This window comes from Tursiops truncatus, chromosome 15, assembly GCF_011762595.2.
Source record: "Tursiops truncatus isolate mTurTru1 chromosome 15, mTurTru1.mat.Y, whole genome shotgun sequence".
In the NCBI taxonomy this organism is placed as follows: domain Eukaryota; kingdom Metazoa; phylum Chordata; class Mammalia; order Artiodactyla; family Delphinidae; genus Tursiops; species Tursiops truncatus.
In genome coordinates, this window is record NC_047048.1 from 82066788 (window position 1) to 82352385 (window position 285598).

At 46.9% G+C, this 285598-nt stretch overlaps 9 protein-coding genes and 2 long non-coding RNA genes across 23 annotated transcripts; 6 read left to right on the plus strand and 5 right to left on the minus strand.

Moving 5' to 3' along the window:
• Nucleotides 1–1972: 1972 nt before the first annotated feature.
• LOC117308151 (uncharacterized) lies at nt 1973–34249 on the minus strand. Its single transcript, XR_012326413.1, has 3 exons — nt 33891–34249; nt 32192–32352; nt 1973–5704 (listed from the first exon to the last, which is right to left on the minus strand). It is a non-coding gene; the product is annotated as an uncharacterized lncRNA (long non-coding RNA).
• On the plus strand, nt 23320–24445 carry LOC101320761 (neuroendocrine secretory protein 55-like). Its single transcript, XM_033841264.2, has one exon. It carries the CDS (start codon nt 23683–23685, stop codon nt 24406–24408), a length of 726 nt encoding a protein of 241 aa, XP_033697155.1. The 5' UTR covers nt 23320–23682; the 3' UTR covers nt 24409–24445.
• A 1846-nt stretch (nt 34250–36095) lies between the features above and the next one.
• LOC141276604 (guanine nucleotide-binding protein G(s) subunit alpha isoforms XLas-like) lies at nt 36096–39684 on the plus strand. The gene is given in 6 exon segments (XM_073793311.1): nt 36096–38693; nt 38768–38907; nt 38909–39065; nt 39068–39232; nt 39235–39581; nt 39675–39684. Coding segments are annotated over 6 exon segments (2889 nt in total). The 5' UTR covers nt 36096–36623.
• A 19382-nt stretch (nt 39685–59066) lies between these two features.
• Nucleotides 59067–156081, minus strand: LOC117308331 (uncharacterized). The gene is made up of 5 exons (XR_004522307.2): nt 154490–156081; nt 148786–148862; nt 95192–95313; nt 63992–64065; nt 59067–62829 (listed from the first exon to the last, which is right to left on the minus strand). It is a non-coding gene; the product is annotated as an uncharacterized lncRNA (long non-coding RNA).
• On the plus strand, nt 69798–71771 carry LOC141276567 (uncharacterized). The gene is made up of 2 exons (XM_073793144.1): nt 69798–70024; nt 70202–71771. Exon 2 carries the CDS (start codon nt 70566–70568, stop codon nt 71424–71426), a length of 861 nt encoding a protein of 286 aa, XP_073649245.1. The 5' UTR covers nt 69798–70024; nt 70202–70565; the 3' UTR covers nt 71427–71771.
• LOC101326022 (guanine nucleotide-binding protein G(s) subunit alpha) lies at nt 72405–90834 on the plus strand. Of its 4 annotated transcripts, none has more exons than XM_033841269.2 (13): nt 72405–72558; nt 76259–76331; nt 79287–79331; nt 83492–83546; nt 83633–83752; nt 85470–85567; nt 88758–88812; nt 88950–89023; nt 89161–89219; nt 89328–89448; nt 89613–89743; nt 89966–90033; nt 90310–90834. In XM_033841269.2, exons 1-13 carry the CDS (start codon nt 72420–72422, stop codon nt 90454–90456), a joined length of 1185 nt encoding a protein of 394 aa, XP_033697160.1. In that variant the 5' UTR covers nt 72405–72419; the 3' UTR covers nt 90457–90834. The 4 variants fall into 4 exon arrangements, with proteins under 4 accessions (XP_033697160.1, XP_073649243.1, XP_033697161.1 ...); XM_073793142.1 differs by having other exon boundaries at nt 79287–79330; nt 83488–83546; XM_033841270.2 differs by lacking the exon at nt 79287–79331 and having other exon boundaries at nt 83489–83546.
• Nucleotides 156082–160625: 4544 nt separating the features above from the next.
• On the plus strand, nt 160626–172025 carry NELFCD (negative elongation factor complex member C/D). 9 transcript variants are annotated; one of them, XM_004317264.4, is made up of 15 exons: nt 160626–160758; nt 164851–164966; nt 165195–165304; nt 166143–166252; nt 166566–166673; nt 167157–167309; nt 167534–167664; nt 168330–168495; nt 168787–168921; nt 169330–169469; nt 170197–170311; nt 170645–170740; nt 170819–170959; nt 171260–171389; nt 171487–172025. In XM_004317264.4, the coding sequence occupies exons 1-15, from the start codon at nt 160672–160674 to the stop codon at nt 171519–171521; spliced, it is 1773 nt and encodes a 590-aa protein (XP_004317312.2). In that variant the 5' UTR covers nt 160626–160671; the 3' UTR covers nt 171522–172025. The 9 variants fall into 9 exon arrangements, with proteins under 9 accessions (XP_004317312.2, XP_019799510.1, XP_073649242.1 ...); XM_019943955.3 differs by lacking the exon at nt 160626–160758 and adding an exon at nt 160864–161522 and having other exon boundaries at nt 170678–170740; XM_019943954.3 differs by lacking the exon at nt 160626–160758 and adding an exon at nt 160869–161522.
• On the minus strand, nt 163623–181116 carry CTSZ (cathepsin Z). The gene is made up of 7 exons (XM_033839095.2): nt 180860–181116; nt 180241–180404; nt 176586–176765; nt 174296–174446; nt 173742–173904; nt 168734–172648; nt 163623–164397 (listed from the first exon to the last, which is right to left on the minus strand). Exons 1-6 carry the CDS (start codon nt 181000–181002, stop codon nt 172538–172540), a joined length of 912 nt encoding a protein of 303 aa, XP_033694986.1. The 5' UTR covers nt 181003–181116; the 3' UTR covers nt 163623–164397; nt 168734–172537.
• Nucleotides 181117–191347: 10231 nt separating this feature from the next.
• Nucleotides 191348–197862, plus strand: TUBB1 (tubulin beta 1 class VI). The gene is made up of 4 exons (XM_004317266.4): nt 191348–191524; nt 193880–193988; nt 194645–194755; nt 194866–197862. Exons 1-4 carry the CDS (start codon nt 191468–191470, stop codon nt 195942–195944), a joined length of 1356 nt encoding a protein of 451 aa, XP_004317314.1. The 5' UTR covers nt 191348–191467; the 3' UTR covers nt 195945–197862.
• Nucleotides 197863–199842: 1980 nt separating this feature from the next.
• On the minus strand, nt 199843–203825 carry ATP5F1E (ATP synthase F1 subunit epsilon). Its single transcript, XM_004317267.4, has 3 exons — nt 203667–203825; nt 201448–201574; nt 199843–199992 (listed from the first exon to the last, which is right to left on the minus strand). The coding sequence occupies exons 1-2, from the start codon at nt 203696–203698 to the stop codon at nt 201451–201453; spliced, it is 156 nt and encodes a 51-aa protein (XP_004317315.1). The 5' UTR covers nt 203699–203825; the 3' UTR covers nt 199843–199992; nt 201448–201450.
• Nucleotides 203826–204445: 620 nt separating this feature from the next.
• On the minus strand, nt 204446–214232 carry PRELID3B (PRELI domain containing 3B). Of its 2 annotated transcripts, none has more exons than XM_004317268.4 (6): nt 214081–214232; nt 210038–210206; nt 208790–208879; nt 208280–208350; nt 208057–208159; nt 204446–206516 (listed from the first exon to the last, which is right to left on the minus strand). In XM_004317268.4, the coding sequence occupies exons 1-6, from the start codon at nt 214110–214112 to the stop codon at nt 206397–206399; spliced, it is 585 nt and encodes a 194-aa protein (XP_004317316.1). In that variant the 5' UTR covers nt 214113–214232; the 3' UTR covers nt 204446–206396. The 2 variants fall into 2 exon arrangements, with proteins under 2 accessions (XP_004317316.1, XP_019799564.1); XM_019944005.3 differs by lacking the exon at nt 214081–214232 and adding an exon at nt 213376–213699.
• Nucleotides 214233–285598: the final 71366 nt, after the last annotated feature.

Below are 285598 nucleotides of genomic sequence, written 5' to 3' on the forward strand. Positions count from 1 at the left end.
CATCCTGTTCTCCACAGTGGCTGCACCAATTTACATTCCCACCAGCAGTGTAGGAGGGTTCCCTTGTCTCCACACCCTCTCCAGCATTCGTTATTTGTAGACTCTTTGATGACAGCCACTGATTGGTGTGAGGTGATACCTCACTGTAGTTTTGATTTGCATTTCTCTATTAACTAGTGACGTGAAGCATCTTTTCATGTATGTGTCTGTTGCCTATCTGTACGGACTATGCAGTCCATAGAGACCACATTTGGAAGAAATGTCTATTTAGGTCTTCTGCCCGTTTTTTGATTGGGCTGTTTGTTTGGTTTTTTGATCCTGAGTTGTATGAGCTGGCTGTATGTTTGGAAATGAAGCCCTTGTCTGTTGCATCGTTTACAAATATTTCCTCCCAGTCTGTAGGTTTGTCTTTTCGTTTTGTTTCTGCATAGTCTGCCTTCTTGTTTCTCCTACCCCACTACACTTTTCTGCAGAATTTATCAGTTTCTAATACACTACATAATTCCTATTTCTCATTTAGGCCTTCCTCTTCCCACCAGAGGAAACTCCACATGGAAGGGATGCTGGCCTCTCTTGCGTGCTAAGGGACCTTAGCCCCACGACGGGCCACGTGCCCACTGGCTTATTGGAGTGGCGGGAAGGGGGAGGTGGGAGTGGGGTGGAAGCCACAAGAAGGAAGGCTGGCCTTGGAGAGGATGGTCGCATTGTTCTCCCTGAGACAGAAGTAAGGGCTACAGTGAGAAACGGCTGGCAGTTGGTGTTACAGAAGGAGGGAGGCCAAGCCCACAGCAGTGCCGGGCGTGGGCCTGCAGAACAGAAAAGGTTTGGAGCAGTGATGGGGCGCGTGGGAGGGGAGCAGGCGATCGAGGCAGGCAGCTCTGTGCCCTGTTCTGGGAGTGGAGGAGAGAGGAGACGGCTGGGGCGGGCGGACTTCGCCGTGGAGCTCGCGACCAACCACTTACACAGTTCCCGAAGCCACACGACACTGCTTCTCCCTGCTCTAAGGGTGGCCTCGGAGCAAGGGCCTCACCTTAAACCTCGTCTCTTGGCCTTCCCCAGAGCCCTTGGCCTCGCCGTCCTATTCACCCAAGGCCTCTTCTGCCTGGTACCCTGTTGCGGAAGGCACCCAAGCCCGGATGGCATAACTCTTGGGGCAGGCAGAGGGGCGGCCGTCTCTGAGGGCCCGGCTCCCCAGTGCAAAGCCACTGTGGACCTGGCACCTTTCCTGTGGGGCCCCCACAGCTCCCCTCCCCCAGCCTGTGGAGCCAGGCCACAGCCTGCGAGGTCCGCAAACGGGCCTCAGGGGTCCTCGGGCCCCAGGAGCTGTACATCAACTACATGCTGCCATTGGGATGGGGGGGGGTCAGTTTCTCAGAGGAATCTGTCTTAAAGAATTCACGGCTCTACTGGGAACAAGGTGTCTTCCTACTGCCTCTTCTCAGTACTCCCTGGGGACACGTCCTGCCTCCACACCACCCGCCTGTGCCCAGTGCGTCCCAGGAATTGCCGGGAAGCCACTCTGCACTTGTGACACATTCTTCAAGTTCGGTTGCCTTTTCCACACCCTCAAGTGTCTGAACCTTTTTGTTCTGCCCATCCATCCATCCACCCACCCACCCACCCACCCACCCATCCAGCAATCACCTGAACGCCTGTCTGGCTCTACGTGTGCCCTTCGGGGTTCAGTGTGGTTGGCAAGACGGGCATTAAGGAAATAAACATACGATTCCCTGCTGTGCTGAATGCCATGAAGGAAAAGAGCAAACTGTACCAAGAGAAATGGCAGCGAAACTGGCCCGACGTGGTCTGGGGTGGCGTAGGTGGGTTTTAGGCTTCCCGCGGGACCCCTAAAGCATCGACCATGAGTTAGGGGCACACTGGGAAGGGCCGATAGGGACGAGTGCACATACACAGGCTACACGTGCGGAGCTGAGCTCGGTGGAGAAAGAACAAAGACAAAGAGACCCACCTATTCGTTCTACACAAATTTATTAGGCACCTACTTTGTGCCACGCGTGGAGACAGAAGCTGGAGAGCGTAACAGTCCGCGTGGCGGAGCTGGCCGTCACCTTGGGGCTCGGTCTAGAAGAAGTAGAAGGCGTGGGCAACAAACAAGCACCCAGCAAAGGAACCGAGACGAGAGGGGCTGTGACGCTCAGCGAGGGCTGGACGGTCAGGGGGCTTCCCAAGGGTGGGGAGGACTGGCCAGGCCAGGTGGGCAGCCAGGGTGAGAGCGAGGAAGACCCCCAGGAGGGGAGGAACAGGCCAGGTGCAGGCTGAAGAGCATCGGGGGCCTTTGGGGAGCTGCAGATGCTCAAGACCAAGGTTGGCATGGCTTTTGCGTTCCAGGCGGTGGGGAGACACCAGAGGCCTGGAGCAGCGGAAAAGCAGGCGGGCTTGCATCTCGATGCCCACTGGCCACCACGGGGCGGCTGACCGCGTTGGGGCCTCCCTGGGGGGAGCAGGCAGACAACGTGGCCGGGCCGGCCTTTCCCTCGTCCGAGGGCCCACGTCCCGCCGCCTGAGCACACAGCCTGTGGGTGCAGCACTCCTAGAGCCTTCAGGAAAGCCTCCGCCCAACCCTCTGAACCAAGCACAACAGGATTGGGGGGGGCCCTCCGGAAGGGTCCTTCACGGTCACTTCCCACAGGGCTGTGCCTGATGCCCCCTCCCGGCCCTGCCAACACCAGGGCCCAGACGGACTTGGACCTCCCTGTCCGCACCCCAAGTTCTCACACGATCATGGACCAAAGACCACGCCCCAGCCGTTCAACACGCACGTGGAAACCTGCCTCCCAACCGCCCGCTTCCCCTCCCAGTTCGAAGGCAGCACCGTTTACTTTGAAGAAACAGCCTTCGAACGTGGGCTCGGCAGCAGCCTCAGGGCACCCTGGAAAGGAAGAGAAGCGGATCGCGGCTCTGCCACCGTCTCACGCATAACGGCAGCCTCGACATTTCACTTCTGAAGGCTTTTCTCGGAAGGTTCTGTTGCTGCCTTGATTTGAGTGGCGGGCCGCGCCAACGATGTCGTCCTGCGTGTGGACCCGAGGAGAGCCGTGATGACGCCTCCCCCGCCCAGCCAGTGCCAAGGCGAAGGAGACCCCCGCGCAGTACCGAACAAAAGCTGCAAATCAAAACGGGGCTGGCAGCTCACCGCGAAGCCAAGCAAAAGGCCCGTCCTTCGTGGCCCCAGGAAGCCCTCCTTGGCCCACGCTCCCGTGTCCCGCCCACCCCACAGGCCGGCCTCCACGATGGGTCCACGCGACTGAACGTGGGGGCTCTCGGCTGATGGGGCTGGACATCCTGCCTGGGGACAGTCGCTGTGGCCTAAAGAGAGTTAGAGACCCGCAAATGTGGCCAGAGCTGGAGGGGGGAGCCTGGTGCGGCCAGGACGGGAGTGATGCCCGGGGCTCTGTGGGGCGGGGAGCTCTGCCCTCCAGGGTGTTGCTTGGGGGCCGGAAGGCCACAGATCTGAGCAGCCCAGCGCCCCGGACACACAGGGACGGAGGGACAAGCCCGTGGCTACCTCAGCCAAGGTCACTACATCCAACAGGCTCGTTTACTATGCAGCAGTACAAAGTGTTTGCTCTAGGGCTGTGCCGCTGTTAATTTTTTATTTTATTTTTATTTTTAAACAGATGGTCTATAGTTTCCTGCTTATCAGCTGATACGGCCTGGCAATAAGCTGGTACAGTAAATCCTCTTGTCTCAGGTGGCTACGGGCCGTGGGGTGGCCACCATGAATTAATCAGACCATGTTAAAGAAGTCCCATAGTGAACCTAAGGTCAGCTGTGACAAGGTATTTCTAAGAGGCAACTTGCTGGGCCTTTATTCAAAGCTAGACGTGACCCAACTCTAACCTGCAGATCATGCAACATGGAAACCCTTAAGAACAGGCAGGTTCTGGTGGAGGGTGAAGACCACGCCTTACCTCCCGAGACTGTGCATAAAATTCTGTTTTCTTAGCAAACCTTTCCTTCAGAGGGCGAGCTTAGACTCCCATCAAGGAGGGGCTGAAGCACTGAGGTTTCAAATCAAGGAGGTGGCATTATGGAGGTTGAGGGGTACCACACAGTCGTGTCGGGGCTTCAGAGGGGGGACACCGCTGCTGACGGCTCCAAGGACGCTCGAGAGCAGAAAGGCTTGGGGTAGAGAGAGAGAGGAAAGGGGGCAGAGGGTTAACAGGGTGTAGGCAGCCCCCATGCACACCCCACAACGCCCCAAGGACACACTCGGACAGACCTTTGACTTGGTGTCCTTCTTCTAATGGCCAAAACAGCCCTCAGGGCAACGTATATTTACGGGCAATCTTTAGGCTGTCGTCCGCTGCTGATTTAAGGGAGAAGCGGTCATGGTTTTGAAAATGGGGCCCCTTTTCAGATGAAGGGGAGCAGGTTGTTAATGAAGTGGGTTGAGTCGAGATCCCCCAGGCCTTTTTTGTGATCTTAGACAAATCACCTGCCTGGAGTTGACTCCTTCGGGGCCCTAGCCAGGCTCAGAAGAGCTTCTCTGAAGCCCGTCCAGTTGGCCGGAGGCACGGGGGGCGGTGCCCTACCGTGTGGCGCTCGGGATGGAATGACAGAGCTGGTGGAAACCGTGGTCCCTGCACCCAACCATGGTACGGACAGGGAAAGCCACGCGGGTCGTGTCACTTACCTGTGACCACACAGCCAGGTTCAAGAGCAGGTCCAGGAGGTGTCCAGGGTGCGGGGGCCGCGGGAGCCCCACCCCCGGTGTCTCCTGAGAAAGGGGCACGGCCAGCTGGGTTACTGCAGCTGCGCCATCTGCTGGCGGGGGCCTGGGGCACTTTGTGCCAAGGCTCGGGCCCCCGGGAAGGTCAATCACCCAGGGAGAGCAGGACGCCGGGTGGGGCTCCAGTGGGAGCCTGGGGGTGTCCCAGAGACCCCTTCAGAGTGGACCCGCAACACCAGACACCCACGCAGCCCACCCAGCCTGCTGTTCCCGTCAGGGGACTGGAGAAGCGGCTCCCAAGCACTGACCCTCTCTCCAGCATCGCTTTCCTCACTGGTCCAAAAACCCCAGAAAACCCCTGTAACACCCTGGCAAGAGGATGAAGATGGGTGGCCCCTTCAGAAGGGGACCGGTGGGAGGGAGGCATTGCCGGAGGCTGGGTCACCGTGCACACTGGTTTCGCCAGTCTCGGCCATCTCCCCAACGAGGACAACCTCCCCACCACGTGGGCTCCAGGCCAGAAGGAACCAGCTCCGAGGACAGGCTGAGCCCAAGGGCTGAGGAAGGGCCCAGATGTACCAGGGACCCTCTTCTAAACTGTCAAAAACAAGGACCCAGAGGGAAAGCCGCCCTGAGACTGGCCTTGGCAAGCAGACCCCAGCCACCCCAAGTCACCTCTGACCCCTCTCATGCGCCCACCAGCCGTGCTGTGAGCCCCCCAGATCATCTCAGACACTCTCCCCGCCAACTGGTGGCTCCGGCCAGGCCTCATCTGGACTGACTGGTCCCCCGCTGCTCCTTCCTGCCTCCGACGATCTCCTCCGCGGTAGCAGGAGGCTTTGTTTTTTCCTTTTGGCTGCCCTGGGTCTTCACTGAGGCACGCAGGGCTCTCTAGTTGCAGTGCGCAGGCTTCTCTATTTGTGGCGTGTGGGCTCAGCAGTTATGGAGCTCAGGCTTAGTTGCCCTGCGGCATGGAGGATCCTCCCGGACCAGGGATTGAACCCACGTCCCCTGTGTTGGAAGGCGGATTCTTAACCGCTGCGCCACCAGGGAGGTCACAGCAGGGGGACTTTAGGAGGCGTGGGTTCAGACCACGGCTTAGACCCCTCAGCCTGCTGCCCTCCTCTCACGCCCGCCCCCCCACTTCCTGCAGCCAAGCTGGACTCTGCTGTCCCTACGGCCCATGGCCAGCTCTGCCCACGCCAGAGCCTTTCCCCAGCTTGTGACCCAGCAGGCTCCTGACTCAGTCCAAGCTCCATCTCAGACCCCTCCCTGGAGCCCCCTCATGCCCTGAGAGGCATTCAAAGGCAGCAGCTTGGAGAGTGAGCTCTGGAGCCTGACCCACCACCTGACTTCCAATCTAGGCTCCCCCATTTGCCAGCTGTACAGCCGCAGGCAAGTTACTTGACCTCTCTGTGCCTCCGCTTCCCCGTAAGGTTACAAGACTAAGTGAATGAATGTATTCTCCTCGTGTCTGGGAGAGGGCAGGCACCACGAGACACATCAAACTAAGGGAAACAAACAAATCAGGAGTAGGGCTGCTCCACAAAAAGACCGAGCGTGGGGCAGGCCGTGTGCTGGCAGCCAACCCAGCGCTTCTCCCACAGGAGGAACGGGAGAGGAGGGGCCTCCGACTAAGCGCCCACGGAGGTGGCCCCGAAGGCCCAGCCGCAGGCATGGCTGCCGTGGCTCCTTCCCAGGGGCCTGGACAAGCAACAGAGAAGTCTGACCCGCAGAGGACAAGGAGGAAACTCTGCACAGGAACAGGAATGAACTCAAGGGCTGCCCGCCGCCCGCCAAGGGCCCCAGGGGCCCCAAGAGAACCCCACCCCCAGCCCGGCCCCCTCCGCTTCTCCTTCCCCTGTGTCCAGGAGCCACACCCAGGTTTCGGCCCTGCCCTGGCCTCCTCAGCACCTTCCTGAGCCCCCGCCTGGCCACAGCCGAGAGGCCCAGAGACACACAAATGCCGGTGTAGCCGCGGTAACTGCCCTGACCCTGTGGAGTGTCTGTTCAGGCTACGAAGCGGCCATGGGGAGAAAACTGGGCCACCTCGCTGGCCCCATGGGCCTGGCCGAGGCCTGGTGAGGGGCTCGCTGCCCCCTTCCGTTACCTGCTCCTCCCCAGGCTGGGCCACTCAGGGCTTGTCCATGAGCCCAGGTCTCCCAGCCCAATGTCACGGCAAAGTCAAGGAGGCCCCGGCCAGCAGCTCAGAGGCTAATTCTGATGGCCCTCGTTCCTTCTGAGATAATAATAGCTCCACTTTACTGCCGCAGGACAAGTGAAAATGCCTACAGAGGCCAGGCCCTGCTCGCCTTGAGTGACGGAGCCAGGTGACGGTGCGGTGGCGGATGTGAGGCTCGCCGACAGGGGGCGGCCACCCCCTCAGCTTCGGGGGCCTGTGGATGGCGGGCCCCAGACACCCAGAGGCTCCCTTAGGCCAAGAGAAGTCAAATCTCCAAAGCTTTGGTCAGATCGCCTACTACCAAAATGCTGGCGGCTATCAGAAGTCGGACCTAAAAACATCTGTGCAGTCGAGACACAACCCGTCCCTGGGTGGGCTCAGGCCCGGGGGCAGCTTCCACCGCCACTCTGGGGTGGCGGGTGTGCACCGATGAGGTTTTGCTGTTGACGGTAACAGCGACGCTTAGCGGCTTGGTCTCCCAGAGCCCCGGGCCTTCTGGGGGAGGGAGGAAGCGCCCGGGCAGATGAGCCGTCGCCCAGGGGCGTGGGGTGGACCAGGGTAGGCCTGGTGCTCTGGTCTGTTTGACACCCAAAACCAGGGGCCTGAACCACAGGCTGCATCCGCATCCCGTCCCTCTGAGCTGGGGGCTCAGTCCTGCCAACCTCCCACCTCCAGACCTGTCCTGGGCACGTTCCCTGGCCCCTGCACCTGCTCTGCATCCTCACCTGCCCTCCTCTGCCTGCCAGGGCCTACCACTCACTCACAGGACCCTCCTGCTACCTCTTCACATGCTGGGCTTCTTCCCAGACACTAATCCTGCCCAGCTCTCCCGACCAAATCTAGCTATGGTGAAGTGGTGTCCTCCAAATCCCCCTGCCCCTCTACCCTGCTGCCGACTGGGCTTCCATTTGTCCTGGGACATTTAAAAATATCTGTCCAGCCTTGGCATATAGAACCCAATACCCCCAGCTGTCTGAATACCGGGGCCTCACTCGGCCAGCACATGCCTCCGCTTCCAGTAAACGCGTCAGCTGACCCAGAACACGGGGTCGGCCGAGCCCTCCGTCCCCATCCCGCCACTCTTCGCTTGGCTCCTGCATCGAGTGTATTGCCAGCTCGAGCCCATTCCTGGCCCTACAAGGAGAAGACAGGCGCGGGCTGGGGGCCTCTGAGCCATCTGCGTGCCCGTGACACGGAGCACATGCCGGGAGCATGGTGTGATGTCTGCCACAGCTGTCCCCCTCTCCCTGGCTTCCAACCCCGATGGGCCCCGTGGCCCTTGTATTAATATAGCACAAAGAGGACCGGCAGCTGGCCGTGGCAAAATCTTTCCACACGGACGGTGACAACTGACATCACACTGATTTGGGGCCCGTATGTTCCAAACGGGCATTCTTTTAGAAAGACCATGGCTGCAACCTGCCTCGTCACTGGAAATGTGTCCACCTTTGCTTTGGGAACTGGGGACATCTCCAGTGAGCAATCGGGGGGCCTTTCAAAGGGAACCCAAACGATGGGGGGTGGCTCTAGGAGCCTCCTGGGGCTCACAGCAGCAAGGGTCCCCTCCCCTGGCGAGGCTCCCCTCGGTCTGTGCAGTGATTAAACGCCCCGTGGGGAAGAGGCAGGGAAAGCAGGGCCCGTGACCTTGACACGCTCTCCCCAGGGGCGTAGGAGGAGGGCGGCTTCAACAGACCCCAAAAGAACTCAGGAAGAGTGGGAGCAATGAGATGATTTCTGGGATTTAGACACTTCAAAGGCCGCTGGAGAAAAGGCTGGGGGTGACAAGGGAAGCAGGGCGCCAGGGCTTATGCCACGCAGCTGTGCTGGGGCCCTGGACCTCAGCTCCACCTGCCTCATCGTTGCCTCGGAGCGCTTGGAAATTCCCATTGCAACTTTACAAATACACATGTGAAAACAATATTCAGCAAAAGTTTGCTGAGGGCCTAGCGCGCACCGGAACTCTCCGGGCACCGGTCAGTCTGTACAAGCAGCAGAGAAGCGAGCAGGCCCTGGCAGTCCACAGCACGACGGGTCCACTCCCTGCACGCCCTGGACTGGTGTCAGATGTCCCTTCCACCGATGCCGACCTTTTAAATTTAGTGTTTAAAAATCCTACAATGAGCCCTGTAACCCTCCAGCCGACCCAAGGAAGCGCAATCGGTAACCTTATGGACTAGAACCCCCTGCTCCCCTGCCCTGCCCACCTTCTCTGCATAGGCAACAAAGATGTCAGCTGGAGTTTATTGTGTGCTTATCGTGAACATCACTGCGGTTTCCTCGTGCATATACTGCTTGCTTTTGAACTTTATGAAACGCGGATCCTACCACGTCTGAATATGGACTTTCAGGCACGGGCTCTTTTCTGGCATTTTCTGGCAGCCAGTCGAGAACAGAGAGCACGATGGAAGGAAAGACCCCACTGCCCCACGGAATTCCCGGAAAAGCCCCGAAGGAGAGGAGTGGCCGTGGCTCTGAGGGGAGAGGGCGGCCCTGCGAGAAGCCGGGCGGGAAGGAAGAGGGGCCCGAGCCCGAGTGGCCGCTGCTTGCAGCGCGGCTCTGCCGAGGCCAAGGGCACAGGGTGAAGCCTCCCGGAGAAGCGTGTTTCTTGGCTGTGTCTGCAAACAAAAACATGCGAAGTGACGGCAAATGTCACGGTAAAGGCAGAGCGAGACAACTACATCTGTCGATTTATTATTAGAAGGCAAATGTCATGGAAAGAAAATCCGCCCCGAGCCATTCGGTCCTGTTGAAACTCCACAGGGTGCAGCTGGCTGGAACCAGAATCCTTCCCACCACGCCTCCGCTAGGAGCGGCCTTACTCCATACTGGGGTCAACTCTAATTTGTCCCCTTTGATGGCAAAAAGTCACTGGAGAGGGAGACAGGAAGACCACCTGTCTTCACAGCCTCCCTGGGGTCCACGTGAGTATGTGTCTCGGAGAAGAGGGCGCTGGACTAGATCCAGGCGGTGGCCGAGGCGATTCTGAGGGGCACGAGGCAACAGAGGGGCTGTCCGTTTTAGAGCTACTCGCTGATCTTGGCGTGTATTTAAAAAATACTCAGCCAGAAGCTAAGTGACGCTGATATAATTTTCCTTTAAAACCAAACTCATTTACGAGAAGAAAGCAAGTCGGTTTAAAGAAAACTATTACGTGCTTAGAGGATGCGGATATGGCAAAAATCGTGAAGGTAGAACAGAAATAAGCAAACTCAGAGCACAAATGATCTCGATGTTTCTAAGAGGCTGTAAATTTTCTCTAACTTCTAAGGTACTGTTGAGCTCAGAAAGTTCCGACTATGTTCTCTGCCTAAAAACGGCCATTGCACACAGCAGGCCGGCCGCCCAGCCTGGACTGAGCCTTCTCTGCTCGAGGCCCTGTGCTTCGGGGCGTTTCCACGGCTCTGCCAGCCCAGAGCCCGCCCCCCTACCCACTGCAGCTGCTACCAAAGGAAGCCCCAACAAGGGGGGTCGCTGGGCTCAGCTCGCGGTCATGAACCCCAAGGAGCCCCTGGAGAAGCTCCTGTTTCTCCTCTCCTGAGTTTGTTCTTTTCCCCAAGTTTCCACAATGACTTCAGAAAGAAACACAGATGAACAAATGTCACTCTTCGTGTAGGCAGTTCACCCAACTTAACAGGTGCTCTCAATGGCAGACCTTGCTCTCATCACATACAAGTCTATTTTAAAAATACTTCAAATGGGAACTGACTCTTTTAAACATGTTAAAAATAATTATATTATTGTTCACTGTATTACCTCATTTATTTATTTGTAGTGTCACATTATTAATAACAGTATTATTATTATTAAGGAAAAGCCAGGTGCCTATACAGCCCAGTTTGCCAGGGAAGTCCTGCTTTACCTGTCATCCCAGTATCCCCCCGCAGTTAGCACTGCCTTGCACACTCAAATGTGTCCCGGTTGGCTGACAAATGATTAGGTCACCCTAGTTATGCACCATGACTAACTTGTCTATGTCTGCAGTGAGTAGGGTGGGAAGCAGGGGGAGGACAGAGACCTGGATTTCAAAGGCTGGAGGGCATTCTTTAAATTGTGGCCATTCCCAACTTAAACTGTCTAGATCTGGGATTAGGACAGGAGGTCTACCGCTCAGGTTCAAAACAATCCAGCGATGAGGGCTGCAATCAACAGAGCGCAGCAGAGCTCTCCACCCCGAGGTAGTGGTGTGAACGGGGCTGTTTCTAAAAGAGCTCAGTTACCTTCAGGAAGAACTAAAAGTGGCCTCGACCCCAGCACACCTGGCCTCTCTCTTCTCAGATCTTTCAGTGAGGTTTCCCGCCCCTTGCCTTCGTGGCAGATCTCTGAAACGAACTTCACTGAAGTTCAACGTTTTTTCTTGACTGGTTAGAGACAAGAATGATGAACCCAAGGTCACAGCCCCAGAGGCCCAGCCCCGAGCCCTCACTCCCAACCCAGGGAGGTCTGGGTTCTCTGGGTCAGAGGAACGGGGTGGTGTTGAGATTGGGGACACATGCACCGCTGGTGGGGACGAACTGGTGGCCTCGTACTGAAGGGTGGCTGAGCCAAAGCCCTGTGTCTACCTGGGACCCAGCAGTCCCACCGCTTGAGATCGACCCGAGAAAAACCCCTGTGAACGCACACATGGAGCAGGTGCCGGGACGGGGGGCAACGCTCTTCCAACAGGGACCAAGCGCACGTCAACAGGGAGGTGACTGTCAGTATCTTCTATTCAGACCAGAGAGGACGGGTGACAATCCAGGAGCCAGGCAGCTTACGGGAACCAGTGCAAAAGGGTCTCTAAGATATGGGGCCAAGTGAAAAGCCACAAGGTGGCATAGATGCTGCTTGTGTTTCTTTTAAAAAGCCATTTTTCTGTGGAAACTAGCCGGTAACCTCAGGGGGATTCGAGAGGTGGGTTATGGAGCCCGCGGCTGGTGGAGGGTCACTAAGGCAGCCTTTAGCCTTAGCTCTAGGTAGGATTTTTAACTTCTTATGTAACGCATCTAATTCCTATGTTCCACGTCTAATTAAACATTAAATTTTTAAAGTAATGGCTGGGAGAAGCTGCTAATATGCCACGGGTCTCATGGAGTAGACATCCTGAGAGAGGGTCCTGAGGAAGATTAACTTGCCTTTCTTGTACCTAATTCCCGTATCTGAGGGACGAGCTTTAGGTAGTAACTGGTGCTTTTGGAGTTGGGTGGGTATTTGAATAACTGGCAGAAAAAGAGAGCGTCGCCAAACAATCTTCGCGTTAACCGCGCCCAAGTCCTTCTCCTGGCTGCCGTGTGGACTTTGCCAGGCTTGATTACTAAGGGCCTGGTATAGTTCTATTTCTAGCTTCCCAACATTTGTAGCCGGCTCTTGCTTTGCTCTTTCTTTAATAAGGAGCCGGCAGAACGTCAGTTCTAAAGTGGATCAAGAAGAGAATGTGAAGCTCTGAACTGTCCATTTGGGTGCTGACAAGAAATAGACCTGGAATCAGGGGGCTGACATCCGAGCCCTTGGCTCGCGTTCAGTGTCTCCGTGAAGGCCCCCAGTTGGCACGGCGAACCAGGCACTGAACCCGGACCACAAAAGATCCCGTCTGAGAGACGGCTTTGCCACTAGCTGGCAGGTCCCACCCGCCTCTGAGCCTGTTTCCTCACCTGTACAGCCAAGAAGCTAAGATTTGATCTCCCAGGTCCCTTCCAGCTCTGGGACGGCTTCTGTCCTCCATCGGGGTGCCCCTCCCTGGTACCCCCCTTAGCACCAGATTCCTTCTGCTCCCACGGCTGCCCTTCCATCGAGCTCCAGACCCATGACCTCTTTCTGCCTAGTCGACTCCTCCTCACACGTGGTCCAAAGGCACTTCTAACTCCACAGGTTAGGGACTTCCCTGAAAGTCCAGTGGTTAGGATTCAGTGCTTCCACTGTGGGGGGCACTGGTTTGATCCCTGGTCGGGGACTAAGAGCCCGCATGCTTCGCAGCACGGCCCAAAAAAAAAAGACCCCAACCCCACAGGTTAGTTAGAATGGCCGCCTCTCACCCCACTCACCCCATCAGAACTCGAGGTCCCACGCCCCCTCGAGCCCAGGGAAAGGCACTGACTTCGGCCAGTTCCGCCAGGTGTCTTCCTTCACCCAGCCAATGCCCCACATCCATGCTGCTGCCAGGCCTTGTTGGTCAACCTCCTAAATAACTCTCAAAGTCGTGCTCCCAGCCACCACCATCTCTCTGCGCCTCAAATTCCAACCCCCTACCCCGTGGCCAGAGAGACTTTTGAAACCGACAACCTGATGACGGCACCTCCCGTCCATCAGGACAGAGGCTTCCCTGTTCAAGACACAATAAAGACCGCGTTTCGTCCTGCCAGGCCAACGAGGCCCTGCGTGGCAGCCCCTGCCCACCCTCCAGACCCAGCTCACTCTGTGCCCCAGTTCCGCTGACCTTCGGCTGGTTCCCCTAACCCGTCATCCTTTTCACTAGAGGGCTCGTGAACGCTATTCCTGACCTTGGAACTGTGCGCCCGACCCCCACCCCACATTCACCCTTCAGTTCACAGCTCAAGTGTGCACATATCATCTTCCCAGGAAAGTATTCCCTGATATGCCCAGATCGAGGGCAGCTTCCTCCGCCATATACTCTGAAAAAAAAAAAAAAAAAAAAAAAAAAGCACGTTTCTTTTCCAGTGCCCTTAGCTCGAGTCGGGCTGTAATGAGAACCTCCTTCACGTGGTGATGCATTGTTTCCAGATCCCCAGCTCCAGGTGGAGAGACAGGGTCAGAGAGAGCTCACCTTCATATCCTGGTGCCTAATACAGAGTATGGCCCATAGTGGGTACTCAGTGCATTTCTGTAGATCAAACTATGGCTTCTAAGACCTTCCATCGAGAGGCCACAAAGAGCTCATACAGCTTACTATCAAAAAAACAAACAACTCAATCAAAAAATGGGCAGAAGACCTAAATAGACATTTCTCCAAAGAAGACATACAGATGGCCAACAGGAATATGAAAAGATACCCAGTATCACTAATTATTAGAGAAATGCATATCAAAACTACAATGAGGTATCACCTCACACCAGTCAGAATGGATCATCAAAAAGTCTACAAATAACAAATGCTGGAGAGGGCGTGGAGAAAAGGGAACCCTCCTACACTGCTGGTGGGAATGTAAGTTGGTGCAGCCACTGTGGAGAACAGTATGGAGGTTCCTTAAAAAACTAAAAATAGAGCTACCATATGACCCAGCCATCCCACTCCTGGGCATACATCCAGACAAAACTATAACTTGAAAAGATACCTGCACCCCTATGTTCACTGCAGCACTATTTACAATAGCCAGATCATGGAAGCAACCTAAGTGTCCAATGACAGATGAGTGGATAAAGAAGATGTGGTATCTAAGAGGCCACTAAGAGACAAGACCCAACACGACTGGCCTCTCCCACTTTCTGTTAGGCCCCTTCTGCCTCGCTGGGCTCCTGCCAATCCTAACCATCACCCTCCTGCTTCTTCACCTTTACCACCACCATCAGTGACAGCTACCCTACCACTGACCGAACGAACTCTCACTGCAGCAGCTCAGTACCAGTTTGCTTGCCATCAACCACTACTAAGCAGTTCCTATTTCTTTCCTCATGTGATCACCTCCACAACCCTGGAAGGAGGTTTCTTTGGACCCTAGAAGGATCTTATTTTGCAACTGTGGAGGCAGAAGACCAGACAGGTAATGCCACTGGTTAGCTATGAAGCAGAAGGAGGCAAGGTGTATATTCAGCCCAGCTGGTCCCAAATGTGGCTTCTTCCTTCTCATCCCAACTCCCTCTGTTGAGTTCCTCTCATTGGATACCATCTTGTTTCCTTTTAAAACCCACCTAAATACTATCAGAGAAAAGACATTAAGAGAAAAGCCCTTTAAAGAAAGAAACACAATGAGGATGCGCCACTGCACCCATCTCATTTAGAAAAGGAGCAAAGATTCTCGTCTCTCACATACTTTCAGAGAATATGGCGATACACAAAGGAAGGGTGAAGAAACCAAAAAAAGACGAACGAATAAAAACACCAATTTAACTAAACGATATGGCTAACTAGAAGACAAAAGAATAAACGAAAAATGATTTTAAAATTTAAAAAAGCCCAGAATTACCAAACATCACAAAACTGTGGAGTCGGAAAGGACATGAGTTGGAAGTTCCTGATTTTGAGATTTCAGACAATGCTAAAATTTCCAAATAAATATGGAATGCCAACCTGGGTTGCCACCCAGTTTTTCTTTTTTTTTTAATATGCTAAGTAAAGTCATTTAAAAAACTAAATAAGGGCTTCCCTGGCGGCGCAGTGGCTGAGAGTCCGCCTGCCGATGCCGGGGACACGGGTTCGTGCCCCAGTACGGGAAGATCCCACATGCCGCGGAGCGGCTGGGCCCGTGAGCCATGGCCGCTGAGCCTGCGCATCCGGAGCCTGTGCTCCGCAACGGGAGAGGTCGCAACAGTGAGAGGCCCGCGTACCGCAAAAAAACCCAAAACAAAACAAAACAAAAAAACTAAATAAAAACAAAATTTAAAAACAAAATCTTAAAACCAGAAAACCGATATCACTATCTATTGTCACTCAAAAACAAATGACACTGAAATACCAAAAGGTAGGGTGCTTACGCAGCCTCCGTCTCAAGGACAGCCCCTTCCCTGAGTAAATCTAACCTGGTGAAAACCCCACTACATCAGCTTTATGTTTCTCACTTCACTGCGCATCGGCATTTGGCAACCACCGACTCAGCTCGAGTCGCTCCCTTGCGCGGGATTCCCTTCTACAAAATCCTCCTGCAGCAACCTCCCCTGAGCGTTGGCCTGAGCAGGCTCCTGGTTGCCTCATAAAGCAACCAATTCTAACGGTAGCAGAATAGGAGAAAAATGCACAGAAATCAGTACCGTTCCTATAAGCACAAGAGAAACAGCCTGAATATAATGATGAAAGAGGGTCCATTCACAGTAGCAATAAACACATCAAATACTTGGGAAATACATGATATATATTCACATATCAAATTCCACATATATACATCAGAATTATATAAAGAAAACACAAATCCTTAATGGGAGAAATAGAAACTCAAACGAAGGGAGAGACCATACTTCCGGCTGAAGGCTAAACACAGAAAAAAATGACGCTATTTCCTAACTTATAGATTAAATGAAATTCCAGTCAAGGCATCACCAGGGTCATTACGGAACTTGACAAGAATGATTCTTAAACTCTTTTTTCTTTTTTTTTTTTTTTTTTTTTTTTTGCGGTACGCGGGCCTCTCACTGTTGTGGCCCCTCCCGTTGTGGAGCACAGGTTCCGGACGCGCAGGCTCAGCGGCCATGGCTCACGGGCCCAGCCGCTCCGCGGCATGTGGGATCTTCCCAGACCGGGGCACGAACCCGTGTCCCCTGCATCGGCAGGTGGACTCTGAACCACTGCGCCACCAGGGAAGCCCTCTGAACCACTGCGCCACCAGGGAAGCCCTCTTTTTTTTTTTTTTTTGTCTGTGCTGGGTCTTCGTTGTGGCGTGAGGGCTTCTCTCTAGTTGTGGTGTGCGGGCTTAGTTCCCCCGCGGCCTGTGGGATCTTAGTTCCCACATGGACGCGGGGATCGAACCTGCGTCCCCTGCATTGGAAGGCAGATTCTTAACCACTGGACCACGAGGGAAGTCCCGAATCTTAAATTCTATAGAAAAATAAATGGACAAAACCATCAGAGGAGTCTGAGATAATGCGCAGTAAGAAGATTCTTGCCCCAGCAGATCTTAAAATATAGCATGAAACGATGATCATTCAGGCTGTAAACCAACTAAACCAATGGGGAATGATGCCACAGCCTAACAAACACGGCAGAAGTAAACTCGCTACCAATAAAAGACACAGAAGCCGCACTACGCCACCGCTGTCCTGAGGACACACTGATGTTTTTCAAAACCTTCCCATCTCAATTTGGAATAGGAATTTCAGAGTTTGTTTTTTTTAAAAAAACTAATTAAGCAACATCAGAAAATTTCAAAGTGATAAAGATGAAGATTTCCTGACAATCTAGAAAAACGTTTCGTATTCCTGTGTGTTTCCTATTCCCGTGTGTTTCGTATTCCTGTGTTTTGAATTCTTAGGGCCATCTCAAGCTCCCACCTCCGAGGCTGTCCAAAACACAATTTGAAATTCCTTAGATTCATCTTGTTCTCTAATTATGAGTGTGAGGGTGGGGTGGCGGAGGTGCTGGCAGCGGGCGCCAGGGAACCTTCTGGGCTCCTTAGTCAGGGGCTGCGGCCCACCGGCCCAGCACCCAGCAGGCCCCACAGGGCCCTCTTGCTGTTCTCGGCTTCCCAACTACACGGATGGTTCTCAAGGGCAATTAGGCCTGAAGTCCTCACTTGCCGCGAATCAATCAGACCTCAGCAATTTGGAAAAACAAAAGTCTTGCTCTTCCTTCTTCCCTCAGGAGTGGAGAGGTGGGAGGGAAGTAACGGCTCTTTTACGAAGGAGTTTCTAGACCAGCAAAGGGAAAAACTCCCAATTTACAATGATTTTTAGCCAAAAAAAAAAGTATGAAGGTGGGAGGCTCCAGAAGTCGTCATCACCAGACAATAGTGAGTTTTCATTTCTGATCTGAGAAGACCTGTTCTTTTTTCTTCTAGTTTTGTGACATTTTCTTTACCTTGGGTGGTTCATGTCTAACTGTGGGCCCTGCTGGGACCTGTATTATCCTGGCAATGGAGGTGACCTTGTCCATCATCTGCCCCAACATCTCAGGACTCTCATGCACAAGAGAAGAAGCGGGGGGTAGGCCTCCGCCAGAAGCAGGAAGCAGAGGTCGGTCACCTGGCCCACACCTGGCCGTGGACCTGCTGAGAGGGAGCTGACCCAGAGCATCCCCTTCCCTGCCTAGCTGACAGGTCCCACAGCCTCGGGGTGCCACAGACCCTCACACCTGTGGGGCAGGATGGCCCTTCCCCGACTGCCACTGGGAAAAACAAAGCCGAGAGCAAGTAACAAATACCTTAGAATCCTCTTCAAGTCAAAGCACTGCCACGATGAATGAGGCTGATTTCCCCAGTTATGAGGACGGGCTGATTACAGAGCCCAGCATCATTTGTCCGAAGATAATTGCCTCAATTCTCCACTTCACTTTGCACATATAGAAACAGTCGCAATCTACCAAAGCCTCGGTGACTAGATATGTTAAATTGGTCTAATCACGTCTTGAAGAGCTTGGGCTGAAAGGACAGCTCCGAGTGCCATCCTGAACCAGGACACCAGCGAGCCTCTCTCCCTCGGCCCCGCTGCTGCCTCGCTCCCCCACAACGTCTGAAGGGGTGAGTCAGACCCTCAGCAGAGAACAGAAAAACAACTCTGAGGCTCTCTGTCAATGTCTAGTGGCCGTGGGCCCGGGTGGACAAAAGCTAAACCACACACCACAGGATGTTCCCGACAGCCGAGTGGTCCTCTGCAATCAGCAGTGTTTTCAGCCACTGCCCACCAGCCTCAGGAGGGGCAGCTCTGCAGGGCAGAGGACACAGCTGACACCAGCACCACCGGGGCCATGGGCAGCGCTGGCCACGAGAGAGCACCAGGCAGGCTGGAGCAGGGCAGGTGACAGAATCCAGGCGCCATTTCTCCAGGACAGAGCCAGGCAGAGGGCCAGAGTCCAGGGTGAACCAGGGACCACATCAAATGAAAGCTTTGGCTCTGAGAGCCAGAGCCAGAGCAGAGGAAGGGAGGCACCGCGCCCCAGGAGGACCTGCCCACCCAAGCTTACATTCTGCCTGGGGGAGGGGCCTTCCAGACACTTCCTGTTGGATTAGGAGCCTAGAAATTGCTCCTCCCATGACAGGAGTAGGTAGGTAGGCAGGTGGGTGTTGCGTTGGTAGGATTACCTCGACAGCGCACAAAGCCAAGAGAAAAGAAGGGCCACTCCTGAGAGGAGGACCCCAGCAGCTCTGCACAGGGACACAGGTCACTTCTGATCCTATCTCCCTTTAAAAACGAAGGGCACAAATAGAACATTGTAACCCCAACAAAGGCCTGGACAGAAGCCAGCCATGTCAAAGAGATGATGATTTCCCCCTATTGTTTGCTTCTGGCTCTAGATGGCACAGCCACAAAGTCAGGAGCCCGGGCTCGTCGCCCTTTCTACTGGTGAGAGCTGACAGATACCAGCGCCGTCTGAGTGACAGCGACGTGGCGCCCCAGAAAAGCGAGCCAAATGCTCTTGTATTGTACCCAGACCTCGGGGGGGAGGGGGGGCAGGCAGCAAGGCAATGCCAAATTCCCAGTGGGCTTGAGCCTTTCTGGCTGATTGCCACAGTCAGTGGTGGGGAGCACGTCATATTCCCCGAGTTCATTTCTACCCAAAGGGAAGTTTGAAAAGCTCTCCATCTCTAAAGTTAGTCCTTATCAATGACTGTCCAAAAAAATGTGTTCAAGAGTGATTGTACCCGCTCGCCTGGCGGAGCAGAACCAAACTTTTGTGTCTCATCTTGGAAAACGTATTGGTGCCGAGGGGACCCATGACAATGGCCTGGCGAGCCTTTTGAGAATTCACGTGAGTCATGTCTCCCCCAGAGTGACTAGAACAGGGCTTCGCACACAGTAGGCATGCGGGAACAGGTGGCTTGAAAGCACTGCTCTAATGGGCTTCAAAAAAAAAAGAAAAGAAAACCTCAAAGTCAGACGAGGTAAAAGCCCACCTTTCAGAAAACCACCAGATGTAACCACCTGACTGTAGCCACCGTCGGGCAGCTTCCCTCCCTGGTTTGTCCACCTGGCGAGGATTTAGAATGTGGCACCTGTTGGCAATCCACTCTTTAATAGTTGGAGGCATTTCACATTGACATGCATGTTGTCAGATGACAGGGGTTGGTCACTTCTCAATCACCTCCGTCTCCCCACGATGCCTGGAAGAGTGTCGTGGTCACAGAAGTGACTCAACGTGAGGCTGCTTAACAGCCAATTTCATTGTTAATTTCCGAGGCAGCTCCGGGAGGGGAGGCAACGAGGCCCGATACAACTAATAGACAGAGACGGATTTCTCTGCTTCAGCAAATGAGCTGCGGAGCGGAGAGTCACAGAGCCCACCCTGGTCACAAAAGGCCCACCGCTGGCCGAGCCCCCATCACTGACACCTGTTTGCTCGTGTCCTGAAACTGCCACCCAGACACTCCTTCCTGCCGCTGAGCCACCTGCACTTTCAAATGCTTCTACAATAGAAGCCGAGTCGGAAGAGCATGTCCATCAATAGAGCCCCCAGCCCCTCTCCCAGGGCCTCCAGAGCCCTTTCATGGAACCAGAATCTGACTTGAAAAGAACTCGGTGAGCGTGGAGTTCTAATTCCACCTGGCTCAGGAGTCCCAGGGAAAACATCTCTAATATGTGGTCACCTGTCCTTTGATTTAACGCCGCTTCTGACGAAGAGCCACCATCTCCTGACAGCCGTTCCACTTCAGAGCCCTAACTGTTGGAATATCCTTCCTTGGGCTGAGCTGGAATCTGCCTGTTGAAACTGCCTCCCATAGGTTCTAATTTTGCCCTGCCGAGCCACATAAAATACATCATAATGCCTTTTCCACAGGACAATCCTTTAAGGGGCTGAAGACAGTTATTCTTCACAGTTCGTCCAAATAAGACCCTGATCGTAATGAACTGGAAGCTGCGCTTTCCAGTCCAATGGGTCCGGGAGCCTCCCTCTGGCAGAGCCCCGCCGGTGATATACGTTGATATATGTCCGCACTTTATTTACCGCAGACAGACAGAGCCCCTGGTTCCTTCCCGAGGCCGTTCATCACCCACTTGCTCCTTTTCGAAATTCACTCTGCAGCAAGCACTTTTAAAGTCATGCACGTAATGCATTTAAAGAGCGCTTTCTGCACAGAGCCATTTGCTCAGACCCGGCACTAAGTGCGAGATGGAACAGTATTTCAGCGACGTTCTCCTGCCCCCAGAGCCCGTGTCGAATGTACGCCAGAAATGTATCGGTAACTATACATGACTGGGGCTCTAAATGCAGTGCTTTGTTAAATGTTCATTTGCTGACTAAAATGCATCTTGCAAGGAAAGTGCATTAGTAATGCAGAATCTAGTCCAAAACTATGTATTACGTAATGCACATTTTCTAATAATGCAGGCAGTCTCGGTGTATCTGTATTAGTGGATCGGCTCCGGGCTGCCAGCTCCATTATAGGCAGAAAGCACTCCTTTTGCAAAACGAAGTACTTTCTTATGTACACTAAAGAATCATAATCCACCTCGTTGCTGACAGCTGGCATTTGTCTCCATTGAAAGGGCATTCAGCAGCACCCACATATTCCTGAGTTTTTCCCAATGTGCCCCGAGAACCACTTGAACGATGTCTTTATGTTCCACTCATTGTCAGGGGGGCTGAGCTGATTGAAGAAAGCAAGTGGGCGGGTCAGTCTGAGCAGAACCTTTGGAAATGTCTCAGGTTGGGGCTGAGAGACCAGGATTTGAGATCTGCAGCTCCAAAGGGCCCTGTCCCGTGTCCCCTGATACCATCCATATGATGACTGGAGCCATCCAGACACCTGTGATAACAAAACCCTTTCAGTCACTCTGCAAAGTGGTAAAGAGGAGAGCACAACGAGAATGCAGACGTCTGTCTTTTTACGAGGTTTGCAATCAATCCCACTTTATTACACCAATCAGTATTTTAATGCTACAAACTAACTCGAAGAAAACAAGATGCAAGATAGACACAGCCAAGAAGACAGGGCAGGAGCATTCAAGACCATCCCCAGCGAAGATGCAGAAACAAAACCTCCACATGTCAAAACAGTCGCTAGGATCTCACTAAGGTCTTAACTCTGGGTTCAGCAGCTCTAAGGCAGGCATGGTGCACAAGGGATAAGGGTGAGTCACACCACACTGAGGAATAGCTGTGGGTGCAGGACACTTCGGCACCAGGAAGCAGTGCCAGGAGGGGACACCTGGTGGACCACCTCAGAAGGGAAGGCAGAATTACCTCATGGTCTCTTCAAGTGTCCCCCATGTTGACTCAAAGACAAGAAAAACCACCTGTCGCACCTGTAATGCCTTGTTGTTGCTTCCACAGATTCTAGGAAGATGGTTTTGCCCTGAGTTATACCACCGGTGGACCTGTCACAAGGGCAAAAGTGATGCTGCATATTTTAACGGGGAGGGCATGCACAACCCAGAAGCAGCAGTCAGGTTACAGGTGGAACCCCAGAGCTTCCGAAGCACCATCCTGCCTGAGCAACGACCACTCCACGGATCCCCCTCCAGGAGGACATGGAGCTCATTTGGTTCTCCAGGGCTGAGAAAGAGATGGACTCATTTCCTTTGGGGTTCAACGACATGACCTAGGGTGTCGAGGGGTCCCTTAGCCCTAATGCTCTGGTTGATCCAATAATTTTCTCACTAGAATGCACGCCGGGTTAAACAATGTTGGTGGGTAAGGAGGGAGTCCTGAGTGGTTTAATGCTCTGAGTAACAGCAGATTAATCCTAAGTATCCTTTCCTTGATGTAAGATTTTCTTCTCTTTCCTTTTCTTCTTCCTACTCTATCTTCAGCACCTAGAACAGAGCTTGGCATGTGCTAGGCACTCAACATTTGTTGAATGAACTCACTTCGTTGAAAACCTATCTATGAAAAGAGCTTTGAGTGGTACCCAGCGGTTTCCTTGATAGCTGATCGCCCTGCAGCGCCCCCCAGGGGCAGACAATTGGCTGCACCTACTGAAGAGCACAGATATTACCTAGTGGTTCCAGCTAATTAGACTTTCGGCACATGTTCTCAGCTAGAGCTCAGGGTGGTCCACCAACGGGCTTGGGGACGTGCAAACCATCACTCCGTCTGTCTGTGGGGGTCCTTCTTAGGGAAGATGCTCATCTATCCATTAGGTAACTAATTAGTCTCTTGAGACCGCATTGGTGGTTGGGGGGATTGGAAACTGCTCAGATTACGGTCACTGTACCAGGTCTGCCAAAGGTGATCTCACGATTAATTAATGATTGCCTGAGGTTACCATGCTCACACTACTGAGCCCCTGGAAAATGCCCGGAACCGCACCGTTAATACTGACGTACAGAAGCTCATTCCTCCGGAATATCCGCAATTTTGCGGTCTGGTTTTTAGCTGCTTCGGGCTTTGTTCAACTTATCGATAACCCTGGAGAAGCTGGGGAGCGGTACGGACCCCACGGAGAATCCATGCCTAGCTGCGCAAGCACTCTAACCTGTAGCTAGCTCGCTCGCTCGCTCCTTGGCACCCGCCAGGCCCCCAGCCGCTCCCATCGCCCAAATCCTTTCAAACAAGGTTCCCTCCTGCCACCTGCCGGCCCATTAGGGTCTACGCCTCGGGCTCGGCGCCACTGCGCAACTCACGCGGAGCCGCCCCCGCCTCCCTACTGCACATGCCCGGCAGAAGTCCGGGCGCGCAACTTTGCAGAACCTCTCCGCCCCATTTGTCTTCGCCTCAGTCTCCTCTTTCCTCTCCCAGGCGAGAGGACCAGCGGAGGCACCTCTCCCCGAGTCTTAGGCTGCAGAGTCTAAGACTTAGAGAGAGGAGCCTGGGAGGAGATAGACTTTTTCTCCCCTTTTCCCATCCCTTCTTTTTGCCCAGAGAGGCAAATAGAGGCGCGGAGCTTTAGAAAGTTGAGTGGTCAAGAAGGTAGGTGCTTCGTTTTTCTCCTCGCGCCGAGGTGGGGCTGGGACCTCCGGACCCAGCTTCTTAACCTCGCGAGGAGCACCTTTTCCGGCTCTAGCAGCCGATGCTCTTCGGAGCTGCTCTCTGCAGAGCCAGAGGGTGGGTCGGATTCGCCGAGTGTGTGTGAGGATGGATCGCAGATCCCGAGCTCAGCAAGGGCGCCGAGCTCGCCACAGTTACAACGATCTGTGCCCACCCCTAGGCCGCCGGGCAGCCACCGCACTCCTCTGGCTCTCCTGCTCCATTGCTCTCCTTCGCGCCCTCGCCACCTCCAGCGCCCGCGCCCAGCAGCGCGCGGCTGCCCAGCGCCGGAGCTTCCTTAACGCCCACCACCGCTCCGCCGCCCAGGTATTCCCCGAGACCCCCGAATCCGACCACGAGCACGAGGAGGCAGACCTCGAGCTCTCCCTCCCCGAGTGCCTGGAGTACGAGGAAGAGTTCGACTACGAATCCGAGACCGAGTCTGAAATCGAGTCGGAGACCGACTTCCAGAGCGACCCTGAGACCGCCCCCACCACTGAGCCCGAGACCGAGCCCGAGGACGAGCGCGGCCCCGTGGTGGCCAAGCGCCGCACCTTCGACCAGTCTCTCACTGAGCGTCTCAACGCCCTGAGGTTGCAGAGCCCCGACGCCTCCCCGAGTCGCGCGCAGCCCAGCACTCGGGAGTCTGAGAGCCCCAGACAAGGGGAGGAGCCCGAGCCCGAGGACAAGGATCCGAGGGACCCCGAGGAGTCTGAGCAGCCAAAGGAGAAGAAGCAGCGACGGCGCCGCTGCAAGCCGAAGAAGCCCACCCGCCGCGACCCATCTCCGGAGTCTCCTTCCAAAAGGGGACCCATCCCCATCCGGCGTCACTAATGGAGGACGCGCCCCAGATTCTCCTTGTTTTCTTTGACCCAGGTTGGTGACCAACCGCTAAACTGGGGAGTCTGGGGTCGGTGCTGGAGCGGTGGGAGGAAGGGAGGGAGAAGCAAAGGCAGGTTAGAAGGAAGGCGGGAAGAGAGCGGGCTCAGCTAGTTAGCCCTGGAGGCGGGGGCGCAGGGCGAGCTAGGAAGAGCTCCGCGAATCTCCCCCGGGGCGCTGGCGGGCGCCCGGGTGGCCAAAGGCCTGTTGGCCAGAGGGGCGGCGGGGCGCTCCTCGCGCCCCTCTGGAGACAGCCTGAGGTCTCCGAGCTGGTGTCCAGGATGCACGACTGAATTCCGGGAGCACCCCAGGTTTCGAGCTGCACACCCAGAAGGCACGGGTAAGTACTTTGTTTTACGTGCTTTTTTCCCTCCTAGAGTAAGTAGTCTCAAACCAGTTGGCCTTGGCGGGTGCCCGAAACGTGGTTCGGAGGTGCTCGCGCCAACTTTCAGAAAGCAGAGCCGCCCGGCGGTAGCGACACTGTTGCAATGTGCGAATACTAACCAGGCTGGGATTGGGCGACGACTCCGGAGACTGCCGGCTCCCGGGGAAAGTTGCGCGCGCACGCGCGCGCCGCTTAAGACACTCGGAGCCTAGAGCCCAGGTCCCGTCGCTGTCAATTTGGAGCCGCCGGACCTCGGCGCCAGTGCCCCCCGCGGCTGCGCGCCGGTCCTGGCCGCCAACGCCCGTCTCCGGGCGCTTGTGGGGCCGGAGACCGCAGCAAAGAGCGTGCGCACCTGCCCGCACGCCCCAGAGCCGACCTCTAAGAGCCGGCCGGCGGTTCCCCACGAGTCACCGGTACTTGGAAGGCAGGCAGAGGAGGTACGGGAGTCTTGGGAGGTGCCCAAGGGGCTACCAGGGTTGGTGGCGTGGGCTTGGTCACGTCGGGGCATCGCCAGCCTTTTGGCGCAGCTAGTCTGGTGGCGGGGCGGGGTGCAGCTTGGCTGGAGAGGTCCCGGGCTGTTTGCTCAAGGGCCTGGGGATGTAAGAGAGGGGCCAAGAGGTCAGCGAGGTGGTCACGAGCGGAAAGGTAAAGCGGAACAAGGAACTAGCTGGAGAGGGAGTCGCGCCTATCACCAGGGAACCCTACAACGCGTCCCCAAAGAGCGCGGCACCCACCGAGCTGGGGAAAGGTGTTGGATCCGACGCAAGTCCTTGGGCGATCGGTCGAGAGGGGGCAGGAGCCGGCGGCTACGGCAGCCTTGAGGAGGGGAGGGGAGGGGAGGGGAGGCTGCGCGCACCGGCCATTTTCAGCTCCGGTGGAGCTAAGTTTGGAATCTGTAACCTGGAGGCGAAGCTGCCCTGGTGTCGGAGCACAAAAACGGCCTGAATCCGGTAAAGCATCTTCGGTGCGGAAAGTGTGCCTTTCTCACCAGTCCTGGGGGAAAAGACTGGTTAGTGAAATGTATTTACAAAACCTCACCCGATTTGGAAGTTGGCTTTATCTTGGTGCGCGCGCGTCTCGTTTGGCGTTGGTTTGAGCTATTCTGATGAGAATGATTTGGGGGGGGGGGAAAGTGATACGTTTTGAGACTTGAAAAGACGACGGGTCAGGTTCTTAGACTCCTAAGATAAGGTTGCGGCCAGAAGGAACACACGTTAAAGGGTCTTCCTTCCAGGTCTCTTCCCTGGGCAAGGCGTCGCGGAGCCCCAGAACTTCTTCTGGGCTGCGGCGCTCGCTGACTAATGGCTGTTGGATGCTGTTCTGGTCTTCACTAGTAAATACCGGGAAGGGGGCTTCCCTGGGCAGCGGGGAAATGTCCAGAAGTCTGGAGACTGCCGAGGACTTGTAGAAGGGTCCGGTGCGCCCTGGCTTTGGCTTGAAAGCGTGAAAACTGCCTAAGTGAAATGGGGCTCCCCAAAGCTGACATTTCTACTTAGTGTAAAAACAGCGGTTCTGTGTTCCTTTCCGTGGCATTAAGTGTTCTGTTTTTTCTCTGTTAACGTCTTAGCAGCCTGAGTTCACCCAGCAAAATGTCTCTGGTGAATAGGCAAAATCAGCCAGGGGTGCGGTTGGCTTTTTTGGTGTGCTTTTCTGTGTGAGGGCTGCCCTCACAGGCTGGGGAGTTTGGGGGGACCCGTTTTCCTGCAGAGCTGGGTTTTTCATTGGAGAAATTAGCATATCGCCCTGTTGCAGGATGAATATACAAGTTTTTTTTTTAAGTCGTCAGTGCCTAGCCCACACCTGTCACCCCAGTCTTGGGCTTTTTTAACCTGAAGCCTGCATAAGGAGAGGCTGTCTTTCTTAACAGTAACCAATATACCAGGTTAGTTGTTGCGGGGCGGGGGTGGGGGGGCCCATGTAGGAACACACAGTTTGCCATCTTTCAGACGCTCCTCCATGAGCTACATGATTGTGAAAACCTGTTACCCACCCCCACAGCCCTCCCCCACTCAGTTCCCCTCCCCCACCCCCTCTCCTTCCATCCTGATTCCGGGGTGGAAGAGTCATTAGGCACATACACAACAACTGAGGAGCATACCAAACCCCTATGACCAGGACTCACCCCATGGAGAGGGAGTTTTGCTACAGAGACGCTTCAAAAAATACTCTTTCTACCTAAGGCACTGGTGTTTAGCTGCCTCTCTGTTCTAGAGGCATTTCTGGCAAGTTTTCCAAGCATTCCCAACTCACTAGTCTCCCAACTAGCCCTTTGTCTCGCCCTGCTCAACTGGGGTGTTAGCATTTGAATGGGCTTAACTTGCCCTTGCAACTTAGGAAATTGTCTTAGAAAAAGCAGACCTTAAGAGTTGACCACTGGGGTGAATTACCAGCCAGTTACAAGGTTTCGATTGGAGAGAAAGGGGAAGAGGAGGGGAAGGAGGGTAAAGCTACTTAAATTGTAAGCTCTGATATTCAGGATTTTTAATTTTGCGACATTAATCATTTGCTTAATAGAAATGTGCTTTTTCTTGGACAAAGGTGCTCTTCTAACTGAACTTTTTGAGTTGGAAAGTCATGCAGCAGTGTTCAAATACTGTGTGGTGTCAACAATCTGGTGTAGGTTTACTTCTGAGGTTTGGCAAGCAAGACTTCTAATCTGTTTATCAGAATTCAGGAATTGGGAATTTTAAAGTTTGGAATTGTTTTAAGATAATGTTTCTTTAACACGCTAGAAACTTTTTCCCCTTGGAATTGCTATCAGCCCTTTACACTTCAGCCCTCATTTTTAGCAGCTGTGATGGAGGGTTTAATGAGAAAGAAAGCTGCAACTTCAGTGTAGGTAAGAAGGAGGTTTGTTTTTTTGTTTGTTTTAAATAACCTGCATGGATTTTACTTAATTTGTCTGTATTGTTACTGCTCTTCATGTAAAGGGAGGCTATGGAGAGGAAACTGAGCAGAAACCTTGGTGTTTGGGGAAAGTATGTCTCTTTAACAGAAAGGTGACCTATAACAGCAAATCGCTAGAATCAAATTAAGCGTCCAGAGTGACGTCATATGCCAGCTCGAGTGCTACCCTTCTCTTAAAAATTGTCCAGCAAAGGGGGAATGAGATTCTCATATTACATCTTTAATCCCCATGTTCCAGAATGAGGGATGGAATTCCTCGTCCTGCTCTGCGGGTTTGACATTAATGACGCTATTTTCTAAATCCTGATGCCCCAGAAGTGGGCAGCAGGATCTAAGACCTCAGGCTCTTCTCACCCTGGCCCTGCCCAGCAGCCTCGGGTCAGACCCGGTGGCCTCTGCCTCAGTTTCTTCACGTGGAAAATGAAGTAGCTGAAGAGATGGTCCTAGCATCCCTTTCTGCTCCCAACACTTGGAGGTTGATTAAGAAGCCTGGAGTTGCCCAATTTGACTCATACCAATGATTTTAATGCTAAAGGAGCCCCCCCCCTGCCGCCCCGAACGTTAAAGCTTGATAGAATAAAAGCCAGTTGGGAAGAAATCCGTTTTGTGTTGATCTAATTTGATTTTCCCAAATCTGGTTTTGAATTGGGGGCAAAAATGGTTTCGAGGCCAGTTAGAAATAAATAAACGATAGATAAGTAAGTAAGTAAGCAGGCAGGCAGGTTAGAGAATTCAGAATTCCACTGTGTTCTATTACTAACGGGGGGGGGGGGGGGTGGCCTCCTCAAGAGCAGATACTTAGTGTTTGTCTTAGGTGTGCTGGTTTTCCCACCTGCCCTCCCTGATCTCAGGGTCGGGGCAGGGAGCCCTGGAGCCAGCCTGGCCCTGAGCACTGCAGCCAGGAGATGCTGGCCGCTTTGGGAGAGAGCAAACTTAACAGCCCCGCTGCTTAACTGACCACAAGTGTTGACTATATTCTTTGGTAACACGTTCAAGTGCCCTGATTAGGTGAGACCTGAAAAAATAGCCCAGAGGCTGCAGCTAGTTAGGATAAACCAGTTTTCTCAACCTTTGTATTTTTTTTCTCTTATCACTCCCTCCCAGGAGCTTCTTCAGACATCTTTTTCTTAGTTAGTCCTCGCCCATGAAATGTTAGAGATATATCGTCTATGTTTCTGTACTGCGGGATCTGGTAATAGCTAAGGGTTTTTTTGCACTCCCCCCAAACCAATCTTGTCTCTGTTGCAAATGCATGAGATAAAGAAAGCAAATGTTTAAAAGAACTGGTTTATGTCAAATTAAGTGATTTAACATTCTGTTTTTGTTTTGTATTTTAAACTTTTGGGGGGCTACGTATTAAAAGGCTATATATAAGGTGGATTTTACTGATGTTTGGTTTCTCTTTCTTACATCTCATGTTTTTCCCCAAGCCCCCTGGTGCTGATACTGGTGCTAGTGCCTACTTAATTCACACGGCAGAGAAGCCAGAGTAAACAGCCTAGTGACTCAGTTCTCCCAAGCCCAAGAGTCTGCAGTGCAGGGCCACCATCACCTGCTGACAGCACTCAGCCAGTTGAGGCGGGACACCTGAGATGAGCTGATGCCACGGAACCCACCCCCCAACTCCCTATTCCAGGGTAGAACCGGGAAGGCAGCCTCCCCCAGCTTCACGTGTGGACACGGCCTGTTTTTTGGGCTTATTTTAGGCTGAGCACGTGGCCAATTAGCTGGGGGGGGCACAGATATCAGGCCATAGCTAGAGGAGGCTTCATGGACAGAGGGCAGGTGGTGGCTGTAATGGGGGGTAGACGTGAGGACGACAAAGGGAAAAGAAGGTTTGGGGGGATCACAGGAAAAAGAGGGAGACAAGACACCTGACAAGGAGAAGATGAGGTTTGGAGATGGGGATCACAAAGCCTATAAATGTTAGGGCTAGAGAGAACAGGTTGAAGCACGAGATTGGGGAGAAAAAGGTTTAGGGGAGACTCCATGGCAGTCTTCAAATACGTGGTGGCAGCAGGGGCAACGTCAGCTTAGCATTAGGAAGAGCATTTTTCACAGACAAGGATGACAAGGGATGGCCGCTAATGGGGGTCTCAGATTAGTCACCCTTAACCTCACCGTCCCCCTGAGAGTCTCTTACAGGCCTGGCCCAGAAATTTCAGTTTCTAGGTGCGGTAGAGTTGTCATACGTATGACCTCAGCTGCTTCAACTAAATGGAAAGATTCGCAGCCTAGGAAACCTTGCTTCATGTGGCTCAGATCCTAAGGCCTGGATTCTGGTTCAGGGAGAGTCCCCGAATCTCAAACCTGAGCGGTGTTAGGGGGTGCAGGGCCAAAGACTCCCCCACCCCGCCCCCGCTGAAGAAGACAAGTTTCTCCTCCCCGACGCGAGAGCCGGCTTCTGAGTGTCCTGGCTTATGTTGCTGTCTCAGTTAGATTTCATTAGGAAACTGCACTCTGGGTAATTGAGGCTGTGCGCGAAGGTGAAATATACCACTCCCCCTAAATTCAAATCTTTATGCCAAGAATCACCCGGGGGGCCTCTAAAGCCAAATTCCTCTTCCGGGATTCCCTCCCGCCATCCCAGCCCCCCACTTTTGCCCCCTCTCAGTCCCCTTCCTGGGGTGGCACTGGAACCACCACTTCTCCCCCTGAAATACTCTGCTGCACCACCAGCCAGCGTGGAGACCACAGCTTCATCCAGGTGACTGGAGAATGTCTGGACCCACCCTACAAGCGCAGGGGGTGAGATGCCTGCGGGTCTGCAGCCAGACCCGGGGGGCCGGTCCAAGACGAGGGCTGCTGAGTACAGCTAGTGAGCTGAACGAGGGGGTCTGAATTCATAGTGGGAACCCTTGGCCTCTGGGGCTCCAGCCTGGGGCTTTTTACTCTGAGCAGGTCAAGTCTTCTCATACATCTGGCTGCCACTGTCTGGCACCATGAGCCCTGCATCTGCCCCTAAGCCTCATCCACTTGAGGCATTTTCCTTGCACTTAGCATTTGCCTGAAACAGCCCGGTCACGCAGACCCTTCTGCAGACAGTAGGCTGCTGCCACCTCCACCGGCCATGGCTGGCCGAGGAGATGCTGAAAGGGAGAAGGATGGGCGCAGCGAGTCCTAATTGAACAGTAATTAATTGAACAGCTTCAAAGTCTTATTGCTACTCAGTCAGCACTCAGAAAACATTTGTCACCGGGAGGCTGAGAAACATAATCGCGGCCTGAATTCGCTTCCCTTTGTCCTCCCCTTTCTGCTTTTGCCTTTTCCTCACAACCGGTGGAAAGATTCTCCTCCTCATTTGAAAGTAACCCACTGGCAGCTAATGACTCGAGGGGGCTGCAGAGAAGGCTCTTCTGCAAACTGCCCCCCACCCGACGCCCTGCTAGGGGGAAACGCCGCCACCCAAGATCACGTTTTCCTGGTTTCTGCTCTCTTCTCTCTTGCCTACCCCCCCTCCCTCTCAAGGGACCCTCTTCCACTTCGCTTTCTCTTTCTTGAATAAAGGGATGAACTAAAAAAGAAAGCTGACAGGCAGCTACTTAAAATCTGGATGGGGCTTGTGCCTTGGGCAATGAGTAAGAGTCCCCGAACATAAGTACCCTGAGATCGTTCACTGACTATGACGTGTGCTGCCGTGGAGGCGTCGATATAGCGCAAGATGGAGTTGGGGAGGCCCAGGGAGTCGTGTGGAGCCACCAAGGAAGGGGGCCACATCCCTGCAGGTGGCACTGGTGCCGTTCAGAGTCAACAGTGAAGAAACACCGTCCTTCCGTTTGGGGTTACCTCTTTACAAAAAGCCAGCCGATTGCTACCTGTGTGGCACCTGGACCGTCTGGTCTGAACAGACTGACTTTCCTTAGAAGTGCAGCATTTAACTGAAACGAGTAATTTTCCCATCCTTTCTTAATGCATCAAGGAGAAAAGTTACCCTTTCCAAGTAGCTAAGAATATATTATAATTTTCAAGAACCCTTCACCTGGATACTGAGAGCCAATCCTCTCCTCCTGTCACGGACACCTCATCTCACTGCAGCCCCTCGCACACTCCCCGTCAGGTAGGGTCCAGACCCTGGCCCGCAGCTTCACCCCAGCTCAGCCTTCCTTCAGGCACCCTGACTAGCCTATCTTGCCGCCTTCTTCCTGGGCTGCGTGAACCCATTAACTAACTTTCTTCCTCCTTCCTGCTCATTCCTAGAAAAGATACACCTCTTCCCCGATAGAAATCCATCCAGAATTGGAAATCTATGCCCCAGATACTCTGCGATTATAAAATTACAATGGCAGATCCTAAAAACTGTGCCCTCTGGCCATCTCCATGCAGGTGAAGGCCACATTTCCGTCTCAGCCAAGATCGCCAGCCCCGAATGGGCTCGCCAGACAGTCCCACCAACCAGGGTGGCCCCCAGTCAGCCCACCAGCTGACCACCCCCAGCTCTTACCATACCCGTTCCTCGGGTCCCTGTGGTCAGGCTACCCAGCTGCCTTTCAAACATCTGCCACATTGCTGCCACCTCTCAGGTCCTACTGCTGATCTGTGGTGGAGTTTCAGCTCTGATCCTCACTCATCCAAGTGATTTGGGGTTTTCAGGTTCTGGTAGCCAGTAACTAGAGAAAAATAAGAGTGGACAAAAAGGGGAACACTGGAGTTAAATGCTGGCATTTTTTCTCCTTGGTCCAACTTATCTGTAACCGTTAAAGGCAGTTCCTACTCAAGTCTAAGGGTCCTTTCTCAGCCCACAGCAGTGGGGCAGTTTCAACTGGGGGTGATTTTGCCTCTCGGGGGACGCTTGACAAAATTTAGAGACATTTTTGGTGGCTACACCTAAGGGGATGCTACTGGCATCTGGTGGGTAGAGGCCAGGGACGCTGCTAGGCGTCCTTCAGTGCCCGGGACAGTCACCACAGCAAAGAATTACCTGGCCCCCGATGTCACCAGTGCAGAGGCTAAGAAACCACCATCGAGATGAGCTCTGTTGACCAATTCTTCACTTCTTCACTCCGGCGTGCTCCCGCCCATCCCGTCCTAGGCCCGCTGCTCTCTCCTGTAATGTCCCCCCTTTTCTTCTCCAGGGCTCCAGGTGTTGGAACTTCTATCACCAAACATATTTCTCCCCTTGAAGGTTTTATCTGATCTAGTGATTTCATATCCTAAGAAGGATAACTGTCCCTTTGAATTCGGGGTCTTTACCTTCCTTCTAAACTTTGGTCCCTTCCTCCTAAATAATAAGCTGAAGAAAATCTCCACCCTGACTGTACATCCTTCCTTCCCCTCTGCCATGTCTAAAACCAGACTGGCTCCACCACCATGCCAGCTTCTCTCCAGATCCTCCACAACGTCCCTATCCCACAGGTGTCCCATCATCCAGGCACCAGACTTGACTCCGCCACCCTTTGTGCGTTGCACAGAAGTCGCTGGAGGGTCCTCTGGGATCCCTCTTGAGTCCCTCCCTCCAGCCCTCCTGCTTCCTTCCCTGTGCGTGGTTCTCGCTCCCTTAAAGGTCATGACCAGACACAGCCTCCTTTGTTCTCTTCCACAGGACCATCCTCCGCACTGCCTCAAACCTGTCCTAAAACTAGGCTCAAATCCTCACTTGCAGGACAAAAAATTCAGTATCTCTTCCATTTCCTACCAAAAGAGCCTCAAAACTGCCTGCCCTGAGAAATCCTACCCAATTTTTCCTGCCTCTCTCCCCCACTGGTCCTCCCAGACCCGGCAAGGTGGCCTGTTCGCTTTACCCAGCCATGTGCCACGCTTCCCACTGTTGGATCTTTGTTCGTGGTAGGCCAACGTCTCCCATCCCCCCCCTTCTGTTCACAGCCTAGACATCTATCCCTCCACAGAGGCCCACGTGAAACTCTATTTTCTCCAACAAGGTCCCCCCAGTTGCAGGTCTTTTCTTTCATTTTTATGTTGCTTAGCCTCTGCGAGGGAGGGCTGCTCTCTGCCCAATCTGTATCCCGCCAATGCCTGTGCTCTCCTGGCAAACCACCAGGATGCTACCGGCTCCTGAGGATGTCAAACAGAGACCCTGTGCCCATTCCTTGCTGACGTGGGCGGCACGCGAGGCCTGGCGAGAGCAAACCGTCCCTCTGGGGCCCCCACCGTGGCCTCCCTGAGGCTCCAAACCGCGACGTCTACTAACCTTCCACTTCGGCAGGGCTCAGCACCCCCGCGACCTCAACTCCTTATCCATCTGGGGCCGCTCCTCTGCAGCGGGGCAGCGAGCCCCTCTCCTCAGGGTCTGGGCCCTCTACCTCCAGGCCCTGGAAAGCCTGCTCCTCGCCTCACCCCGGCGGCGGATCCCTGTTAGGTGGGCTCGCCCACCGCCATCAGCGAGAACAAGGGTTGGTCCCTGAGAGCCCTCACCTCCCCTTTCAGCCTTGGTGACTTGGGGCGCCAGGAAGAGCGACCCCACGGCGCCACCCAGCCTCGTGGCGGTCCAGGCCTGGTCGCCATACGCCCGCCCACCAATCCGCTTCTAACCACCCCGGCCGCATAACCTCTTAGGGCGTTCCAACGCGGCGCCCCCTATTGGACCTCCCACTCATATCCGGTTTCCGGTCCGACGCCCCCCGCTCATTCGCCAGGCAGCCTTGATTGGCGTGACCCCAGCCCAATGGCCGACCCAGCGCTGGGGTCGGAGGGGAGCGAGTTGACTGTTGCGACCCAGTTGGACCATTCAGTGGATGCCCAAAAGGTTGAGCCGTTACGCGTGGGGATAGTTGTCCAAAGTTTGAACCAAAGTTCAGTGTTGGCACTTGGAAGTGTGTAGACCCGAAGAGATGAGAGGAGACGCCCTTGGGGAGGCTCCACACGCTACCCGGGGTCCAACTTGGTCAGCTTCCTCCTCGCAGCGCGGCCACGTGCGGGGGCAGTGAGGCGCTCTGGCTGTGACCCCCTCGTTTGAAGAGGGTTGCGTTAGGTTTCACGAGGTTGGAGCATACGTGCGTACGTGGTTCGCTCGACTGCGGCTGGCAGATACAGCGATCCAGGCAGTGCGATCCCGGCGATGCGCCCCGCTTGCCGCATCCCGCCGCCCCTCCCCCCGCCCTAAGGCCAGGCGCCCACCTGACTCTTGCCCAGCTGCCTTCCACCTAAAAGTGGCTCACAGGTCCCTGTCACCCACTGGCGAGTCAGCTACGATGCCATGCCCGAGTCCCGGGTCTTACGCGAACCGCAAACAGCAAATCTTTCCTGGGGCTCAAAGCCAGATTTCACCGACCCCAAACCCAGATCAGTGTGCATGCACGCACGAGCCCACCCAAGTGGTGTAGGCATTGATCCCCGCCGGCTCGGAGCCCACCGCGCGCTACGGCGACGGGAATGCAGCCGGGCGACTGCCGGGTTTGTGGCAAGACTTGTGTGCCTCCTCAGCGGGCTCAAGCGCTGGAAAAGTAAAGCTGCTGCTCTGGGAGACCCACAGCGAGAGCAGAAGGACTGGAAGGGGGCTGGAGGAGGGCTGGAGCGGGGCTAGAGGAGCAGACTGACCACCCCCGCAGCCGGTGCCCGAGGCGGGGAGCAGCGCACAGCGGCCGCAGCTGCCCGCGCGGCACGGTGTGTATTTTTGGATTTGGTGCGCATGGGGTTTCTCAGTCTCTGAGACCACCCTAAACCGGCCGTAAATTTCAACTGAAATTCCATTTAGCCCTTCCCCCCGCACAGTAGGACCCCCGGAACTCCGGGGCCTACAGTCTGTGGGGTCCCTGTGTGCGTCCCACGCCCCCGCGTTCCGCGCCGCGGCAGCTACCGCTTAGAGAGTCTCGGTGGTAGATGCCCGAGACCCTCTTATTCCCCTGTATTTATCATAGTCCCCATAAACGGGGAGGAACCCTGCCTGCGCCACCGCAGGCCACTGCTGAGACCCCAGAGTGTGGTGGGGATGGGGGACATAGAGGTGCTTTACAGGAGCCAGCCTCGGCAACCGGCAAACAAAAACGCAGAAGCGATGGAAAGTACCCCAACACATTTTAAAAACAAATTGCGTGCTCACACTCGGCACCCCTTGCCCCTCGCCTCCTGCCTGCTCCGCCGGTGGGCTCACGACCACCTGTCGCATCCCCGCGCGCGCCTGCACCCCCTTCCCACCCGCCCAAAGCCTTGCGCTCCAGACCTGGGCAGGATCCGAGGCTGCCCAGGGCTGGGGGCTGGGGCTCAGGGGTTCAGGGGTAATTTGGGGTTATGAAACACTCCTGCAGTCCCCCCTCCCCTCGAGGAGAGTCTGTTGGGTCTGGGAGGGAGGGTTTCAGCTCCTGCGCTCAAGCAGCCCGGGGCCCACGTCTTGCATCACGTGTCCCGCAACGCAGGAGAGCTCTCTCTCTGGCCAGGGGAGAAGAGAGGAGAAAGACTCCAAATCAGTCAGGGAGAGGACTGGAAGGAACCAAAACGTCCCTGCGAGGCCTGCGCTCATCAGCCCCCTTACCCAAAGTCCGGGGCTCCCGGCTCCCGGAGCCGGCTCCCGGAGCCACCTCGGCCGGGGCTGGTGTCCCCTGGTGGCAGAGAAAGAGCACTACGAGCGATTTTCGGACCGAATCGGCACGCTCCTCTGATCCAAGCAGGCGGGGCTGGCCTGGAGCTGAGAGAGAGAGGAGGGGACGAAGCAGGCCTAAGGGGGGGCCAGGGGCCGCCTGAGGGGATAAAAAGTGGCCAGAAAGGAGCCAAGACTCAACCAGCAACAATAGACTTGCTTCTGCCATGGTCTGGGGTTTGAGGTCCTGAACCCCTAGACCTCACTGGGGTTAGAAAGTGTGGTTGGAGAACTTTCCAGCTGGTACTTCAATTTTTTTTTTTTTTTTGAGAATATTTTTTTCACCCTAGTTCGGTCGGGTGCTCCGTCTTACGGGGCCCCAAGTTTATTTTAAGAAACCGCCACCGTGTTATGGGCGTGCGCAACTGCCTCGACGGCAATAATATGTCAGGACAACGCAATATCCCCCTTGAACTCGGCGAACAGCCCGAGCAACCACCTTTGGAGGCCCCAGGGGCAGCTGCCCCCGGTGCTGGGCCTGGCGCAGCCGAAGAGATGGAGACCCCACCGCCTCACAGCGAGCCCGTCCCCGTCGAGATTGAAGGCGAGGCCTGTGGACCCCCAGAAGTCTCCAGGCCCAAGTTCCAGGACCTCAGCCAGGCCATTAAGGAAGCCGGAGCCCATGGAGGCTACAGCCCACCTCCTGAAGAAGCCATGCCCTTCGAGGTCGAGCAGTCCAGCTTGGGACGCTTCTGGCCTACCCTGGAGCACCCTGGAGACACCACTGGGGCCCATGCAGGCCTTGAAGCCTTCAGCCCACCGATCGTGGAGCCCAGAGCCTTCGGTGAGGCCAGGCCAAGCCTGGGAAGCTACAGCCCTCCCCCCGAAGAAGCTATGCCCTTTGAGTTTGAGCAGCCTGCGCAGGGAAGCTGCAACCAACCTCTCTTGCAGGTCTCAGACCTCGCTCCAGGAGGCCCAGGTGCGGGGGTCTTTAGGGCTCCTCCCGAGGAGCCCCAAGATCTCAGACCTGCAAGCGCACGCTTCAGAGGAGGATGCAGCCCTCCCCGTGAGGAGGATGTGCCATTTGAGTTTGATGGAGCAGGCTTTGGGGACGACAGCCCACCCCCTGGGCTCCCCCGAGCTATCCCACAAATCGACGGCCTTGGCGGCAACGAGATCGCGGCAGTCGCGGCCCCGAGTGCGGTCCTCCTCGCTCCCGCCGCGAACGAGCCCCCCCTCTGGGTCCCAGGCATCATCGGCAGCCCATCTCGAGAGGCTGTCAGACCTTCTCCACACTTCGCGGGCAACAGCCCCCCGATGGAGATCTCCGGACCCCCGCGCGAGATTGGCAGCGCCCCCGTTGGGGTCGACGACGCTCCCGTCAACGTGGACAGCCCCCGAGTCGCGCCTGACGGCCCGCCCATCGAGGTCTCCCGAGCCCCAGTTAAGAGAGAGCAAGCAGAGGGAGAGAGACCCCCAGTTGAGGGAGAAGCAGCCGAGATGGAAGGAGGCTCAGCCGACGCTGCCGCGGAGAGAGGCAAAGTCCCTGATCCCGGAGACGGAGCCCCTGCCGCCGGAGCAGCCCCTGACGCGCCAGCCGCCGGGGCAGCCCCCGATGCTCCTGCCGCCGGGGCAGCCCCTGCCGGCCCTGACACGCCAGCCGCCGGGGCAGCCCCTGCCGCCCGGGCAGCCCCTGCTGCCCGGGCAGCTCCTGTCGCCCGGGCCGCCCCTGTCGCCCGGGCCACCCCTGTCCCCCGGGCCGCTCCGACCGCCTGGGCAACCCCAGCCTCTGGAGCCCGACCCAAGATCAGTTTCCTTAGACCCCCCAGCCCCGAGATCCAGGCTGCCGATCCGCCTACTCCGCAGCCTCCTCGCGCATATGCCTGGCGGGGCAGGTCTGAGCGCAGCTGCTACCGCGGCGGCGACAACGACGACATATCGGTCAGCAGCGACAGCGGAGACGAATCCGACGATGGGACCTTCGGATGCCACCGCTGGTTTCAGTCCAGGCGAAACCGCCGCCGCCGAAAGACCCGGCGCAACTTGCTCCGCAACTTCCTCGTTCAGGCCTTCGGAGGCTGCTTCTGCAGATCCGAGAGCCCCCAGTCCAGAGGCTCCCTCAGCCCCAAGGTCAAGAAGGTTGCCCTGGAGGAGAAGCGCAGACAGACCCGCAAGGAAAGCGTGGAGATGCGCGCCCAGAAGCGCACAGAGAAGAAACGCAGCAAACTCATCGACAAGCAGCTCCAGAACGAGAAGATGGGCTACATGTGTACGCACCGCCTGCTGCTTCTAGGTAATGCGGCGGACTCTGCCCGTGGGGAGCAGGGCCGCCCCGGGGCCCCGGGAGTGGGTGGCAGGGCTGCCCGGTGGGGCTTGGGGCCCGGCGGCGGGAGGACGGGGTCTGGGCAAAGGCGGGAAGAACCTGCCAGAAAGTTCCAGCTGGGGGCCCTAACTTTGCCCCGGGAGCGGGGGGGGCCTCGGGTGGGCTTGGGTGGCGAAGTGTGTGCCCTTTAGGGAGAAAAGTGGTGCCGTGCAACACTGAGGGTCGTTTCCAGCTGGACAAACCAGCGCCAGCGACCGTAAGACGTCGCCGAGTCGTGGGGTGGGGGACGGCAAGAAAGGCGGGGGCTTCAGGTGAGCCAGGAACTGCAGGGGAGGGCTCCGGGGTCGCTCAGGCTGGGCTGGCTGGGGCCGTTGGTGGGTTGGGGTCATTGGAGCAGGTGCGTCCCCGCCTCGCCTGGCACGGCTGCTTGGAGTAAGACGGCTTGTTGTTGGTGTGTGTTGGTGTCCATATTGTGTCCGCCTGTGCATGATACGCTCAAGCGTTCTTCCATTCCCGCCCCTGGCACCCCCAAATTACCCGCCGACTGTGTACTTGTACCGGGGAACGGGCTGTCTTGTGTTTTGCGCCATTGCGCGGGCAAAAACTTTCCGTGTTCGCACACTCGGGTGGTACCTGTGCGCTGGCGCTGTGCAGTGGGCGGCGCGAAAACGCCCGAGAAGGTAGCGGGAGACGCTGGGCAGGATGTCGGGCCGCTGGCGGGGCGGGGGGAGGGGGCCGCCTCCGGCCGGCCTCCGTAACCTGTTTTCTGTCTGTCTTTCTCTCTTTTCTCCCTTTGCGCTAAGCGTTTCCTCACTTCTCATTCGTTCGCCCAACCCTCCCGCCTTTACGGTTGAAAAACCAGACACTCAGGTATCTGGGGCGTCCGGGGCTGCGCGCAGAAATTCGGTATTCTGCACACACTCTGCTCACCTGGCGGGGGACGGAGGGAGGAGGGGGAGAAACCCCCCCACACACTTAACCCGCTGTAGGCGAGTCCCGTATCCCAAACCACACGGGGCTGGTTCCGGGGGGGAGGGGCTGGGGAGGTGGGAGGGGGCGTGGCCATGTTTAAAAAATATGAAATCATTTTTCTTCCTAGGGAAGAGCCTGAGGTAAGCCAATCATTTACCCTTTTACAGAATACAGTAGGAGGGGCTTGGTGTAAAGAGAGAGGGTTTATGCGTTGGGAGTGGAATGCCCATCTTGTGTTTGAAATGCAATTAAAATAAAACTTTTTAAAAAATGCTTCCAGTGTATTTTAAGTGTGTGGACAAAATGTGATAAAACTGTGAGACATGTAAATGTTTGCATGTGAATTCTTTCAAGCAGCTTTAGCTGGGGGCAAAGAGGCTCAAAGGTAAGAAGATCCTCTGCATATGGGCTTGGGATACAGAAACATTAAAAAGATGTTAATAATCCCATTGGAAGGGTACCTTTGGTGGCCCCGGCCTTCCCCCTCCTCCTCCCTTCACCTATGCCAGCTTTCAGGGTCCTCTCCCCTCTCCAGGACCTCCCTCCTCCCCCCCACAGCGTGACTCTCGTGCCACAGCTAATCAAAGCAGCAATTAGCAAAGGTCTGAATGTGGGGCTTAAGTGAAAATTTCAGATGTGAAACTCCACAATCTTAATTTCTTTATTTGTTCTCTAAGACCTCTCAAGGGATTTCAAGATCACAACTTTTCAGGCAGTGCTATGTTTGTTTGCTAAATATTTTATAATGTGTGATGGTGTCTATTAATGACCTATGGGCATCACTGTTTGCTGTTGTGATATGTGCCTTTCACGCATCGCAGTTTTACATGTGATGGTCATTCTGTTTACGCCCACCAGGGAAACACAGACAACATCATTTCCCCAAAAACATACAGGAGGGAGACAGTTTTACATTTCAGATGCCTCAACTGCGTGGAAGGCACAGCGCCTCAAATGACAGCGTGCTGTTTTCCTGCAGACGACTGATTTTGCCACAAGAGCCCCATTTCAATATCCCAAGCATAGCTCTGGGTAGCAAACCTGTGATGGGGGAGGCGGCCATAATTGGGGGCAGACAGGAGAGCCAAGTGACGGTGTGCACTTGAGCCCTAATTGGCCAGTGCCCCTCATATGCCGGGGCCTCAGTTGCCTCATTTGTGAAATGAAACTTTCAAGCAGATCTTCACTAAATTCTCCTTTGCTCCATGGCCTGAATCCCCTATTCTGGGGGTTGGGGAGCACCATCCACTTAAATCAGGACTGGAGCCTTAAACCATAGGTTATGCACGCATCAACTCTGTAGCAAACAGCCCGTGTCTGGGGCTGAGCCTTAAGAATGTTAGAAGTTTCCCTTGCTTACCCATGTTTTATATGCAGGGGGAAAAATTCACCTTAAGTAAAGGAAATTAGCTGGGGTCACCCTGCCATCATCCTGGCCCTGCACCCAGGTCAAACCCGTTTGCATGCAGTGTAGTCCAGTGAAACGTGGGCCCTGTCTAGCATGAACCTGAATTCAGAAAGCCAGATTGCCTGCTGTGGCAGTATGGCTTGTTGAGCCAGGCTGCAATCTGACAAGGTTTCATTTTGCCAAAGTGACAAGAGAGGCACCCCGCTGGGTCTGAATTATTTCCATGTTTGCAGAGGGGGAGAGGAGGCAGGATGAAGACCCACTTCCATTTAGGACAAGCCTTTTCACTAACATTTAAATCCTAACGTATAAAACAAAACATCCATATACGCTGAGCACTGAAAAGGGAAGATCAAATGACCATCCTTTGATAATTGGTGACATACAGATTCATCTGTTGCTTTAAAACTGTATGTGTTTCTGTGTACATACCCTCTCCATTTTTATTGCCCGAACAGCTTAACCACATTACAGGGACTCTTAAAAAGGAAAATGGTAGATAAATAGTTAGAAATAGATAGACAGTCAGTAACATGACTGAAATTCTAGAATAGCTAAAAAGTTGAAGCCTTTTTCTTACTCAACACTAGCCAATAATAGACTTATTTCCATGTTTCTGTTGCCTTTCTGAATAATTTTGGTGGCTTAAACATGTTTTGGAAACCTAATTTGGGTGATTCCCTCATTTTTGTTGAGAATTGAAGGGACTGCTAGGCTAGAATTTCTTAGTAGCTGCTGACTGTATTAAAATTGTGCAGGCAAATGCTATATATAATAATGGCTATTCTGCCATGACACTTTGTTTATACAGTGAATCTCAATTAATTGTATGATAATTTATTTATGCCACCAGGTACAACAGTGAGGCATCCATCTCATCCTGCTGGAGTGCCCTTTGCTTTGCTTTTTTATTTACTTTTAATTCAGCCATTTTTCCGTATTCAAAATGCCTCCACTGAGCTGTTTGGTACAGTGGGAAGGGCATGGCTTACCAGGCCAAAAATCTCTTCCTTGCCTTTTAAAATCCAATTTCCATAGATTTTTCTCAAAAAAAAAAAAATGCCTTTCTATACAGCTATGTTAATTTTTATCATTTGCCTACGTTACATATACCATGGAAAACTGGTATTAAGCAAAAAAAAAGTGGGGTTTGTCACCTTTTTGTACATTCCTCCCACCCCCTTACTCTCCCCACCCCCAGCTTGAGAGGGATAGCCTCACTGCCTTCAGAATTGTTAGTAACCTGCAAGAGTAATGATTACACATAATGATAGCACTTTTTTACCGTATTTTTAAAAGCCTTTTATCCAGTCACATTTCTCCTTTGCAACAGCCTTGGGCAGTAAAAATGTGATGGGACCCCATTTCATAGGCAAGTAAACCAAAAGCTCAGAGATTAAATGTCAGGGACTTTTGCTCAAAGACTGCAAGGTAAGTGAAGGAATCAGAAGTTTCTAATTCGGTGCTTACCCCCAACATGTGGTAATAAGTTATAAAGCGTCATTTCAGTGCGAGGCATGATTACTGTTAAGTGCGCTATGTGCTCTTAAAATCCCTTGTCAGATGACAGGTGTCCCGCAGTCTTCTGCCTCCTGAATAATAACCAGAACCAGACAGACCCTTGGTTATAAATGTCCATTGAGTGTACGTGAAACGTGAGCCTCCTCATTGCTGGGATACCTGTCACTGCTGTGGTGATATTTTGTTTCCACATTTGCTGTCATTCATCTGCCAACACTGCAGTCTTTGTTTGTTTGTTGGACTTCTTTTTTTAAATGCAGGTTTTCTTTAAAGTCTTTAAAAAATCCCCCAGAAGTGTTCTTGAGCAAGGTCTAAAGCTTTTTTCTTTACTCAGGTTTCCACTAAAACATCATTATCATCATCATTTAAAAGTACAGTTGCTTTTATGCATAGCGCCTCCATTATTAGTGTTAGAGTGTAATAGACTGTTTAGAATCTCCTGGCCTGGATCTAATGACCCTATTAAAATAACTCTTACTCAATATTCTTCATAGTGATTATTTCTTAAAAGTATTCCTTCCTTTCAGTCGGGGCTAATTCCTCCTTAGTGAGTGTCAGTACATAATCTTGGAAATCACCTTTGACTTTTATGGGGGAAGGTTGGTATTAAGCAAAAAAAAAAAAAAACTTTTTTAGAGACGGTAACCTAATTGACTAGATTTGAAATTCTCCATCCCAACCGTGTGTCTTCTTTATAGAGTTAATTTTCCCACCAAATAAAACATACCCCTCACCCCAGCAAAACCGTGGCCCTCCAAATCCCTCTCCATTAAGTGACTTTTAGGAGGCATGTAAATAGCAAATGAAAACTGGTCTCTATCCTTCTTGTTTCTCTAACCTGTGGCAAAGGCAGGGTTCTTCCCAACCCACCTTGTGCCTCCTAGGGTTTCTAATGGAATGTGAAATTAACATGCCAGTTGTCCATTTCAAAATCGGATTCCTCTGCAAGTGTAGCAATTTTCAAAACAGAAAGGGCAGGGCCAGTTGCTGTGACAGGGTTCCCACCAGCAATTAAAACAGTTAGTCAGGTCATTCTAATTAACCGTCTCCAGCTCTGGTGGCCCCCCCCAGTAAGAGGAACTCAGACTCGGGCCCTGTTAACACCAACCTCAACAGATTTCATTGAATTAGACTGAAAGTGTCTTTGTCCCATTAGATTCCTGTTGTGGCCTGTGGTCACCCTGGGCATAAGATCCTCATCTCTTCAGGGAGTGAGAGAAAGATGGGCCTGAGTCTCTCTCTTTGGGATTCTGCTGAAGAGTCAGCAAGTCAAAGTGGCCTTTATGAAACTGAGGAAGGCTAGTGGGAAGCCCCAGATACAAACTGGCCATTGGAGTAGGCCAAGGGAGGGGAGGGGCGTTTGCAGAAGAATCAGAGGAAGATGTGTCCTTTTCCTTCATTCCTCTAAAATGGGGGCCAGATACTAGAAATTGAGAGAAGCCTTGAACCCAGGGCCTGGCACATGCAAGTGTCTGATAAATGGTAGCCATTATGTTTAGAAATTTACTTTTCTTCCTGGACTTCTGTCTCCCTAGTCCAAGGGAGGGTTTGTTTTTTTGTTTTTGATGTTTTCTGTTTGTTTGTTTAATATTTTCTTGGCCATACCATGTGGTATATGGGATCTTCGTTCCCCGACCAGGGATCGAACCCATGCCCCTTGCATTGGAAGCGTGGAGTCTTAACCACTGGACCGTCAGGGAAGTCCCTGGTTGTTTTTTTTTTTGTTTTCTGTATTCCCCATGAGACCTAAAGTTCTAAAAGTCCCAGGCACCCATCCTGCCTTTCTGTCTCGACGTTTCAGAGTACACTCTTTGTACACGTCTTATAAAGAAGGGTCAACCCAAGCCGTAGACTGACGACTCTTTGCCAAATTCATGATCGTGTGGAGTCACTGTTAGATGTGCAACAGGATGAGGCGGGAACTTACTTTTTACCTGTCCTGAGAAAGTGCCGCCCACCCCCCTCTCGGAGCCCACAGCCCCCTCTGCCACTCCCCCTCCTTTTATTAGCTCCTATCTATAAACCAACCGGATACTATGGTTGAGCCCGGGGTCCTGAGCACAGACTGCTCTGTACTTATTACACATGCAAAAAAAAAAAAAAAAGATTGTCTCTAGTTTTCCTTCCCGACAGCCAGATGGTGACGAAGGCCAGCCACTGGGAATGGAAGATGAGGAGAGACCTCCAAGAACGAGGTAGGGAACAACATACACACAAAAAAAACCCATGTTTGAATTTTCCTGTTGCTCATCACACGCTCAGTTGAGATATGGGATGCTCTGTTCTCAGACAGCAAACACTTGAGAGGTGTAGCCCCCTCCAATCAGAATTACTGGAGTAGTTTTACCCAGACAGCAACTGGGGGCTGTAATAGAGAAGGATGTTAGGTAACTGATCTGTGACAGAGCAACGAAAATCAAGGGCGTGCGCCTCTGCCGTCCTTACTTAGAAGGAAAATCCCACGTTGCACTGCCGAGTAATTTGTTAAACCTCAGGAGAATTCCCGAGCATTTCGACTCCTGGAGTTCTGCCCACAGAACTTGAACATTAGATCTTACTAAATGTTTCTTAATGATTCAATTTGGGGTGAGGAGAGAGGTATAAAGGTAGAAATTGTTACCGGATCCCGAATTTATTATGAGTCAGTCAATGTTTCTGAAGTTGTCACACATACTTGGTGTGTGGGACAGAGTACGCACCTTAAACTTCCTTTAATGAGTCGATAATGGGAAGGAAAATCTCTCGTACCCACTTCTGAAGGAGTGGCACAGTCAAGCTTTCACGAGCTCCGTGTCAACACGGAGCGTCGATTCTTCTAAGGGAAAAAGAACTCGATGTGTCCAGCTCTTGACTCTCCCCCTCCATCCAAAGACCAGAGTACCTCTCTCCTCTTTCCTAGTTGAACAGTTTTGCCTTGCCTCAAACTGATTGCTAATTTGCAAGTGACCTTGGAGACTTTTTTTATAGGGAACCTCCATTCAGGTAAGTTCGCAGCTGTGGGATTTTTGCAAAGAAAGAATGATTCGTAAGATGAGGCACACAGACTAAAATCAGGCATTGTGATGGAGTCCAGGGCCAAGAAGGGCTGCTTGCCAGGGCCCAACCCAGGGAAATAGGAACAAGGTCCTACATCTCAGCTAGTGTCCATCCCAGCACCCTGCTGATCTTGGGGACCACATGCCTAGGCCTGTTTCTTTAGCTGTAAAAGTAGCTGATGGTTACCTTTGACAAAGAAAAACCGATCTGTGGAGAATAGGCAGTGTTACTTAGGAAGTGTATAGCTACTTAAATTGCTGAGGCCGCTTGGACACCCCCTTTAAGTAGATGCCGCTTGCTTCTCTGTGGTTATATAAGGTAACTCCCAAGGTTTTTGGCCTTAGTGGGCTGCTGAAATCATAGAAAGTGTTCATCTTAATTCCTTATAGCTGTTCTCTATATAGGTCTGTTAGGCCTACAAGATGCTTAATTAACTTATTCATAAAATCATATACGTCGTTCAGGGTCCTTCCACCCACTGCCTCCCCCCAATGTGAATTTTTTAATGACTGAATCTAGAATGGCGCAGAGATGGTGAAGGTGAGTTGATATTTCAGGTGGCCACTAGATGGTGAGACGGCACAGGCAGAAGAAAGGTGTCACATCTGTAGTGAAAATGAGAGGGGAAGGGAAGAGCCAGCAGAGACAGAGGAGGGTCCCACTCCAACTGCACCCTCCCACCCCACCCCAGGACAAAGCCGGGATTTAACAGGCCCCAGAGCTTTACTCAGACCTAGCCTTTTATGTTTAAGCTCTGACTTCTCCCTGCTGGCTCTGTGCTGGGATATTAGCATTTTCAGGGTGCTCTGTCTAACAAAGGGGTCTTCCATAGGCGTTCTGTTGCCATGGGGACCGTCCTGTGCAATGTAGGGTGTTAGCAGCCTCTCTGACCTCTACCCACTTGACGCCAGTAACACACACACACACACACACACACACACACACACACACACACACACACAGCCTACCCCACCAAGCACCACCACATACGCAGTGTGACAACCAAAACTTCCTGTAGTCATTGCCAAGTATCCCCTGGGGTGGAGGGTGGCGGGGGCAGAAATCATCCCCAGTTGAGAACCACTGCCCTAACATTATCAACATCAAATCCTGGGGAAGGTAGAGATCATATAGGTCAGAACTTGAACACCTTAAAATAAAAAATTATCTTCAGAGAAAAGGCTGTTGACTTCAGTTACTAATAACCAGTCAGAAAGGTTTATGCCAGTGTTGGTGAGCCTACATTCCAGGGTAGAACTAATTTCCAAAAATCTCTGAAAAGAAGGTGACCTAAAAAGTCACCAGCTGACCCTAAATAGAATAGAAAAGGGTGGAAATAATAAATCGGTCTAAGACTCTGATTAACCAAGTCAGTCCCATAGCTAATCGATGGGCCAGGATACATCGGGGCTTACATAGACTTTAACCCTTAAATGATCACATCTACCACTTAGGGGTTCTTTAGGGGCCTTTGTCTGCAGCAGGCAGGGAATTCTCCCTGTCTGGTGTGCGTACGTTCATTCACTGTGCGTCGTGGAGGAGGCTGGCCGAGATAATCAGCACTGATACTCTGATGGCTGCTGGTCATATATCAGCTCTGGGATGGCTGGGGACCCACCTTGCGTGTGTCCCACAAAACGCAAATGGAGCCTGGGATTGGCAGTGCGTACACGCCTGCCATGGGCGTGGGCCCTGTTAACTGGGTCACCTGAGCCCCACGACCACAGGGAACCAGCCCACTGAACGGAGGTGCCCCCTAACCTATAGCAACTGAAATTTCAAGGCAGGAAGCTGTAGGGGTGGGATAGGGGGCAGTGGAAGGAATGCCTCTGAATGACTGTACTGAGGAAGGTCAAATGAGATCTTTTAGGAATAAAACATACCTGTGCCAACAGGAATAAGAACCCAGGGACATTTCCTGATCAAGAGTTGCACTTGGTTTTTGGTAAGATGGTCGATGCACCCTGCCCGCCCCCTCATCCTAGGGCAGATTCTATAACCAATATCTTGGAATAATCACAACAAGAATACATCATTTTTTAATTTTATTTTTTACAAAAATTTTTTACGGAAGTATAGTTGAATAAATCATTTTGCTTTTAAATAGTGGTCTAGGCCCCCAGCTTGCACCTAATGAGTCTCTCCCCCAAGCATCCCTTATGGAAGGAGACTTTATCGCTTCTTTATTATATTTTGAGCCTAAAACACTTATATTTTTGCCCCCTTCTGATCTTCCAATACGGTTATTACCGATTCATCAGAGATTTAACTTTTTTTAAAAAAAGTTTTTTTTTCTTTTTCCTTAGAGAATTTGGAATTTGTGGCCTTTAAGTTAATTGCAAAGTCTAGAAGGAAAAACAGAAAACAAAAAGCCCACTCTCCACTCCAGACACCTATATGAACTTGGACTTTTGCTTTTACTGTTAAGATTACTTTAGGGTAAAGGGTGGAAACTGATTGGTAGTTTGATCAATGATATATTGGACATGTTAAATTTAAAATATCATTTTTTTTTATAGGTTTCAAGTTTAGTTAAGTGAAGCGCCCCTAACTAAGATCTTCTTATTGCAGAATCCTCAGAACGACCCAAGGCATGTTTTTTGAATGTTGATTTTGACTTTTTGCCTGGGACCAAGTGCAGCATCTTTCCAAGGAAATGCTTAGAAGGCTCCAGGCAGAACCCAAAAACAAATGCCAGACGTTAGGGGAAAATTTTTAAAAGTTGGATTGCCAGAAAATAATAGCTATTTATAATTCAACACTTAGGTGATTTCATTTCTTCCTTTTTAGCTGCTAAAAGGGAAGCCTATTAGATCATTTTGTTTTGCAAACAAACGGCCAGGGCTGATTTTAAGATGGACACTTGAGGGAGGGTTGCCCTTTCCAAATGCAAGCCTTTGGGCCTTTTCCCGATGGGATCCGGTCCCTCTGGAGCGCTCTCAGGAATCTTTATCCTTGGGCGGTTGGGATGGGGTGAGCTTGTTATCATCCTTCGCTGTCTCTCCATGTTGCCTTGATTGTAGAGGGGGCGGGCAGAGGGGCCCAGGATGGCGGAAAGAGCGAAAGAGCACACTGGGTAAATGTTAGCCGGCTCTCATTTCCAGAACCTTGGTTGATTGCACTGCTCTATTCAGGGGTTCCATGAATTTGCCAGGTGACATCCAGAAAAGGCCAAAGTTTGACTCTTTTTTTTTTTTTTTTTTGCGGCACGCGGGCCTCTCACTGTTGTGGCCTCTCCCGGTGCGGAGCACAGGCTCCGGACGCGCAGGCTCAGCGGCCATGGCTCACGGGCCCAGCCGCTCTGCGGCATGTGGGATCTTCCCGGACCGGGGCACGAACCCACGTCCCCTGCATCGGCAGGCAGACTCTCAACCACTGCGCCACCGGGGAAGCCGCAAAATTTGACTCTTAAAAGTACCGACAAGACTCCATGTTATGATGGTTTTGCCACGGTCAAGATAGAGGCTTAAGTTTGGTGGGCCATCCAACAGAAAGCCGGGGGCATCTCTCTGTGTTCACCTTTATGTAGAAAGAGGTAATGACCCAAGGGACAAATCCAAAACCCTTGCAGACATCTTATCCTGAGACTTAAGTTGCCAGACGGCAGAGGCCTCACTTCTCTCTTTCTTTCTGGCCCTAGAACCTTGACTCCCCAGAGATAGGGTCTGACTTCTGATATTAAGGCAGGCTCCAAGCTGGGCACTGATCTTTCATCCTGTCAGGAAGAAAGGGTCAGGAGACAGACCACCAGGGCTGCCTTTGATGGAGAAAGCGGGGTGCTCTGTCCCATTCTCCCCAGAGGTCCGCACAGCTCAGAAATGGGGGAGCAGAAATCAGCCTCTTAAGAGATTCCCTCATTTTTTCCTTGCTTTCCCCTTTTTTCTCTCTCTCTCTCTCTTGCGATTTTTTTTTAAATAAGATTCTTATTTTAAGGGGGTTTCTGAGCAAGAAATACCTTTTTTTTTTTTAAAGGGAAAGAGACGAGAACACCAAGGACTTAGGGCTGAGAAGTAGAGACAATAAAATAAAGCAAGGCTGCTCAGAACTGGCTGGCAGATGGCGCTCGGCTTTTACTATTGAGAGCCTGGCTTTTCAAAATTCACCATGTGCTGGTGCCTAAGGCAGAATTCCACGGCCCCTCCCCTAATCCTCTTTCCCAGGGACGCAGCTCCCACCCCCAAGGCCCAGGGATAGTTTTAAAGGTGTTCCAGTTGAACAATTGATATCTGAGGTCAAACCCTGTCCCTTTTATTTATCTTTTAAATATTTATTTATTTATTTGGTTGCACCAGGTCTTAGTTGCAGCAGATGGGCTCCTTAGTTGCGGCTCTCCAGCTCCTTAGTTTTGGCACAAGAACTCTTAGTTGCAGCATGCATGTGGGATCTAGTTCCCTGACCAAGGATCGAACCCAGGCTCCCGGCATTGGAAGCGCAGTCTTATCCACTGCGCCACCAGGGAAGTCCCAATCCTGTCCCTTTTAACTAGTGGCTCTATTAGACCCTGGCCAGTGCAGGAACACACACTATCACAATGACCTCTAACTTCCTAGGCCGTGTGTGTGCCCTAGGTCTTCTGGGAACCTGTTTCTGAGACCTTTGGGCAAATTGCTTTATCTTCTGGGTCCCAGTTTTTCTCATCTGAAAAATGAGAGAGATGTCCTTCTCACTTTAAAAGTTCTTTAATTCTCTTATTAAAAGTTGTAGTAGAACTGGTATGCCAAACCACCCCCCTGCCCCGCCACACACTCTCTCTCTCTTAAAAGTATCCTTTTCAAAATGGCAGCTTGTACAGGCAATTTTAGGCCTATCTTTTGCCCTTTGGCACATAATTAATAATTTCTGAGAACCCATCCCTGGGAGAATCTCTGCAGGATGCAGAGGAGAGTGGGACATTCTTTCTCACCCCAATCAAGGGCTAGAAAAGAAATTCAGAGGTGGATTGAGGTCCTTTTTTCCATCAGGGAAACCCAGGGAGCCTTCCTGGAGGAGTTAGCATCTGAGACAGTATGGGAAGATGCAGGGAAATGAGAGAGGAGACTTTGGGGTGAATGCTCGGTGCTGTCTTATAGAGAAGATACTGGCTGAGAGTAAATCCTTATGGTTTTTTCATTCATGGGAGCATCATTGGGTTTTTGAGGGTCTCAGATTTCAGAGCTAGTTTTAATTTTCTCCCCTTTACAACCCTTCTCTACCTCTCAGGGCTGCAAACCCGCTGAGCACTCAGGGGCATTCTTACTAAGAAGAGTCTTCTCCATCTAAGGATGGGACCCGCACCCTCCATCTCAGGCCCAACCCTGGACTTGGGGGAAGGTCACTTCTGTCTTGTTTAGGCCAAGTTCCAGTGGAGGGGAGGTGAGATCTGATGGTGTCTGGGGCCAAGTTCCTTGGTTCCGAAGAGAACAGGCATCCTTGCCATTTCTTCCCCCCACCTCCCCTCCCCTCCCTGCAGCAGCTGTAAAATCATGAGGTCACCTATTTGAGAAGGGCCACGTGAACTTACCATGCCAGGACCCACCAAGTCCCGTCATGGGAGTTTATTCCTTTCCAACGAAACTTACCCTCCATATACTGTTCTTAGATACGTTCTCTTCCCTCCCTCTTTTATAGTTGAACAAAATCAAAGGGACTGAATAAAATATATTAACTTTGGGCAAAAGCTTCCCCCGCACTGCTAGTAAAAAAATCCTCTTCTTTAAGTCAACAAACTTTATTCCAACATGCTTCTCTTAAGCTCCTAATCACCTGGGGCTCCTTTAAAGCTTTTCTGACCTTTTTCCTCCTCACACCTTCCAACCTATAGCCCTGAACCTTGGACGAGGCAGGTTAACAAAGCCCCCCCCCCCCGGGGAAGGGGGGTCCTCTGGGTGCTGGGGTCCCTGGGAAAGCAGGGCAGGTGCGCTGCCCAGTTTCTAACACCTTTTCTGGGCCAGTAGAGCTCCTCCCCCACCAGAGGTCAGCAGAGAGCTCAGAATGGCTGGGATGCTCGCAGGAAGTGGGATCACTTAGAATTTTCTAGATGAAATGTAGGAAAGCCCTATGGAAAAAAGCCCCAGGTTTCAGGGGATATCTCAGGTTGCGGTCTCATCCTGTGCTGGGTCCCTGGGAGTTTAGTTTTAACACCAATCCTGCCATTCTGTGCTTTGGGGGAACAGGGGGCTTTGGTCTGTTCATTTGATGGGTTTCTTTGCCAGTTTCTCCCCGCACCCCCCACTCCCCACTCCCCCCTCCCCGGACAGCACGCACATCTTTACCTTCTAGGGGGCCATGCCCTCTTAGAACTCAGGGTCTCCCACACAGGGCCAAACCGCCCACTTTCGCTGCCCACAGGACTGGGAATCCACACCCCATACTTTCCCTGACCCCTTTCCCTTTTTCTTCCAGAAGTCGTACTTATTGTTAAAATGACATTATAATATTACAGGAAATCCCCCCCGTCCCGCCCTTATCCTGTCAGGATTTTATATCTCCTTATCTCCTCCTGTTCTTTACCCAGACGTATGGATGTTTCTAAAGAGGGTACTAATCGCGGTGTGCAAACAACTTCACCTTTAGCTCACCCCCCAGCCAACACACACTGACTTCCTGAGCGCCTTTCCCACATTCTCCATTGTGTCTTTTCAGGGTTCTTTTACTTGCTCAGCGCTTTCCCTGGGGTGGGATGGGGGGAGGGGGGAAGGAATCTGAATTCCTTTTTTTGTGTTTCCTCCCCCGAACTTTTGTGAACTACTCCAAAGTTAAAAACCAGCTCCCCCCAAGCCAGTTCTTTATTGTTGAAAGACAGAGAAAGAAGGTACAAAAGGAAGGAAAGAGCTACAGAAACACAGAGATGAAATGAAAAGTTTGAAAGGGAGAGAAGGAGGAGAGAAGAAGGGGGAGAGAGAGAAAGAGAAGGAAAGAAAAAGTGCCTTTGCTACACTTAGCTCTAGACACTAGACGTGGTCCCTGCCCTCTAGGAACTTAGAGTCTGGAAGGGACGAGGCAGAGGTGTGGGGTGCAAGGAATGCAAGTTGCCCCAGGCAGAGGATGAAGAGGTGCCAGTGCCGGCACAGCTGAGGAGCCAGGCTGCCCTCAACCGGAGGACTGGGGAGGCAGGCCCAGGAGTCTGGCGGCGGGGGGCATCGCCCCCTCCCCGTCCCTCTGCCCCATGGGCCCCATGGGCCCATGTGGGTCCCAGGAGCGCACCGAGTAGTACAGGGACTGGAGGGCTGGTGGAGAGCGCCAGGACCAAGGCCCCCACCTCCCTTCCCCACCGTCCCCTGAGCTCTGACTACTGCCCTCTCTCCCACAGTCGGCCCTTTTTCAGTTTCCCGAATGTTCCTCTCCTGGCCCTAAAATGATAGCTCAATTTTTTAAAAAAATTAGTAATAAGCCCCCTTCTAGCATGACCTAACTTTCCGAGTGTTTTCACCAGCCTTACCCCACTGAGTGGTTTGAATTTAAGAAATCTGGCACCCTTGGACCTTTTTGACCTCAAAAAAAAAAAAAAGGTCAATCTTTATGAGTTCTTTGATAATTACTCAAAACAAAGCAAAGCAAATCTGAAGGCTGAAAGCAAACACCCTGTATATTACGTATACATCTCAGACGTTGAGGAAATCCTTAGAAGTTTATAGGTTAGCGTCCTCGAGAACTTGGCTCCGGCCAGACCCAGTATAGGCATTGTGTGCTTTTTTTTTCCTTCCTTCCTCCCTTCCTTCCTTTCTTCCTTCCCCACACTTTTGAAAAACAAGTTTTATTCTCCTGGGTATGTTCATTAGAGAGGGGAGACAGCTCTATTCAGTGAGGAAGGGGGAGGGGGATTCTGCAGCAGGAGACAAGATTGATTGCTTTGTGCTGGGGGGCCCCAAGTGCACATCACACCCAGATGCAAATCTCTCAGGCTATAAAAAAAAAAAAGCACAACAGGAGAGCAGATTTCAGCTTCCTGGCATGAGTGGGGAAAATATTCCGTCAGCTGCCTCTGTGTCCTGTGCCTTATTCATTAGCTCAAGTGAAAAAAAAAAAAAAACCCAACAAAGTCTTGTCCTAAGTAGGGCTCCATTCTCCCAAGTTTGGGACTTAAAAAAAAACAAAAAAACAAAAACACAGCCCACTGAGGCAGAAGAGGTTTGCTAGGTTGACCAGGATTTGGTTTGTTCTCAAGGTTTAACTTCCCTCCACCAGGAAAAGTTCACGCTTTTCCCAAGCCCCCAGAAGTTAGAAATGTGTTACTAATTGATTGGAGCTAAATTTGCATTGCTTTGAAACCCAGCAAAATTGCCCATCAGGGGCCAGTAGGGGGAAAAACAATTACTGTCCTAAGAGTCAGGAAAGGGGATTTGCCACCAATATGCTTATCAAATGGACCTTCTGTGACCTTTAAGAATCGTTGGGGAAAGGGGGTCATGGCTGTTCTTCAGAAAAAATAAAGAAAAAGTTGTTGGGAAGTGTTTGATGGGAATTTAGCATCAAGTGACACGCCTAGTTGAGGGAAATCATGGTTCCAAATGAAAACAGTTGTCACGAATTAATTTTTCAAGTTTCTGACTATTGGCAGATCTGAGGTTTACCTCATAAGTAGGCTGTGTCCAGCTTGGCAAAGAGCATGGAATACTGCCCAGTTCTCGGTGCAAATGCTCCCATTTTCCCTCACCGATAAGTTCTTTCCTAATTTGGGGGTTAAGTGGGATGTCGAAATGGCTGTTTCCTTTTTGCCTTTCTAGTAGCATCTCTTAACTTGCAGTAGCTGCTCACGTGTCTGCCAAGCCTCCCAGAAGGATGAAATCCTTGCCGGGTCGGTGAGTTGGCCTTCGCTGAGGCATTTTCATTTATTCATTCATTCACTCAATATACACCTGATATGTGCCCTTCCGCGTGGGGAAGATAAAGGTATAAGACATTGCTGCTCCCTTTGAGCAAAACAGCCCCAGGAAGTTAAGCGTGGACCGTCGCTACCCGGTGATTAAAAAGGGAATAGACATGGCAGCTAAGAAAAGATGGAAAGGTTGTCAAAAAACAGACTTTAGCGGCCTTCTGACACGACTCCAACCTAGTTAAGCAAAGCAGATCAGTGGTTACATGAAATTATTGTTGAGTCCTGATAATGAGATTGCAGAAAACCCCGAAGGATCTGCTTGGCTCAAAACTAACACCTGTGTGTAGATATTGGACGGGCATACAGTTCAGATTTCCATGCCAGTCTGGGGCTGAACAGTTATATGCCAACAGCGGGGACGGGCCTTCTGCAGGTGCAGTGTGGGCCTCAGAGATGCTACGGAAGGATGCCTTTCTCCGGGAGGTGTTGCCCTGGGGCTCCCTGGGAGAGCTGAGGCGTGGGCTTGCTTTCAGAAGGGACTCCAGAGGCCTGGCCCTGGGCTGGTGAGAGAACTGCGTTTAGCCCCATCTCTCTTCATTTTCTGATCTGTCTGGAGCCTAACTATGCCTTCCAGGATCTTCAAGGACTGAGAATTCTCTTTGGGGTAGCCCCACATTCTTCCACCGAACCTTAGAATCTTCTGTGTCTAGGGTTTGTATTCTGAGGGGTGGGGTGAGGGAGTGTTTGTAGTTTGCAGCCAGAAGTCCTGAGGTGCCGTGGAGTGTTTTCACCTTAGCTTGGGCCCTCCATCTTAGCTTCTGGGCTGCCCTCCATTTTGGCTCCAGTCCTCCATCTTAGGTCCTGGCCTGTCCTCCATCTTAGCTTCCGTCCTCCATCTTAGGTCCTGGCCTGTCCTCCATCTTAGCTTCCGTCCTCCATCTTAGATCCTGAGCTCTGGGCCTCTTTTTCCCGTTTCCTAATGCAAATAGAGATCCGCGATATTCAATAGTATAATCAATTCCCGGTCATTGTGGAAAAAAAATGCACTCTTAATTCCAGAATTTAATTTCCAGTTTTTCTTTCACAAACTTTTCAGTCATCTCTTCAGTAGCCTTGGAAGAGTCGTTTTATCTAAAGGTCTCCTGTAATGCTCAGCACATGGTATGTGATTTTTATAAAATATGTGTGTGTGTACAGATAGGTAGATGGAGAATTTTTATTTCAGCTATACGATGAGGGAAGTGCTTTTGTGAGGGCTACTGAACTGAGGGAACTCCCAGACGACAGGGACTGGTTTGATTCCATGAGTAAAATTCAGGTTTACAGAATTATTAAGTTTGGGCTTCTCCTTGTTTGTGACATTTTCATGCCCTTCACCTGAGAGGCACGCTAAGAAATCAATGTGAGTGAAAACCCATTTTCAGGGCATAAAGCGAAGCTTGTTTACCAGCTCAGGAAAAAAAATCAGTTTGCCAAGTCACTTTGAAAACGTCCTTTATTACAAGTGGCTGCCTCTGTAAATGAATTAGTTATGTGCAATTACTTCCCCACCGCTGGCCTGATGCTCCTCTCTTGAATCCGGACCACTCTGCTAGGATACCTTGAAAACGATGTCCATCCTAAGAGAAATGATTGGAAAGAGATGGGGCCACCAGGGCGCCAAGAATTACAGTGAGCAAACGATCCCACTGCTGGGACTCAGGCTCTGGCTACAGAGTCCCCTTTCAAAGACATCTGAGACGGGGAAGGCTGAATTTTGCTTTCTGCCTGTTCAGGGATGAGCTTTTGGCAAATTTGAGAAGGTGGGGTTGGCCCCCAGGCCTCCTTACCTCCCTGCAGGTGGCTGTGTTCTGTTCACTTAATCCCATTAGCCGGCAGTGGCTTACGGAGCTACCCTTAAGGGACGTTTGCATTTTAATAAAGAGCTCTCCGAGGCCAGGAAGCTGAGAGAGTCACATTTTTAATAGTGGAATAGAATTCTAACAGGAGGCGGTGGAGGAAGACAGGGGAGGGGGCGTTAGGGCAGTTGACACCTGAGCCCCATTCTCCCCAGCCCAGCTCTGTGCACCCCCAGTGCAGTGAATTGGCTCCCTCTCCCCTGCCCCCGTGACCCCAGGACTTTCTCCCCCACCCCAGCTCTCCAGGTACAGCTTAGTGGGTGGTAGGAGGGGGCCCCCATCCGAATGGCAGAGTCAGGTCCAGATGGAAGCTTCGGGTGCCTGACTCATTCCGGCTCAGGCCGGTAATAACAAGCCCCATGTTTTTCTCCAGCGTCCACGGCTCTGACACACAGAATAGTCAGGAAATAAAAGATTTGAGTACTATACAGCTGCTTTGCTTTCTCTAAAAAGGGCGGGGGGGAGGAAAGTCGGGGGTTGGGGGGAGAAAGGAGCAAGGAGGCAGGAGTCCAGGCCAGCAAATAACGAAGCGGCACAAACAAGGTTGCTGCTGGCGTGTTACATAAACAGCCCCACCACCCCGCGCTGCAGCCCGAGGAAAAAGTGGTGCTTTAGTGACACTTGGGTTGGTTTCACACCTGAGCTTGGAGTTACTCAGAGGTGCATTAACATCTAATGATTCAATTGAGGGAGGCCTGGATTGCCATTTTGACTTGCCAGATATTAGCATACCCTTCTAGAAACCCGGAAGCCTGCCAATTAAGCTCCCCAGTGAAACTGAGAAGGGGCCTTTCCAAGATGCACGATATTTAGGAAAAGGAAATTAAGCTAATTTTGAAATGTTTCCTTAAAATCGAAGTAGTTGAAGGCTGGGATGAATATTATGAATTCCTCACATGATACGAGTTTGAATAATATGTCATGGATTCCAAAGGCACAGCTGAAAAGTACTCAGGGCCCTGGGTTCCTTTTCGTTCTTTTTCATTTTTTTTTCCTTTTTTTTTCCCCCTTAAACATTACTGCATTGCTCACCTGAAATGTCCTTTTTAGAAAGTTCTCTGATAGCTAACAGGACAGAGTGACGTTTTCACAAAATGAGATGAGATGCCATTGCCAGAGAGAGCCCTGGGCACTGCAGTGGCCGTGACAGGAGCGTCACCCAGGGGCTCGGTAGCACTCGGCGGGGAGGAGGAGGGCATTTCATTATGCGTCTAAGTTATAGCTTTATTTCAAACACAAACACGCAGGCTGGCGAGGATGTTAAATATGCCGTCACGCTTTCCCTCCGAGCGAGGAAGGCGCTTGGATTTTATCTTCCCAGATCCAGAACCTGTTTACTTCCTTCCAAGCAGCTTCCTCCTGCCCTTTAGATAAGTCAACGGGGAGAATCGACCTCCAAATGTGGCTAAATTGCGACCCCTGACAATGTCTGGTAATTAGGGAGCCGGGCGTGGATGGAGCTGAGGGCTGCGGCAGCCGGGAGGATCGCCCTGCAGCACCTAGGCTGCTGCCGCAGAGGGGCCAGCTCCAGAAACATCGATTTCTCTCCCCACCCTCCCAAGGTTAGGATTCTGCTTAGAACTCTCTGCTTCCTGCTAAAATTTCCATCACCAAAGGGCCTGATTTCAGGCAGAGAAAGGACCACTTTAGCAAATGAGAGGAGAGGAAAGCAGAGGGTCATTTCAGCTGCGGCAAAAATCAGCCATGCCATTTTCCCTGACAGCACTTTAATTATGATGAAAGAACAAGATGGTTTTTGGTTTTTTACCGAGGAGGCTTGTGGTGGGGGGAAGGGGAGGGGGCTCTGAAAGAGATGCGAGTGGAGTGCAAAGCGGGCTGTCACCGCGGGCTGATGTATACACTGAAGGAGGGAGGGAAGCGCCCCCCGCACGGTCCTGGGTCCCGGCCCCCGTTGCGCCGGTCAGGCCCGCTGTTTGCAGGCAGGGTTGAGCCGGGCATAGGAAGGGCCGGTAGGGCAGAACTTAGCCAGCTGCTGGGTGCCGGCTTCCCCCTTCCCCTCTGTGGGGTGAGCTGTGACTTTAACCCCGAGCCTTGGAGGGCGGGGTGGGGGGGGGGTCTAGCTTGTGTTCTGCTCCATCGGCTTTGAAAGCAGCCGAGGGGTTTTCAGTGGCCGTACGTCTCATTCTTGAAAATGGTGGGTTGTTTTTTTATTGTTTTTTTTTTTGTTAAGTCAGGTGCTTGGTTCAAATGGCCATTCCAGGGCCTTGGAGCTGCAGAGGAGGCCAGAGAGAGCCCTGCAGGCCTGGGGCTGCTGTTCTGAGGGCAGAGGCGGCGTTTTAGCGATGGGAAAAGAGGTGGAAAGCAGATGTTAATCAGTTTCTTTCAGCTCAAGCGAGAATCAGGGAAAGGGCCCATTTCCCCTTCCACCCACCCTGCGTTGACCTTAGACATTGAGCCCTCAGGAACCCCCACCCACCCCCGCCCCCAACTGGGTTGCTAACAGCCCCTGAAGGTGGCCCTGGGATTCGTGCTGGCAGTGTCTCTCAGCTGAAAAGAGCCTTAGCTCCTGGGCTTGGGAATGTGAGGAAGATAGCAGCCACATGCATCCACATTGCCCGCGGGTCCCCGGGGATGGAGGGGGGGGGGGACAAAAAGGCATAGAAGGTGCATTATTTCAGCCCCCTCCTCCGTTTTAGGACCCTTTCATGCCTTGCAAACACCAAGTGCAGGCTGCTGGAGAGCCTCTAGGACAGAACTACACAGAACAGGAGAGATGATCTGACCCTGCTCACCTCCGCTGCTCTTGTGTAACTAAATTACCCGATGTCTCTGTTAAAAGTGATGTCGCCCAGAGAGAGCACCCCGCAGCCTTGCGATAAACACCGAGGGGCCTTATTCCCCTCTCCCCAGGGAGGCTCTCTATGTGGCAAGTTCTCCCAAACAATCCATGATTTTCCTGGGATCCCTTATGCCCCTGACTGAATCATCGTGCTGCTGGAGACCCTTCTGATTTTGATGATTATTACCGGGCAGAGGATAATGAAACAGCAGGGACTTAGGGCTTTGTGTGGTAGGTGAATGATGGACATTTCCGAGTAAAGCCAGTTTATTTCTTGCACGTACCAAGAGGACTCACAAGCCAAATGCAGCATCTGCGAGATCTTATGGGAGGGGGTCGGGGTCCTGGGCTGCTGAGGCGGTACTGCAGGGATACAGAGATGCCTCCTTTTTCTAGAACAACTGCAGTGTCCCCATCTGAGCCCAGCCAAAAGGCAAATTCTTTATCTGGACGCACGGTGATTCTGCCTGCTGCATAGACGGAGGAACCGTGATCCTGCTGATTTCAATGGACCGGTTGAGGAGAAAACATGAGGAAAAAAAAATCTTTATTTTTCTCAGTTTTCCCTTTTCTGCTTGGAAAACAATTTTAGGATCCGGCAGTTCAGTCTGCAAGGAGGAAGGGGCAGCATCCCAACTTACGACCGTTGGGGTGTTTAGCTATTTTAGAGGGATTTTAGTTTGGAGGGAAAAAAACACAAAAAAAGACAAATAAGACAAAAAAGCTTGCTGAGTTGGGGGTGAGGGGGGTATCAAAGCAGCCCACGTTAGGAGGCTGTACCTTTTCAATGTCGGAATAAGGGAGGTGTGTGAGGATCCACTCTTAGAAATAAATAGGCACTTTGGAAAAGGAAAATATCCTGTTCTTTGAGAAACAGGGTGAGGTGATCGGTTAATGTCGGGTGGTGGGGATCATAATCCTGTTTGAAGAATTGGTCTCATTTTTCATGTCAGAATTAATATTGGTGGAGATTAGATGGCTTCTTAATTTAGACCATTTACATCTTATAGAGTGCTAAAAAAAGAGGGCTCCGAGCCACTTTCCGGCAGCAGCGAACCCAAATAAATAGGAACGATATAACCTTTTTAAAAATCCATTCTCTCTGCCGTCTCTTCACTGGCGAATTTGGAGTCATTTAGCACAACCTGAAAACTCAGATTTTTGTTGCTAGAAAAAGTAATGCTTCCTACTGTAGTATGGTTTTTGTTTGTTTGGTTTTTGTTTTGTTTTTTTTTTTGTCGCCCACAATTTCCTATTCTGCTGATCTTTTTGACTTGAGTTTTTGTCGTCTTGACACCAAAGCATCCAATCAATTTGGTCGAAAGTTCAATCGTGGAAAAGCAACTGGTTGTTTTGTCCACAGACAGCCGGTTTGTCAAATATTTGAGAAACAGCTTATCTGACCACCTACCCTGACATCCCCCCAACCCAATGCTGCAGGGAAACTTATTTTTAGGAATTGGAGGGAACAGACCTTAGAAGCCGTTCCTCTGCTCTCTGAGGAATGAGGAAGTAGAGGGGACACGAATAAGATGTCATAGACCCTCTCGCTTTCTCTGCAGTGGCCATCTGAAGTCTGCAGTAGAGGGGAGGGGGGGACCCCAGTCTTCACAGGCAGGCGTGCAGAGGGGGGGAGTCTTTATGACTAGGCTCTTGGCAACATCACGGTCAGGGTCAAGATTTGTCTGGTGCCTGAGGCCATCTTAGGATGTGGTGAAGGCTGAGACCACCTGCCCTCATTTTGTTTTAGGGTACCACCAGTCCAGTGCAGCCAGTGAACAAATAAGAACGACAAGTGTTGCTTTTATAGAAAAAAAAAAAAAAAGCGTCATGATTCAGTTTCTTGAAAAAGCCGCCCCCCATCCTTTTATCTCAAAGTCACCATAACTAGGACTCCATCATCAATCTTTTTCTTTCTTTCTCACGTGGATAGCTAATTGAGGCTCTCTGGGCTACAGGGTTTTTTCCTGCTCTTTCAAGGCACTCAGTAGCCAGGCAGGTGGGGGAGGAAGGGGATGCTAGGAGGGGCAGAGGAAGGGGCAAGGGCTCCTTGGCACACCCCCTCCTGTACTTCAGTCTTGTGCAGAGCATTCCTATTTGCAGACAGCTCAGCCCAAAGCAGAGCGTTGCTATTACCCCCAGATGCTGTTTCTAATCGATCTGCTTTATTTTCCCTCTGGGGTGCAGGCAGGGCGGAGCCCAGATGTGCTCAGACCTCCAAAGCCACCCAGCCTTGATCCTTTATTTTTATGTTACAGTCACAGAACCTTGCAAATATGTTTTCAGCAGTTTAACCGCGTACCGAGAATTTCAGGGGAAAAAAGGTCAAGAAGTGATGATGACTTACATTTATTAGGGGCCCCATCAAGCAGACCTCTGAATTCTAATAAAGACAAATCAGTGTCATGTTTCTAAAAGGAAAAGAGTGACAGCTGGGTGATTTCACAGAATTATCAGGTGTTGGGAGGAAGGTAAAGCCAAGGGTTCAGTTACTGTAAATTAGAGTGATTTTTTGGGTTTGTTCCCCTGGGGTTTTCATGCTGCTGGTACCTGTTTTGGTGTGTTTGTAGTTTTGCTGAAATACACATATATTTTTCTCTCAATATCTTTTCTACTTTGGCATCCATTTTAGAAACTACATTTTTGTTGTAGAGTTCTATTCTTTAGTTTTCTTCTTTCTTCTTCTTTTTTTTTTTTTCCACAAAGTTGCCCTGTCTGCCTTCTGTACGCTCAGTAAATCTAGAGGATATGTAGTTATGCCAGGTTGAGGAATACACATCTATTTAACACATTTAAGAATGTGCAAGGCAAATGAAATATAAAGTTATTTTATATCTAAGATTAAAACATTGTGTCCTTGGGGATCACCCTAGTTAGCCCACAGTTTTTCCCCCCATTTTGCATTCAACTGACTCATGGCAGATTACTGAAATGATGTATTTAGACTAATTACTGATTTAACTAATAGAAAACCGTTTAAGAAATTCACTTTTAAGGCTGAGAATGACTTTAAGTTCCCCTGCTCTAGGGCGCCCCCCTGAGGCCCGGGTTAATAATAACATCATGATAGGATGGGGCCAGTTAGGTTTCTCTAGACATTAGGATGCTTTGAATGGTTATGAATGCATGGAATATCCATTTAACTTGCAGATTAGATGTCTTTGGGTCCCAACTAAGTTTTATATCAACTTCCTTTGAAAGATTCTTTCACAGCTAGGCTTTTTGAAGCGGAGAGTACAATTATGAAAATATCCTGGTACTCAGAAGGCAGAGATTTGTCTTTTCAGGATAAGGAAGCAAAAAACCTAATGCTGCTTTAAGCTGGTTGATGCCTTCAACCATCACAGTGAGAAGCACCCTTATTGGAACCAGTCCCCAAAGTGGGAGATTTGTCCACTTTTGGAGGTGGTTCTCTGTCCGTCAGCCATCTGGCAACATCTTGCTGGAGGATAGGGACCCAGGGCCTTTGTGTGGCTGGTGGGATGGACCAACGAAAGCTTTTTCATCTAGGCTCCTTTTCGGCTCAGCAGAGCTTTCTTTCTGCCCTCTGCAGACCAGGACACCCCGTAGGCATTTTGCTCAGGCCGGACTTTGACATTCCAGAGTCGTCCTCTTACCAGCATGCTGACTTCATACCGGAGCTCCCAAGGTTTGGGCTGGAGCCTCACGGGCCCTCCTCCACTGTTGCCAAGTTCCCTCGAAAGTTGGCTACCTTCGTGACTGCTGATTTCTAACCGCAGGTCAGATTAAAGGACTCAGTGAAACCTTTGCCCTGTGGCCCCTGCCCTCAGGGTGTTCATGTCTTGTATACGTGAAGGGCTAGTTTTCTAGAGTTTTCATTTCTTGGCGTTAGGTCACTGCAACCCTGGGATAAAAATAGGTGTAATTAGTATGTTACAGATTAGACTCTGTATTTCTAGCTTTGTGCCACTTCCTCTAATAATACCAATTTTGGTGACACATTTCCTAGAATCCTGGGCTTGCTTCGTTTGCTAAAATCCTTCAAGAGCCAATTATAGGACAGATCTGTTTGCTTTAAAACCTAGAAGGGTCTGATCTTGATCAGACCTCTCGGCTCCCACTTCCTCTTTCCCCTGTCTTCTGAGGTCTGTCTTGATTTTCTTGTTTTCTATTCAGGGAGCAGGGCCTCCATCCCCCTCAAAGGCTGGCATTTTTGTTGACGGCTGAGCACACATGGTCTTCCGTGGCAAAAGGCCCTTTCCTGGCTGGCTCCAGAGTCCCCACCAATTAATCGGGGGGGTGGGGTGAGCGGGGGGGTGACTTGAGTTAGGCATCGCTTCAGCCAAGCTGGGCATACATCGAGCACACCTGTCACTTGTGCCCGTGTCCAAAATTCAGCCCTAAGGGTCACAGCTGTGGCATTATTTCAGCATAAGCAATTCAGTATTTAATGTTCCTTAGAAAAATAAATCATTCCAAGCTGCTACTGTTCACCTATTAACCCTTAGAGGATTTCATAGAGGGAGGGCGGGGGTGTCATCCATAGTTTTCTTGGCCAGTAACAGACACTTCCCAGTTCTCCTTTTAAAAGACCATTTCTTATATAATGGCGAACAGGAGCTGCAGAAACAGCATCCTCTCATTCTCTGGCAGCCACAGCCTCCCAGAGTGAGAAGTTAGACTTTCTTTTCCTTTCATTTATATTTTTACCTGCGTAATACATAGCTTTCTACACATTGGCATTCCATCCCTTTCCTTTTTCATGGTAAGCTTATATTAGTCTGCCATCATTGACAAATATTGTCTTTTCTTTTTTAAGTTTTGGCCACACCGAACAGCATGTGGGATCTTAGTTCCCCAACCAGGGATCGAACCCTCGCCCCCTGCAGTGGAAGCGCGGAGCCCTAACCACTGGGCCACCAGGGAAGTCCCTGTGGCAAGTCTTAATTTACAATGAAGTGCTGGTGGGTGGGATGGGGAAAGTTGATCATTAACCAGATTTGGGATTTGATGTAAATGGCCCCCCGGAGCAACACACATGTTAGACGTATCCTCCCTTCTGTTACCTGGGTCTTCGTAGCTGTCCATCTGCAGTTCATCCACATAGTACAAATCGTTTGAAAGCTGAGTTGTCTGCCTTCTGAAAGAAATTGGCTATATTTAGTTTTTAAAGCAAGCCTTGCTTTGTGTTCTTTGTAAAGTCAGCGACATTCTTTCAATTTTTTCAGTGTAATTAGCACAAAAGGAGCCGTAATCTGAGAAGGTAGTAGAGACTTAAGCGACTGAGAGACAGGAATGTTGGAGAAAGCGGGCAGAGGCCTCTTTCCCCTTTCTGGGCGGCGGGCAGAGACCCCGGGACGTGGGTGTGGGTAAAGCTGAGGTCTGTAGCTCATAAAAACATCTCCTTTTCATCTGATCCCCAGACTGATTGCAAATGCCTGATGCTTTGGCTGGATAGTCTTCTCCTCCTCCTAACTTCCAGAGGTCGGCAAAGACCTTAGGAAGCCACAGTGCCCTCTGGGCTCCGCTGAGTCGAGTGGGCTCCTGACTTGTCGGGGAGGGGGCCGTGCGGGCTGCCAAGCCCTCCATGAAGTGCTGAGTGAGGGAGGGAGTGGCGGGCACAGCCTCTGGCTGGGACTTAACGTGTAGCCACGTGCAAAGGAGGAGGCTGCCCTTCATCCTCTGGGAGCCAAGCACTTGTGCCCCCTCAAAATAAAGACCCGGGGAAAGAGGAGGAGCTAAACTATAATTACACGTTTTTCAATTTCAACGTGTGTGGGTAAACACAGATGAAAAGGTACCTACAGTTGTAGATAAATTAAACGTGTGACTAATTATGTCCCATTAATTGCTTAATTCCGGGTTTACCAACAGCAGGCGGAAGTGGGTTTAGAGAGGAGGGTTCAGCTACGAGGGCAGGTGACACCTACAGCCCTGTCAGAATCTCACTTGTCCCAAACTGAGGCTAGTAACTAAGTGCAAGCCTGTTTGAAAACGGCCACCCATGCTTGGCTGGTAGGTAAATAAAGTAAAACCCCAAGATGTAAAAGTTGTATTTAGCAGTTGTTTCCTACGTATATATGTATACACAAAACAGCATTTAATGAAAGGAAATGTATTACCTGATTCATCCAGAGTGTTTAACGCTCTGAACTCTTAATCGTATGGGGCTAAGTTTGAAGAATTGAATGCAATGAAAAGAAAAGGAAAAAAAAACAGGAAAATCTTTAAAATCAGAGCAATTAAAGAGCTTCTTTTATCTACAGAGATCTTCTTAGGACTTTGAGACTCTCTTGATCGCGCCAACTTGCTTTTTGTTTTATTTTTTCCTGTTGGTACTTGTTAAGTAAGATGTTGGATCAAAATGTCATTTAAATAAGGCATCTTGTAAATAAAAACAAAAGTTAGCTGACCTGCACCTGTTTTTAACTAGTCCTGCCTGCATTATTCCCCATCCTGGATGAGTTCCCATCCTCAAGGCCAAATTAAAAGTTCTAAGCAACAGGCTTTCCCATCACCTTAGTCCTCGTGAAATCCCGCCCCCAAGGGAGGCTAAAGGTATCTTAGTTTAGGAAAATTAACTTTCCTGCTATAGAGTGGTAACAAATTTACATCTTTTTGTCCCCGCCCCAAGATCTCCAGTAAGCGGGTCCATCGGTCTGTGGTTGATATCAGTAAGCCCCTAATCCGAGTTATCCATCTAGAATCTTTTCAGGGCTACCATATGTATCATATTATTTAGGTTTGAGTTTTTAAAAGGAACATTGTAATGCACGTCGTCTCTACTTTATTGTTTCCCCTTTTAAAGTAGATGCTGGCTTTGGTAAAAGTCCACTCCCACTCACTCTGGGGCTCCTGGGGATGTTGTGAGAAGGGCACTAATCGTCCTGGGAACTGGGCATCCATGGAGACCAGGAAGTTTCTCTCTTCGATGGTGTCCACACATCAAAGTCAAGGAAGATCCATAAAGGCACAGAAGTCGCAACTGCCCTCGTTTTGTGAACTGTGGTTTTAAGTAGACGTTTGATTGGTATCTCAAAGCCACTGGGTCCAAACACATTGGCCAATGCGCCCCTATATTTTGTTTGGATTCGAGTATGTTCTAAATTAAAAACAAATTATTTTTAAAATTAGTTGATAGAAATTAAATCGGGAGATTTCATATGGCCTTGTAGTTAGTTAGTCCCTTAATGTCAGGGCTTTTGAAATGAAGTTGTACTAACTTGAGCACCATGTTTAGTTCTGAACGCCAGTTTTGGATTACTTTGTGGTTGCCATTATTAACTAGTGAATATGACAAGGGAAAAAAAAATGCCCTAGGTAATCACGACATTAGATTTTTAAGAACTTTATGGTCCTAAGTAATAGAACCTTCTTACGGGGGATTAACTGGAACTAGGAAAACGCTTTTTACAATACCTGCTTCCTCATCGGTATCGTGCAGGCTTCAAGTCACATTCAGTTGCAACAATTTCAGTAATTCTAGTTAAATAAAGCGCGAAACGTGCTTTAAAGACAGAAAGCACCATTGAAGTGCTAAGCGCTATTATTAAAACCTTACAGCTAAGGTTTCTGTTTCAGTGGAAACCTATTTATTGTTCCCTAGGCTACTAAAATAATATTATAATTCTGTTTTCTCTGGGATCTTACAGTGACCCCATCTAATGAAAGGCCAAAAAGAACACCCTTGTCCAAAAACTGAATTACATCATTAAGTGTAAAAATGTTTTCAAGATACTAAGCTATAGCGAGTCTGTTTCTTTTAAGAGCAGACGAGGCATTCTTTCTCAGACAGGAAGGTGCAAAAGAGCCAGGGAACACATCCACCCATAAATACGAAGCTTACAAGACCACAAAATTCAGACCCCGGCATGACATGCGAATGCATCCATTGTTGTAAAGTCTGCATTGCTGGAAAGAGCTTTTGCTAGGCCGGCCCTGTGTATAGCGGTGGGACGCCCATCTGTTTTACCAAGTTGTATCGTGAGGTGACCTAGTGCTTTAGGTTACGGTTGTGTTATTATCCCAACTTGCCGGCTTTGGCATGAAGCAAGTCACCTGAACCAGGCATTTTACACCCAGGACATTCTGGCCCTTTGCCCCTCTCTGGAGCTTAAAATTTCCACAACTTCCATCTCTCCCTGAGCCAAAAAAGAGGCCCCTTCCACTGGAAAACTCTAGAGTCTGGACTGTTCCAAGAATTATGCTAATGGATTGCTCACTCGCAAAGCATAAACCAGGCGCTTAAAATGGTAACAACCTATTAAAATAAATTACTAATTCATATGAAAAGGTCACGCATGGTGGCCTCCAAACCTGAAAGCCTTTTTTTTTTAATTTTTATTAAAATGTTTAAGGCCCAGGTAGGTCAAATGCTAGACTGAAAACTGTAGACGGTATCAGCTCACCACGCCAATTAAGTAAAAATCTCATCTTTCACTTTGTGTCGGGTGAAAACAGAAAGCTGAACAGACCACAAACGAGCTTGTGTTTCAGAGCTCTCAGTGGCCTTTGCTTACCTGTAAACCCTTGATTCCACCTGCTGTCATTTATTTACAAAGTAAATGCTTTATTTGTCCATCAGTGGTTGGTCATAATAAAATATAGCTGAAACCTACACTTCACACAATTTTTTTTTTCAAGGATGGCCTGCCAGGTTAGAAGTTGAAATGACTGAAGCCAGACCTTGCTTTATTCATTCTAGGACAGTAGTCCCGATTGTGCCTTGCCTGGAATATATGTCAGTATATGACATGGGACAGCTTCACTCCTTTCAAAGTTCAGGTGTGATATTTATCTAAAAGGGGGGAGATGGTAACCCAACTCAGGGATTTCCAAATAAGGAGCCTTCATTATATTCATTGTAGTAATGTGTAGCTACTGGCATAAGTATCGAGGTTGTATTGGTTACTATTTTCCTCCTTGCTCTTAAATACGATGTATTTGCGCTTTGCCACATTAGAAGCAGGAAGGAAAGATGCTTTGGAACAAATGGAGCAGAAAATGTCTGGCCTATTCCTCCTCCTTATAAGTCTTCACCAATTTTTAAAAATGACAATCAGTTGATGAATCAAATTCAACCAACAGGTTTTTATTTAAGATATAAAGGTATAAAACTTGGGCCCCGTCTTTAGGTAGTTTCTAATCTAGTTGGTGAATGATTGTGTCATGATCTTTGCAAACAGCCTTACTGTCGAATTTGCTTAGGACAACATTCCCGTCTATAGGGTAAATATTTTTATCGGCTTTTGTTTAGACGAACGGTAGTTCCTTTGAGTTTTTGTCGAAAGAAGGTGTATTTTTGTGTAAGAAGGAGAGACCATATCCAGAGTGTGATCAAGACCTGGCTTACTTAGATGTGAGGAGGAAAGGGCAAGCACAGCAACTTTTCTGCAGAGTTCGAGAGAGTCTGAGACCCGCAGTCAGGCGAGGTAGCAGATGTAGATCATGAGGGTCTGGCGTGAAGATTTCGCTTCCTGTTCTTAATTCCAAGTGTTCTCTGCTGGCTTTGAATTGCCCTCCGCTGTCTTTCAGGTCCATAAAGTGAGGCCTTGTAGAAGGAGGGTAGAGGTGTACTGGATGGGGCCAAGAACAGTAATAGCGGACATCTTCATCTGACACAACTTTTCTTACTTTGAGTTGAGCAAACTGAGGAGAAGCGGGGGATTGCAGCAGTCCCGTTGAATGGTTAACAGTGTCTATTTTCAAAGAAAACAACACTCTTTGGACAGTTTACTCAAGGCCTCTGACCCAACCGAACAATCACCCCACCCCCTAGGTATGTTAGCTGTGTTTCCATTTACAAGTAGGCTGCCTCTTCCTTTCTTTCTATGCCCCCAAACATCCAAAGTTTTACTGTTTCGAAGTGAAAGAAAGTTAAAGGCGGGAGAGAGTTCACGACTACTTTATGGACTGGGGTTGACCGGCAGGCAGCCGCGACCCACCAAAGGCAGTTGCCAAGTCTTAGCTTGACGGCTGGGCTACTCTTGACTCACCTGGGCCCAAGGTGGGCCGCACGGACCAAACTTTTATTGACTGAATGAATGAATTGTACCCAAGCAGACACGCGCAGGGCTCAACCAGGAGACTCAACCAAGGTCCCAGGAAAAGTGAGCCGCGGCCGAGTCGTTGAGAACTTGGTGTGACTGCTGTTCACCCACCACGCTGTACCGCATCCTCATATGGGACCGGGCTGGGGTGGGACACTTGAAAGTCTTTAAACAATTCTCAAACAAATTCGTGTTCAATAAACTACTTTTCCGTCTGTTCCAGAGCATCCCCCCGCGGCACCCCGGCCCGGCCTCGTATAACTGGGACGCCCTGGCCCGCCACCTGTCCCGCCCAGGAGGACTCCGGGGGCGCAGACCTCGCGGCCCCGGCCACCACCGCTCGGCTCTCGAGTCGCCGGCGCCTGCTTGCTCTTGCGATGCTCGTTTTTCGCGCTCACATAACACCTCTCATCGGACGACCCGCCGCCGGGCACGCGCCGCCGGGAGGGAGGGGTGGGTGGCGGTCTCCGCGCGCGCTAACCGGGAAGCTGGAGGTAAGGAGGCGCGCAGCAGGGGTAAGCGCCGCCGTCGCACACTTTGCACGCCGCCCAGGGCTACACCACTCACCGAAAATTGGGAGGCAGGTCTGGGAGGCGGGGTCCGGCGCCCACCGCCTTGGGCGCCCCCTCGGCCCCCGCCACCGCGTCCCCCGCGCCCCGCGCCCACTCCCGCGTGGCCCCCGCACCGGCCTGCACCTCCGGGGTGCGCGGCGGCCCGTTTGGGCGCGTCCCCGGCGGGCCGATTTTTCGGCTTCCCCTTCGGTTTATAGGGGCCGCCACGGTGGGTCCGTCCTCTGAAGAGGCTGGGGCGTCATCGGGCTGCTTAGGAGCGCTGCTCTCCGGCGGGGACACTCAGTCGCGTCGGCACCGCGGAGCGGGCTGCGTCAGGTGGCCGGCCCGGCGCGGCTCGCTCGCTGGCTCGCAGGCTCTCTGGCTCCGGGCTGCGGCGCCGCGGCTGGAGCGAACTCCTGTCCCCTCGCGGGGCGGCGGCGGGCGGCCGGCAGGCAGGCAGGCAGGCACTGCCTTGCGTGTGAGTGCACCTCACTCACATGTAAGTCCGGGGGCACCGTGGCCTCCCGCGGAAGTGCGAGTCGCCCGGCGCGGGGAAATAGCCACCGGGGCCGGGACGGGGCAGGGGCGCCCCAGCACTGCCGCCCTGCCCGCGCCTCCCGGGCACCCTCCAATTCTCTCTCTCTTCTCTTTTCTCTTCTCCATTGGCGTACCCAAGAGCCTAACCAAGGAGCGCCTGAGGGTAACAGCAACCTCGTGCCATCGCGCCTCTGCACTTTTCTTTTTTGAGTTGTTTGACGTTTCTTGTTGCTTTTTGATTTCTCGTGTTGTTGGGTGCTTTTTGGTTTGTTCTCGCCCCTTTTTCGTTTGCTCACCCTTTTTTGGCGCTAACTCTTAGGCAGCCAGCCCAGCAGCCCGAACGAAGCCCGGCAGCCGCGCTCCGCGGCCCCGGGGCAGCGCAGCGGGGATCGCAGCCGATTCCCCCGACACGGGGCGCACGGGGTCCGGCCAGCCCGAGGCCGGGGGCAAGCAGGGCGCCCGGGCCAGGCGAGAGCCAGGCACCCCGAGGTGGCCGAGCCACCATGCTGAAGATGGCCATGAAGATCAAAGCTTGGGCGGTGGAGAGCGAGAGGAAGACAGCGTTGGCTGCGGCCGAGGTGGCTGCCGAAGCTGCGGCGGTGGCTGCAGCGCTGGCCGAGCCGCGCGCACCGCGGAAGAAAGGGGACACCGAGAAGCCCCCCAAGAAGCCAGAGCAAGAGGCGTCCTCCGAGAAGTTGCTGACCGAAAAGGAGCGGCGGAAGATCGAGAGGAAGCTACTGGAGCAGAGAAGAAACGAGGAGAAGAAGAAGGAGAAGGAGAGGAAGAAGTTGGAGAAGATGCAGAAGAAGAAGAAGAAGAAGGAGAAGAAGAAGAAGAAGAAGAAGGTGCCAGAAGCCCAGGAGGAGGCCCGAGGCCTGGAGGTCGCCGCCGCTACCGCCGCCGGCGGCGCAGACGAGGGCGCCGCGGAGGGCGCCGACGGGGGCGGCGTGGGCGCCGGCGCCGGGGCCACGAGTAGGATCTGGATCGAGTGGGACACGGACTCGAGCGACGAGGACGACCTGTTCGACGCCTTGCGGGGCTTCAGGGGCGCCGTGTGGGGGTCCGGGCTGCTGAAGATCAGCGCGCTGAGCGCCCACCTGCCGCTCCTGACCTTCCCGGTTCTCTCCGTGCGCAGCCCCGCGTGGGTACTCGATTTCCTGCTGCAGAAGCGCCCGGAGCAGGGCCGCGGCTGCGGCTTCTTTTTCGGGGCGATCTGCTGCTTCCGAATGTTCCTGGGCTGCGCCTTCTTCTCCTTCGTGGGCGGCCGGGCCAAGCGCAGAGGCCATGGGCGCCCCGGGACCTCGGGTGCCTTCGGCTCGGGCCATGGCGCCCAGCGCCAGGGGCGCGAGGAGCGGCTCATCTAGTCAGACCCCCGCCCCCTCCCCGCCACCAGACACCACCATCGTTGTGTAGTGTGGAGTTTTATTGAGTATTTGTGTGTGTGTGTTTGGACACATTTTCCTTTTCGGTTGCTCTGTCCTTTGGTTCGTGCTCGCCTCGCTTCTTCCACACTCCCTGCTCTCTAGCTCTCTCTGTCTCTCTCTTCTTTTCGAAAAATTTCCTAAGTCCGGGCTCTGGCTCGCGCTCCCTCCCCTTCCGCCCACCCCGGCCCCTCGGCGGCGCCCGCGGGAGGGGGGAGGGGGCTCGGCCTCGGGGGCCGCTGGGCGACGCGGCCCGGGGGGTGGAGCGTTGGCGTCGTGCGAGGGGTCGTCACCGGCTCGGAGACGCCCCCTCTCCCCCCGTGGCCGGCCCCGCTTGGGGCCCGAGCCAGGGGGGCGAGGGGGCGTCTCCCAGGCCCGTCCCGTCCCGTCCCGGGCGCGGGCAGAGGGACCCCCTCCCCGGGTACCCGTGGGGGGGGGGGGCGCCTCCCTCCACCAGCTCCCGCCCTCCCCGCCGCCGCGGCCGCTCCTCATCCCTCCTCCTCCTCCTCCTCCTTCCACCCCCCTCGCCGCCGCCGCCTCCTCCTCCCCCCGCCTCCCCCCGCCCGCCGCGGAGCTTTGGGTCGGGGCGGCGGCGGGGCCCCGGCCGAGGCAATAAGAGCGGCGGCGGCGGCAGCGGCGGCAGCAGCTCCCGCAGCTCCTGCTCTGGTCCGCCTCGGTCCGCGGCGGCCATCAGACCCCTCGGCTTCGGCTCGAGGGGCCGGGAGCCGCGCGCTCGGCTCGGTCAGACCGACACCACCCTCCCCGCGCGGTCCGCAGTCCGCCCCGCGCGCTCCTCCCCGAGGAGCCGAGCCCGCGCCCGGCCCGCCCGCCCGGCTGCCCCGGCCCTCTCCGCCCGCGTGAGGCCGCCCGCGCCCGGCCCCGCCGCCGCCGCCGCCGCAGCCCGGCCGCGCCCCGCGCCCCGCCGCCGCCGCCGCCATGGGCTGCCTCGGAAACAGTAAGACCGAGGACCAGCGCAACGAGGAGAAGGCGCAGCGCGAGGCCAACAAAAAGATCGAGAAGCAGCTGCAGAAGGACAAGCAGGTCTACCGGGCCACGCACCGCCTGCTGCTGCTGGGTAAGGGCGGGGCGGGGGGCGCCGGCCCCGGCCCGGCCCGGGGGCCCCTCGGGGCGCCCCGCAGGCCGCGCGCGCCGAGCCCGCCCCCCGCCCCGGGCGCGCGCTCCCGAGCCCGCCGCCCGCCCGCGGGCTCAGTCTCTCGGGGGCGAGGCCGGAAGGGGGACCCCGGGGCGCCATTCGGCCGGGCGGGGGCCCAAAATGGGTCCGGGGGCCGTGGCGACGCGGGCGCGGGTCCCCCTCCCCTGGCCGCTCGCTCTCTGTCTCTCTCTCGCCCTCCCCCTCGCTCTTCTTTCTCTCTTTTTCCGCGAGGCCTACACGACGCCAGGGGTTCGGGTGCGTGTTGGGGAGGGGGAGGGGGAGTCCCACAGGGCTCGGGAGACTGCGACAAAAAGAGGGTTTCGGGGACAGGAAATGGGGTGGCGGGCCGAGGGAGGGGGACCCGCCTCCGTTGGGTGTGTGATTTGTTGGGAGAGGGAAGGGGAGAAAGCGAGAGGGGCCGGCGGAGAAGGGGGTGACGCGGGGGGGGGGGGGGGCGCCGCGGTGGCGGAGGGGGCCTCGTCGAGGGGAGAGGTTCGGCGGGAGAAGTGGCTGAGGAGAGTGGGGGCGGGTGACATCAGCCCCTCGGAAGGGCTCGGAGTGGTAAAGGTGGTGCAGCGAGGGGGAGGGGGCGCGGGCGAGTCGTGGCGCCGGAGTGGGGGGGCGGGCGGAGGAGGGAGCGCGGCGGCCGCTGGGCGCGACTTGGTGCGTTGCGGGCAGGACACACTGTGTGCGCGGAGCAGACGTGTCCCGGGCCGGGCCGGGCCGTGGAAGGAAGAGAAGGAGAATCGAATAAAATAAGGCCGAAAAAAAAAAAAAATGGAGTTAGTACTCTAAGTGCCCAGTGAAGCCAAATGACACGTCATTTTACAGTATGACCTTTTTTCCCCTTCCAGATATGCAGGCTCTTTGAAAAGCAAAGAAGAGAATTAACTGTAGCAGCTGCCGCCCCCCCAAACCATTAACACACACACACACACTTTCCTGTTAGTCGGCCACATTGAGAGTGCTTTGTGAAAAAAATGGAAAGAAAAAAAAAAAAAAGACATGCACAGATCAGAACTGGAAAATGACATTTGTCTGTAAATGGCTTCTTGGTCTGGAAATGGCGTGGTTTTTTTTGTCCTTTTCAAGGTGGGAGGGGGATTGAGAATGCTTTAAGGAAAAGACTTTTTTTCCAGGTGGAAGGAGATGAGACTACGTTAGTTGTTTGTCAAGTGACATTTGGTTGTTTGGTTTGGGGTTTTCTCTTTTGATTGCGGTTTTTCCTCTTTGGCCAAAAAAAAAAAAAAACATGGGTGGGGGTGTGTGTGAACTCTAAGGAGATGGCCTTTTCCCCTTTTGTCTTAAAGGTGCTGCTTTGGGAAAATAAATCAAACAAAAGCATAAAAGAAATTGTTGAAATAACCAGAAGAATTACACAAGCATTAATTAGTATGGAAGTTTTCCACTTCCTTAGTAATTTGGCTATCTGAGTTAATTTGTGAATTTGCTAGGTTAAGACCTAGTTCATGGTCACATATCAACAGAACAGCTTGATTATGAAGAATAAAATGTAAAGGGCTGTTTTTTCTTTGTGGTGGCGTCTGCTTTGCTTTTTTTTTTTTGGATGGGTCACGTCTTTGTTCTCCTGGGTCCAGATTTATGTAAAGGAGAAAATTATTAAGTGAAAATAAGTCCCTTTGGTGTGTGTTTATGCATTTGCAATTACAGTAATTAAATGGTACGTATGTTGAGGTGTCGTCAAAAACTTACAAAGGTGGAACTATGCTATGTGAATATTAATGTGCCATGTAATTTGATTTCAAAGTATAAGCCTAGAAAAGGCTAGAATCTTTCCTAGGAACACTCCTGCTATCTGAATACTAATTTAAAACAAGTGTGATGTTAATGGTACCTTAAATTTCTAACAGCCTTGCACGGACATCACAAAGTCTTCACTTGAGACTGTTGCTCTGAACACACCTGGCATCACTGGCCTAACCTTTCCCAGGTGTCTTAGCCCTATTGCCATAATTTATTGAAGGCTCTGGCATGTGGGGGTCTGCAGCCCAAGGCAGTGCCACACATTTTGCATCTTTAAATCGTGATTCTCACCAAATGATGCCCCCCCACGCAAAAGAGGAAAAGTAGTGATGCCCAGAATCCTCTTTTTTAATTTAATGATATGAAATCTGAGTGAATTACAGTATCACAAAAGATCTGGCAGTAATTTTTCAGTCCGATTCTCCAATTTCCTAAATGTCGAAACTGAGGCACGGACCTGTTTGTGCCCTAAAGAGAGGTGATACACACTTTAACACGAGAGTGTTGGAGATTCTGATTAAGACTATGTATTCTCTTCATGGAATCTCTTAATCGTACCTTTAATATTTTAATTTATGAGAGTTAGGCTCATTAAGATAGAATGTTTGCTTTGAAATCAATGTTTCTGTGGAAACTGATTTTAACTTTTTACAGATATTGATTACAGCCTTGTGAAAAGGCAAGAGAAGGAGGAATGCTTTGCTCTCTGGGCAGTAAAACAAAACAATTAATAAAATTAAAAGTGAAAAAGAGGACTAAAAAACCAAACAGGTTTGTGCTTGAGGAGGACAGAAATTGTCCCCTCAGGGTTAGCTGTTGGAGAGAGTATCCATTTGCAAAAACAGAAAATGAGAAACCAGCAATCCTCCTTCTAGCTTGGTGGAACTGTGTTTTTTCCATAAAATATATGTTTTTACAAATGAAAGGTGGTTTAAAATGGGGGCATGTGCCCCTTCTAAGCTCTGTTCGTTGGGAAGGGCTTGGAATCTTTGAAAATTCAGTGGTTCCCAGGAATATTTTCCCTTCTGATTAAAGTCCTGCCCTTTTAACATGCTAATAGGGTAGTTCTCAAGCCCTGTATTTAATACTTAAATGTTTTTCGAGAAGGTGACAGCAAATCAATGGTGTCCCCCCCACCATGGTTGTTGTATCCAGAGTTTATCTTTAGAAAAACAAAGTTAGCAGGAAAAGGGGGAGGGGTGTGGAGAAGTGGATAAAATGTAATAGTATGGGGCTTAGGGGTTGATTTTTAAGTAGCCCGGGGGGCGAGAACCCTGCAGAGAAGGCAGCAGCCTTGAGAAAATGTTGAAGAGGCAGTCGCTGCGTCAGTACCTGATCTGGGGGCGCCTGCAGGGCCGGGGCATTGTTTTGTGAATACTGGGGTATTTTAACCATGAAACATCTGACGAGCAGTGAACTATGTGGCCGTATACATTAATGTGTACATTTTTACCAGTGAACGCTCATAGTTCAAACATCCAGTTTCATGGCTTTAACAGCAATTTTCTTGACCCCCCCCATGACAGAATTGCGTCATTCTTTCTTTGCCCCTTTGCCCACCCCACAAATCTTAAGGCAACCAAAAGGAAAAATAAAAAGAAGAAAACAAAACACCTAAACAAACCAAAACCTTTCATTCTTGTTTGTTGTTCTGACGGTGGAATACTGCAGGTACACACAAAGTTGGATGTTTATTTCATTTTCTCTGCGTCGAAATGTCAAGGAAAATTGCAAGTCTCTTGTTTGTTTTTTGTGTGTTGCTTCTATGGAGAAAACGGCAGTCCTCCTTCTCTCTCCTCCCTGCCCAAAATGTGTAAAATGCCTCCCTCTTAACCTGAGACTTACTTTCATTTTCTAGGTGCTGGAGAATCTGGTAAAAGCACCATCGTGAAGCAAATGAGGATCCTGCATGTTAATGGGTTTAATGGAGAGTAAGTGTCAAATCTGTGGCAAGGGCACAGGCAGAGTAGCACATTGGATGCTAACCTTTAGGAAGTTCAGGTAGCTTTTGGGGGCTGGGCAACGTCCGCTTGAATTTTTTCAGCCTACATGTTAGAAAATCCAGGGAAGAGCTCTTTAGGGGTTGTTCTCCTCTCCCTCCTTTTACTCTTTGGTGCAGCAACGAGACAGTAATAATAATAAAGCCCCAGTGTTGGCCCTGTGACGGGTCTGCGGCAGATTTTGGTGCAGTGGGTCTCAGACATAGCTGACTCTGGCCGTGGCCACCCTTTTGCCTGGTGACGCTGACCACTGCAGAGACGCCCCCCGCCCCCAGGCACATTTCAGCGCAATGCACCAGTGCAGGATGTTGTAAACTACTAGGGAAACATGGTTTCAATAATAGTCTCACATAGAACTAAGTTGGAAGAGTCAGCCCTTGTTCATAATTCCTCATTCCCCACCCCTCACCCCCTTTGGAATTATCATGGGTAGATCATTGTTTCCCTTTTTAAAAATCGATGGTCTTGCCTAAAGAAAAGAAAAAGGAGACGTTTAAATGATGGAAAGGCTGGGAGTTGGGCACTTCCGGCCAGACCAAGAGGTACTTTTGCCTTTGAAAAGTCCTTCAGGGCATTTTGCTATAGGACAATGTGACAATACCGCAGTGAGAATAAAGATGAAACGAGAGAGTGCCTATATCAGGGATGTGAAAGACGGGCATGGCGTTCTACTTGCCAGGAAGGATGCAAATAAGGGGCACAAGTCTCCCCAGACCCAGCCTCTGTTTTCACGGGGGTGAGAGCAGTTAACCTCACTAGATTACAAACAAACACCTGAAGCCACTAGTCTGCAGTTAGTAGTTGGTTAGCAATCCTATTCCCTTTCTTAAACCTGGATTCAGTTGAAAGTTGCCTTCCCCCTTGGTTTCAAAAGGGAAGATTGAGTCAAAGGGGCATAGTTTAATTAAGTTGTGCACCCAGAACAAACCAGTTAAAAAAAAAGTTACTGTCGCCTACTAAGGGCGGGGCGGGGGGGGCGGGGACATGACAAAGATGAATTTTATCACCTTTCAGAGGTAAAAGAGCTGAGCTGAAGGCAGTTTATGGAAAACAGGCTCTTTATGGAAAATTCTAGAATTTCTTAGACCAAATAAGGGGGGGTGGAGAAAAGGATGACATCACCCATACAAATGGACATTTTAGTTTAGGATGCTTTAAGCTTTAAAATTCAGAGGGATGGACTATTAATTTTATGAATGGCTTCTGATGAGTTACCGATACGCACATACATGCTGTTAGTCAGTTGACTTGTCACAAACCAGTTCTGAAATTCTTAATTTCTAAAGCCTTGCCACCAGAGTTGCCATCCGTCAATTAAAACAAAAAACCTGAAATAGGCTCCTTGCTATGATTTTGTAATCTAAAGAAAAATCTTGCATAATTTTCCCCCCTGCAACTTGCTGGGGAGAGCTTCTTCATGAGGCTAGTTAAGCAAAAATAATTTGACCATGTACCCTCTAGATAAATATTTTGATTAAAACTGGACATGGCTCGAATTTTTTAAAAGGATGCAGCAGCCACTGTTTACCTTAGCTCGAGTCCAATAGAAGATAGGACATCCTTGACATAATTCACTTAAAGTTTTTTTATTACTCTGCAGATTGCCCTAAAATTTTTTTTTAGGGAAAGGATTCTCCTCCCTAAGTGAGCCCGTTTGTAATGCAGACGAGGCATTTAAACCAGAACTTCTCTTTTCTATTTTTTCAAAAGAGGAAGCGACATTCCCAGTTTGCCTGCTTTGTAGAGGAAGCCATAGGTAATCTCCGAGGACGTTAAATTTAGCCCGTGAAAGTGACATACAGGGGAATTCTTTACGTGAGTTTAGAAACCTTATTTTTATCTTGTCCAACTGAGCCTCCTTTTTTCTTTTTCCTCGCTGTGGTATTGCAACAAAAGCGGTTTCCTTCTCCACTAGGAATTCCCTGTGAAGTGGGGACATCCGTCCACGAAAGGGTGTTCTGTGTGGTGCAGGGTCTCTCCCTCCTTCCTCCATAAATGTGCGCTTTGTCAGGGCTGGGCTGAGCTATTACATTTGCCTTAACTGTCCGCAGACTGCTGTGCCAAGTACATCTGCAGAGTAACATGTCATTAATCTGACCTTCAGAAATACAGAGGTCAAATGCGGATTTTCCTAACTCAACGCTAACTCTCTATCTTACATTAAAAAAAAAAAAAGTGCCGTTAACACTGGTTGAGCTAATAAGCTAATCAAGTACAAACCCACGTAGACAGCTTAAGCCATCTTGCCCGTCCCACCTTCGAGGAGGATTTCCTACCATTCGTGAAGATTGGGTTTTGGGGGGTGGGGAGGGTTGGTGGTAGTGGGTGGGTTTTATTCTTTTTATTTTTCGTTGCCTTATGGTCCAGGCACACTTTTAATTGATGACAGTTTATGGGGAGCAATTATATAGAAATAACATAGGTAGTTTCCCGACTACAAAAAGGGAGGAAATTAATATTGGCACCAGGAAATCATGGGCCAAAAGCACCCATGTCTGTGTTCAGATGCAACATGGTGAAGATTGAGGTCTGGGACAATCAGGGGCCGTTTGCGCTGCTGTATTCTCCAAAGAATTGTGAGATAAATCACTGCTTTAGCTCCCTGATGCACGTACCTTTAGTGAAAGCACAAGAAAATAATTATCCGTCTCTTCTGTACCCGACGGGAGTCCCCAGAGGACTCTGCTAATACTGCAGCGAAGGTGTGGAATTCTTCCCTCTACGGCCTGCAGTCTCAGTAGACATTCCAATTTAGCCAGAAAGGCGACCTAAGAATTAACGGGAGGATGGTGGCCATTTGTTTAGGAATGTAGAGAGGCTGTGTGGGGTTTTTGTGAAATTGCGGTGCCTTGCAGATTAGGTGAGCTTTCAATCTCTCTTTAAAAGGGGCGGCGAAGAGGACCCGCAGGCCGCAAGGAGCAACAGCGATGGGTAGGCACATTCAAAACCAGAGAAACTTCTTCACACGCACATTTGACACACACGAGGGTCATACTGGGAAACTGAGGACACGGAGACCCGGGAAGAAAACCAAAATCATTTAAGGGCCATCAGCCATCTTGGTGTATGTCTGCAAACAGCATCATTTCTCAACATTTCAGAGCAAGTGAAGTGCAAAACAATTTTTTTTGGCCAACCTTAAAGTATAATTAGATCCAGCTGGGGGGAGGCTATAGATTTCAACTTTAGACGATCAGTTTAGGGTTTCTCTACAATTGATGTTTTTCCATATGGTTTCTATCCTCCCCCCAACCCCCCAGCTCACCATCTGAATTGGCTACTTGCTTTTAAAACTGGCTACTTGTTTTTAAAACTACTAAATTCCATCTACCCAGTGGTTGGTCTGATTGTAAAATTTCAGACCCCCGGGGGGGGGATTTTTTTTTTTACCTCTATTAAAATAACGTGGTGCCACTGTCCTTAATTTTGGGAAAACAGAATGCCGAGGAGGAGGGGAGGTCATTGTTGAGAATGATCTCGAAAAGCCTCTGATCTTTTTAAAATTGTCAACTTTATTTTAACCCAAGGCACTTTATGCTAGCTAGTGGACAGGAAATTAATGATGGCCTCCATCTTTTTCCATTCATTATCAAATTATTTTTTTTCTTCACTTCCTGCATCCACACTGCCCATCACGCCCGTGCGCGCGCGCACACGCACACACACGCATGCCAGGTAACCCTCTGAGCACTGCTTTGCTTATTCAGCTTGCAGTGGGGGAGCAGCTATTTCTCCTGAGAACTTGCAGAGCCGACTGACCTAGTCTAGGGCATCTGAAAGAAATAGCTTCTGTGGCCTGGGAGGGGAGGGGCAAAGGATACGGGGGGGTCGGGACCAAGTAACTGACACATGTTTGTTCATCTGTTTTTTTTAGACAACATTACCCCTAGATGATGGCTTCAGTGTCTCATCTTCCCGGCTATGTCCTATCACACTTTGCATGCTGGAATTGCCCGTCTTAGGAACTTCTAATAAGAATACTATTCTGTTGGGGAGGGGGGAGGGGGCCCTACCACCTAACCTCTAAAGATAACAAAAAAAAAAAAAAAAACCAAAAAAAAAAAAAAAGAATCCCTAATTGACAAAAATGTAGTGTATCAACTATCCAAGGCATCTACATAAAAAGTGATTGACAGTTTACTGTACCAGAAGTTGGCATTTGAGAGCTACGACACATCTTTACTGAGCCACCTACTGTGTACTAGATGCTATGCTAGACCCCTGAACCCTTCTAATACCTACTAACAGCCTGCTCGTCTATCTGTGACTCTGTTCTACAAGTAGAAATAAGTATTAACATATGTGATAAATAAAAATTATCTGCATGTCTCAGCAATCCCTGTATCTTGCGTCTGTCTTCTGTCTTTTCCCACCAAAGGGAAAAAAGAAAGGCATAAAGATAAAAATGGTATAGAACTTAGTACGACATAGCCTTCCCCTAATACTTAGCTGAAGGGGGGAGCGGGGTGGGCAGCTCTTAGAATTCAAACCTAGCATAGAAAGCAGCCCTGATCTGCTTTATACGTGGGGGGGAGGGGGAGAAGCTACAATATCCTATAAGTACTTCCAGCCCCCATTTTTCAGTCCATCAGAATTCTAGCAATTGATATACAATTTGGCTTTGTTAAGTAGCTTAGAGACATCTGAGGAATTTTCTCCGAATGTCACAATCAACATTAAGTTCATTAAGCGATAGTAAAAATTATGATAAACCTGCCAGCCCCCAGAATCATAGCTCCATCTACAGAGTAACTGCTTCAATGGAGGAATTTTTATGTTTTAGTATTACACGCCCGAATTAGATTTTAGATTTCTATTTTAGCTGTTTTATACTTGATATACTCCCACACCTATTCACATACGTAGATGAATACTGAACACGTTCTCAGAATATCCGTATTTAAGACTGGAAGTTTTCCAATTATCATACTACTACTTAGACCAAAATATCAAACTGAATGAAAGAATCAGGTTTCTGGAAATAACTTTGCTCTTGCTCTTTGTTCATCTGGGTATTAAATACCCGGACATATCTAATTTTAACTCTGGTGGGACCATAAAAACAGGTTAAAGGCTCTCAGTACCATGAAAGTGGAGCTTGTATCTAATGAATGGGAATGGATTTGTCCTATGGGGTTTTGACTTTGAATTCCTGGGTGAACGTTAGGGACAAACACGTGTCCTTTTAAAACTCCAACGTCTTAAATACCTGATTCAGACTGTAGCACCAAGTCTGGACACGATTAGTAATTTTCAGAAACGTACGAAGCAGAATAGCCCCCCAGAGAGGGGTCGGGACACTCGCCCTTTAAGCCTAGGGTCGTTGCGTTAAGAGTCTGGGGGCTTGGGGCACGGATCCCACTCTCCTGGTTGGCAGCACAGCTTTCATATCCGTGCCTGGAGTTCTCCCGACCATGAGGGGGTTCCTGGTACCATCTGTCACCCCACACCCTCAGCCCCTGATGAGCACAGCACCTCTAAACCAGCTCCTGATTCCGGTGTGAGAGGGGCGGGGTCTCAAAGGCTAGTTTGCCCCTGGGGTAGGGATGAAATGCGATGAGATCATTCAGAAAACGAGGGCCCACCCCTCAAACGAATATGCAAGGAAAGGCCAGGTTCTCGAGGGGCGGGGCTCTTGCAGGAGAGCACGTGACATCCCCCATCCCCCACCGCCGTGGTCCCCCGACCCGAGAGCCGCCTCCCCACGTCACATGCTGACCTCCCCCGTGGGCTGCACTTTGCTGTTACCCGCCCCCCGCCCCCCCCCCCCCCCTGCTTGTCCTCCGCATTAATGTCCTGTCGTGTTGTGCCTTGAGGGGCTACGTGTTTAATTTCTACCTCCATCCCACGACTCTTGGGCAATTAACCCCGTGAATACGTCAAAAATTGGAACTCTCTTTAAAAGACATTTCTTTAAAAATCCCGGCAAGAAGAACGTAAACTCTGTCTCCCCCTCTGTCGTCCTGCCTCTGTCACTCAGACCCTCCCTCCCTCAGCCTCAGTTCCCTCCTCTGTGAGGACAGCACCTTAGGTCCTCGTGACGGTCACGTCACGTCCCAGGGCCCAATACGCAGTAGGTGTGTCATGGCTGTGGGTTCAGTACCCCATCCCACCCCCCAAACCAAGAGGTGTCGCCTGGGCAGTAGAGTGGCAAGATTTACACCCTGAGCAAGAGGTCCTTAACCCCTAAAAACACAAATCCGAGAATGTTCCCTGGCTGTGCCTGTGATGAAGGACAGTGTCTGAAAGACACAGGGGGACAAACAACGTCAGGGGACCACAGAGCCAAAGGGCGTGGCCTTTATCTGTGGTCCCAGGGACCCTGAACGTAGATGGTTCCACATCTACACACAGGCCGTCCCAGGCGCCCAAGTTAATAAGCAACAAACGCTAACCTCTACTTAACGGAGGGACAAGAGCCACACCGCCTCCCTCCCCTCCCCCCAATAAACCCCAGATCATAAAGCCTTCCGGGGGCAGAATGTTATTTTACCTTATTCACATCGAGGGATCGATCTATATTAACATCATCAACTAGGAATGTCATCCACTGCTGCTGGCTGCAGTGACTATTGAAATAAACAAAAATAAATAGGGCCCCAAAGCCCTCAAATCTGTAATTAACACCACCACCTGCATTTCATCCACTGGTTGTCCGTGTGCTAATCCAGTGACTGGGGAAGCCCCAAGGCACACCTTGAACTTTTCCCCCTCCCAACCCCACCCCCAAAGCAGGGATGCTAGCAAGGGCCAGTAGGAACCTTTTCGGAAGTGCTGGTGTGCGGTGTGGGCCTCAAGAAAATGGAAGGACCCCTGAATAGTGAGGAGCCAGCCCCCACTTCTGGTACAGTAGCCTTGATCCTTATCTAGATGCCGACTTGGTAATCTGCCCCAATTGGGCGTGTCCTCAGGACACAGTCTGGGAGGTTATCATTTGAAACCACCTTTATTCTCCAACCTCTGCACCAATCTAAACCCACCACTCCTTCAAGAACAGAATACTATTTTAGTTGGAAAATCGTGATTGAAGCGACACTGTGAGTCAGCGTGATGCAATATGATTTTTTTTTTCCTTTTCAATCCCACTGTAGTGAGAAGGCAACCAAAGTGCAGGACATCAAAAACAACCTGAAAGAGGCCATTGAAGTACGTGCCTGGTCCTTTTTGTCATTCTTTTAGTCTCCCTGTCAGACAGCGCTGTTCCCCTGACCGCTTTGCTCCGTTATTTTCAGACCATCGTGGCCGCCATGAGCAACCTGGTGCCCCCTGTGGAGCTGGCCAACCCCGAGAACCAGTTCAGAGTGGACTACATTCTGAGCGTGATGAACGTGCCAGACTTTGACTTCCCTCCCGTAAGCTAAGCCCGTGCCCCTTCCCACCCCACACACACCCTGGGCTGTCCCCCGCACAGGCACGCTGCCAGCAAAACCCATTTCTGTGATATTGATAGGAAAAATCATCGTTAGAGCTTTGGTCAAGATGGATGAGCGACTTTCTGTCGCCCCTCGTGAGTCTTGGCTCGCCCGTCCCCACAAGTAAACATCACAGTTCAGTACTACAGCTCTCGCTGTATTAGATTGTAAATCTTTATGAGAAAAAGTCCTGAGTGGCAGCCTTAATTATTCCCTTATACACATCTTGTGACAAACTGTTACGTATGACACACAAATGCTAATTGTCTGGCTAATCGAAGATACCCTAAGATACAAGGAATGCAGAAATGAGGAGCCAGCTCTGAGTTTTACAAACGGAAGGTCTTCTCATTTGAAACAATTTGCCATTTAACCTTTATTAAGGTTTTTCTAAAGTCAGTCCTTGTCTTGGGGCAAATGAAGTCTTTTCTCATTATTCAGAAAAAGGAAAGAAAAGACCTTCACCTAAATAAATCATAACCCAGGCACTGTCCTCTATGCACCCTGGCTGGCGTGGACACTGCTTACAAAGATTTGTCTGCTCCATAAAGAACTATTTTTAGGGAACACAAGATTGCCTGTGGCCCGAGCATATATGTTTTGACCCCTTTGTGGGGGAAGAATAGTTTATAAGAGGGGAACAGGAAACAAGATGGAAAGATGGGCAAGTTTATAAGGCCCAGAAGGAAAAGACTTGTCTACAGCAAAAACAATGACTTATTGTTGCCTTTTGTCAGGCTTTCGTGGGAATTTGTGTTTGTGTATTTTAAATGGGTTTGGCTGCAAACTTCTCCTAGCAAGGAAGCAGTATTAGTAAGTACGGCTAGGTAAATTCTTTTAAATGGAAAAGAAGTCGAGCAGTAAACACAGCACACATAATGCCAGACACAGACTCTTTCATGAGACGTGATTCTGTGTTTCTAATAGGAGAAAAAAGGCAGCCCGTTAAAAATACACCAGGACGGTGACCTCTTAAGAGGGTCTTCTGTTAGCTGAACTTCACGTTCCTGCCTACTTTTGACCCTTTTCTTGCTGCATTCACATTGCAGAAGAACCTCCTCTTTCCTTGTAAGGGACGAATTGCCCCGATACAATTAAAAATGTTATTCTGTTCAAATGAAATGTGAATCATGACCTGCTGCAGTTTAAAACCACGCCGAGGTCACTTGCTCGTTTGATCGACAGGCATTGATGGACAAGGTCGGATTTGCCAGCAAGTCCCAACCATAATATTTTTTTTCTAAAATTCAAATTTTCCTGGAAGGAAAATTTCGATCCCACCACATCTTCACAAATGAAAACGTCTTGTTTCCACGACATGGAATCATACATTGGCGGCGCCTCCTAATGAGTTTTTAGTTCTCCTAGATGAGCCGTTGGGTGAACAAACTTATTCAGTAGTCTACTCTGGCCCCGCCCCCCACTCCAAAAAATATAGGCTGAAAACTACCCAAGAACAGTAATTCGCAATAAGAGGACAGCTGGATTCAATTTCTGAATACGTTTAGCACACTGAAAGTCTTTATGAACGCCCATTCCTTCGTTCGCCCCGAAATTGGGAATAATCACGCCCAGGGTTGGTGGCAGAGTGAACTCCGGTCTCATTGACTTGGAGCAGCTCCCGCGTCTAAACCTTCCCTCTCGTGTTCACTTTCAGGAATTCTACGAGCACGCCAAGGCTCTGTGGGAGGACGAGGGGGTGCGTGCCTGCTACGAGCGCTCCAACGAGTACCAGCTCATCGACTGCGCCCAGTAGTGAGTAACCCCGTCTCCACATCCGCGTGTGAGATGGGCACACACGGGCGCACGGAGAGAACCTTACAAACCTCGACTCCCACTTTTCAAGTTACTTGTAAATGAGTTCTTTTCATAGAAGCCAGCCAGTTATTCCCACCTGCGGTTAGAAAGTTCTAGTCTGATTCATTTGTTTTATAAAGCCCTTAATTGCACTTTTTAGTGCGGTGACACTATTTTTATACAAACAATTAATGCCTGTTAGAGCAAAATGATAATTACCTGCAATAAAGTGACATTCATAATTAATGAGCTTGAAGTAATTAATTGAATTGACCTCCAAGCGTTCAGGGAGATAGGGCAGCTCTCACACTTTGCATCAGGTAGAAATATTCTATTTTATTGCTGTAATGTAAAAACCTGACAAAGAGGAACAGTGAGGACAAAAATATGCCTCCTCCTCCTGGGTGACTGATAAGTTGCTTTGCTATTTCTGCTATCAGGTAGGTGACTACAGTAGCTGCCAGAGTGCCATGTTTCTGGTTCATCTAGAGTTGGGGACTGTGTTGAATTCCACTTCCTATCCTTATTTATTCATTCACACTGGGCCTTAATTCAAGGATGCTCCCCCCATGGGGTCCTTGCTCTGTCCTTTCATGGGCTGCCTTCCAGTGGATGTGATAACACAGCTGGAAAGTTGCCTTTTAAATAGTTTATGACCCTCCTTATCCTGTACATAACATAGCAAATACGTGAGGTTCAGAGCCATCAAAAATATTTTAAACGTGTCGTTTGTTTGCTGACGTTGCACAAATGTACTAAGTGGGCTCAGTTATCATTTTCTCAAGTTGGATTGTCTTTTATGACCGGGGGAAGGGCAAGAGAGATTTGTGATGTTTTAGCCTCTCTCATGTAAGTAACTGAAACTCACAAACAGTTTTGCTATCGAAAATATTAAGTAACCAGGACCAAGGTACCCCGGCTGGCTCAGAACAAGCTAAAATCGCATGACGTAGGAGCCCCACGCCGGAGGACCTTATTGTGAAAACCACTCGAATAAACGGGAGGGAGGAAGAGGTGACAGCGCTCAAACAGCAAACGCAAAGCAAGCTCCCCAGAATCCTGTTAGAGACACATCACACAAGCTGATGTTAGGGGCTGTGAAACCTATCAGTTTATCTTTCCCTGGCCCTGCTTTCCCATCGAAAATGCATTTGATTCTTTTCAGTTGTCACACCTGTAGCTATTTTGTGATTTTTTTTTTTTTTTTTTTTAATATACAAGCAGATCTGTATATTTTTTCAAGGAGCAGAAAAACAGTCCATCTGGGCCGGTCCCTGTGACCCTCCCACCCCCACCCCTTCTTCAACAAAGCCCCTGATTTTCTCAAAAGTTTGAGCTTAAAGCTGGAAGTGCTAATTATAGTAACGCAAAACAAATGGAAATCCTGGAATTGTTTGCCTTTTGTATTTTGGATCCAAGTCAGAAGTACAGGTACAAGATTAGGAGGGTTTAACCGTCCCAGTTTTGAGCGCTCTGGAAGTGGGGAGGGTGTAACAACTTCATTGATGAACAGTTAGCCAGTTTTTTTTGTTTTTTTTTTTTGAATCTCACACCATTTAAAAGTTGTTTTTTTAAGGCAAAATTCAGTTACTCCTGCAACTTTATCTGAAAATGGCAACATTTGCACAATTTATGGAAAGTTTCAAGGGAACTCCAGGGAAAAAGGGAACATGGCTTGAGTCTTAGAAAATGTCTTCCCCAGCCCGATGATTACAGCAGCCCTGCCTTTGCAGTGACCAACGTGTTTCTGGTTTAACGGCCTTTATGTTAAAGTTGAGCTCCTGGTACCTTGCCCGTTCCTTAAGGTGCCTATTTTTATTTGTTGAGCTGGGGTTTGGCTGGCCTTACTCCAGATGTCTCTCTCACAAGATTTGGTGCTGATGATCTATTTATAGAACTGTGGTTCTGTTGCCATGGCAACGTGCTGCAGGCCAGGGCGGCTGGGGAGCTATTTCTGGCCCGGTGCTGTAATGTAAGACTGATTGGGCAAGTCGGTATATCCTCTAAGCCAGACTAACTTTAAACTGGTAAAAAGGAAGGGGCGGGGGGGGGGGGAACCTTATAGAATTTCTTTAAATAGACTTTTCTCTCTTTGTGATTTTTTCCTGATTAGCCCACTTTACAACAATCCAGACCCCTGCCCCCCAAAAAGCTGGTTTTAATATTAACTTTTCACAGTAATTAAATTAGTCCAGTCTTTTAGAAGTTATTTTTCCTAACAGTGTATCTAGTCAGGCAACACAAGCAAGATACTTTTTACCTTGGGAACAGTTATGGCTGTGGAGCGGGAGATAGAAAACACTGCTTTTCCCCCTAAAGCTTTTGCATCACTAATGATGGCCCCTGAGACCGCCCCCGCCCCTCCACTGTACTTGCTCCCTGCCCAGATAAGGGCCCCTAACCTGGATGGCCGTGAGGTTTTTTGAAAACTCGAAGTTTAATATCTGGACTGTCCTATTTCATGGACCAAGTGGAACGGAAGGGAACTTTGTGTCTGTTTCCTGTTCACTGTGGTAAGGGCCAAAAGGGCCCCTTCTTAAAAGTAGAAGGAAGGGATACCCTTTCTGAGTAACTCAATCTTATTTTCATTAGTCCCTCGCTGGGGAGGGGGGGCGGGGGGAATCCTTGTTTCTTTAAAGTATGCCATCTTTTTCATTTAAAAAAAAAAAACTGTGACGTGGAAGGGTACAGTTTTCAAACTACTCGCCATTTTAGTCAAAGGCAAACAATTTGAAAATCTGAATATTTTACTCAGTCTCTATCAAATGGCACAAAATCAGACCTGATTTTGGGCCTTCAGCTAATTGACATGCACAGAACCAGCCTTTTAAAATTAAAGCAAGACCAGAGCTCTGCACTGGCCTGTGCTGTACCTGTAGGCCAGGGGTCCTGAGAGCCCACCCCTAGTTCCTGGTTCCTAGACCTACTGGTCAGCCAGGTACATTTATCTTAAATTCTGTTTGCTCTAACCTTTTCTAAGGCATAAGCTTGGACTCATAATGAACACAAGCAACCTCCGCATTGACTTAATGCCAGGTAACTGTGGGGTGATCATTTCCATTTAGCTGGACTTGGCAGAGAGGCAGGAATAGTGGGCGAAGTGGCGTGAGTGTGTGCTCACCCCTGTGCATTCTTCTTTCCCTCCCAGCTTCCTGGACAAGATTGACGTCATCAAGCAGGCTGACTATGTGCCCAGCGACCAGGTATGCACACGGTCTCACAAGCAGAGGACGCAGAGCCCTCTTTCCGAACTAGTCAAGAATTTTGCTCCAGACTGTCATTTATTAATAATGTTTTGGTTGGTTTGGGTGAAATCCCTTGACCTAAGATTTTGTTTTAGGACCTGCTGCGCTGCCGCGTCCTGACTTCTGGAATCTTTGAGACCAAGTTCCAGGTGGATAAAGTCAACTTCCAGTAAGTAAATGGCTCCCTTTAAAAAAAAAAAAAAAGAGAGAAAGAGAGAGAGAGATTTCTTGACGTTCCCTCTGGCAGGGAGAATGGTGGACCAGTGTTGGCCCTTGGAGTGACCAGGTGTCATTTCTCTCCTGCAGCATGTTCGACGTGGGCGGCCAGCGTGATGAACGCCGCAAATGGATCCAGTGCTTCAATGGTACGGAAGCCATGGGCTTCTCTGCTCTTTAAGGACATTTTGGTTTTTTCATCGTCAAGGATCATTTTCTCTTCTAACGTGCACTGCTTTTGCTTTCTTGTGCCGAAGATGTGACTGCCATCATCTTCGTGGTTGCCAGCAGCAGCTACAACATGGTCATCCGGGAGGACAACCAGACCAACCGCCTGCAGGAGGCGCTGAACCTCTTCAAGAGCATCTGGAACAACAGGTTTGGGCGTGACCCCCGGTCTCCTCCCCACTGATCTCAAGGCCCTGTATTTGCGTGGCTGGTAGAAAAGAATCTTGTGCGAGTTCTTGGGCAAGCATCTCGAACCCCTTGCAGAAAGAATCCTTTCTTTTCCTGAGCATTAAACCTGTGTGTCTCTCTCTCAGATGGCTGCGCACCATCTCTGTGATTCTGTTCCTCAACAAGCAAGATCTGCTCGCTGAGAAAGTCCTTGCTGGAAAATCGAAGATTGAGGACTACTTTCCAGAATTTGCTCGCTACACGACTCCTGAGGATGGTATGTGTGGCCTTCTGCAAGTTGATTAGTGCCCCCTTGGTCCTACGGGGTGTCTTGCATATGTTAAAAATTTCTGTTCTGGATTTTTAAAATGAACATTCTCTAAGAATGGAACCCCCCGCTCCCTCAACCACCACCACACTATAAGGGATCTGTAGGGAGGAGCCAAAGAACCTTATTTTTTTAATCACTTAAGTAACAAAATATTTATATTCTTTGCAGCAACTCCCGAGCCCGGAGAGGACCCACGCGTGACCCGGGCCAAGTACTTCATTCGAGATGAATTTCTGGTGAGTAGAGACTGTCTTTGGTTCCCTCTCTCTGCTTGTTCTCTTATCCTTAGGGGCGTAAGTTTCCTTACTTCTAAATTTGGGGATCAAACCATCCAGTTCCTCAGTGTTATTTCACCAATAGTCAGTATGAATTTAGCCTTTGTGCCCCTCAACTTGGGTTTGTTTTAACATAACGTCAGTGACTGGTGGGCAGTCCTTGGTAGGTGACCCCACTGCCGACAGGGGGACTTACTGGAGAGGCGGCACTGACCGAGTTTCCTTCTTTGCCCACAGAGAATCAGCACTGCTAGTGGAGACGGGCGCCACTACTGCTACCCTCACTTCACCTGCGCTGTGGACACAGAGAACATTCGCCGTGTATTCAACGACTGCCGTGACATCATCCAGCGCATGCACCTCCGTCAGTATGAGCTGCTCTAAGAAGGGAACTTCCAAATTTAATTAAGGCCTTAAGCACAATTAATTAAAAGTGAAACGTAATTGTACACGCAGTTGATCACCCACCATAGGGCATGATTAACAAAGCAACCTTTCCTTTCCCTCAAGTGATTTTGCGAAACCCCCTTTACCCTTCAGCTTGCTTAAATATTCCAAATTTAGAAAGCTTAAGGCGGCCTACAGAAAAAGATAAAAGAAAAAAAGGCCACAAACGTTCCCTCTCTCTTTAAGTAAGTAAAATAACAGCAGCAAACAGAAATAAAGAAATAAAAGAATAAATGACATAAATGAAACAAATGAAATAAATATTGTGTTGTGCAGCATTAAAAAAATCAAAATAAAAATTAAATGTGAGCAAAGGATGTGACTCCCGTGAATTATTTGTGGTTTCGAGCAGACACCCATTGTCCAGGGTTTTGACTGCATCAAAAGTTGGGAGCCCCCCGTGGTGAGGTGACAAGGCCCCAGGGTTATAAGTGGGTATAAAATATCGCCACTCTATGTTTTTGTTGACCGAACCTTGGGTTTCTGAAAACAATTTGCAGACGATACAAAATGCCCACTTTGTCCTCCTCTCGAACCCATGCCCCATAGAAAACCACTAAGCCCCATCAAAAAAGTTCTATGCTTTGATCACTGCTGCCCTATCCAAAGAGTCTATCGACTTATACCCTTACGTATTGTCTCACAGTGTGCCTGCTTATCTGGTCTCCCCAAAGAGGTGTTTGAATTTCAGCTGTCTGTCCTGCATTAAGACAGGGACTCAGCTGGGTGGGAGGAATTTAGGAATGCAGTTTACAATCGGGAAAAGAGTTATTCAAGGAATGGTGTACAATGTATATTAAATCATCACGTTTTACACCTTAAATATCTTAAAATTTTGTCAGTTGTATCTCAGTAAAGGCGGGAGGTGGGGGTTGAGAAAGAAATGGTATAGCGACTTGGGGAAAAAAACTCGATCCCTACCTCATTCCATACACAAATGAACTCAGTGTGGGTCAAACACATATGTTGAAATACAAGTTACTTTTAAAAAGGTCATTTTTAGGGCTTCCCTGGTGGCGCAGTGGTTGAGAGTCCGCCTGCCGATGCAGGGGACGCGGGTTCGTGCCCCGGTCCGGGAGGATCCCACATGCCACGGAGCGGCTAGGCCCATGAGCCGTGGCCACTGAGCCTGCGCGTCCAGAGCCTGTGCTCCACAACGGGAGGGGCCCCAACAATGAGAGGCCCGTGTACCGCAAAAAAATAGTAATAATAATTAATTTTTTTAAAAGGCAATTTTTACAATTAAAATCTTGGTTTATAGAAGGCCTCTCTAAGCATGACCTAAGATTTAAAAAACAAGGCGCTGGGGTGGGGGAGGACCATACGAAAATTAAAATCAAATATGAATGGGGGTGGGAGTGGAGACTGGGTAAAAACCTGTAACAAAGGGTTAATTTCCCTAATACACAAAGAGCTCTGAAGAATTAATAAGCAAGCACCTCTCGCAAAAATGGGCAAGGTACATGAACAAGCAATTTTACTCTTTAAAAAGGTACAAATAACTAATTATCCCTACCTTGTTCCATACACGAATGAACTCAACGTGGGTCAAACACATATGTTTAAGTACAAAAAGTTACTTTAAAAATGGCAATTTTTATGATTAAAATCTTGGTTTATAGAAGCATCTCTAAGCATGACCTGAGGCTATAAAAAAACATAAAGGGGTGGGAGATGACCATACAAAAATTAATATCAAATATGAATGGGGTGGGGGGTGGAGACTGGGTAAAAATCTGTAACAAAGGGTTAGTTTCCCTAATAAGCAAAGAGCTCTGAAGAATTAATAAGCAAGCACCTCTCGCAAAAATGGGCAAGGTACATGAACAAGCAATTTTACTTTTTTAAAAAGGTACAAATAACTAATTAACATTGGGGAAACCATGCAACCTCACTCATAATGAAGTGAAATACAAATAAAACAATATTCCACCACTGTTGGGGGAGGGGGTGGCCGCCAGCACTCATGGGCCCCACATCAAACTCTGAATCCTTGGTGGGTTATGGCTTGGACCTGAGGTCCACTTGGGCTCCCTAGTCCTTCACCCCCCCAGGCTCATCCCTTAAGTTCACGGTCACCCATGGTGTGGCTTCCTGGAGGGGTGGGAGGGAGAGACCAGTTTGCCCCCAGCATCAATCATTGCACCCTCTGAAACTGGCCGAATGGGACATTAATCAAGTTGATTCTGTAATTCAGGCCAAAAACCTACTTCCTGTTCCATTTTCTAGGTCAAATTAATCCCAGCCAATTAATCCTCAAGCAGAGTATACCAGAGGTGAGCAAAGCATGCCCCACGGGGGCAGAAAAAGTAGCGAATACCCCATGTCCATAAACCTTCCCAAAGCTTCCTATGTAACATTCATTCACGTAAAAATTGTTGGCCTACTAGGTAGATTTCGTTACAAAATGACCCTCAAACCGCCCCCCCAAATTAACATATAATCTACACGAGTGCTTGCTATGCAAATATAGCCAGAAGACCAGTCCCCAAATTCCCATAATCGTCCAAAGTACTCCAAATAAACACAATTAACTAAACCCTAGGCAACAAGTACAAGACCAGCCCACCATACAAACACCCATCCAGGTAAAGTGCTGGCGGCGAATAAAGTCCCAAAGCCCCTCTTCCAATATGGCCGCCTGTATGCCCCGCCCACACAGAAATTCTAGCGCCTTCTCTGAATAATTCACGTAAGATTGTCATAGTGCTAGCCACATAGCCATCACAATTAGGAAGCAAATTCTCAGGCTATAGAACATTTATACATAGAAAACGATATCCCAGAACCCCCAGCCCTTGCTGGTCAAAACTGGCAGAGACTTTGTGATGACGTCCAGAAAGAGGGTAATAAAAGTCACGGTTACCCACCACCTACTATGAGCCAATTAAATCACTGCCCAATGAGACCCGTTCAGCTATTACTGCCATTTTACGAGGCCTAGAGAGGCCAAGGTAACTTGCCCCAAGAGTTAAGCAGGGAAAATGGGCTTCAAACTCAGGTAGCCAAAGCCCATTGGCTACTACAATATCCTGTAGTTCTAAAAGATGTAGGAAAAAAGAGAAGGTCTGCTGCTCTTCTCTCCTGGATGCCAGCTGCCAGGAGCCCAGGACCCATGACCCCAAGGGGAAATCCTGCATGTCTCCATTGATTCCATATCCAGTGGTGATGGTGGGGTGGGGTGGGGGGTCGTGAGCAGGTCGGGGAGGGGAGAGGGACATCCTCATCCCTCAGAGAATGGCACTGGACACACTCCTGCCTTACCCCCAGTTCAGAGGTTTGCCATGGGGCCACCTCCAGTCACTCAGATGTGTTTCAGGGTCGCTTCTCCTCCTTGGGATTTATCCCTTCTACTAAAACAATTTCATTTTCGTTTTCCCTTTGACTTGGTACCAAACCGTAACTCTTATAGGACTATTTTAAAATCTAAATTCTAGGATCTTCAGAATTCCAAAACATCATGAAGAATTTCATCTAAATATTTGATGACAATAAACCATTAGTTTTTTAATTGTTAGCTGAATCTTACTTAATCTTAATCCCTACTCAAATGCAAAACAACATATTTTTCTAAAAGTAACAATTTGTGCTCCACTTTATAAAGCTGTAGAGGCCAAATATTAAAAATAACTATTCTCTGATCTTTTTGAGATTAAAAAAAAAAATAATAATAAACCACTAAGCCCCCTGAGGGTTTATTTAGTTTGAGGAGGGTCTAGAATTGGGCAGAAATTTTACCCACCTTCACTTTTATTTAAATGTAGGCAAAATTATTCCCAAAGAAATGACCACCTCAGAACAGCCTTTCTATGTCAAATGGTATTCTCTTATGATAATGGTTTCTTGGACATTTTTGGTGATCTTTTTACTCAACAAATATATAGAGAGTACAGAACCTATGCCAGCCACTGGGAGTTCTGCTCTCATGGGTAAGTTCTATCAGGGGAGACATGCATTTACCAAATAAATAACTGAAAGAATTACAAATGATGAAAAGGTCTCTGGGCTAATAAACAGGATGGTGGTGATGGGGAATGGGAGCTATTTGGGGAGGGATTCCACTTGAGATAGAATAGCCAGGGAGGGCCTCTCAGAGGAGGTGACTTTTCTTATGGGAATGCAAAGGATGACAAGGAGCTAGTCATCTAAGTATGAGTAGCAAACATCACTATTCTTTAATCAATATTCCTTATTAAAACATTATAATTAACATTTATGGAGCACTTTACCATGTGCCAGGCACTGTCCTAGGCCCTTTATATGGATTATCTCATTTAATCATTTTGAAACCCTAGGAGGATATACCCTATCATCTGTACAAGATGTAACCAATCTGTATCCCATTGTACAAAAATGAAAAAGGTAAAATACATCTAAAACATTGTGAATAATTTATGCGAATCATGCTTTTAACAATGGTTACACTAAAAAGGCCATGCGATATGCACTTAATTTGTGAAATTGCTACTCCAGTTCCTAACTTAGAGTTGGCGAATTTGGTGTCTCTACAATAATTTTTCTGTATACAAACATTTACATACTATGAACAACTAAAACTGTCTGGTTTCGCCTAAAAATCTTACTTCCTCTATCAGTTCGGAATGTATTCAGCTGCAAATAATGGAACCCTGACTTGGAGCGGCACAAACAGAGGCTTATACCTCTTACTTACCAAGAATTCTGGAGGTAGGTGTTTCCTGGTGTTATCTCAGCAGCTCAGCAATGGCAGAGCCTATGCCTCCACAGTTCTCTTGGCTTCTCTCCTGTTGTTGCAAAATGGTACCATGTCTTAGCCTAAGGCAGAAAGGAGAAGAAAAGGACAGCCCAATCAATTCTCTCATCAGGAATGCAAATGCTTTGTAGATGCCCTTTGTTCTCTCTACCATGTGAAATATACACAGATACCAGGATAGCAAGATAAATAGTTAGATGGCGAGATAAATAGCTCGCTAGCGAGATAAACAGCTCGCTAGCGAGATAAATAGCTAGCTAGCGAGATACATAGCTAGCTAGCTAGCTAAGACAGAAAAGTATGCGTGCGATAACACTATTACAAACACACACAGAGATTTATAATTTTTTGTCCCATGGACCATGATGGAACTTTAGAAAGATACAACCCAGAACCTGTAGTTTTTAAGGATTAGGGAATATAACAGGTAAAAACATTCACATCATAAAGGACTCATTTGCATAATTATATATAAATCAGTTTGAAAGCCTAGATGAAATAGTTAATTGTCCAGAAAAATACTGTTTATCAAAACTGACTGGAGACAAAAAAATCTAAGCAGACCGCTTAACATAGGGGGAAAAAATACAGAGCCTAGAGAGCACCATGACAAAAGGGCTTCCGGCTCTTGTGGGAAGCTAGTGAGTGGAAGGAAACGTGAAGGAGGCTTATGGGGCACCAGGGTCTGCTTCTTGCTCTAAATGCTGATTAAACAAATATACTCTATTTGAGAAAATCTGCTGAACTGTACACCTATGATTTGATTCTTTTTTTCAGTATGTATACTGAAAAAAAATTTTAGGATGGAGGGGAGGAGGGAAAAATTTTTTTTTTATAATGAGGAAAAGGAAAAAGGCACCAGACCCAGGTAATTCTATAGGAGAATTCTACTAAACCTTTAAAGGTCAAATAATTCCAATACTACTTAAAATTATTCCAGCATATAATGAAAGGAAACTTTCAAAAGTATTTTTATGAAGTATAACACTGACTCTGAAACATGCCAAACATTGCATCCAAAAATAAAATTACAGACCAATCTCATTTATGAATATCAATCATAAAATCTTAAAATATAAGCAAGTAGAATCCAATATTAGTTTAAAAAAATGAAACATCACGTCTAGGTAAGATTTATTCTGTGAATTCAAACCTGGTTCAATATTGGCAACATAGTAAGATTTGCCAAGTTTAACACCCATTTATGTTTTTTAAAATCCAATGAAATCGTGATTAGTGGATGCTCCCTTAATATAAGTCTATGTAGCATATATTATATAAATGTTATATATATAAATTATATATGTATGATACATATATAAAATATATTTTTCTACAGAACACAACATTTTACTTAATGAGGAATATCTAAAAGCTTTTCCACCAATGTCAGGAACAAGAATCAAAAAAGACAAGGATGCCTCACATTGCCATACTATAGTTATCATTTTATCGAAAATATAAGCCAATTCAATTAGACAAAAGAAAGCAATCAGAGGTCTGAGAGTCGGAAAGAAAGAAGTAAAACTATTCTTTATTGCAAATGATATAATTAAATACCATAAGTCCCCCCCAAAAAGAATTCACAGAAAAACAGTTACTAAAAAATGAGAATTTAGAAAAGAATAGGTTTATAAGATCAACATACAAAAATCCATAGCCTTTTAATAACTGATTTTCTTTCTGGATGTTCTATCCAACAGCTGACTTGAACAACACAATAGACCACATAGACACAAAGACCTAACAGATATATACTACTGAATAAACCTTATCCTCAAATGCATATGAAATATTCTCTAGGATAAATCATGTGTTAGGTCACAAAACAAATCTTAACAAATTTAAGAAGATCAAAATCATTCCAAGTATCTTTCCCATCTAACATGGAATGAAACTAGAAATCAAAACACTAAGAAAATGAGAAAATTCACAAACGTGTGGAAAGTAAATAACACATTTTTGAACGATTATTAGGTCACAGAGGAAATTTTTAAAAAAGGAAATTTTAAAAGTATTTTGAGGGCTTCCCTGGTGGCACAGTGGTTAAGAATCCGCCTGCCAATGCAGGGGACACAGGTTCAAGCCCTGGTCCGGGAAGATCCCACATGCTGTGGAGCAACTAAGCCTGTGCGCCACAACTACCGAGCCTGCGCTCTAGAGCCCACGAGCCACAACTACTGAAGCCACATGCTTAGAGTCCATGCTCCGCAACAAGAGAAGCCACCGCAATGAGAAACCTGCACACCACAACGAAGAGTAGCCCCCACTTGCTGCAACTAGAGAAAGCCCGCACGCAGCAACAAAGACCCAAACTCAGCCAAAAATAAATAAATAAATTTATTTTAAAAAAGTATTTTGAGATAAACAAAATTGAAACTATAACATGCCAAAACTTATGGGATGCAGCAAAAGCAGCACTAAGAGGGATGTTTACAGTGATAAACTCCTACATTAAAAAAGAGGAAAGACCTCAAATAAACAATATAACTTTACATCTCAAAAAACTAGAAAAAGAAGAACAAACTAAGCCAAAAGCTAGTGAAAGGAAGGAGATAATAAAGATTAGAGCAGAAGTAAATCAAATAGAGAACAGAAAAACAATAGGAAAAAAAGCAGGAGTTGGTTTTATGAAAATATAAACAAAACCAACAAACCCTTAGCTAGGCTGGCAGAAAAAAAGAGAGAAGACTCAAATTTTACAAATCAGAAATGAAAGAAGACCCATTATGACAGATGCCTCATAAATAAAAAAGATCATAAGGGATTATTATGAACAATTATATGCCAACAAACTGGATAACCTAGATAAAATAGATAAATTCCTAGAAACATACAACCTGCCAAAACTTAAGAAGAAACAGAAATCCTGAACAGACTAATAACAAATAAGGAGATTGAATTAGTAAGCAAATCCTTCCCAACAAAGAAAAGCCCAGGACCAGATGGCTTCTTGGGTAACTTTTACCAAACATTCATAGAAGAATTTATACCAATTCTTCTTAAACTCTTCCAAAATAATAGAAGAGGGAGTGCTTCCAAACTCATTTTATGAGGTAGGCATCACCCTAATACCAAAGCCAGACAAAGATAAGAAAAGAAAGCCACAGGCCAATATCCCTGATGAACACAGATGCAAAAATCCTCAATAAAATACTAACAAACCAAATTTAATAACACATTAAAAAGTTCATATACCATGAACCAGTGGGATTTATCCCTGGGATGCAAAGATAGTTCTACATGTGCAAATCAATCAATGTGATACACCATATTAATGAAGGGTTAAAATCACATGATCATCTCAATCAATGCAGAAAAACATTTGACAAAGTTTAACATCCATTCATGATAAAAACTCTCAACAAAATCAGTGTAGAAGAAACTTAACACAATAAGGCCACATATGAAAAGCCTACTTCTAACACAATAATCAATGGGGAAAAACTGAAAGCTTTTCCTCTAAGATTCAGTACAAAGCAAACATGCCCACTCTCATCTGTTGTTCAGCATAGTACTAGAAGTTGCAGCTAGAGCAATTAGACAAGAAAAAGAAATAAAAGGCATCTAAATTGGAAAGGAAGTAGTAAAATTAGTTCTCTTTGTAGATGACATGATCATATATGTAGAAAACTCTCAAGACTCAACAACAACCAAAAAAACTGTTAGAATTAGTAAATGAATTCAGTAAAGTTGCAGGATTAAAAAAATCTACAAAAATGAGTCACAATTCTATGCAGAAAACAAATTATCCTAAAAGGAAGTTGAGAAAACAGTTCCATCACAAAAGCAAGAAAAATAATAAAATACTTAGAAATAAACTTAACCAAAGAGGTGAAACACTGGTACACTAAAAATGATAAAACACTGATGAAGGAAATTAAAGAAAACATAGGAGAATGGAAAGACATCCTATGTTCATGGATTGGAAGAATATTGTTAAAACGTCTATTCTACCCAAAATGATCGATAGATTCCACGCAATCTCTATCAAAATCCCAAAGGCACTGTTTACAGAAATAGAAAAAAAAAAAATCCTAAAATTAGCATGGAACAACAAAAGATACCAAATAGCCAAAACAATCTTGAACAAGAACAACAAAGCTGGGGGCAACACACGTCCTTATTTAAAAATACATTACAAAGCTACAGTAATCAAAACAGTATGGTACTGGCATAAAAATGGACATAAGGAAAAATGGAACAGAATAGAGAGCCCAGAAATAAATCCATACACCTATGGTCAACTGACTATTGACAAGATTACCAATGAGGAAAGGACAGTCTCTTGGTTAAATGGTATACGGAAAACTGGATATCCACAAGCAGAAGAATGAATCACTTCACTGTACACCTGAAACTAACACATTGCAAATTAACTACACTTAAATATTTAAAAATGAATTTATTTTATTTATTTTTGGCTGCGTTGGGTCTCCGTTGCTGTGCGTGGGCTTTCTCTAGTTGTGGCGAGCGGGGGCTACTCTTTGTTGTGGTGTGTGGACTTCTCATGTGGTGGCTTCTCTTGCTGCGGAGCACTGGCTCTATGCACACAGGCTCCAGTAGTTGTGGCTTGTGGGCTCTAGAGCACAGGCTCAGTAGTTGTGGTGCATGGGCTTAGCTGCTCCGCAGCATGTGGGATCTTCCCAGACCAGGGCTCGAACCTGTGTCCCCTGCTATGGCAGGTGGATTCTTAACCACTGAGTCACCAGGGAAGCCCCCTATACTTCAATTTTTAAAGAATGGCTAAAAAAAAAGAAAAAAATAAACTCAAAATGGATTAAATTGGGCTTCTCTGGTGGCACAGTGGTTGACAGTCCGCCTGCCGATGCAGGGGACACGGGTTCGTGCCCCGGTCCGGGAAGATCCCACATGCCGCGGAGCAGCTAGGCCCATGAGCCATGGCTGCTGAGTCTGCGCATCTGGAGCCTGTGCTCCGCAACGGGAGAGGCCACAACAGTGAGAGGCCCACGTACCGCAAAAAAAAAAAAAAAAAAAAAAAAGGATTAAATAAAGACCTGAAGTCATAAAACTAAAATAAGAAAACATAGGAAAAAAGCTTTTGGACATTGGTCTGGGTGATGATTTTTTGGATATGACACTGAAAGCACAGGCAACAAAGGTAAAAATAGACAAGTAGGATTGCATTAAACCCAAAAGCTTCAGCACAGCAACGGAAACAATCAACAGAGTGAAAAGGCAATGTATGGAATAGAAGAATATCTGTGCAAACCATGTATCTGATAAGGGGTTAATATCCAAAATATGTAAGGAACTCACACAACTCAAGAGCAAAACATGTAAAAAACCTGATGATAAAATAGGCAAAGGACATGAATAGATATTTCTCAAAAGAAGACATACAAATGGCCAACAGGTATATAAAAAGGCACTCTACCATTAATCATCAGGGAAATGCAAATCAAAACTACAATGAGATATTGCCTCACACCTGTTATTATGGCTATTATCAAAAAGGCAAAATATAAGTGTTGGTGAGGATGTGGAGAATAGGGAACCCTTGTACATTATTGGTGGGATGTAAGTTAGTGCAGCCATTATGGAAAACAGTATGGAGGTTCTTCAAAAAATTAAATATAGAGATACCATATGATCCAGCAATCCTACTTCTGGGTATCTGCCAAAGGAAATGCAATCAGTATCTCAAGTATCCCTCCTCTCCTGTTCATTGCAGCATCAGTCACAAATGCCAAGACATGCAAACTGCCTAAATCTGTCTATGGACAGAGGCATAAAGAAAATACTGTATATACAATGGAATATTATTCAGCCTTAAAAAAGAAGTAAATCCTGTCGTTTACAATAATATGAATGAACCTGGATGACATTATGCTAAGTGAAATAAGCCAGACACAGAAAGACAAGTATTGTGTGATGTCCCTTATGTGTGGAATCTAACAGAGTCAAACTCATAGAAGCAGAGAGTTAGGACGGTGGTTACCAGGGGCTGGGGTGATGGGGGGCTGGGGGGGGAGGGGGAGGGGATATTGTTCAGGAGGTAAAGTCTCAGTTACGCAAATGAATAAGTTCTGGGGATCTGATGTAGACAATGTGACTTTTGTTAATACTGTGTTGTATGCTTGAAAATTGCTAGGAGAGTAGATCTTAAGTGTTCTCACTACAAAGAAAAAAAAAGAAAAAGAAAATGCTATCTATGTGAAGCGATGGATATGTTCATGAGGGTAATGTGGTGATATATCAAAACATCAACCTGTACTACTTAAATATATACATTTTCCGTTGTCGATTATACCTCAATAAAGATGGGGGAAATCAGCATGTGAAAGGTAGAACAATAAAGTTTTTAGGAGAAAGCGTAGAAAACTACTGCTTGGATATGGCCCACATGTCGTATTTGTGTTGTTTTTTTAAAAATTAATTAAATTTGGCTGCACTGCATCTTAGTTGCGGCATGTGGGATCTAGTTCCCTGACCAAGGATCGAACCTGGGCCCCCTGCATTGGGAGCACAGAATCCTAGCCACTGGACCACCAGGGAAGCCCCCTGCATTGGGAGCACAGAATCCTAGCCACTGGACCACCAGGGAAGTTGGTTTATATGACTCTTTTTTTAAAAAAATATTTATTTATTTATTTTTGGCTGTGTTGGGTCTTTATTGCTGCGTGTGGGCTTTCTTTAATTGCGGTGAGCGGGGGCTACTCTTTGTTGTGGTGGGCGGCTTCTCACTGCGGTGGCTTCTCCTGTTGTGAAGCACGGGCTCCAGATACACAGGCTTCAGTAGTTGTGGCTCTCAGGCTCTAGAGCGCAGGATCAGTAGTTGTGGTGCACGGGCTCAGCTGCTCCGTGGCATGCGGGATCTTCCCGGACCAGGGCTCGAACCTGTGTCCCCTGCATTGGCAGGTGGATTCTTAACCACTGCGCCACCAGGGAAGCCCCTATATGACTCTTAAATCTTGTTTAATTTGTAGGTTTCTCCCTCTCTTTTTTCTTTTACATTTTACAATTTAGCTGTTGAAGGAAAACGGTTATTGTCCTCTACAGTTTTCCATAGTTTAGATTTTGCTGATTGCATCCCATAGTATAGACCTATTTGGAATTCTTATTTGAACAAATCAACTACTTTTTAAAATTATGAAAAAAATTAAAAAATGAAATTGTCAGGAAAATCTGAACAATGGGTATTTGACAATATTTTAAAAATTGGTGTCAATTTTTTAGTACGTGACAGGGGAATTATAGTGATAATTTTTACGGAATTCTAGTATTTTAGGTGTACCCACTGAAACAAAGTAATATGAGGTTCCAAAAGAATCCAGTGGGGTGGGAGTGGGAGCAGTGGATAGTCTGGTAATTCCTTAACAACAGGCTCTCCCGCCCGAAGGTGGCAGAGAGAAGGAAGGCTTGATTTGTAGTATTTGCCAATTTCCATGATGTAAATACTCCCATCACAGTTGGTTGCAAACTCCCAGCAGTGTGTCACTGAACATGGAATTGGGAAGAAAATCAGGTCTTGGCAGGCAGAGCAAGCCAGTTCCAGGACAACATTGAGAGGCGGCAGAGGCGAAACAAGATTGGCTGTGAGTTGATACTGGTTGAACCTGGAGGATGAGTCCATGGGGGTTCATTATACTCTCCTAATTTTTTTAATTGAGATGTAATTGACATATAACATTGTATTCGCTTTAGGTGTACAACATAATGATTTGATTCATGTATATATTACAAAATAATTACCACAATAAGTTAACATCCATTGCCACAGTTACAAAATTTTTTTTCTTGCGATGAGAACTTTTAAGATCTGCTCTCTTAGCAACTTTCAAATAGACAATACTGTCTTATTAACTATAGTCACCATGCTGTACATGACACCCATCTAATTTTGAATGTGCTAATTTTGTAACAGAAATTTTAGAACAAGGAAAAAAAAATCCTAATTCTCAAGATTAAATTTTTAAAAACTTCCAGTGTTACGAGTGTCCACTGCAAAGAATGATGAACAAGAATTACATGTAGGGACTTTCCTGGTGGTCCAGTGGTTAAGAATCTGCCTTCCAATGCAGGGGATACAGGTTCAATCCCTGGTCCGGGAGCTAAGATCCCACACGCCCGTGGGACAACTAAGCCCACGCCACAATGAAAGATCGGATGCCACAACTAAAACCCGATACAGCCAAATATATAAATAAATAAATATCCTTTAAAAAAAAGAACTAGATGTAATCACATCAGTGGTCCACGAGAGACGTGCCAAAGTAAATTAATGACAAAAGGAAGAGCTATAATGTTGAGTGCCTACTACCTGCTTGACCTGGTTTAGTGCTTTACAAGGAATAACTCGAGGGGCTACTATTATCTGTGTTTTACAGGAACTCAAGGAGTAGAAAGCTGAACAACTTCCTTGGTCGACAATCACACGGCCGTAAGTGGCAGAGCTGGGATTCAAACCCAGATAATGGGACTCAAGAGCCTGCGATTTTAAACTCTTACCCAAGACTCTTGCTTCAAAAAAAACACCCAAAATTGTCGTATTGGAAATAAACTCAGTGATATTGCTGAATGATAGACAATCCGCCATCTAGGAAACGCTTTCCCCATCACTGATTCGCCCAATGCCTCCAGTAGACCAGTGCTGGACCTGCTGATGGCGACCAGGCAGATTGGCCCCTGTTCCCACGGAGTACTTCTCTACCGAGAGGCAAAGTGCATTTCCAAAATGGGGATTTCGTTGACATGGGGCTCAATGGGGCCGGGGCAGGGGCATTGCTAATATAAATTCCTGGGTTCGCTTTTTATCGCCATGCTGTTCTGGTAGTTTCTCTGCATAAATCTGTTGAGAGTAACTTTCTCTCTGTCACAGCACAGACTATTTTATCCACTCAGCAGATGTTTATTGAACACTTACTATCCCCCAAACGCTGTGCTGGGCTCCAGAGTGACAGGAGTGAACAGAGTGGGAAAGCTCTGTCATTCTAGAGACTGAGACAGTAATGGTAACCTAATAAATAATCGAGGTGAGTCAGAGGGTCACAAGGTCTATGTAAAGTGACAGGATGTGATGCGCTGGTGGAGTTGCTTAGAAAGATGTGGTCGGGGAAGGCTTCTTGGAGGAGGTGACACTGGAACCGAGACCTGAAGGGTAAGAAGAGTGTGAGCGTCTGAGGAAGGAGCTCAAGCCGCTGGGCACACCCCCAAGGAAGGCTGAGTGCCCTCCATGTCTTTCAAGCACACATTTTGAGACACAAATGCGCTTTTGTAATGAGGGTCTTTGGGGACTTACTATGGCCTTGCATCCCAGATTCCTTCCTTTCCTAAGTGAGGTTCTACAGAAATACACACGAAGAGCTAAGATTCTGGCCGAGAGGAGGTCGGACTTGGGGTTGGGGTTAGGAAGAGAGTGAAAGATGGAAAGACTCACATATCAGAATCTGGAATCAATGGCCTCACCACAGAGCCCAGAAGAGCACCTGGCACGAAGTCATGAGTTTGGGGATGAAACACCTGGAGAGACAGGAGGGCGTTTGCGTCCATTTTCTCTTGAAATCGACAAGCTCATCAATATGGCTCCTCCAATAATAGGAAGGTGAGTGTAGGACCCCCCTGACCCCAGCTACCAATACTGTTCCTCCACTTTGCTGCTTCAGAGATGAAGTTCAGGTCTGAGAATAACTGAGATCAGCTGCTAGAAATGAGGATCTGTGGACCAGTAACAAGAATTGGTTCTGCTCTTTTTCCAAGAGGAGAGAAATAGCTAACGAAAAATGTACTGTGACCCTGTTCCCCAAGGTCGGGGTACCTCGAAGGAAAGACAGTCTCTATTGAGTTGGGTTTCAGGGAACAAGGTCTTTGAGGAATGGAAAACCACACAGAGGGTTGGGATTACTGAACAGCCCCCGAAGCAAAGGTTAAGAATGCTTTTGTGTATGCTCATCATTTATTCCCTGATCATCTGGCATTTGCTTTAGAATTTTATAGATTGGCAAACTGGGGATACCGTAGTAACTGATCAGCGGGGGCATTCTAAATTATGTTCTTGGGGTTTTATGATGTTTTAGTGTTTAGCAAACATCTGAAGACCCATTTTAAATCCCATTGCATTTCGTAAATCTTTAGTTATTCAATATTTCTCCCTCTTTCTTTCTTTCCCAATTATCAAGTAGCCTTTGGTGGCAGAGTCCACAGTGACAACATTTTTCTGATGGCTCTCAAGACTGTAAGGTCTTAGATTCCTTAGGTTTGATGAACCCTTTATGTAGTTTCATTCGTGTGATTTGACGCTACGTTTTTTCTCTTAATTTCAAACCAAAACCTCTTTTAGTATCAGATCGCAAATAGAATGGCCACTAAAAAGCTGTAGGTCAGAAAAACAGGGGCCCTAAAGAAAAAAACGGTAAAAAGGTGAGGGAGAAATCAGACTGGTTTTAAGGAAAAGTTCAAATTTTCTAGCCTTCTCAGAAAAACAGAATTATTGTCACGGAAACAGCTAGAATCATTCTTATTTGTCTCTAGGAACCAGAATCGAAGGAAGAAATGAATACATTTCACAAAAGCGAAGAGGCCTTTCCTTAATTAGTAACTGGAAAATCTAAAAATCAGCAGGTAAGCCAGGTTAAATTCAAGCGACAGCACATGCTAGCAAAGCATTCAACCTTTACCCATAAAATTATAGCTCATTGTACAATCAGTTGACAAATTACCCCACAAAGAATTCCATAACTGCTTCTATCCACAACTATAAACATTTCCATTATCATCATATAGAGGTTCAAATATTCTTATAACAGTTTCAGCAATTAATTGAAGTCATAATAGTAGTTTATCATTTGTCTTAAGGCTTTTACTTTTATTGAGTAGTAATAGTAGCTGAGACACCATGAGGTCCCTGCTGTGTGCCTGCAACAAGTTCAATCAATTAAGGTTCAATCCTCAATGAAACCTGTCGTGGGCTCAAAGTAAAACTGTCTTACCTGTGTTTACCAAAGGGGAAACGTGGGCGGCGGGTGGGTGGGGAGACATAAATTAGTAGCTTGGGATTAACATACACACACTATTATATATAAAATAGATAACTAACAAGGACCTACTGTATAGCGCAGGGAACTCTACTCAATATTCTGCAATAACCTATATGGGTAAAGAATCTGAAAAAGAATGAATATATGTCTATGTATAACGGAATCACTTTGCTGTACACTTGAAACTAACACAACATTGTAAATCAACTATACTCCAATAAAATTAAACAAACAAAAAAACCGAAACAAAGTAAAACTGTCTTCTATTTCTTTCTCTGTAAAAAAGGATTTGTTGGGCTTCCCTGGTGGCGCAGTGGTTGAGAGCCCGCCTGCCGATGCAGGGGACGTGGGTTCGTGTCCCGGTCCGGGAAGATCCTACATGCCGCGGAGCGGCTGGGCCCGTGAGCCATGACTGCTGAGCCTGCACGTCCGGAGCCTGTGCTCCGCAACGGGAGAGGCCACAACAGTGAGAGGCCCGCGTACCCACAAAAAAAAAAAAAAAAAAAAAAAAAAAGGATTTGTTTTACACCTATGTACCGCAAATAAAAATTTAACTGATGTCACTTTTTGTTTTTTCAATTAGTAGTTTTAAATTCAGACATAGAATTAACTCATACTCACATCTGATCAAGAGCTTTTCCAGGTACAACTTAGTGTGTCTTCTGAAACTCTAACCTTCACTGTAAGAGTTTAAATTCAAATGAGCCTTGAGAGTTAGTCTCTGCCCTTGTCCTCAAAATAAGCAATTATGACAGAGTTTGCTTTGGGTTTGTCAAAGCTGGTTCCACCAGTTGACAGGATTTAGGGGAACGTTGTCATGTTGGGTTTGGTTCTGGCTCCCTTGGTTCTTCCCCAGAATGATACGGATCCTTTGCCTCCTGACCCTGGTGCTTGATGTATTTTACAAAGTGAGAGATGAACTGAATCATAGCAACCAGGATTCAGACCAGAGCAAGATGGGTTTAGGGACAGAATGCAAAGATGAGTATCACAAAATTGGTCAATATGATTCCCACTTAACAGGTCAAAAGAGAAGATACCTTCAGTAGCTCGTTGGGGACTGAAAAGGCATTTGAGAGCATTGGGTCCCTTCCTGGTTGCTTTGTTTGATTGTTTGTTTGTTTGTTTGTTTGTTTTTTAAGGCTTTGGAAGACTAGTAATAAAAGGACACTTCCTTAATATCATTGTTTGTGAGAATGGATCCAACAGCTAGCAATACTCTTAACATTCTTGAAGCTGGGAACAACAAAACAATCTACTCTCATCACTGTTATTTAATTTTGCTCTGAAAGGTTGCACTTCTAGTACAATTAGACAAAATAATAATAATAATTGGAATTAAAAGCACAAGAAAGTAGAAGGTAATATTGTCATTATGTGTGGATGACATGATTGTATAGCTTAAGAAAATCTCAAAGAAAACTTACTAAGTGCAGTATAATATAAAATTAACACGAGCACTGGGCACTGATTTAATACTCACCTACTATATACCAGTAAAAGCTAGCATCAATGGAGTAGTCACCATGGGCCAGGCACTGTTTAGTACTTTGCTACTCATAAACTATACGACTATAACCATAAAATTTTATACTAACTGAGTGCTGATTATGGGCTAGGCCTTGTCAAAATACTTCAATACTTGTAACAATTGTAAGAGGCTTTAAATCCTATTTGTGTCATAAGATACTTAGATTATTAACAATATATTACTAGATATATTTATATAATATAGTTTACATTATAATCACACCTATAGGTGAATTTTACATATTAGATACTATTATACATTAAATTATATATAATTTATATTGTACATTATAAATTTTATTTTATTACAGATTATTAGTAATGGTTATTTTTTTATATTACTACATACTGATATAACTTTTCACATTATAATTACACATGTATAAGGTGGTATATTACCAGTTATATATAATTTATTATACCACAATATTTTATGATATAGATTAATATCTATTGACATGTTACATTACTACATATCTATATATTTTATATCATAATTACATGTGTATGATGGGGCATAATATCACACATTAAATTACGTGAACTAAATTACATTATACTACATTACATTATGTTTTAATGCCACCATCTATGGAGAATGAAACAGGCACAGGGAGGTGTGGCCTGGCTGAGGTTAGGAGGCTCCTGGAGCTCCCATCCCACTCTGGTTCCAGAATCCCTGCTCTTTTATTTCTGGCCCCAGTGCACGGTGTGCAGGATCTTAGTTCCCCGACCAGGGATCGAACCCGTGCCCCCTGCAGAGGAAGCTCCCAGTCCTAACAACTGGGCCAGGGAGGTCCCCAGAATCCCTGCTCTTAACCTCGCCTCTCCACCCTCTCTGGAACCGGCGGAGCTCTCCGTCGGCTGTGGGAAGCTTTGCCTGCTCTGCCCCCTCCGCGCCTTGAAAAAAGCAAGTGTGTTGTTTTCAACACTGCTGACGGCCAAAAGCTCCATGAGCGTGTCTGTGTGTGTCTGTGTGTGATTTAAAAAGTCCAAATGGTCCCATTCTCCCAGCTACAGGGGACTGAAGGAGGGAGGAACAGGTGGAGACGCAGGGCACCTGCGGGCACAGAAAGGGGAGGCGATGCCATCAGATTTCTTCCCTCAGGGATGTGAGGAAAGAACCAACTGAAGCAGCCACCGGGTAATGGATGCTGCAGAGGAAGCATTACAGGGGACCCAGGTAGGGGCAGCTGGACCACTGTGGAGCTGAAATCGTAACCAGGAGCCCGTTGGAGGAGCCAGATGGCGGAGCTGGTAGAACGGAGCTGATAGGCAGGTAAGCAGAGGAGCCGTGAGGAGAGAGCAGAGGACCTCCAGCAGGAAGGGCGAGCAAGCAGCTTCTCGGTTCTCACCCGCCTCCCAGGTCCCGTGCCTCTGCGGTCGGCCTCACTCCTTACCTGGATTCCCCTCGGCCACCACTCAATTTCCCCGACGCCCGACACACACACACACACACACACACACACACACACACACACACACACACACACTTTGATTACTTTGAGGGAGTCTCCATTTCTTGCAACAATTAGACCCACCCTAAACCCACTTGATGGACTAGGTACAGAATAAATACACTCCGAGCCTACAGCATATATACTAACAAAAACCTCTTACAAAGTAAAACTGGAAAAAGACACCAGTCACAACAGCAAGAAAAATTATAAAATACTTAAGAATAAACGTAACAAGTGCAGGATTTTATTAGATAAAAACTAAGTTGGAACTTCCCTGGCGGCACAGTGGCTAAGAATCCGCCTGCCAAGGAAGGGGACAAAGGTTCGAGCCCTGGTCCGGGAAGATCCCACATGCCACGGAGCAACTAAGCCTGTGCGCCACAACTACTGAGCCTGCCCTCTGGAGCCGCCGAACCTCAACTACTGAGCCTGTGAGCCACAACTACTGAAGCCCGCACACCTACAGCCCGTGCTCCACAACAAGAGAAGCCACCGCAATGAGAAGCCCACGCACCGCAACGAAGAGTAGCCCCGGCTCACCGCAACTAGAGAAAGCCTACGCGCAGCAATGAAGACCCAACGCAGCCAAAAATTAATAAAGTAAAAACGAACAAACAAACAAAGTTTACTGAAATACAGAAAGGAAAATTAGAATAAATGAAAAAAAAATCTCTCCTTGGCTAGGAGGACTCCACATTTAAAGATGACAATTCTCTCTAAACCAACCTCTAAACGTAATGCAACCTCAGAGTACCGGTTTTTTATTTTTATTTTTTATTTTTTTGGCCGCACCAGACAGCTTGTGGGATCTTAGTTCCCCAACCAGGGATCGAACCCATGCCCCCTGCAGTGGAAGGGCAGAGTCCTAACCACTGGGCCACCAGGGAATTCCCTCCCCTGATTTTTTGAAAGCTGCAAAATTATGCTATAGTTCATCTGGGAGAATGAATCATATAAAAGAAAAGCAGATGAAATTCTGAAAATGGAGGTTGTGGACAGACTTGCTTGACTAGCTATAAAACACATTCTAAATATTATAAACATGTTATAAACAGAGCATTGGAACAAAAGCTATAAAACACATTCTAAATATTATAAACATGTTATAAACAGAGCATTGGAACGAAACGGGAAATCCAGAAAAGAGGCCCAAGAGTATGGAAATCTAATATACGATCCAAGTGGCATTTGATTGTATTGATCAAGATTCATTTGGTTACATGTAACAGAAACTCAATGTGAAATAGCTTAAGCAAAAGGGGGGTTGAATGGAGATTCATAACACTCTAGAAAGATCAAGGGTGGATATCTGCATCATGGATTTATTCTCCCAGGTTTTTTTTTCTCATATAGTGACAACCCTGTCCCATGCCCCAGCTCTTCCAACTTCACCATCAAAAATGGACTGAGAAACAAGCAACGGGCCAAGCAGTGTACCCTTTGGCGTGCTTCCGTTTGTATAAAAAGGCTGCATGCGTGTGTGGTGTTGGGGGAAGCACATATATTTGTTTGCATATGTTTAACCCACCCCAGCAGGATACACAGTAAACAGGTATTATTGGATGCCTCTAGGGAGGAGGTACAAGGCGAGAATCTTTTTCCCCTTACTGGACCTCAGGAAAAGAGTTAACGATGGTCCCCAGGTTGCAGCCAGGCCGTCACTGGTCTGTGCAAGGTGCCTCTTGTTTTACTGATCTACTTATTCCCTTTTAGCTGCAATTCCCTTCCCACCATTGATGGCAATTCCAGTATGTTTGATGTGTATCCTTCTGTGTGTATGTGTCCTTGGGAAAATGTGTAGATTGTTCCGGGCACATTTTTACCTATTCTTTTTTTTTTTTTTTGGCTGCACCTCACAGCATGCGGGATCTCAGTTCCCCAACCAGGGATCCAACCTACACCCCCTGCGGTGGACACGCAGAGTCTTAACCACTGGACTGCCAGGAAGTCCCTGGGGCACATTTTTTTAAAATTAAAACAAGTTTATATATTAAAACAGTACAATCACAGAAAAAGACATATCAGATGTCATTACCTATTTTGAATTTGCATGTGAATTTAATATTGAACACGTTTCTTTTTTTTCTTAAAAAATTTATTTTATTATTTTATTTTATTTATTTATTGTTTCTGGATGCGTTGGGTCTTCGTTGCTGCACGCGGGCTTTTCTCTGGCTGCAGTGAGCGGGGGCTACTCTTTGTTGCGGTTTGTGGGCTTCTCATTCTGGTGGCTTCTCTTGTTGTGGAGCATGGGCTCTAGGCGCACAGGCTTCAGTAGTTGTGGCACGTGGGCTCAGTAGTTGTGGCACACGGGTTTAGTTGCTCCGCGGCATGCGGGATCTTCCCGGACCAGGGATCGAACCTATGTCTCCTGCACTGGCAGGTGGATTCTCAACCACTGCACCACCAGGGAAGCCCTGAACATGTTTCTTCTTAACATACAGATATGATTTCAATATTTTGAAGAGATCACATGCATTTAATCAGTATTTGTATTTGTCCAGTGAGTTTATAACTTTGGATTTGACAAATGTGATAATTCTAAGAATAAGTGAAAAAATGTATGCCAACAACAAGCGAAATGATGTATTTAGGATTAAATATGTGTTAGTTACTGTGCTGGGTACTTTTATGGTATCTCATTAGTCCCTAAATAATTAGATGATCAACCAGCACCAACAAACTTGGATTCAGATTAACCACCAAACTAGACACAGACACATACCAGACTTCACCCACCACTCATTAGACCTTCAAATTTTACTTTCAACCCTCTCTTATTGCTCTTTTAACCTCCTTCGGGGGTTACAGTATACTGTGCACCAGTTTCCAATAATCCCAGTGAGCTCTGCTTGCCTACCTTCAGGCATTCAATTTTTAAAAACAGATTTGGCCAGATTTTTAATTTTTAGGATTTTTTTGAAGTATAGTTAATACACAATGTTGTGTTAGTTTCAGATGTACTGAAAAGTGATTCAGTTATACATGTGTGTGTGTATATATATATATATAAATTTTCAGATTCTTCTCCCTTATAGGTTATTACAAAATATCAAGTATCATTCCCTTCAGTCATTCAATTTTGTTCATCAGAGAAGCAAGTTGGTTGCTCTGCTGAGAAGCAGCAGTTACAATATTTAAATTCCATTTTTCATATTTATCTCCAGGAATCTTCAACAGAACTTTCACCACATCAAACCAAGAATAGTTTATCAAATATTTTTGCAGCAAGAGCTTTTCAGAACTGCCCTCTCTGAATTCTGTATCCACAACTGCCCTTGACATATTTTTAAAAATATTTATTTATTTATTTATGGCTGCGTTGGGTCTTAGTTGCAGCACACAGTGTCTTTCGTTGCAGCGTGCGGGATCTTCGATGTGGCATATGGGCTTCTTTCTAGTTGTGACACGTGGGCTCCAGAGCGCACGGGCTGTCTAGTGGTGTGTGGGCTCAGTAGCTGCAGCGCAGGCTTCTCTTTAGTTGTGGTGCACGGGCTCAGTAGTTGCGGCACACGGGCTTAGTTGCCCCTCAGCATGTGGGATCTTAGTTCCCTGACTAGGGATCGAACTCGCATCCCCTGCATTGGAAGGCAGATTCTTAACCATTGGACCACCAGGGAAGTCCCTGCCCTTGACATATTGATATAAGGATGTGACAATCATTCCTGCTTCTGACTCCACTCAGCAACATGGGGTACATTATTTTTAATTGATATAAATGGTGTGATGGTATAGACCTCCTTCGGTATTTTTTCCCATCCAGCAATTTTTAAAATTCATTTTATTGAAGTACAGTTGATTTACAATGTTGTGTGAATTTCTGCTGTATACCAAAGTGATCCAGTTATATATATATATATAGATAGATAGATTGATATTCTCTTTCATATTCTTTTCCATTATGCTTTATCTCAGGATATTACATACAGTTCCCTGTGCTATACAGTAGGACCTTGTTGTTTATCCATTCTATATATAATAGTTTGCATCTGCTAATCCCAAACTCCCAACCCATCCCTCCCCCTTGGCCACCACAAGTCTGTTCTCTATGTCTGTGAGTCTGTTTCTGTTTCGTAGGTAGGTTCCTTTGTGTCGTCTTTTAGATTCCACATATAAGTGATATCATATGGTATTTGTCTTTCTCTTTCTGACTTACTTCATTTAGCATGATAATCTCTAGGTCCATCCATGTTGCTGCAAATGGCATTATTTCGTTCTTCTTAATGGCTGAGTAGTATTCCATTGTATGTATGTATATATATATATATATATATATATATATATATATACACCACATCTTCTTTATCCATTCATCTGTTGATGGACATTTAGGTTGTTTCCATGTCTTGGCTATTGTGAATAGTCATCCAGCACTGTTTTTAATATCTATCCACAATGCTGTGTATGTGCCTCCTCCATGGTTTCCCATGTCTACTTGTGGCCTCTGTATCAGTCAGACAGAGTAGGTTACACTGCAGTAACAAATACTCCCCAGATTACAGACATACCTTGTTTTATTACATTTTGCTTTATTGCACTTTGCAGATACTGCTTTTTTTTAAACAAATTGAAGGTTTGTGGCAATTCTGCCTTGTCAGATGATATTAGCATTTTTTAGCATTAAGGTATTTTAAAATTAAGGTACATATATTGTTTTTTTAAACATAATGATATTGCACACTTAATAGACTACAATGATATTGCACACTTATAAACATACTTTTATATGCTCTGGGAAACGAAAAAAATTCATGTGACTTGCTATATTGCCATGGCTTGGAACCAAAACTGCAGCATCTGAGGTATGTCTGTATAATGGTTTAAAATCACTAAGGCTTATTTCTCACAGACGCTGCATGTCCACTGTAGACAAAAGAATGTAGCAGAGCACGCGCTGACTCTTGATTTCCATCTGCAAGTGACACACATCCCTCCTGCCCACATTCTGATGGCAAAAGTACTTCACATGGTTCCCCCTACCTTACATGGCAGGGAAGTTCACTCCCACCACGTGGCTGTGGAAAGAGAAAGCTGGAATATTTGTAGACAGTCTTAGTGACCACCATGGACACCCAGGCTGCCTTCAACTCCATGTTCCCCCAAACGATGGCGTGATGAACATACCTATATGCGTCCCCTACAGGCCCATGTAGCCACTGCTTGGGACATACACCCAGGAGTGGGATTTCTGGACAGTAGAGCGTATATTTCATTTCACTAAGGAGTGCCTGTTCCAGTCTGAGCTATAAGCAGGCACAAAGGTGTGTTTATCCTCACATCCTTCCAATGCTTGGCAATAACCACGTTTTATTTATTTATTTTTAAATATTTATTTATTTATTTAGGCAGCGCCAGGTCTTCACTGCGGAATAACCACCTTTTAAAATTTTGCCAGTCCAGTAGGTATAAAGTGATAGCTGTTATTGTTCTAAATTGTAGTTTATGATTTCTAATGAGTTTAAGTATCTCTTCATATACTTATCAGCCTTTCACATGTCTTCTTCTGTAAAGTGCCTGTTCATATCTTCTTATATTTTTTCATATTAGCGTTACTATAGTTTTCTTGTTGATTTTTATGAGTTTCTGGTAGAAATTTTTACTCTATAGTCTTTAATATCTTTTGGATGTTAAACAATATGAATGTGAATATACTCCTGATCTCCCAGAAAGTTATATATTATTTTAATGGATTGCATCTCATCTCCTAATTCTTTGGGGAAAAAAAAAAAATTAAAGAAAGGAAGATAGACTAGGCTTGAATCAGAAGCCATTCCTGGGCCAATCAAAGGTGACTGGGAAGGTGGGCCTATACAATGACAGCTTCTGTTTAAACCACAAAGCTGGAACAGAAGAAAAAGATTTCCCAGTATAAATGGGCAGTTTGCAGGGGGAGGGAGGGAGAAAGGGATGCTCTTCTGGGCAGACAAAGCAATAGATGATCCCTGGCTTAGCATTTGATGTAAAAAATAAGGTCATGTATCCATCAGGATTCTTTTGTTTGCAAGAGACAGAAACTCAACTGAAACTAAGTTTTAAAAAAGGAATGTATTATAAATTAATTAATTAATTAAAATTTTTTAAAAAGGAATGTATTTTTTAAATACATTCAAGTACCTCAAAAGTCCAATGTACCTCAAAAGTCCAATGGGTAGGAGAGCTGGATGTAGGTGCCCAAAAATATCAACAGGTCTCCATCTTTGTCTCTATTTCTCCAATAAGCTCTCTCTAAGGTGGGCATGGTAGCCACCAATAGCCAAACTCACATAGTACCTTAACAACTGAAGCCTAAAAAACCTGGTTCTTTCCTAACCTTTATGGTAGAAAAAAGTCCTAGGGAAGAATTCTGATTGGTCCAACCTACAAGACATGCCCTTTTCTGAACGAATCACTGTGGCCAGAGGGATGGAGTCATCTGATTGGTCAGACACGGGTCAAGGATGGGTGGTGGATGGGCCACTTTAGACTCAATGAGAGGGTGCCCCACAGGAAAGAGGGGTGCTTGCCAGAAGGAGAGAGAAGACATGCTGGACAAGCAGAACCCAGAAATGCCAGATCCAGGCCAGATCCCTGCCTCATTCCTTACATCAAGGATGGATTCCATATGGACAAGGATATGGGATGGTGGGGGAAGAAACCACAGGAGAACAAGAATACAATATTGGTGGGCTTCCCTGGTGGCGCAGTGGTTGAGAGTCCGCCTGCCGATGCAGGGGACACGGGTTCGTGCCCCGGTCTGGGAAGATCCCACATGCCACGGAGCGGCTGGGCCCGTGAGCCATGGCCGCTGAGCCTGCGCATCCAGAGCCTGTGCTCCGCAACGGGAGGGGCCACAACAGTGAGAGGCCTGCATACCACAAAAAAAAAAAAAAAGAATACAATATTGGTGATTGAAAGAATTAGGGGCTCAGCAAATGCCCTTCCAACAATGACAGTAAAATCAGACACCATGACGACAAAGACTGATGCCTTCTAAACTTCCATAGCACAAAACAAACAACCAGAATCTCCACAAGCAAGATTAAGAGACTAATGACAAATTGGGGGGAAACATTTGTAACCCACACATCAAAGTACTGGGATCCCATGTGTGCCCAAGCATTCTTAGAGATTCCAGACAAAGTGGACACCCCCATGGAAGTATGAGAAAATGACATGAAATAACATCTCAGAAATTGATGAGGGAAATGGAATACATGTCTGAGAGACAGGAAAAATGATAAAAGTTTTAAAAGATTGCCAACTCTGGGTAGAAAAATGAACATGCTCAGGCTTCTCCTTCAGGGCCACCCTCCAAGGGCAGATGGAGTCCTGGTGTGTACACTCTGGGCCTGAGGAGTGACCAAGGGGCAGTGGTTTGTGGTTGAGGGTGTGGACAGAGCTTGGATGTGTGGCATGGGTGTGAACACACATGCATGTCCAGTCCCTTGAAGGTGGGACCAAGGCAAGGAAGAAAGAGGAGGGTGGAGACCCAGTAACCTCCATTTGTCCCCTTGCTTCAGGCCCCTTTGATGCTCGAGGGGTGGATAATTCAAAGCTTTCTAGAGCCAGCTTAAGGATCAGGGACGTTATCCTAAGAGCAATGGGAGGCCTGCTGAAGGATTCTTGGTAAAGAGAATGAAATGAGTAAATCCGGGTTTTTAGAAGATCCCTCTGGCTACGATGGGGTGAATGGATTGGGGGTGAGTTAGATAGGAAGAAGGGGGAAGGGTTGGGAGGGTGAGGCCATAATTCAAAACAGAGATGATGACAATGTACATTGGAAAAGTGGAAAAAAGTGAGGAGGAAAAACAAACACGGTGATGGATAGGATATGGGGTTGGAGAGAGGAAGTTCTCAAGGGTCACGTTTTAGGCTTCTGGTGCATGTTACTGAGGGGCAGTGGTGCTGTCTACTGAGACAGGGAGCTGGACAAAGGGTCAGCTTTTGTGGAGGGTGGGGAGGGGGAAGAGGAGGTTACGGACACACTGAGTTCATTGCCTTTGAGATGCCCAAGCAGAGGTGCCAAGTAGACAATTGGATGATTAAGTCCAGAGTTCTGAGGACAGTCTGGGTTGAGGAGACACATGTGGCATTGAGACTGGATTTCATGTCATCTAAGATGCCACCGATTGGAAGCTGCACCATTATTTTAGATGCCACTAAGAAAGAAAAAAAAAAGCACTGAGATTCAACCATGACATGCCTCTGACTGAATAGTTTTGATTTCAGATAAAATGTGAAAAAATGCATCACAGAATTGATGAAATTGATTGTTAGGGTATAAGTTTGGCTTCTTTTGATGAACTGAAGTAACAGGGGCACAATAGGATAGAAGGTCACTTCTATGACATGGAGAAGACTGAGAAGGTAGGGTAGCCCCACTCCACGAGGTGTCCCAGGGCCCAGGTGTCTTCTACCTGCGTGGGGTGATGCTCTTGTCTGCAGGGGCAGCCTGGCTCATCACAACGACAGCATTCCAGCATCAGAAGGGGCCCTGGGGAGGGAGAGGCCAGGGCCCTCTCTATGAAGGCACCAGAGTGGGTATGTGTCACTTCCTCTCACTACCCCGTGGCCAGAACTTTGTCACATAGTACTCCCAGCTGTAAATAGTTCCCAGCCTCCCATAGTACTCCCAGAGAGGCTGGGAACTATTTACAACAGCCAAGACATGGAAACAACCTAAAAGTCCATTGACAGATGAATGGATAAAGAAGATGTGGTCCATCTATACAATGGAATATTACTCAGCCATAAAAAAGAATTAAAGAATGCCATTTGCAGCAACGTGGATGCCCCTAGAGATGATCATACTAAGTGAAGTAAGCCAGAAAGAGAAAGACAAATACCATATGATAACATTTATATGTGGAATCTAAAATATGACACAAATGAACCTGTCTATGAAACAGAAACAGACTCAGACATAGAGAACAGACTTGTGGTGACCAAGGGGGAGGGGTGTAGGGGAGGGAAGGATTGGGAGTTTGGGATGAGTGGATACAAACTAGTATATATAGAATGGATTAACAACAAGGTCTTACTGTACAGCACAGGGAACTATATTCAATATCTTGTGATAAACCATAATGGAAAAGAATATGAAAAAGAATATAGGGACTTCCCTGGTGGTAAAGTGGTTAAGAATCCGCCTGCAAATGCAGGGGACACAGGTTCAAGCCCTGGTCTGGGAAGATCCCACATGCCGCAGAGCAACTGAGCCCATGAGCCACAACTGCTGAGCCTGTGCTCTAGAGCCTGTGTGCCACAACTACTGAAGCTCGCGCGCCTAAAGCCCATGCTCCGCGACAAGAGAAGCACCGCAATGAGAAGCCCGCGCACTGCAACGAAGAGTAGCCCCCGCTCGCTGCAACTAGAGAAAGCCCACGCGCAGCAACGAAGACCCGACGCAGCCAAAAATAAATACATTTATTTAAAAAAAGAATCTATATGTATAACTAAATCACTTTTCTGTACAGCAGAAATTAACACAACATTGAAAATCAACTATACTTCAATAAAATTTTTTAAAAATTAAAAGTAGAGAGAGACGCTGGGAAATGTGGCTTTAGCTTGGCAGCCTGGTGCCCAGCTAGAAGCCAGGGCTCCTAAGGAAGAGAGGATGGACGTTGGTGTCAACTGGTGGTCTCTGCCCCAGGAGTCACCTGCACGTGGGTGGTGATTGACGCTAAGGGCATGAGTGAGACCAGGTGATGGTGAAGAAAGCCGAGAGCAGGTGCTGGCGTGCCCTCACCTTTGGAGTTTCAGAGAGGATGATAATCAAGAAATAGACCGAGGAAGAAAGGTCTGGAAAGGGAAGGGGCACCAGGAGGTGTTTGTGCCAAGAAGCCAAGGGAGCCAATGTCTCAAGGGAAGGGAGATGTCACCTCTGTCCAGCGCTGCTGCGGGGGAGGGATAGTGAGATGAGATTTTCTTCCAAATGACTGATTCGTAAATACAATTGAAGTCGGAGGATGGCGGTTCGTGATACTCTTCTCTCTACTTTTGAATATATTTGAACGTTTCCATACATCACAAGAAAATAAAGCAAAAAACCTATTTGATGTAGTGACATGGAAGTCACTGGTGACTTTCACAAGAGTGGTTAAAAAGCAGAAGCCAGACGAGAGAGAAGAGGGATTTGTGCGCCGAGGCTGCGGGGGCTGTGACGGTTAACGTGGAGAGCGGAGCTTCCCACAAACGCCCGCATCAGTGACGCTGGCTCCACACACTCCTCTAGAACCTCGCCTCTGCTCATCCAGATGTGGACCCTATCCCCAAACCTGGGAATCTGGGGGCACCTGTGACTTCTTTCACCAACAGAGAACAGGGGGTTTAATACCATGTGGTCTGTGAGGCTGTGTCATTAAAAGGATACGGAAGGATACAGCTTCCCTGGTTCATATTTATTCTCTCTCTTCCTCTCTCTCTCTCTCTCTCTCTCTCTCTCTCTCTCTCTCGTTGTGTAACATAAAATGTACCAGTTAAAGCGTTTTAAAATGTACAGTTCAGTAGGGTTAAGTCCATACACATCATGGCGCAACCCATCTCCAGAACTGTTTTCAACTTGCAAAGCTGAAACTCTGTCCACATTAAACACTAACCCCCGACTGTCCCCCCTCCCTAGCCCCTGGCAACCACCATTCTATTTTCTGTCTCTGTGAATTTAACAACCTCTGGTTCTGTTCAATACATTCATCCTTGGAATCCAGCTGCCACGCTGGGAAGAAGCCCAAAGTAGTCCATGAAGAGACCACTTTGATCCCAGCTGATAGCAATCGCCCACCTCCTCACGTGAGTAAACAAGCCTTCAGGTAACGCCAGCCCCAGGTGTTGGGATAACCAGCCAGAGCTCAGACATTGTGGGACAGAAACAAGCTATCCCCACTGCGCTCTATCTGAAGTCCTGACCCAAAGAAACCAATAATAAATGTCACTAAGTTTGGGGGTCATTTGTTATGTAGCCATAGTAACTGGGACAGTTAGTAATCCTTACAAAGTGTTTGTCTGTTAAGGAGAGAAGGAAATTGGGAGTGGGGGGGTGACCCAAGGAAGGTAGGTCAAGGAAAGTTGGTCTTTGTTTTGCTTCTTTAAGATGCAAGCAATCTGAGTGTGTTTAAGCATTGAGCGGAAAGAAATATCCATGTGAGAAGGAGGCTTGAATATTCAGATGAAAGAGGACAGGTCTGTAGAGACCGTCATACAGAGTGAAGTAAGTCAGAAAGAGAAAAACAAATACTGTGTGCTAACACATATATATAGAATCTAAAAAAGAAAAAAAGTTCTGAAGAACCTAGGGGCAGGACAGGAATAAAGACTCAGACGTAGAGAATGGACTTGAGGACACAGGGAGGGGGAAGGGTAAGCTGGGACGAAGTGAGAGAGTGGCATGGACATATATACACTACCAAACGTAAAACAGATAGCTAGTGGGAAGCAGCCGCATAGCACAGGGAGATCAGCTCAGTGCTTTGTGTCCACCTAGAGGGGTGGGATAGGGAGGGTGGGAGGGAGACGCAAGAGGGAGGGGATATGACAATATATGTATAGCTGATTCACTTTGTTATACAGCAGAAACTAACACCATTGTAAGGCAATTATACTCCAACAAAGATGTTAAAAAAAAAAAAGATTTTCCAACTGGAAAATCTCAGTGATTAAACAGCACACTTCTAAATAACACATGGGACTAAGAAGAAATCTCAATAGAAATTTTGAAATATTTTTAAATACGTGAAAATGAAAACACAATTTGTCGAAGTTTGTGGGATGTAACAAAACAGAGTTCAGAGGGAAGTTTGCAGCATTGAATGCATATATTAGAAAAAAGGAAAGATCTAAAATCAATCACCTTAGTTTCCACATTAGGAAAATAGAAAAAGAAAAGGAAATCAAAGTGAGCAGAAGAAAATAATTAAGAATTTGAGCAGAAATAAATGAAATTGAAAACAGGAAATCAATAGAGAAAATCATGACACCAACGCTGGTTCTATGAAAAGATCCATTAAGTCGACAAGGACTTCACTAGAGATTCTTTAGACATTAAAATGATAATAAAGGAATAGTATTAGCTATTGATAACGATGAAATGGACCAATTCCTTGAAAGATACAATCTACTAAAGCTCACACAAGGATAGATGATCTGAATGAGCCTATCTATATTAAAGAAATTGAATCAATAATTAATAACCTTCCAAAACAGAAAATAACAGCCTGACAGGGGTTCACTGATAAATTCTACTAAACCTCTAAGGAAGAAATTATACTGATTCTCTACAATCTCTTTCAGAGGACAGAAGCAGGGGGAATCTTCCTAACTCATTCTAGGAGGCCAGCATTACCCTAATACCAAAACCAGATGAAGATATTCTGAGAAAACTACAGACCAGTATCTCTCATGAACATAGATACAAAAATCTTCAACAATGGAATTCCCTGGCGGTCCAGTGGTTAGGACTCTGTGCGTAATAAAATATTAGCACATCAAATCCAATGACGTATAAAAAAATTACACACCATGACCCAGTGGGATTTACCATAGTTATGCAAGGAAGGCCGATCCATCATTCAAAAATCAACTAGTGTGATCCACATAAAACTGTCTTTGTTTGAAGATGACATGATCATCTATGTAGGAAATCCAAAAGAACTGACCAAAAAACACTCCTAGAGCTAAGAAGTGATTAGGGCAAGTTTGCAGGATACAGTTTTAAAATGCAAAAGTCAATTGCTTTCCTATATACCAGCAATGAACAAGTGGAATCTGATTTTAAAAATACCATTTACATGAAATACGTAGGTGTAAATCTAATCAAATACACAGAAAATCTATATGAGGAAACTATAAAACTCCGATGATTGAAATCAATGAACTAAATAAATGGAGAGATATTTCACATTCATGGATAGGAAGATTCAATATTGTCAGGTTATAGGAATAAAGACACAGACCTACTAGAGCATGCACTTGAGGATATGGGGAGGGGGAAGGGGAAGCTGTGACAAAGTGAGAGTGAGGCATGGACATATATACACTACCAAACGTAAGGTAGCTAGCTAGTGGGAAGCAGCTGCATAGCACAGGGAGATCAGCTTGGTGCTTTGTGACCGCCTGGAGGGGTGGGATAGGGAGGGTGGGAGGGAGGGCGACGCAAGAGGGAAGAGATATGGGAACATATGTATATGTATAACTGATTCACTTTGTTATAAAGCAGAAACTAACACACCATTGCAAAGCAATTATACTCCAATAAAGATGTTTATATATATATATATAGTCAGGTTGTCAGTCTCTCTCAACTTGATCGACAGATTCATTGCAATCCCCATCAAAACTTACTATTTTGTGGATATCAGCAAAGTGAATCTATAAGGTATTTGGAGAGGCAAAAGACCCAGAATAGACAACATGATGTTGAAGGACAAGAGCAAAGTTGGAGGACTGATGCTATCCTACTTTAAGCCTTAGTATAAAGCTACAGTCATCAAGATAGGGTGGAGCTGGCGAAAATACAGACTAATAGATCCATGGGACAACAGAGCTCAGAAATAGACCCGCAATATATAATCAACTGATCTTTGACAAAGGAGCAAAGGCAGTACAGTAAAGAAAAGATAGCCTGTTCAACAAATGGTGCTGGAACAAGTGGACGTCCGTATGTAGAAAATAAATCTAGACACAGACCTTAACCCTTCACAAATTTAACTCAAAACGGATCATAGAACTAAATGTAAAACACAAAACTACAAAACTCCTAGGAGAAAACCAAGATGACCTTGGGTATGTTGATGCCTTTTTAGATAAAGCACCAAAGATATAACCCTTGAAAGAAATAACTGATAAGCTGGACTTCATTAAAATTAAAAATTTCTACTCTGCAAAAGACATTCAGTGCTGGAGGGAATGCAAAGTGGTACAGCCACTTTGGAACACAGTTTGGCTTTTTCTTCTAAAACTAAACATACTCTCAACATACAATACAGCAATCGCACTCCTTGGTATTTACCCAAAGGAGTTGAAAACTTATGTTCATACAAGAATCTGCCTGCAGATGTTTATAGCAGCTTTATACATAATGGACAAATGTTGGAAGCAACCAAGATGTTCTTCAGTAGGTGAACGTGTAAATAAACTATGGTGCACCCAGACAGCGGAATTACTATTCAGCACGAAATAGAAATGAGTCATCAAGCCATGAAAAGACATGGAGTAGACCTAAATGCATATTATTAGTGAAAGATGCCCATCTGAAAAGTCTACATACTGTATAATTCCAACTATATGACATTCTATGGAGCCAGTAAAAAGATCGGGGGTGAAGGAAGGGGGTATCAATAAAAGGACTGAGCACAGAGGATTTGGGGGGCAGTGAAACTACACTGTACGATACCCTCATTATGGATATATGTCATTATTCATTTGTCCAAACCCATAGAATGTACAACACCAAGAGTGACCGTTAATGTAAACTATGGACTTTGGGTGATCGTGATGTGCCAGTGGCGTAGGTTCTATTGTAACAGATGCACCATCTGGAGGGGGATATTGACAATGGGGGAGGCTGGGGGTGGCAGGGAAGGAGTATAAAGGGAAATCTCTGTATCTTCCACTCAATTTTGCTGTGAACCTAAAACTGCTCCGAAAAATAACAAATCAATAAGGATCCAATAATAAGATTCCTTGACATAATTTCCAAGTTCCTTTGGGTCCATAGGTCCCCCTCCATCTCCCTTTTTTCTTCCTTGAAACAATTTATTTCCACAGTCTGGACTTCATAGGTGGGGCTGTTACTTTCAGCAGAAAAAACATGTTGTCTTGTTTTCCCTCTTTTTGTCGAAAGCATCATTGATGTTCAGTGTCTACATCAATTCATCAGGGGCCGGAAGATGGTCAAAAACTCATAGTAGCATTCCTTTTCCATGTATTAGCTGGAATGCTTCTTTTGAAAAGAAACTTGCTCTCATCTATTTGGTTACCCAAATATACAGTGTGTCTAGGATAGGCAAGGGAAGTGCTGGATTCTCCATCTTTATTTACTAGTGTTCAAAATAATATATTTACCCTCTAGCATCCTTCAACTGTGACCAAGTAGGTTTCTGTTGTTATTATTGTCATCATCATTAATTCTAACCTTTTAAGCATCTATTAACATTTTTTTCCCAAAGAAATTTAAAACTTTATTCTAAAAGAAGACTTGGGGTGACTATTTCCAAATATCTAACACAGGAGGCCAGGGAAAGAAAAGCATCTTTCTTCTTCAGTGGTATTAAATATATTCATAACATTGTGCAACCATTACCACCATTCATCTCCATAACTCTTTTTATGTTTTAAAACAAAAGCTCTATACCCTTTAAACAGCAACTCCCCAATCCCCAGCCCCTGGCATCTACTATTCCACTGTCTCTATGATTTTGACTCTGCTAAGTAACTCATATCAATGGAATCTTACAGTGTATTTCTTTTTGTGACTGGCCTATTTCAGTTAACACATGTCCTCAAGGCTCATCCATTTTGGAGCATGTGTCAGAATTTCCTTTTCTTAAAGACTGAATACTAGTCAATTGCATGTAGTATAGACCACATGTTGCTTATCAGTTAACCCATGGAGGGATACTTGGGCTGCTTCTATTAATACATTTCAGCAGTTGTGAATAATGCTGCTATAAACATGGGTGTAAAAACTCTCCAAGATATTGCTTTCAATTCTTTGAGTATATACCCAGAAGCGGAACTATGAATAATATGGTAATTTTATTTTAAATTTTTTGAGCGGGGAATTCCCTGGCGGTCCAGTGGGGCCCAGGTTGGGGGAACTAAGACCCAGCAAGCCACGCAGTGCGGCCAAAGAAATACATTTTTTGAGGGACTGCCATACTGCTTTCCACAGTGGATGTACCATTTTAATTTCTAACAACAGTGCACAAAGATTCCAATTCTCCATTTCCTTGTTATTTTCTGTTTATTTAGGGGTTTGGTTGTTTTGGTTTTTTGATAGTTGCTATCCTCATGGGTGTAAGGTGGTATCTCACTGTAGTTTTGATTTGCATTTTCCAGAATGAATAGTGATGTTAAGCATCTTTTCATGAGCTTATTGGCCATTTTTATATTTTCTTTGGAGAAATGTCTATTCAAGTCTTTTTTTTTTTTCCTTCCCAGCTGTGCCTCACGGCTTTCCGGGATCTTAGTTCCCGGACCAGGGACTGAACCCGGGCCCCCAGCAGTGGAAGCACGGAGTCCTAACCACTGGACCGCCAGGGAATTCCCAAGTCCTTTGTTTTTTAATGAGGATTTTTGGTTGCTGTTGAGTTTTAGTTTTCTTGCTATATTCTGGATACCCATCCCTTATTTTATTGACTTGCAAATATTTTCTCCTATTTTGTAGATTACCTTTTTACTCTGTTAATATTGTCTTCTGATGCGCAAGATTTAAAATTTTTTAGGAAGTCCAATTTTTGTTTTTTTTCTTTCGTTGCCTGTGCCTTTGGTTCATATCCAAGAAAACATTGCCAAATCCAGCATTGTGAAGCTTTTGTCCCTATGTTTTCTTCTAAGATTTTTATAGCTTTGGGTCCTACATCTTACATACATTAGATCTTTGATCCATTTTGAGTTAATTTTTTGTATGGTGTTAGGTAAGTGTCCAATTTCATTTTTTTTGCACGTGGACATTTAGCTTTGACAGCACCATTTTAAAAACACTGTCCTTTTGCCCATTGAATGGTCTTAACACTCTTGTCAAAAATCATTTGATGATGTATTTATGTGTTATTTCAGGTCTTTCTAGTCTATTTCATTGATATATGTCTGTCTATATGCTAATACAATGTTAGCAAACACTGTTTTGATTACTGTAGCTTTGTAGTAAGTTTTTTTTTTTAACATCTTTATTGGGGTATAATTGCTTTACAATGGTGTGTTAGTTTCTGCTTTATAACAAAGTGAATCATATACATATGATTATACATATACATATACATATGTTATACATATACATATGTTCCCATACCTCTTCCCTCTTGTGTCTCCCTCCCTCCCACCCTCCCTATCCCACCCCTCCAGGTGGTCACAAAGCACCGAGCCGATATCCCTGTGCCATGAGGCTGCTTCCCACTAGCTATCTACCTTACGTTTGTTAGTGTATATATGTCCATGCCTCTCTCTCGCCCTGTTGTAGTAAGTTTTGAAATCAAGTAGTGTTAAGGCCTCCAGCTTTGTTCTTCTTTAACAAGACTGTTTTGGCTATTCAGGGTTCCTTGAGATTCCATATGAATTTTAGGATGGGTTTTTCTATTTCTGTAAAAAATAGAAAAATTTTAATTTCATTTCAATAGGGGTTACATTGAGTCTGTAGTTTGCTTTGGGTAGTATTGACCTCTTAACAATATTAACTCTTCCAATTCGTGAAGACGGAATTCATTTCCATTTACTGATATCTTCTTTAATCTCTTTCAGCAATGTTTTAGAGTTTTCATTGTACAAGTTCCTTGATATGTTAGTTTCTAAATTTTTTGAGGCTACTGTAAATGGAACTGGTTTTGTAATTTCCTTTACAGATTGTCCATACAAATGATTTTTGCGTGTTGACTTTGTGTCCTACTTTGCTGAATTTATTTATTAATTCTAACAGTTTTTTTGTGCGTGTATAATCTTTAGTGTTTTCTGCATGTAAGATCATATCATCTGGGAACAGATGGCATCCAATTTGGATGTCTTTTATTTCTTTTTCTTGCCTAACTGCTCTGGCTAAAATATACAGTACTACGTTGAATAGAAGTGGTGAAAGTAGGGCACCTTGCCTTGTTCCTAATCTTAGAGGAAAATCTTTGTCTTTTATCACTGAGTATGTTAACTGTGGGTTAACATACTCAGTGGTAAAAGATATATTTGGCTTTTATTATATTGAGCTAGTTTCCTTCTATTCCTAGTTCGCTGAGCACTCTATCATAAAAGGGTGTTGGATTTTGTCAGATACGTTTTCTGCATCAATTGTCATGTGTATGTGGTTTGTTTTGTTTTGTTTTTTCCCTTTCACTCCCTTAATGTGGTGTATTACATTGGTATGTACTTTTCTTTTTGGTCGTGTCTTTATCTGGCTTTGGCATCAGTGTAATGCTTGCCTCACAGAATGAGTTAGAAAGTGTTCCCCATTCTTTAATTTTTGGCAGAAGTTTGAGAAGGACTGGTATTGGTGCTCCTTTAAATGTTTGGTAGAATTCACCAATGAAGCCATTGGGTCTAGGGCTTTTCTTTGTTGGGAGATTTGTGATTACTGATTCAGTCTCCTTCCTAGTTATAAGTCTATTCAGATGTTCTATTTCTTCATGATTTAGGTTGGTGTCTCTAGGAATTTGTCCATTTCATTTAGGTTATCCAATTTTTTGGACTATAACTTTTTTTTTTTTTTGCGTTATGTGGGCCTCTCACTGTCGCGGCCTCTCTCGTTGCGGAGCACAGGCTCCGGACGTGCCGGCCCAGCGGCCATGGCTCATGGGCCCAGCCGCTCCGCGGCATGTGGGATCCTCCCGGACCGGGGCACGAACCCGTGTCCCCCGCATCGGCAGGCGGACTCTCAACCACTGCGCCACCAGGGAAGCCCTGGACTATAACTTTTTATAGTAATTTCTTATCTATCTTTTTCCTGTAGAATTGGTAGTAGTGTCCCCACTTTCATTTCTAATTTTAGTAACTTGAGTCTTCTCTCTTTTTTTCTTAGCCCATGTAGCTGAATGTTCGTCAATTTTGTTGATTTTTTTCAAAGACCAACCTTTGGTTTCATTCATTTTCTCTGTTGTTTTCCTATTCTCTATTTTGTTTATCTCTGCTCTAATCTTTATTATTTCCTTCCTTCTGCTAGTTTTGGGTTTAGTTGTTCTTCTTTGTTTTGTTCCTTAAGTTGTAAATTTAGGTTGTTAATTGAAATCTTTCTTGTTTTTAATGTAAGTGTTTATAGCTCTAAATTCCACCACTAGTACTGCTTTCACTGCATCCTGTAAATTTTGGTTTGTGATGCTTTTTGTTTTCATTCATCACTCAGTATTTTCTCTGTGATTTCTTCTTTGATCCATTGGTTGAGTGTTAATTTGCACAAATGTATGAATTTCCCAGTTTCCCTTCTGTTATTATTTCTAGTTTGTCCTGTTGTGGTTGAAGATACTTTGTATAATATCTACTAAAATCTACTGAGGTTTAATCTGTGGCCTTATGGTCTATCTTGGAAAATGTCCTACGTGCACTTAAGAATATGTACGCTGTTGCTGTTGGGTGGAGTGTTCTGTATACGTCTGTTAAGTTCAACTGCTCTAACATGTAAACTTTTTAAGAAAGCACCTGATAATAAATATTTTAGGCTCTGTGGGTGAAGGGCAAACTCAAGAATGTACACACTTATATAACAAGAGAGGAGACAAACTTGAAAAATTTTTAATTGATGAAATTCAAAATATAATAACTATAATTTTTGTTATATAGGTCTACTAATGAGAAGAATGGAATACTTTGGGGGGGATAATATTTGCTTAATTGGTGATCAAAGTTAGTGTCCCCTATAATCAAAATCAAATGCAAATATTCATCTATACATGCTGATCTGTGATGAGATTTTGTTTTCCATCTTTGAAAATGCTTTTTCACACAGACAGGCACTGCCGAAACTGGTAACAGTGCACGAGCCTGTGATTTTAATTGAGCATCTTCATCACATACAAGGAGATTACAGAATTCTATTAGGTTCTCCTCCTGATATTTCCTTTTAGCACATCATTCCATTACAGGTTGATCAGTTCCAGCTGAAGGTTGGGTGGTAGCTGCTCAGTTACACAGTTAAATGGATTCTTAAATATTCAGATGTCCTTTGAGTTTGCATCAAAGTCTAAAAAGCACAACTTGAACGGCAGTTTGAACTCAAAAACTAAATGCACAGCAAGTTTGTTTAGGAATTGAGATCTTCCCTCTTGTTTCAACTTTTAAAGCACGGGAAGTATGTAAAGCAGCTTGACATTACTTGTGATTCAAACAGTAAAGTTGAAATGACTTAACAACAATGTGTTTTACATATAAGCTCTGTATTGACTTTTTATTTTTTGGCTGTGTCAGGGCTTAGTTGCAGCATGTGGGCTCTTCGTTGTGGCACACGGGCTTCTCTCTAGTTGTAGCGGTGGGTTTTCTCTTCTCTAGTTGTGGCGTGTGGGTTCCAGGGCACGTGGGCTCTGCAGTTGTGGCTCACAGGCTCTCTAGTTGAGGCGTGCGAGCTCAGTAGCTGTGGCGTGCAAGCTTAGTTGCCTCACGGCATGTGAAATCTTAGTTTGCTGACCAGGGATCGAACCCTCATCCCCTGCATTGTAAGGCGGATTCTTTACCACTGGACCACCAGGGAAGTCTCTTGACTTTTAATATTAGTTTGAATTCATTTAAAAAACATTTTCAAGTCCACAGGAAAATCCAACTTCCAAAGCCATTCAGTATTTTTAATAGTGGTTGAAGGAAAGAGGTCCTTCTTGTTCAGAAAAATTTCAATTTGACTCAGAGCTCAAAATATCTCAGTAAAACTTGGCCACTGATAAGCCTTCAAATTTCTGTGTTAGGACAAGTGACGATATCCCTCTTGTATTTCTGACAAAATTTCACAGAACTGATGTTTATGTCCACAAGAAGAAATGAAGTTCATTATTGATACTACTGATTCAATAATACGTGACAGATTCAGATATTTTCCTCAAAGTGCCTGCTGATGGATAATACAGTGAATTACCATAGATTTAAACACTTCACTTTTTCACAATCTTTGCATCTTTGTCCAACCAAGCCAACGGCTGCTCCACACATATTTTTTCCAGTTTTACTGAGAAATAATTGGTACACAAACTGTCCAAGATTCAGGCATGTACAGCACGATGGTTTGATTTACAGATATTGTGAAATGATGACCACAGGAGTTCAGCTAACAGCCATCTTTTCATATAGATACAATAAAAAGAAAAAAAGAAAAAGAGAAGAAGGAAAAGGGGAAAAAATTTTCCTTGTGATGAGAACTCTTAGACTTTACTCTCCTACCTTTCTTATGGGTCATATATCAGTACTAGCTCTAGTCACCTTGTTGTACATTACATCTCCAGCACTTATTTATCTTATAACTGGAAGTCTGTACTATTTAATGCACACATATTTTAATACCTCTGGTTGTTACACATCTTAGTTAATTCTACTTAAGGTTACACTGAATTTCAGGCTGTACTGAATTTGCATCTTATCAATGTCTTTGAACTACAGGCGAGAATATTTTCAATTAGACTATTCAGAGAGGCTAATTCTTCAGTCACTTTTTTTTTTTTTTTTTTTTTGCGGTACGCGGGCCTCTCACTGCCGTGGCCTCTCCTGTTGCGGAGCACAGGCTCCGGACGCGCAGGCTCAGCGGCCATGGCTCATGGGCCCAGCCGCTCCGCGGCATGTGGGATTCTCCCGGACCGGGGTACGAACCCACGTCCCCTGCATCGGCAGGCGGACTCTCAACCACTGCGCCACCAGGGAAGCCCTTTAGTCACTTTTAACTTAGTATTGACTTCTTAAACAAACACCAACTGAGTAGTAACATCTGCCCTGATTTTAAGTTGTTCTTGTCCCCAATGTCCTAAATTCTTCAAGCTACTACTCTCAATATGAGGCTAATATTCTTAAAAACATTTTTTTCCCAGACCCATTTATTCAGCTGTTGCCATCAAACACCATTTAATTATCTTACCATTTACAAATGGCTTCTTTCTTGGCTAACAAATGAGCCCCTTGACAACTAATTTTGGTAGTGGATTCTTTTTCATTTTTTATTTGTGTGAAGAAAAATTCTGTCAGGATGAGATATCGTTTTAACTTTTCTAATCTTTCTGACCACACTTCCCTCTGATTTGGGACTATTCTGATGAATGCTCAGTCTGGTCCGGTTGACGTATCTTGTACTCCGTAAGCACAGCTTTAGTGTCATTGCACAATAAACGCAACATCTTGCCTTGTAATGTGGTAACAACAGAAACCACACTCCATTATGCCTTACCAGCAAGACAGTCAGTCCACTTTTGTCTTTTTTCCTTGTTTTGACATAAAGGATATGCCCTGGAAACTTTGCGTTTAAGTCACAGTATGGCAATACGTATGACGCTCCAAATGCCATCGGGTGCCAACTGTGCAACTGCGATTGACCTTGTTCAACCAGTGGCATAAAAACCACGAAAGCACCACACAGTCTCTGCTGCAGTTACTCACCTTTGCTTCAGTAGCAGGGAAACACCCACAGAAAGTACGTAAACAAATGAGTACGGCTGTGTACCCATAAAAGTTTACGGACACTGAGTTTCAAATAATTTTCATGTGCTGCAAAAGAGTCTTCTTTTATTGTTTTCAACCATTTAAAAATGTAAAAACTATTCAGAACGAAATAATGCCATTTGCAGCAGCCTGGATGCACCTAGAGATTATCATACTAAGTGAAGTAAATCAGACAAAGACAAATACCACATGATATCACTTAGAGGTGGAATCTAAAATATGACACAAATGAACCTGCCTACAAAACAGAAACTGACAGAGAACAGACTTGTGGTTGCTAAGGGGGAGGGGGGTGTGGGAGGGATGGATTGGGAGGCTGGGATTAGCAAATGCAAGCTATTATAAATAGGATGGATAAACAACAGCGTCCTACTGTAAAGCACAGGGAACTATATTCAGTATCTTGGGGTAAACCATAACGGAAAAGAATATAAAAAAGAATGTGCATATATATATATATATATATATATGTAGAACTGAATCACTCTGCTGTACAAGAGAAACTAACACAGTATTGTAAGTCAACTACACTTCAATTTAAAAAAATGGAAAAATTACTTAGCTTACGGGCCACAGAAAAATAGGAGGCAGGTCAGATTTGGTCCACAGGCCATAGTTGCCAAGCCCTGCTATACATCAATAAATGTAACTTTTATTTTTTAAACTTCAAATTAATTTAATTATTTGTATAGGTAATTATTTCCACATGATCTAAAATGGAATAACTTCGAGAAGAGTAGAGAGTATAAAATCTCCCTCCCACCTTGGCCACCAGCTCCTGGTTTCCCTCCCTGGAAGCAATCAGTATTTCTAGTTTCTCATATAATGTCCCAGAGCTATTCTGTAAAATAATAAGCAATTACATACAGATATATTCTTCTTTCCTCTCCATGTTTACATAAAAGGTAACATACTCCACTTCACGCTAATACGGCTACAATCAAAGATGGACAGTAACAAGTGTTGGCAAGGATGCAGAGAAATTGAAACCCTCACACATTGCTCGTGGGAATGTCAAATGGCGCAGCTGCTTTGGAAGACAGATTGCCAGTTCCTCAAAAAGTTAAACATAGAGTTACCATACAACCCAGCAATTCTGCTCCTAGATATAGACCCAAGAGAAATAAAAACATGTGCACACAAAAATTTATACACACATGTTCTTACCAGCTTTACTCATAATAGCCCCAAAGTGGAAACAATGCAAATATCCATCAACTGGTGAATGGATATATAAAATGTGGTATATTCATATATAGAATATTATTTAATCATGAAAAAAAGTACTGATATATATAACACAACATGGCTGAACCTTGAAAATATGATGCTAAATCAAAGAAGTCAGTCGCAAGAGGTCATATATTATATGATTCCATTTAGATGAAAAGTTCATAACAGGCAAATCCACAGAGACAGAAAGTAAATTAGTGGCTTCGGGGGCTGGGAACAGGGAGGGATGGGAAGTGACCGCTAATGGGAACAGGGTTTCTTCTTGGGCTGATGAGAATGTTATGGAACTAAAGAGCAGTGATGGTGGTACAACGCTGTGAATATACTAAAAACCACTGAATTGTACACCTTGAAAAGGTGAATTATATGGTGTGAGAATTATGTCTGCATAAAATAAGGTAGCATCCTATACATACACCGAGCCTTTTTCCCTTAACTTTATCCAGAGGCCAATTTAAAGGGTATGAGAAATGCAGAAGCTGGGAAACAGAGTGGTGGCTTCTGTCAGCGTCAGCAAACTTTAAAGTACCAGTAGCCCAGATCTCAAAACACTTGCTTCGAGGAAGGGAAGAGAATCTCAGAGTCTTCCTACTACGTACTGGTTAAAAGCAGGCCTAAGACTACCGGAAACCAAACAACCTCAGATGGATGCTATGCTTGCAGAATATACACAGTCAAGTTCACTGTCTACAGTACGTTTAACTGAAAGTTACAGAAATGGTTGAGAAAGAAAGGCCGACAAGTTGGAAATGAAATTAAAATACCCAGGAGTAGTCTGCGATACCCCCAGACCCCATCATTCCGAAACACCCCTCACTGTGCCTCCCCTCCCTGAGGAAAAACCCTCCCCCTCCCAGGAAAGATCCTGTTTCCCTACCTCAAACCTCTACTTGGCTGGGAACCAGCATCCAAACCCAACGTGGTCTGGAGAGAAATGCAGAACCAGGGTAGGAAAAAGAATTACACTGTGGAAGAAGGGCAGGAATTTGCTAATGTGTCTAGGCACACGTCTTGGATGTATTGGTGAGAATGGACTTGGGGAACTTGGGCAGGGAAGGTGGGGTTCACTTTTCCAAAGTTATGGATTTGAGTGCGTTCTTTCAGGAGGCACGACAGCTGCTTTTGCAGTTTGCTGTTTCGGCTAATGTTCTGAACTCTGCTCTGTGCAAAGTGACATGGGAAGGCCAGTAACACTTCGGCATCAAACAGAAAAAAGAATTCAAAGACTTCAGGAGACAGGAATGCCGAACTGGAACCATCCTATGCTTCCCACTCACCCAGTCCCCCCACCTCCTGCCCCCGCTATGTCTCCCATTATGCCTGTAAAGACTATGCATACCTTTGCCTTGAGGAATGAGAAGGCACTGGTGAGAAAGATGTCAGTCTTTTAAAATGGGCTTTAGGGGTGGCGCAGTGGTTGAGAGTCCCCCTGCCGATGCAGGGGACGCGGGTTCGTGCCCCGGTCTGGGGTCTGGGAGGATCCCACATGCCGCGGAGCGGCTGAGCTATGGCCGCTGAGCCTGCGCGTCGGGAGCCTGTGCTCTGCAACGGGAGAGGCCCGCGTACCGCAAAAAAACAAAAACAAAACAAAAAAATAATAAAAAAATAAAATGGGCTTTAATTGACTGTTCTCCTGGCTGGGGGAGCGAGGAGGGGAGGGTTGCAATGGGCCTCACTGACCAATTGCAGTGGGGATGGGAGGAGTCAAGGGTGGTTTGTCCAGGTGGCCACTCTTACCTGCCAGAAGCAAAGTGGACCGAGTTATCATAACAGGCAACAGGACAGGCACGTTTATTTAACTTCATGAAACGGTGTGGTGCCCAGTGATCTTAGCTGTGGTTAATTAATTATAAATTCTCAAGAATTAAAGTGACAGATGACCCATTTTTTTTCCCATAAAATAAGTCCAGGTCTAATGAGAATAGGCCCAACTGAAGAAAATCAACCAGGTCAAGGCCTTTTATGTAATTCTTAATGCTGGTTCACTTCATTGATTCAGTCTCTAGTTTAGACTAAAGTAGATGTCAGGCAGCCTTAAGACCTACCCAAGCATCAAGGCAAATTATAAGTCTTCTTCCTCACATTCCCCAGAAAGAAATATGCCCCAGAGGAATGGACATACTCAAGTCTTTGGGCTGCTGGATACTCATCCCAAGTTGATGCTCAGTATTGGGATGCTATCAACGCTGGTCATCACTGCTGCCTGCCGTTTAGCTTAGGACCATGTGGATCCAGAGATAAGAGGATCAGGTGCACCTACGGCAGGCAGGCTCATCCCACGGCTATTTTCTGTTCAAGTGTAAACAGCTGGGATGGATTCTCAGTGTCAGGCAGAATCCCTTGATTAGCTTCCTGAGGCATGGAGTAAGCTGCCACCATGGTAGGCAGGACCAAAAAGAAAACACTGGAACTTCTCCTTTCCTCCAACATAGCAATCAAAAGCAATACCACCTAAGAAAAATATAGATTGTTGCAACCATCAAATAATTGGAAGGGGTATGCTTGGTGGTTTTTATGACATCTGCACTGAATCCAGAGTCGACTGCATAAGATGTCAGTGAATTAACACACCCTTAAAATCAGGTGGCCTCTCCTTATGGACAAAACCAACACAGCGTCTGGAAACTGGTGTTCGCTTTGATTCAGCGAATGCATTAGATGTTTTCGTTATTCCTTTACAGTCCTTCCTCAAAGTCCTGTCTCACCCTGGGGCTTAAATTGGCCCCACCGAACACCTCGTGTTGGCCTGGCCAGTTATATTGAAAGTGTCATGTTTGACAGACATGTAAGAAGGTAAGAAGTAACAGCTGCCTTGAGGATTTTTAAATATTTTTTTATGGCTTTTCTGCACCAAGAGATCCTTGGAGGGGTAGAAGTGTGTTCATTCATCATCTAGCACATAGGTTACTGCAGCGGGAGGAGTATTATTCAGACAGGATCAAGAGCCATGTATGTATCTCATCCGGAGAATCTGGCCTTGCAGCTGTGTTTTATTTGGTGGTGACTTGCATTATCTTCATTTGGAAAATAAGTGAGATTCTGGAGTTATTTAAGAGATGCCTACAGAGGAATTTTAAACGTTATACTTATTGGGATTATGAGCAAGTGTCTGTGCAAACATACGTGTGTGCATGCACAGGTGAAAGTTAAGGACTGGACGTAGTCAGCATTTATTGGTTTGGCCTGGCCAGCACCGCAATGCCTTTAGGGCACCATCGTCCTCAACTCCAGTCCACTGATGTGAATGGGGTGCCAATCAGAGAACCTGGTCCTATAGCCACAGGACTGGGCAAATGACTCAGGCCAATCATAATTCTTTATTGGCAGGAACATTTTAAGTGGCAAGACACAGAAAACCCAACTAAAATGTCTTTTGAATGAAGAAAACCTAAGGAGCATTGATAGAACACTGCACCCAACAAGAGCAGAACACACATGTTTTCAAGTACACATGGAACATTCACCAGACTAGACCATATTGTGGGAAATAAAGAACACCTCAACAAATCTGAAAGAACTGGAATCACACAGAGTGTATTCTCTGACCACAAAGGAATTAAACTAGAAACCAAGAACAAAGGGTACCCGAAATACCCTCAAATATTTGGAAATTAAACAACACACTTCTAAATAACCCATGGGTCAAGCAAAAGTCTCAAGAGCAATTAAAAATAGTTTAAATTAAATGAAAATGAACACACAACTAATCAAAAGCAGGATGAAGTTAATGCAGTGCCTAGAGAAAAAAATGATTGCCTTAAATACTTATATCGGGAAAGGAGAAAGGTATCAAATCAGTGATCTGAGCTATCACCTTAAGAAGCTAGAAAAAGTAAGCAGAAAGAAGCAAATAATAAAGATGAAAGTAGAATAGAAACCAATGAAACTGAAAACAGAAAAATTATAGAGAAAAATAAATTCAACCAGAAAGTGCTTCCTCAGATCAATAAAATTTATAAACCTCTAGCCGGATTAAGAAAAAAAAAAGAGAGACAGAGAAGATATAGCTTACCAACATAAAAGAAGAATGAAAGATCTTACATTATAGATCTTAGACATTAAAAGGATAAGGTAATATTTTAAACAGTATACCTATAAATTTGACAAATTATATAAAATGGACAAATTCTTTGAAAGATACAAACTTCCTAAGCTCAGAAAGAGGAGACAGGTGATCTAGATATTCCTATACGTAATACAGAAATTGAATTGTTGTTTAAAATATTCAAAAAAAACAAAACCCAGATCAAACCAAACCAAATGTCCAGGCCTAGATGGCTTCGGTGGTGAATTCTACCAAACATTTAAGGGAGAAATAATACGAATTTTCACAAAATCTTCCAGAAAGTGGAAAAGAAAAAATTGCTCCCCAACTCATTTCTGAGGCCATTATCCAGTATCAAAACCTGAAATAAATATTACAAGAAAAAGTAACCTTCAGACCAATATCCCTCATGAACTTGGATACAAAACCTGTAAACAAAATATTAGCAAATTGAATTCATCAACACATAAAAAGAATAATGCATCATGAAAAAGTGGAGGAGATTACCCTGGGAATGCAAAACTGGTTCAATATTCAAGAATCAATTAATGGGACTTCCCTGGTGGTGCAGTGGTTAAGAATCCGCCTGCCAATGCAGGGGACACGGGTTCGAGCCCTGGCCCGGGGAAGATCCCACATGCCTTGAAGCAACTAAGCCCATGCACCACAACTACTAAGCCTGCGCTCTAGAGCCCGCAGGCCACAACTACTGAGCCTGTGTGCCACAACTGAAGCCAGCGTGCCTAGAGCCCTGCTCCACAACAAGAGGAGCCACCGCAATGAGAAGCCCGCGCACCGCAACGAAGAGTAGCCCCCGCTCGCCACAACTAGAGAAAGCCCACGCGCAGCAATGAAGCCCCAACACAGCCAAAAATAAATAAATGTATTTTAAAAATTAAAAAAAATCAATTAATGTAATTCAATAAAGTAAAGAAGAAAATCTATATGAACATCTCAACGCAAGCAAAAGAAAAAGAAAGAAAAATTTTGAGTGTTTGACAGAATCCACAATAATTTATGACAGAAACTTTCCACAAACTAGGAATAGAATGAACTTCGTCAACCCAATCAAAGGCAATTACAGAAAACCAACTAACATTATATCTAACAGTGAAAGACGGAAGCTTTTCTCCGAAAATCAACAATGCCGGGATATTTACTGTCATCACCTCTATTCAACACCATGCTGGAGGCCGCAGCCAGAGGAGCAAGGAAAGAACAGAAATAAAAGTGATAAGAAATAAAACTCTTGAGTCACAGATGACGTGACTGTCTATGTAGAAAATATGGAAGATGCTACTTTTAAAAAGCTTCTAGAACTAATAAATGCGTTTACCAAGGTCACAGTATTACAAGGTCCGTTCAGTCAATTAAATTTCTATACACTAGCAAAGAATAATTACAAAATGGAAATTTTTAAAGTACCATTTACAAGGGCACAAAAAATCCTGAAATGCATAGGCTAAAATCTAACAAAATATGTGAAAGATCTGCATCCTGAAAAATACCAAACGCTGATGGAAGAAATGAAATAAGACCTAAGTAAATGGAGAGAGATTTTGCATTCATGGATTGGCAGGCTTGATATTATTAAGATGTAATTTCCACCAAAATTGATCTATAAATTCAGTAAAATACCAATCAAAATCCTAGAAAGATTTTTGTAGAAATATATAAGCTGATGCCAAAAATTTACATGTAAAGGCAAAGGAACTATAAATGCCAAAATAAGTTTTTAAAGAGAAACATGGGACTCCTGGTTTCTGGTCTGGCGTGTAAGGAGCTTAGACGTCACCACTCCATCCTAACAAGTAAAAAACTGAACACACTGAAAAAGCAACAAGTCTTAGATCCATCAGAGAAGTGAGATCACAGGGCAAATTGCTAGCTCCCAGGTTAGAAAGACACACAGGCTGATAGAATCACAACTTACTGGAGCAGAACCCTCCGTGGGAACCGGCACTGGGGTAGGTAAGGTCGAGGTCGGAAAAACTGAACTTTACTTGACGAATTGCTGGAGGCTCGGTGTAGACAATTCTGAGAGTTAAAAACTTAGGGGGACCAGTGGTAGGAGAACCCCAAGCTTTTGCGGTTTTGCCTCCGGGGGCTTTACTGGGTCCTCACAGCGACCGACCATCAGAGAAAAGTTTCTTCCTCCTTCTAAGCAGGGGGAGAGGCAAGGAGTCACGTTTAAATACCCCAGAGCATTCCGTTCTTAACAAGGCGTGCCCGCAGGAGAAACCACTTTAGCAGAGCCCAGCCTACTAGGTTTCCATCAGGCATAACCTACCTGGGGGAAGGGAAATACACAACTCCAGCCCCTCCAGCCAACCCAGCCCACCTAAGAGGGGGAAGAAAAAGCCAGAGGCAATGGTAACTTTCACAGTCCACCGGGCACTGGCTCACCAAAAGACTAACACCAGGTCTAGGGCCCGAGAACCCTTCCTTTACGCCCACATCTTACCTCGGCCTTACTGAAGGAACCGCAGTTCCTTTTACCCAGGACAGCACGTTGAAAGGTGGCTTTCAACAAAACATGAAAAGACATACTAAAAGGCAAAATATACAATTTAAGGAGACAGAGCAGACATCAGAACCAGAGTTAGAGATGGCAGGGAGCTTGGAATGATCAGACCAGGAGTTTTTGTTGTTGTTGTTTTTTAATCTGATTAATATGCTAGGGGCTTTCATAAAAAAGAATGAAATAATGCCATTTGCAGCAACGTGGATGCGCCTAGAGATTATCATACTAAGTTAGAAAGAGAAAGACAAATACCATGTGATATCGCTTATATGTGGAATCTAAAATATGACAGAAATGAGCCTACCTACATACGACACAGACTCACGGACATAGAGAGCAGACCTGTCATTGCTAAGGGGGAGGAGGGTGGGGGAAGCATGGATTGGGAGGTTGGGATTAGCAGATGCAAACTATTACAAGCAGGATGGGTAAACAGCAAGGTCCTGCTCTATAGCACAGGGGAAAATATTCAATACCCTATGATAAACCATGATGAAAAAGAATATTAAAAAAAGAATGTAGATATAACTGAATCACTTTGCTGTGTAGTTGATTTACAACACCACATTGTAAATTAACTATACTTCAATAAATATATTAAAATTTAAAAATTATGCTAAGGGGCTTCCCTGGTGGCACAGTGGTTGAGAGTCCGCCTGCCGATGCAGGGGATGCGGGTTCGTGCCCCGGTCCGGGAGGATCCCACATGCCTTGGAGCGGCTGGGCCCGTGAGCCATGGCCGCTGGGCCTGCGTGTCCGGAGCCTGTGCTCCGCGACGGGAGAGGCCACAACGGTGAGAGGCCTGCGTACCGCAAAAAAAAAAAAAAAAAAAAGTGAAGGAAAAATGAAGACTTTCTCAGAAAAACAAAAATTGAGAGTATATGTTGCCAGTAGACCTGCCTTGCAAGAAATGTTAAAAGTTCCTTAGAGAGAAAGAGAATAATATAGGTCAGAAACTTGGGCATACATACAGAAAGGAAAAGCACTGGAGGATAAATAAGTGAAGGTAAAATCCAAACTTTTATTTTTCTTATTTTTATTGATCTAATGAATCCAAATGATTAATCCAATTGATCTTAATTAATCCAACAATATCAATAATCACGTTAAATAGCAATTGTCTAAATCTGCCAATTGAGAGATAGAAATTTGTCACAGTGGATTAAAAAACATTACCTACTTATATGTTGTCTGCAAGAAACCTATTTTAAACATAAAGACACATATAGATTAAAAGTAAATGGATAGGGGCTTCCCTGGTGGCACAGTGGTTAAGAGTCTGCCTGCCAACGCAGGGGACACGGGTTTGAGCCCTGGTCCGGGGAGATCCCACATGCCGCGGAGCAACTAAGCCCGTGTGCCACAACTACTGAGTCTGTGCTCTAGAGCCCGTGAACCACAGCTACTGAAGCCCGTGTGCCTAAAGCCCGTGCTCCACAACAAGCCACCCGCCATGAGAAGGCCCCTGTATCCCCAGGATGAGAAGCCCCTGCATCCCCAGAAAGCGTAGCCCCTGCTCTCTGCAACTAGAGAAAGCCCACGCGCTGCAAAAAAAAAAAAAAAAAGTAAATGGATAGGGAGTTCCCTGGTGGTTAAGACTCCTCGCACCCAATGCAGGGGGCCCAGGTTCCATCCCTGGTCAGGGAACTAGATCCTGTGTGCCGCAACTAAGAGCCTGCATGCCACAACTAAAAGATCACACATGCGGCAGTGAAGATCCCGCATGCCACAACTAAGACCTGGTGCAGCCAAATAAATAAATAATTTTTTTTTAAATTAAAATAAAAGTAAATGGATGGAGAAAGCTAGAGCCTGCTAACACTAATTTTAAAAGTGGGAGTAGCTCTATTAATTTCATATGGGCCAGACTTCGGAGCAAGGAAGATTATCAGGGATAAAGAGGGGCATTACATAATGACAAAGGGGTTAAACCTGCAAGAAGACATAACAATCCTTAATGTGTATTCACCTAACAACAGAGAATCCAAATACTTGAGGCAAACACTATTAGAACAGCAAGGAGAAATAGGCGAACACTGTTAGAGTTGGAGACTTCAGCATGCCTGTGTCACAAATGGTTACAGTCACTAGGCAGAAAGTCAGTGAGGACGGAGCTGAACTTAACAGCACTGTCAATCAACTGGATATAAATGACATCTGTAGACTACTTCATCCAACAAGAGCAGATTACAGATTCTTCTCAAGCTCACATGGAACATTCACCAAAATAGACCACATTCTGGGCTGTAAAACAGACCTTAAAAAGTAAAAATCGGACGTCCTGGTGGTGCAGTGGTTAAGAATCCGCCTGCCAGTGCAGGGGACATGGGTTCAAGCCCTGGTCCGGGAAGATCCCACATGCCGCGGAGCAGCTAAGCCCGTGCACCACAACTACTGAGCCTGCGCACTAGAGCCCGTGAGTCACAACTACTGAAGCCCACGTGCCTAGAGCCCATGCTCTGCAACAAGAGAAGCCACCACAATCAGAAGCCCATGCACTGCAACGAAGAGTAGCCCCCGCTTGCCACAACTAGAGAAAGCCCGTGTGCAGCAATGAAGACCCAACACAGCCAAAAATAAATAAATTAAATAAATAAATTTATTTTTTTAAAAATAGTAAAAATCATACAATGTCTTCTTTTAGACCCCAACTGAATTAAAGTGGAAATCATTAACAGAAATATAACTGGAAAATCCCAAAATATGTGGAGAGTAAACAACACAGTTCTAAATAACACATGGGTCTAAGAAAAAAATCTCAAGAGAAAAAATTTTAAATTTGACCTAAATGAAAATACAACTTTTCAAAATTTGTGGGATGAAGTGAAAGCAGAGCTTAGAGGAAAATTTATAGCATCAACCAGATATATTTGAAGAGAAGAAAGACCTAAAATCAATCATCTAAGCATCCACTTTAGGAACCAGAAAAAGAAGAGAAAATCCAAAGTAAGAAGAAGAAAAATAATAGAAAATTACTGTAGAAATCAATGAATTTGAAAACAGTAAGTCAACAGAGAAAATCGACAAAACCAAAAGCGGATTCTTTGAAGAGATCAATAAAATTGATAAATCTCTATCCAGGCTAACTAAGAAAAAAAGGAGAAGATACAAATGACTAATATCAGAAAAGAAAGCGAGGACATCACTATAGCTACCAAAGATATTAAAAGTATAATAAAGGAATATTATGAACAACTCTATGCTCACAAAACTTTTTTTGATTTATTTATTTTATTTATTTATTTTTGACTGTGTTGGGTCTTTGTTGCTGTGCGTGGGCTATCTCTAGTTGTGGCGAGCAGGGGCTACCCTTCGTTGTGGTGCATGGGCTTCTCATTGCGGTGGCTTCTCTTGTTGCGGAGCACAGGCTCTAGGCACACAGGCTTCAGTAGTTGTGGCACATGGGCTCAGTAGTTGTGGCGCACGGGCTTAGTTGCTCTGTGGCATGTGGGATCTTCCGGGACCAGGGCTTGAACCCATGTTCCCTGCACTGGTAGCAGATTCCTAACCACTACACCACGAGGGAAGCCCCCTATCCTCACAAATTTGATAACCTAGATGAAATGGACAAATTCCCTGAAAGATACAATTTGCCAGAACTCACACAAGGAGAAATAGACAATCTGAATGGGCCTTTATCTATTAAAGAAATTGAGTCAACAATCAATACCCTTCCCAAACTGGGGGAGTTTCCTGGTGGCCTGGTAGTTAGGATTCTGGGCTTTCACTGCCGTGGCCTAGGTTCAATCCCTGGTCAGGGAACTGAGATCCCACAAGCCACGTGGCGTGGCCAAAAAACAAAACAAACAAACAAACAAAAAACCCAGAAAGTAGGGAGTTCCCTGGTGGTCCAGTGGCTAAGACTCCACACTTCCAGTGCAGGGGGCGTGGATTCGATCCCTGGTCAGAGAACTAAGATCCCGCATGCCACGTGGTGTTGCCAAAAAAAATAAAAAGAAAACTACAGATCCATATCGTTCATGAACATAAATGCAAAAAGCACCGACAAAACATCAGTACCTCAAACCTAACAATGTATAAAAAGAATTATAAATCTTGACCAAGTGAGATTATCCCAGGTATACAAGGAGGTTCAACATCCAAACATTAATGAAATCCATCATATCAACAAGCTAAAAAAGAAAAAGCACACGATCATATCAACAGATGCAGAGCAAGCGTCTGACAAAATCCAATACCCATTCATGATAAAAACTTTCAGTAAATTAGGAATAGAGGGAACTTCCTCAGTTTGACAGAGAATATCTACAAAAAAAAACCCTACAGCTGTGAAGTCAAAGACAAATATCCTATGATATCACTTACATGTGGAATCTAAAAAAAGCCTACAAATGTACTTATCTACACAACAGAAATAGAGTCACAGATGTAGAAAATAAACTTACGGTTACCAAGGGGTAAGGGGGAGAGGGATAAATTGGAAGATTGGAATTGACATATACACTCTACTATATATAAAATAGAAACTAACAAGGACCTATTGTATAGCACAGGGAAATCTACTCAATACTCTGGAATGGCCTATATGGGAAAAGAATCTTAAAAAGAGTAGATAGATGTATAACTGATTCACTTTGCTGTACACCTGAAATTAACACAGCATTGTAAATCAACTATATTCCAAAAAAATTTTTTTAAAAAACCCTACAGCTAACATCATACTTCATGGTGATCATACTTGGCTTTCTCACTAAGATCAGATTCTAACCAAAGACAACCCCTCTCACCACTGCTTTTCAGCATTGTACGCAAGTCCTAGCTAATGTAAGAGCACAAGAATATAAAATAAAAAGGTATACGGATTGTGAAGGAAAACATAAAACTGTCATTGTTTGCAGATGACATAATTGTCTTCGTAGAAGGAATCAACAAAAAACTCCTGGAACTAAAAAGTGATTAGAGCAAGATTGCAGAATACAAGGTTAATGTACAAAAGTCAATTGCCTTCCTATATACCAGCCATGAACAAGCGGGTTTTGAAATTAAAAACAAAATACCATTTGCATTAGCACCAAAAAAATAAAAAGAAGTGCTTCGGTATAAAACTAACAAAATATGTACAAGAGCTATATGAGGAAAACTAAAAACTCTGAGGAACAAAAATCTAAGAACAGGGAGTTCTTCCACTGTCACTGGCCCAGGTTCAATCCCTGGTTGGGGAACTGAGACCCCGCAAGCTGCCTGGCATAGCAAAAAAAAAAAAAAATCAAAGAACTCTATAGGGAGAGCTATTCCGTTTTTACGGATTGGATTACGGAATCTGGTCAAATTATCAATTCTTTCCAACTTGACTGAAAGATTCATTGCAATCCCAATCAAAATCCCAGCAATTTACTTCGTGGATATTTTCAAACTGACTCCAAACTTCATGAGAAGAGAGAAAAGACCCAGTATAGCCAATTCAATATTGAAGGAGATAAATAAGTCAGAAGACTAACATTACCTGACTTCAAGACTTAGTATAAGGCTACACTAATCATGACAGTGTGGTATTGGCAAAAGAACAGACAAATAGGGTGATGGAAAAGAACAGACAACCCAGAAATAGACTCACATAAATACATCACCTGATTTTTGACAAAGGATCAAAGGCAATATAATGGAAAAAAGACAGTGTTTTTAACAACTGGACATCCACATGCAGAAAAAAAATTAATCTAGACACAGACCTTACACCCTTCACAAAAATTAACTCAAAATGGATCATAGACCTCAATGTAAAACACAAAACTATAAAACTCCTAGAAGATAACATAAGAGAAAGTCCAAATGACCTTGAGTTTGGGGAAGACTTTTCAGATACAATACCAAAGGCACAATTCATGAAAGAAATCACTGATAAGCTGGACTTCATTAAAATTAAAAATTTCTGCTCTGCAATAGACAATGTCATGAGAATAAAAAGACATGCCACAGGGCTTCCCTGGTGGCACAGTGGTTGAGAGTCCGCCTGCCGATGCAGGGGACACGGGTTCGTGCCCCTGTCCGGGAAGATCCCACATACCGTGGAGCGGCTGGGCCCGTGAGCCACGGCCGCTGAGCCTGTGCGTCCGGAGCCTTTTGCGGTCTGCGTACCGCAAAAAAAAAAAAAAAAAAAAAAGACATGCCACAGACTGCAAGAAAACATTTGCAAAAGACATATCTGATAAGGACTCTTATTCAAAATATAGAAGGAACTCTTAAAACTCAACAATAAGAAAACAAACAAACAAACAACCCAGTTATAAATTGGGCCAATGGCTTTAATGGACTCCTCACTAAAGGAAATATAGAGATGGCAAACAAACATATGAAAAGACGCTCCACATCGTATATCATCAGAGAAATGTAAACAAAGACAACAATGAGCTACCACTACACACCTGTTAGAAAGGCCAAAATTCCAAACACTGACATCAGATGCTGGTGAGGATGTGGAGCAACAGGAACTCTCATTCACGGCTGGTGGGGATGTGAAATGCTGCAGCCACTTTGGAAGACAGTTTGGTGGTCTCTTATAAGACTAAACACACCCTTACCATACAATGCAGCAATCACACTACTTGTTATTTACCGAAAGAAGTTGAAAACTTATGTCCACACAAACATCTGCACACAGATGTTTATAGCAGCTTTATCAATAATGACCAAAACTTGGAAGCAACCAAGATGTCCTTCATTAGGTAAATGTATAAATAATCTGGGGTAGATTCCAACAATTGAATATATTCAGTGCTAACAAGAAATGAACTATCGGGCTTCCCTGGTGGCGCTGTGGTTGAGAGTCCGCCTGCCGATGCAGTGGACATGGGTTCGTGCCCCGGTCCGGGAAGATCCCACATGCCACGGAGCAGCTGGGCCCGTGAGCCATGGCCGCCGAGCCTGCGTGTCCGGAGCCTGTGCTCCACAACAGGAGAGGCCACAAGAGTGAGAGGCCCGCGTATCGCAAAAAAAAAAAAAGAAAAAAGAAAAAAAAAAAAAAGAAATGAACTAAATAGCCATGAAAAAACATGGAGGAGACTTAAGTGTGTATTACTAAGTATAAGAAGCCAGTCTGAAAAGGCTACATATTGTATGATTCCAAATATATGACATTCTTGAAAGGATAAAACTATGGATACAGTAAAAAGATCAGTACTATCAGGGGTTAGGGAAGATGAAGAGATGAATAAGTGACGTACGGATGACTCTTAGGGCAGTGAAACTACTGTGTATGATACTGAAAAGGTGGATATGTAATTATAATTTGTCCAATTTGTCCTATAGAGTATACAATAGTACAAGTCAACCTAAGGTAAATTATGGACTTTGGATGATAATGATGTGTCTATGTAGGATCATTAGTTTTAACAAAGTACCACTTTAATGGGGAATGTTGATATTGGGGGAGTCTACAAAAGGTAGTAATTTTAGGGACTTTCCTGATGGTTCAGTGGCTAAGACTCTGTGCTCCCAGTGGAAGGGGCCTGGGTTCGATCCCTGGTCAGGGAACTAGATCTCACATGCTGCAACTAAGAGTTTGCATGTTGCAACTAAAGATCCCGCGTGCTGCAACTAAAAATATCCTGTGTGCTGCAACTAAGACCTGGTGTAGCCAAATAAATAAATTAATTAATTTTTAAAAAAATTCTGGGAAAAAAAAAGGTAGTACTTTAAAAAAAAAAGAAAATGTTGTCAGTGACCAGACCATGAAAAGCCTTATAAACCTTTAAGGAGACTGGATCTTATCCTAACAGCATTAGGAAATGGCTGGTGAATGTTGTATTAGTTTCCTATAACTTCTGTAACGAATTATCACAAACTGGGGACTTAAAACAAGAGGAATTTATCCTCTCATAGTTCTAGAGGCTAAAAGTCCAAAATCGGGACTTCCCTGGTGGTCCAGTGGGTAAGACTCCGCGCTCCCAATGCAGGGGGCCCAGGTTTGATCCCCGGTTGGGGAACTAGATCCCGCATGCTGCAACGAATTTCCCGAGTGCAGCAACTAAGACACGGGGCAGCCAAAATAAATAAATTAATTAATTTAAAAAAATAAAAAAATAAAAGTCCAAAATCAAGGTGTCAGCAGTCCCCTGCTTCCTTTGAAAGCTCTAGGGGATTTTTTTTTTTTCCTCTTCTGTCTTCACCTGGCTCCAATGTTCCTTGGCTGTGTCTGCCAAGGAATCCCTCCAATCTCTGCTTCTATCTTCACAGGGCCTTCTTCTCTGTGTATAAGGAGACTGGTCATTGGATTTAGGGCCCACCCAGCTAATCCAGGATGATCTCCTGGATTAAGTTAAGATCCTTAACTTAGTTATATCTGCAAAGACCTCTTTTGCAAATAGGGTCACATTCACAGATTCCAGGGATTAGAACATGGACATAGCTTTTTGGGGACCACCATTCAACCTACTGCGATATTAAACTACGTAACACACATCCGTAGGGTTGCTGAGTTAGTTAAGACTCTTTAAGTGATGTTTGAAACCTCCTCTGGCTAAACCAAGCAAAGAAAGGGGGTAGGAGAAAGAGGGTTACTGGAATATTACTGGGAAGGTCACAAAATTGAAGAAAAGAGAACAAGCTGGCCTTAGAGAGGCCCAGGGCAGCGCCAAGGATCTCATCAGTGAGAATTCATGAATTATGCTTTAGATCAGGCATTGGCAAGCATTATTTTCTATGAATGACCATGGTCTATGTTAATATTTTCAGCTTTGCAGGCTATACAGTCTCTGTTGCAACTCCTCAACTCTGCTGTTGTTTGTGAAAGCAGCCATAGAGAAGATGTAGGTGAACGAGGATGGCTGTTTTCCAATATTTATTCCATGTTCATTAACAAAATTTTCCAACTTGATTTTTAAAAACAGGAAACGGTCTGATTAGTCTACTGCAAGCCATATGCCCACAGTACTGCGAAAGAGGCACCCATCAAGACCAGATGAAATGCAGTTGTTGCCCACAGGAAAATCAAGATGCCCCTACCAAAAAGAGAGGGGAAGATACTTCCCAGTATCCTTGTATCTGGATCAGCAAATGAGTGTAGGGATGTGCCAGGCATGGAGGACCCCATAAGAGTGAGAACCACCATAGTTGCAGCTCTCATGAGGCTCACAGTCAAACTGAGATGTACACCAATCAAAGATGTATACCGTGAGTGTACAGTAATAACTGAGACACACACTCCAAAGGAGAGAACATAGGTTGACATTAGGGTTTCTCAACCTCAGCACTATTGACATTTGGGACTGGATAATTCTTTGTTTTGGGGGCTGTCCTGTGCCTTGTAGGATGTCAAGTAGCGCCTTGGACTATATCCACTAGATGCCAGGATCAAGCCCCACCCTACCTTTCAGTTGTGACAACTAAAAATATCTCAAGACACTACCAAATGTCCCCTCAGTCCCCTCAGAAGGGCATAATTGTTCCTGGTAGAGAACCACTGGTCTACAAGGAAATGCGGTAGGGCAACCTACCTTCTTCTGGCGAATCAGGAGGGCTACTCCAGGGGAATGATGTATGAGTTGAGGTCTGAAGCATGAATAAAGGTCACCTAAACAAAGGAGAGGAGACAATCACAAACCAGATGAGACAACAGCAAGTGCAAAGGTGTCTGTGGCTGGAGAGAGCATATGGCGTGCTGAGGAATTCAAAGAAGGGTTACAAGAGCGGACCCGAGCATGTGTAGTTTGGAGTTTTGTGAAGCCACTGAGAGGTTTTAGCAGAGCAGTGACAGTAACATAGCTAAAACAAACAAAACGAGAGAGCTGAAAGCAACAAAAAAACAAAACACTTGTGGCAGTGGAACAAAAGAGAACAAGAGAAGATATTTGGGAGGCTATAGCTACAAACTTGGTGAGAGGTGAAGACAGAGAAAAGTAAAAAGATTCAATATTAGAGGCATTAGGTGATGGATTGGAAATGAGCTAAAGGGGACAAGTTTCAGATGTGACTTTCAGGTTTCTGACTTGGGCAGAACTGGTGGTACCATCCACCAAGGTCAAGAGCATAGAAAAAGGACCAGGGATGGGTAAGGATGGGTGAGGGAGCCAATGATATCAACCTTGCACAGGTTGTGTCTGAAATGCCTTCAAGACAGACAAGGGGAATTGTCGATTGGGAGGTGGCTATAAAGACCTTGAGCCCAGAGGAGAAATCACAGCTGGGGGAGATATACTTGGGAGTCCTCAGGACAAAATGATCACTAAATCTGTGGGTGCAAATATAGAGTGAGAGAGAAGGTCTAGAACCAAGCCCTAAGATCTCCAACATTTAATGGCCAAGAGGAGGAGACGGCACTGGCGAGAGAGACCAGAGACCAAGGAGTGAGACAGAAGGGCAGCCAGCGGAGCGTGGGGAAGCATGTGTCCTATGAAGGAAGGCATGGTCAACAATATCAAAGGCTGCTGATGTCAGAGAAGAGGCAAAAGACTGAGAATGGACCCCTGGTCAGTGACCTTGGAGGCCTGGGTGACCTCAGCAAGAGCTTTTCCGTGAGTGATGAGAGTAAAAGCCAGACTGGAGGTAACTGAGGAATGAAGGGGAGGTGAGCCAGTGTAGACTTCGCTGGGGAGGAAAGAGAGGTGGAGAGAGAGATTAGTGCTGGGGCTGCTGGTGGGAATGTAAACTGGGGCAGCCTCTGTGGAGAACAGTATGGAGGTTCCTCAGAAAACTAGAAATTGAACTGCCATGTGACCCAGCAATTCCACTCCTGGGTAGAGATCCAAAAAAACCCAAAAACACTAATTCAGAAAGATATTAATACATGCACCTCAGTGTTCACAGCAGCATTATTTACAATAGCCAAGATATGGAAGCAACCTAAGTGTCCATCAACAGATGAATGGATAAAGATGACATGGTATATATATATATATATGTATGTGTGTGTGTGTGTGTGTGTGTGTGTGTGTGTGTGTGTGTGTGTAATGGAATACTACTCAGCCATAAAAAAGAACAAAAATTCTGGTGGGGGAGATAAATTAGGAGTTTGGGATTAGCAGATACACACTACTATATATAAAATAGATATACAACAAGGACCTACAGTTTGCACGGGGAACTACATTCAATATCTTGTAATAACCTATAATGGAAAAGAACCTGAAAATGAACATAGATCTATCTATCTAGATATGTACATTCTTTATACATATATATGTATAAATATATACATCCCATTGCTGTATACTTGAAACTAACACAACACTGTAAATTAACTATACTTCAATTTAAAACTATTTTTTGAAAAAGGACAGAATTTTGCCATTTGCAGCAACATGGTTGGATTTGGAGGGTGTTATGCTAAGTGAAATAAGTCACACAGAGAAAAGACAAATACTGTATATCACTTATATGGTGAATCTGAAAAATACAACAAACTTTCGAATATAACAAAAAAGAAGCAGACTCACAGACACAGAGGACAAACTAGTGGTTCCCTGTGGGGAGAGGGAAGTGGGGAAGAGCAATATAGAGGTAGAGATTTAAGTCGTACAAACTATCATGTATAAAATAAGCTACAAGGATGTATTGTACAACACAGGGAATACAGCCAATATTTGATAACAACTATAAATGGAGTATAACTTTAAAAAATTGTATATAAATAAAGTTAAGTGCTGAAGTTGGGTGAGGCTGGGGAGGGTTGGGGAGTTCAAGTCGTGGGTATTGGGGCATTTAGAAATGTCAGTGGGAAGGATCCAGCTGAGAGGCAGAAAATGATCATGAAGAAGGGAGGGGTACGGTGGATGGTGTGAGACCTCTGAGAAGGAAGGAGGCCATGGAACCCAAAGTTCTGCTGGAGGAATTCTCGTGAGACAGGGGAGCTCCCTCTCGGATGACGGGTGAAAGGAGAGAACAATAGTGAGGCTGGCCTGGTTGGCAGGAAGTTAATGAGAAGAAAAGGATGGGTAGACAGGGGTGGAATACAGTGGACCCATTTTGGGGAATGGCTACTCAGTCTCTTTTTTTCCCCTCTGGAAATTGCCCCTTCTTCAGGTCTACATGGGAAACAAAAATGGCGGAAAGCTGAATGCCACTTTGTCCAACACAATACTGTCCCCTGGCCACTTTTGATTAGTCCAGAAATAGACACTGCATGCAAACTGGGTCAATCAGAATCCCTGTAAACATGGTGGAACCCTGGCAGCCAGTTTGCATCATACCATAGCCATCTCTTGGCCCAGGCAAAATAATTTTCTTGATTCACGGATAGACACCTCATCCAGTCCATGAAATTGGACGTGAAGCTAGGATATTCAGTCTTATCCCGGACAAATTTTTGCATAGTGGGGATGGAAATTTAGGAGATTTTGATGGTTGCAGTTTCTCATATGTAATGCATAGGGCATGGAAATGCATATGGCATTATTTTGTTGAGAGGGAGATCGAAGCAGAGGCAGAGGAGAAGCATTTATGAGAAGGAGGGTCCTGAGAGCTCTCCAGACCCTAGTTCCAGTCTTTCCCTGCCTATATGTTCTTGCTTCCACAAGACTTCTCATAGCCTTATGATAAATTCCCTCTTTCTTAAGCTACCTTCTAGTTCTTGCATCCAAGTGTCCTTACCAATTCAGCAGGGGAGTAACAAGTTGAAAATTTTATTTGAAGGAGTCCCTGAGTCATTTAGTCATGTGTATCCATAAGATTAGGGAAAACTCAAATAGCGTGAAATTATGAATAATTCATTTCTGCCAACAAAGCTGAATGTAATGGTAATATACCTTGACATGATAATATTAAGAATAAAATAACTGGGCTTTTTCTAAAAGTTTCTTAGGCTCTTAGGGTACATTTGATCATAAGGAGGCACTCGTTCAAGCTAAGTCAAGCAAAAAGAGGAATTCATTGGAAGGACACAGAGATGGGGACCTCATAGCAGCAATGGTTGCAAGTACAGCTGGTACTTGTGAAGAATCGGGGCTGGTCCATCAGAAGTAGAGCGTACTGTCTCTCAGGAGCCGAAGCCACTAGCTGGATCCCTCACCTCTGCTGTTCCCCTGTATCTGATTCCCCAGCTCTAGCCCTACACCACCTCTTGCCTGCAGCAACCAACACCCTTGAACTAGTGTCTCTGGTCCTAGTTCCAACACCTGGAAAACAGAATTAATGGCCCCATCTTGGGGCGTGTCTACTCCACTCCAATCTACCGTGGACAGGTGAAATTGGGGCTAACACAGAAGCTGCCACTGTCCCTTCAGAAAGGGCTAGGGGGATGAGCAGTTCTCAGCGAGGGCATGAGCTGGGCCATTCCCCCAAGAGGGACCCTCTGCACCCACGTGCAGAAACTCTAAGGGCTGCCATGCCCAAGTCTCCCTTCAGAGCGACACTTCTCGGGGTGCTTTTGTCCAGAGAAGCTGCCTTACTTTCTGTTGTGTGACCCTCGCTCCCAAACCACACCTGATTGGAGCAAAAGGTGGTCCCTGTGATGGTCAGGACAGTGGTAAGAAATTCAAACGACCCGAAGCAAAAGAGACAAAGGGCGACTGGGAGGAAATTAACAAGCTCACTCAATGAGGAAGGACAGAAGTCATGGTGGCCTTGAGGACGAGTGGACCCAGGGACTCGGGGTACTCTGTCTGGACCTCTGTCTCTCCACCTGTCCCTTTTGCTTCTTCCTATGGGGTGTTTTCATTCTTACCTACGGCAGACGTCATCTGTGTTCACACAGGGAGCATGGTAGCCGGTTCCACCGGCCCCACAACTACGAAATAGCAGCCTTTCTCCAATTTGAGCTTGAAAAATCTTCCATAAGGACCCACTGTAGTGTACACCACATTCTGTTTATCCAGCCATCCATCAGTGGACACTTGGGCTGCGTGCACTTCTATTCTTTACTATTGTGAATAACGCTGCTATGAACATGAGTGTACAAATATCTCTTTGAGACCCTGTTTTCAATTCTTTCAGATATATACTCAGAAGTGGAACTGCTGAATCATATGGTAATTCTATTTTTAATTTTTTGAGGAACTGCCATACTGTTTTCCATACTGTGCTCCATTTGACAATCCTACTTTTGCTGACTTTTTTTGTCCAGTAGTCCATCAATTGTCAAGAGTGAGGTACTGAATTTTCCAACAATTGTTGTCAAATTGTCTATTTTTCCTTTCAATTCAGTCGATCTTTCCTTCACTCACTTTGGGTTAACCAAGAGAGGTTGTACATATATACATTTATAATTGTTATATCTAACTCTTCTATTGACTCATTTATCATTATGATTTACCTTTAAGTCTTAAAGTCTCTTTGTCTGATATTGATAAAGAAACCCTAGCTCTCTTATGGTTGCTGTTTGCATGGTGTATTTTTTTTCTATCCTTTTGCTTTCAACCTATTTGCGTCTTCGAATCTAGGGTGTTTCTGTTAAAGACAGCACACAGCTGGGTCTGACGTTTTGATCCGGTCTGACAGTCCCTGTCTTTTGAAGTTTTTAGTCTTTGCACATTTAATGACATTCCTGATATGACTGGATTTATGCCTATAATTTTGCTATTTGTTTTCTGTTTGTCTTATGTCTCTTTTGTTCTCCTTTCCTGGGTATTTGACATTAAATATGTTTTCATAAACCACTTTAATTTATCTGTTGATTTTTTCTACGTTTTAAAAGTTATTTTATTAGTGATTGCTATGAGGGATTACAATATGCATCTTAATTTAGCACAATCTGCTTCAAAATAATATCAACTTAATTTCAGTAAAATCTGGAAACTTTGCTCCATTATGGTCTCATCCCCCCCCACCAATCCTTTGTGCTATTGCAAACCCAACCATACAGTGTTACGATTATCACTTTGTCCAATCTTATATATTTTTTAAAAGGCAAGAGAAGAAATGGGACTTCCCTGGTGGTGCAGTGGTTAAGAATCCACCTTCCAATGCAGGGGACACGGGTTTGATCCCTGGTCTGGGAAGATCCCATACGCCGCGGAGCAACTAAGTCCGTGTGCCACAAGTACTGAGCCTGCATGCCACAACTACTGAAGCCCGCGCGCTTAGAGCCCGTGCTCCGCAACAAAGAGAAGCCACCACAATGAGAAGCCTGCATACCGCAACAAAGAGTAGCCCCCGCTCGCCGCAACTAGAGAAAGCCCGTGCGCAGCAACGAAGACCCAATGCAACCAAAAAAAAAAAAAGGCAAGAGAAGAAATGGAATCTACTTATAGAATCTTTTATATTTACCATTTCTGGTATTCTTCATCTCTTCTTGTGAATTCAAATCACTGCCTAGCATCGATTTCAGCTCGAAAAACTTCCTTTAGTATTTCTCGTAAGGCAGGTCTGCTAGCAACAAATTCTTCAGTCTTTGTTTATCTGAAAATGCATATATTTCACCTTCATTTTTTATATTTGCTAGACTGAGAATTCTTGCTTGACAGTGTGTCTTATGTCAGCATTTCAAGTATGTCATTCTGCTGCCTTTGGTCTCCATTATTTCTAAAGAGAAGTCAGTCGTGAATCGTATTCCCCTTGTTGCTTTCAAGCGTAGGAGCATACATGGGCAAAAATGTCAGAGATTCACGGTGTTCTTGCCTGAAGCTCGGTCATGTTCATTAAGAAACGCTTCTCAGGTTGTTGAATGCCTTCGGTCAGCTTGCACAAGGCTGCAGTGACTATTTTTGACAGTGTTGTCCAGCTTTGGGGGACAGGATTTGTTGATCCCACTCTGTCGTCATGCCAGATGTGAGAAAATGGTTTGTCTTTCTTTCAGGTGAAATGGAAGCCGCTGAGGGGTATCAAACAGAGGAGGGACATAATCTGATTTTAAAAGATCGCTCTGGGTACTTGCATTCATTAATTTTTGCTTCATAAGAAATTACCCCAAATGTATTGGCTTAAAGCGACACTCATTTATTATCTCATTGTTTCTATAGGTCAGAAACTGGGAAGCAGCATAGCTTGGTGTTTCTGATTCGAGGTCTCTCGCAAGGCTGCAGTCAGGATGTCAGCTGCCGTTTGAATGGGAGGGGGAGACACACTTCCAAGTTCACTTTCTTGGCTGGTGTAGGATGCCTTAGTTCTTCACCACGTGGTTCTCTCCATAGGTCTGCCCACACCTTGGTGTCGATCTTCCTCCAAAGCAAGTGACCCAAGGGACAGTGTGACCAAGATGGAAGTCACAGTGTCCTTTTATGACCTACTCTGTGAATCTCACCCTGTCCCTGCTTTCTTCCATTCATTAGAATGAAATAGCTACGTTCAGCCCACACTCAAGAAGACGGAAAACTAAGCCCCACCTCTTGAAGACAGGAGTGTTCAAACACTTTGTGGTGGCCGGTGAGTCACTTTGGAGAAGCAGAAAGGAAGTTAAGGGATGAAAACTGTATACCGTCTAAATCGTACACACCATTGCTAGATCATTCTCATCAGATTAAAGTTTGTTCATGGGATACTCTTGGTCAAAAACTATCATAGTTTTCCATTGCCTATATCCCACAGGAGGAAGGTTAAACTCTTCAGCATGTAATTCAAGGCATTCCACGATCTCACCCTATTTCCCATCCTTCTCTCCCACGGCCCTTTTCTCTTTCCTATGATCAACCAAACGGAGCCATTCCTTACTTCTCACACCTTCCCTCCTGGTCCTTCCCCTTCAAATGCCCTTCCCTCTAATCTCAACGTGCTCAAATTCTGCCTACCCCTTTCGTATCTGCTCAAAAGCATTTCTCCCAAGAAACAGTGCCTAACCATCTCAGTCAGAAGTGAAATAAAATGGGCAGGAGGGAAAAAGAAATAAAATAAAATGTCGTTATGATCTCACTTATATGTGGAATCTAAAAAAATGATACAAATGAACTTATTCACAAAACAGAAACAGGCTCACAGACATAGAAAATAAACTTATGGTTACTAGAGGGGAAGGGGGGGAGGGATAAATTAGGAGTTTGGGATTAACATATACACACTACTATACGTAAAATAGATAGTCAACAAGCACCTACTGTAGAGCACAGGGAACCCTACTCAATATTCTGTAATAACCTACATGGGAAGAGAATCTGAAAAAGAATAGATGTATGTATATGTATAACTGAATCACTTTGCTGTACACCTGAAACTAACACAATATTGTAAATCAACTATACTCCAATATAAAATAAAAAAATTTTTTAAATTATAAAGTAAAAGAAATATGAACATAAAAAAAGAAATAAAATCTTCCTTTTCTGAATTTCAGGAAAACTTTATCAGCACTTCTGTCACAGCAAATGTCATTTTCACCTTCATATTTAAAAGATCTCTCTCCTTAGTGAATTTTCAGCTTCTTGATGGCATGGGTCATAGTCACCTTGGTCACCTTGCTCCCTCTGTGGTATGTAACCTTGCATCTAGAAGTTCAGTAAGTATTTGTTCATTTTACTTGCATCATAAGGATACAAATTATAGCCAAAAAATAGGGCAGTTTTGCAATCTTTGGATTTTTTTCCTTTATGATAAAGTGATTCAGCAAAATTAAAAAAGAAAAAACTCTGTGGATGTTTGGAGAAAAGACTGAGAAAGGCTCCTGCAGTGTCTAGGTGAGAATTAGTGGAAACCTGGACCAAGACGGTGGCAATGGAGATGGGGAGAAGTGGAGAGACGTGAGGTGTGTTTTTAAAGTGGGACTGATACAGGATTTGCCTTTGGATTGGATGGGGGAGGGGAAAGAAGTTAAGGATGACTTGCAGGTGTTTGGTATTGGTACCTGGAGCTGGTACCAATTTCCTGAGAGGGGAAGAAGGCAGAAGCACCACGTTTGGGGTGCTGATGGAGATGTTGGGATGCCCATGGAGAAGCCTAAGGGTGAGGTCAAGGGGCAGTTGGGTCGGTAGATACACGAGTCCGGAGATGAGAGCAGACACGAGGGCTGCAGGTACAAATTTGAGTTCTCAGCATAGAGATGGCTTTAAAGATGGGGGTGAATGAGATCCCCTAGGGAGAGAGTGGGGAAGGGAAGAGTCCAGGCCTGAGTCCCGAGGCTCTGCAGTGTCTAGAGAACAAGTAGAGGGACAAGAGGGGAAGGAGTCTGAGACAGAACAGCTGAGCAAGGAGGAGGAAAACCAGGAAAGCGTGGGGCTGCCGATGCCGAGGAAGGACAGTGTTTCAAGAAGCCCAGAGCTGGGCCTCCCTGGTGGCACAGTGGTTGAGAGTCCGCCTGCCGATGCAGGGGACACAGGTTCATGCCCCGGTCCGGGAAGATCCCACATGCCGCGAAGCGGCTGGGCCCGTGAGCCATGGCCGCTGAGCCTGTGCGTCCGGAGCCTGTGCTCCGCAATGGGAGAGGCCACAACAGTGAGAGGCCCGCGTACCGCAAAAAAAAAAAAAAAAAAAAAAGAAGGCCAGAGCTGCCTGTGCATTTACTCTCGACAGATCAAACAGACTGAAGACCCAGCGGTGTTCTTTGGGTACAAAAGAAAGGTTGACATTGGCAAGTGTAGTTCAGTGGCATGAAGGAGACGGAAGACAGAGAGGAGTGGGCTGAAGCACGACTAGAAACTAACTATATGATGAGGAATTTAAATATTGGTGTGTTTATTATACACTCACCGGATAAGACCCTTCAGACTCTATCTGTCCAGCCTCCTAAGCCTCTCCCAAATGTACTCATTTCATCCCCACACCTGCCTCAGTCTCAGTTACCATCAAGTCTCACCTGGATGTCTCATCCACAGCATCCTAACTGGTCTCCCAACCTCCACTTTGCACCCTTCAAACCCTTTCTCTATGGCGGCCAGAATGACCTTCCGAAGACCCTACATCTGACATGTCACTCTTGTGTTTAGAAGCTTTCAACGCTACCCATTACCCCAGGGATAAAGTCCAAACCACTTGTAAGTTTCTAGGGCATAGGGTTCCTGCTTGGATCTCTGTCTCTCTGTCTCTCCCTCCCCATTTCATCTTTGCTCTCCAGTCATTTTCTTTCACTGTCATCTTGGATTTTCTCTACTGTGCCCTCTTTGTATTGTTGTCCTCCAGGTTCAAGTCTGAAGTCTCAGATTAAACATCATTTCCCTAGAAAGGCTTCCCTTGACCTCTCTCTCTGAGGTCAAGCCCTCTCCTCTCCGCACTTTCCCTATCATCAGAGACATTTCTTTTCTCTTTTCTGCCATCAGCACTAGATAAACAGCGTCTATGGTTTACAGCCCATAACCCCGAGTAGGCACCCAGTAAGTATTTCTTGAACGGATTAAGTGAAACCAACTTCTCATTTCCAAGGAAATTCTCCACCAGAATTTTTCTGAAATAGGAAAATATCTTAAAAGACTTTAGAGTCCTTGTTTTCAGTAATGCAAGCTAATTTGGACATTTTAGATGAGGCTTTTCAAAAACAACAGGTCAATGATATCTCAGGAGGCAAGACCTATAGATTCAATTATTCTCAATCATTGCTACTTACAGACGGAATGTAATGCTTTCACTAGGGATTGTTTGTTAATCCATTTAATAATAAGTAACTTTTTGGTTGAGAGAGAGGTGAGTTAAATAATCCCTGATTCCATAGAAGCAATTAGTTATACATACATTAATTTGCCTGCTTTCAATTCAGGTACTGTTAAAAAAAAATTCCAAGAGGAAAAGTAGTGGGAGTTTAACAGCCATCCATTCTTTGCAACATTTTCAGAAAGCAAATGAAAATGAACCCTGAAACAAGCCAACAGCAGGGACACTCATTAACTTAATACACTTTAATCTCGTGAACAGAAGCTGGAGCCGAGTCACTTAATCCAGAGCCGCGGACTCCCACCTCTGGACACCTGCAAGACATCCAGGCATGGGTGTTCCCATGGCACCTCCAATCAGCACGACCCAATCTGAACTCATTATCGAACTCATTAGGGTCCCGTGCAGAAACCAGCCCGCCCCCTGGGCTCTCCGTCTCCGTGGTGCTCCACCCCTGGCACACAGGCTGCAAGTCTCAGGAACATCTTCCCGGGCTGTCTCCCTAGCCGTCCCCAAGTCTGCTGCATCCTCGGGACTTAACCTCAATCTCGCAGCAGCCGCCCCGGCCCCTTCTTAGCCCCCGTTAACTCTCACTGAGGCCTCTTCACTTGCATTCCCAACTCCAAGTTCCCTCATCCTTATCATAATGACTAATACTTGCTGAGCACCTACTGTGTGCAAGCTCCACGCTTGGTGCTCTACCTATGTTAATGCATTACATCTTTCCGAAGAGTCCTCAGTGAAAAACCCAACTCCCCACCACCACCTCCCCAAGCCTACCTCTCCCACTTCATCCAGGATTCTCGCTGGCCTGCCAGGTGCCAGTCTCAGTGGCCTTTGGGTTCCAAGGACACACGGCCAGCCTCTGTCCAGCAGCTCTGTTCTGCTGGTGTTCTCTCCTTGGTCCGGCTTGCTTTGCTCCTTTTGCCATATGGCTCTCAGCTCAAATATAAGTTTCTTAGAGACTGTCAAAGTTGGGCTCTCCTATTATCACAGAATACCAGCCGGCACTTGTCACGCTCTGTTATTGTCTCATTTGTTTGTTCCCTCAAGTGAATACAGGCTCCCCCAGGGCGAGGGTGATGTTCGATTTGTTCACCAATGAGCTCCAGGAGTAGCATAGTGCCAGACACTTAGGGACACACAATAAGCAGTAGTCAGATGAGGAAAGAAGGGATGCATGAAAGCACAGTGCTGATGAGCCCTCTGTAAGTGGTGGCTGCGATCTATATATCTATACTTGTATATACATATATATTCTTTTTCAGATCCAGAATATATATATACTTTTTCAGATTCTTTTCCATTATAGGTTATTACAAGATATTGAATATAGTTCCCTGTGCTGTACAGTAGTAGGTCCTTGTTGGTTATCTATTTTATATACAGTGGTGTGTATCTGTTAATCCCAACTCCTAATTTATTCCTCCCCCTTCCCTTTTGGTAACCATAAGTTTGTTTTCCATGTCTGTGAGTCTATTTTTTTTTTTTGTAAATAAGTTCATTTGTATTATTATTTTAGATTCCACATATAAGTGATATCATAAACCCCGTGCCCAATAAGTTGGCCCTGCCCTTGTGCCCAGGTGTCAGATGAGGAAACTGATGCTCAGAGGACCAAAATTCCCAGTGAAAAAGACCCAGAGCTGGCACCGGAAACCAGGCCACGTGTGAGTCTAGTTCCAAACTTCTATCCCGATCCAATATCCCTGGGGCCCAAACAGGTTGCGCTTCTGGATCAGTACGGATGGTTCCCTCTGCCGCGTGCAGGCTGCCCTCTGCGCCCCACCCCTCCGCGCCGGCCCCGCCCCTCCGCCCCGGCCCTGCTCTTCCCGCCTGGGATGAGGCGCGCGTCCGCAGGGGGCGGGGCCGCGGGGCCGCGCGCGCGCTCGCCCGTCCGCCGTGCGCATGCGCCGTGCTCGCGCGCGCGCTCGCGGGAGAGGATGGCGGGGGCCGCGCCGGGCGCCATCATGGACGAGGACTACTTCGGGAGCGCGGCCGAGTGGGGCGACGAGGCGGACGGCGGCCAGGTGAGGGGGGCACCGGGCGCCCCCGACGAGGACTGCTGGTCTCCGTCGCCGGCGGGCCGGCCCCGCCCCCGCCGCGTGGTCCAAGCACAGCTCGCCCCGCCCCCTCCCGCCGCTCGACCACCCCCCCCCCGGGCGCGCGGCCTCTCGGGGGGCACTGGACGGTGATGCGTGGCGAGGACCCGGTCCCCCCCAGTGACGGTCTCCGGCCGCAGGGGCACCGCCCCCCAGTCGTGACCCGATCTGACCTTCCGATCACCCTGGGGCGGCCTCGGGGCCGGGTCCTGGGACTTCCTAGCCCCGCCGGGAGGGTCAGACAGCACCTCGAAGGTGGAGGATTGGGCCCAGACACACACTGCGAAAAGTAGCCATAATCTTTAAAACAATCCAACTCAGCATCATGAGGGCGGAAAAGTGGAACTTGGACTTCCGCACATGTGCTTTACTGTTTGTAAACCATACTCTTGGGCGCTCTGGCTGATGTAATCAGTCCTTGGCCTGAGTGAGGAGGAAAGGATCGTCCATCCTTGACCTTCAAGGGTTTGCTGTGGAAGCTGAGGGAGGCTCAGAACCTTCTCCCCAGAAGCCAGGGGTTGCACAGTAGGAACTGGGCGCAGTCGCTCGGCCAGGGGACCCCAACCTGATTCTCATCTGAAGACCCACCCGCAGTGATGTTTGAAACCCAGCTTCCCGGGCTCCTCCCCTGGGGCCTGGGAGGAGTTGGTCTGGAGCGGAGCCTAGGAACCTGCCTTTTAACAAGAGTCAAGGTTAGGTGTTTTGGGAACATACTGAAGTGATATTTTGAAGGAAGAAAGCCTGGAGTGGGGCGTGCCCCGTTGAAAGGGGCTGGCGGGGCACTGAGGGCATTGAAGCCGGGGTACAGGGATGCAAAGGTGGGCGCTGTGTTCCAGGAGCTGAAAGGAGGCCTGTGTGGTTAGTTGCCTGGTGGAAGCAGTGGGTTCTGAAGGGCCTTTGAGAGCTGCTGAAAAGCATGACTTGTTCAAGAGTTGGGGGCAGGGAGTGACACTCTAAGCTTCACGTGTTGGATCATTCCAGGGTGTTGGAGGCTTAGAGTGGAGAGATAGAGTCAGATGTAGCTGATTGAAAATCTGTGCCGACTAGGTGCTTTCATGCATCATCTCATTCCACACTCAAGATACTGAGTTGGGTGTTAACTCTGCTCATGTTGAAAATGAAGAAAGTGGGACGGGAGGACCGAGTGACCTGCCCAAGGTCATGAAACTCATACATGAAGGAATGGGGATCCCACTTAGGTCTTGTCTCCATCTCCACTCGAGCAAACAGCCGGACCACCGAAGCCTTCCGGTCACAGCGCGCTACAACTAGGGCATATCTAAGGGCCGTCTAGTCACTTAACCCCATGGTGGGTGGATCTGGGGGAGGCCGGAAGATGTGTAAGGAGGCTGCTGTGACATTCAGTCCAGACGACAGAAGCTAAGGGGTACTGAAGTGCAGAGAGATCTAGGCTACATTCGCATTTTATAAACTGAGCGCTCCAGTTGTTGGCCTTTGCTTAAGCAGTTAGGGATGGCAGAGCCAGGCCTAGACGCCCACAGACAGGAGGCTGGGGAGTCTCAGGTTTGCGGAACTTTAAGCATGATCCCGATTTGGCCCACTGACTCTGATAGGCTCTCCCTGATGAGAGGGGTGGACTAGATGTTCATTTCACGTTCATTCTAACTCTGACTTCATGGAGGAAAGAAAGTCAAGAAAGGTAACAGGAAGGGTGGCATGAGCTGGATTTTGAGACAGTGGAAGATCAATTTCTGTGACCCAAATTCTGTTCACTTAACCCCATGGTGGGTGGATCTGGGGGAGGCCGGAAGATGTGTAAGGAGGCTGCTGTGACATTCAGTCCAGACGACAGAAGCTAAGGGTACTGAAGTGCAGAGAGCTTACTCCGGCTGCGGCTTGCCAGTGGGGAGTGCCGAGGGACGACACTGCGGAGGCAAGCGAGTGGGAGGGTGAAGTCCTGCTGTCTTTTCTGAGGGAGATAGGAAACTTTAAGCAAGAAAGAGACATCAGATTTGTGGCTTATTAAGGTCATGGTGGCATCAGTGTGAAAGGTGACTGAAAGGAAGGAATGAGACCACGCCACTGGGGGACCATTGCAACTGCGAGCGTGCCCCAAATAAGGAAGGGCAGAGGGAAAGAGGGAAGGAAGGGCCAAGCTGGTTAGACATGTGGGAGGGAGAATTGATGGGTCTTTGGGCAGGATGTGGGAGCAGAAATTGAAGACCTCTTCTAGGTTTGTGAGTTTAAGGTAACAGGTAGAGAGGATGGAGTCCTTTACAAAAACATGGGTTGTGGGAAGCAGATATGTTTAGAGGGAAAAGAGGAGGTCAGTTTGGGATCTCATGAGTTTGCCGTACTAGTGGGACATGTGAATGGAAGTGAGAATAGACAGTTGAATGCTTGAGTCTAGAGCTTGAGAGAGAGAGAGATCTAGGCTAGATTCTAGATTCATGAGCAGGGAAGTGGCACGACCCAGGAGAAGATGTAGTGGAGAAGATGAGTGCCCAGGGCAGAAGCCCGAGAATCCAGACACCCAAGGATGCCTCTTGGGGCAAAGGCCGGCCTTCCTTCAGAAGCCTTGCTTGAGGCTCCCACTCAAATAACGTCCAAGAGAAGACTCCCCGGTCTCCATAGTGAAGGAATCGTGTTCCTTCTCCCAGAGCACTGCTTTCAGGATGTAAGTCTGCATCAGGGGTGGGCAAGCTTTTCTGGAAAGGGCCAGACAGTAAATATTGTTGGCTCTGCAGGTCTCTGTCACAGCTCCACTCTGCCCATTTTATAGGGGAGAAGCAGGCATAGACAATATGTTTTTAAAAAGGGGGCTGTGTGGCTGTGTTCCAATAAAGCTTTATTTACAAAGACAAAAGGAGGATGGATTTGGCCCTGGGCGTAGTTTGCTGATCTCTGGCCTAGCTCTTACCCCATTATGTTAGGGGCAGTTACTGGTTTGTAAACTCCTTCAGCAGAAAAAGCCATCTCTTGTCTTACAGTTTCTTGGGTTTCCTGTACAGTGCTCAGTATAGTGAGTGTTCAAAGAGCATCTGCTTGTTGGTAACAGCGTTAAAGCTGGACAGACCCTGGGGTCATTCAGTCCTCTGTCATCACATCATCATCCTGTTGTGCCCTTAGATTCAGCGACTTGCCTGAGGTCGCCGCCGTGTAGGACAGGGACTAGTATCCAGGCAGGCCTGCTGATCGGAGGCGAGCCAGTGAGCTTCACTTTCTGACAGCAAATGGACAGCAAATGGCCTTCGAGAATCACTTCCTCAGTCTTTGTTGGAAAGCCTTCCATGCGTGGCACATATGAAATAGTAATAGTGAAGACAGTAGCTAACACCTACTGAACTCATACCAAATGTCAGGTGCTGTGCTTGGCTCTTCTGAAAATTAGCTCCTGGAATCCTCACAGCAGCCAAATGGGAGTAAGTCCCATTGTTGTCCTTGTTCAGTAGAACAGAAATGGATGCCCAGGTGAGGTGTCTTGCATGAGATGCGGTAACTTGTATGACCGCATACACAAGTTTGCCAGCGTGGAGTCGCCATACAATCTCACTTGGTATGATTCTGGATTCCGTTTTCTTAGCCACTCGTTACTTGTCCAGCGTACTTCATGAGATTGTCATGAAAGTCAAATGAAATGACATACGTTAAACTTTTTTAAAAATTAATTAATTTTTGGCTGCATTGGGTCTCTGTTGCTGTGTGTGGGCTTTCTCTAGTTGCGGCGAGTGGGGGCTACTCTTCGTTGTGGTGCGCGGGTTTCTCATTGTGATGGCTTCTCTTGTTGTGGAGCATGGGCTTCAGTAGTTGTGGCCTGCGGGCTCTAGAGCGCAGGCTCAGTAGTTGTGGCGCACGGGCTCAGTTGCTCCGCGGCATGTGGGATCTTCCCGGACCGGGGCACGAACCCGTGTCCCCTGCATTGGCAGGCAGATTCTTAACCACTGCGCCACCAGGGAAGTCCGTGGAACACTTTTGACATGGACAGCGTTATACGGGTTTAAGGTGAGATAGCAGGATATTTGTAGTAATGAAGAATAGCCTGGCTCTTTTTGCCAACAGCAGGAGGATGATTATGGAGAGGGAGAAGATGATGCCGAGGTCCAGCAAGAATGCCTACATAAATTTTCTACCCGGGATTATATAATGGAACCCTCCATCTTTAACACTCTAAAGAGGTATGTGAGAAAAGTTGTTTGCACTGGGAGGAGAAAGTTGTGTAATAGACCCAAAAGCTGATACGTGAAATTCAGAAGAATGCGGTACGGGAATGGAAGGCCTCTAGGGGTCCCCCCACTTTAGAAGCCTGAATAACCTGTCTTCCCCCTCACCCTGCCACGGCTGTCCATCCCCATGCCCATCTGCGTCCATTTGAGTGTCACAGCTTGTTTGTTCCTCTTTTCTAGGTATTTTCAGGCGGGAGGGTCTCCAGAGAACGTTATCCAGCTCTTGTCAGAGAACTACACTGCTGTGGCCCAGACCGTCAACCTGCTGGCCGAGTGGCTCATTCAGACAGGTGCCGTGTGGGGGTGGGGTCCTGGCCCTTCCCCCAACACAGTACAGAGCCGCTGGGTCATCATCATGCTGATACACTGGAAAGGCCTTCTTTGTCTTCCTGGTTCTTTCTGTTTGTTTGTTTTCCTGGTTTTTAACACCTCTGTCAGTAAGAAGTGAACTTCTCACCCATTTTCATCGGCTTGGTTTTTATCTTTGATTTAATAATTGAGGTTCACAGATAACCCGCAAATGTGATTCTCATTGAGCTGTTTTCCCTACCGTGTTGTAGAAGTAGAGGACTATATGGCGTATGTTCGGTGTGTCATCCTGAAGAGGTCTATTATAGCAAGCAGAAATCATGGCTAATTTAGGACTGGGCATGATTATGGCTTTTAGCTACTATGATCCAAGTAGCGCCTCACTGTAAATCCTCTGTGCTGAGTACAGAGGCATCGTGGGGTGGGTGCTGCCCGTAAACGAGTTGACTCCCTGCTGTCACAGTCATCACACATGAGTGTGCCCCCTGGCTGGCATCTGCTCTGTTCTACCATGGGGGAGGGGGGGTGTTTTTCCATTTTGGCAATTTGTCCTTGTTCCTAGCGAGGCTTCGAAGATGTCACTGTCCTTTCCATGTAAACAAGCATCCTTGTGTGTTTCGCCCTGGACTCTTTTTTGGGTCTTACCATCGAATATGAGTAATATTAATTTTTATAAGAGGCCCCAGATCCTAAGTGGTCAGAAGCAGTTCTGTGATATCTGATTTGCACGTAAACTTTTGATCTGTCGACTTTTTCTAAAATAACACAGTGAATTGAGAGATTGCCATTTTCCATCTCGTGGCTTGCATTTTCTTTCAGGTGTTGAACCAGTGCAGGTTCAGGAAACTGTGGAAAATCATCTGAAGAGTTTACTGATCAAACATTTCGACCCCCGCAAAGCAGATTCTATCTTTACTGAAGAAGGAGAGGTGAGGAACCTTTTTCCCTTTTTTAATTCCAGCTCCTAGAGTCCTCTGCTGATTCCACCTCACGGTGGAGTGTGGCGCGTTGTGTCAGTCAGGGCTGGAGCTTCCACACGCCGCGGGGGTGTTCGGGGCTTGGGCTCGGCCGCCCGGCCACCAAGCAGCCTCAGCAGCCCGCGGCCTGCTTCTTCCTGTGTCGGGGACCGCGGCAGAGCCAGGAGCCCAGGGGCTCTTGCTGTGTCTGCTGCCACGACGTCACCTTCACTTAGGCGAAAGCTAGGCCTCTTACCTTGCTTTTTGTTTGTTTGCTTGTTGTCAGACCCCCGCTTGGCTTGAACAAATGATCGCACACACCACGTGGAGAGACCTTTTCTACAAACTGGCTGAAGCCCACCCAGACTGCTTGATGCTCAACTTCACTGTTAAGGTAGGAAGAGTCCTAGAGTCTGAGAAAAGATGAAAGTATTTATGAATGAGGGTGATTCTGACCTGGTTGGTTGTTGGTCTGTGTCCTTTGGAAGATCCCACGTGCTTTATTTGTAAAGGTTTTCGTCATTTCACTTTAGTAAGTCATAAACATCGAGAAAGAGAAGCATAGACTTTGTATGTTTGGGGATCGAGTGGACTGTGTTTTAGGATTGGGCAGGAACAGGGGACAGAGCCTTGCGTTCGGAGAGGAGCCTCTAACAGCGCCTGGTCCATCTCCTCCGTCTCACACACGAAGACTCAAGGGTGGGGGGCTTGACTGGGACCACCAACCTAGTTAGTGGTGAAGCGGGGACCCGAGCAGAAGTTTGAGACCCGCGCCCAGCGCCCGTCCCTCCTCACCCCGGGCTCGGCCAGCGGCCGCCTTCCTGTGGGCGCCGGGCACGGCTCGCCAGCACCGTGTGCGCTTACTTCCGTGTTGCAGCTTATCTCCGACGCAGGGTACCAAGGGGAGATCACCAGCGTGTCCACGGCCTGCCAGCAGCTGGAGGTGTTTTCTAGAGTGCTTCGTACCTCTCTAGCTACGATTTTGGACGGAGGCGAAGAAAACCTCGAAAAAAATCTCCCCGAGTTTGCTGTAAGTGCTTTACTTGACGTGGCTCAGATCAGGAGGAGGCCGTTCGCATGGGGCCATGCATCTTCTAACGGGAAATGCTCTTTACTGTGGAGAGTGTGTGGGGCGCAGGGCACCTTCCCAGGTGGGGACTTGCGTGCAGAACTGTCGGAGTCCGACTCTTCTGTCTGCCTTTGTCATTGCTGTGGTCCTGAAACCCCACACACTGTCTCCCTGCCGTCTTCCAGAAGATGGTGTGTCACGGGGAGCACACGTATCTGTTCGCCCAGGCCCTGATGTCCGTGCTGGCCCAGGAGGAGCAGGGGGGCTCGGCCGTGCGCAGGGCCGCACAGGAGGTCCAGCGCTTCGCCCAGGAGAGGTGAGAGGCTGCCTGTCAGCTCGCTCTCGCCCCTACCACATTGCCCTGTGTCCACAACCGAAGACTCTAGGTCCTCCTGTTTTTGACAGATAGGTAAACTTGCTTTTATGCAGTAGAGCTGAAAAAGTCGGGCTAATATTAAATACGTGAAGAGAGCTTGCTTCGTAAAGTTTTGCTTCGATGAATATTTGGTAAACGATTTGCTTATCGTTGAATTCACTGTACTTATGAACCTAAGTGTATTTATGAACCTAAATTCCCAATATATTGGGATTCATCAGTGGCACATGGCAGCAGTCCTGAAATAGCTCTTTAGTAGTCTGATGGTTAGATCGTGGTCCATATCTTACAGAACAAAACTAGCCCCTATTAGCGTCATTGTCTACTAATGGAGGCTTAAGATACTTAAGAAGTGCGTGGTTCCTTTTAGGAAGCCTCTGAGCTGTACTGAACCATTCTTCCCCAGTTAGCTCTAAATGTTGCTTTCATGGGTCAGTTAGTAAACGTACCAGTGGATGAGAGAAATACGAAAAAACAAAGGGACCTCAACAGTTCAAAGCATAAATCTGAAAGAAGGAAGGAAGGAAAAGGAGAGAGAAGGAAGGAGAGGGCAGGACAGGGCGCCACCTCATCAATGATGGGATGTACGATTTTTTTTCATCAAGAGGCCATGACGCCAGTCAGATCACGCTCGCACTGGGCACAGCTGCCTCCTACCCCCGGGCGTGTCAGGCCCTTGGGGCTATGTTGTCCAAGGGAGCCCTGAATCCGGCCGACATCACAGTCCTGTTCAAGATGTTTACAAGCATGGACCCGCCTCCTGTTGAACTCGTGAGTTGCTTTTCATTTTAACCTTAAGATGGGACACCCTCAGTGCCTATCGGAAGTATATTCCTTTGGAAAGTTGTTCCTTTTAATTCTCTGAAGTCAGCGAGTGCACATTCCTATTGAAATGTTTCTGTCCTCTCCCTGGTCCTTCCTCATCACATCCTCGGCCCTCACACACCCTGAAGTACATGCAGTGGTGGACGTGAGTGGGCCCTCCTGCCATGGGTGCGTGTGGACTTACCTGCCATCTCACTTCTGTGTTCCTTTTCAGTGTGTTTGTGTGTTTCTCTTCAGATCCGGGTGCCAGCCTTCCTGGACCTGTTCATGCAGTCACTCTTTAAACCAGGGGCCAGGATCAACCAGGACCACAAGCATAAGTACATCCACATCTTAGCATATGCAGCGAGCGTGGTGGAGACCTGGAAGAAGGTACTGTCAGTTCTGAGAACTCATGGACTTTTTTACGGAGCCAGAAACCTCCTCTCTGTGGTGTAATTTGGGAATTTTGGCTGCAGGGAATCACGGGCCCAACTAGTGTCAGAAATGTCTTTTCTAGTGTTTCTGCATAAAATAAGTCAAAGTGCTAAATGTCTCAAGGAAAGGTGCACAGCATCTACGATACTAATTTAAACTGTAATTTGAAGTGTGGCTAAAGATACGAAACCGATTCCCTAAGCCACTGACGGATGCCGGTCTCCCTGGCGGACGGTCTCGCTGTGTGACGGGGACACTTCAGAGACAGGGACGGGGGTTTGCAGAGAGAAGGGCTGAGGCCAGGTTACCCCAACTGCAAGGACGCGGGCACCGTCGGGATTCACCGCCTTCATGTGTTTTCAGAACAAGCGAGTCAGCATCAATAAAGACGAGCTGAAGTCAACATCGAAAGCTGTTGAGACTGTTCACAACTTGTGTTGCAATGAGAACAAAGGGGCGTCTGAGCTTGTGGCCGAGCTGAGCACCCTCTACCAGTGTATCAGGTGAACACGTGGAGCTTCTAACCCTGACTCTCCGGGGAGGACGGGTTTGAGCTTTCATATTAAAAGCTCAAAAAATAAAACAGATTCAGAGATACTTATTCATCGTATTTATTTTCTCTTTCGTAAATAGAGGGAGAGCACTTTCAACTGTTCTAGCAGCATGAGTAATTTTCAGGTGTTTACTTGCCAGAAGTCTGTTTGCAAATTAGACTCAGAAAAAGGAAGACCAACCAGAATTACAACAATTGACTTGAAGAAGAGGCTCTATTTACAGTAAAAGTTAGACCAACAAAGTATCACCTAGACAGAAATGGTGGGTGTCATGCCAATTATTTAAATAAGCATTCACTAGAAAAGCTGACACACAGGGTGGCCTCTTAGGCATTTGAATCTTCCTCCGTTAATTTGTCCTAGTGACAAAGAGAGGCTTTGCTAAATAAAAGTAAGCTTCAGCCCAGCCCACCAGGCTCGTGGAGTGTTGCGTGAATGGTCTTTTCCTTTCAAACCAGCAAAGTTGGTCCAAAGTCAGCTGAGCGTGGGATTCGGGTTCTCGAGCTGCGCGTTTGAGAGGACGCTGGTCTCGTCAGCCTGTTCTTAGCTCATCGTGTCTCCCTGGCAGAGCACGTCGTAGAGTGACGTGATGGGCTGGCTTGCGTTGGTGTTGTTCTGGGGTTTGCCCTTTAGAAAACTTTGTGTAAAGGAAGCGTTCTGCCTTGTTTACCTGTAGGTTTCCAGTGGTGGCCATGGGTGTGCTGAAGTGGGTGGACTGGACTGTGTCAGAGCCGAGGTACTTCCAGCTGCAGACGGACCACACCCCGGTGCACCTGGCACTGCTGGACGAGGTAGGGGCTGCGGACCTCCCAGCTCCGGTCCGAGGCTCTCGCACGTCTGTTCCCCGCCTTCAGAAGGCAGTCCTTCCGGAGCTGGTTATTTCTGTTCTAAATGAGGAGTTTCCTTTTAAGGAGCTAGTTTCATTGACTCCACAGATCTCTCCGTTTTTATCAAGTGTCCCTGAAAGGATGAGGAATGGGTCAGAGGCTGGCCGGCCCTGGGCCGAGTGCTGGGCCCGCCGTCCTCAGCCGCGAGCTGTCTTTGGTGACGGTTCTCTGGGGCCGGCAGGGAGCCCAGAGGCCTGGCCATAGCGCTCAGGGTGGCTCCCTTTGGCCTCTTTGTAGATCAGCACCTGCCACCAGCTCCTCCACCCGCAGGTCCTGCAGCTGCTGGTGAAGCTCTTCGAGACAGAGCATTCCCAGCTGGACGTGATGGAGCAGGTGAGCGGGCAGCCCGAGGGCTGGGCTGCACAGCGGGAAGGCGGCCCCTTTCTCAGCCTTGTCGCCCCACCCGTGCAGCTCGAGTTGAAGAAGACCCTCCTGGACAGGATGGTGCACCTGCTGAGCCGGGGCTACGTGCTCCCCGTGGTCAGTTACATCCGCAAGTGTCTGGAGAAGCTGGACACCGACATCTCCCTCATTCGCCACTTTGTGACTGAGGTCAGCGCGCGCCGGTTACCGCTTCCCCCGGCAGCGCCCTTCTTGGCTTGATGTAGTCATCTGGTACCGCACTCCGGAGCCGTGCCGTCGGAGAGTCACGGTGATGACAGTGACACGGATGCCAGTCTACCAGGCACCTCCTACCTGCAGGAACAGTGTTTTACCTGCCTGGCCCCTGGGCGTCTTAATGTCGGAGATTGTCGGCAGGAAGCAGAATGGCGGGGGTTGGGGGAGGGGTCTCGCCGCACTGTTGCCGTCTGACTGGTAGTCGGAGCCGCTCACAGGCTGTGCTCCCCGTAGGTGCTCGACGTCATCGCGCCCCCCTACACCTCTGACTTCGTGCAGCTTTTCCTTCCTATCCTGGAGAACGACAGCATCGCCGGCACCATTAAAACAGAAGGTGAACACGACCCTGTGACAGAGTTTATAGGTAGGGTTGGCGTGAGCGTCTCTTGGCTGCAGTTTTCGATGTCATTGTTTCCCTCCTGCTTCTAACCCAGTGCCTGTTTTCCTTCCGTTTGCTAAAGCTCACTGCAAGTCTAACTTCATCTTGGTGAACTGATTCAGCGCATCCTCCAGAGCTGGAGCAGAACATTCCAGGAGACCCGCTGTGGAAAAACCCTTTCCAGAAGCTATTGTTGAAGAGGCCCAGTCAGCGTCTTGGAAGTGGGCTGTGGTGGGAGGAGGTGGATAACTTTTTTAAAAAGGAAGATGTCAGCAGTGTAACGGCTACTAGGAACAGTCCCGTCTCCTCGTGAGTCCAGGGCTGCCCCCAAGTCCTGTTTACAGTATTTCCCCAGTAGCGGAACTAGGTTCCCGTCACCTCTTGGGATGTAGCCAACTGTCAGCCCCGGGGCGGGGGGTGGAAATTCAGAAACTGAGACACTTAGATGAACTATTTTCAGAGTTGATTGATTTAAGTTTTCTCACAAGGCTCCATTGGTTAGTTCATATCATTGCAATTGCTTTCATTTTCCGAGAACAAATAAAAAGCCCTTCTGCGGTTGGAAGGTGTAGGTCCCGGTGTTAATGTTGCTTTCGTGTGTAAATAAAACACTCAGATTCAGTTCTGCTGTGAAGTGTGCATTTTATTCATCCCTTGGGCAACTTGAGATCGCCATCCCCCCTCGGCCCCACCATTGACTGCAGGGTGACAGAGGAACTGGTGATGACAAGTCTGAAATGTTCCACCTCTTAAATACATCACAGACCACAGTCGCCAGATCATTTATTGAAGAAAACGGAGGTCACATCATTCGCTGCCTGGTGGCTCACGCTTCTTCAGGTAGATGGTGCGCTGCCGTCCTCCCGGCAGGAAGCCGTCCTGTGCAGGTGCTGGGTCGTCCCCCCGCCGCGACTCCCCGCCCCACCCCAGAACGCGTTCAGCCCGTGCGGCATCGCGGCGGCCGTCCCTCCTGGGCGCCCAGGGCCATCACCGGCCATCACGTATGTGACCGCCAACCCCCAGTTCCTTCAAACCACGGCAGTACCACCCCAGTGCCCGTGAAGGTGGGATCCCCTCTGGTTACGGCTCATGCGATCATCTCTTTAAGAGCCGCTCCTCTGGAGACGTCTGCCTTAAACGATGGGGTCCCCGAATGTGCAGCTCTCCTCGATGGCGAGGTTGTAGTCGGCACCCTTGCCACCTCTGTAGGCGCTGGTCACTATGCGCATCCAGCCCCGCTCACCCTGTGAGGAGTGGGACCACGCATCAGCTCAGCTCCCGTCTGCGCTCCGAGTAGACGGACCCCCTCCCCTCCTCACTCAGCCTCAGGCTCGGGGGTCTGCAGCGTCCCAGCCACCCGCTCGGCTGACCCTTCCCTTTTCTGGGACCCCTGTTCGGAAATAGCTTTTGTGAAATATTCAACTTGGTTAATATTCAACACGAGGGGTGCATGGCCCTGTTATGCCGAGAGCTAATTAACTAAAATGTTGATCGACTCTTTAGACCAGATGACTCGACTACCTATTAATATCCCCATTTATAGTCGTTTAATAAAAAATATTGACATTTCATCACTTCGACATAAATCACCATCCCTGGGCTTCCCTGGTGGCGCAGTGGTTGAGAGTCCGCCTGCCAATGCAGGGGACACGGGTTCGTGCCCCGGTCCGGGAGGATCCCACATGCTGCGGAGCAGCTGGGCCCGTGAGCCATAGCCGCTGAGCCTGCGCGTCCGGAGCCTGTGCTCCGCAACGGGAGAGGCCACAACAGTGAGAGGCCCGCGTACCGCAAAAAAAAAAAAAAAAAAAAAATCACCATCCCTGATTTCATAACAATGAATTTGTGTCTTCAGCTGTTAATGGTTAATACTAGGTCTTAGAAACGAAAATTCTGCCAGTTAATTTAATTCCCCTGGGTTTTTGACTCAACTCAAAAAGTATTTTTGAAGAAACTCCACGGTATTACTTAGGAGAGCCGAAAGTATGGCAAGAAAAAGAATGAGATGGTTGTAAAGGCATAAAAGCTAGCTAAATGGAAACTTCTAAAGCAGCACTTCTCAGCCCCCATCCCCCTCGGGAGACATTTGTCAATGTCTGCAGCCGTTTTCTGGATGTCACAGCTGGGGAGCGGGGAGGAGCATCTGGCGTCTACCGGGTAGGGGCCGGGGAAGCTGCAAACGCGCTACGAGGCACAGGACGGGGACAGCCCCCGTGCAGCGCAGGAGGACCTCACCCCACGTGTCTGCAGCCTGGAGCCCCTCTGCTCAGGGCCACGGTTCTCAGCTACGAAACCCCCAGAACCATCCAAGTGAGAGGAGTCGCAGTGGAAATGTCTTACCCATGGTTCGCCCCACGAATTCCGGACGATCCAGTACTCCGTCCCATGGCTGACACCCCAGCCGGCCACGGAGACTATGTGGTTTATGTAGGCCCTGTTGCGGTATTCAGCATAGATGCCGCCGGTGTAGTTAGACATCTTCTCCGTTGCCATTATACCGCAGCTGAGAGCAAGCAGGGAGAGAATGAGCGCTTTCAATAGCCATCGTTGACCATTGTTAGGAAGAGCCGTGTGGATCCAACTTAAATAACACGCACCTGATGATTCTGCCCAAACTTCTGTAGTTACTCACCTGGCATCCTCCCTACCAAAGCTGTACCAGCCGCCCCAGAGCACTGGCTACACTCTGGGAGCTGTCCATGGATGTGTCCTTCCCTCACAATAATCCTACGAGGGGCACATGGGCTACTGAGCTTTACTTTTGAGAAAACTCACGTGGCAGCTGTCTCCAGCCCTGTGGGTAAAGTTGGCCAGAAGGAAAGGGGTGAAAATCACCTGGGTCCCGTTTACTAGAAGCGTGCACGCCCTCTGCGGGCAGGGGTCTCAAAGCTCACCTGATGGGCCCCTTCGCATAGATTTCTGCCATCATCTTTTCCCTCCCGGAGACGGAGCCGTAGTCGCCAACTTTCCAGAGGGTGTAGTTCTTGATGACGTGGCACTCTCCGAATTCAGTGCATGTTCCACACTGGTTAAACTTGTCACACTCTGGGGACAGCACGGAAAGTCAGCGTGAGGCCATTTCCCCGTTAATCCCTGAACAAAGTAGCACGCCCAGACCCAAACTCCACTTTTCTAACTGAAGGCTCCATCCATCAGCTAATAATGGAAATCTTCTTGCCCTCGGGTGTTTAATTACCCTCTGCTTTCAGCTGCAGGAGTTACAAAAAGCCTTTCCCCGGGCCTCAGTGGAAAGAAACGTTAATTAGCACACAGTAGGTGCTCAAAAGCTCCACTTTTCCTTTAAAGCCGGGACAAAGGCCTTTGCACAATACTCTACAGCTGAGAATAGAGTGTAATTAAATTATTCACTTTTAATAAGATTGTATTGTTTCCCCACGTTTGGGGAAAAAATAAGCATTTTCTTATTCTTTCGGTCTGAGAAGGTATAATAATTAGGCCTCAAAAAACAGTGCAGCTATTAGATCTGGAAGACTCCACACCGTCTCCTGCATCCTTCCTGGGCCCTAGACAGTATTACTTCTCACCTTGTCCATCCTGCCTTGGCCCACAGCACCACTTTCTACTGCTTTCACATTACCTATTTCTGTTATAGTTTTGTATCTATCCAGACTCCTTCCCCAAGACATTAAACTCCTTGAGGATTAAACTGTTGGTTTAATTTGTCCCTTGGACACCAAATGCCCAGGACAACCTGAAAAAAGGTGGATCTGTGGCCACATTTGCTAATACAAAGACAGGACTACTGGAACTTGCCTGGTGGCGCAATGGTTAAGAATCCGCCTGTCAGTGCAGGGGACATGGGTTCGGTCCCTGGTCGGGGAAGATCCTGCATGCCACAGAGCAACTAAGCCCGTGCACCACAACTACAGAGCCTGCAGTCTAGAGCCCACGAGCCACAACTACTGAGCCCACGAGCCACAACTACTGAAGCCCACGCGCCTACAGCCTGTGCTCTGCAACAAGAGAAGCCACCGCGATGAGAAGCCCGCACACCGCAACAAAGAGTAGCCCCCGCTCGCTGCAACTAGAGAAAGTCCGCGTGCAGCAACGAAGACCCAACACAGCCAAAAAAAAAAAAAAAAAAGACAGGACTACTTATTGCAAACAATCAGGTGCCGATGAGTTCCATCTGGCCCTGTTGTCCCAGGTGGGCTGGAGGGGCCTGGCCGAAGACAGACAAGACCAGCTCTGGGTGGATCAGGGCTCCGAGGACCACGGGGGCCCTCCCTGCTCCCCTTCATCCTGGACTCCTCTTCTTGGTTCTCTGACGCCTGCTGCATCTATCACTTCAACAACTCACTGGACCAGTTTGGGGAGATGCTTGCTGGCCGGGCAATACGGCCTGGGAGGCAAGGCGGGGGCAGCCTGTGGGCGTGGGATGGCGCCTTCAGAAGGTACAGGGGCCTGAGCACACCTTTTACAGATGGAAGGGGGGGCAGAAAAGCCCCCCGGTCTCCCCACACACACCCCCGTCCTCCCCACTCCTGTCTCAAAAGGCCTTTTGAGTTGGTCTCAGCTCTCTGCTCTGGTTACGAGGGAGCTCAGACAGGTGACTTAAAACTACCCACTGTGGGGTTAGGGTTTGGGCTTTTTCTTTCCTTGGGTTTCCAAGGCGAGCACCCTGAAAGGACCGTGCCGACTCCAGGGCCCCAGGCCAGCTTGCATCCACTGGTCCGTGCAGCACCCTCGGCTCCAAATCCACCCAGACGCAGGCGGCCGGGACCAGGGTCTCGAAGCAGGCCAGGCCCGCCTGCTCCCTGCCTGCTCGCCACTCCCAGCTCCTGGAAAACACTCTTCCCTTGATGAGCGATCCCCTTACAAAGGGCCATGAAACCACCAAAATGCCAACACGTCAAAACCCAAACTCCAGGGTCCGGCCTGGCTGCCGGGCACGCAGGCTGGAGATCCCAAGTCCTTTTTTTGTTGGTCTTCCCACCAAGGATGCCAGGCCCCACCTTTCCCGTCCCACTAGACACACAGCGGCAGGGGGTTCCCAGCTCCGTCCCACCCTTCCCAGGGCCCCGGCCACGAGAGAGAGAGAGAGAGAGAGAGAGAGAGAGAGAGAGAGAGAGAGAGAGAGAGAGAGAGAGAGAGAGAGAGAGAGAGAGAGAGAGAGAGAGAGAGAGAGAGAGAGAGAGAGAGAGAGAGATGAGCAGGCCCTACCTTGGTCCTTGGCCTGGTAGTTGTTACAGGTCTCATCGGGGATGCCGTGCCGGTGGGCGTACTCCCACACCGGCAGGTCATTGCCCCCCTCGCACGAGCCAGCATTGCCGCAGTCGATCACGTGCTGCACGGACAGCAGTACGGAGGGCCACGCTCCCTTCCTCTTGATGTTGATCCGGTCTGCGGGGGCAGCACCCATGCTGGTCAGCACCCACCCCACTGCCTGCCGCCCCGGGGGCCACGCATCCCTCTCTGGAGGGCCCTCCCCTGCTCCCTGGGGTCCCTGCTCTCCAGAGAGGCCTCCCGGGCCCTTCCTGGTACCGATGCCCACCCTCCCCCCACTACGAATGTCATCTGGGCAGGGCCGGGCATGTCCTGCCTGAAGGCTGGTAGATCCCCGAGGGCACCGGGGAGCCAGACTAGGGGGCCAGTCGGCGACCCCACTCTCACTCCCCACGCGCCTGGGCCCACACACCCCATGGGGCAGCTGGGGACGGCTGAGGGCAGCCACGGCCCCCCGCTCCTTGCCCCCCTTTCCCTGTACAGACAGCATCCTGTGGGGCCCTGCAGCCAACCATACCACGGGCCCGCCACCTTGCTTTCCGCCCTCCTGGAGCGAAGATTCCGCAGCCGCCCACCTCGTGGCCGCATCCCGAGTTCCCACCTCCAGGTCAGAACTCACCACAGCTGCTCCTGTTCCTTCCCTGATGACGGCGAGCAAGCGGCCAGGCCCTCCACCCACCAGCAGCCCCCTCCAGGCGCCCCCTTCCATCCTTCCCTCCTGCAGCCCCAGGCCCCCTACACCCCTGGGGTCACCTCCTAGGCCCTTGGGCCCCCAGGGCTCTACATGCGGCCCCACAGGGCTTGTGGAACCCACGGCCGGTCACCAGCACGTGCCCCAGCCCTTCCCCCAGCGCCCCTGGACGCACCGCCCAGTGCTCCTCCGCGGACCCCCTTGTGCGGGTGAGCACCGCCCTCCAGCCCCCGCAGGTCTCCCCAAGCTCCTCAGCAGCCTCCCGCCGTGCCCGCCCTGGGCGCTCGAGCCTCCTCCCCGGCCTCGCTGACCCTGCAGCTGACACTGCTTCACCCAATAACCCCTCCCGCCTGAGGGTACCGGCCCGTTCTTCAGCTCTTGGTGTCCAAACTGGGTCCCAACACGGAACAGGGAGCCAGCTGACACAGGCTCTGCGGGCAGGTCAGGGTTTTGTTCTATCTGCCTGAAACCTCGCAGGGCTTCAAGCGGAACAGAAAAGGGACCCGGCCTGGGTCTGAGCTGCTCCACCAGGAGAGCAGCAGGCGGACCAGGCGGCAGCTCCGCAGCGGTGCTTGGAAGGTAGAGCGCAGCCCTGCGGCCCGATGTTCTGAGGGTGGAAAGCAGGAGGCCGGCTGCCTCTGGGCCTGGGCCTGAGCGAGGGAGGGATAGCATTCTCCTGGAGTGATCAGGGAGGCCGGGGAAGAACCGGTTTGGGGGTGAGGGTGGTGGCAGAAAGGAGGAGCACGTGAGGTTTGAGGTGTCCCGCGGGGGGGCGTGAAGGCCGAGTCCAGGTGCAGGGTCCCAGGGAGTCCAATGTCCAGAAGTTAAGCGGGGTGGGGGTGGGGGATGAAGTTGGGGCCGGTGAGACAGAGACTGGGGGCCTGTGGCTAAAGGCGAGGAAAGCATTTCGGGGAGGGGCTGATCGAGCACAACAGGGCGGGGCGAGGCCCAGGGGCAACCACCAGACCTGCCCCTGACGCCCCGAGCCGGTGACCTTGGCGAGGAGCTGGCAGGCGACTGGAGGGGGTCGGGTTAGCAGGGAGAAGGTGGGGACTGCAGGCCCCTCCAGGAGCCCAGAAGTGGGGTGGCGGCTGGAGACGGGGTGGGGTTCAGCGCTGGCCAGGTCTGAGCATCGGCAGGGATGGCCTTGTCCAGGGGCTCAGACGCTGGACGGCCGGGGACAGGAGGGAAGGTGGCAGCTGGGCCGGGCACCGTGGAAGTCCCCTTCTGGGGGCTTCTGTTTTCTCAGTGAAAGAGGAAGAGGACGCCTGCTGCTAGGGAGGCCGTTAGGGGCTGGAGAGCAAGAGGGGAGAAGCAGTCATCTGCCCAGGAGACTCCACTCCAGCAGGTGGAGGGCGGACCTCTGAGCAGGGACACGCCGTCGCCTCCAGGCCCCGCCCTCCTCTACAGACGCAAATCTTGGCATGTGATTCCCTCCCTAAGATCCCTCAGGCTTCTGCCGGGCCCCTCCCCTGGGGGTAGGGCCCCTGGTGACCTTCTCAGCTTCCCCCACCCACCCTTAGGCCCCTGCCACAAAGGCCCTCTCAATTCCTCCAGGCCAGGGAGTGCGCCATTCCTGCCAGGCCTTCGCCCTGAGCCTCTGGCTCGAGGCCCGCCTACACCCTGCCTGCCTGCCCGCCTTGGGCCCCTGAAGTCTCCCAGCGGCTCCAGGGGTTAAGCCTCTGCTCCACATTCTCCAGGGGCCCTGTCCCTCTCCATCCCGGTCAGGGACCTCCCCAGCTGCCCAGAAGAGCTCCTACAGCTTAAAATGGGGCTCAGGGGGTTCCCTGGTGGCCCCGTGGTTAGGACTCAGCGTGTTCACTGCTGTGGGCCGGGGTTCAACCCCTGGTTGGGGAACTAAGACCCTGCAAGCCGCGCGGTGCAGCCAAAACACACTTTTTAAAATAAAATAAAATAAAATGGGGCTCAGCCTAGCCGCCCCCACCCTCCTCCTCCCTGAAGGGCCAGAAGTGCAACCCAGCCCCCAGGAGAGATGGGGCGGGGCCCCCACGAGGCCCTGCCTGATGCCCCCAGTGCAGCTGGCTGGCCCTGGGGTCCAGACGCCAGCCCCACCCCTCATCCTACAGACAGCCCAGCTTCCGTGCCCTGCTCCCAGCTGTCACTCCCATAAAGGCCTAGTCTCCTGACCTCCCTGCCGGAGCCTCAGTTTCCTCATCTGCAAAGTGGGAGCAATCACAGGGCAGCCAGGAGGCTTACATGGGATGAGCCGTCCAGCATAGGCCAGGGGCGGTAGCCACACACTGGCTTAACACAGTGCCACAGGGCAGGAGTTCGAAAGATTCCGGCGTGACTGCAGGCTCCCGGAACCCCGAGCTGAATGAAGGCCCAGGCTGGTGTGAAGTCCCCCTCCCTCCCCTACCAAGGCAGGCCCAGCAGCCTTCTGGAGCGGCGCCGATTTCGGATCCCTCCCCGCCCCCCAATCCCGGCCTCGAGGTTTCCCGGCCTCGAGGTTTCCCGCCCTCGCTGCAGCCAGGCGGATAAGGCCCAGATGAGGAAACAGCCAGCCTTGCTCAATGTTCCAAGCCCAGGGCTGGCATTCATTTCAAATATTAACTACGCTGAAAAGCAGCTTCTCTTCCGCATACCCAAACACCAGCAGGGTGTTCGGTGAGTTTGTGGTTTGAGCCCCAAGAGCCTAGCTCACAAGCTTCGGGACAGATAAGCCTCCTGGGAGCCGTTTGTCACAGGTCTTCAGTCCTGTGACTGCCGGGCATCCGCTCCCTTAGGCCTGACGCAGACACCGCCCCATGCCAGGCTGAGTCCTGGCACAGAACTGCAGGCCCCCAGGACCCTGGGCTGCAGCTGCCGGTACTGACAAAGAAGGCAGCTGGACGGGCCCTCCTGGCCCACAGTCAAGAGGGGCCGAAGTCCCCGACCTACCCGCCATGGCACTGGTGCTGCCGTGGGCCCAGCAGGAGCCACAGTACTGGGGGATGTGCTGGTTCCTGGTGACACTGGCGTAGTTGACCCCATTCACGTTGCGCCAGTCCCAGCTCTTGGGCAGATCCGATAGGGACAGGTACTCGTGAGGCCGGGGATATGTCCTGGGAACAGACCACCACCACCGGCATCAGCACTGGGGCCCCTGGGGGTCGGGCGCGCAGGCACCTTCCCCAGCGCCCTCTCCCTTCCCCAAACTGAGAGCGAGCGGGAGAGGGCCATCTCAGCCAGGAGACGCCCCTGCCCGCTCGGAATCTCAAGTGGGCAGGGCACACACGCGCCCCCGCAGTGCAGGAACCAGACCGCTCCGCCAGCGAGGCTCCAAATGCCAGGGCGGCGAGGCTAGCCTGCCTCCTGCACCGGTGCGCCTCGTCCAACCCCGCAAATGTGAAAGGGCGCGCCCCCAAAGCAACGGGGCTGGCCTTGACCCTCAGAGGTCAAGGGAGGCTGGGCGTCCTGGTTCCTGGCACCCCAAGGAGGCGGCAGGGTCCCCCAGGCGGGAGAGGGCGCGAAGCCCCGGGAGATGGGCAGCCCCTGACCACCCCCCAGCCGCCCCGACCTGCGCCCCAGCTGGGTGAGCTGGTCCCCCCGCAGGGGCCGGTAGCAGCCGCGGCCCGGGCGGAAGTGGAGGCCGGCCCGCGCCGCGCCCGCCGGCAGCACGAGCAGCAGTAGCACCAGCTGCGCCGGCCCGGACGACGCCATGGCTCCCTCGCCGGCGCGATCTGACCCCGACTCGAATCCCAACTCGGATCCTAACTCGGATCCCGCGCCGGTAGCTCCTCCGCCAGCCTTCGCCCCGGCCGCCCCGCCCGGCCCTTAAGGTGGCTGCGCGCGGGCGGGACACTCCCCCGGGGCGGGGCGCGCGGCTGCCCCCGGTGACCCGGCCCCGCCCCGCCCGGCCGCACGGCCCGCCGCCCGGACTCGGGTCACGCGCCAGGCCTCGGCTGACCCCAGACCCGACCCGGCCACCAGCCACGAGCCTCCCATCCGTCAGACCTCATTCACTCTCGGGCATCCCCACCTTGGATTCTTGGGACCCTTGGCCCTGGAGAGGTGCCCCTCTCCCCGCATCCCACGTGGGCCCAGGCCTCCGGGGATGGGCAGGGGGTCTCCCCGCAGGACTGTGCCCTGGTCTCGCTTTCTGAAGGCCACTTCCCGAAGGCCCAGGCCCTTTCTGGAGAGACACTTTCCCTACATAGTGAAGAAAGACAGGATCCTTCCAGAAACTGCCCCTCGAGGAGAGTTTCACGTGGGCCTGAATCATTAATTCTACTTTCCAACTTCCAAAGCTGCTGGGTGAGGTTTCTGCTGACAAAGTGCTTCATCTTCAAACAGAGAAACAAAAGCAGAAGTGGGACCCTGGGGGCCTTGGTTTCGTAACTCAAGAATTTCCCCTCCCCCCGCTCCTCCTGAGTGGCGGTCACCTGAGCTGAGCACAGAATGGCCTCCCTGGTCCTGGGAGAAGAGGGTCCAGGCTTTTTGCTTTAGGGCCCACAGCCTTGGCTATAGGGTCCTCAGATGCAGGGACCCTGCTCTTCCCTGGACGACATGGGCATCCCCACACACCCACCCCCTCTTTCCCTCTGCCGACACCAAACCTGCAATCAGAAACCACGGTGGCTGCCCCGTGGACTTCCAGCCATTTCTGTGACGACCCTTGGAAGCCCTGGGGCACCCACGGAATCCCAGCAGGGCTTAGTCCCTGCTCCTGACACGCTATTGCTGAGGCAATGTATAGACACGGCCTCTACCTATTGAGGTCTATGTATTGAGGTCTCTCTCTTTTTTTTTTTTGCGGTACGCGGGCCCCTCACCGCTGCGGCCCCTCCCGCTGCGGAGCACAGGCTCCGGACACGCAGGCCCAGCGGCCACGGCTCACGGGCCCAGCCGCTCCACGTCACGTGGGATCCTCCCGGACCGGGGCACGAACCCGCGCCCCCCGCATCGGCAGGCGGACTCTCAACCACTGCGCCACCAGGGAAGCCCGAGGTGTCTTTTATCTTCCTGGAAAGTGGGCTCCTCCGAACCCTTACTGTGAGTCAGTTCCTGGTTAGGAGGTGGGATGGAGCTGCCCACCCTCCACCCCGATCCCGTGAGAAAACGTCCAGGTTTGAGCAGTGGGGATGGGGGCACAGAAACCACGTCTGCAGAGGCTGATTTGCCCGAACAGGTGTCCTGGCCCTGGCGCCAAAGCCTTTCCCTTCCCTCGGGTGTAGCAGGTGTGGGAAGGGAGTTGCCAGCCAGGACTTCCCCTTCCTACCCCTCTTTCCTCCACGGCCAAGGTGAGTCAGCCAATCTGTCCTCCATCCACGTGAGGAAACAAGCCGGCATGGTTGTCCCCGTGACCCCCGTGACATCTGTCATCCAGGTGGGGTCTTCCTAAGAGGTGGGTGTTTGGTCTCCTCCAAAGAACAAGCTAAAACCTCCTAGTTGCTGAAGAACGATCAGAATGGTCCCAATATTGCAGGGTGACAGATATTTTGGGGACCCCCAAGTCCCCATAAGCGGTCAGGGCCCAAGAGGTGCAAAGTCCAACCACAAGTTTTATAACATGGGACACAGACGGTCCCTAGGCCCAGCCCCTGATGACTGCTGTGAGGTCTGGGGCTGCATCCCTAACGTTGGGTGAAAATCATGTGCCGGGTTACAAGCTCTTCGGTACCTGCCGTGTTGGGAGACCTGGATGTTCTGAAGGCGCCCTGGGATTCTCCAAGGAGGTCCACGTGCGTCAGTGTTATGACAGGCAGGGCCGGCGTCATGGGCTTGTGACCTCTGCCGTCAACAGGGCCCAGAGCACTTGGTGTGATGCCGGGTTGCCCAAGGTGCCCTGTTTTCGTTTTGAGCCTTAGGTTGCAGAGCTGGGCCTGCCAGATGACTCAGCCTCCGTAGGCCAGGGCCTGCAGCAAGGGTCAGAGCGGGGCTTGAGGGTCAGGGAGCATTCAGCCCTGGAGAATGCAGGTTAAAGGGAGGGACGGTGACATTTTCAGGCTGGAAACGAATAGGACATCCAGCGTTGACAGGTGGTGATACAGCAGGGTTTTCCTGCCCTAGAAGCAGCTCAAACTCAGAGAGTGACAGGAAAATCGGGCAGGAGGAGGGGGAGGGAGGCCAGACATTTGAAACCACAACTTTCAAGGCAAGAAGAAGTAAATGAGTTCTCCTGTGACCCACTCTGCTTCTTCAGAACCTGTGACGGGTCCAACGCGGAGCCAAGCCCCTGGACCCTTTCTTCCCCTCTGAACCTGGCTGTGGTCCGCCGATGCACGTCCACCTGGCCCACGGCTCTGAGGGGTGAGCTAGCCGCGTCACTTTAGGGGTCACTGAAACCGCACTGGGTCCCTTAGAGCTGTGTTCTGTTGAGGGAGGGGGCCACAGCCCTGACCGCCTCTGTTAGCCGAAGGCATTTGGCCCTAGGAGGTCTCTGAAGGCGCACAGGTGAAATTCAAAGGCCGCGGGAACGGAGGGAGAGGAGTACCTGCTGGACTGGCCGCCCAGCTCTCCCCAAAGCAGGTGCACCTGAGCGGCAGGTTGTGCGGTCCCTTCCTGGCACCGCTCTGCATGCCTGTGAGGGCAATGTGCAGATCATGACTGTCTCATCCGCCTGGAACAGAGGAGACTCGGCAGGGCCCCAAGGTCGGCTGCCCTCAGGCCATCATCACCTGTGTGTCCCCGAGCGGAGCACAGCTAACGCATACTTGGGACTCAGACCCTTCCCTGAAACCAGGACAAAGGCCTCTCCCTGGGAACCCGCCGGCATCCCTGCACTCCCGCCCCCTGGGCTGTGTCCACAGGCAGATACAAATGACAGTCTAGAAGGCTCTCCCGTCTGGGAAACTCTTTTCTCATTTGATCCTCCGCACAACGCTGTGAGGTGGGAATCCGATGCTGTCACCTATTTTATAGGTGGGAAGACTGAGGCTCCAGAGAGGTTGAGAGACCGGTACTCAGCCCAAGGCTCACGGGTGGCGGGTTTGAGTCTAGTCCCTTTTTTCTTTTTTAATGCCCCGTAAAGTCTCCTGGCGAACATGTGATCCAAGGCCACGACGCAAAAGCCTATTTGCTTCTAAAAATAAGGTTGACTTGTCCCCTCGTCCCAGTAAAGAAATCACACGCTTTACAGGTAGGCCAGGGCCGGCCCAGTCTCCCAACGGGCAGCAGAAGAACAAAGGTGAGTTTTTGTTTACCGTGGAATCGCCTCGAAGTCCTCTCCTCTCCTTCCTTCGTGCCATGTTGCTTGCCCGCACCCGGTAGGCTGCAGACATTTCCTATGGCTCCACATTCCTGAGCTGAGCCACATCCTGGATACCGCATCTGTCATTAAAGATGCTGGCGGTGACAGAAGGCAAGTCTGGCTCGCAGGGCACCGTGGTCCCCTCGCCAGCTGCAGGCTCGCCTCCATCCACGTGGCCACTGGGTCAGATGCTCACGCTGACCCTCTGCAGCGAATGTGGGTCAAGTTCGTGGTCCCCAAATGCCATCGCCACCACACCCTCTGCTGGCCGCACAGCCTCACTTGGGGGGGAGCTCGGCTCCTGGGGGTCCCATTCCTGAGTATGTCACACCTGTCAGTAACACCTCAGAACACGCTGGCCACCGCCCACCGGCCAGGTCACGTCCAGCCCACCCAGGTGCTGGCCCAGGAGCCCTTGCAGAGCGGCCCGGGCCTTTCACCTGGTCCAGTCTGCTGGCGCTCTAAAGGACAGTCGGCAAACATTGCTGACCACCTAGGATGCGCCACGCCACTGACCCAGCCCTGGGGGCACAGGAGTGTCAGTCCCCGCCTGCCCAGGGCGAATATTCTAGCAAGGGGCCACGTGGAAACAGAGGCTCGATGAAGAATGTGCTGGCTACAGAGCAAATGGGGCCTGGTAGAGACAGGGCCTCGCGTATCTGCTCTGGGACGTTCTCTTAGCCATCCAGTGAGTTGGGATTGACTGATGAGGACGTAGCCATGGAAAGTGCTGGACCTTTCAAGCAGAAGGGAGAGTGTGTGCAAAGGCCTTGGAAGGCCAGCACCCGTGGTAGGGGCGACCAAGTGGCAGCAGAGGTGGTTGGAGAAGAAGGCGGCAGGGCGAGGTCCCGGGGCTGTGAACGCGCCTCTCAGCTGCTGGCGCTCTGGGATCTAAGACCATGCTGCCCGCTGCCCGAAGGCCGCTGCCCTCGAGGTGCAGGGCTCCTCGTCATGCACCGGTTCCCACCCAGCCCTCCCCGTCCCTCCCTCCCGCTCGGCCTCCTTCGGCTCCCTCCCTGCTTCCGACCGTGGGCTTTTCCCATCAATCTGAACAACATACCAGCTGCGGTAAGAGCAACGGTTTTACCCTGGTGGCCGCTCGTTTCCCTGGAGAGCAGTGGGCGCGACCTTTTGTGTTCTGTGAGCTCGCTCTGGGAGGATGGATGGAAGGTCAGGTAGAGGCCATTGTGGTCGTGGACAGGTGAGCTGGTGGTGATAGGTGAGGGATCCTGCTGAGAGATCGTGAGCATGGGCACGTCTGTCTGGGTGGCAGGGCTGACAGGACCCAGTTATGGACCAGAGGTGAGGAGAAAGGCCCAGCTGGAGGCTGTCTGGCCGGTCCGCCTCTTGACACCTGGAGTCATCCCTAGATGTAGAGGTCCGCAGACCTGCGACCCACCTCTGGTTCTGCCGCATCATCCTGGGACTTGAGCTGTCGGGTCCGTCTCCAAGCCTTAGTCTCTTCTACCAGATGGAGAGGAACCATCCCCTTGCCCAGAGGTGGGCTAAAAGAGGTATCAAGAGAGATGGGTGGCAGAGAACTTGGTAACGGCCAGAGAGAGGGAACTCGGCAGGTGTGTCTCTCATTCCTGGAGGGGATTTCCTACTTCGCCGAGGTCCCTCGAGCCCCCCAAATAGTAATCAGCCAATATTTGTTGGATAAACGAGTGGATTTCTGAGACAGACAAAATGGAGATTTCTTGGACAAACACGGAGCTGGAAGAAGTATATATTTGTGCTTGATTTCACATGTTATGTTTATCTCTCTTTCTGCCACTGAACATTATGAATCGGGAGCTGCACACCTTGGGAGACGGGAGAGATACAACCGAGAAGGTTAACGTCTCCATACACCCTCAGAATCACGTCAACTCACGGGAAGTGAGTGTGTGTGTGTGTGTGTATGTGTGTGTGTGTGTGTGTGTGTGTATGTGTTTCTGTGTGTGTGTTTCCTCCTGCAAGTCAGAGATGCCACAGCCCAGGACGCTGATTCTCAATGGACCCAGAGAGACGGCACTGGACCATCTCGGGTCCAGTGGACCACCTGATGGGCAGAAGGTCTCAAACTCCTCCGTGGACCTGGGCAGCCTGGCTTAGTGAAAAACAGTGACTAGTTTTTTAGTTAGTCCCTTTCTTCTTGCAGTTACTTATTCATCCTCCCCGAACTTTCTTTTACAGTAAGAGAACGCACGACGAAGCAGAGTACAGGCAAGTGGAACTCAGTTCATCTGATGATCTGCCCACACCCGGCTGAGTCACTCCTAATGGCTCCTCAGATGTCATTTTCTCGCTAAGACATTTGGAAAAATTTCTACCTCTGAATCACAAGCAAACACTATAATTCACCCATCTTCTCTAAGTTATGCAAGGAAGTATGATGCCCTAGGAAGTGGAAGATCAGGGGCGGATGAAATCAATGAATTCTCTGAGAACTTTGTTTTTCTCCTAATCATTCATTTGCCGAATGCAGGGCTGGGGGAGCCCCACCCGGCCACTGGGGTCATCTCCAGGGGAAGTGTGGCAGCAGCCGATGTGGCATTTCTGGATGACGCTTGGTTTTCCTTATCGTCTTGGTCCTGTTCCCATAATAGACCCGAGTGTCATCCAGGAAGGGGCTTGCTGTCACCCCATCTTCTTGAGGACGGCTCCTCGCGACGAAGGGCTGGCCACTGGTACTTAATGATTTCAGTGTCCTTGGGCGAGCGGGGCCACCCCTGGTGCACAGGGCAGTTTCGCTCCTGCCCTCTGCCCCGCTGAAGCTCCGCTCAGGGTCCGTCACCATCACCTGCCTTTGTCACAGCCCTTCTCAGGGGAGATCCAGATGATTTTGTCATTCATCACACATGGCCGCTTTTAATCACTTGCTGTGCTTCAGGGCAAGGGGTCACCTTCAGCCTGACAGGAGAGCAGACCTTGGGTCTCCCCCCGCGTGAACTGTCACACACTCACCTGTGTGGCGGGAAGGGGCCACTTCTCGGGGACTGAAAAAGGCACTGTGTCTTCAGCTCCTCACTGGCTCTCGCTAACCTGGCAGCCAGAGGGGCGCACGTTCCCCAGGGGGCAGGTCCCTTCATGAATAAGGACAGGGGAGCAGAGACAGGCTGGCGTCAGACCTGCTGCGTGTCCAGCCACCCTGTGCTACCCGGACGTGTCAAGTCCAGATGGAGGGCTCTGCGTGCCACAGCTAGCTTAGGCCAGATACACGGTAGGTGCTCAGGACCCAGGGTGCTGCTGCGTCTACGCAGTCAGCTGCATCGCCGCCTTCCATCCTGTGAAGCTGCCTTGGAAAACACTGCCTGCCCAGGGGTGTTGAGGGCTGCTCAGTCCTCAGCGCAGACCTGGGCCTCGGGACCGTCATCCCGCTTTCCAGCTGAGACGGCTCAGGTCTGGGGAGAGGTGGGCCCTGCTGAGCCGCAGCCTCTCTGCCTGGCATCCGCCCCCTGCCCCCAACCCCCGCCCCTGGCAGCACCCCAAGCTCAGCACATGCCGCCCAGGCTGAGTAAACACTGCTGGCCGCGCTGGAATCAAAGCAAACAGGGTTCCTCTTCTTCCGCCGTTTTGCCAGCTGCCCCATTAACAGAAAAACCTTTTAAGCGCTCATCTGGAAACCTGGCAAACTGAGGTGACCAAGAGAGGCGTGCTCCAGGGTGGAGGCTGGCGTGCCCAGCCTGCTGCGCCCTGCTCCTCTGGCCTGCAGTGAACACATGGAGATCAAGGGTGTCCCTCAGGCCAGCCCCTGGGCCCTCCCAGCAGCTCTGCCCCCCACCGTGTCCTGCAGCGTCCCAAAATAGCTCGTGTGCTGACTCCACGTTCGATCCTGACATCCTTGTTCTTTGGAACAGTTTACGCTTTCAGCCTGGACCACCTCTTAGGGGACGGAGGAAAGCGCCCTCGGCACCGAGCCCCACCCATGAGGGCACACTCGAGGATAAATACGTTCTCGGCTCTAAGAAAACGCCCTTCTGAGCTGGGCTGCTCAAACTCGCCCAGCTGTTGGTCTGCCCTCAACAAACATTGACTGAGGCCCTGTTATGTATCAGGCACTTTGGGGACTCAAAAGGTGAAACGACACAGCAGCTCCCATGCTGGTGAGGAGATAAGGCAGGAGTAGAAGTAATGAGCAAACACAACCGTATGTGGAAACTGCCACTAAAGCTCTGGGGCCACCAAAAGGGGGGGGTGTCCCTGACCCCCCGGGGTCTGATCTCGTGCTCCAGCCTCGGAGTCTGCTGGGCAGGGGAGGGCGGGCTGGGCAGGTGGGGACACAGAGGGAAGAGGAAGGGGCGAAGGCACTGGGGTAGGGAGAGTGGGGTGACTTCCTTGGAAACCGAAAGGTTCATTCTGTGTATGTATGTATTTTCTTTAATTAAAGTATAGTTGATTTACAATATTGTGTTAGCTTCAGGTGTACAGCACTAGATCTATATACTATATATATATATACTCTTCTTTTTCAGACTCTTTTCCCTCATAGGTTAATACGAAATATTGAGTAGGGTTCCCTGTGCTCTACAGGAGGTCCTTGTTGGTTGTCTATTTTATAGATAGTAGTGTGTGTGTGTTAACCCTAACCTCCGAATTTATCCCTCCCCTCTGCATATTTTTTTTTTTTTTTTTTTTTTTTTTTCTGCATATTTTTTAATTTGTGAAAAATACTGCTAAGCACATGCAGATTTCTTCCTCTTGGATGTACACAGTCTCCTCGTCTCTTTACCTTGGGGAGAGGCCAAGTTTGGACCAGAAGCAGGTGTGGGTCATGTGGTCATTCAGCTTTGAGTAGGAAGAAATTTCTGAACTAAGAAATGTTGCCAGAGTCCTCACCTTGTTCTAAGCTTGGAAAGGTTCACCCGTTGTTAACATCTCCCCGCGTTTGCTTAACCTCTCTCCACGTATCACGTTGTTATTGTTGCCCGGCTGTTTCGGAGAAAGTTGCATGGTGACCCTGAATACCTGGCAATATCTCCTGAAAACAAGGATTTGCATTTGCATAGCCCCTGGGCTAAGATGGAGTTCAGAGATTATAACATGGCTACACTGTTACTATCCAATCTACACAGTCTGTACTCAAATGTCCGTAATTGTCCCCGCTGTGTCCCTTACAGCAACTCCTCCTCTGGCCCAGGACCTGACCCAGTCACACGGGGCTCTTAGTCAGCACATGGCCGGTGAGGTCACCAGACAACGGACAGGAGAGGTCCTGCTGCTGACTCCGCGGGACAAAGTCCTTCTTCCCCACCTGTGGGTTTCCTTCCCAGTGTTCAGCTCAGGTCTTTGCTCTGTGGTTGAACTCCTGGGAGTACTAGAGGCTATCTTCCCCAGAAAGTCCTTTGGCAGTAACTTCCCTGCCCATGTCACTGACCTCATGTCATGGGCCCCCAGAGGCCTCTAGAAAGGCACGGGGTTTAGGAGTTGACAGTCAGGCTGGGGCGTGCGGGGTGAGAGGTGATGGGCCGGGGGCTGCTGGTGGGCGTGGTTTGCTGGGAGCGCTGGGCTGAGCACCTCCTGTGTGGCTGGCCCTTGCTGGGCATCAGGGAGATGTGGCTGGGAGTCCGTTTGGGTCTACGGGACTTCATCGTCTGGTAAAGGACCCAACAGCAAACAGTGAGCCCCCCGTGACAAGAGCGAAGGGGCAATAAAGCACAGAGCTGGGGGTCGAGGGGGCAGCCAGGCCCTGGTCTGGGCAGAAGGCCCGACAGAGCAGCTGCAGCCTCTGCATGAAGAGTGGCCTTGGCATGTCAGGGAGGGGCTAGTGAACACCAGTGTGAACACTGGGCTGGGCGAGAGCAGTCGTAGGCTGAGAACCTGAGGGCCCGGCGTCGAGGGAGCTGGCTTCCAGAGTCCTCACCATACAGGCTTTCTCAGGACCAGAGTTTGGAGGCGGTGCTGGGAAGGAAGCTTGGGGCCAGGTTAGCAAAGGCTTTGATGGCAAGCAGGGGAGTATATTTTCTTTACTTATTTTTTAGAAGTATCTTTTTAAGTTTTAATTATTTTTTTTTTTTTTTACTTTTATGGCCACACCTCGCGGCATGTGGGATCTTGGTTCCCCCACCAGTGATCAGACCCACATCCCCTGCATTGGAAGCGTGGAGTCTTAACCACCGGGCCGCCAGGGAAGTCCCAAGCCAGGGAGTTCAGATTCTACGTCTTGACTGTGGTTTCCCAAACTCCCAAGAATCCCATGTCACCCAGACAAATTTGGCCAAGTTCAAAAAGCAAACTTTCTCTTATTATCATTTTACTACTACACATACTAGTTATTTTTTTCTACTAACATCCAAGTATACAACATAAAAACTGTCCACCCGTGTTCCCCTGACGGTCACCTCAGCGCCACCAGTGGCTTTCAGACGAAGCACGGCTGCAGGCGAGGGAGTCATGGCAGGTTCTTGAGGGAGGGTGGGGAGACGTCTTAGTGGTCGTATGTATGACTGTGGTGAAGCCACTTCATGCTCTGGGATTCGTGGCCTCATCTGTCAAGCGATGTGTTTAGACAACAGGATTTCTAATAATACAACTGGCTTGGATGGGAAAGTTCTCTGGAGGTGGTCCTGGTCACCCCAGTGAGCTAGGAGTCTCACCAACTTGGGGCCCGGAGCCAGCGCTGGTGCCCAGAGTCCACCATGGAAGGCCTAGGCCTGGTGCCAGACTTCCACGCACCTTGAACGATGGCAGCCTTTGGTCTTGAACTCTAGGAAATGACCAGGCAATATTCTGTGTTGGGAGAGGAAAAAACTCCCCCTCCACAAGGATGATAGGGGGAGGGCTGGGGCTGGGCCTCTGGGCTGGACACACCCTCGGGTCACCCTGGGAGGTAGCCTGGTCAGCTGGTCCCATCGCTGCGATGACCAGAGCTGTGTGGGGCTCACAGCGGTGACGGGCGGCTCTCCCAGAGACTGGGGACCCTGTGAAGATCTTGCCCTTGGGCACAAAGCAAGGATGCGTGAGATCGTACACATTCAGATCGGCCAGTGTGGCAACCAGATCGGAGCCAAGGTAAGGAAAGTTCGATGACTAGTGCTGGCCTTTCCATGGTCCACAGTGCAGCCAACTCAGAAGATCCCCTAAGTTAGCAGGACGGACGGGGAGCCCAGCAGATGGAGACGCTTGGTGGGTATCTGACTTATTAAACGACACCTGTAGCTCAGGAGACCCAGGAAATAGTAAAGGCTTAAAGGGTTAATTTAATTCATGTTAATTCTGTTGACAGTTACATGTGTATAATATACCTGTCAACCATTTTTACTCTGATCACTTTAGCAATGAACTTTTCATATCTAAAACCAGGAATTTGTCTCAAAACAGTTTTCCAAAGTTTCTTGGGAAAATTTTTACACCGTATTACTAAGATATCTTTCCCTCCCTCCCATGTTTATGTTATAAAGTTAAAAAAGATCAACTACTATTTTATTTCAAATGCAACAGAAAATGAAAGAGGTAAACCTAAAAGTTTTTTGGGTCCAGCAGCAGAAATAATTAAAATATATCCTCTGGAATATAGAAGTTTTTCTCCTTCCCCCTTAAATTTTTCTAAAAAATACCTGGTACTGTTGGCCAATGCTAAAAAACAGATGCCACAGCCCAAGGTCTCCAACCCTAATTTTAAGATGATCAGTTCTACTATATAACAACTGTCTCTTTGCTATTTCGAAATTACTTTTACTAGTACGAATTGCATTAAAAATTTAATTGCATTAAAACTTTAAAAAGTTTAAATGTGATAAAATGGTACAAAATGTACCATCGTAACCATGTTTAAGTGTACAGCTCAGTAATGTTAAGTATATTCACACTGTCGTGCCTCCAATCTCCTAAATGCTTTTCTTCTTGCAAAACTGAAACTCGGTACCATGAAACACTAACTCCCCATTTCCCCTCCCCCTGCCCCTGGCAACCGCTATTCGCCTTTCTGTCTCTATGAATTTGACAGCTCTTGGTGTCTCATATTAACAGTATTCGTCCTTTTGTGAGTGGCTTATTTCACTCAGCATAGTGTCCTCAGTGTCTATCCCTGTTGTAGCCTGTGTCAGAATTTCCTTCCTTTTTAAGGCTGAATAATAGTCCATCCGATAGAGAGACTGTATTCTGTTTATCCAGTCATCTGTCAATGGACACTTGGATTGTTTCCAACTTTTGGCTATTGGAACTAGTGCAGCTATGAAAAAATGAAAGTCTTTTAATACAGGTGTTTAAAACCCGGGGCAAAGAAAAGGACCGCTTGCAAAGGAGGTGTCACCCTTCCTTGCCAAGTGATAAGACGTTCAAAACTGAAACACACAGAGACGTGGGAGGCATGGGCCCCAACTGCGCTGAAGTTGGAAGACAGGATGGAGAAAGGACCCCAGGAGGGAGAGGAGGGTCTAGACAGGGTCTCAGCTCTGAATCCAGAACTGTGTTGTCTAGTGGTTAGAGGCCCAGCAACTACTTATTATTTGGGGCCATAAGAGCTTTAAGACATACATTTAATTTGTGCTGTGAGAGAACTTAAATTTCTTTCTTTTCCCACACCCTGAAGAGTGCTGATAATTTACTATAAAGTAATCTTGTTCATAAGACCAAGGCCACATCAGAGCCATCATTTACAAGATGTGGTTGGGAAAACACCCCAGGGGATTTTAACATAAATGAATGTATTTTCATTGCGCTTTACTATGTGCTCCTTCAGGTAACGAAAAGGGGTTATTATCTCAGTAACTGTTTCCATTCCATATAAAGAGCTTGGCACCTACCTATATTCATAGATACTGTAATGCGATTGGAAGTATAGTATGTCTCAGGTAGTTACAAGAGAACAGCTACGCATAATTCTGAATTGAGCGAATACCTGATCATCCAACTGCACACAGTTTAAAAGCGCGCATAGGCGTCTTAGTGGGGGGCTTTTGGGAAAACTGCATGAAAATAAATCCGCAAAGTGAAAGGGGATATTATTGTGAAATCAGATAAGAGTTCAGTTTATTTTCACGTAATGGGATCTATACTTTACTAGCTGGAAGCACTGTAAGGCCAAACTAGAGATACACTTCTGATGAGAAACTCTAAAAGAACAGCATTAATGTACACAAGGGCCTGAATTTAACAGGAGCAAAATCCAATTTAATATTTTATGTGTTGACATTTTATTGAAGCAGTTCAGGCTGACATAAAAAATCTTCACTTCATGGTGAGCAGAGGTGAAGAGTACGTTACGGCATGGGGTGGGCAGTTAGGAAAAGGGCCCCCAAGACCATGCTGGGGACGGAAGCGGGTCCAGGAGCCCTCACTTCCTGTCTTTCTGCTCAATGTGCTGTCGCCGACCTGGTGCTTGTCGGGGTCCCTCTGGACACTGACCTCCCCTCCTTCTGCTTTCAGTTCTGGGAGGTGATTGGCGAGGAGCATGGGATCGACTGGGCCGGAAGCTACCGCGGGGACAGCGCCCTGCAGCTGGAGAGGGTCAGCGTGTACTACAACGAGGCCCATGGTAGGACCTCGCTGTCGGCCCCCGTCACCAGCCCCAGGGACGCGGCAGAGAGAGGAGGTCCCGTGAGACGGGAACGCCAGATGGGGGATGTCCCGAGTGACCGAGGGCAGGACTGGCCACTAGAGGGTCACTGGTCTCTGGTCACTGGAGGGGGGCACACTCAACACAAGCAGTTTAGGCCCCGACCTTCCTTTCTGGGTTTTATTTTATTTAATGAATTGATTTATTTTTTAATTTTTTAAAACTTTTATTTCAGCTGTGCTGCACAGCTTGTGGGATCTTAGTTCCCCAACCGGGGACTGAACGCGTGCCCTCGGCAGTGGGAGCGCGGCAGTCCTAACCACTGGATCACTGGGGAATTCTCCCTTTCTGGATTTTAAATAAAAAGTAGAATCATTTCCAATAGGAACAAAATCCCTGTCGCTGGCAAGACAACAAACAAAATGGACAACGATGGAGAAAGTTATTTCTGCAGCGTTCTACAGATCTGTGTGATCGCTGCTGCAGTCCCAGATACGATTTCCAGTCTTTCTATCACAGACACCTTCAGGGAGGGCTCTTTTCTTCTGGACCCGTGTCACAGGGTTCTACTCTGATGAAACATTAACCTTTAGAAAAACAGCAGTTGGCTGACTTCTTCCTATTTTTCCACGCAGGTAAGAAATACGTGCCCCGAGCAGTCCTGGTGGACCTGGAACCTGGGACCATGGACAGCATCCGATCCAGCCGACTGGGGGCCCTCTTCCAACCAGACAGCTTTGTCCACGGTAGGTTTTCCTGGAAGGTTCCAGCGGGAAGAGAGGAGCGCTTCCTGGTGTGTTGCTGCCGACACCCTTCCCCCGACCCCAGCGGGCTAACCGAGTCCCTTGTGCCGCAGGTAACTCTGGGGCCGGCAACAACTGGGCCAAGGGCCACTACACGGAGGGGGCCGAGCTGGTGGAGAGCGTGCTGGACGCGGTGCGCGCCGAGGCCGAGGGCTGCGACTGCCTGCAGGGCTTCCAGCTCGTACACTCGCTGGGCGGGGGCACGGGCTCGGGGATGGGCACGCTGCTCCTGGGCAAGATCCGCGAGGAGTACCCCGACCGCATCCTCAACTCCTTCAGCGTGATGCCCTCGCCCAAGGTGTCGGACACGGTGGTGGAGCCCTACAACGCCGTGCTGTCCGTGCACCAGCTCCTGCAGAACTCGGACGCCTGCTTCTGCATCGACAACGAGGCCCTCTATGACATCTGCTTCCGCACCCTCCGGCTGGCCACGCCCACCTATGGCGACCTCAACCACCTGGTGTCCCTGACCATGAGCGGCGTCACCACGTCGCTGCGCTTCCCAGGCCAGCTCAACGCCGACCTGCGCAAGCTGGCCGTGAACATGGTGCCCTTCCCGCGCCTGCACTTCTTCATGCCCGGCTTCGCGCCGCTCATGGCCCAGGGCAGCCAGCAGTACCGCGCGCTCTCAGTGGCCGAGCTCACCCAGCAGATGTTCGACGCCCGCAACACCATGGCCGCCTGCGACCCCCGCCGCGGCCGCTACCTGACCGTGGCCTGCATCTTCCGGGGGAGGATGTCCACCAAGGAGGTGGACGCGCAGCTGCTCGCCGTGCAGACCAGGAGCAGCGGCTGCTTCGTGGAGTGGATCCCCAACAACGTCAAGGTGGCCGTGTGCGACATCCCGCCCCGGGGGCTGAGCATGGCGGCCACCTTCATCGGCAACAGCACGGCCATCCAGGAGCTCTTCAGCAGGATTTCTGAGCACTTCTCGGCCATGTTCAAGAGGAAGGCCTTCGTGCACTGGTACACGGGCGAGGGGATGGACATCAATGAGTTTGCCGAAGCCGAGAGTAATATCCAGGATTTGGTGTCCGAGTACCAACAGCTTCAAGATGCCGAAGCAGTTCCGGAGGAGAAGGAGGAGGTCGGGGGCGAGGCAGAAAGGGAACCAGGAGATAAGGGACATTAACCATGAGACAAGCTGCGCGAGGCTGGCTGCGGCGTGGAGTCACGTCCAGTGTTCTCACCTAGGATGAGTGAGTCCCCACGGCCGTCCCCGGCCAGTTCTGCACCGTAGCACCGCGACCCACACGCAGCCACCCAGTATTAGCTTCAACACAGGACTGCGCGGGTGGGGAAGTACTGATGGGCAGTAGGGTCTTCTGCTGGCACCGACTAGCCTTGAAGAGCTTCATATCCCCTGCCCACTCTAGTCGCTTCTTTTAATAGCCAGGTGAACTTATGGTAAAGCGCTCCCTCTGTTTAAAGATCTGGATTGGCTATTTGCTGTATGCCTAGCACTGCGCCAGGCATCAGGGCTCCACACGTGAACGCGCGGGGAGCCACGGCAGTTGAGGTTAAATTGTAGATGCTTTAGCTACGCTGGTAAGCGTCCCGGAATCTGTACTCGGCATCCCGGGCTGCTAAGGCTCTTCCTGCAGGTTCTCTCTTAACTCGCTGCCCGCAGCCCACCTGTTCACACCTGCCGTCCTCCAGAAATGCCAGGTGACTGCTTGGTGTGCAGGAGGTTTGCAGAGGTAAATGGGCTTCAGCGTCCACTAGTAAATTGTGGAGACTGTGTGTACGTTTCAACGTACCAACTGCAAAGGGCAAAAGGGAGGAAAGGAGAGTGGCATTCCTTCCCACAAATACCCGGGCAAAAAAAACAAAAAAACAAAAAAACAAAAAACGACAAGCAAAACTCGAGAACTTCAATCCTCTGACCTTTATGTCTGAAGAGCTAGCTTTTAACATAGGTGTATTTACATACTTTTAAGTTTCTTATTAATGTTTGATTCTGAGAATTCATTAATCATCATCTTTGGTTTTCCTTGTAAAGGCTATCTCGAAATGCCCTTTTCACTTTCACGCGGCGATCACCTCCTGAAAGCTCCCTGTAGCCGCTCTGTTCTTTGAAAGGGCACAGGCGCGCTCAGCAACCATTCAAACGGAGGAATTGAGCAGCGGTGGCTGCAGTGTCCTTCGCAGTTACGGAGGACATCGTCTCATTAGGGAACTTTTACAGTTCAAATTAATCTGCAGAAGTTGCCATAATGTTTGCATGATCATGCAGCTTTAACCATTACATGATTTTAATCTGCTCACATTACAACAGGACCAGATACACAAAAGCGTAATCAGATCATCCATAACTTCTTAATTACAGTTTACCTATTCCTGACATACAGCACTGCCATCCCTTCCAGCGCCGCAAGGGTTTTAATGGCCTTCTAGAATTACCACGGAGCTGTCCTATTTGATCCATGGGTAGCTGGCGACAGGAGGAAATATTTACTTGCAGGCAACTGGATTTGCTCTGTAATCTGCAGTAATGAGGTAGCCGGTGAATGGGTGACAGCAGCTCATTTTGAGAAACTTCACTCTTTTCATGTAGTCTTATGAGGAAAGAACTAAAACATGTACCAAGAGAAAATTCTCTCGCTGTTGGTATCATGACAAGTCTTCTATTTCCAGAATTACAAAAAAAAAAAAAAAAAAATTTAAATACTTTCTACTTGTGGTTCAAAAAGCACTAAAAACAAAAGTAGATTTAAAAGTAGATTTAAGGAACTGCACCTAAACGACTCCTAGTTTGAAGTTCATAACTTCCTTAGATGCTAAAAAGACTTATAACCTGCGATTACATAAGAATTTACACACGATTCCTCTAGCACTTTTTTTCACTTTCTCAAACCTGAAAAGGCAATTAAATAGATGCAAGAAAGGATAAAGATCTAAATTTAAAAAAACCCTGCTGATTCATATTACTGTAAAGATTTTTGTTTGCTCAACAGTAATCATTAAAATAAAAGAAATACAATTTTAAATGGCTAAATTGCTTTATTTCAGACTAAATAAATTCCTTTTCTTGGAATTCTAACCGTCCAGACTGATTAATGTGAGTAGTTAAAAATATTTTCAGAATGCATCTCACCATCCTACTCTTTCGTATGGTAGAAATAGATTAAAAAAAAAAAAACCAAAAACCCCACTAGAAACCGAAAGAAATCTGTCCCCTGTGATTTTGAAGAGCCTATTCCTTTAGCTGTATGGTTGCTACAGCGACATTGGTCTCTCGGAGACCAAGACGGTGGAATCAGAATTTCAGAGCTTGTCTGATTCCTTCACTTCACACACGAGAACACTGCGTGAGTGAAGAGACTGAATCCCTCACAAATCACTCAGGTGGTTAGTGAAATACCCACAACAAGATCTGATCAGGGCCCCCTGGTAGTCTGGACACAGTGGTCCTGCCACCTCCCAGCAGGGCATCACAGTATCGGTTCAGGATTTTTTAATCACAGAGAAAGAGCCTCAAAGAATCTTTACTGAGCAGTGAATCTGTCCTTTACTCAGTTGACTTTTAATCCTTTCCATACCACAAGCCCTGTCCCTAAGTCTCTTTTCTAATTATCCCATTTGCCTCCCGAATGAATGACTTATCTCTAATTGAATTGGTTGGGAAGAATTTAGCCCTTTGCCTATCAGTTACTTTTATTTGCCTGGTACCAAGAAGGCCCCACGGCCTTGTGATCCATTTATTCCTGTCCCTGTAATGAAAGATGCCTCCTGGTACCTTAACTGTGGGGACCGGAAGCATGACAACTGAGGGGCCTTGACTTCAAAAGAGCAGGACAACAGCCTGAGGCACAGGGCACAAGGGGCTCGGAGGCTGCTTCTGTCCAGCCCTGCAGCTCCTCGCGTGCCCCATGCCAAGAATGAGATAAAGCCTGTAGGTCAAGTGTCCAGGGCAGGAAGTCCTCTCCAGAAGCCAACAGCAAAGGCGTTTTCTTGCCCTCATCCTTGGCATGGCGGAGTGGCCGTGATAAATTATTGTTAGCTTAAGTACCAAGCTGAGAACCTGTCCTGGGGCAGAAGCTAAACCGGTGTTTCAACATTTCCTGTCCAAGTGTCTCTCTCCATGTCCAGAAGTGGGTAAAAATCAAGCAATTAACTTTGCAACTTTGTAAGCTTTGGGGTTTTACTTGGCTGAGTGCCTTCAAGTTTCAAAGAAAGAGAAAAACACCCTGCTGGCAACAATTCTTCAACCCTAAATATTTAATAGGTAAACGAATCGCCGTGAAAACACCATGGACCTGCTGTCATGACCATGCCCTAGACCTGCAGTCCAGAAGCTTAGATTTTCACGTCAGCTCGGCCATCAGCTCGGTAAGCATGTTGCTGAGCGGCTTTGCCTCGTTTCCTATGAGAAGTGCTCCCAGAATATAAAGATTCACTTATAAGACAATGTGAAAGGTATCTCGTGCTTAGCGAATTTCGACAATAGTACTTCTCTATAGCTTTGAAGTGCACGATAGAAAATGAATACTACAATTTAGCATTTCTTCTCATCTACGCTTTCCATAATTATTCGCACTCAGCCTGCTGAATCGCACCACCTGGCTACGGCTGCCGGTGCAGAAGGACGAGGCCAGCAGACAACCCGGCCCACCCCTGACCCCAACCCACTGCTCTGACGTGACGTCTGCAATTCAAAGATAAGGGGCAAGACAGCCTCAATGACGGAGCCCAATTCTGTCAATTACGTCACGAAAAAGAGAACCTTTTCTTTTGAGACATTTTCAAAATGTCTCCTGGATCCCTCTGGTCACTAGATATGATATCTGTTCTCCCTTTAACTTTTTTTTTCTTTTTTTCAGCTGTACGTCTTACAGGACCTTAGTTCGCCGACCAGGGATTGAACCCGTGCCCCGTGCAGTGGAAGCTCGGAGTCCTAACCACTGGACCACCAGGGAATTCACTGTTCTCCTTTAAAAAGCCCTGGTTCATATGATCATAATCCTGCAGTGGTGTGGTAGTTCCCAAACAGAAAAAGTCCGAGAGAAACCAAAAACCAACAGCAAGAGTGAACTGTACTTTAATTTATTGGCATTGTCAATCTATGAACAAGACAGGTTTTTTTTTCCCCCACGAAGGGGGATCGTTTTCAATCTGCCATAACACGTGCCCACACATCTTCACCATGAACATGCAGCATTTCAAGCTGTAGTCAGGGTCTAGGAGGAAAAGAGAAACAGCAAGTTGCCAGTCCTTCATGTTTTCTTAAAAATCCAACACGAACAGGGAAAGTAACTTCCTTATAATGAGCAGTATAATATGACTGCAGATCTCCTTCACTCGGTTGGTGATAAACCCTGGCTCTCAGCTGTAAAAAGCGCAGGTTCATGTGCACTGCCTTAGCCGAAGAGGCACTTCCCTGCTAAGGAAAACCAAACACTCTCCCTGCAATAAAGAAACACTCTGCCTTTAAAAGACGCTAAATCCCCTATGCTGAGGCAGTGGGGCTGCGTCCCCAGCACGATGGATAGAGAATGGTCACTGTTCTGCTTACCGGAGCTGGACACTACTACTTCCTGGCCCAAAGGACATTACAAGGTGGAGGGAGTTCGATGCGGAGTCTGGCTCGGCCATGCTGCAGGCACAGGCTGGGTGATTTTTCTCAGTTAGCTCGTTGTTAAAACAAAACAACCCAACCTAAAACCAGGTCTCATTCCTCAGAATTATGAGATCAGACAGAGAGCCCCAGAAAAAGGGCTCAACACCGCATCTCCAGACTTGTAATAAAATATTTACTAATTCAAAATGAAAATGAAAAGTGCTTAGGGGAGACAGTTCCAATAAGTACAATCGCTCATAACCACAAGCTGCCAGAGGATTACTATTTATCACATTTCCCTGCAACTGCGGGTCTGAAGCTTTTTTAAAGCTAAACAAGAAAATTAAATCTGAAAAACAGCTTTCCGGTAATTTGCCTCGCTTGATCTTCGAAATAATAATGTCAAGAAAGCAGTTTAGAGATCAAATCACTTTAATAGTTTGGAACACAAAAGTCTGAACTTATCAACTGTACGAAACTGCCTTACTTTGCATTGCCAACATCAGAAGTAAAATGAACCAAACTCTGAAAACATAAATTTAGCAAAACAGTATTCACTGCAGGGTCTTGCCTATTTTATTGCTTGATAAAATAGAAGGACCCTTGCCTGTACCTGTAGCCCTACATTCGGGAAGTAGTGATTTGTGAGAACATGAGCAGATGTGGGGGAAATAAAAACTCAAAGAACTGTAATTTTTCATGCTCCTGAACTGTTACATAACTCCAGTAACAATTATAAAAGTGGGGAGTTTATCCTCCGAATTATTTGATTTTGTGCACACACATGAAACAGGTTTAATTAAAATAAGATGGCTTTCTACCTAGCATTGCTCAATGAACTGAAAATCAACGTGGCAGGTTACTTCTGCTTGTCAGGGCCTCGAAATGACATTCTTTGATGATGCCATGGGGCTTCCACAACCTGTATGCGTGACATTACCATCCCACTAACTTACTTCTAGATGTGCTGATGGACCAAATGTGGACAGAAGGCAGAACTAAAATTATTTTGATTTTTAAAAGCTCTCTAAATACTTAAGATGCAACTCTTTCTCTAAATCCACCAACAACTTACAGATTATTCCTTTTTCACTTTCACAATTTTTATGCTGCTGCCAGAAGTCTTCTCGGTGTTTGCTTTGAATCCCGTCTTCAGTGCATCCCTCACTGCTTTTGCACAGATCTGGGAGTATCGGATGTAGCTGGAGGAACACGAGAGACAATATAAAGCTAATTATCAATGATCCAGCCAGACTTGCTGTGTGACTGTGCTTTTGTTTTTCTTCCTGTACTTTTCATTTTGGTTGGATTGTACATCATTGTAGAACTGAACTTAAAAATGACTAATGCGGGGCTTCCCTGGTGGTGCAGTGGTTAAGAATCCGCCTGCCAATGCAGGGGACTTGGGTTCGAACCCTGGTCCGGGAAGATCCCACATGCCGCGGAGCAATTAAGCCCATGTGCTCCAACTACTGAGCCTGCGCTCTAGAGCCCACGAGCCACAACTACTGAGCCCGTGCGCCCTAGAGCCCGTGCCCCACAACGAGAAGCCACCACAATGAAAAGCCTGTGCGCAGAAACAAAGACCCAACATAGCCAAAAAAAAAAAAAAAAAAGTTAATTAATTTAAAAAAAAATGACTAATGCAAAAGGAATCTATACAAAGAAAAAGAAGAGCAGAAAGAAATGTATCAAAGTCTTAATTGGGGTTAGGTGATTTTTGGTTTTTCTTCTTTGCAGTGTTTTCTCTTTAATACATATTAATTTGAAATAAAAGATGCATATATTAGAGAAAAAAACCCCACAGCACAGTAAACAGTCCTAAATGTTAACAGAGGGTATGAGTGGTTTTTTTCCATTTCTCTCGTTAAAATTTTTTCTTTTATTATTCTTACAAGGTAAAGTATACATAATTAAAAGAAGGGAAAAAAACTATTTTGAATTAAAACAGCTCTACTTCTGATTATTTAAAGGTTTTCCTGCGAATATTGGATTCTGCTTGTCAGGCCTGCCATTGAAAATACTTCCCAAGCAAGGTTTCTAAATTAAACGGAGAAGTCCTTAGAGAACATCATCAATTCCAGCAAAATATCTAACAGCCAGCTTCCTGTTTTGTAGATGGACTCCCATCAACATCTTATTTTCCAAAAGATGTCAGCTCACTTTTTACACTGTTTGAAAACAGGAAGGACAGAGGGGAGGGAGCTGCTGACTATTTTCTCCTGTTTCAGGTTTGTTTTTTTGGGCCAGAGATAGGAGTTCCAATTCTTGCTCCCACTCCTACTAACTGGTGAATTTTACGCTGTTCCATCTTTTGGGCTAATTTATTCTGTAAAAACAATGGAACAAAGCAGAAGGATAACAGTATTTGCCTCACTGGTGGCAGGGAGGAGGAAAGACAAAGTGTGGAGAGCAGGATTGCCCCACCTGTCTCGTAGGAGGTGCTTAATACATGGTCCCTCTGACTGGGGCCATCATCCTTCCAACTGTACAAAACTTTGCTTGACCTTGGAAGTCAGGACACACTTGGGTTGCCCACAGTCACATACCCACAGACGGTCACTACTAGGAGGTGCTACTTAATCTAGTCAAGCAACAAGGTGTGTTAACCTGAGCCAGGTGAGCGGCTCAACTGGGTGCACAGGCAAAGAAGCCAGGTGTGACACCTAGATCCATGGTATCTCCATTTCACCAGAAGCCACGTCCTCCAGTGGGTTCCATAGTTTGGCTTCCCGAGAGCCACCACTCACCTTGTGGCAGAGCTTTGTACACCTTACCGAGGGCTCAGCCGTTTTACCAATAAGGAAACCTGAGAGCAACAGGAGCTAATTTAATAAAAGATGGATATGCCATTTTAAAAGGCCCCACCTTAATGCTGGAACGGCCAGGTATGGCGACCGTGGTTACCTCCAGAGACCTCTCTCCTCTCCTTCAAGTTCTCAAGTTGTATGTGGCTCTGTTACTTCTAGAACGTCAACCGAGTGTAATTTAAAGGACAAAGGCCCCGCGGGTGAGAAGCGCCGTCCACGGGAAGACACGGCACTTGTCGAGCGCGTTCAAGGCGGCGCACAGGTGCTCGGCGGCGCCCCCGGCAGGTGCGGACAGGTGCTCGGCCCCGGCACGCCCGCATCCCACGGCCGTGAACCCGGCCTCCCCGCCCGCAGGTCGCCATCTTGGGGCCGCACTCGCCGGGACCACCCCCACCCCCGTCGCGCCCGGCGTGACCTCCGACCCCGGTTCGCCCCGGACCTCCCCGCGCCCCAGCTGTCCGGCCCTCCCGATGTCCGGCCCTACCTGAGTCCAGCTTGTCGCCAGTACGCCACCATGATGTCGCGAGAGGGGGCGCGTCGGGCCGAATCCCGAGGACCCGTCAAGGGCGGCTCAGCGTGCAGGCCGGCTGCCGGAAGGTCAGGCCTGAGAAGCGGAAGGGGCGGAGCTCCGGGCCTGCCAATCCCACCGCCCCTTGCCCCGCCCCGCCTTCCCGAACGGCCTCTGCCGTCTCGTCGCAGAATCCTCCAGGCTCCGCGAGCCAATGGGGGCGCGCGGCCCGGGCCGCGGGTGCCAATCCCCGGGCGGGCGGGCCGGTCGGCCGCGCGTTCCTATTGGCTCCGCGGGCTTTCGTAGTGGCTCAGGCGGCGGCGGCCGGGGCGGCGGGGCAAGAGGGGAGTTGGAGGGAACGCGCAGCCGCGTAGCTTCGGGAGCGCGAGACTCGGGGCCGCGTAGAGGTCGGTGTCGGGGCGCACCCCCCCCCCCCGACCCCGGACCCGACGGCCGCGTCCAGACCTTCATGTTGACAACACTCAAGCATGTCCGCCCCGAGTTAACAGTTAAAACGAGCCGCCCTCCGACAATCCCTAGGGTTTCAGGCCGGCCCGGGGCACCAGAACCTGGCCGGGGAGAATGAACTGGACATCGGAGGGAGGAGGGGAGGAGGCCCAGCGCGTCCAGCTTAAGAGACTCAACCTCGCGGCGCAGAGCCGGCTCGAGCGCGCGGCAATTAGGTGAATTCTTACAAGGAAAAGCATTTCTTTTGCTCCTTAGTTACTAAAAAGAAATTATAATCAGGAAAAACATCATAGTTAAAAGGAAGTTTTTATTAACAGGAAGGTTTTTCTTAATTCATATAAGATTCATCTTTAACATTAAACAGGATAATATGCTCCATAATCCGAGAGTCTAATTCTAACCCATGAACACTCTACTCCAGTTTAGTCCTCTCGAATGCCTGCTGTTATTTATATTTTAACAGGTAAAAGCCATTACCTACGAGCTACTTAACGAAAAGTAACTACACTGGAAGATGAAAATCTATAGAATTTTGTCATTAGAGTAAAAAAAAACAGGATAAAATTTTGTTTAGAAATCTTTTTATCATTAGGGTATTCTTATACTTTTCAGAACAAGTATAATTTTCAGAAGTTATACAAGGCAACTTATTATTAAATATCATTATTTAGCAATGGTTTGTTTAGTTGAAATGTTATTTTAATTGTAAAAACCATCTCCGGTTACAAAAAATAATCAAAAACCTTATTGGCTTTAACTTGCTTTTACAAATGTCCTAAGAAGTCGCAAGCTAAACAATATTTTAAATAGAAAAACAATAATTTTCAAATAGCCTGGTATACTATTTTTGTGGTTTAGGTACATATATTAATTGGTTTCTTTTATAGGAAACCTGACTAGAAGTTTATCACTTTAAGTACTGTGAAATAAAGGCAAGAGCTCATCACCTTTTAACAAAAATATTCTGTATGCAACAATTCCCAGTATCAAAGGTATTCTTATTTAACGGTTGATAATTAATTGCCTGCTACAAAATACAAAACAACACAACATTTACTGGATTGTTTTCCAGATTGCAGCTGCCCACTGGCATCCAAAGCAAGGATTTCCCATAAATAAAAGCTGCAAAGCAATTCACATACTGGTTAGTTTAGGTCAATGCTTTTTTTTCACGCTATTATTCTTTTTTCTTCTCCACCGCCCCCATCCCCTGCAGTGACACAGTATTATTTAAAAACATTAAGTCCCTGGGATTTATGCTTCAGATCAAGACATCATTCGAGTAATTTCAAATGATGTACAGCTCTTCACGTAAAGAAGATGTTTTGTGGTCACAGTTACTTCAAAAAGGAATTATATTCAAATAACCTGACATATCATGCTTTAGCAATTACAGAACCACAATTTTGACACATGGCAATTGATAAGTTAGGCAAATGTGAAATGCTAAAAGATGTGAACAGCTGTTCTTCTGTTTAAGTTTAGAGTAGTGCAAAATTCTGGTAATGACTTTATTTTTTCAGTTAACATAACCAGCCCACAACACAGCATACTAAGTCATAAAGTACAGATCCAAGGAAGGTAATACATTTACTAAGTTACAAAACTTTGGCAAATCAATACAGTACTCTTTAACACAATAAAATATATTTTTGTTGGAGTCAGTTATTACTTTCATGATAATTTTTACTCCAAAAATGTTGAGTACCAAATTAAAACACTGTGATTTTTAATGGTGGTTTATAGCAGAGCAAGTTATTTTATACAATTAATGTCTTTTTAAAACTATACAGTTTCTCCTTTAAAAGTGAGTTCCCTCATGCAAGTTCTCCAAGTTTATTGCAGGGCAGTGGTGGGTATGTAAGAGGTGGCTCTGCTTGGTTCTGGGGTTGGTCCAAAGACAGGTAGAGTTCCAATGCATGAAAAGCTTTAAAACTCTACCTTAAGGAGGTTTGATCAGCCAATACCAATTTTCAAGTACTTTTCAAAAATTGTTACATTTTTACATAAATACTGGAATCCTCAAAATCAGACAGTCATTTCAGACAACACTAATTTCAGCCAATCCCTTTGATTTAGAAACACTGCACCTCTTTGTTTTGATCAAGTCACACAGTCCTTCTTCAGCTTATTAAAAAAACAATTCTACCGAAAATATAGTTGTATTTTTTAAATAACAAATAAATATACTGCCAGCTTGTAGAGACCTGGGGAACTGGGTGTTATCAACTTTCATTATCATTTCTCCACAAATGCTGCTGCTGCCATTGGTGTCCTTATGCTCCCTCTTGCCGAAGCCGTCAATTCCTCAATTTCAGCATTTAATTTATGTATTACCCACTCCATTGCTTCTCGGCCCTTAAAAAAAAATCCAACATGTTTATTCTTACCAAGTGAGAGCAAAGGCACCTGTCAAATAAACGGCACATCAGGAAGTAACAAGAAGCGGTACAAGCATAACTAAACCTCACCAGGACAGGTTGTTTTTACCTTTGCTTTTTTTTCTCTAACGTTATTTACCAAATATCAAATGCCTTGAGAAACTGGCTTGATCTATATACTGATTTTAATTTATATTTTTGCAAAAGATGTTCTCGAATCTACAATTAAATGACAGTGGTGTTTTACTTATTTATGATTAGAATGGTTCCCCTTTCGGGGTGAGGTCAAACTCCTTTTTTTTCTTTTTATGTCCATATTTTAAACCAAAATCCTGTATGAGGCTCTGAAGGCTCTGGTCCCTGACTTCCACTTCAACCACTCTCTTGGACCCTATGCAGTTCCTTGAGGGACAGAACAGGAGCATTTCCTGCTTCCGGTCTCAGGGCCTCCTTTGCACACGCAGCTCCTCTGCCTGGAATGCTTCCTAGCAGGCCCCTCACGGCCTACCCACCCCTCATTCAGAACTCAGCAGAAACATCACTTACTGAACACTCATTAAACACTGTCATACCTTTCTGTACTTTTCCTTTCCTAATGGCGTTTTGTATGACTAACGTCGCCTTCCTCTTAGTTCCACGAGGGCAGGGGCCACGTTTGTTTTGCTCCCCGCTGTATCCCCAGTCTAGCCTAGCACTCTGCCTGACACAGAGAAGGCACCTATGAATATCTTTTGACTGCTGAACGATTATATTAAACATGTGTTATAAAACAGTACATTAGGCATCTCTTTCTCTGAACTTACTTTATTTTAAATCATTCTCAATCAGGCAAAAATTAGTTGGGGGGCAGTGGAGAAAAATCTCACTTTTTTCACGTATAAAGCACAGACATATATCCATTTACCTATATCTATAATCTGTAGTATTAAACAATTTCATGGGGTGGGGGTAATTAGGGGAAAAATATCTACAGTGGACCTGGGCGTGAAGGGAGCTAATGAAAAAAAGGTTGGGAATCTATGCTTTCAACAGTGACGCACTGCTACATGGCTCCCCCCCTTCCCCCATGCTGGGCCCAGGGCTACAGTCTTCCCATATTATCTCATTCACTCTTCGCACCCAACCCTGTAAGGTGGGTGATTAATCTCCACTTCGCAGACAGGAAACTGAAGCAGAGAGAGGTTCACTTAATTAATTGCCCAAGGTGAAAGGCTGGTCAGAGTTACAGCTGGCACGTGAAGGCAGGTGGGCTGGACCCCAGAGCCCGTGCCAGCAACTGCCCACATCACCTCGCACTGCAGTGGCTCAGAGTCAGCTCACAAGGACAGCGCTTCCAAGAAACAAGACCCAGGAGTGAGAGCAAGCAGGGAGGGGCTTCCCTGGTGGTCCAGTGGTTAAGACTCCACGCTTCCACCGCAGGGGGTGTGGGGAACTGAGATCCTGCAAGCCTGCGCTGCACCCCCCAAAGAAAAAACAGAAAACAAAACAAAGAGCAAGCGGGGAGCAGCCTTCCTTACTTTATTGGCATTTGACGATATCGTGCTTGCCATCAGGCCTTCGAGGTAACTGCCGAGACTGACCCCTTTCACGGCAATTATGGCTTCTTGAGTCAAAACAGTTCTGGAACAAAACACATTTACACAGCTTCAGGATGACCTAATTTTCATTTTTCAAAGAAATATTTGATTAAAAAATTAAAACACACTGTAAAATAGGTTTGTTAAAATATTTTTCACTTACTTTTCTGGGTCTTGAGGATGTGGTTTGTATATAAGTCTCTCATCTACTGAAACCATATTTGTAAATGAAATCTATAGAATTAAAAAAAAAGTCAAATCATCTTGGAAACCAAAAATATTTCCAAAATTAATTCACAAACCAAAACCTTGCTAGCTAAATATACAAAACAGCAGCGAGTAAACCACTTTGGTATTAGTGTAAAAAGACGTTCTCACTATTCGTTGCTTCCTTTTTATTAAAAAAATAATAAATTCGACAAAAGCATCATAATAGTAATAACATGCACACGATGCCAAGTGCACTTTACTGAGTGCCGTCTCCTAGAAATAACAGGCAGGCTCATTAGAGCGCTGAGGCTAAGCGCAAACAGGCAGAGACGATGCAGCATCTCAGTACTGATTTCCTAAGCCAGGCTGAAGAGCATACATTCATTTGTGTACCAACTACAAAAGAGAGGAAAAAACGAAGCCAAACAGTTTAAAATTAAAACAAAAGGGAGTCCAGACTTACATTAGTAGATTTAAGTTCCATTGTTTTCTCTACGGGATCCACTACAGAATGTTCTTGCACATATGTTTTGGTTCTTGCTGCACCAATAAGCTAAGTAAAACATTCAGAATTAGTAATCAGAGGAAGAAGGATTTCTTAACAAGTGTATCAATATTTTATTTGAAGGTAAAAATGTGTTAATATTTTGAACCAAAAATCTGTTTTCATAAAAAACATGAGAAAGCAACAAAGGTCAGAAAGGAGGCCCGTTTAATGGTAAGAGGACTTCATACACCACGAAGGAGATGAGACGCCCAAGACACAAGCAGAGGCGATTAGCAACCAGCCCGCGGAGAGCGAACGGAGTACAAGGCAGGACTCGGCAGCTGCCGAGGTTGAGGGTGGAACAGCGAGCCTGAACATTCGGGAAGCAGGGCATGTAGAGAAAGGAGAGGTTTGGAGTGTCTGTCAGTGTTTTCCTAGCGCGGCCCAAGGGAGAGGACGCAGTGGCTCCGGTCTCCAGACAGAAAACCAGCCACCTCACGACGAAGATAACACAGCACATCCAGGGTCATTCCCTGTGCTCCGACCCCAAGCCAATCCCAGCCGTGCTCATTTCTGCGTCCGCACCATCTAGTGCAGTGGTGTGTGCAATGGAAGCAAATTGTTGGAAAATGTGTACTTTACTTTTCTGAGGTGGCCCACTTTCTAGAAAAAGAATCTCTACAGACAACTGGGTCCACTTATACCAGGGTTCTCTCCCATCACGATAAACTGGCAGCCCACTTTCCTGCTGGTTAAACTGGCTCACTAAAGCCTGCTCCCTTGAAAGGGCATAGAATTGCTTTTAAACGTACAGGTAGAAGCAACAGATCTTGGAACAAACACGGCAGCAGCAAAGTGAGACCATGCTCCTCACTTAACAGGCGCGGCCACCACTGACCACAGCAACTGTCAGCTAACAACCAGCACCAGACCACTGCTTCCACATCTTAAGTTGCTGGCAGAGTAGGAAAAGCAGAATAAAACTTTTAGATTGCAGAGCATTAGCTGGCTTCCTTCAGGAGGTTTTATCGGGTGCCTTCATGAAGACTGTAATAATATTTCCAATTCATTATACACTCATAACTCAAGTTTATTATAATACAATTTGAACTGATGCAAAAACGACATTCAGAATCGGCTCCCACAACCTATTTGAAATTATAATGTGGTTTTGAAAACTTCTCTACAGCAGTCACATTGCTTCAGGAATAAAGACACACTTACAGATTTCACCATAGAAGGCAGTCCCCACTCTGTGCTGAGAAGTCTATGGCTGTGCAACTTTCCGGAGAGATCTACGTGTCTGTCCAATACATCAACTCCAACCACACTTGGGTTCATGGGGTTTGGGTACTTCTGCATTGCAGCTGTTGTAACAGTTTCCCATGGGTGGCTGCCGACAGGAATAAAAAATCAAACATTAAAAAATACGCATATAAATGAAACCATTCTTATAACCCATCCAATTAGTCTTTACAATTAGACTTTAATTTACCTAGGGAAGACTACTTTCTGAAACGCTGACTGAAAGATGACTTGGGGAGGCTCAGTCTACATTTCGAACATGTGCAGATTTCAGTATGTTTTCAGCACACAGGTGATGCGGCAGAGCTGGCGCCCAGAAGGTTAAAATAGCCTACAGGGCGCTGCAGAGCCGTTCTTCAGTCACCTTGTCCACTTACCAGTGTCCACTCTCACATGTAAGTTTTGTTTCTAAGAATTACTGATTCATAAAAATGTGTTTTACAATTATGTTCTACAGAAACAAACAGCAAAAAATATTATTATACCATTTATTCTTCTGTCTGACCCCACTTCTGTGAAGCCATACAGAAGTAACAAGAGCAAAAGAACTTATAGGCACTACAAATTCTCATAGGAATTACAAAAAGATCCAAAGCATTACTGATTTAAATATCATAATATTAAACATGTATTCTTCTCTAATAAGGTAATAAAGAATACTGGCCCCTCCAGTCAATCTTTATCCATTACTTTCCTCAAGAGTGATTCTGATTTCTGTTTTGAAAAGGTCACCCAATACAATAAAATGTTTTTTTAAGGTGCTCCTAATGTGCCACTCTCTAATATTCTCTCTTAATAAGCATTTGCTTGTCATCTAGGATCGAGATGGTAATAATATCATGGAACTCGCAGCACCTTTATATTCGTCAAAAAGCACATGTACTTGGGTGATTCAAAATGCGATGTACATTTGTCCTCTTCACAACTTATCCGGACAACATGCTTGTGCCAAAGATAGCCATTTCAAATGAGCTTCCTATTAGCTGCAATGAGCCTTAAAAGTGACTGATTTTACACGTCTTCACTGAAAGGAAAGACAAGATCTGGAGACGGTGTTTCAAACTACACTTACCGATAAACCACACAGCATGACTTCTTATTTTTCGAAAAGCAAAACACCAACATTGTAAAGCAATTATACTCCAATAAAGATGTTAAAAAAAACAAAAGCAAAACAAGTAGGCAGTAATCTACTTCAACTTTTCAGAGAACTAAGCCTGACAACTTTTCGTGGACAAAAGGAAAATCTCAGCCTCACTCATTTTGCAAAATCCTGGACAACCAGTAACATTGCTCGTAATGCCTTCACTTTTGCTCTAACATTATACAGAAATGAACCCCATTCTGGTTTTAATCTCAAGCCTTATTCAGCAAACACTGCAGGTATATAAGCGGAGCTACTTCATAAAGCTAAACAGTCCCCACAAATAGAAGTGATAGGGGCCAAGCACTCTCATTGCTACCACGAAAACTACCTAAAATGAGAATCGGATGAACACCTCCCTGTCTCCATCTAGTCATATACCATGGGGAGGTGGCTTCCACGCACTTATCTCTTCCCCCACCTCCTTGAAAAAATTAATAATTGCAAGGCTTCGGGGTGGTTATGCATTATTTCTAAGTCAGTCATTCTCTCCTCTCTGAGCCAACTTGAAAACGTTGACGTTGACTTAGCTTGGACGAAGACTGCTTTATAAAACACGACTAGCTCAAAAATCACAAAGGATGCATATTACAATTAACAATCTTCCAGTAATTCACTTTAACTAAATTAATGAAATCATGTGAAAAGACTTCACACTGCAAGACATTCAAAGATGGCCCCAAAGGACAGTCAGTCAGTAGAACCTGGTCGTGCTTGGTGAGCTGTCCAATTTTTTCACCTATAAAACGAGGTGGGGAACACTGTTAACTCCACTGAGGCAGCAACAGTGTCTTGATTTATTTACCAAAGTGGAACCAATCCGAAGAACAGTGCCTGGCACTTAGTGGGCCTTCATATTTGTTGAAGGAATCAATGAATGACTTCAACTGATGCCAACTACATGCTAGGCCTCAGAAGGAAGCACTGGAAAATCAAAGACGGGAAAGACTCAGAATGATGACTTAGATGTTGTTAGTTAGTAACAGCCTTAAGATGGAAAACACAGGGAAAGCATAAAATTTGAGAGGGGAGATAAATGACTTCATTTTCGGGGATGCTGAGTCTGAAGAGCCTGCAGGACATGTGAGTAGAGATACCCTGCTAAGACCTGAAAATAAGGATTTTAAGAAAGACTGGAGCCCAAGGTACAGATTTGGGTGCCAGAAATGTGTGTATCAGCTGGGACCTTGATTAAAAAGTCCACATTATCTGGGGAGCATCAGGATCAGGGCTTCTTCTCCCAGGAAACGCAGAGCATTTATGTGAATATGTCTATTTTCTGCGAGGACAGTCCCAGAGCTTTCATCAAATTTCAGAGAAACGTGCAACAAAAAGAGAAAGACTAATAGTCCCTGATGAAATGCAAGAAGGCCAACAACAGAATTTCACTGAACATTTACACTGAAGGGTAAGAAGTGAGGAAAACATTAAAGAAGAGGGCCAAACGAGTGGGGAGGGGTAGGAAACAAGCTAGGTAGAAGAGTGTTAAGGAAGAAAATTCTAAGGAGTGCCAAGAACTTCTCAAGCATTTAAACCCAGAAGAGAGCTGCAAAGAAGAGACCAGCCATGATCCCAACGGCTGAAACAGAGTAGTGAAGAATGTGACCTGGTTAAAGAACACTGGAAAGTCTACAAACTTAGGCTCTTTCCCCCAGAAAGATTGTAAACATTAGGGAGAAAAGAAATCTGCTCCGATTCTAACATTCTCTACCTTCCAGGATCCAGTGGACTCCTGCATGTGTCTGATTCACTGAGTGTGTGAAAAGCCTACAACTTGTTTTAAACATTGCCCTGGAAATAAACTAAAACATACTGCCAAGCTAAAAAAATTAAAACAGTGTGGCAACAACAGCCAGACCACTGGGATAGAACAGATAGCTCAGAAATGGATTAAAATATAAATCACAAGCGTCTTAGGAGGAAGGTGGCATTTCAAATGGGTGAGAAGAAAAAAGATTAGTCAATAAAGAGTGATGAGACAAATGATCAACAATTTGTTCAGGCAAAAATGATACAGGCGAATAAATGCATGGTTCTTTTGTACAATGAATCATGGAACCAGAAGGGAATTTAATTCCCAACATCCAACTGGTGTAAGGCCTATTTTCCTTACCAAACATTTCTCCCTAACCAACAGATGTTAATGAACATGGCCTCAAAGACATCTCAGCGCTGTCAGGCCCTGACGACACCTCCGTCGTCGTCGTCTTCCATGTCTCAGACGAAAATGCGTAAACCCGAGGTCACACAGCTTGTTGGAGCCAGTGCTGGACCTTGGACTCCAATTTCAAGGCCGTAAATTCTAACTCCTCAGGTCAACGGGCTGCCGGAAAAGGTCCGCTGTGCGGTCGCCTGAGCTCGCCCTAAGTCCACATTCCGAAGCAAGGAACTCCACCCGAAGATACTGGAGCGACCAGCCTCTCGACAGCCCACGATCCTCGGGGCCACGACTCACAGGTCTCTGCAAGGCCCCATGTGGCAACGGGGCGCCTGTCCCACCCCCAGTGCCGTCAGGGACCTCGTGCTCGACGACGCCCCCGCCCCGCAAAAGAGCGTCCACGGGAGGCAGGCCGCCAGGGCCCCTTCCCCCGCCCCCTCCCGGACGGGTCGTCCCATTCCTGGGGCGTCCCCAGGGTCGTGACCTTCGTCCCCGCCCCCAGGACTCCGAGGCGCTCGGGCCCAGCTCCCCCCACCAGGCCCGACGCCTGGAAGCTTCCTGAGGGCCGCCCCGGCCTCGCCGCGACTCCGGGCCCGGCCTGCCCTCCCACCCCGCAGTTACCCCATGCCCCCCGCCGACCTGCCCCCGCCCCAAACGTACTCAAAGACGTGCTCCGAAGTCCAGATCTTCATGATGCCGGCGGCCCGCGCGGTGTCCGGGCGGCGATAGGGCACAGCGAGGCAGAGGAGCCACTCTTGCCCCGGCCCCGCCCCTCAGCCTCCCCGGCGGCCGCCCAATGCGCACGCGCCATCGGGCCCGACGCGAGGGACGTCCCGACGCGCTGCCCCACGCCCTATCCCGGCCTGGGTTTTGCCCCAGCCTTGCGCGCGGCGCAACGAAGCCCCGCCCCTTAGCGCCAGGCGCACCGCGCCGGCGCAGTTCCGAGGGCGACGCTCCAGGCCGCCGGCGCGGGAGCTGTGCTGCGCAGGCGCGGCACGCGACCTGCGGTCCGCCCCCTCGCGGGCGTCGGCGGGAACGCCGACCTCTGGGCAGAGTTGGGCCGGGCCCAGCTGGGTCCTGTGCGCGCCGCCCGCCAGCCCGTCCGACCGCCTCGCCTCCTTGCCTCCTCGCCTCCTCGCTCCCGCCGGGCCCGAGCTCGCCTGGCGTTACGAGGACTGTTGACGGATCCAATCGGCCCTCTTACACTGACATCTCCTGTGTGTTCGGGGTTCACTTGAGCAAATGTTCATGGTGCCACGTTAGAAACTTCCTCCTACCTGCTGTCTCACCCCAGGCTGTGGAGGGTCCATAGTCAACCAGCTAAGCGATCAACCAAGCAAGCAACCAGCCAAGCAGGCAGTCAGCCCTGTGCTCGTGCCACCTGCCCTCCCGGAGGTTTTTGCCCCTCGGCGGGGAGAAGAGACACAGAGTACACCGGAGAAGCTAACATCAGACAGTGCGCTTAGTGCCCAGTGCAGGGTGTAGTTAGGAAGCACGAGTGCTCAATGGAACAGGTGGAAAGCCAGCTGGCCCGGGGTTTACAGGATGGCTCTCAGCTCAGCTGTCAGTGGCCCCCGCCCTTCCTTTATCACCCTTCCTTAGCAGCTCCTCTAAACTTTAGTTCCTCTGACACACATCCTGTTGCATTTTTCTTAGCACTTCTCACTCTTTGAGATCATCCTGTTCATTTGTTTAACTTCCGCTCAAATGTAAGCCCTTGAGGGCAAGGATCTTGCCTGCCTTGCTCAATAATGATTCTCAGTAAGGTCTCAATGGTTATTTATTGAAAAATGAAATAATAATTCTTCGCGGAATGAATGAATTACTGGAATCATACAGCCACTAGACTGTAAGCGCCTGACAGGGAGGGTCTTGCCAGACTTGTCCAGCAAAATCCCCCTGCACCTACATAATCTCTGGTTGTTGCGTAAATGAATGAATGAGAAGGACGTGAGGGGGCAGGATGGCATGGCATGCGGTTTCATCCACATCACGAGATGAACCTCGTCCAGTGGACAAACTGGCCTCGCTTTCAGGACAAGGCCTCTCTCTCTGGTACCCACCACACTCCACAACCTGTACCCCCTAACAGAAAAATTTGCCGTTTTAAATGATGGCTGTGGAGGAAAATTTTTACATCTAGTTACCTAGAAGCTAGTTCGAAGCACTGCCTCATTCTTGTTCTTAGCTCATTTGATTGTTAAAAACAAATAAAAGCCAGGTTAATTTAGGAGGGAGGATAATTTTTTAAAATAGCTGAGGTCCTTTATATAAAGAAAGAGAAAAATTACATTGGACAGGAAGGAAATAATATGCTTGGGTAGTTGCTAAGTGCTGTTTGTGGTACCTAGGACTTTAAAAACAAAACCTACAGTACTTAGAGGGGATTCTTAGGGAGGTAATGCTCTACGGGCTGCTGAGAGAGCCTCAGCCTCGATTACTGAGAAGTTAATGTCATTAGCTTCAATTGAGAAGTTAATGTTGCTGGGTGTTAAAAACACTGGTTCAGGAACCGTCAGCACAGAACAGCCTGTCTCCGCTATTCCCGGAGCTCCGTGAAGCTGTTCACCATCCAGGATTCCTATTCTGTTTATTTTAGAGAATGTTATTCTGCCCCCTATTTCAATATTTCTGTTTTTTAAAGTTGTGAAAATGAGAGCTACCCCCCCCCCCCAATCCTATATCAGTCTATCGACAGCTTGAGTGGTGGGGATGGGGGCATGGAAGGCTGGAGATCTAGGCCCAACTCTCTCTTCTGTGTGGAAGTCATACCACCGACCTTGTACTTGGATTTGGAGAGCAGGACTTTACATAGATTTTCTCCTGGAGACTCACACAGGAACACACAGAGGAAACAAATGAATGGTTTTTACATACCTAAGCCTTGTGTCACTGACTGTGCCTCTCACAGAAACAGGCAAGTCATTAGCAGGTCATTAAATTGACTTGAAATTAAGTAGGTGACTGGCTCTTTTTTTTAAAAAAATTATTTATTTATTTGTTCTTATTTTTGGCTGTGTTGGGTCTTGGTTGCTGTGCACGGGCTTTCTCTATTTGCAGAGAGCGGGGGCTATTCTTTGTTGAGGTGCACGGGCTTCCCATTGCTGTGACTTGTTGCGGAGCCCGGGTTCTAGGCACGCAGGCTTCAGTAGTTGTGGCGCGCGGGCGCGCGGGCGAACGGGCTTAGCTGCTCCGCGGCACGTGGGATCTTCCCGGACCAGGGCTTGAACCTGTGTCCCCTGCATTGGCAGGTGGATTCTTAACCACTGAGCCATCAAGGAAGCCCCGGTGACTGGCTGTTATGACACTTACTTACCAGGATGACACACAATCCCCAGAGCCTCACGCCCTTCCCTGTGCCTGGGGTGCGTGTTGGGGAGAATGCAGATGAGATTCCTACCATCGAGAAACTTCAAAACTGGCTGAGGAGCCAAAACACAAGGCGAACAATAACTAGAAGATGAACAACAAGGTCCTTCCGTGCAGCACAGGGAACTATGTTCCATACCTTGTAATAAACAAAATACCACAGGTTGGGCGGCTTATAAACAGCAGAAATTTATTTCTTTCAGTCCTGGAAGCTGGAAGCCCAAGATCAGGATGCCAGGAGGGTCGGGTTGCTGACTTCTCGTTGCGGCCTCACTTGGTGGAAGGGGCAAGAGGGCTGTCTCGGGCCTCTTCTGTGAGAGCATCGATCTCATCCATTTGGGAACCTCCCAAAGGCCCCACCCTCTTTTTAAAAAATATTTATTTATTAAAATATTTATTTATTTATTGCCTGCGTTGGGTCTTAGTTGCGGCATGTGGGCTCTTTGTTGCAGCGTGCAGGCTTCTCACTAGTTGTGGCATGGGCTCAGTTGCCTGGAGGCATGTGGGATCGTAGTTCCCCAACCAGGGATCGAACCTGTGTCCCCTGCATTGCAAGATGGATTCTTTTTTTTTAGATGTTGGGGGTAGGAGTTTATTAATTTATTTTTGCTGTGTTGGGTCTTCGTTTCTGTGTGAGGGCTTTCTCTAGTTGTGGCGAGCGGGGGCCCCTCTTCATCGCGGTGCACGGGTCTCTCACTATCACGGCCTCTCTTGTTGCGGAGCACAGGCTCCAGAGGCACAGGCTCAGTAGTTGTGGCTCACGGGCCTAGTTGCTCCGTGCCATGTGGGATCTTCCCAGACCAGGGCTCGAACCTGTGTCCCCCTGCATTAGCAGGCAGATTCTCACCACTGCACCACCAGGGAAGCCCGCAAGATGGATTCTTAACCACTGGGCCACCAGGGAAGTCCCAAGCCCCCACCTTCTAATGTCATTGTGTTGGACATTAGGAATTCAATATGAATTTGGGGCGGGGGGAGAGGCACAAACATTCAGACAATAGCAACTTCTCTGTTAGAGGGATGAGAGGGCCTGTGGCCATTACTGGGAAGCAAGAATCGTCAAAACATGAACATATTTATTCCTGAGCCAAACGCTTGGAAACTTAGCACCTGCTGAGAACACTAGCCTAGACCTTGTTGAGCCCATGTGTCTTCTGGTTAGTCTCTCAGTGCTTGTCTATGGCGGAAAATGTACCACCGACTGTTGGAAAGTGAAGTGGCAACGCTGGGAAAAGATGCAGGATTTTATCAGGTTGAGCAGGTGACCCCCAAGACCTCCTACGTCACATGTGAAACCACCAGTGGATGACTTCCTGTGGAATCAAGGCAGCTAGCAACTGAGAAGAGAAAGTTGCCAAGAGATGGTTCCCAACGTCAAAGCACGTCATAAGACAATGCTTTGAACAGCTACGGAGTAGGAGGGACCCATGGGAAAGCTAAGCAAGTCCTTGAGTATTTCCGCAAAGATCTCCATCACTGTGATTGGGCTGTGAAACGCAAACATATTGTGTAGTGCTTTTTCCAGTTTGGTGGGGAAAATGACGGCAAAACCCAGCACTTGATTCATCCTATGCATAAGAATTTGCATGGAGTTACAATTTTAACCTAAACTGTGTGTGTGTGTGTGTGTGTGTGTGTGTGTGTGTGTCTCATAATATATATATGTTATAATATATATGTATCACTACATTTATGCATATGTATATAGGTGCCTGTGTGTGTCTATAAACTTACTAGTGTCATTTGATATTTCTTTTTCCAGGGTAAAGTCCTAGCTACAATTTTTGCTTTTCATTATTTACTATGAAATTTTGCTGTTGGTTGTAAGTGGATTCAGTGGGTTGACTGGGCACCACTGTACACTAAGAACGAGGGCTTTCTTAAACCTCAAGAGCTGGGACTACTCAGGGTGCTTGTTTAGGAGGAAGATGCCCAGGCCCTCAGGGTGAGAAACAAGGGCAGAGGTGGAAGGAGGGGAGGTGGGGTTTGAGGCATTTTTAGGAAGCCCTACTGGTAGGGAACTTGTGCTTTGACTCAAGCAGACTTTACAAATGGAGAGACAGAATCTGCGTGGCCTCGGGATGAGCGGGAAAAACGCAACCTGCACAACAAGCCCAGGAATTCAACATCCCGTGGCCTCTGTTCCCTGGGGATTTCACTGGCCTGGAAAGAGACCAGAAAGCAGGAGGGACTCAGAAGCCTGCAGGGACCTCGGGCCCTGGAACCCACTTGCTTGTCTCTACAAAGGGCACCTCCTTATCTCAGGAATCTTTCATTACTTCTAATTCAACAAGTATCTTGAGGCAAATGCAATTTTGTTCCCATATTAGTGATCCCAGATTTTGGGTAACGGTCCAGAGCTTCCTACCTATATGATTTCCACCCCGCCCCCGCCACCCCCCCTCTATGTTTACCTAAGCATCTAACCAAGTTATCCCTAAGTTCCTATCATAAGAAATGAATCCCTTCTCCTGGGAGGACTTTGACTATTCCAGTAATTCCTTATCCTGAGAAATTAAGGATCATTTCTTCGAGCTAAACCAATTTGTCTTATGAGCTATCTTCTCATAACCAGGCGGTCCATGTGGAAATTAGTTTCACTCTCTTTCTATGCGGAAAGCTTTCACCCTGAAAAGACTGCTTTGCAAACACTCTCACACACAGAGGTATAAAACCTGGCCAGAAACCCTTCCTGGGATGATAAAAATGTCATCATCCCATGCATCTCTGAGATGAACAGTTCTAGCGGTCCTTCTTTCATGGTCATGTAAGATACTTTGTTTGGTTCCTCTGACCACATCAGGAGACAAAAAGATGGAAGGAGGTGCTCTAGCCAAGCACCGAGCATCTGAAGACCAGAGAAGGCTCTTAGCAGCATCCACCTGCACGTAGATGGGAGCCGCGTTTCCCGCTTTTTTTTTTTCTCTTATAAAGGATATTTCTTATTTGAAGTCACCCAGATTGTGACCTGCTGTTTGGTGACCACGGCCAACATAGCTCAGCTCCGTGCCATCGGGAGAGAGGGGTGACAGGCTGCACTGAGACCCACCCTCTAGGTTTACAAAAGACGAATCAACTATAGTTCAATTTAAAAAAAGGTGGTGGGGGGGACCGTTGGAGCCTGGTTCCTGGCTGGCTGTGGAGCTTGGCAGTCTGCTCCATTTTGCTGGAGACAAACGGACCAAGCGAGAAGCAGACTAGGCTTTGTCTGGGGCTCCCCTTCCAAGTACCCTCATCCACAGGGGACCTTGGAAACAGGGAATTACAAATGCAGCCGCCTACTGGCCTGGGACGGATTCAGACAAGCTCCTTTTTGTGTGGCTTATTCTTACTTGACCCTATCTGGATGACCTTTCGGAGCTAACATTTCAGTGGCCAACAGCATGAACACGGAGGGAGAGAGCAATTACAGCCACGATCCACTTCCTGAAAGCAGTCCAGCTGACTACAGTTTCAAAGGATCGAATCAGCACCTCTTTCAACCCCGGGGGTTCCAGCCCGTTCAGTAACGAGTGTCGGGGCAGAAATCTGGGATGAATAAATATCTTGTCTTTCTCCAAGGCAGCTCGGGGCCCATCCCATGCATCCCCTCATTGGCCAGTGTGACATCTTGTAAAGAAAGGAAGTAGGGACTTTATTCCTGCCAGAAAAAGGAGGCAAAGAGATGGCCGTGCCTCTTCTGTCACATGTGCCTTCCACTGGCCAGCACTGTTTTCTCATCACTAGGTTGTGGCATGGGGACAGGAGTGACAGACACAACAACACAAAACTCGTGTAATGTATTTGCCTCGTTCCCCAGGCTGGAGGTGGCAAGGTCAGCCACAGCAGAGCTGGGATGTGTGAAATTGCAGTCTGACCCGCCTGGTTACCCCTACTCATTCTGTAAGAAGGTGGGTGTGTTAAAATGTTCTGAACATAAGGGGAAGTCCAATAAATATTTGCTGGATTCTATTCACAGAAGTTGGGGTAGAGTCAGCTCTTTGCTTTCTTATGGTCTTCCTGAGAGGTCCATTCTGCAGAAGGGGGACATTTTATGTACATTCAAGAAATTATATGAAAAACAAGCACAAAAAAATGGAAGAATGGAAGGTAAGTCAGTGGTTTGCCATGAAACATCTTATAATGACTGACCTGGACCATTTTAAAAAATACATGATTTCATCACTGAGACTCAGCGCCCTTCACAGAAGGACCGCATGATACTGTGGACCACACTGAGTAGCTTCACAGCATGTGGGTAGAAGGTTCTAGAATATGGATCCAGGAGGAGTATTCAGTGGTTCTTTTCCAAGGCACTGGAGTCAGTAATACTGACCACAGGTACCTGTGGGCCCACAGGTAGCTCCTCCCAGGGAGGTGGTTGCTTTTCATGTTGCCACGATGCCTAAACTAGGTGGTTCAGTCAGCTCATGAAAGAAAAACTAAACTAGGTTATTGGCAGCCAAGGTGGAAACCAGAACATTGGGTGGCCAAACTCGTTGGTAACGCGTGGGCTCAGGCTTGCTCACCCTGGGCGTCAGGTTGGAAAACCTTTAGGAAGAGACAACACAGAGACGTCCGCTTCCATTCCCACCATGTGTCCTTGTGTCTCCTCCCAAACAAATAAAACAGTGTGTCCTTTCTACCTTCATGTGAGCTTCTCCACTGAGAAAATGGGTCTATTCACATTTGCATGCTCCAACATCATGTGGGAAATTTGCCAAGAGATTTTTCCACGAAGGATAAAGTAAACTCGTACCATTCTGGAGTGTGAGGCAAACCAGACCCCAGCACTTAGGCTCGGAGGGGCTTGGAGGCCTGTAGGAAACTGGGGTTTTGATCTTCTTAGTTCTGGGGGACCCATGCAGACAGAGGGAATACTCCAGAGAGACGGTCTGTCTCGTTCACAGCTGTGTCTCCAGTGACCTAGCACGGTGCCAGGCACATAGTAGCTGTTCAAAAAGCAACAGTTGAATGAATAAAATAATGAACGGAAAGCAAGCCCTAGCATGAGGTGACACTATGCCTCATGTATTGATGCGGGTCAGCGACAGATTTATGAAGCTGGATAATGACCAGAATTTGGAAATTGCAAGGCACAGCATGACAGTCTAAAGCCAGAAAGAACACAGGGAACTGGGAGAGACCCAGCAGGTGCATGAGTCTGAGCAGTGCCCCCAACCACTCTACGGGTCAGTCTAGGGAGACCGGTCTTGGAGGCCAGAGCGGAGAGAAGCAGGGGCAGCACTCTGGCTGGTAGCTCAGAGCAGGCCCGGAGGGAAGGATGTGCCTGTGGCTGGCCCAAACTGCCTTCATTTAAGAGAAGAGCTGTTTGCTTGGGCCTAAGGTTGGGAAAAAGAGTGCTGCCCTTAGTAAATCAGTGAGCGTCCCTATTAGAAGTGCCCAAATGATTGACTAGAGAATCGTCAGCCACTCCCCGCATGTTGCTTTACTTGTGTGCTGCAAGTTAAATGTCAAAATGTACCAAAATCTACCCAGCTCCGTCTCCTTCCATTTTTCATCAAAGAAGTATTTGACAAATGCATGTACTCTAACCACCGGGGAAGAGAGGAAAGTAAGAAATTTTCCTAAGGGCTCGGATGGAGAAGGGAAGCCTCAGCTCCGACAGAAAACATGCCTTTTACGGATTGTGTGTTACATTAAACAAGATGAAAATGTTTATGAGTACTTGCAGGCTGATATATCATGATGGAATCTTAAATTTACATAGACCTTCCTTCCAAACACTTCAGAAACCTAGCAGATGGGGAAACAGAGGCACCAGAACCCATGTGTTGAGAATCTTTGGAATGCACTGGAGAAAGAGCATATTGGCATGTCCAGGCTTTTTCCTTTTCTGACTTGTCTGTTCACTAAATAATAATGTAGAAAAAGCCTGCTGTAAGAAGTCATTTCAGTGGTCTCTTATTTCTTCAAATGCCATTGACTATAACTCTGAATAAGACAAAATCCTCATATAGCTTTAGTTATTTCCATCAGCCAACTGGTGCTTAGCACAAATACATTCAGATATTTACATTTTTTTAAAATTTATTTTATTTATTTATTTTGGCTGTGTTGGGTCTTTGTTGCTGCGCGCGGGCTTTCTCTAGTTGCGGCGAGTGGGGGCTACTCTTTGTTGCAGTGCGCAGGCTTCTCATTGCGGTGGCTTCTCTTGTTGCAGAGCATGGGCTCTAGGCACACGGGCTTCAGTAGTGGTGGCACGTGGGCTCAGTAGTTGTGGCACACGGGCCCTAGAGCACAGGCTCAGTAGTTGTGGCACATGGGCTTAGTTGCTCCACGGCGTGTGGGATCTTCCCGGACCAGGGCTTGAACCCGTGTCCCCTGCATTGGCAGGCAGATTCTTAACCACTGCTCCACCAGGGAAGCCCCAGATATTTACATTTTTAACAGAATCAATCAGCACATAGAATTGGTTGTAGATCTCCTAAAATTATACTTTAGGTAATTGTGGTTTATTTGAAAAGCTAATATAAAATTGTTTACATTTAATTTAAAATTAATTTAAAAATACAAAAAATCAATAGCTTTTTTTTCATACCAGCAATGATCACTTATAAGCAATAATGAAAAATTTCCATTTAAAATAACCCCAAATACAACATACCTAGGAAGAAATCCTAACAAGAGATGTATAGGATCTATATAAACAGAATCATAAAGTTTTTCAGAAGGATATAACAGGAAACTTGAATAAAGGAAGAGCTACCATGCTTCTGGGCAGGAAGATTGAATGTTTTGATGTTGTCAATTCTCCCCAAATCAGTTTAATGAAATTCCAATCAAAAGCCCCGCAGGATGCATTTGGAACCTGACAGAGTGATTCTAATGTTCATTTGCAAGAATAAAGAGTTGAGAATTGCCAAGAAAATTTTGAAAACGCAAACAGGAGAATTTGATGTACTAGGTATTACAACATACTATCTAGTTATAGTAGTCAAAATAGTGTGATACTGGGCAAATATGGGTGGAAAGGAATGGATAGCTTTAAAATTAACCTTAGTATATATGATATATATATATATTTTTTGCGGTACGCGGGCCTCTCACTGTTGTGGCCTCTCCCGTTGCGGAGCACAGGCTCTGGACTCGCAGGCTCAGCGGCCATGGCTCACGGGCCCAGCCGCTCCGCGGCATGTGGGATCTTCCTGGACCGGGGCACGAACCCGTGTCCCCTGCATCGGCAGGCGGACTCTCAACCACTGCGCCACCAGGGAAGCCCAGTATATATGATATTTTAACATTTGATTTCTTTTTTCTTTTCTTTTTCGACCGCACTGTGGTATGTGGGATCTTAATTCCCCTACCAGGGATTGAACCCGTGCCCCCTGCAGTGGAAGCATGGATTCCTAACCACTGGACCACCAGGGAATTCCTAGCATTTGATTTAAATCAGCATTTCAAATCCAAGGGGAAAGGATAGCTTAGTAAATAAATGGTGCTGGGACAGATGGTTAAGTATTCAGAAAAATCAGTTAAGTTATATTATCTCAGGCTATATGCCTAAATAAGTTCTAGATTAACTAAAGAGATAAATGTTAAAAATCTAATTATTCATAAGGATTCCACTGCACAAATAGCACTGACACAAAAATAGAAAAAATCAAAAACAAAATTGAAAGGAAAATATTGTATGAAAATATTTACCACTAATATGGCAGGTTAAGTGTTAACTTTCTTAATACATAAAAAAACTCATATAAACTATTAAAACCCCACTAAAATCTTTTAGAAAATAAAAATACCACAAACAGGCAATTGGTAGAAAAAGTGAAAATGGTGAATAGATGTGAAAAAATGCTCAACCATACTGGTGATCCAAGAAATAGAAACTAAGACAGTATTCAATTTTTTTTTTTTTTGCCTATGAAATTAACAATGATTAAAATATAGCTCTTATTCATAATTGATGAGTGTGAAGTGAAATAGACACTTTTATACACTTACGTTGAATGTATAATTGGTGCAATCTTTGTGGTGAGCAATTTGGCAACATCTCTTCAGAGCCTTAAAGATCCCTCTTTGTTTTTTGTGATTCCTAATGCAGAAATCTACTGTAACAAAATATTCTGAGATTGGACAAAGATCTAGATCACAGAATTATTTGTAATAATTTAAATTTTGAAAAAACTTAAATGTTCAAAAAATTATTCCCTAGTTGGATTGGGAAAGAAAAGAAGTCCTTCAAGGGGAGGGAAGAGGAAGGAGGGAATTCTAGAGAGAAAGAAGAGCATGGCTGGTGTCAGGGGTGCATGGTGGTTCAGTGCGTGGCTAATTTGGAGACTGTCATGTGCTCTGTCATGGCTGACGTGGGGCATGTGGGGGAGTAGGAAGGGTGAGGCTCAGAAGCACTTATGCAGTCATCTGTCGCCCTCATGAGAGTTTAAGATGTCAGGATTCTGTGTTGGTCACTTTTATATCCTCCCAAGTTCCTATTAGGTGCTTAATAAATGTCTGTTAGTTAATGAATAGATTTCTTTCAGGTGGTGAGTGGCTTTGAGTTCCATATTTTTGAGTTGTGGCGTTACTCTTTCACCGGTGAAGATCTAGCAAAGTCTCTTAGGAAGAAAGTTGATAAAGACTCTTCCTAAGTAACTCTACTGATTCACTTTTATGACATGCATTAAATGACATTTAAAAATAAATTTATTTGGACTTCAGTCAGTAGGGGGTGCACTGATGCTGGAAATTCCAATATTAATACAGACTAACACTTACTTATTAATCTTATGGTTCTTTATACTGGTTATGCTTTATCTCCTCTGTGCCCCTCTCCCCACTCTTCCCCTCCTCCCACAATTTTTCTATCACATACATACATTACTAGTAGATAAATATTGCCTCAGAACCACCAGTTACAAAACTGGGTTTTAAAAAGAGTTAATTCAATATTGCTATCTATTATAGTTGTTACTGGTAAGTGTGACATTTAAAAATATTAGTGCTATAAGGAAAAGAGTTTAAATTGTGCTTATCATTTACTCAGGACAAATTTTACATCAGAAAAGGTGGGAAAGTACTAGAAAAAAATGGAGGTGATATTTTAATGGTGCATGTGAACACTAATACTATAATTGGAACAAGAATAATAGTGACCTTTAGAGAAAGAATATTTCATAAAACATTCATTAAAAAAGAAGGAATTGACTTTTGAAACATTATTTTCTCAAAGTTCATCTTGAAACAGAATTAATAAAATTTTATGGTTTATTGAAATTTCAAAAAAAGGAAACTGTGGAGTTGTTAGAAGAATTGAGAGAAAAGTAAAATGAGGTTTGTATACGGTATTTTTGGTACAAAAAGGACTTGAATGGCATACTTAAAATTTGAAGACAATAGCTAAAAATATTGTACCAGAATAATGTCAAAATCAAAACATAAGAAATAGGAATCTGCATTTGATGGAAGACAAATGATCAATTATAGAATTCAAGAAGGCACGACCTGAATAGGAAAAGAGAGCTATTTGTGGTGGTGGGGAGTTTGGAAACTTGGAGATGGCTGCATTTCATTAAACAATGCTGTGCCCTTTTGGAATGATGATAGAGGGAACACCAGGGATCTTCTCTTCTTCGATTCCTTTAAAATGTTTATAAAGTGGCTTAAAACAAAGGAAAATAACAGTTATGAAAATGATCACTCAGGTGTGTCAAATTCAAACAAAAGTTTAAAAACTTTTGTAGAAGGAAAAAGAATGGAACTAAAAGAAAAGGAAAAACACCAAGTGGAACTCCCACTAAAAGGCAAAGATGCTCAAAGAGGATTCTAGTTCAGCATTGTGCTGCTCATGAATAACATACATATAAAAAGTCACACAGGCAACCTAAAATTAAAAGTTTCTATAATGATATAGCAATGATAAATACAGGAAAGCAAAGGTTGGAATAATAATTTCAAATAATTCAAGGTAAAAAATATTAAGTGAAATAAATGGGTGGTTATACAAAGATAAACATAGTACATACTTAAGATATAATAATTGTGAATTCATATGCACCAACTAACATAGCAACAAAACACAAAAAGCAAAGAATGTAAGAATTTCATGTAGAAACAAACAAAAATTCAGTTATAGGGGAGAATTAAATTCCTTATAACCAAAGCTATAACAAGTAAATTAGGCAAAATTCTGTACTCTATAAATGAGATATAATTTATTTTAGAATTACTTGAAGAACACTTATCAATCTTATCTCTTGCTAGTTTACAGAAAATTAAATGAATAAACTTCACCAGAGGTTTTACAGGCTACATTCTAACCAAAATACAACTAAAACTTAAAATTAGAAGTCCTCAGAATAAAGAAACAGAATTTCAAATTACTCTGATATTTTAAAATAATCTCCTAAAGAACAACTGGTAAGAGGGAAGAGATATGGGGACATATGTATATGTATAACTGATTCACTTTGTTATAAAGCAGAAACTAACACACCATTGTAAAGCAATTATACTCCAATAAAGATGTAAAAAAAAACACACACACACACAAAAAATACAACTGGTACAATGGGAAAATCAAGAACTCAATTAAAAGATAATTTAGAAAATAATAATGATAATACCCTGCATACCAAGATCAGTGCTTAGAAAAACATCAATAAAAGTTTTAAATGTTTTATTGCTAAAATTAAAAAGAGAAAGTAAATAAATTATTCAACTTAATATCTCAGAGAAGAAAAACAAAATGAAAGAAATAAAAGATAAAGTCATAAGTTGGAAAGCAATAAACAGAGTCAGCGAAAACAAGAGCTGATTTCTTGAAACTTTTATAATATAGAAAAAACTTCTGATAATTCTAATTAAGAAAAATGAAAGAACACTTAAAAATAGAAATTAGAAAGGAAATAGAAACTCTATTGAAATAAAACTATGAGAAATAAATATCTAAAGTATGCTACTGTATTTGTAATTCTCAAAGAAATTTCATGCAAAATAAAAATTTCTAAAGTTGATGCAAGACAAAGGCAATCTTTACAGATTGATAAGATAAGAGAAAATCAGAAAAGTCATCAAAGAACTATTACAATTTCATTAAAAAGGCTCTGAATATGAGTGAATTTTTAAAATATTTAAAAGATAGGTAACACTATGTTGCAAAGTGTGTTCTTGACTAGAAACACTTAATACATTACTGATAAGGATAAGCACTCCAAACAGTCAATGTCATAAATATAGATGGGGAAATCTTAAACAAAACCCTTCAAAAGGGCATTGCATTAGAAAGTAAAATGTACCCCCTGGAATTCAAGGATGGTTCAATTGCAAAATCTTGTAAGACACAGATGAGTTAAATGAAAATTTACATATGGTCATTTCCATAGATGCTAAAAAATAATTTGAAACACAGATTCCAGCTACATATTTTTTAAAAAAGGACTTAACAGGGGTGGGATAGAGAGGGTGGGAGGGAGGGAGATGCAAGAGGGAAGAGATATGGGGATGTATGTATATGTATAACTGATTCACTTTGTTAGAAAGCAGAAACTAACACACCATTGTAAAGCAATTATACTCCAATAAAGATGTTAAAAAAATAAAATAAAATAAAAAGACTTAACATATTATGAAACTTTTTTTTTAAATCAAGGGACAATGTTAAATCAATGAACAATCTTAGAGACATTTCTTTAAAAGCAGAATGAAATTAAGGTGCTGCCTTAGTTTAATATTGTTTTACTCTCTTCAATGAGTTAAGAACCAAAATTATGACATGAGAATAATACATATTGGGCCCATAGAGACAACATATTCAACTTCAGGTGATTAAAAATGTAAACAAACCTGCAAAAAGTTGCCAGATATAGAAGAAATGTGTAAAATCAATAATATTCTTGTGTAGCAGTATTAACATCTCTTTAATTATAACAAGAAATAAATTATAAAGAAAATTAATTATAAGTTTATTACTTAGGAATAAACTTAACAAGGAATAGATGTAGGAAAACAATGAAAAATTTACTGGAAAGTATAAAGGGAGATGATGGAATATAGAGCAGTGTGTTCTGGAAGAGAATAAGTTTTCTAAGAATGATAATCCTCTCCAAGTCCAACTAAAATCCCTAGAAGACGTTAAACAGAACAAACAGATGAAAACAACTGAAGTAAATAATTATAACATCATTAGGAAAGAATGGCCATAGGAACATATAAATAATTTAAGTAAGTGGAGTGTAGCCCAAATGGCAGAGGCGGATTTACCGTGAAGCTAATGAAGCTTATACTTCTGTGCCCTCTCTGTGCGGACTTTCCCAATGTCCTGGGAGGTGTTCTAGCAAAATGTGTTCTCATGGTCATATGTTTTTATTAACTTCACAAAAAGTAAATGTATTTTATGACCCCCGTCCCCAAAATTGTGTAAGCTCCAGATGCCACAATATTTGACTCTACCATGCCAGATATAAAATAATGTTATAAATATACAATAATTAACAGGTTACTCAAGTGGTGTAGAAAATTAAGTCATTTGAATAGAAAAAAAAGATAGAAATATTCCATTGCTATATAAAATGTAAATAGAGGAGAAAGCGTCACAAAAAATGTGATGAAAGAATGAATAACTGAATATATGGCATCGGGTAACAAACCAGGTGATGTTCAAAATATTAACAACAGTATGGAATGGGTATGTCTACCAGGTGCCACAGTACAGGTGGGTGTGAATTTAATATAGCCCTGGCTTAAATTAGGAAGTTGGGAAATACACTTTAGATCCGTATTCTCTACTATATTGAACTCCAGATGAATTAGTCTGTTAAATATAAGATATTTGATGCTAAACAGATATTTGGAAGAGTGATACAACTTTCTAAAGCAATAGAAGAAACCAAGCCTTTAACTATTAGACTGCAGACCACTTTTTTTTTTTTTTTGCCGTGCCATGCGGCATGTAGGATCTTAGTTCCCCAACCAGGGATCGACCCCTGCAGTGGGAGCGTGGAGTCCCAACCACTGGACCGCCAGGGAAGTTCCCTAGACCACTTTTATAAAATGAAAATTAACCACATAAAAAAGGAAACAACTATTTGGGGAAAAGATGTAGGAATCAAATATGACAAAGGGTTAATATCTAAAGAAGCCACTTCAATATACATCAGTAAAATTATGAGTCCAATAAACAAAGAGACAAAGTTCATAAGGAGACAATGTACAGAAGAGCAGACACATATGAAAAAGTGTTGGGCTTCCATGTGGATTAAGGAAATGCTAAATAATGTACAATAGGTGCTATTAAAACAGTTCACATTAGCAAAAATATTTAAAAAGATAATACCTGCTGCTAGTACAGCTGTAGTCGCACACAGTTAACTATGTATGTTACAGGCAGTACTTTTGAGCAGAAACGAAAGGAATATTGACAATACTGAAAGTAGAATAATAAAAATGTTTCTGCCTTTTAACTCCATAATCCCACATCTGAGGAAAAGCGTAGTACCTGAAGAGAATGTGGAATCTGAGTTGGAAATTCTAGGTTTGGATCCTGATTCTAATATTTGAAAGCTGAGTGATCCTCAGATTCCTCATCAGCAAAACTGGGATTCTCATTTGTACCTCAGAGGGTTTGAATGAGGGTTCGATGCAATTGTGCACGTCAGCTGATAAGCCCTGTGTTTCCGTGACATTTTGTACCTTTGTCCACAAGCCTCAGTTTCCTTATCTGTAACACGGCGATAATAATGTCTATCTCACAGACTTGTTGGGATAGTGAGGTCAGATAATGCATTCATTCATTCAGCGGCCAGGCTTGAGTAGTTACGGGGTGCTGACCAGTGCTGGCCACACTGGGGTGGACCAGACAAGCCCAATTAGCCATTCCGTGTCCAACTGGAGCTGAGTCCAGAGATGGGTTTGTCGCATGGCGATCACAGTGCAGGTCTCAACAAACAGGACCATACTGTAATTAATTAGCAGTTCTTACTGCACAGTACAGACCACACTCAGTGCTCCTCAGAGGAGCTTTCATATTTGCATTCCGTTTTTGTGCCCTCCACAAAGAACAAAGGCTTAAATTAATATTCCATCCATTGGATGGATGAATGCATGCATGCATATGTTTATAGGAGGGTAATTTGTTTTAATGAATAATCTGAAGTCACCTAGATGTCCAATACAAGAGGAGTGGATAAGCAAATGATGTTGTAATCACTTAGCAGAAGAGTTTGCAGCCATTAGAATGGAAAATTATGAGGGTCATGAAAGACAGGAAAATATTTGATATGATATTACAGATGGAACAAAAGCAGAATACAAAACAGCATATATTTCCCAATCACAACTATATGTCCAAAGTGAGATCAGATACTGAAAAACAAACATTTTGATTACGGTAGGGAGACACTGGTTGAATTTTTTAAATTCCTTTAATTACTTTAGCAATAGAATAATAATAACAATGAGAAAGAAAATGGCTGCTGTGCAGAGAGGAAAAAATAGGTGATTTTACTTAATTTTTGGTTGAGGTACAGCTTACGAAGAGTAAAGTGCTTGTAAGTGTTTTTACATGTGTTTTTTTTCTTTTTTCTTTTTTTTCCAGTACGCGGGCTTCTCACTGCTGTGGCCTCCTCGTTGCAGAGCACAGGCTCCGGACGCACAGGCTCCGGACGCGCAGGCTCAGCGGCCATGGCTCACGGGCTCAGCCGCTCCGCAACATGTGGGATCTTCCCAGACCGGGGCACGAACCCGTGTCCCCTGCATCGGCAAGCGGACTCTCAACCACTGTGCCATCAGGGAAGCCCAACATATGTATTTTTTTACATGTGCATACACCTGCTTAACCTTCACCCAGGTCATTTACAGAACATTAAAAATGCATGATTTTAAAAGGGAAAAGACGTTTTTTTGTGTGTACTGTGAGCGTGGACAGAAGACTAACGGATGGATGGTATTATTCTGCAGAAAAGGATCACTCTGTTCCTAATGAGAAGATGAAATGTTAGAATGAGTAAAACCAGCAGAATATCTAGAGCCCATTTTCAGAGGGAGTTCAGAAGTTAACAGTTTTTCCAAGGCAAACATTGTGAGCTGACTTTCCTTTCACATTAAAAGGCCCAAATGGAGGAAAGTCCCTCCATTTAGATGATTACGTATTAGAATGATTCCATACAGTATGCATAAGTACAAATCGGACACCACCCAAATAAGATGCAGAACCTTGGTTTTCCTTCCCGCAGGATAAACAAAGCAACACAGAAAAATCCAACTGGAAATACGACCCTCAAATGCAATCCCCCCCATTCCGGGACTGGGAAAAGAGAGGGACGTCAAGGAAGCAGTTTGGAAACCGGAAGCCTACGCCTGGCCTTTTTTTCTGCCCTCATCCTTCCCCCTGCGTCCCTGCAAAATGCGAATACATCCCTCGCACAGCCATCCTAACACCCTAACCGCAAACACTGACGCCTTCTACGGCTTCACAGCGTTTTCTTTTCGGTGGCTAATTTATCTGAAGTGTTGCTTGGCTGCCTTATCTTCCTCTCCCTGCACGGCCTCTGAAATTGCTTCAGCAGATCCTAACCTCTCTGGAGACGGGAGAGACAGGCACGCAGCTTAGTGCCGGACGGAGCGAGGCTCCGCGTCCGCGTGGGTGCCAAATGATGCTACATGATGGCAGCGTGAGTCACCGAGATTTAGGGCGAGAGTGTGGAGGAGGGTGTCGATGAAAAGGGCTCTGGCACCGCGGGAGACGAACGCAGGTCAGGAATCCTGACGTCAGGCTGGGCTTTAAAAATAGTGACACTCCACTGTGAATCAAAATGATGCTATGGGGGAAAAACCAAATGAAAGACGGAAGGTTACATGGCTTCGTAAAAGTAATTTATATTCGACCTCCAGACAAGCAAAAGTGACAAATCAGAATAGACTCAGAAGTGAAGTACTCAGAAACTTATCAAAAAGAGTTGGAGTGAACTTACTGTGTTCTGTACAATAACTGAAGATGATTCGAGAATCGAGAAGACTGAGATACCTGGCTCCCTCCCCCCTTGCAGTCACCTGGGCGCGTGGCCCTCCTGGCTTCTGCTTTAGGACGAATAACATGTCTCTCTTGGGTCCTTAAGAGAAAGAATTCAGGATGGGGTATCAATGGGTATGGATTACAGAGCCTGCATTGCTGAAGTTAACCCCAAAGAGGAAAGACCCTGGGTAGGTTTTAGGGTTACATGACGTGCCCAGACTTGAATAGCCCAGGTTGTTTACCTGTATATGCCTCGTATGCCAGATTCCCCCTGACTGAAGCAGGGCCAGCTTTAATTAGTATAATCAATTTTGCCTTTTGATGGAAAATAGAAATGTATTAGGAACTACTCCAAATTATCCCCCTCCTGGAAAGTCTCTGTGAATTCTGTATGATGTGGTTGTTAAACTCTGCAGTGAGTGATTCTGTACAAGCATATAATCACAAAAATAATATTTTTGACACACAGCTGGCATTTAACAAATTCCAAATAACTAGTCAGAACACATCAGTAATTCTAAATTTGAAAATCAATTCTGTGACATTAATAATAAAAACAATCACCTGTGGGAATTAGGTTGTTTGTTTTCTTTTAGTGATTCACAAGCCTGTGGTAATAAGTACAAAAATAGGATTTACCTACTGAATAAACAATGTTCTATTTATAAAAACCAAGCAAGGCCAGTAATTAAACCCTGTAGTTCTTTAAAGTTTAAACTTTCAGTCTTGGGCTTCCCTGGTGGCGCAGTTGTTGAGAGTCCGCCTGCCGATGCAGGGGACGCGGGTTCGAGCCCTGGTCCGGGAAGATCCCACATGCCGCGGAGCAACTAAGCCCGTGCGCCACAACTACTGAGCCTGCGCTCTAGGGCCCTCAGGCCACAACTACTGAAGCCCACGCGCCTAGAGCCCGTGCTCTGCAACAAGAGAAGCCACCACAATGAGAAGCCCGAGCACTGCAACAAACAGTAGCCCCCGCTCTCAGTAACGAGGGAAAACCCACGTGCAGCAGCAAAGACCCAGTGCAGCCAAAAATTAAATAAATGAATAAATAAATTTATTTTAAAAAATAGAGACAAATGTGGATGGATGAAAAGATGAAGTATTTAAAAATGAATTAGATTATATCCAAAAGCTTATAGTCCCGGCTACGATCTCCAACACAATGTTGACTAACTGTGGTCATGATAATCATCTATATCGTGCTCCCAACCATAGGAATGATGAGAGCTAAAGGGTTTTTTGTAGCGGTGCCCTTAAGATCTGGGCAATGTACTATCTGTAGGTTATCCCACAATAAAGAAGAAAAAGAAAATAAATATCCTAGGAGGTACTTTTACTTGGGTGTCAAACTGTTCCAAAGGGATCTAATCTCTGTCTTTTATTTTAAAAACGCTAAAATGCTCAATCTAATCTCTTTTCAGTTACTGAGAACTGCAGTTTTAGGATACTGATGGCTTTCCTAAATTATTAGTGACATCAGCTGTAAATAAAACAGGAAACAGTTGCTTGGAAACCGCAAAACTGATATAAAATTATTCTGATCAAAATATTTTAACTGAAATGTTATTGTTTCAAAATTTGGCAGTTGGTTTCTTGGTCTCACCATGATGCCAAGTACTGGTAAAAGTTAAATATTCAGTGTGTTATGGGGGCAGGGGTGGGGCTCAATTAACATAGACATGTTAAAACCTCTGCTACATGTCCAGGCTGCTACAAATGTCAGCAAACAGTTTAGTAATTGCTGTGATTGAAACTGGGCTGGGGGTGTCATTCAGCAATGATCTGACTCGATCGTCACTCTCTTTCTCAGTTCAGAGCGGAACCCAGAGGAAGCAAAAGGCCCTCCAATCCAGACAGGGGGGCGTCTTCATCTTTCAACCCTCTAACCCAAGAAGCAACAAAATTCTTCATTTATCGTTTTCATTAGAGACTCAAACACAGGATATCAAACTTGCAAAAAATTTTTTCACAGAAAAGATTTCGGGTGGCCATTTCATCACTTGTTTCAACAGCACTTTTTTCAATTTCCTCTTCCTTCCAGACACTGCTGTGGAGCGGCATTTAAATGGAAGATATACATTTCCCCCCAAACATCTTCAGCTACCTGACGGGAAACATGATGGCCTATTCTTTTAATTCGAGCAGGGTGTTTATTTCCTCGGTTTTCAACACTGTCTCCAGCGTTTCGATTTTCTGAGCGTTCAGAGGCTTCTACTGACTGATTCTCCCTCCTTAAAAGATTGTCAGGGCTGCTGCAGGCCTAGGACACTGACTCTGCAAATTGTCCTACTTTCACACAATAGACAGGCATTAGACACTTGCCTCCTGACGGGCACATTTTGCAGTCGATGTACCTCTGTGTACGGAAATCCCGTGGGAAGAATGTATACGGATGCTCTCAAGCACAAGTGGGCAAATCCAGCTAGCCCCCCGTTTCTGTGCAGTCCGTGAGCTGAGGATGGTTGTTATATTTTTAAATTGTTGGGAAAAAAATTAAAAGAATAATATGTTGTGACACATGACAATGATATGAGATTCAAATTTTATTGTCCATAATAAAGTTTCACTGGAATGGAGCCACTCATTCATTTGCATATCATCTACTGGATATTTCATGGTGCAGCCACAGACTGGAGTCATTGCTGCAGAGACCCTAAGGCTGGCAAAGCCTCAAATATTTACTATTTGGCCCTTTACAGAAAAAGATTGCCCACTGTTACAGATTAAATTATGCCCACCAACCCCCAAAGATGTTGAAGTCCTATTCCTGAGTCTGTAATCTTTGCAAGCAGGCTAAATATGAATTCCATAAATTCACAGAGGTCAAATTTTATGTCTCCGTATTTTTTTTCCCCATTGCACCAAATTTAGAACTGGGCATCTAGAACCTTCTCAGTAAATCTTTTGTTTGATTAAGAACTGGAGATTTGTTTGTTTTCGATAGATGTGCTCTAAACTAATGTAAAAAAAAGTTTATAAATGAAATCATTTACAAAAGAATCCCAAAGCCCGGTTATTTATTTAGTTAGTTATTTATGGCTGTGTTGGGTCTTCGTTGCTGCGCACGGGCTTTCTCTAGTTGCGGCGAGCGGGGACTACTCTTCTTGCAGTGCGTGGGCTTCTCATTGCGGTGGCTTCTCTTATTGTGGAGCACGGGCTCCAGGCGCACAGGCTTCAGTAGTTGTGGCTCGTGGGCTCTAGAGCGCAGGCTCAGTAGTTGTGGCGCAGGGGTTTAGTTGCTCCACGGCATGTGGGATCTTCCCGGACCAGGGCTCGAACCTGTGTCCCCTGCAGTGGCAGGCGGATTTTTAACCACTGTGCCAGCAGGGAAGTCCAGCCCTGTTGTTAAAGTGAATAAGTCACCCCTTAGCTTATCTTTCATTCACATCTTGATGTTCATTAACAGCTTATATTTGTATTGGAATGCCTTCCACGAATGATTTAAACATTTTAAAAAACTGTAACTAACTGTAGAACATAGGTGGGGAGAATTTATTGTTTATTCTCAATGGTAATTTTGTTCTCAACAAATATTAAAACTGAAACCCATTTTGAAAGCAGGTTTCGTTCCTTAAAATGTTTTTAAAAGGAGCCCCAAACATTTTTTTCCCTCGTTTTGTTGTTTGGGATATTAAAATGAAAAGCTGAAAGTTTCCCTGTGTCCTGGGATTCTACTGGGCAGTTCCACTGGTGAATGTTCTCAAAAATATTGGTAGAAAGAACATCGCATGCAGCCATCCTTGTTTTATCTTTTAAAAGAAAGCCTCTTTGTAAAAATTTTAATTTTTGAATAGGAAGCTATGAGAAGTTGGTTCAGGTGGGAGTTTAACTGTCAGTTCTTGATTCATTTGCTATTGGGAAAAATAGGTGCGTGTCACACGTGGGGAGTTTGCAGGTGCACAGAGGGGAGCCAGACATTACCAGGGAGCCTCAGGACCAAGACAGAGCCCGGGTCACTCCCAGTGGGAGGGAAGGCGAGACATATCTGTGGCATTGTGGAAATCAGACACTCTTAAGAACTTTTCCAGTGATCGGAAAAGGGCATGAGCACCTTTTGGTGGACGACATTTATGTTTTAAATGGAGAGTGAGTGTTTCCATTTGCTAGGGCTGCCATGAAAACGTACTACATGCTGAGTGGCTTAAACTGCAGAAATTTATTGTCTCCCAGTCGTGGAGTCTAGAAGTCCAAGGTGAAGATGTTGGCAGGGCTTCTAGACCATCCCCCTCTCCACCACGTAAGAAAGAGAAACCACTTCCAGGGACTGGCAGCCCGGTGCCGCTGACCAAGAAGAACTGCCTGGGGGCACGGTGGTTTCCGAATAAACCAGAGGGCAGGTACCAGGCTGTGGCAGGGACCGGAGCAGCCGGAGGATGGGGACATGCTAATGGCGGTGGGTGGGTTGGGGAGAGGGAGGGATGCAAAGCATTAATTAATAAGATGTGCAACTTCGAAGCCACCTTTTTTACTTTGCCCTAGGTTTTTACCCAGGTGATAAATCTTGTTGTTCCTCCTTCAAACTATCTTGCCCTTGGCTACCCAGGCTGAAGACCTCGGTTCCCATGACCCCTCCCTCTCCCTCACTTTCACCCACATTTATCCAGTCAGTTCCAAACTCTAATATGCAAGTAGCATCACTGCTGCAGCCACTGTGGAAGTTCAGAGACTTTAACAAAGATTTGGCCAAGGTCACACAGCTAATCGCTGGGAGGTCTACAGGCTCCAGACCCCACTGTTCTTCCCTGACAGCACGAGGTCTCCTCACTGGTCCACGAAGGGTTAAGCCAGCACAGCTCCCGGTCTACAGCAATGTTTTGTAAGTGTCTCCTGACCAAATGAAGAATAATATCTTTTCCTCTGATTCCACTTAGTAGCTTCTTCCGAACAAAATGTTTTCAGGCTTTGAGGACTGTCTTGTTGTTTGGTCACAGAGGGCCTGATCGTCCCCATTGTTTTTTGCTGCTGCCTTTAAGCGAAACAGGGCACAAATGGAATTTCACAGCAATCTTTGGAGTACATGGAATTGCTATTAGGAGTTCATAAATCTCTTTTTTGGGGAGGTGGGTGGGAGAGGTAAGGGCAGAGAAAGATGAGCTTAGGAAATACAATTCTTAGGTCAGGAAGCAATCATGATGGGTTTGCAACGGGTAAAGAGGAGGATCCAGTAGTTAATACCTTGAGTTTTGGACAGTAAGAGCGTGGGAAGGCTCCCGTGAATAGGTAATGACACTGATGAAACATACAGACACCAAATACAAACAAGTCACTTGGTAACGTAAATGCAAATGATAGACGCACTTCTCTACCGCTCGGTAACAAGTGAAGGGCAACTCAGATCAATTCAGAAACACTCTGCTGAAAAAGTGGACATCTTTTCCTCATGCACTCTGCCTAGAAAGCCTTGTTGTTTGACCCTATGAATTCGTAAGGAATAAGAATCAAAATCAAGCAGGTTTCAGTGAAGCAGTACGTCAATGTATCGCGTAAGGAAGATTGAAATGCATTAAAATACAAGGTCACATAAAATTCCCATTTCACTGCTTGACACACAGTACCACCCTACACAGTATGCATCTTACCTAATGTGGGTCCTCCAGATATGTGCTTTTATGCTTAAAATTCAGTATAAATTTACTAAATGTACTTTATTCCGATCAACTCGGTAGCTCTTCTGAGATAGAAAAACTTGCCAACTACCCTCCTAGCTCTTACACGCCAAGGGGAGAAAACAACTTTCAGAATTACCACGTTGAACTCTGATGCTACTCAAGAAAGTTACTGCTTAATTCTTCATCTCTTATGCAAACCGGGTGGCACAGGATTTCATTTTATCTTATTAAGTCAATTATCTGAAAAATAGACAGCAAATTACAATGTATACTGTTTTTTTCCCACTCTATAGAGAATCAAAATGTCACAGGTAGGTGGGATACAACAGAATTTAAAAAGTTTTCTGCTTATGAATGATACATAATTTCAAGTGACTCATAGGACTTGTTGAAATAAAGTATCCAACCTGGCTGACTCATAATAACACTGACACTGGAGTTTCAAATAGAGTTTCCATAATAACAAAAAAATTGACGTAACGTATGCATTGCAGAGAGCTAGCTTGACCATAGCAAATCACAAATTATCAGGCTATCAATCATTTAAACAAACAATACAACCCCAAGATAATGCACGTAATTACCTAACCCTGACCGGAAGTTCCATAGGAACCACTTTCATAACTTTAACAGAACGCAGTGGGATACACTGAAAAGCCTTTTTAAATGAAAGCTCTATTGTCAAGCGCTAATGAGAAAGTAAGACTCTTTATTCGCCTATAATTTTGAAAATGGCCTCATTTATTCTCCAAGAACATTCAAGACATTTTGGATAATTTAAGAATACTGTATTTCTTAAAAACATGGTGTGAGAAACGTCAACGTCTGGGAAGGAAAAATTTGGGGTGGCTTTATTTGTTTCATCTCCTTGTGCACCGACAGATCCTGAGGAGCTCATACAATGGGTTTTTCACTTTGGTGTCTTTTCAATGACAGGGTATTAGAACAGAAAAAATAGAGCCCTAAGTAATTAAGACTGATTCACACTTACCAGCGCACAACCATGTTCTACTTACTTCTACTGACTAATTATAACACCTTTGTGAAAAGTCAGATCTCCTCCATTTCGGTTTCCTGTTCCGATATGGAAGATGGAATTTTACTTTAGCAGCAAAACTTCAAAGGGGAAAACTTCAGAAACAGACTGAGTTCTCTTTGCACTGTCTTCGTTTATAAAAGAGGAGAGGGACTGATGGATTTATGTGAGTGAGGAACGTTAGCAGGTTAGCTTTTATTGAAGTCCTATATTCATATCATTCAGCTTCACTATCATTATAAACACTTTTTCCATGTGAAAGGGGCACCTGTTAATTTTTTCTCCCAACGGAAATTTCCATGGAGGAATTACAAAGTTCTGAGGAAATAGTAAGAATCCCCTAAGAGCTCATTATTTTAGACTTTTCTAGTGTTCTAACGTAGTCAGCTATTCATTCGACCAGTATTTATCTAATACCTATTATGTGTCCGCTAGAGAACAAAAATGAGATGGCACGGGTTTACCCTCTAGTGGGAGAGAAAGATTATTCCTAACAAGCAAACACTTTATTAACTACAAAGCATGGGAGAGCATGAGAGATACGAGTATGGTCGAAAAACTGAGGATGCCGTGTGGGAGCAGAGGGAGAGGCGATGGCTACTGAGGCAGGTCGCTTTGGCTACGTGAGTAGGTGACGCTTAACCTGAGATCTGAAGGATGAAAAGCATGCAGCCCCTGGTCAGCAGGAGGAAGCATTTTCAGGAGAGGGGATGGGGGCTGGACACCTGAGGTCTGAACGACTGGGCTGTGTGACGATGTAGGAAGTAAGAGGAAGGAGGGACAGGATTCACGTTTCTTCTCACCCTGGTCCCCCCGCTTCCCATCTACTCTTAGGAGGGAGCCAAGTCAGGTTCTAGTCAGGTGAGGGAGTGGGGACTTGATGCAGTACTCGAGAGCAGCCCTGAAGGCACGTGTTTCAGAGAACACGTGCATACATGTGCCCCTTAGTGTGTGCAAGTGTGGGTTTACCCAGGGGGCCCACTCCCTGGCACTTGTCTGGGAGGCCCAGAATCTCCATGCCACCTGCATGTTCTCATGTAAGTTAGTCTATGATGTCAACAGCACCCTTTTAGATGTGGTGTAGTGCACAGCCTGGACACCGGTACATAGCTGCCTGGGGGGTGAGGAGAGCATCAGCGATGATGCAGGTTTCTGGCCGTGCCATTACAGAGCTAGGGAGAACTGGAGGACAACGCTGAACGGGAAAGAGGAAATATACCCTCCCCCTATTATGTGGCTAATTGTTTCCAGTTACGCAATGTGAGTGGTCACAGGGGCAATATGAAGTCTCGATTTGTCTCTTTACCCTTTAAGCCCGATAGCAAGCCCAAGATGGATGTGAGCTCCAGCACTGTTGTGGAGAAGGGAGAAGCCCACAGCTCTGGGCTAAGACTGCATTGGTTTCTGCTGGGCTTAACCATTGGCCAGGTAGGAGGACACTTAACCTTCTGAGCCTCGACATCGCCATCTGTAGAGTGAGCAGTTCACACGGCTAATAAGAGGAGACACCTGAGTTGGGACCCAGGTCTTTGCGATTTCAAGGTGCCAGCTTCCTGTTATTCTACCCTTTAGCTTCTACATCTCCTCGGTGTCTGGGTTTGCAGACCCAGGTTCTTGGTTGAAAGGGCGCTTCTTTAGAGCAAACATTTAAATTTTACTTTTTTATCCTTACAAAAGAAGTCTAAGGTTTCCCGAGTAAATGAATTTTAAATGCAGCATATCAAATTTTAAAATACAGAATATCAAATACCTCCTGGCGGTCCGTGTAACATACGGTAACAATTTGCAAATTATTCCAAAATATTTCTCTCCTTTGCTATAGGAAACTAGAGTTGAGAAATGGCTTCATTTTCACCTTTCTCAGATATAAAATGGTCAGTTGAAATGAGATGTATATGGTCCAAGAGTACCGTGTAGTCATAATGAAACTCACACTTCTCATGCTCTATTTTTCTGATGCTTACATTTATGTCTTTAATTTTTTTGGGAGCCAGTAAAGCATGACAAAGAGTACTTAGATTTGTTTTGGGGAGGCGGAATTCTGAGAACTTTGGAAACATTGTCAATGCTACCAGGAAAAAGGAGTTAATCACACAAGAATGATCCAATCAACCTCAGCCCATCATGAGAAAGATCTGCATTTAAACTAAATTTTTTTTGCGAGAACCACTGACATTTTAGTCACTTCACTTGATCTTTCAGGAGAGAGAAAGTTTCCCTCTGCACAGGATGACCTTGGACAGCTGGTCGCATTGGGCACTTCTGCCCTCGGCTCAGAGAAGGAGGAACAGGGAGGGGGCGCTTCCCAGAAGAAGCAGTGATGCAGGACCATGGCGTCCACTGTGTGGCAGATAGCATCCTGTTTCTAGTGACTCCCAAGTGAGACTGGGGTTTCAGCTCAAGAGTTCCCTGATGAGCTATTCTGCCATTTCAAGAAAATACCTTTTATGTCACTAATTTCTAGAGAAATGCAAGTCAAAACTACAATGAGGTATCACCTCACACCAGTCAGAATGGTCATCATCAAAAAGTCTACAAACAGGACTTCCCTGGTGGCGCAGTGGTTAAGAAGCCACCTGCCAACGCAGGGGACACGGGTTCGAGCCCTGGTCTGGGAAGCAACTAAGCCTGTGAGCCACAACTACTGAGCCCGTGTACCTAGAGCCGGTGCTCTGCAACAAGAGAAGCCACCGCAATGAGAAACCTGCATACCGCAATGAAGAGTAGCCCCCGCTCGCCGCAACTAGAGAAAGCCCGCGCGCAGCAGTGAAGCAGCCAAATAAATAAATAAATAAAATTAAAAAAAAAGTCTACAAACAATAAATGCTGGAAGGGTGTGGAGAAAAGGGAACCCTCCTGCACTGTTGGTGGGAATGTAAATTGATACAGCCACTATGGAGAACAGTAAGGAGGTTCCCTAAAAAACTACCAATAGAGCTACCATACGACCCAGCAATCCCACTACTGGCATATAACCTGAGAAAACCATAATTCAAAGTGTCATGTACCACAATGTTCATTGCAACTCTATTTACAATAGCCAGGACATGGAAGCAACCTAAGTGTCCATTGACAGATGAATGGATAAAGAAGATGTGGTCTATATATACAATGGAATACTACTCAACCATAAAAAAGAATGAAATAATGCCATTTGCAGCAACTTGGATGGATCTAGAGATTATCATACTAAGTGAAATAAGTCAGGCAGAGAAAAACAAGTATCATATAATATCACTTATAAGTGGAATCTAAAAAAAATGATACAAATGAACTTATTTACAGAACAGAAATAGGCTTACAGGCATAGAAAACAAACTTATAGTTACCAAAGGGGAAAGAGGGGGGAGGGATAAATTAGGAGTTTGGGATTTACAGATACACACTATTATATATAAAATAAGTAAACAACAGGACCTACTGCACAGCTCAGGGAGCTATACTCAATATCTTGTAATAACCTATAATGGAAAAATATCTAAAAAAGAATTTATATATATATATATAAATATATATAAATATATATAAATATAACTGGATCCTTTTGCTGTATACCTGAAACGAACACAACATTGTAAGTTAAGTATACTTCAACTAAAAAAAAAAAAAAAGCAACAAATGACCTGCCTGCTCTTAAAATATATATATATAATTTTTTTACCACTCTTCATAGCTCTCAGCGTATCACTGTCATCAACAAGAAAATGTGGCGATATTTTCTGGGAAACTTAGAGGGATGCAGCCCAACTCAGGCCTCATGTCCTTCAGAGTCTTTCTGGATCAGTCAAGTGAGAACGGTTTTTCCCTTTCTTACGGGCCCATGGTTCTTGGTTTCTTCCTCAACTACAGGACTTTGTGTGATTTGCCCCGTAGTGTGATCAGATGGATACGTGTCTTCACTAGATTTTGGGTCCAAAGAAGAAAAACTCGAAAACATCTTTAGCCTTTCTTCATTCCTCAGAATAATGTCTTAAATAGGATCATTCCTCAACAAATATTTATTGAATTTGAATTTCAAATTTATTCTCTATTAATAGATTCCATCAGCGACAAGCCCATGATTTGTATCTCAAGTTGAATCTCAGTTATACACTGTATCCGTCAAGGGTTCTGATTACCAACGACAGAAATGGATTCTGATTAACTTGAGAGGACAGGAATTTATAGGAAGGATATCAACAGTTCAGAGAACCAAAGAGAAGGCTGGTGACATCGTCTTGGGATGTGAGCAAGGTGTGCAGGATCAGGTAGCCAAGGACACCAAGATCACAGCATGAGGAGGGTCTAGCTGGGCCTCCCCCCTGACATCTGCCTGTCTGGGCACTGGCCGTCACCACCCCTTGGCTCCTAACTCTGCCGCCACCATGCTAAATACCCTGTAGGTGCACCTGTTTCTTGGGGTCAGTGGAGAGAGTGTGGGGAGGGAGAGAGGGTGGGAGAGGAAGAAAGAGGAGGAAGGGGAGGGGAGGCAATGTCCATCAGGTTAGGGGAAAAGTTTGCTTTTGTCAGCCATGATTTTTTAAAGCAGGTTGAACAAATTCTTTTCAAAAACACATGAGCCTTTTCTGAATAAATTGATCTAAAAAAATCTACATGGTTTGTGTGAGTAAGAAACAGCTTAACTGGGGCTTCCCTGGTGGTGCAGTGGTTGAGGATCCACCTGCCAATGCAGGGGACACGGATTCGAGCCCTTGTCTGGGAAGATCCCACGTGCCGCGGAGCAGCTAAGCCCACGAGCCACAATTACTGAGCCTGCGCTCTAGAGCCCGCGAGCCACAACTGCCGAAGCCCGCGTGCCTGGAGCCCGTGCTCCGCAACAAGAGAAGCCACCGCAGTGAGAAGCCTGCGCACCGCAATGAAGAGTAGCCCCCGCTTGCCGCAACTAGAGAAAGTCCGTGCGCAGCAACGAAGACGCAACATAGCCAAAGATTAAAATAAATAAAATAAATACATTTATAAAAAAAGAAACAGCTTAAGTAATTATACAATCTAAGTGACAAACTCCATATTAACAACACAAAAGACTAGAAACTTTAAACATTTAATAAAACCAAAACGCAGAGAATGAAAAGTGTTGATTATTTCAATACGAATAAAGAGGGAACTGTTTTAGAATAGAAATCAGAAAATTAGGTATTAACTAGAGGGTTATTAATTAGGTCCCAGTGGTTGAAACCAATGAACTGTGCAGTAAACATTCTCATATTTTCGCTCTTTTGGGGATATCTCTACTCTGAGAAGAGGACCAGTTGTGACACCAGGAACTGTATGCTCCCAAAGTCTGCTAACATGTTGAGAGTGTGAATTATAAATCATTTTGTTTTCTCACAGTAAATCAAAACTCTTCTTCCTAGGGCAGAAAAGATTTGGTCATTATAACCATAATGATTGTCTGTGCCATGCATCTAGGCTAAAAATTCCCCTCTTTAATATCTTGCAGGTTCTCTCAGTCTTCATGAATTAGTTATTTTAATGTTCCCAGAGAGTCCAGCTGACTCTGTACCTCTGCACACTCCTCAAGCTACGAAAACATGTTCCTTTAAAAATAGGGCCTGCCGTCACTTATGCCGTATCAACTCTACTGTCACACTTCAAAAAGATAGAAACCTATTATGATAAAATAGCATGCTGTAAAAATTACCACCAATTCATGGTTATTAAGTTTTTCTGGAAGTGGGTACATCCAAATTCCTGCTATGTAATTTATTCATAATATCCTAGAAATAACAAAAATAAATTCTTAAAAAATTAAAATTGCTATTCATCTTGTTCATGGAGTATTTTTTCTTCGATTCCTAATTATATGTAGAATTTTCAAGGTGCATGAAAAGACACTTCTTTGGTAAACAGTGACACAAATTATCAACTCCATGCACTATTTTACTTTACTTTCCACGAAGGGAAATTTGATCATCACCAAAGAGGTGCTTTACTGCCCTAAAGTTGATAATACATAAATCATCATTGCCTTAACAAAAAGTTAAAGAAGTTCAACATTATGGTGATCACAGCAGAGGGAAGAGCAGACATTGCCTCTAAAGAATAGAAATGATAAATTTTCCAGAAGTGGCACCTGGGGCTTCCCTGGTGGCGCAGCGGTTGGGAGTCCGCCTGCCGATGCAGGGGACGCGGGTTCGTGCCCCGGTCCGGGAAGATCCCACATGCCGCGGAGCGGCTGGGCTCGTGAGCCATGGCCGCTGAGCCTGCGCGTCCGGAGCCTGTGCTCCGCAACGGGAGAAGCCACAACAGTGAGAGGCCCGCGTACCGCAAAAAATAAAAAAAAGAAAAGAAAAAAAACAAGTGGCATCTGATTGTACAAATGAAATACCTAGTTTTAGGATTTAATCAAGCAATGAGTTATTGCTCAAGCCAAATTATTGAACCTGAACAACTCAATCTGTTCGTAAATTGAGCTGTCTTGATAGTTTTCCACATACATTTAAAAAAGTGTCATATCCCTCAGATACTTTTAAAGCACAGTGTTGGTTGTTCTTTCTAGCAAAACCATTGCGAAAAATCCATGTGCGCAAATAAGTGACAATATAGGCTTAGTACCGACAGGTTTCAGGGCAGGTAGAAATTTTTTTAAAAAGCCTGTTATATATTGGTATTTTGGCAGAAATGAGTGACTTATGAAAAAGAGGTCAGATACGACAGGAAGTGTAAATTGGATCAATATTTTCTGAAGGCAATTTGTCAATACATGTCCAAAGCCTTAGCTTTATTTATTTATTTATTTATTTAATTTTTTTTTTAGATGTTGGGGGTAGGAGTTTATTAATTGATTTATTTATTTTTGCTGTGTTGGGTCTTTGTTTCTGTGCGAGGGCTTTCTCCAGTTGTGGCGAGCGGGGGCCACTCTTCATCGCGGTGCACGTCCTCTCACTATCTCGGCCTCTCTTGTCGCAGAGCACAGGCTCCAGACGCGCAGGCTCAGTAGTTGTGGCTCACGGGCCTAGCCGCTCTGTGGCATGTGGGATCTTCCCAGACCAGGGCTCGAACCTGTGTTCCCTGCATTAGCAGGCAGATTCTCAACCACTGCGCCACCAGGGAAGCCCCCTTAGCTTTATTTTTGCTCCAACAAATCCACTTTTAGAAATATATATTAAAAAGACATAATAATGAATTTGTGTAAAGATTGTGCTAGGAGGATGTTCACTACAGCTATGTTCATAAAAACAGAAAATTATTATTAATTAAATGTCCACCATCAGAATACTATGAAAATAAATCCTACACAGTAGCATGCTGAGCAGACGTTAAAAATAAAGCTGGAGGGGAGGGGGAAGGGGAAGCTGGGACGAAGTGAGAGAGTAGCGTGGACATATATACACTACCAAATGTAAAATAGATAGCTAGTGGGAAGCAGCTGCATAGCACAGGGAGATCAGCTCGGTACTTTGTGACCCCCTAGAGGGGTGGGATAGGGAAGGTGGGAGGGAGAGGCAAGAGGGAGGGGATATGGGGATATATGTATACATATGGCTGACTCACTTTGTTATACAGCAGAAACCAACACAACATTGTAAAGCAATTACACTCCAATAAAGATGTTAAAAAACAAAAGCTGGAAGGGGCATGCAAACCAAACCCACAATGAGATGCCATGTCATACCCGCTAGGTTGGCTATAATAAAAACGTTGGAAAATAACACGTTTTGGTGAGGGTTGGAGAAAGTGGAATCCTCAGATACTGCTGGCGGGAATGTAAAATGGGTCTGCCACTGCGGAAGACAGTTTGGCGGTTTTTTGAAAAGTTAAACAAGTAACAAAGTTACTGCACAACCCAAGAATTCCACTCCTAGGTATGTAGCCAAATGCATTGCAAACAGGGACTCAAACACTGGAACATGAATGTTCATAGCAGCCCTATTCACAACAGCCAAAAGCTGGAAACAATCCAAATGTCCATCAACAGAGGAATGGATAGAGAAGATGCGGTACAGCCATGCGATGGAATATTCTTCAGCCATAAAAAGGAACGAAGCACTGACACACGCTAAAACGTGGATGGACTTTGAAAACATTATGCTAAACGAAAGAGGCCAGATATAAAAGGCCACATAGTGTATGCTTCTGTTTATATGAAGTGTCCATAATAGGTAACTCCACAGGGACTGAAAGACTAACGCTGGCAGGGGTGGGAGGAGAAGGGGATTGGGGCGTGAATGCTTCAAGAGTCCAGGGTTTCCTTTTGGGCTGGTGAGCATGTTTTGAAACTAGATAGAGGTGATGGTTGCACAACACTGGGAAGGTACGGTACGAAATGTCACTGAACCGCTTGCTTTAAAATGGTAAATGGTTGACGGTTAAGTTTATGTTATGTGAATTTTTCCTCAATATAAAAACATGATGATGGAGAAGAATATCTCATGATAAGGAAAATGTTTAGTATATATTTAGTGGGAAAGAAGTATCAAAAAAGGCAAGAAAATAGTGGATATAGGCATTTATTGTTGTACTTGCTTAAAAAAATTTATATATATATATATATATATAATTACACACAAAAAATCAACAGTGGTGATTCCTGGGTAGGGGGAATTTAGAGGATTATGTGATGAGGTTCTACATTGACTGAATTCTTTTCTATCTCTATTTCCAACTATGTCATAATTAGCATGTAATACTTTGTATTAAGAAAAACAGTATAGGTAATATAACAAAAATAGGAATGAAAAATCAGGATTAGGTCTCATGACCCAGAGCGCCTCCAAAGAACCCAGCAACAACCTGGGCAACTTTTACATGAGCCCATTTGTATTACCGGGGAAACTATGTCCTGTGAGACATAATAACACAGGGAAAAGCCGGATGTATCATGCTGAACAAACAGGCTCTCCAAAGCGCTAAACTACACTTCTGTGCGAAGACTTATGCCTCTTAGGTGAGGTAATATTGAGGCAATTGTAGTAACACAATTAGGTTACATGGCTTTTGAGTGCACTCAAAAGAAACCTACTTCCAAGAAGTATCGTGTCAAGAAAGTAGATTCACAAACTGCAACAAATTTTTTGTTTTGTTTTGTTTTGTTTTGTTTTTGCGGTACGCGGGCCTCTCACTGTTGCGGCCTCTCCCGTTGCGGAGCACAGGCTCCGGACGCTCAGGCTCAGCGGCTGTGGCTCACGGGCCCAGCCGCTCCGCGGCATGTGGGATCTTCCCGGACCGGGGCACGAACCCGCGTCCCCTGCATCGGCAGGCGGACTCTCAACCGCTGCGCCACCAGGGAAGCCCCACAAACTGCATTTAATAAAACATAATTTAATAAAAATATAGTTTACTTATTAATAAGAGCTCTTTCCTCATAAAGTATAAAGCATATCAAAATAAATCAATTTAACCAGAATGAAATAAAATATGATATTTTATTTACCATTTTTCTACTACTATTTCAGATTGCTGTTAAAAGAAATCTACCCAAGTGAAAATATCTGTATTTTCATGCTTTAAGAAAACTTGATAAAAATGCAAAAACAGGGATGTCACGTGATTAGCAACTGCACTACTAAAGGAAAGACGGAGTTGTCCTATGAAAGAAAGAGCTCTTTCAATGCGTTTTGAAAATTTCAGTTTTTCTCTTTGTACAGAGTTACTGCAACTCTTTAAGCTTGTCTGTGTCTACAATTATGTGTCTAGATGTTACTAATTGTTATCACAAAGTTCCCCTCCCACCCCCCATTATGTCGGGTTTTCTTTCTTTTTAGCAGAAGCTGGTAACCACTCGCTCATCTAGGACTTGAGGAGTACCTACCGTACTCCAGGCAAGGCGTCCTGCTGCTGGGCTGAATGCCACTGGCCCTACCCTCGGTCCTAAGTGTCTGGAACAGCAGAAGCACACGGCAAGCACTTGGTAGATACGTGTGGAATATCAGTGCTGGGAGGAAGAGGCTGAGTGAATCTGGACATGCATGTGAGGGCCTCTCCCAGGGTCAAGTGTGGGCCATGCGGACTTGCGTACTACGTGCGGCAGGTGGGTACGAGCTACCATCTATGGAACACCTACCAAATTCTGGGCATCACTCAGGGCACTTTAAACGCACCGAGTGATTCACTCCTTGAAACACTCCTTGATATAGGGACCATTATCCCCACTTTATAGATAAGAAAATGGAGGTCCAAAAGGTTTAAATAACTTGCTTGAGGTCATATGCAGTGAAAATTAGAGATGGCATCTGCCTGCCAAGGGCAAGGAGGGAGAGGAAAGTGATGAGAATCAGAGGTAGGTTCCTGGGGACTTTCTACTTCAGGGGGAAGAGGGACAGGATTAAGGGCACAGAGGGGCTTCCTAGATGTTCAACACGTGCAGAATATGCTTCAGGAAGACCTGGCCCTCAGGGGTCCAAGTGCTAAAGAGCGGTTTGGGGTGAGATGAGAAGGAAGGCTCAGAAACATGTGGTTTTAGGAATTGGGGCCTTCCTGGGAGCACCTTCGGTTTACATGGGGAAGACAGGGCAGAGCTCCTCAGCCTCCACGCCTGACCCCTCTTTGCAAGAGCCTTGGGGTGGAGGGCATGCATGAACTGGGAAGGATGTCCGAAGCCGGCAGGAGAATTCAGGGAAGAATTATTTTAGTCCAGGACAAGATCAGTAGAGAGAGAGGCTGGACAGAGCAAGGGACATGGAGAAAGGGTGAGGGCCAGAGGAGAGCTGGGTCAACGGGGTGAAGCTCAGCAAAGGGGAGGGGAGGACTTGTTCCCCCCACAGGGGTAAATGAAGAAGGCTTTGGAGAATATTGGGTGGGAGATAGGGACTTTGAGGACCTACGCCAAAGGCAGCCCAGAGCTTTGGTGAGGGCGCTGGCCCTGCAGTCAGACCATTCTAACCCGAGAATGAGGTACTTAAATCATGGTTTCTTACTGTTACTGCAAGATCCTTTCATCTCAGTAAAATTTCAGGCAACGTGACCTGGAGCAAGACAAGAGATGAGAGCAGAAAATGTTCAGAACGGAGGCGATGGGCACGTACACCTAATAGTTACTTAGTCATGTCATATGGCGACTTTCTGTTCCAAGCTGGTGATGCTGGTTTTTCCATCCAGTAGTTTCATAAAGCTCGATTTTAAAATAAGTCTATTTGGGTAAAATAAATAAGTCCACTACAGGAAAAATGTAAAGTAAATAACGGTACAGGTAACACAGGGACATGGCAAAAATTGCAAAGGTGGGGCGTAGATGAGGGAAGACTGGATGATGTTGAACTCAGGATTAGATTTTCCAGTTAAAATCATTTGAAATTTAATGTTTAAAAAAATATACCGTTAATTGCTTCACCTGGCTAGGCGGTGCTACGTCTCAGCCCAAACTAATACCCACCCGGAGAGAAGTGGGGGCTGGGTCCCTGGCAGGCTTTCCAGACTGGTGTTGGCAGAGACCGTGGCCCGAAGAAGCTGTCCGGCCCAGTGGAACGTGTGGATTTGCAGCTGTGCACCCAACAGGTTCCGAACAATTAAAAAAAAAAAAAAGAAAGAAACAGCTACCCTTATTTCAGTGCTCCATTAAAACAATTTTTAATGTTCCTTCTCAGGCGTATATAATTTCATCTCACTCTATATTTCTAAAGCATTTCAAAAGAAAGTGCAGGGCTTCCCTGGTGGCGCAGTGGTTGGGAGTCCGCCTGCCGATGCAGGGCACACGGGTTCGTGCCCCGGTCCGGGAAGATCCCACATGCCGCGGAGCGGCTGGGCCTGTGAGCCATGGCCGCTGAGCCTGCGCGTCCGGAGCCTGTGCTCCGCAATGGGAGAGGCCGCAACAGTGAGAGGCCCGCGTACAGCAAAAAAAAAAAAAAATACAGCTACATAAATTGCTTTCAAAAATAAGATCCTTGATTACTGGTGCTGAGAATTGGATAGGAAACAAATTTCAAATGGTATAAAAACACTAAATCCGATTTTACAGCATTCCCTTCAAAACTCTAATGAAATTAAATGCAAATAATGTAAACATATATCAGCCAGAAAGCTTATAACCCTTCTAATAAAATTCATACAAATTCTTTAGGAGATTTTATATAGAACAAGACAGACATTAGAATGAAAATATAAAAAATATGTACTTGCCTAAAACTTTGAGATAACAACCAGACTATATGCCTGGGAGAGCAAAAATTCCTATGAGTAGAAGGGAATTATGTTTTCATCATTTTAATGTCTGTTAGGAGGCTGGCCACATAATGAAAACAAAAAAATGGGTTGGTAAATTTTTGTAACTAAATTATAAAGGTGACTTATGTACCATATGACAAGGTATAAAACTGTTGTAACTTGTTTAGATGCAATCGAAAATTTAATATTTAATACACTTCTTTATAAATATCCTTTAATATATAATCAAGAAAACACTAAGTAAATACTAGTATAGTAGGAATAGAATTGTGAACTCCATTTTATTACTCAACATTCTTAGTATGTATATTCCAGAATTGTTTTCCAAAATAGAAGGCACCAATGGAGAAAAACTGTTCACTATAGTAGGGGTTAGCAAATTATGGCCTGCAAGCCAAAACTGGCCTGCCGCTTGGGTTTGTAAATAAAGTTTTATTGGAACATGGCCACATCTGTTTGTTTATATATTGTCTCTGGAAGCTTTTGTGCTTCAACAGCTGAGTCTAGTAGTTGTGGCAGAGACCTTCTGGCTTGCAGAATCTAAAATGTTTCCTCACTGGCTCTTTTCTTTTTCTTTTTTTTTTTAATTTTTATTTTATTTATTCATTTATTTTTGTCTGTGTTGGGTCTTCGCTGCTGCACGTGGGCTTTCTCTAGTTGCGGCGAGCAGGGGCTACTCTTCGTTGCAGTGCACAGGCTTCTCATTGCGATGGCTTCTCATTGCGGAGCACGGGCTCTAGGTGCGTGGGCTTCAGCAGTTGCGGCACATGGGCTCAGTAGTTGTGGCTCACGGGCTCTAGAGCACAGGCTCAGTAGTTGTGGCACATGGGCTTAGTTGCTCTGCGGCACGTGGGATCTTCCTGGACCAGGGCTCGAACCCGTGTCCCCTGCATTGGCAGGCGGATTCTCAACCACTGCGCCACCAGGGAAGCCCCTCACTGGCTCTTTACGGGAAAGTTTGCCAACACATCTCATAGAATCATTCAGAACTGTGATGACTTATATGTACTTTAATATTCACCAATGATAGTGGACTGGCAAATTAATTAATTTTGCTTCTCTTTGTTTTTCTACACTCAAATTATGTGTTTATTTTAGGACTTGTGGCTGATCAGTGCTCAAAAGCAAATAAGAAAACTCGTTCATCAGAACTAAAAACTCTGCAAGTTACTTTCATAAAAATAAATGAAGCAGAGAATAAATAAGACGTACGATGGATAATATAAATAATGAGATACTAATTCCGAGCTGAAGACTACCCTAAGGCTAATAAGATAATGTTACTTGTAGGAAATGATTAAACTCCCTTGCAATGTATCCACCGTCTCCTTTGTGAAATCAACGTTCCCCATCAAAGGCATAATGACAATTTTAATTTAAAGCTCGACAAGTCCTATGTGAGTGAGATATGGGCTTGGATTCTCTTGCTTTGTTGTTGTTGTTTAGTAGCTTCTATAGGAGCGTACTACCAATTTTTGAACTTGGGATGCAACTGTAAATAAGTATATAATAAATATTCTCTAAAATATAAGATATTGGTCAAAGCGTTAAGGTGAAAATAATCTCAACGATCAAAACATAATTTAAAAATTAGAGATCAAATGGATTGCTTGGTGCATTGCAGCAGGTGAATAGAATACTCTGGAATGGGCTATGGTCCCTGGTCAAGAGGACCACCAGGGGGCGCCTCATTTCTAAGATTTCCCCAGGGGCTGTCCTAGTTGGTTAAGATTCCTGGTTTCAGGACCCAACTCGGAATCTTTAGAGAGACTGTGAGACTGATTAATCAACTCTGAGGCACTCAGTTCCTTCTCAAGTCTGGTCCTCAAATACTCCAATGGATCCTTGAAGGACCATGGGATGGTTATGTCCCTGAGATTTGGGACCCTGTATTTTAATTGATGTAGGCTTCAACCTACACAGTCTTTAAAAACATATGGTCAAGTGGAGCCCCAGGTCTTCTTCACACAAATTGTGCTTAGGTTCAGGTTTATTCTACGAGGAACTGTTTGTGGAAAACAGGACAATGTATTTTGGGGGTCGGGGGACCTAGATGGGCTTTGCCTCACACGTATAGTATGTGACTTTGAGTAAATTACTTGCTCTCCTTGGGGCTTCTGTTCTCCTATTTGCTACTTTGTACGACTGCTATGAGGAGGAGATGAGATAATGCCTGTCAATGTCCAGCATGTAATGGGCACTTCAAGCCATTCACCAACATGCCGCTATCCTTCAACTGTATTAAAAAAAAAAAGAAATCTAGGTTTTTACACACACTCCTGTTAAATTTCTGCTTAATTTTGGTCCAGCTTTCACCTGTGAAAATCCTTCCGACTCTTGACTTGTTTTGTTCATCAAAGGATAAGCATTTCTTTCCATTCCTGGGCTACTTCCAGCTTGGATACACACTTCTTCTGAGTCTTCATCTTAGTTGAACAGAAAGGGTCAAGCGGAGCCCAGGGGTATAACAAAGGCACTCCTTCCAAGTTGACAGCAATCTACTGGTTGACAATTCTTGGGGGAAACCCGTCCTGAGGGATTCTAATTTTCCCAAGCCAAGGCCATGGGCAATTATAGCAATGGCCGTCACTTGAGATCTCCACCTGGCCCTGCCCCTGGAGCCTGCTCTTCCCTGGTCTTCTTGCTTTCCTGTTGGATGCCTGTCAGTTAAACCAGGCTTGGTGGCCCCTGGTGTTTCCCCAATTTCTTAGGCCCTAGGTGGCTCAGTTCTGGGACAATCTTGCACTGTTCTTACTGCTTCAGAGATTGGAGACTGGGGACCATTGTTTTTTGCCTCTCATCTCACTTCTCTTGAGGTGCATGTCCAGTGTTGGGGATTGGCTTCCTTCCCAGCAGTAGATACATTTCTCTCCACCCACCTTGGACAATCTGGCTGTGGAGTGCTCACAGAGCTTTTTGACTGCCTGACAGTAGATACAGTTTTTATTTTTAAAGTTCTTTAGTTCCTCCTATCGTGTTACTTGCAACACATTCCCAGGGGTCAGCTCCAAGGGCATTTCAGGGGTGCTGCCTAGGACCACAACAATTGCAGTTTAAGTCACAACTTGGATGCCTGGTCAGTGCAGAGGAATGCAGAGCCTTCCCAGCTTGGAGAGAATGCCTTGCCTTGTGAGTTTCACAGACACAGTAAGCTGTTGGAGTATCCTTTTTTTTTTTTTTTTGCGATACGCGGGCCTCCCACTATTGTGGCCTCTCCCGTTGCGGGGCATAGGCTCCGGACGCGCAGGCTCAGCGGCCATGGCTCACGGGCCCAGCCGCTCCGCGGCATGTGGGATCCTCCCAGACCGGGGCACGAACCCGTGTGCCCTGCATCGGCAGGCGGACTCCCAACCACTGCACCACCAGGGAAGCCCAGTTGTTTTTGATTTATTCTGGATACTAGACTTTTATCAGATATATGATTTGCAAATATTTCCCTACATTCTGTAGGTTGCCTTTTCACTTTCTTGAGAGCATCCTAATTACTTCCCCCCTTTTTAAGAGTCAGATTTATCGAGGTAGAATTTACATACAATAAAATTTACGCTTCGGCAGTGTTCGGTGCCAGGACTTTTGACAAATGTTTACAGCCAGCACCACTATCAAGATGGAGCATTTTAATCCCCACAGCAAGTTTCTCCTGTGCCCTTTCAGAGTTACTTCCCGCCTGATGCTAATTACTTGTTAACTTTCGTCATTATACCACAAACTTCAGCTTCCTGAAAAATTACCATGGAACATCGAACAAAACAATGTTAGATAAATGACGCATGACTGTATTATCTGTACCGACACCATTTAATTTGTGGAATATTGACATTTTATATTTTTAATTTTCTCTTCCCTGCCACCCTGCTGCAAGGGTAACACTTGTTTCGGTTGTGTAGACTTGGAATGCCAGCAGGAAGCATCGGAACTCAGCTTCTCTCCTCCTGGTGATTCACCAAGAAGACTCACTCTGGTAGGAACGCAGAGGTAAATTCCACCGCAAAATACATGCCATCCAAATTACTCCACATGCAATCTAAAAAGATTTAAAATAAAGGCTGAAATATTTCTTCAGTAATGTTCTTTTCTAAGAGCAAAAGAGGACTAATGATTTTCTGGTTTCTCAAGAGATATAGAAAACTTATTTAAAAAATAACTGAAATTTTCACACTAGCGTGAACTTGTTTTGACACTTGTCAATGCTTTTGGACACCTACCCTCAACCCTGAAGTTCCATATTCTTCCCTGGAGTTTTCTAATTCCTTGCTGAAACTGTCCTAGAGATGTCTTGTGCCATCTCTACACTGCTGAGGGGCCTCCGTCATTATCTGTGCCCTTTATATGAGCTGGGTTGAGTAAGTCTAGATTTTTGAAACTCAAACAGCCTGATCGAAATAGAATTCATACAAAGAGTGAAGTTTCAGAGAAGTTTCAGGCCTAAAGAAGAAAGGAGAAACGTGGGATGCTCGTAAGGTTATCAGGACACAGTTGGGCACATGATAGGGAGAACCCCCTCCAAATCCTACAGTGAGAAGCTAGTGTTCTGTGGTGGTAAAATTCTTAATAGAACTGATCTCTTGAGACTCAAGCCCAGGGCTTTTAAGTCTCTGAGTAGCGAGAATAAAATGACCAGCAGCCACACTATGATTCTGCAGGTGAGCATGTGGGTCTCGGCATTTACATCATTTACCACTTCGTATTGAAGTGACCTGTGTTCCTATTGAAAAGATCTGTCAGCTCTTCCTGGGCAGGGGTCAGTTTTATTTGTATCCCTAGTGTCTCTGTAACTTAACAAAGGGGTCACTCAGCACATGTTCCCAAGGACTCAGCTGTGCCGTCTTCTGTAGTTAGGATGGTGTCTAAACACGAGATGCTCAGCTGTACCTTTTCAGGGCTCTTTCTACCTTTGCCACCCTTCCTTAACATCCCTGCCACTTCTTAAGATACCTTCATTTAAATTACGTTCCAAGCATCTTTGAACTAGGCCAATGGATAGTTAGTGCTGAAGTCCAAAATGTTCAGGTAAATAAAGAAAAAGTTAAAAGTTAGTTATTCCTAGATGCAAGGCATGATAATGGATTGGATACTGGGCCAGAAAAAAGTTGCTCTGAACGACATTGTTGAGACAGTTGGTGGAGCTGGAACACGGAGCAGCAGTCATTATTCGTCTGCCCTGTGATTCCGCCTTTTCTTTCATGCCTCCGCCACCCGTTCTAACTGCAGATTAGGTAAGAGTATTATATCAATGTAAAATTTCTTGAATGTGATAACTGTATTGTCATTACATTAGAGAAGGCCTCAAATGCACATTGAGGTATTTAGGGATGAAAGGACATGATGTATGCAATTTAATCTCAAAGGGTTCAGACAGAGAGAGAGCGATAAAGTAAATGCTGCAAAATGCTATCAATCGGTGAATCTGCGTAAAGGATATGGGGAACTCTTTGTACTATTCTTGTAAATTTTATGTAGCTTTAAAATTATTTCCAAATAAAAAGTTAATATAAGGCAGTCATTTCTAAGACCATTAAACCTTTTCTTTGATGCACTGTGAACAAAAGGCACAGGCCACAGATATCCAGGGCTTAGCAGTGGGAGCAATACCTCTTTATCCGTCCACTTCTCATTCCTCCTCCTTTATCGGCCCTCCCCGCCTAATTCTAACTTGCTTTTCTTATCTAAATGTGGACAGGCCCTGAGGCCCCTTTGTTTGCTGTTCCTTTCTCTACACTGTCTGGGTGCTCTCAATTGTGCCCCTGGCTTCTCTGGCGGCATTCAATACTATTGAATGGTATTGTGAAGGGTGTTAAGGAGACTTGCAGATGTTCAATTTATGGTAGCATAGATAAGGCAAGTGCCCATAGGGTGGTTCTGATCCGGGTTTTAAAGGAACTGTGGATACTAAATGAAAATGGAGATCTTCACATCACTGCCTACTCACCACACAGAGCAGGCTGGTTTTGGGTTTTATCACCATTCAAATCAATTGCCCTTGGTAGGGTCACCAAGAACTTCTAATTGGAAATCCAACAGACAGGTTTCAAACTTTGTCACACTGACCTCTTTGGAAGCTGTGTGGTCTAGGATAAGAGGAATAGCAACAATTATACAGAGCGTATTATGGCAGGCTCTGTTCTAGGCACTTGTGTAATACTTGCTAATTTAATTCTCTCAACAGTCCTCGCTGGATATTATCATCTGTCTTAGTCCATTTGGGCTGCTATAACAAAGTACCACAAACTGGGTGGGTCATAAACAACAGAAAGTTACTTCTCACAGTTCTAGAAGCTGGGAAGTTCCAGATCAAGGTACCAGCATGGTTGGGGTCTGCTGAGGGCCCTCCCCTCAGTTGCAGACTGCCAGCTTCTCACTGTGTCCTCAGATGGTGGAAGGGGACAAGGGGGCTCTCTGGAACCTCTTTTATAAGGGCACTAAACCTATTTCTGAGACTCTACCTTAATGAGCTAATCACTCCCAAAGGCCCCACCTCCTAATACCATCACCTTAGGGGTTAGGTTTCAACATATGAATTTTGGGGGGACACATTCAGACCATAATATTATCATTCCCATTTTACAGCAAGAAATTAAGGGACAGAGACAAAAAGTAACTGGCAGAATTTAGTAAGTGCTGGTGCCAGGACTGAAGTCTAGGAATCTGTGCACTTATCCACATTATACCCCACATAAAGTCCTTATCAAGGTCCCTGGTATTCAGCCAGTGCCCAATACACCTTAGCTCTCATGGCTATTATTAGCTCTCTGGACTGGAAGGTCTGGGCCTGATGGTCTAGAGCTGTGCTTTCCAACACCATCCCAGAGCCCCATGTGGCCACTGAGCCCTTGACATGTAACCAGTGCAAACTGAGATGTAATTTAAGTGTAAAATACACGTCAGATTGAAGATTTCACACACACACACACAGGCTATAAACTATCTTGATAATTAAAAAATAGTTTGGATATAGTGGCATAAGTACGTTATTAAAATTAGTTTCACATTTAAATTTTCACTTAAAAATGTATTTACTAGAAAATCTAAAATTACATACGTGGCTTGTGTGGCGTTTCGATTGCTCAGTGTCTGCCTAGGGACTGGAAGGAAAGCATGAAGCCGGAGCTTCCACGGGAAGAAACATGATGCCCTTTGGGATTATCAGCTGGTGGATGGTGGTGAGCAGAAAAGTTGGAAGCAGCTTTGGGGCAAGAGACCCCAGGACCTGCACAACTGCCAGTACAAACACGCATCGCCTGCCCTAGCCAGAGAGTGAGGGCCGCAGAGGAAGGAGGCTGCACAGAAGCTTTCTGCTTTCAGTGGAATTGCTTCAAATGCTGGGTGAGCAGACGTGGTCCAAGTACTGCTGCCATCAGAGACTGAAGGGAGTGAGCAGGCGGCCATGTTGCCATCTTCTTCGCCTGTTGGCGGCTCCTTCCGGCCTCGGCGGAAGTCCCGCCCCCTTCGAGTGAGGCCCCGTAACTGTCACCGCGAATGCATAGCTGCTGCTGCCTCTGGTGGATTTTTCTGGAGACCCTGATTTTTCCGGGAACCTTGTAGTTTTCAGAGAAAGGGTTGCCTCACAAATTACCTGCTGGTCTAATAGTTTCTCCTCCTCTTCCAGGTCTAGAGGTGAAGGGAGGGTCGGGAACTCCCATCACTTGCCGTAGACTCCTTCTGAAGCGTCTCTGCCTGGCTCTGCCCCGTGAACGCCTCCAAAGCCATCTCTGCAAAACTGATCTCAGAAGCCATCCCTGGAACCTGCCTCCCTGGTGTGCTGGCCCTAGTAAATCCTTCCACTGCTCCTCCTGCCAAAGCCTGGGCATCATCTTGGCGAATCCGCCTTCTTCAGTCTGCTCGTCCAATCAGTCTGCAAGTTCTGTGCACTCTGCCTTGTAGATCTATCTGGAACCTATCCCGTGGTGGCCCCCCATCCCAGTGGGGGACACCTGAATGACTGGCAGGGCCTGGAAGGGTCTTCAGGGGTCTTCCCGTTTCAGTTTGCCCTGCGCGCCTTCATCCAACCTTTTACTCTAGCGGGTGTTATTTCTACAGCACCTGATAGTGTCACATGACATCGTTTCCATAAAGTTCTAGCTCCCACATGTGGCTGGCTGGCAGGCCTTTAATCAGTTGGCGTCTCCTTGACTCTTCAGTCTCCTCGCTCATGCTTCTCCCTCTCCCACTTTACAATTCAGCCGTCTAAGTCTTCTTGCTTTTCTGCCCCAAATCCCCCCTCCATCAATACTATCTCTGTACCCCACCCCACCCATCCACTGCAAGAATTTTGCCTTGCAGCCTCGCTCTCTGTTCAGGTCTCAGCTTAACTATCCGTAACTCATCCCGTCTACTTTTCCCCCATAAGAGCACTTTGCACCCTGCTTTATAGGCTGAGTTTGAGCATGGCCTGCTCTCGATCTCTGTTTGCATCTCCAGAAGCAGCAAAGTGCCAAGGAGATAGCAGTTGCACATAAGTATTTGTTCCATAAATGAGTGGGTTCAACACAGCTGACTATTGCCAGAGGGCAGCTGACGTTCAGGTCAAGAGGTCTTTAAAGCCTATGTAGCTATCAACACTCAGGTTGGCCTGATTTCCAACTTTATAAAAAAGTACAACTGCCGAGGTCAAGGGCATTAGCTGAAGTCCAGACTCCTCCTTTCTTGGGCCGCTGATGAAATGTTCATCTCCTCCATCCTCAGGGTTGTTACTTGCTCCCTCTTTGCTTATGTTTTTGAGGGTGGCCAGGCTAAGAGGTGAGAGGCTGGGGAGAAATTGTTTCTGCTTAGCTGTGGAGAGTGAAGTAACTTCAACACTGTTAACTATTTAATACTTTTTATCCGCTTACTCTTTTCAAGTATTGGTCCCGAATTAAATCTGAGTCGTTTTGGGGACTGGGAATATCCTTCTGAATTACTGGATGTGGCTGGGAAATGTGTTCTCAAGGAGCCCCTTGTAAATTTCCACAAGCTGCTGTTATCCTAAAGTCACATGAAGGCAGTAATCCGTCAGAGTTACCCCAGGTGCATGAGGAAGGAATGTCTAGAATCTAATTTTATCTCTAACTCTATAAACAGTCAAGTGCACCATTTATTATTTTACATAAATCAATCCTGAGACCAAATTCTCCTTTAAATGTGTCCTTCAATCTTTTCCAATACTGCTTAAAAAGGCTCCGTAGCTTGAAACAGTTCTGTGGCCTCTGCATTTGGAGAAGAAGAAGGGGCTGGAGGAAGGAGAGGAGAGGAGGGTCTTGAGAGGCAAGAGGAGACCCCTCTCCAGCAAAATTGCCTGACAAGGCTTTGGTCCCATGAGCCAGAACACCTGGAGGAAAAGCGAAGTATGAAGTCCATGGCTGGCCTGTTCTCAGCTTGGCCAGATGCCTTTTTCTATTCTCATTGAAAATATCTTTTGGAAAATAGGAAATTGTAGGTCCACATTAGTCATCATTAGGAAAACTTGTACAGGAATTTGCTCTCTAGTGACTTGACTTGGAGAGTAGCTGGTATCCATGGGTCCTTAATAAATGTTCATGAGAGATCAGGACTCTGATGAAGATTGATGCTAAATGGGCCATATGCTTCCTGTGGCTCTAATGGAAATAACACTGCATTTAGCATAATGGCAATATGGAAAATCCGCTTCCTTCTCCCAGCCATATTTTTACTAATATAATATTATAATATGATTCTCTCTTGTTTATCCCGTTATTTTTTATAGTTAAAATTTTAATTTGGTGTTTAAATGTAATTTGAGTACTGCCTAGAGCTCTCCAGAGGCAAGGTGATATCAATTCTACGGAACGGAATTATTGTAATTTTCACATGGTGTTGGATGGCAACTAGGGATGTATGCTGCCTCATGACTGGGTATCTGTAAGCTCCTACCATCACCTTCAAAAGCACCATCATGGGCAAATGAGAAACCGATAAAAATAAATGGTTCTTTCCTTCCAAATTCAGTTACCAGAGTGGAAAATCAACTTGTTATCTTTTCTTGCCATACCTTATAGGATGAAATTCTAGTCTTTAAAACATATTTAGGAGTAAATAGCCTGGTTTCTTCTTTCTGTTCAGTTAGGGGCTCGATTTCTGGGCAGGTAAGTCAACCGTAAAACTTAATCCTTTCCTGTCTGATTTTGGATGCTGTGATTGGGGACAGATTATATTCTTGTTGTTCTTTTCACTTATTTGTCATTCTCAGTCCGGTGAATTCTCCTCTAACTTCAGTCTAGAGTTAATTTACATTCCCAGTGTTGGACATCCTTGGATGAGATCGGAAATGGCAAATAATTTTGAGAACTTTGTGCTCCTATGGTTATAAGCGTTTGCTTGTTGGATGTTTTTGGCTTTGGTTCAGGTGTAAGCTGATACTGGTTTTTGAAATGAAACAAGAAATCCCAGGGAAAAGTCAGCAGTATGAAAACCAATTACTCCATGAGCATTAATTGAGTGTCTCATTTGTACCAGGCCCTATCCTGGCAATAAAGTTACAGAGAGGAGTAACACGAGACCCCTGCCTGCAAAGAGCTTCCCGTTATGTAGGGAGCTCAGGAAGGTAAACCAGCGATTACCCTGCATTACTGTGCTGGCCATGGTGGTTGGTGGTATGGGAGACCAGTTACCTCTGTGGGTAACAGTGGGTACCAGAGCCAGATCTGTAGGTTCAAATCTTGGTTGTATCATTTAATTTCTCTGTGGTCCTGCACATGTGATTTAACCTCTCTGAGCCTCAATTTCTTCATCTGTAAAATGGAGGATGTTCACAGTTCCACTTTCATTGTCAGGATTAACTGAGTTATAAAGTACTTAGCCCAATGCTCAAAGCATTGTCTCTGTTCAGAAAATCTTTTTTAAAAAAACGTTTATTTTATACTGGAGTATAGTTGATTTACGATGTTGTGTTGGTTTCAGGTGTACAGCAAAGTGATTTAGTTATGCATATACATACATCTATTCTTTTTCAGCTCAGAAAATCTTGGCTGGTATTTTTATTATTACTAGTATATTCAAGGTGCTATGGGAGATAGAAGGGGATACATTGAACTCTGAGGTTTCGTAGAGGTGATGATGTCTGAAAAGTATCTTAAGGGATGAGTAGGAGTTTTCCAAGAGAGTCAGGAAGCGCTTTCTAGGCAGAGGAAATGGCATTCCAACTGGCATGCTAATGTTTGGGAACTACATGTTTAAGAGGAATCAACATGTAATGAGTATATGTTCTGTGCCAGGCACACTTCCAGGTACTGGAGATTCAGTGGTGCAAATAGACCGGGTGTCTGCTGTCATAGCATTTATATTCTATTGGGAAATAGAGTCAATAAACAAATAAATACAGACATCTATGAGACCGTTTTAGGTAGTGGTACATACTGTTTGCAGAACTCTTTAGGAGCCCGCTTTAATAAAGTCAGGAGGCAGAGAGTTTACTGAGTGCAAGAGTCCCCCAAGGGACAAAAGAGTCCCTTTTCAGAAATGAGAATCAAAAGAGACTGCTATGATCAATTAGATGCCGAGAAAAAAAGGGGTAGCCTGGAAGAAATGGATAAATTCCTAGAAACATAAAACATGCCAAGACTGAATCATGAAGAAATAGAAAATCTGAACAGGCTAATAACAACTGAGGACCTTAAGTGAGTAATCAAAAGTCTCCCAGCAAAGAAAAGCCCAGGGCCAGATGGTTTTGCTGGTGAATTCTACCAAACATTTAGAGAAGAATTCATGCCAATCCTTCTCAAACTCTTCCAAAAATGAGAGTGGAGGGAAGACTCTTAAATTTTTTTTTATGAGGCTAGCATTGCTCTGATAACAAAGCCAGATCAGGACACAACAAGAAAAGGAAACAACAGGCCAATGTCCCTGGTGAATATAGAGGCAAAAGTTCTCCACAAAATGCTGGCAAACTGCATTCAACACAACATTAAAAGGGTCATCCGCCATGATCAAATGGGATTTATCCCTGGGATGGGATAAATGCATTTGTAAATCCCAGCATTCATTGCAGCGTTATTCACAATAGCCAAGGTATGGAAACAACCTAAGTGTGTGCTGTTGAGTGAATGGACAAAGAAAACGTGATATATGTATATGTATGTGTATATATGTATATATATGTGTATATATATATATACACACACATATATACACACACACACACACACACGAATATTACTCAGCCATAAAAAGAAGGAAATCCTATCATTTGTTACAAGGTGAATGTAACTTTGGGGCATGACGCTAAGTGAAATAAATCAGACACAGAGAGACAAATACTGTATAATTTCACTTATCTGTGGAATGTAGAAAAGTCAGACTCATAGAAACAAAGAGTAGATTGGTGGTTGCCAGGGGCGCAGGGTGGGGGAAATGGAGAAGTGCTAGTTAAGGGTTCCAAACATCTAGTTATAAGATGAATAAGTTCTGGGCATCTAATGTAGAGCGGGGTGGCTACAGTTGACAACACTGTATCGTATGCCTGAAAGTCGCCGAGAGAACAGATCTTAAATGTTCTCACCACGCACGTAAAAAAAGGTAACTATGTACGGTGATGGGTCTGTTAACTCATTTACCGTGGCGGTTATTTTATAATATCAAATCCTCACGTTATACACCTTAAACTTACACAGTGTTTTTTAAAAAATTTTATTGAAGTCTAGTGGATTTACAATGTCGTGTTAATTTCTGCTGTACAGCAAAGTGATTCAGTTATACACATACATACATTCTTTTTCATATTCTTTTCCATTATGGTTTATCACAGGATATTGAATATAGTTCCCTGTGCCATACAGTAGGACCTTGGTGTTTAATCCATTTTATGTATAATCGTTTGCATCTGCTGACCCCAAACTCCCAATCCATCCCTCCCCCACCCCCTCCCATGTACACAATGCTATATATCAGTTGTAGCTCAATAACTGGAAAACACCCTCATCTCCCCTGGAGCCTAATACTTGCATTTTGGGGTAGGGTCTTCCGCCTTCCTCTTCTTAAAGGGTTCGTTTGTATTCCAAAGGATTGTAAGACATTAGGAAGCAAAGTTTCTCTCTCAGAGAGGAGGGGGTCAGTGTGTAGCCTCTGTATATAAACTCCCAGATTAATGATTTGGGGGCTCCTCTCCTGCAGTACAGACCCCTGTACATACAGAGTGAAATCTCGTTCTCCCTGGGTCCCTGTAGGGCACTGGCAAGGGAATCAGGGCGATTATTGTTGTAGGTAATAACTCTGATCCCTCCTCCAGGACTTCATGTTTGCTTCCAGCATGAAAATGAAAAACCTCTAGATGTTAGAAACTTTTCGAGTAGCAGGTGATAGAACTCCCGTAACTTCCACGGCTATAGAACTTCAGAGCTTTAAAAGTGATTTCGAATCATGATCCTCTTTGACCTCCTCAAAAGTTCAGAGCCAGCAGGGCAGCGATGAGGAAAGTAAAACTCAGAAAGGTGAAGGGATTAGCTTGAGGTCAGACCGCCAGTAAATCACAGAGCTGCTTCTTCTCAGCCAGGAGGGGACGTCTGGCAATGTCTGGGGACATTTTTGGCCATCACAGCTCTGGGGAGGGTGCCCCTGGCATCTACCGGGTGGAGGCCAAGGATGTCGCTAAACATCCTACAACGCACAGGACAGCCCCCGTGCAGCAGACGCCAACGTAGCCAAGGGTGAGCTACAGCTTCTAGATCCTTCCTGCTCCAGACCTGTGCTTTTCTGGTACTTCTGGCGTCAGCCTCCTCGGTTCTGCAACTTCCATTCCATCTTGTTGAAAAGCGAAAAGCAGCTGTCAGTCACATCCTCCGGAGAGTGCCCACAGCTGGGAATGGAACCCTTTTTGAAGTTTTCTTCAGCGTGTAAATAATCCCTGCTTTTATTATAATGTTCTGCCAGATAATGTCTAACTCAGTCTTAACTGAGAGTATTATATTGGCATGTGTTTTCTTCGGGAACCTATTATAATAAAATTAAAAGATGGTGGAGCTGACTGGGTAAAGCAGGAGGCTGGGCTGCCTGCGCCTGGGAAAGTGTTTAGAGGAGGGACGGTTCATTGTCTCTCCCCAGCTCCTTGGCACCCTTCCCTGGGCGCTTTCTCCTGTGGAAAGCGACGGCATTTTCCATGGCTCTTCCCTAGAGCATCCTGGCTCTGGCTATCCCCATAGCCCTTTTTCTCGGCAGGCTCCTGACTTAACCCTGCCATCACAACGGGGTCAAGGTGAGTGCGGTTTGGCCCAAGTTCTGGGCTACTGGGCTGCAGGCTTGATGCAGAGATTTAGTTTTTGGAGAGCTGAGGGTTCTAAACTGGTGGGTGGACACAGGTACTTGGACTTCACGAGAATGGGTGGTGTTTTATGATTCGTCAAGGGTTTTCAGATTCACCCTGGCCTCGGCCTCTCTCTGGGTCTTATCAAAAACCTTCTGCTACGGTTTCATTTTGCTTTACTGTTGCCTTAGGTTTTTGTTTGTTTGTTTTGTTTTTGGTTATTCTTATTTCCCTGGGGTTTTGAGGCTTAAAGGGAGGGGATCAGGGTTCTGAGCGGCAGCTGGGAAACTTTAGAGACGAGGAAATTGGATCTCATGTCTGGGGCGAATTTGCTGTGACCTGAAATGGCCACTGTCCAGGTCTACCAGCTCACTCCTCGGTTTCCCTAATTAGAGTCAGCCTCTTTTTACCTGTAGGTCAAGAAGATGCTCTAGTGATAACTTTTTAGGAGACAAGGTGCTTCCCGCCATCCCTTATTCTACAGAAGAGAATGCTTTCCTGGAGTCCACACACTAGATCCTAATTCGCCCACATCCCTGTGCACAGTAATTCAATTTAGCCCCCCCACATACTGGTCAGACCTCTGCTCTGAAATTTTCCATGCTCGTCATGAAGGTCAAAACCACAGCGGGTAAGTATGGGATCTGGGTTCTGGTTCTCCCCACCCTGAGGACAGACTGCCTCTGGGCATCCAACATGGCGACCCTTCTCCCAAAGAGGCTGGACGTCCCTCCTGTGTTAGTCTTCTGTGTTCTGTAGCAAATCACCACACACCGGGTGGCATGACACAACACACACATTGATCATCTCCCAGTGTCTGTGGGTCAGGCGTCGGGGCACGGATCGGCTGGCTCAGCCCAGGGTCTCACATAGCTGTGATCAAAGAGTCAGCTGGGCTACATTTTCATCTGGGGGCGGCGGTCACCTTGCATGCTCACGTGGTGGTTGGCAAATGCAGAATCCGTTTCCTAGCGTGCGGGAACCGGGGGCCCCAGCTTCTTGCTGGCTGTTGGCTGGAGGCTGCTCTCAGGTTCCAGAGGAGGCCTGCAGCTCCCTGTCATGGGCTGAATTATGGTCCTCAAAGATGTTGAAATCCCAATCCCCTAGTACCTGTGAATGTGACCTTCTTTGGAAATGGGGTCACTGCAGGTGATCAAGTTCAAATCAGGTCCTAGGGTGGGCCCTAATCCAATATCGTCAACTCTGTCCTTGTAAAAAGGGGAAATTGGGACATAGAGACAGACATAAACAGACTTCTGCTGTTTAAACCACCCAGTTTGAGGTATTAGGTCATGGCAGCCCTAGAAAGCTTTCACACCCCCCAGGTGGCTCTCCGCCACATGGCTACTCGTCCTCTCAAGCGGGTGAGAGGAGTCTTTCTCTCCAGTTGGCCAGGATGGAGTCTTACATAAGGTAACCCCATCAGGGGACTGACCTCTTGCCTCCTCAGCCACAGTCCGTGGGCTAGAAATAAGTCACAGCTCTCAAGGGGCTACCAGGAGGGGTCACCGGGGTCATCCCTCCCCACGGACAGAGGGACAGGTCAGACTTTCACTTGACCCCAACCAAACGTCAGTCTCGCCACCGTCAGCGTGGGGGGCGGGGCTTCCTAAAAGTTGGGTCAAGATCAGGTTCTCACTTCCGTAGTGAAACAAGGGGAAAAAATAGGCCCAAGGTAGTGGGTTTTTCCACCAAGGTAGATTTATTCAATTTAAGGAGACACTTGATTTTTCAGTATGAAACTGCCCCCCTTGAGGAAATAACAGGGACAAGAGAGCGGATAGGGCATTTTGGGGGTGTCTGTATTTGGCAAATAAAAGCTGGAAACTCTATATCATTTCCCCTAAATAAGGAACCACCTCGTAAATCTGTCAAATCTGAAAACCCCTGGCCCAGTGCATGAGGCTTTACTCCGAATGAACTGCACAGAAGATGTGGAGCCCGCTGTCCCCATGACTGTGGAGTCTGCCTTCTGCTAAGTTGGCTGCTATCTGGAAGGAATCAGCCCCCGAGGACAGACTGGCTGCTGGTTCTTTCCATTCTGGGAGCCTCGGCCCTTGACTGGGCCAGCTCGCTGGGAAGGGGCAGGCCCAGAAGCTCCCTGTAGAACTGCCTTTAAACAGAACATGATTTAACTTCACGCTCTGAGCTTTTAACCGTGGTCGATAAGAAAAATGGCCGTTTTCTGAGAAACTGTTCTCAAAAGCACCATCCTCGAAGTTGTCCTCTGCCCTTTCTTCAGAACCCTTGGGATAAAAGTCTTTTTAAAGTTAGGGCTTGGGAAAAAGTTTGCTTTTCTTGGCAAACTTGTATATATCTTCTATATATCTTTTCTTTTTTAGACAATAAGACCTCTGTGACAATTAGAATTGTTTCTCTTTTTGCCTTGGTTTCCAGGAAGCTTAGAGAAAGTTTTCATGTTTAACTGGTCTAGTTTTCCCCAGTGAGGTTGTACCTGACCTGCTGCCCTCATCCGCCTCCCACCTTCTTCTAGGCTTCTCTTCAAAGTTTTATGGGTTGATGGTATCTGTGCCCGTAATCGTAAGTCAACTCAAGCCTTTTGGGGAAGTATATAAATATACTATAAATAGTTGTCACATTTCTCAGGGTTGCTATAAGGATTAATGAGGTTGTGTGTGTGAGAATGTTCCATAAACAGTCAGTGGCTATGGAAACACATATATACACCATACACACACACATGCATTCACGCACAAGCACGTGCACACACACACACACACCCCGGTATCCAGTGCAATCAAAAGGGGGCTTGAAAAATAGTAGCAGGAAGCCTTGAGAATTTCGAACGCGGAAAGTACTAGGTTTTCATCATTTTTTAAAAAACTTTCTTTACTGAAGCATAGTTGATTTACAATGTTGTGTTAATTTCTGCTGTACAGCAAAGTGATTCAGTTATACATACATACGTATATATGTGCTTTTTTCATATTCTTTTCCATTATGGTTTATCACAGGATATTGAATATAGTTCCCTGTGCTATACAGTAGGACCTTGTTTATCCATCCTATACATACTAGTTTGCACCTACTAATCCTAAACTCCCAATCCATCCCTTCCCCACCCCTCATCCTTTTTAATTTGTGGGTCTTAATAGGTCTTTTCATCCATGTGGGTACATCCTTTCTCTCTGGATAGACATCAGACTTTCTCACTGTCCCCATGACTCACTAGCCTCTTGTCTAGGCTTGGCGTCCCTGAGATAAGGATTCAGGTATAAGGAATTTTCTGGGAGGTGAAGAAATTACTGCTGGGGAGGGAGTGTGTAAGTGATGTGAATTGTGCCCTCCCATATGCTCTGTCACACCCTAACCCCAGTTCCTGTGAATGTGACCTTATTTCCAGGTTTAGTCATTTAACTGCAGCTATAATTAAGCTCAGCATCTTGAGGTGACATCATCCTGGATTTAGGCTGGGCCCTCAGTCCAATGACTGATGTCTTCATAAGAGACAGAAGAGGGAGCTTTGACACTCAGAGACGCAGGCAAGAGGCCATGGGATGACGGAGGCAGAGATGGGATGGATGCGGCCACAAGCCAAGGACCATCTGTGGCCACCAGAAGCTGGAAGCGGCAGGATGGAGCGTTCTCTAGATCCTTCAGGGGGGTGCGGCCCTGCTCACACCTTGATTTGGACTTCTGCCTCTAGAACTCTGAGAGAATAAATTCCTGGTGTTTTCAGCGCCCCCTGCATCCCAGTTTGTGGTAATTTTGTCCCCAGAACACACACGAGGGTGTGCCTTCAGCCGGTCACCAGCATGGGCCAGTGGAGCTCAGTCCGTTGGGGCAGTCCAAGGAGTCAGGGGGACACGCCCCTCGGAGCTGTCCTGCTCCAGGGCCGGGGGACTGGGGTGTCTGTGGGCCCCTCCCGTTACTGTCTGAGAGGGGGGGGTCTCAAGAAGCGTTGGTGCTCTGCCTCAAGGAAGGCCTCCAGCGAAGAAATGCAGGGACTGGAGCTGGGGGTGGGCCAGGCTGCACTGGGTCCTCCGGGTCGATGGAGGGGGCACTGCCTTCCTCACTGTCCGGTCCTCGCCGGCCTCTCTGGCCCTCACGCCTCCGTTCCATCCTGTGTCACAGTCGGGCTGGACACCGTGTCCCCCCACATGCCGGGCTCTTCTCTGAATCTGGCACTTAGCCAAGGTCCCTTCCGCTGGACGTTCTCCTCACTCGCCCACGATTGGCCTGACTCTTACTTCTCCGTCCCATGTGTGTCAGTCAGGGATTGAATGCCTGCAGGTAGCAGAAAATCCAAACAGGTGCAGCTTAAGCTGATAGGGGCTGCCTTTTCTCTCCTGCAACAGGAAGCCCGAGGTGGACATTCCAGGACATGTGGTCGCTCAGGGATACCAGGTCCAAGGTCACGGCTGCACTGTTGACCTCTCCCTCTCACTGAGATGCAAGGTGCCTGCTGCAGCTCCACTCACCAGGGAGGAGGGGAAAGAGTGTAGGGCAAAGCATCAGGGACACCTTCTTCCGAGGAGGCTTCTTGGAAATCTAGCCAGTGACTGCTGCTCCCATCTCTTGGCCAGAGCCGTGTCCTGTGACAACCTCTCCCGCAGAGAAATCTGGGAAATGTAGGTTTTTTAGATGGGCACATCATCTTTCTTCCCCGCTCTGTCCTAAATACTGTTCTGTAAGATGAAGGGGACTGTACTGGTTTCCTAATTAGATCAGGGAGAGAGGCCATAACAAAGTACTACAAACTGGGTGGTTTCACACGTATTTATTTTCTCGTGGTTCTGGAGGCCAGAAGTCCAGAATCAAGGTGTTGGCAGGGCCGTGTCCCCTCTGTTCCATGCTTCTCTCCCACCTTCTGGAGGTGGCCGGCGACCCCTGGTGTTCCTTGGCTTGTGGCTGCATCACCCCAATCTCCGCTCCTTTGTCACGTGGCCTCTTCCCTCTGTGTCTCTCTCTTCTTCTTACAAGGACAACAGTCACATTGAATTTCGGGCTACCCTACTCCGGTATGACCCCATCTTAACTCATCACATCTGCTAACGACCCTGTTTCCAAATAAGGTCACAGTCCAAGGTTCAGGGTAGAACGTGCCATTGGGACGGACACCATCCCCCCAAGCACGGGGATCAGGGCCATTGGTTAGGGACTTAGCTATCTCTCCACAGAGTTCAGCTGAGCCACCCCCTCCTCTAGGAAACCTTCTCTGACCTCCCCAAAACCAAGGTCGCTGCCCCTCTTTGAGCCCTGAAAGCACGTGGCTCTCCGCAGCACTGCGGCTCTACTGTAATTGCCCGTATGCTGTCCGAATCCCTCACACGTCAGAGGCCAGGGAGCCCTATTTGGTCCTCTCCCTGACCCCTCATTCTGGGAGTAGACCTCAGTGAATGTTGCTCGTCTCTGACTCTAAGTGACAGAAAAGTGGGGCTTATACACGGCTAAAACATGAGGGAATTAATTTTCTTCCCAACGGGAAGTCCAGAGGTAGGTGAACTTGGGACTCAGGACCCAGGGCTTTGGCTTTGCTTGTGGCCTCCGCAGTCGTTAGCTTTAGCCCCAGGTGAGGAGAAAGACGGCAGCCTCCGTCCCAGGGGAGCCTTTTCTGAGGGATATTTCCCAGACTCCCCTGCTGTCAGGATGTGTCCCACATCTGTGGTCAGCCAATTGCTGGCAAGCCTGGCTTGGTGCCTTCTGAGGGCTGCGAGGGAAAGATTGTTCCAGGCCTCTCTCCTTGGCTTACAGATTGCCATCTTCATTTCACATACCTGCCTGCGTCCAATTTCTCCCTTTTATAAAGATGTCAGTCATGTGGATTAGGTGCCCACTCTACTCCAGTATAACCTCATCTTAACTAGTTACAACTGCAATGACCCTATTGCCAAGTAAGGTCACATTCTAAGGGGTTGAGTGTTAGGACTTCAACCTATGAATTTATGGGACGTAATTCAACCCATAACACCATCCTTGACACTTTGGAGGAAGAGGTGACACCTATCATTCTTTGGGCTCTAAACATATGCCAGGCATTGGGCCAAGCCCTTGGCAACATCCACTATCCCACTATGTCAGAGGAATAACTGAGGCTAAGTAATTTCCCTAATGTCATCTAAGTAATACGTAGCAGAGCCAGGTGTCAAACTCAAGACCTTTGGATCTGAAAATCCTGACTTCAGGGCTTGAAAACCTAGCTAATGGTACCAACTGATACTGGATACATCCTAGAGTGATATATGGACAAGAATGTCCCTGGAAATTCACTGGGGAGAGATTATTTCAAGGGAGGGCAGTCAGGGAAGGCTTCACAGAGGAGGTGAGATCTAGACCAGGCCTTAGAGCAAAGCAAACTTTTTGTGTACCATAACCAGATCAAGGAAATATAAAAATGAGCCACATTTTTTTTAATTATAAAGAAACCATTTTCTCTTATTTTTAAAACTTTTTATTATGGAAATGATCAACCATACACCAAAGTTGAGAGGATAATATAATAAATCCCCATGTATCCACCACCTGGATCCTGTGATTTTCAATATGTTGCAAATCTGTTTTATCTATTCTTCTCGCTGGACTGTTTGAAGCAAATCTCGGAGAGTGTATTATTTTATCTATAAATACTGTTAGATTACATCTCTATTAATTGAAGACACTTTTTACATAACCACAATTCTACCATCACCTCTAAAAAAATTTGACAAGAATATCATCTAATATCCAGACAGTCATGTTTTCCTAATTATCCCAAAGTTTCTTTGTACAGTTCATTTACTTGAATGAGGTTACAGACACAGTCCACATAGTGCATTTGATTGATATGTCTCTTACATTTCTTTTAATCTAGAGATCTTTCCTCACCCCACCCCTGCCTTTTCTGTCCCCTTTGCGACTTATGTTGCAGAAACTGGGCTATTTGTCCTATAGAAAGTCCCATATTCTGGATTGGTGGTTGCTTATTTGTGGTGTTATTGTACTTGCTCCCTTATCCTTTCAGTGATGCTGTTTTTGTTTTTTCTTTCTTTTTTTTTGTCTATGTTGGGTCTTTGCTGCTGTGCGTGGGCTTTCTCTAGTTGCGGCGAGCAGGGGCTACTCTTCATTGCATTGCGTGGCCTTCTCATTACGGTGGCTTCTCTTGTTGCAGAGCATGGGTCTAGGTGTGTGGGCTTCAGTAGCTGTGGTGCATGGGCTCAACAGTTGTGGCATGTGGGCTTTAGGGCACACAGGCTTCAGTAGTTGTGGCACGTGGGCTCAGTAGTTGTGGCTCATGGGCTCTAGAGCGCAGGCTCAGTAGTTGTGGCGCACAGACTTAGTTGCTCTGTGACATGTGGGATCTTCCTTGACCAGGGATCAGACCTGTGTCCCCTGCATTGGCAGGCAGATTCTTAACCACTGCACCACCAGGGAAGTCCCTCAGCGATGCTAAGATTGATCATTTGTCTTAAGTGCTGCCAGCCTGGTTCATCCCATACAGAGCTTCCCACTAACCTTTCACCTAGGGTATTAAGAACTTTGAAGCTTGTCCCAGAGCCAAAATTCATTGGAGATAGCAAAATAGTAAGATTCTAATCCTATTATTCCTTCTTCATTTATTAACTAAATTTCTTCTATAAAGAACTTTCCCTTGTCAACCTTTGGTTACCATGAAGTACAGCGGGTTCAAGAAAGACAGTTTGAATGCTTATTTCTTTCTCTTCATCATTTTTCAGACTAAGTTGGTGCCTTATCTGTCTTTAAGAGTAACTAATGAGTTTCTATTTTTTTTATATCAGTTTGACCTTATTGATTTTTTTCCATCAATTGCAGCCATTACTCTTTTTGTTGCCCAAGTTGATCTGTCTTTGGCCAGTGGAAGCCCCAGTGTTACCCTGTATCCTTTTGACATGATCCTATTGGTCATTGATAGCTTTCTTGCTTTCCTGTAGAACAGAGTCTCCCCTGTTCAGCTTGTACATTTCCTGCCTCAGACCTGGAATTGGCCATTTCTCTAAGGTCTCTGGTTCTTTTTAGTGGAAAATAATATTTAGAGACCACAATCTGGATACTTGGAGTGCTCAATGCTATTGGTTCAATCATTATTTTCAGTGGGACATAATTAAGAACTTTGTAAGCTGTTTTTAAAGGAGAAAATAACTCATGAGTTCATACTGATATTTCTGATTCATATTTTAAGACTATAGAGTTTTATTCTTTGGGTTTTATATGTATATCTCTTTACTTTTAAGCTGAAACATTTAGTTCCCCATGATAGTAACATAATTGCCCTTTGCTTTAACCTGCATTATCCATATAATAGTTTCAAAATAGCAATACCAATATTTTTACTGAAAACAAGACTTTTGAATACAAGTTAAGATTTATTTACAGTTCCTTTTATCCTTAGGATATATTCCATTAGAGGCAAGAGTCCAGATACTGTGTTTTAAAATCATTTGAAATATTTCTTTTTGTGTGTCTGGTTAGGTACCAATTTGATATTCACTCAAATTCATTTATTTCAGCTCGCTGTCAATTTTTAGATGCAGAAAAAGCTTTTGACAAAATTCAACACCCATTTATGATAAAAACCCTCCAGAAAGTAGGCACAGAGGGAACTTTCCTCAACATAATAAAGGCCATATATGACAAACCTACAGCCAACATTGTTCTCAATGGTGAAAAACTGAAATCATTTCCACTAAGATCAGGAACAAGACAAGGTTGCCCACTCTCACCACTATTATTCAACAAAGCTTTGGAAGTTTTAGCCACAGCAATCAGAGAAGAAAAAGAAATAAAAGGAATCCAAATCAGAAAAGAAGAAGTAAAGCTGTCACTGTTTGCAGATGACATGATACTATGCATAGAGAATCCTGAAGATGCTACTAGAAAACTACTAGAGCTAATCAATGAATTTGGTAAAGTAGCAGGATACAAAATTAATGCACAGAAATCTCTTGCATTCCCATACACTAGTGATGAAAAATTGAAAGAGAAATTAAGGAAACACTCCCATTTACCATTGCAACAAAAAGAATAAAATATCTAGGAATAAACCTACCTAAGGAGACAAAAGACCTGTATGCATAAAACTATAAAACACTGATGAAAGAAATTAAAGATGATACAAACTGATGGAAAGGTATACCATTTTCTTGGATTGGAAGAATCAACATTGTGAAAATGACTCTACTACCCAAAGCAATCGACAGATTCAATGCAATCCCTACCAAACCACCAATGGCATTTTACACAGAACGAGAACAAAAAATTTCACAATTTGTAGGAAACACAAAAGACCCCAAATAGCCAAAGCAATCTTGAGAAAGAAAATTAGAGCAGGATGAATCAGGCTCTCGGACTTCAGACTTTACTACAAAGCTACAGTAATCAAAACAGTATGGTACTGGCACAAAAACAGAAATATAGATCAATGGACCAGGATAGAAAGCCCAGAGATAAACCCACGCACATATGGTCACCTTATTTTTGATAAAGGAGGCAAGAATATACAATAGAGAAAAGACAGCCTCTTCAATAAGTCGTGTTGCGAAAACTGGACAGCTACATGTAAAAGAATGAAATTAGAACACTCCCTAACACCATACACAAAAATAAACTCAAAATGGATTAAACACCTAAATGTAAGGCCAGACACTATAAAACTCTTCGAGGAAAACATAGGCAGAACACTCTGTGACATAAATCACAGCAAGATCCTTTTTGACCCACCTCCTAGAGAAATGGAAATAAAAACAAAAATAAACAAATGGGACCTAATGAAACTTCAAAGCTTTTGCACAGCAAAGGGAACCATAAACAAGATGAAAAGACAACCCTCAGAATGGGAGAAAATATTTGCAAATGAAGCAACTGACAAAGGACTAATCTCCAAAATTTACAAGCAGCTCATGCAGCTCAGTATCAAAAAAACAAACAACCCAATCCAAAAATGGGCAGAAGACCTAAATAGACATTTCTCCGAAGAAGATATACAGACTGCCAACAAACACATGAAAGAATGCTCAACATCATTAATCATTAGAGAAATGCAAATCAAAACTACAATGAGGTATCATCTCACACCGGTCAGAATGGCCATCATCAAAAAATCTAGAAACAATAAATGCTGGAGAGGGTGTGGAGAAAAGCGAACCCTCTTGCACTGTTGGTGGGAATATAAATTGATACAGCCACTGTGGAGAACAGTATGGATGTTCCTTAAAAAACTAAAAATAGAACTACCGTACGACCCAGCAATCTCACTACTGGGCATATACCCTGAGAAAACCATAATTCAAAAAGAGTCATGTACCACAATGTTCACTGCAGCTCTATTTACAATAGCCAGGACATGGAAGCAACCTAAGTGTCCATCAACAGATGAATGGATAAAGAAGATGTGGCACATATATACAATGGAATATTACTCAGCCATAAAAAGAAATGAGACTGAGTTATTTGTAGTGAGGTGGATAGACCTAGAGACTGTCATACAGAGTGAAGTAAGTCAGAAAGAGAGAAACAAATACCGTATGCTAACAGATATATAAATCTAAATCTAAAAAAAAATCTAAAAAAAAAAATCTAAAAAAAAAAAAAAAGGTTCTGAAGAACCTAGGAGCAAGACAGGAATAAAGATACAGACATAGAGGATGGACCTGAGGACACAGGAAGGGGAAGGGTAAGCTGGGATGAAGTGAGAGAGTGACATGGACATATATTCACTACCAAATGTAAAATAGATAGCTAGTGGGAAGCAGCTGCATAGCACAGGGAGATCAGTTCTGTGCTTTGTGACCACCTAAAGGGGTGGGATAGGGAAGGTGGGAGATGCAAGAGGGAGGAGATATGGGGATATAAGTATATGTATAGTTGATTCACTTTGTTATAAAGCAGAAACTAACACACCATTGTAAAGCAATTATACTCCAATAAAAATGTTAAAAAAAATCACGTTGTGTCTCATGAGAAAAAAGAATACTTTTATCAGAACTTATGGTGAAAGTAAAGGATGCCAGTGGGAAGAACTACTCCTATTTTTACCACTAAAATGTAACTATTTGGACAAATATGAGAGGTGATCAAAGGGTGGCTGCTGGGTTTTGAGAGGCAAAGTAGGGTGGTGGTCTAGAGCTCGGGCTTGGAATCAGGAAGACCTGACCTCAGATCCGGACCCTATCATGACCACACAGTGGAGCTTTGAGCAGGTCACGTTACCTTTCTGAGCCTCAAGCCCAGCAAATGTAAAATGGAGAATGATAGTACTATACCCCTCAGAGGTATATTGTATTTTCTGTCTAGATTAAATGAAACATCCCACATATAGCCTTTATCACATAGTGAGTGCTGGGCCAATTTACATATTATCATCATCTTTTTTTTTTTTCCTATTTTTAAAGTGTTTTATCACAAAATTAGGAGGTCCCAGATGAAGAAGGAAGCTCTTTTAAGCAGGGGAAGGGCAGGCATACCTGTGATGCAATTAGGGTCAACACCTCACTACCCTCAGCTGACCGAAAGAGTTCAGGTAAGGCAGCAATAGGAGATCAGCGTTCCCCGAAGAGGATTTAGTCCTCCTGATCTTGCTTTGGAAGTAGACACAGCATCAACACCTCCTTTATTCTGCAGGAACACGTCTAAATAAAGATTGACCTTGCTCTGCAATTTCTTGGCTTTCAAAAGTGCCTGGTCACCTCCAGTCCTCCAACCCCCTTCTTTTGCTGACCAGTGAGAGCCAAAATCCTGAGTTAATGAGGGCAGGCATCTGTCCCCAGACCAGCTTCCAGGCCAAGCCACACTCATTCAGACCCTCCACGGACCCACAACCGTGACCTAAGAGCAGCCTGGGAGCTCTGGCTCAGGAACATGTAACTTTCCAAGAAAGAAGTTGGTTCCTGCCAAGAAAGGACATCAAGCCATCCCCTCAGCTGACCTCCATGAGTGCTGGCACGAAGGAGCAGTCATCAGGAGAGGCTGGCCCAAGCCAGAGGAAATGTGTTTCCACTGGTTCTTGTAATCCTGCAAAATGCCTCTGGGGGTTTAAGCTGGGCCTTTGGAGTTTTCAAAGTCCATGACATCAAAAGGCTACTGCAAGCAGAGCGCTGTCCTAGGCCCAACGTAGAGACAGCAAAGCACTACAGTGGATTCCTTCACATAGAGAAGTGGTCCTGTTGGCTGAATCCCCAAAATCCAGCCACCCCTGAATGATCAGTCCAAGCCAGCCTTGCCACCGAACGGCTGACCACAGATGTGGGACACATCCTGACAGCAGGGGAGTCTGGGAAATATCCCTCGGAAAAGGCTCCCCTGGGACGGAGGCTGCCGTCTTTCTCCTCACCTGGGGCTAAAGCTAACGACTGCGGAGGCCACAAGCAAAGCCAAAGCCCTGGGTCCTGAGTCCCAAGTTCACCTACCTCTGGACTTCCCGTTGGGAAGAAAATTAATTTCCTCATGTTTTAGCCAGTGTATAAGCCCCGCTTTTCTGTCACTTAGAGTCAGAGACGAGCAACATTCACTGAGGTCTACTCCCAGAATGAGGGGTCAGGGAGAGGACCAAATAGGGCTCCCTGGCCTCTGACGTGTGAGGGATTCGGACAGCATACGGGCAATTACAGTAGAGCCGCAGTGCTGGGGAGAGCCACGTGCTTTCAGGGCTCAAAGAGGGGCAGCGACCTTGGTTTTGGGGAGGTCAGAGAAGGTTTCCTAGAGGAGGGGGTGGCTCAGCTGAACTCTGTGGAGAGATAGCTAAGTCCCTAACCAATGGCCCTGATCCCCGTGCTTGGGGGGATGGTGTCCGTCCCAATGGCACGTTCTACCCTGAACCTTGGACTGTGACCTTATTTGGAAACAGGGTCGTTAGCAGATGTGATGAGTTAAGATGGGGTCATACCGGAGTAGGGTAGCCCGAAATCCAATGTGACTGGTGTCCTTGTAAGAAGAAGAGAGAGACACAGAGGGAAGAGGCCACGTGACAAAGGAGCGGAGATTGGGGTGATGCAGCCACAAGCCAAGGAACACCAGGGGTCGCCGGCCACCTCCAGAAGGTGGGAGAGAAGCATGGAACAGAGGGGACACGGCCCTGCCAACACCTCGATTCTGGACTTCTGGCCTCCAGAACCACGAGAAAATAAATACGTGTGAAACCACCCAGTTCGTGGTGTTTGTTATGGCAGCCCTAGCAAACTAATACACCTGGGGATCCCTGTGTGTGTCCCCCTACATCACTTGCCCAGTGCTCTCTTCAAATCTCAATGGGAGGCAACAGCTATTGTTAAGGATGTTGATGTTGTGGATGACAAAGAAGAGCTTCAAAATTGGGCTATATTGTCCCAACTCGGGGCGCCTATCTAGGTTTCTCAACTTGGCCACATCCCTGTTACTCTGACGATATTTCTGATTCATCAGATTAGGCTTCTCCCACTCTCTACCGCGCGTGTGTACACACACACTGACTCGTGTGCGCATGTACACACAATTTCGCTTCTAATACCCTGAGCAACAGTTTCCAGCTATTTGCCAGACCATTCCTGAGATAACGAAACCCTAGGAAAGGCCAAGAAGCCCACGGAGAGATGAAAAGCAATGATTTCTTAACCAATTGGCTTAAACAAACACACTGCAAGCCCATCCTGAAAATGTCTGGAAGGTCTGAACTATGTGAGTTGATCCTGAGAAAAGATTAGTCTCTGGGTCTAGAAATTGATACCACGAAGCCTGGGGCTTGGGGTTGAGGTCCCGGCAGGGTGCTCTGGTAGCTTGCGTATCTCCGTTCCTCCAAACGCCCTGTCCTCATGGCATTCTTGTGCTGAGCCCCAAGGGGTAACTTTGACTTTGCAGAGTTCTTCTTGGTGGTGCTCTGGCCGCAGTGGGTCTAACAAATTCAGTCTGGTGCTTTGAAGGAGCTCTGTTTCCTGGGTTCACTCTCACTTTCTAACTTCTCAGGTTCCTGGATTGGCCCAACAGGTTACTAAGATAGCTGTTCCTAGGGGCAAAGGAGGCCCCAAGGACAGGAAGGAATGCTGAATCCCAGCCCTGGGTGGGGATGGGGTGAGCAGGTAGGTGGACAGATGTCTTCCATACCTGTGGGCAGGTTTTGTCCAAGGGCCACAATCCCACCCCTGAAAGTTTGGGTGGACCCGTGTGTGTTACCTTGAAGACCTAGGGATTTCTTGTAACTATGGAAACATAAATCTAGGCATTAAGAAGCCAGGGGGAAAAAAAATGCTAGCGTTGCCTTGACAACAGATAAAAGCCCAAGTCTTTGTTGTTAGGAGTAGAGATAATGCACCTTCAATCTTTTAAGTTCATTTCCTTGTGGGAAAACGCTTAAGTGGGCTTGAGTACCTTCCCGAAGCAGCTGGTACTTGAAAGCCTTGATTGGGGAGGGGGTGGCTTTCTGAGGCTGACTCTCCCGCGGGACGGGCTGTCCTAATCTGCCTTCTGATGGCTGAGATGTTCCCGAGAGTCTGTACAAAGGGCTAGTGTCCTCGTGCCCGCAAGGAGGCCCTCGTTTCTTCACTCCATGGGTCATTAAAGTGGGTGACCTCTGCTCACGTACTCTTTTCTGTTTCCAATCTGACTCGGAGTGTTGTGGCTTCTTGCAGGGAGCTGAGATCTTGTTATTGGGACAGATACTCAAATGCCCTTTCCTCCCTCCCCAAATCCCACCCCTCAGCATTTGTAAGAACAGGTACAAAATGTCGAGACGGATTACCTCTGGTTCTGCCACCCAGCAAAGATCACCCCTGAGCCTGCAGATAAGTGCCCAGAAATAGTCATAGCTCTGGGCCACATGGGGCTTTAATTACCATGTGTCACCAAGAGATTCTTTTTCTTCCTTAATATCCTCAGAGGATATTGGACCTCGATGTGGTGTGAAACTCTGAGTTGATGCCCAGATGAAATCTGCATGAAGAGAGTCCTCAAGCCAACTTCAGGGGACCAGCGAGAGGCTTTCTGTTCTGACTGGAAGAACAATGACGTTGCATCTTCTTCTTTTTTTTTTTTAAATAAATTTATTTATTTATTTTTGGCTGTGTTGGGTCTTCGTTTCTGTGTGAGGGCTTTCTCTAGTTGCGGCGAGCGGGGGCCACTCTTCATCGCGGTGGGCGGGCCTCTCACTGTCGCGGCCTCTCTTGTTGCGGGGCACAGGCTCCAGACGCGCAGGCTCAGTAGTTGTGGCTCACGGGCCTAGTTGCTCCACGGCATGTGGGATCTTCCCAGACCAGGGCTCGAACCCGTGTCCCCTGCATCGGCAGGCGGATTCTCAACCACTGCACCACCAGGGAAGCCTACGTTGCATCTTCTTGATGCTAAGTGCCAGTTCCCTGCGTGGGGCAAGACAGCAAAGGTACCTGAAAGGAAAATTGGAGGAAAGCCTTTCTGAAAGCCATCATATTGACATGTGCGGGAGTTTGGACCCCTGTTCCATGTAAAGAACATTGAGTAAAAGGAGTAAGAAACCCACACCAACATATTTACGACAAGGCTGTTGAGAAGGACAGGTGGAGAGGGTCTCCATCCTGCCCTAATCCCAGCCTTGTCTCCAAAAGGGATGCCTTTCAACAATTATTTTAATGTAATGTGTTGATATATCGAGAGTAATATGTGGAGAAATACAGAGAAGGTGGCCAAGGGCAGAACTTTTTTATATGTCAGTGTTTGTTTTTTTAGCTCAAGCCGATCCCGGGAATTCCTTTCCATAATCTGAGAAGCTGGCTGCCCGCTCTGGCACTTGCGGGAAACTCAACATGGAGAATTGTGGATGATACAGATTTACCAATTCAAGGACTACTTGTTACGATACTAAAGGAGTCTTTTTAAGGAGATTTCGTTATTCAGCAGCTATTGCCAACCTGCTCTGTGCTGGGGATGTGGCCAGGGCCAAAGCAGGAACAGAGAGGTGCACATCTCAACTGTACTGCAATTTAATGCACAAACGTGGCGATTTCACTTACGTAGTATAAAATGTGAGCACACCTGTGTCACAAAACAAACAGAAAAACAAAACACACAAAGCCCATGGAGATGAAAAGATTTAAACTGGGCTAAAAGCAATTATTTACCGAAATCTCCAATACCATATTCCCTGACCCACGAGGCGACCAGCCTCATACTTTTTCGCATCAGTCCAATTTCCTCATATTAAATTTCGACAGAAATGAAGCATTGTCATTGAAAAGCAGCACATTTGTAAATGAGAAAATGATCTGAAGGCATTAAAAAGGCAGGAGATAAATCAATTTTGACATATTGCTTTTTTGTTGACTTTGTAGCCGTTGAACTTGCGTCTGAGCTGAAGTATATTTCATAAAAAGCTTCTTTATTAATAAAGATTAGACTCGGATCTCTCTTATTACGTCTCTGGTAAGAGGCGAAGCTGTGCAGGGGTTCTTTTGGGTGATAATTTCCAGCCACTGTTTTCCACCCTAAGTGAGATCATGTAAATGAATCGTCACTGTCCCAGGGATGAATTTTGCAAGTGCCCTTAAAAAAGAAAAATAGGGCTTCCCTGGTGGCGCAGTGGTTGAGAGTCCGCCTGCCGATGCAGGGGACGCGGGTTCGTGCCCCGGTCCGGGAAGATCCCACATGCCGCGGGGCGGCTGGGCCCGTGAGCCGTGGCCGCTGAGCCTGCGCGTCCGGAGCCTGTGCTCCGCAATGGGAGAGGCCACAACAGTGAGAGGCCCGCGTACCGCAAAAAAAAAAAAAAGAAAAATAAAGAGGAAGTGTCCAGAAAGTCCCATCCATCATCTCTTGTCTTCAACTCTTTCCTTTCGCAGACTGTCATGATTTCACACTGTGATATTCTTTCTGGCTTCCGTTTAAAACAACCACCTTTGAAAAAAGTAGGTTTTCAACCTGGGGGTAAGGGAATTCATTACGTGGTGTCATGGTGGTCCTGACATTTCCAAGAGTGGGAGGAAAGCGGGAATTTTAAAGTGGATGAATCCCGGGTTATAAGATCAGGAGAACAGCTGGAGAGGGGACCTCACGGCGGAGGGCACGGCTCATCCCGAAATGCGACACTATTCAACCTGCTTTTTGAAGGCCAAATGGTGGAGGATAACTTATTTCATTGATGCACAAAGAACAAACAGGGAGTGGGAGATGGGTGACAGGGCATAGGCAGGAGAGGCGGCAGATCCAGAAAGCAGGTTAACCCTCTCCTCGCCACTGATGGGGATGCGGGGAAGGGAGCTTTTGGGCTCTGGCTCAGCCCTTGACGGCTCTCCCCTGCCAGAACCCTGGGCAGATAGGAGTGTTTTCACATTCCCAGTGGAGAAATACCACGTTGCCCAAGGAGTTCTGATGCATGTAAAATTTCTTTTGACAATCTTTTGTTCATTAGCTCCTTTCCTAAGCGTCTACTGGGCCCCAGGCATCATTGTGGACGTTGGCGTTTCTGGGGTGGGACAAAGACGAATCAACCAGAACTTAGAAGGACCTTGTTTCTGGTCCGAGGGACAGAGAGATATGTGGCTGCAGACATCACCTGTAACCCTAACATGGCCATATCTGAATCCACCTGCTTGAGCCTGACCTCACTCCCCGACTGGATTAATTCCTTTTAGAAATAAGCCAGTCTGGGTTGGGCTTCTGTCACTTAGCACCCAAAGGATCTTGAGGAGCAAGAAGCTAACGTTTGTGAAGTGGAGGTGGCTCCGGGCATACAGTGAGCACTCGTTAGAGGGTGATCTTCGCCACCTTTTTTGGGCAGCTGGTCAACCCCGAGCGTGCCGTGACCCTCCATTGTGGACCATTCTGCAGCACAGCATTCTTGAGACAGCTGCTCCTGCTTTCCTTGTCTAGGATTACGCCAGCTGAGATTTCTAGAGTTAGTTTGTTTATTTTTTGCAGTACGTGGGCCTCTCACTGTTGTGGCCTCTCCCGTTGCAGAGCACAGGCTCCGGACGCGCAGGCTCAGCGGCCACAGCTCACGGGCCCAGCCGCTCCGCGGCATGTGGGATCCTCCCGTGCATCGGCAGGCGGACTCTCAACCACTGTGCCACCAGGGAAGCCCTCTAGAGTTAGTGTTTAAGAATAGTTTTGATAAGAGTTCTGAAACCCGCCCCACGATCACAGGTGGAGGAGATTTCACCTGATAAGAATTCACTCCATTTCTCCGCTGAAGAGCTGACTGCTGACCCGGTGTGGATTCCCGCTTCTTGGCTGGAGATGGTTGGGTGAGATCTGCCATCGTCACCTGCTGACTTTGGCTGCACAGCATTCACGTCCCTTTTTCTGGCGACAGCATCTCTCTTTTCTGCTGGGGACCTACTGTGTTCTCAGCCCGTGTGGATCAAGTGGGCTGATCCACTTGCACAGAGGGAGGCAGTGCTACAGCTAGGATTGGAATGGTCATGAGAGTGAGGGAATCCAGAGCTCATTCTAGAGGGAGTCAGGGAGATTTGAGAATTCCAAGGGTTCTATTCCTTCTGTGCTAAGACTGCTTCTTGGCTATTGAAACTTGGGTTGCATGTAAGTGATGGCTGAATCTTCCTACGAGAAATGTGGAGAGATGTGGTAGATTGTTTGCAAAGATGGCCACATTTCTCCACCCCTCCCCTGGTCATTCATTTCCTCCCTCTCTCTTTCTCTCTCTCTCACTGTCTCGACCCAGAAGCCTGCTTCCCCCATGTGAAAAACCCTGGGCTTCTGAAGGATGGGAGACCCTGAAGAAGACAGCCTGATTGTCCTAGATGAGGCCATCCTGTTCCATTCTATGGCCAGATGACCCCCAAATATGTGAGAGAGTTCAGTCAACATGAGCGGGGTTGTGTCCCCATCTGCAACTCATGACAGATGCATAAGTGGGCCTGGCTGAGACCAGAAGAACCACCCAGATGACTTTCAGAGCAATCATAAATGTGCGGTGTTTTAAGCCACCAAGTTTTGGGGTTATTTGTTACGCAGCAAAAGCTGACTGTTACAGATGTTATCAGTTAGGCTTGTGACGTACTACATTGGTTGCTGTGCTTAAAAAGTGGTCTAAACGTAATTTATCTCCACAAGCCCCACGAAGCTTTGGGAGGTCACTGACTTTGAAAACCCAAGGTATTCCTGTTGCTATGGATACCCCCATTGAGACAGGAGAGTGTAAAGAGGGAAACCTAGGGTTGCCTTGACAACAGGTTTGAATATCTGAGTCTGGGAAGGCACGAGACTATCAAAAATAGGAAGAATCAGGAGGAGGGGGAGAAATTCAACTGAAAATGCTCCCCCCACAACAATTTGCCTCCATGGGGGTCTCAGGCCATTAGAATCAAGCATTACCTGAATTGGGGGCTAAAAAGGGAGCAACATGAAACGTCTCTTTCCACGGCCCATGCCCACAGTAGGGGGAAATCGCAGAGCCAGGGAGCAGCGTGAAGAACAGACGCCAAGTGCTGCCTTGAAGAGTTTGCAATTTGCTCTCAACCAAGTTTCATTCCAAGAATGAGAGCTTGACCAGGCTGGGATGGGGTTTGGAGCGTCTGGTCCCTTCCTCCTTCTCTCCTGCAGAGAGGGAAACCGAGGCTCTGGGCCTCGGTTTCCCTCTCTGCAGGAGAGAAGGATGGGCTGCTCGAGGTCCCCGTGACATGACATTAGGATTTTGCTCTAGTGGAGTGGCTGAGTGCTCCGGCCTTGGAGTCAGCCAGCCCCGGGTACATGTCCTGGTGCTATTTACTCGCCGTGTGATGTTATATCAGCCTGCTGACCTCTTAGAGTCATTCTGTGAGATGGGAACCGTAATAATATCAACTTCAAAAGTGGTGAGAACTCCGGGAGCTACTGCATGAAAAGCACTTAGCCCAGCAAGTGCTTACTATTATTTTTACTGTCAAGTCACTCTGCCTCTCCTTTTCAGAGTCATCGAAGTCATATTGGGGAGGCCCAGTGAGATCCAGAATCTTCTCAGGGAGGCTTGGTGGTGCCTTTTAAGATGCTCACTGTCATTTTCTGTA

Bases quoted from the DNA above. Each gene is read 5' to 3' on its own strand.
- NELFCD (XM_019943948.3), top strand. From the start codon at position 161,427: ATGTTTGAAACCCAGCTTCCCGGGCTCCTCCCCTGGGGCCTGGGAGGA. The intron at 167,665-168,329 runs GTGAGAGGCTGC...TTTTTCATCAAG, and splicing joins CAGCGCTTCGCCCAGGAGAG to AGGCCATGACGCCAGTCAGA. The intron at 168,922-169,329 runs GTACTGTCAGTT...ATGTGTTTTCAG, and splicing joins TGGTGGAGACCTGGAAGAAG to AACAAGCGAGTCAGCATCAA.
- LOC101320761 (XM_033841264.2), top strand. From the start codon at position 23,683: ATGGATCGCAGATCCCGAGCTCAGCAAGGGCGCCGAGCTCGCCACAGT.
- PRELID3B (XM_019944005.3), bottom strand. From the start codon at position 213,413: ATGTTCATTAACATCTGTTGGTTAGGGAGAAATGTTTG. The intron at 210,207-213,375 runs GTAAGGAAAATA...TCCTGTCGGCAG, and splicing joins TGGTTAGGGAGAAATGTTTG to CCACCCATGGGAAACTGTTA. The intron at 208,880-210,037 runs GTAAGTGTGTCT...TGTTTTACTTAG, and splicing joins TGCCTTCTATGGTGAAATCT to CTTATTGGTGCAGCAAGAAC.
- LOC101326022 (XM_073793142.1), top strand. From the start codon at position 72,420: ATGGGCTGCCTCGGAAACAGTAAGACCGAGGACCAGCGCAACGAGGAG. The intron at 83,753-85,469 runs GTAAGCTAAGCC...GTTCACTTTCAG, and splicing joins CAGACTTTGACTTCCCTCCC to GAATTCTACGAGCACGCCAA. The intron at 89,220-89,327 runs GTACGGAAGCCA...CTTGTGCCGAAG, and splicing joins ATGGATCCAGTGCTTCAATG to ATGTGACTGCCATCATCTTC.
- LOC141276567 (XM_073793144.1), top strand. From the start codon at position 70,566: ATGCTGAAGATGGCCATGAAGATCAAAGCTTGGGCGGTGGAGAGCGAG.
- ATP5F1E (XM_004317267.4), bottom strand. From the start codon at position 203,698: ATGGTGGCGTACTGGCGACAAGCTGGACTCAG. The intron at 201,575-203,666 runs GTAGGGCCGGAC...GTGTTCCTCCAG, and splicing joins TGGCGACAAGCTGGACTCAG to CTACATCCGATACTCCCAGA.
- CTSZ (XM_033839095.2), bottom strand. From the start codon at position 181,002: ATGGCGTCGTCCGGGCCGGCGCAGCTGGTGCTACTGCTGCTCGTGCTG. The intron at 180,405-180,859 runs GTCGGGGCGGCT...GTCTGTTCCCAG, and splicing joins CTCACCCAGCTGGGGCGCAG to GACATATCCCCGGCCTCACG. The intron at 173,905-174,295 runs GTGAGCTTTGAG...GCTTGCTCTCAG, and splicing joins TATGCGAAGGGGCCCATCAG to CTGCGGTATAATGGCAACGG.
- TUBB1 (XM_004317266.4), top strand. From the start codon at position 191,468: ATGCGTGAGATCGTACACATTCAGATCGGCCAGTGTGGCAACCAGATC. The intron at 193,989-194,644 runs GTAGGACCTCGC...TTTTCCACGCAG, and splicing joins GTACTACAACGAGGCCCATG to GTAAGAAATACGTGCCCCGA. The intron at 194,756-194,865 runs GTAGGTTTTCCT...CTTGTGCCGCAG, and splicing joins ACCAGACAGCTTTGTCCACG to GTAACTCTGGGGCCGGCAAC.